The 211,560-nt window shown below is 40.8% G+C and overlaps 4 protein-coding genes across 7 annotated transcripts; 2 read left to right on the top strand and 2 right to left on the bottom strand.

The window, feature by feature from the left end:
* The first annotated feature begins 7,583 nt into the window (after positions 1-7,583).
* Positions 7,584-8,947, top strand: GPR6 (G protein-coupled receptor 6). The gene has a single exon (XM_058020833.1). The coding sequence runs from the start codon at positions 7,584-7,586 to the stop codon at positions 8,568-8,570; it is 987 nt and encodes a 328-aa protein (XP_057876816.1). The 3' UTR covers positions 8,571-8,947.
* Positions 8,948-32,563: 23,616 nt separating this feature from the next.
* Positions 32,564-119,701, bottom strand: WASF1 (WASP family member 1). Of its 4 annotated transcripts, none has more exons than XM_058020661.1 (9): positions 119,479-119,701; positions 60,980-61,140; positions 50,055-50,189; positions 40,783-40,936; positions 40,003-40,120; positions 39,030-39,202; positions 36,885-37,064; positions 34,957-35,594; positions 32,564-33,473 (listed from the first exon to the last, which is right to left on the bottom strand). In XM_058020661.1, the coding sequence occupies exons 2-9, from the start codon at positions 61,110-61,112 to the stop codon at positions 33,316-33,318; spliced, it is 1,689 nt and encodes a 562-aa protein (XP_057876644.1). In that variant the 5' UTR covers positions 61,113-61,140; positions 119,479-119,701; the 3' UTR covers positions 32,564-33,315. The 4 variants fall into 4 exon arrangements, with proteins under 4 accessions (XP_057876644.1, XP_057876642.1, XP_057876641.1 ...); XM_058020659.1 differs by having other exon boundaries at positions 119,496-119,582; XM_058020658.1 differs by having other exon boundaries at positions 119,475-119,563.
* Positions 119,702-120,449: 748 nt separating this feature from the next.
* CDC40 (cell division cycle 40) lies at positions 120,450-155,735 on the top strand. Its single transcript, XM_058021528.1, has 15 exons — positions 120,450-120,644; positions 128,756-128,842; positions 130,087-130,216; positions 139,069-139,152; positions 141,079-141,218; positions 141,826-141,922; positions 143,565-143,704; positions 144,236-144,310; positions 144,887-144,932; positions 146,273-146,374; positions 147,517-147,632; positions 147,716-147,849; positions 152,379-152,455; positions 153,863-154,007; positions 154,750-155,735. Exons 1-15 carry the CDS (start codon positions 120,450-120,452, stop codon positions 154,925-154,927), a joined length of 1,746 nt encoding a protein of 581 aa, XP_057877511.1. The 3' UTR covers positions 154,928-155,735.
* Positions 155,736-162,754: 7,019 nt separating this feature from the next.
* Positions 162,755-207,329, bottom strand: METTL24 (methyltransferase like 24). Its single transcript, XM_058020836.1, has 5 exons — positions 207,030-207,329; positions 187,165-187,263; positions 183,236-183,375; positions 177,958-178,186; positions 162,755-164,239 (listed from the first exon to the last, which is right to left on the bottom strand). Exons 1-5 carry the CDS (start codon positions 207,327-207,329, stop codon positions 163,925-163,927), a joined length of 1,083 nt encoding a protein of 360 aa, XP_057876819.1. The 3' UTR covers positions 162,755-163,924.
* Between the last annotated feature and the right edge of the window lie 4,231 nt (positions 207,330-211,560).

Here is a 211,560-nt window from a genome sequence, read left to right as displayed (position 1 = left end):
GCTCTTTCCCTCCCTACACAGAGCACATTGCTACCTTCAGCTCTTCAAAATCCCTTATTTCTTCATTAACCTCTAGGTAGGGACCCAACCCATAATTTTGAGTTTAAAGCTCTCCATATCCTAGAACTGTGTTTCAAACACATATTTCTACCTCATTTCTACCTTTTTGGAAATAACAGTGAAAAACCTGACATATTACAAGGTCCTTCTAGTGCTCATGTCAAGAAGCAGGCCCTTCTGCAGGGATTGCAGAGGTGAAACATGCATCCTTCTGCCTGGAAAACTACTCATTTGTGATCTACATCAGCATGATCACTTGTGTGGAAGACTCCAAAGCTATGGACATCACACCACTGGGTCCCTGCATTTGGTGCTGCCAAGCTGAGCATGGGTTCCCCTGTGGGATGAGGAGGAGGAGAGCAAGTTGGATATATTGCTTTGTCTGTGGATTTCTCCCAGCCTTTCCCAGCCTTGGGGGATGTAGTCATCCCTGCCCCTATGTTATGCCCTGTAAGCACCCTGCAATAATAATAACTTCAGCCTTGCCAGCTCTACCTTTGGTTTTACTATTGTAAAGCTGACATCACCAGGGGGGGAAAAAAACTAAAAAAAAAGTTTCCTGAGAATTTGTAATTCTCTGTTACTGACACAGCTAAATATTCATCAATTTGTTTCTTGCTGGCAGGCACCCAGGCTGTTGAGCAGTAACTGGCTTGTTTTAGACTTGCTTTAATTTGTTCTCCTAGAGGAAATGTCTTCTCTAAGGCTTGCCAAGCTGACAAGTAAAGAAATATGAAACTATATTTGTATCTGGAAGACTCATATAAAATATGTAAAGAACTAAACTTTAAAATAACAAGGGTTTACATATGTAGCTGCTATTGGTTTACACCTGAGTTATTAGTGTCTCTGGGTAATATTTAATTTGATCTATAATATATTTGGCTGGGATGCATGGATTTGTGCCTGTGATTTCAAATTCCCAGGCCAAGCACCACAGGACAGCATTCCCACTGGCAGGCAGGGACCTTGCTTTCTCCCCATACCATGCCCCACTGCTGAAGGTACAGCCTTCCTCTCTGAAGGAGAAAGCAACAGCTCTTTGCCCACTTTCCTGCCATTAACAGAAAAGATCCCACCTGTTCTACCATGTCTTTTTAGGATGCAATCTTCTCAGATGCCTGGAATTTCTTGCAACTTAGTGACTCAAGGCCACCCAGTGTTTCTTGGCTTCCACCTTGTAATCAGGGAAATTAGCTGAGCCCTAGAAGAAATTGCCTATGGAGATCATTGAAATTCTAAGGGCAATTTGAAGGGATTTTTTTTTTGAGGGCAAATTGGAAAACCAGCTACAGGGGATAGTTTGAGTACAGTTCATTTTGTACTGAGGCTGTGGGGAGATGTACCAGAGGAAGCACAGGAAAGAAAGCCTGACTACAGCCTCACAAGGTGAGTGAAGCTGGAGATTTGCTCCTGCCTCAAAACCAATGTTTCTGTATTACATGCAGTGGGTGCTTAATATGGTTGTTGGCACAAATTTTAGGTGGGGCATAATTCATTCCTGTGGGAGATGTGGGGCAGAGAATCAGACTTCCCCTATCATTTCCACAGGGACTTGTTCACTCATTATATGAGTATATAAGGGGCTGTGTCTGGGCAAATGCTTTCTCCTAGGTTTTATAAAAATGTCCTGCTTGGGTCTCTACAAACAAAGACACGAGCACCAATTTTTGGGAAAGCATTCTAGGGCAGATCCTTCTTGGGCAGAAGTACAGAAATGCTATCTCAGCCTGTCCCTCTGGTCAGACCCATGGCTGAGTTTATTCTATTCTCCACTTGGACCCTATTCTGAGCTCTGCCTGTCAACAGATCCTCAGCATTGCAACTCCCGGCTTAGAAATAGATTTTTCCCCCATTTTGAGGAGGCTTATACCTTACTATTGTTCCCCAAGCCCTTTATAGGAACTGGCCTGCAGAGCCACGTCTGTGCTGCAGGCAGGGAAATTACCCACGGGTGAGGATGGAGCTGTCTCCTTGCAGTTTCTAATAAAGCAATTTCAGAGGGGAAGATGGGCATAGAGCTTTTTCCACAATGAAATTTATTTTTAGCTGGCATTCTAACACCTGGAAGAATTGTTCTCAAATTCACTATTAACTTTAATGAAAAATATCTATCTACACCCTCCTGTGTAGCCACTGTTCATCAACTTATAGGATCGCATGGAACAACAGAAACCAGTGTTTTTAGTTATTTTAGCGAAATAAATTTGCAGTTTCTTTTCACAAAGCTGCAAAACAACATTTGTTAGTTGAACTCTGGACTCCCTCTTTTAGATGTGTAATTTTAAGGCCAGTTTGAAGCCTTTTAAAAACTTTGGCAAAAAGGTTTTGAAAAAGTTTAAAAGAAATAGAACAATAAAAGACCTTGTTCCATTGCACTTGATGACACATCTAGTGATGAATGACCTTTGTTGCTGCTGCTTTCTTTCCATCAACAGAACAAGCAGGGCAAGGAAGGAAAGGTTGCAAAATATGTGTATTTAGCTTCAGCTGACTCATCACTAATCTCTAGAAATAAATAGAGTGGACCAGAGGCTAACTTTTCCAATAAGGATAAGCAGTTAGCACACAAACCCACGTGCAGCTCTTTCCACATCCAAAGTTGCTGGCCTAAGTTCCTCCTTTGGAAGCTAAGCCAGCTCCTGTGGCTCAGCCTGGCTGGCTGCTGGCAGTGGGCTGATAGACGTGGAAATTGCTAAGCACGTGTTGATAGTTCTCACAGTATCTGTGCCCTTTCTAAATCACTATATGGAAGCTCAAGCTTTCAAAAAAGCTTCTTGATAAATAAACATCTCTGGGTGGTGAGCACTCAGAAAAGGCATCTCTGTCTGACTAAGCTTAAGAGGTCAAAGCTGCATCCAAAACTCATCCTGTCTGCAGTGGGGTGGGAGAAGGACGAGGAATCAAAGTCTGGAACCTTGCCACTGTCAGCCAAGGGCACAACCAGCAGCTGCTGAAACTGTGAGTGGGGCAGGGGCAGGGGAGGTTGGGTGGGAATTCTACCTCAAAGCCAAAATTTCAACCTAAGGTTCAGCCTGAATCCATTCCTGATGACTGGTATTTGTTGCATTTTTGAAAGCAGATTTTCACCTGCTTATGTGAAGTTTGACCCTGTACCTTCTGCTAGTGATTCAGAGACCCCAAAAGACACAGTATAATTTTCAAAAGCACCCATAAAATCCATTGGAGAAACACAACCTTTTTAATGTAAACCAGGATTTTCAACCCAAGTATGTGCTAGAAAAAATGTGATAGTTGTTTGCTTGCATTTAGGCAGACCCATGTAGCCTTTTCTGCAAGTGAAACAGATTTTACAGACATGCAGGCTCTTTTCTGGAATGTATCTTTATGAGGGGCACAGCAGACAAGCAGCTGGCAACTTTTCATAGAGGAGTGTGAGCACCATGAGTGCTCCATCAAGAAGAACAGGCAAGGTCCATGTGGGAGACACGATGTGGGGTGGAGAAATGGGACTGTGGAGGATGAGATTGAAATTCTAAACGGTGTTTGAACCCCTCTGAGCTTTATGCCACCAGTAGGTTTTGCAATGTGGCATGTTTGCAGGTGGACACCTGCTGAAATATGAAGGATCAAGCAGAGGGTATCATTAGTAAAAACCTAGAAATTGGTGTCACCAGGTGACTCAGTTCTCAGTGACTGAGTTCACCAAGTCAGGAAAATGATAAACATGAAGTGCCTAAATGGATTGCTAAGGGCTTAAAACATCTTTTCACACCAGCTGCATAGACATCTCTGAAATGCCAGTGCTGGTTAGCTCACCATCTGTGTTACCCCCCCCTCTCCCCCTCCTCCCGCCTTTATTTTAAGACTTCTTTATGTTTGCCAGAAGAAAAATGTCTCTTCAATATTTTCAGCGTGTTATTGGAAAGATAAATTTTGAAGAGAATTTTTTTGTTGGTTCCAACTCTTGCTATGTAAAGCACATTTAATAATACTTAACATTTACTCAGCCTACTTATTAATCATTAAAAATACCAGCTAGCAAAATAATCCATAGTTAACTGAAATTAAGTAATCACATATTAAAATTACACGACAATACTGCTCAGCTCTCAGAACAGATGGAGAATTCAAGCAAAGAGGTTTTAAAACATTTGTTTCAGCAACTTTTTTATTTTGTTGCTGCTTAATTTTCAGAAACTCACTAAGATAATTACCGAGCTATATCATACACAATGCTTAGATATGCACTGCTGGAACATAGCTTCTTATATTTATATTCTCCTGTGAGATCTGCGGATCCAGCCTCAGCTAGGAGGGCAAGATGAAAACATCTTGATGACAATGCAAAAGTCTGACCAGACTTATTTCTCTGCTGTCCTTATGGTGCTGTGGGAACTGTGGTGGCTTTTAGGCACCAGCTTTGTACCTACTCTTTGAATCCCCTTTTTTCCACACAACCAGTTAAAATTAAGAGCAATCCAGATGGCTCACCTTTTGTTGGAATGACTGATGCAAGAATCTCTACTAAGAAGATAAAAGGCCTTTAATGACAGCTATGGAAATACAAACTGCTCCCAAGGAGGTATAACCATTTTAATAAGTGTGGAATTGGTCCCTAACCCTGCCAATTGATACTTGGCAACGTGAGGGAGATGAGGAACATGCACAGCACTGCTCCCTCAGCTCTGTAAGAACCTGACGAGGACTGTAAGAGCATCCTTCTCTTGAAAGGGTAAAATTCCAGGGAAATGAGGGAGCTAAAGAGCTGAAAGAACTCAGAAAAAACCTGACACAAGGAGCAAAGACAAGCTGGACATGTGCATCTCCTGTTCAGCGACACACTATAGGGGTTGAGCAATTCTTTCTCGGAGTGAAATACATGACCACAGGCATGGGGTGTGAGACTATCCCGCTCTCAGGCTAAAAATTCTTCCTTCATCTCACTCTGAGATCCTAACACTCTCACAAGGTTCCACCACACATGAAATTACTTCTGCCTTGACACCATGGGCTCTTAATGTTTTCAGTTAAGGAAAACTGTTTAAAATCCATAATATATATAAAAAAATACACGGCCCTATGATATACATGCTATTGTAGCCAAGACCTGCCACATACTTTTTTCCCAGCCATAACAGGTTGGTGAAAGATGTGACAAACTGGTCCCAAACCAAGACTTTCCACACCACACCTCATTACTGAAAACTAGAAAAATTACATTTCTCTTTCTGCTATATAGACACCATAAAATAACTGTAGATTTTACAGCTTCATAGTGGACCCAGCTGGTTTGTGTTTGCAAACCTGACTTGCTAAGTTTGAATGGCAGCATTTTTAATCAATTTTGAAAGATGTTTGGAATAATTTATTCTGCCACAGTCATTTTAATTAATGTTGAAATTAACCACCTCTGTTTGAGAGGTAGACTGGAGGATTTCCTCTGGACAAATACAGAATTTTACTTTACCTCATATTTTACCTTGCCTTCTGTTGCCTTGTTCTGTAGCAGCTCTTTCCACACTGGGATTCTTGTGATTTCCGTATTAATCTTAATCCAAGTTTACATTGGCCATACCTGTTCTGCAGCTGGCAGAGGGTACAGGATAACTGCTGAGCTCTAAACTATAGCAGGGGTACTTGACCGAGTGTTTGAGTTGAGGAGACTTGCAAACCCTTCTTAACTCCACTTGTAACTGGTTTTACCGCAGTTACTAACACTGTTGTAATGCCTGGATGTGTAAGGGAAAACATAGAAAAAGATGGCAGGACACCCCACAGGGACCATGGAGACAAGTTGTAGTGAAGGCAATTGCTAAATAAAAGGAAAAATTTTTACAGCTGAGGGTGAAGCAGAGCCGCAGGTTGCCCAGAGAGGCTGTGCAGTCTTCTTCCTTGGGGATAATCAGACTTGGCTGAATGAGACCCTGAGGAAACACTTTGCACAGTTGATGCTGTCCCTGCTCTGAGCAGGTGGTGGGACGGGAGAGATGCCCCAGACCAGACCTCTGTCCACTGGTCCCTTCCAAATTAAGCTTTTCTGAGATCTGTGTTTCAGAATTCCTGGGGAGCAATGGCTTCAGTTGTTTACAGAGGTACAGAGTGTCCACAGCTTATTTTGATGATAGTGTTTAGCCTGCAGGAGGATATTGACAGGAGCGGATGTAATGAGTGCTGACACTAATTCTTTTTGAATGTGCCCACCTTTTACCGTGGCACAGCCTGCATGCTTCCTTTGTTTGGACTGTTCAAGACAGTAAACACATTTTCTTCTAATGTATTTTTCAAAATTGTGCCTAGATGGTTTACATGCTGTTCTCATAACTGAGAGGTTATTTTATTTCCACATTCTTTTGATTGTCAGTCACAGAACAAACTGTGTCCTAGACTGAGGTGGGGACACCTTTTGGCTTGTCCCCTAGGAAAGCTGTGCTGCTGCAGAGGGAAGCTGCCCACTGCCCACATTTGTTTGATACTGGTTTTGTCAGCAATGGGCACAAGAACGTTATCCTTTGACCACATCAATATGTATAAATATTTTAAAGGAAGGTGTCATGGGGTGGTGCAAGGCTCTTTTTGGTGGTGCCCAGTAGCAGGATGAGGAAGAACTTCTTTACATAGAGGGTGGCAGACCACTGAAACAGGCTGCCCGGGGAGGCTGTGGAGTCTCCCTCTCTGGAGACATTCAAAACACGTTTCTGTGGAACATGTGGACACGTTCCTGTGTCACGGGCTCTGTGCTGAGCCTGCCTTGGCAGGGGGGTTGCACCGCGTGTTCTCCAGAGATCCCTCCAGCCCTGGCGATTCTGTGATTCTGATTCATCTATTCATGCTTTAGAGAGGGAACGTGCTGGCTGCTGCTTGGTTGTGAGACACAAAGGGTGGGACAAGGAGAGAGCTGGTATCTGCTATGCCCGTGGGATTGAGTATTCTATGGTTTGACCTTATCATTTTGGGGATCTCAGAAAACGGCGCGGTTGCTTTCGGCGGCGAGCAGACTGTCAGCCCCAGAGCATGCACAATTCAGAGAGCGCAGCTGTGGAACGGGCTTTTCCCAGCTGTTTGGAGCGCTACTCGAGCACACTTCCATCCGCCGGAGCACGGAGCTCCCGCTGGGCTGAGCCCTCACAGCCAGCACTGCACGGACGGCACCCACCGCGGGGCAACCGGCTGCGGAGCGGGGGGAAGAGCAGCGGAGAACCGGCTCCGTGTGTGTGTCTGTGCGTGCGCCCACTTCTCCCTCCCGGTGCCCCCTGCCCCGGAGCCGGGCGGGCAGAGCGGGCCGGTGCTGCCTCCGCCGCCTGGGCAGCCCGGCCTCCCCGCCGCCCCCGGCCCGGGCTGCCCCCGCCGGGCCGGGCCCGCCCCTGACGTGAGCGCGGGGCGGGGCGCGGGGGCGGCCGGGCCGGCGGGAAACTTCTGCGCCTTCAGCACCACAGACAGGGCGGGCGCGGTGCCGCCGCCCGGCATGCGCGCCCCGCCGCCCCACAGCCACCCCTCCGCCGCCCCGGCTGCCCTCGCCGCACCGCCGCCGTCTCCGCACAGCCCCGGCCGCCCCGGCGGCCATGGAGACGGCGGCAGCCCTGAACGAGAGCGGAGCGGCGGCCCCGCGGCTGCCAGCCGGCGGCGGCAACTCCTCGCTGGAGCTCTCGTCGCGGCCCCCCGCGCCCGCCGCCCTCAACCCCTGGGATGTGATGCTCTGCGTGTCCGGCACCGCCATCGCCTGCGAGAACGCCCTGGTGGTTGCCATCATCTGCTACTCGCCCGCCCTGCGCACCCCCATGTTCGTGCTGGTGGGCAGCCTGGCCACGGCTGACCTGCTGGCCGGCCTCGGCCTCATCCTCAACTTCGTTTTCCAGTACGTGATTCCCTCGGAGACGGTCAGCCTGCTGACGGTCGGCTTCCTCGTCGCCTCCTTCGCCGCCTCCGTAAGTAGCTTGCTGGCCATCACGGTCGATCGCTACCTCTCCCTCTACAATGCCCTCACCTACTACTCGGAGAGGACGGTGCTCTGCATCCACACCATGCTGGCCGGTGCCTGGGGGGTCTCCCTCTGCCTGGGGCTGCTGCCCGTCCTGGGCTGGAACTGCCTCCACGACCGCACCTCCTGCAGCGTCGTCAGACCCTTGACCAAGAGTAACGTGACGCTGCTGTCTGCCTCTTTCTTTCTCATTTTCCTCATCATGCTCCATCTCTACATCGAGATCTGCAAGATCGTCTGCAGGCATGCCCACCAGATAGCTCTCCAGCAGCACTTTCTGACTGCCTCGCACTATGTCACCACCAAAAAAGGAGTCTCTACCCTGGCTATCATCCTTGGGACTTTCGGAGCCAGCTGGCTGCCTTTTGCCATCTACTGTGTGGTGGGGGATCCCGACTACCCCTCTGTGTACACGTACGCCACGCTCCTGCCTGCTACCTACAACTCCATGATCAACCCCATCATTTATGCCTACAGAAACCAGGAAATCCAGAGGTCCATGTGGGTGCTCTTCTGTGGTTGCTTTCAGGCTAAAGTGTCCTTTCGCTCCCGGTCCCCCAGCGATGTCTGAGTGACTTTTCTCTGTCAAGCTGCACCCAGTGACAATCTACCCAGTGAACTATTACAGTGCCTGTTCTAAACTTCAAACTACGTCGTGAAGTCGTTGGAAACATGCTTAAGTATTAGCACTTTATACATGTTTGTATCTCGGAGAGTGGTTCGGGGTATGGAGTTTTGGGTTCCCTGAAAAAAAAAAAAACCAACAATGTGGTTGTATATAGATTTGCACATCACATTTGTAAAGTGAAGACATTCCGGTACTGCTTGACTATAGCACCTTATTTCTAGCTGCTGACCTGCCAAAACAGTGTTGCCTTTGTGAAGGGCAGAGGGAAAGAAAGTTGTGTTCATGTCGTGTTTCTAAGTGTGTGTGCTGGGGGAGGGAAGGGGGTGGGGATGTATGTATGTGATGTGTGTGTCTATCTAGACTTTGCTGCACAACACTGATAAATTATAACATTTTGTATACAAATAAAAATATTTAAAATGTAATATAACCTGTGTGTTTAGATGCATTTAGAAAGAAGAGAGATGGCAAATTTGCCAGTTAAGCAAAGACCCTTTGTTTGCTTTTGAAGGCTCCCCATGTAATTCTGCCTAAAGAGATCATCATTCACTATGGAGATGAAATACTGGACCAAGAAAGGCACCTTCCTGCTTGTTTGTTTGTTCTCTTCTCTAGTCTGGCAAAGAGTAACAAAGAGCACAAACTCTTTTTTTTTTTCTTACAACGACCAAGGAAACAAATAGCCTAGTCAAATAGGCTTCTTGTTACAGTTATTCACCAGGTTCCCAGTAGCTTTAATTTTCAAGTTATAAATTAGCCCTTTACAATAATGACCCATTTAAAAATTATTAGACTGTGGGGAAGAGCATTTTTCTAAACTGGGCTCTTTTTTCCTATTTTAGTCTAATGCTAAAAGGGAAAAAAGGAAAAGGGAAAAAAAGGCACAATATTCTTTCTTAAAAGCCTGTAAAATGCCACAATATGTGGGCTTTCCTTATCATTTACAGTTCTGAGGGGAATCTGAATTGTTTCTCTGCCTCCTTGTTCTTGGACTGGATGCTGTAGAAAAATCATTTAAGTGCATCTTTGCTGTCTGCCTGTCTCAGAGCAGTGTACAGTCTTGTGACAATCCCATGGCTTAGTGGCCTCAGAGGTAAATGTTGTTCAGAGTTTGGAACACTCCTTCACTCAGGTTCAGATCCAGCAGTGACTGATTTATTCAGATCAACAGCACGTGCAGATTTCAGGAGCACTGTTGCTGTTCATTTACTTATAATTATGCTACACTTATATCTTGGTTATGTTATAGTTTGTCACTGTGTTTCTGTTTGTATTTAAGGGCTGAAACAGATTCCTTTTATATGTGTGGTACCATATATGAAGTTTGGACTAGTGCTTTTCCCAGTTTATGACTGGCAATGGATCAAACTTCTGCCTGCTGGAGCAGTTGGGTCTGCAAGGATCCAACAAGCCTCAGAGAGGCTGTGAATCAGTAATGCTGTATTATGTGCAAGTATTATGAAACCCAGCATCATTTCACTGATAACACAAAGATATTTCATTTAAAAGAAAAATTGGTATTCCAGGCTGCTGGTTCCGCTGTTTTTATCAATTCTAATAATCACAAATCTGACATTGTAATTGATGACTACCTTCAGGCATGCAGTTCTTCAGGGAACTGTTGCAGAGGTGTTACAAATATAATTAAAACTAGATTTTGTTATAGGTCAAAATACTGCTCAAATTAAGACTTCTCAAGTTGCTGGTAAAAAAGATGTTTTTATCCCTTTTTAAGGCCACATCACATATGCTATGTGTAAGGCAGCAAATAAAAGAGGCCTGTGGCTGGGTGGCACACAGAGTGCTCAAGCTCCTTTCCCCTTGCAAAGCCAGAGACCAAGCTGCTGGCTGGAGCATCCTCCCTGTGCTCTGACCTCACCCTGCCGAGACTCAGCCAAAGGTGCTGCAACACCCTCAACAGGAACTGCTGAGGGAAAAGACCAGTGAGTGTCTCAGACAGGTGAAATGCGGCAAAGCTTTCTGTTAAAACTAGAAATTGTGCCACCTACTACACTTTAGCCTCGTAAATCTTTGTCATTTCTGTGTTGACTGGAACAAAACCATGGGAGAGGGTTGCTGAGTGCAGATCCTCACACCCTGGCACTGACTCTGCACCCAGGTGTGAGATGTTGTGCAGGACCTGAGCAGGTTTCTGGGAGCCTTGTACAGGCTCTGAAACCAACATTGGCTCTAAAACCCCTAGGAAAAACTTCTTATCCTTACTTTTAGTCCTTAGAGGGGCAGAATCTGCCACAGGTCACCTCTAATGCAACCTCCCTCCTTTAAACCTGTCTGGCATGGGGGGATTTTCACCATGAATTCATTGCACAGTGACACTCTGTGTAAAAATTAGATAAAGAACTTAACTGAATAGAAGCCTACTTGAGTAATAAACCACTTAATCGAGGAGCGTAAACAACCTAGGTGAGTTACTCTTCAAATTTTTGTTCATGTTGCTTTAAATGAGACTTTGTTCCTTTTTTTTCTGTTATATGATCACATTTTCAGTTATCACTTTCCCCAATGATCCACTGTGTCTAAAAAATAAAGCTGAATCCCTCCTGTTAAAAATGTGACACTTTCTAAGTGTTTCCCCAAGCATTCTTCTCTTCCAGGTAGAAAGTTCAGATTACAGTGATCTTAGACATTCATTTCCTGAGACATTACAGATATTTTTTCTATGTCACATTCAGAAAGATATGCTGACTCATAATTTCTAGGAAAAACTAAGGTAAAAGAGGAGAGAGTATTTTGATACATTTTGGTTAGCCCTGACAGTGGAGTTGATATTAACCCACTTGCAGTAAAATACTTTAATTTTCCAAGTGAATCCACATATACAAGAACACCTGAGTGGAATAACATAAAGGAAGCTACCTAATCTCTTCTGTCCCCAAACAACATCCCATTTCAGATGATGGAGGAAGTCCAGGAGTTGTGTATAGCATGACACCTGTATTTCTCTTTCTGAGCTTTTTCTTGAAATAGCAGGCATTTATTTGAGAAAATGGTGTTACATTTGCAGTGTCTGGACCCACAAACTCCTCCTGTTATCAGATGCTGGCACTTTAACCTTGATAATGAAACTATTTGGGGAGATAGAAATTCCTGGAGCCCCATCTCCAGTCACTGGGTAGGCAGGCTTTGACTCCCCCATATTCCCAATGGAAGGCAGCCCAGGGGACAATCATGTGTCTGCTCAAGGAGGACTGTGTCTGATCTGCTATTTCCAAAAGTCCACGGGCAACTTTGCCTGCATAGAGACCAGGGCTGCAATGGCAATTGCAATTACTATTTCCTTGTCCCTGCAGGCCCATGGGCTCAAAGCTTTTTATGTTCTCATGTCAATGGTGCAGTCTACAAGGAGAGAAAACACACTGAGTGAAGTGCCAGCATGAGACCCAATGTTTGGTAGTGGTGCATTCTTTGTAATCTGTTCTAGAAATGGAAATGAGATTTCCTGCTTTACCACTCTTAAAAAAGCTTTGCCTTATTCTGATCTAGATACAATAATGACAGGCATGGTCTAAAGAGCTCCCAGCCTGTTCCCACTGAAACCAGTGATATTCTATTGCACTTCAGCCAAGATAATGTCAGTATCTCATTACAAAAAAGTTACCATTTTGAGACGGGCCTCAGCTCCAATCTTCATTAGAAACTAATGGTTCATTACCAACCTTGAAGATCATACTGGACTTGCAATGCCTTGCAAGACCAAATCCCAATTATTTGGCTTGCTTGAAGTGCCTCCCACTGTGATGAGCTCCCTTGCTTCAGCAGGAGCAATTACAGAATGAAGAGCACAGCTCTGGTGAGGAAGACCTGGTTGGGAGCCCGTAGGGGCTGAAAGCCCCACACACTGCTTGATTTTCTGTGGGGCTTCTGCCTAAATCCACAGTAAAACAGTGGAAAAGAGACTGACTCTGCAGGCTGCTTTGTATGAGTCACTGTACATTAAAAAGCCAGCTGGATTCAAAATCACAGGTCAAACAAACCCTCTTTATTTAGCTAAGCAAACAAAAGGACAAAACACTTTTGAACCTGAAAAGTGAGTCTGTGCATATTTTTATCAATGTAATGATCCACAGGTACTAAGTAACCCCGACGAAGCACTAGAACCTCTAATCTCCATTCTGCCTCTCTCCCTTTAAAAAGGATAATTTTCTATAATGAGGTAAAAATAATTTCTGATATTGCAGCTGCTCCTCAGCATTTCAGCTAGCTGTTGTAGCAGTCATTATTAAGAAGAATAAAGGACAAAGGGAAACAAACAAAAATGTTTTCTCCTTCTTACTGCTTTATGATGAGATGTGTGTTACTTGGAAGGAGTGACCAAGCAGGTGATATTCAGCTCTGCGTGGAGGATGAGCCCATCTGGATCTCACTCACCTTAATGCTTGCTGGGTTGGCTTGTTTGGGGGACAGTCTGTGTTGTGACAGTCTCCCCACACTCTCATCCTCCTCGAGCGAGCTCCTCCCTTGAAAGCTCACAGAAAGCAGCTCCCAGGCTGCTGCATTCTGCTCAGGAGTGCCTCACAAAAATCCCCTGGGTAGAAAACCACTATGCCTTTCCCTGCCCTCTTGATGCTTAAACTCTTTCTTCTGACTACAGAGAGCTCTCCCAGGGACAGCATTCCCCCAGTGGCAGCTCCATTTATTGAGGGCAGTAACTCCAGTGTCCTGGAAATAACCCAGCTGCTGCCGGGGCAGCTGGAGAGCGGCAGAAGCGCTGACTCAGTGCTGACAGTGGAGGTGGCAGCCGGTTCAGCGGAGGCAGGTCTGCTCCTGTCAGCTCTGTCTGCTGCAAAGAAAGGACAGGAGGCAGCCAGAGGTGAAACAATGGTCAGCTCTCTGCGAAGGCTCCACAGGTTGCAGCAAAGCCTCACAGTGAAGGGCAGATTCTCACTTTTTTTTTTTAAATGAGTTTACTTTGTTGGCATCACAATACAAGTGGTGGGAGAGAAAGAGCAAGAGAAAAGATGAATGTGCTTGTATCTGGTCAGGGAAAGTGTGCAGTGCTTCACTGTATGACTCATGGCATGGAGGCAGCTTCTCCAGCAGGTACCTTGGGTACATCGGCTGGCTGTGGTGTAACCTTCCAGCAATGAGGCCACACACAAGACAAAAGACCAAAAATATTTCTTTACTGCAGCATTGTTCAGATTATCCTCACTCCTAGACCTCTTGAACTGAAAAATGCAAATGCAGGCAGATCTCTTGAGCTGCCCAAGCTACCATTCAGACAGTGAAGGGAGAAACGTAGTCCAGATTCAACTTTTGTCCTGCTTTGAACACAAGTAGACTTCAAGCTGCAAAGCCAGACTTGGCAGTCACCTACAAGACAACACCTTTTCCATCTCCTGCTGCCCTCTGTGCCCCTGGCACAAGATGCTGAGGTAGAACATCTTTGCTCTGTCCCTTGCACCTTCCTCTGTGGCACAGGCTCTCTCTCCACCTGTGCAAGACTGGAGTTATATCCATACAATAGCACATTTTTAAGGATGTGTCAGCACTTTAAAGGGAGAGTAAGATGCTTAGGATAAGAATTAGGAAGAGGATTTAAGCACCCACACTCCTAAAGGTGGGCCTGTCAGCAATCTTGCTTGCTGAGTGGACACACAAATACCAAATCAAACAGCTGCTCTGTGCCTCTATCCTCTGTGCCCGTATAGCCAGGCAGCAGCACGTCCACAGAGCACTTTGCCAAGCAACACCAGCAGCCTGGAAGCTGCTTTTCCCCACTACACTTGGAGGGGATTGAGATGTCTGTACACCTGTGTTTTCCACCTGGCCTCATTTGCTGGGAAAGCACAGGAATACCACACAGGATAAGAATTTTCTGGGTTTTCTGGCTCTGCGCTGTCCAACATTTCCACACACTTAATTCACTCCAGCAGGGAAAGGGCTGAGCTGGGACACTGGCACAGGGGGTGTTTGTGTGCAATGGAGGTTGATCAGCACTGTTGGGAGCACTTGCTTCTCTAGCAGGGACAAACTGCATGCTATGCTTCATGGATGGGGTCAGGAGGAGGCAAATTGACTGAACTGGGGGAATATTTTAAAGTGTAGGTTCTTTTTTTTTTTTCATGCTACTCACTCTCTAGCTCCTGACTAGTTTAAAACAGTGTTGTTTTTCCAGAGATTTTCTCCAAGCAAGCTTCCTGCTGTGCAGTTGTTTCATTTTGTAGTTTAATTGAAAGACTGAGATTTTTCAGGAAAGAATTGGAAAAGAGTTTTGAAAATTGAGCTTGAACCTTCTGTCTTTTTTGAGATAAAGCATACTTTGTGTAGATCAGTGCTCATTTTATCACCACCAAGAATTTGGTATGCATAGTAATAATTATATTTAAAACTAAGGCAGAAGGAATGGTTCTGGGAATATTCCACAAGTGGTAGATTGTCTAAATAAAGACTTAGTTTCCTATGAAAGTAACTAGATCTATGACACTCCTTGAATGACTGAATTATTTTTTTTAATCAGCACCTTTGCATCACAGAGAGATAATGTGATTGTATACCTGCAGACAGATACCATTTGTCACTCCTACTTGTTCCTGCTTTTTATAGAAAGGAGCACGTCTATGTAATATTAAGATGCTGTCAAAAGAAATCTGGTCTGGTGGAAAATGAATGTGTAAGTTAATATGAGGATCATGCTACATTCCAATATCAGTCTGACTTTTGATACTGTGACCAGTTTTTGTTAGTAAGTAGGAAGCTGAGTTTTCCTCAAGAGTTTATCTGATTTTGCCAAGCAGAGGTGTATTTTGTTTTAAACTTCATTTTGTAGTCACAAATAAGGAAAATGGGAGGCAAATAAGGAAAATGGGAGACAAGTTAAGGCTTCCCTCTTTCTGCTCTTGCTGCTCTTCAAATGTCTCAAAGAAAATAATTAATTGTATTGAATTATGCTGCTGAAATAAATGCATCAGAAAACCTTTTGCAGGCAGAGTTTGGGTATGGAGTATGATCTGTGCAGCAAGCACAAACCCAAGACTTTGAGTGGCTCCCTTACTTGGGCATGGCTGAAGATGGACTCCTTCCTCCCAGGGATCTCAGCTGCTCCGTGGATGTCAAAGGCCATCACGTGGGAGACAGACATTAGCAGAGCAGCCCATTGTATGAGGCCTCACTTGTAACACTGGAACAGTGGGCTCTAACAGTAATTACATACTGCCCATTCATGAACAAGAACAGCTAATTGCATTATTTTTATTTTGAATGAAATTGGGAAGATTAGAGCACTTTGCTGTATTTGCTGTCACAGCGTTAGTTCCACATGAGATGTGCTTGAGGGAAATAAAGGCTCTGCAGAGTCCCCCAGCTCCCCCAGCCATGCTGAGGTGAATGCCTTGCAGCTATCTCATCTGCTGGAACCCACAGCTATGTTTGCAGCACACAGCTCTTGTTGTGTCAACCAGGCCACCTTCGTCTTTCGTAGGACATTTTTAGAATTTGGAAAAGGCTCTGTCTCTGCCTTCATTACCATTAAAACTGGGACATTTTGCCAAACAATAGTGTTCATAGTATTGGTCAGACCCATAAAAGCTTCCTAACAATAACAAACAGGACTTGAAGAAACTTCAGGAAGCCCAATGGCATGACAGGCCCTTCAGAATTATCCTGGCTGTGAAACAGCACATAGTGGTGAGGCAGGCTAAGCCTTCAGTGCTGAGAGCACTCCTCCCATGCCGCCATGCTTGCTCTGAAATGAGCACTTGTTACTTTATCTGAGCAGACAGAAACACTTTGGATGTGTCTGGTGCTTGACGTGGCCACGTCAGTCCAGCTTCTCTATAATGCAGGGAGCAGAACAGGTTTGCTGCCCAACCATTTGTCTGCCAAGCTACGTGGCTGTTCCCACCTCTCCAGGGATTCCCCAATGCCTCAGCCAGTGCTGAGCAGGGCACAAGCCCCCTGACACCCCCTTCCCATTTTATCCCTGCCACAAACCAAGGGGCTGGTAGCACTCAGTGCTGAGGGGGCTCCCAGGACAGTACCACAGGAGAGTGCAAGGTAGGAAGGCGTCTGGTATTGCTCTGTGTAGTCATGAGTGACAGCTGGACACCTGTGGAACCTGTGCTTTGTAATCTTCCTCTTCTGAAGGGCAGAAAATGATGGTATGGGAAGATGAGATAGCAGTGAAATTGCCTGAGAGCTACCAAAGAACATGGGAAAAGTATTTTTTCCGTCTGGAAAAAGGTATCTGCTTACAATGTGCAGATAGGATACATGCCTTCTCTTCCCATTTTGACATCATCCATATGCTTTTGTTATTCCCATTTATCTGTCTTCTTCCCCTGACACTCCCTTCACGTCCCTTTCTTTCCCAAAGGTGACCTTTCCCTCTCTCTTCCCTGAAGGCCCTGTGACAATGGTCATGTTTCCTGCTCTTGGCATAAGCTGCCTTTCCTCAAACACGTCTCCCCTTCCTTTTCTTTTCAGGTGGCATTGCTGCTGCTTCCCTCAGAGGGGTTTCACATGTGAGGGGCTAGGTAAATTTTAATTTTCTTTCTACAGGTCTCCTCCCTCAGAGGGGTCTGCTCCAAGGGGAGCAGTGTTGCTTCTGTGCCACTTTTGCTCTTGCTGCATCTGGGGAAATCATAAATAATAAAGATCTGTGGGCCTGTCTGGCAGAGAGGCAAGCAAAAACGACTGCAGCTGTCAGAGCTGCAACTCACTTGTCTCACAGTGCTCCTTAGAAACACCTGTAAGTGACTGGTGGAGTTTATTTCCTGCTTTTGAGGTGAAAAGGCACAACAGGAGTGATATTTTTCAGGAAGCCCTTACACTCCTAAGGGCCTCAGAGTGAGCACTGAAAGCTTAGCCTGCCTCACCACTATGTGCTGTTTTACAGCCAGGATAATTCTGAAGGACCTGTCATGCCATTGGGCTTCCTGAGCGATATCTTCAATTCCTGTCTTGGGGGTGCAATAGGCAGGGCAATGCCCTGTGGTTCATTTATCGTTGCCCCAGGGCAGGACCAGGACAGGTAAAAGTGGGTGTAGCAACGTAGTCCCACCAACAGAGCATAGCCCATATGAAGGCACACTCAGATTAGTCTAAAAACACCCCACAGCTGCTTTTACACATATCAGAGAGGTCAACCAGACCTTTTGATGGAGGTAAACACTCACCCTGCAGCAGGTGACCTCATCTGGGTGGTGGCTCCCATTTGATATGGACACACAAGCCTGGCTACACCTGAGAGCAGGAGCAGAGGGCAGAGATCAAAATAGGCAGGATGGGGAGGGCAATCCAGCTCAGGGGATATGCAGCTGCTAGCTCCAGCACAAGCCCCTCTGTGACTCCCTCAGGGAAGAGGGTGTCTTTTCTCTCCTAGCTGTGTACACAAACCCCAAGTCTGGGGCAAGTGATGGTGCTGGGCTGCTTGGAAACCTTCCTCCCCACTCTGCTTTGCTCCCTCTCAGAGAGGCTCCAGACATGGTCTGGAGTTAGCTGGCATTTTTAATCACAAACTGAGACTGAGAAATACACATTTATGTCCTTGAACATATTATCCACAGGCAATAAAAATATCTTTTAAACAACCTAAGGCAGCTTTTATATCATCTTGCCTTTCGCTCCATTCCCAAACGTCTTAATATGATGTTTATAACTTTGTCTGTCCTGGTATCACCTCTCTTTGCTACCACATAGAGGCTGTTCCTGCTTCTTGAGATGACTCTCAGGTGGCCTCCCTTTAAAATGTATAACCCTCTATAAATCCATGGCAGCAATTTCTCGGCTGCTGCAGCTCCTGGGGCCATCGACTGGCTGCGATGTGCTCGCTGTGCTGCGCTGAGCCAGGTCCATTCCCCCACTTCACCCCAGCCCAGGCGAGGGAAGAGCTATTGCTCTGCTGCTTTCCCATCGAGCTGTGCTTCCCAAGAGCTGCTGGCACACTCCATCCATCACAGAGCTGCTGTCTGTCTGCAAGCTCCTTTATGCTGTGACCCAACGGTGGAGGTTTCCAACTTTTGAAAATGTTTCTTTGTAGAGAGAGCAAAACTCTCTATGGTTTATCTTATTCTTTCTGGCTTTAATTGCTAAGGTCTTACTTTAAGCTGATAGAGGAATCTGCAGAGCCTGGAAGCCTTATTATTGCTCGTTTGTGCCTTGTTTGTGTTTATTTTTCTTTCTACAAATATGACAGCTGCTTTGTGAAAATATCTTTCACAGCTACAGTGAAGGAAGAAAGCCTGACACAACCCCCTCTTCTTCTGTCCAACCTCTCTAACGCAAGGGAGGAGACCTTCATTTGGGTGAAATTTCTGTGTAAAACCCCTTGGGAGGGGGGGAGCTCTAAAAGCACTCACTGGGGGAGTGCTGCCAGAGTGGGAGCTGTACTGACTCACAGGTGTCTGTCTCACCCAAAGTGTGATTCAATTTTCTCATTAATTACTTGGGTGATGGAGCAGGGACAATACTCACTCAGTGGGCAGCTGTCAGACACCAGGGAGGGGCTGCAGTTACCCCAAAGGATTGACTTGGTATTCAACATGATCTTATCAAGTCTGAAAGAGATTCTTGGCAAAAAAAAAAAAAAGACATTTCGTTAGAGGCAAGCACAGCAAGCCAGTGGGAAATCAGCTGTGGAAGTCCAGATGGGGAGTGACAGCTGTGTAGGAAAAACACAGAGGAGTATCGTGAACTGAGCTTGGTCAACAGCTTCTCCTCACCACTTGTGAGGGGTCAGGGGAACTCCTCCAGTGTGTGAAAGCTGCTGTAAAAAAGAGAAGAAATCTTGTACGTCTAAAATCCATGCTTTGTAGAACAATGAATGATGAGCTTAAATGACAACAAGGAAGAGTCAGGCTTGACACTGGAAAACTGCCAGAAACAAAGGAGCACTGGAACAATCTCTGTAGGGAGGTTATTCTTCATCACTGGAAATCTCCCAAAGCAAGTTGCAAAGATCCACCTGGAACAGCACAGAGAGAATGATCCTGTCTCCAGAGAGAGTGACAGGTTGAGTAAACTTGTGCAGTCTCTACCCGAACTACTCACGTTTGTTACAGCCACGTGTACTTCTTTAATTTTCAGTTTCAGTAGCAGTAGTCAGGTGCTAAAAATGTCACAGTCCTCTCCTCTCCTCTCCTCTCCTCTCCTCTCCTCTCCTCTCCTCTCCTCTCCTCTCCTCTCCTCTCCTCTCCTCTCCTCTCCTCTCCTCTCCTCTCCTCTCCTCTCCTCTCCTCTCCTCTCCTCTCCTCTCCTCTCCTCTCCTCTCCTCTCCTCTCCTCTCCTCTCCTCTCCTCTCCTCTCCTCTCCTCTCCTCCCTTCTCTTTTGTCCAGACTTTGTGATTACTTTCCAATTTACACAATGTCAAGACAGCAGAATGGAGCCCATATAAAGCACAATTTATTATAAATAAACATGGCAGGCTTTCCCCCCAAAATGTTTCCTGCACAGTGTCAGCATCTTATTAATCAAGCATTGAATTAAGCAACTCTGAGGTTGCCTGTGTATAAACACATCTTTTTACATCAGCTTTTCTTTTGTTGGACTTTTGTGCAAGCCCATTGCCAGGAGAGAGTGCTACAAATCATCCCTCACCACAGGAGGTGCTTTGGAACACTTCCTGTAATTACTGCTCCCAGCTGATTAAAGAGAAATGACTGGAGTCTGAGGACATCTGTACCTGCAGGTACCAGTCAGGGCATTCTGTTTCATTGAGATACCATGCAAAAATATTATGGAGTAAATCATCTTTCCACTTAGCTAAAACTGAGTTTGGAAACTGATGGCAAAAACAATAGCAGTCTAGGAAAAATGTCTCAGGTAAAATGTTTTCTATGGAAATGTTCTTTATTCCAGGCTACCTACAAACTATGTAAGGGAAGGGTTACTGAACTACTGCAAGCTCCTAATACCAGACTGCCAGACCCAGACCTGAGTCCTTCTCATTTTTGTGGTGTGAGGAACTGGGCACCAGGCAGAGTGCAAGGCCCACAGTAAGCAGGGTTTGGTGCTATCCAAAATATGAAAGGGTGGAATAAAATCTTCTTGGACCCTCATGTCTGCAGTATGTGCCCTGTTGCACTAAGGAGACTGCAAACTAAGTCATAAAAATGTGGGTAGACAAACGGGGCGAAATTCTAGTCCATGTGATTGGGACACAGACATTAATTATAATTAATGGTGTCTGTCAGAATTAGTGGTGTCTGACAGCAGAACTAAGGTAGGACTGCACGTGCATTTGTGCACAGGTCAGTGTCTGCAGCCTCAGAGGACAGACCTCATGGCTTTGGCAGAAAGGTCAGGATTGGAGAATTCTTAAGGGATCACCCAGGTTCTGTCCTGCTCAGGCTGCTCAGAGAACCTATGGAAAGTAGCAGAAAATAATGCCATCCCTCTGACAAACTCTGGCCAAGTTTTGCTGAGAAAGCTGGATAAAGCAAAGTGTCTTGAAAATCACTCCTCATAATTGCCAAACGACTCCACCACCTACTACAGCTGGTAAATAAAAGCAAATAAGGGAATCAATAAGTAATAATATAGCAAATAAGCTGACGAGTGGGAAGCTGTGTGTGCTCATATGGGACAGATGACATCAGACAAAATCAATAGCTGCCTTTGTCAAAGTTATAGGCTTGGTGGCAGCTGTGGATATTTATCCACATTACAGTAACTTTCTACAAAGAAGCAGGTACAAAATCTGGGGAAGTAATCTGTTCAGGCAATCATGCTGCCAAGTTTGAATTAGACAAACTTGGTTAGATTAAAAGAAAAACAAGACAAGAATTCAGTGTTTGGGCTCACTCACTCACTCAGGACAGAATAAGGATCAGAGGCCAGACATTGTCCAACATCCCTAAAGCTGTAAAGTGCACTGATCACCCTGTGCAAAACCCTACTCATTCACCACCCTAAGTAATGATTGCCTAAAGACCTACATATGGCTTTAAAAATCTGTGATACAGAGCACGTTCACTACCCATTGATCTTTCATTTTTGGCAGTGCACACCTGTAACACTCTGTCTCTATTCTCTCCACTGAGCACACCCAGGGTGCTGGTAACCACCTTCAAAATGGTCATAGCAAAACACATGGGAGACATGTGGGATCCACTGCCAAATAAAATGTTATCCTTCTTGATATCGTCTCAGAGCATTTGCTTTTGTGTGAACATCAGGTTAATGCAGACATTTAGCACAGCCATGTGACTGGAATAAGAGTTAATATCATATTACAATTGGCTCTTTGTGTCAATTTTGCCCTGAGGAGAAAGGGAGACATTACAGCATTTTTTTAATGTACTATTAAAAAATCTTCCTGATAGGAAGATATGTGACACAGCAATAGGTGCAGTTGTCAGCAGTAGGAAGACTCTAATCTGCAGATAACTAGCCAAAAGAAAACTAATAGTTTAGCTAACATCATTGGCATCATTTATTGCAGCCTGTAAAAGGAAAATCTGCTCTTGAACAAGCTGCCAATATCTCAGGCACTGATACCTCAATATCTGGGCACTAATAAAGGTGCAGCCCCAATGTTTGCACAAAAACCTTTGTGAGAAGGGGATCAGTCACTTAATTTAAAGTGACTCAGGGGCTGTTTGCCTTGCCAACCACGTTTATTTCTGAGCAGCCCAGCCCCTTGGCTGAAGCTGAGCTGCCTCATGCTGCAGCTCATCCCTGCTCCACTTGTCCAGGGTCACTGAAAGGAGCAGGACAGGCACAAACCACCCCACTTTATACAGATTCACTGATTTCTCTTAGTGAAATGCTTGTTCTGCTGGCTCCACACAGAGAAGCAACTCTGTGAGCCATTCTCCATGGACAAGCAGCTTTCCTCGGATGGAGGTCAGGACTTGTGCTGTGAACATGAGATATAGAGATTTTAGTATCATCCCTGCCTTCCTCTTCTTCTTCCCAGGTGTGGAAAGAGCCTTTCTGTGCAGGTTGCTCCCCCCCAGATCTGGGGGTGCATTGGGAGGGGATTGCTGCAGCCCAGGGATGCTCCTGCACTGGGCTGCCTGCTGTGAAGGAAGGTGGTACAGAACTTTCTGCAAACAAGGGGATATATGGTTGAACCAGCTGTGTCCCACTGGCAGAAATGACACACACACTTCCAAGTGTCTGCCTGGCTCTGAAGGACTGTATTCTTTTGGAAAACAAAACTCAAGGTTTATCCAAAGTCATCTGGGTGCTGTTTCTTTTTAAGAGAACTTTCCAACTCCCTTGGATCTGAATTGATCTGTGGTCTGCAGGAGCCCAAACATGGCACATAGAGAGTAAGGAGGTGCTTTGGTGTTCAGAAGCACTTTGTGCAGCTGATAGGACATGGGCTGGTTGATCAAATCACCCAGAGCAGCAATAGCTCTGCATCAGGGAGGAGCAGACAGGCATTGCTCCGGCATCGGCCTGCCTGCTCTAAAGGGAAAGGTTGCAAACATTTTGAAGAACCAGCCCAGATCCGTGTTTTACTGTTTTCCTGTGGTTTATGGCCTTCCCATTGCTTGAGGAGATGAGGGTTGTGGGGCTGTCACCCCTGCCTCCACCCTCTGGGAGGCACAGAGGGGTGGCTGTGGGTCTGGCTGAGGTGCTGAGCACAGAGTTGTGGCTGTGGGTCTGGCTGAGGTGCTGAGCACAGAGGGGTGGCTGTGGGTCTGGCTGAGGTGCTGAGCACAGAGGGGTGGCTGTGGGTCTGGCTGAGGTGCTGAGCACAGAGGGGTGGCTGTGGGTCTGGCTGAGGTGCTGAGCACAGAGGGGTGGCTGTGGGTCTGGCTGAGGTGCTGAGCACAGAGGGGTGGCTGTGGGTCTGGCTGAGGTGCTGAGCACAGAGGGGTGCCTGTGGGTCTGGCTGAGGTGCTGAGCCCAGTGCAGGTCCCTCCTCAGGGCAGGCTCCGTGGCCCTGGTGGTGCAGAGCTGCTCCCAGAGCAGCAGCAGTGCCATCCCTCCTCCCGAGGTGCCCAGAGGAGAAGGATTTCTCCATCACTCTGGGGGCTCTCACAGGGCTTCTGCAGGACTTTTCCCCAGTGAGCCCCAGTGATTTGGGGGACTCCCAAGGCAATCCCCATTCCCCTGAGCAGGTGGAGGCCCTGGTCATGCTTCCCATGGGTGACACGGGTGACCTGGGAGTGCTTCCCTCTGATGCCACCCTGTTCTTGCTAGGACTGGGGTGAGCAGCAGCCTGGACCCTGGGATGTTGCTCTGGGTGGTTTGCTGCCTTTTTGCTGCTTCTTTTAACTCCTTCCCTCTCTCACAATAAGGAAATAAAGAAGGAAGTTGGGGGGCAGGGGCAGGGGGCAGAAGGGAAGCAATAAGAGTGAAAAGAGGAGAGCTATAAAAGCGACTGTGGAAACCCAGGACACCAGGAATATTTCTCTGTCTGCTCTGGAGTGCCCTGACCCCCAGGGCAGCACTGACTTTGACCCTCATTCATGGAGAAAGTTGCCTGGACTTCAAGATAGACTAGAATCCACAAAAGTATGAAATAGATTATAGAAAGTAGTGTAGGAGTATCACTCAGTGAGAAATTTAGGTTTTGGGATTTTTAGTATGTTGTGGATGGAAGCAAGATGGAGGGCACAGGGGGTAGTCCTGGGTTTCTTCTTCATGCTTCTTCTTCCTTCCTCTTCATGGGTTTGGGTGGTATTTTGTAATTGGGCAGAAAAGTCCACATTGCAGGGTGTTTGGGATCAGTTATTGGGTAAAAAGGGGAAATAATCTAGGTGTCAGCTGTTAATTGGTTAGTTTAGTCTTTAAAGACCTTGTAACAAGCGATTGTTGGCCATTTTGTGCCTTCTAATGAAAAGCTGCTGGACTGTTTTATTGATGAGAAATAATAAACACCTGAGTCCAAACATGAATTACTGTCTCAAGTGCCTTCAATCCACACCCAGAAAAACCAACAACTGGGACCCCCACAAGCAACAAGTAGCAAATGGAAAGTACGGCATACTTGGACGATATGCCAAAAGGATTGAAAGGTGCTGATTTTCTCTCGAGCACACACCGTGGCTGGGCAAGGCGCTGCGGTGAAATGCTGCCACCTCCCGATGCGCATCCCCGCCGCCCGCTCCTCCCGGCGGGAACCCGGGGGATTTTTGGGTGCCGGCATCCAGGCTGTGCTCGGCACGGCCTGAAGGGGTTTGTGGGTTTGTGGTTAACCCCGGGGGCAGCCAGCTCGGTGATAAAGCAAAACCGCACACACACCGTCTCCGGGCACAAACAGCGCAAACCGAGACGTCGGCTGCATCCTAATTTGTGGTGGTTCATCAAATATTATCTGACCGTGGGTGTTAGTGAAACAGCAGAGGAAGAAGCGGCCTTTCCATAGCAAACGGCCAAAAGGAAAATATTTCACTTTAAATAGCATTTCTTTCATTATAATTACCATTTAATTATTATTCTTGCACTGAAATAGGATAAATGAGAGGGTGGTGATGAATGGCTCTTACTGGTCAGCATAAAGGGGCATGCATCTTTCTCCTAAAGACATATGACCTGCAAAGGGAGAACGGAAAGTTCAGCATTCCAAAGGGTGGCCATGCTGCACAGGCAGATCCAAGTCTGCTGGTGCATCCACCTGCCCAAAACACAGAGGCTGAAACACACCCGTGGATATTATGGCAGGAATGAGGACCACTTCTGAAGACACTGTCCCTTCAGTGGGGTTCTGCTTTGCAGAACACAGAGGGGCACAGAGTCAGGATGTTTCATCTGCTGGGGCATTGGGAACAGCCAAGGATGCACTTTTGCATTCAGAAAGGGAGTCTTTACTAGTGAGGGGGGTAATGTAGACTCAGGGACAATGGTAATGTGGATTTACGACAAAGGTTAAAAGGCTTTAAAGGCTTTAAAGTGAAGAGATTAGACTAGATATAAGGAAGAAATTCTCCAGTGTGAGGCTGGTGAGACACTGGAGCAGGTTGCCCAAAGGAGCTGTGGGTGCCCCATGCTTGGCCGTGCTCAAGGTCAGGTTGGATGGGACCTTGAGCAGTCTGGTCCAGTGGAGGGTGTCCCTGCCCATGCCAGAGGGATTGGATGATCTCTAAGGTTCCTTCCAATCCTGACCACTCCTGTTCTATTACTCCATGAAGGAAGAGTACTGCCCCATATTTGGGCTGGGGGAGTCGTCATGGCTGGTACTGATCAAGGGGACAGCATGCTTTTCTGGAGGCTCCCAAAGGGATGTTGGTGGTGCCAGCCCTTTATCCCAGAGCCTGGATTTGGCCCTGCACCGTGTCATGATGAAGGCAGAGCTCACAAGGGCTGGAAGTGCCATCCAGTCTTGATGGATTCAACAGCTGCTGTTCACCCCTGCTCCTCTGCACCGACACCCCCAGGGGTGCAGGCAGGCCTGCCTGACACAGAGCGCTGTCTTTTGGGCTGGCAGTTACAGTGCTTTCCCTTCTTCTCCCTTTCATCTGTTAAATAAAGTGCTGGCAGCTGCAAGAGCCCAGCTGGCACGTGTGCTGAAGCGGCTGCAGACAAATGCACCCAGGCACTGTGGAGCACCCAGCCGTGCTTCTGAGCCTGCTCTGACACAGGGGGATGTTTTCTGATGCAAACCCCAGCACCTGCATTTCACACGAGAGGGCATAGCTATGTATTTTAGGAATAAATGCAGTATGCAATCAGCATGCTGCCCTGGGCACAGTGGGAGTGAAGGAGCTTCCCAGGCAGGGAGGCAGCAGGAGCAGGGTCTTGCTCCCCATCTCCCCCTTGCAGAGAGAACACGGTCTGAAATTTTGCTCCAGCAATGCTAAGAATAATATATGAGATCAAAAGGCTAGTTTCATCCCTGAGGATTGCAAGTCTGCTGAAGGTTTGCAGTAGGAAGTAAGAGAAAAGCTGTTTTGGAAAAGCGGGAGTGTCTGAGAAGCAGTGGTGATGCTCTGCTCTATTTTTGGATGGCTTTCTGTCAAAAGCAGCAGTTTGCTAACCAGCTTCTGATGCCTTAAAGCATAGTGCTAGTTAAAACTGAAGGTTTGCAAGGGCCTGGTGGTTGCACTGAATTGGAAGAAACATTTTCAGGTGCATTGATCACAAATGAATTGATACATCCTCTTATCTCCCCCTGCTGAACAGGGGTGAAAGACAAAGGGCACAGAGCACCTCCAGCCCTGCTGTTGCCCCAGTGGAACCAGCCCTAAGCACAGGTTAGGCTGGCAATCTTGGGAATGTGAAATGGGTGCTGGAGAGCAGCACAGAAGTGGCTGCAGCCCAGGATGGATGCAAGCACAGCTCTCTGCTGGCTCCTTCCCACTGCTGTCCTGGTCTGTGCAGAGCTCTGCTTCCTTTCATGTAATCAACAAATTAGCTTCTGTAATTTGCCTTACAAACAAGACTCTCATATATACTCGCTGCCTTTTTTTTTTTTTTTTTTTAGAGGTTTAGCAAGCAAACAGTGGGAGACCAAAGAATTAAAGCCATAAAGTAATCTGCATATAATCAGTAATTACCATGAATCAAACCCTCCTTCAGTTCAGCTGGTTATTATTTCCCTGATAATGTAATTCCCTGCATTGACAAAACTAGGAAATACTCATTTTCACCAGAACAGCAAATAATTTCCTGCTGTGCCCATAATACTGCAGTTTAGAGACTACATAAATCCAGCTAATGAAATTTATGGAGAATATGAGGACTATTTAAACAGACTAAAAACCTGAAGAAGTAATTGCTCCCATGTGTGTTGGGAGGGGTGATGTTTTGCCAGCAGACGTCTGCTAAACATTTCTTACAGGTGTCACTGGCTGGCCAGCACTGGGAGCTGATGTGGCTGACAGAGGGTGCTCCAGCAGGAATTTGTGAAGTCTGAATGAGGGGTGATGGTCATGTGGGGCTGCAGCCATGGGAGCCCCTTCAACCTTGCCCTTGTGGGATCTTCTCAAGTCTTGTGACAGTGGCCACTGCTGGGGCAGAGCTTCAGCACACATCTTCCCAAAAATGCCTCCTGGTTTCAAGGGATGTGGAGTCAGCATTGTGGGGATAGGGCTGGCTGTACCCCCATTTGCAGGTTCTTCAGGAGAACCTCACATCCTGGGATTTGCAAGCTGCAGAGAAGTGTCAAGTCAGTGGAAATCTTCAAAATCCAAGGAGGCATCAAAGCCTGGCCTTAACATTTCTGGGATTTAGGGTGGTAACTTTTCCATGTGACCCTAGAGGTCTCCATCAGAGGGATCTACAGAGAGTTGGAGGAGCCATCTGGAAGCCCAGATAGATTTGGCTGCTCCCAGAGCTGGACTCTCTTTGCTGTGGGAACAGGGTTTGAGTTGCTCTTTCTACCTCTGATTCATCCAAAGAAAATCATTGGCACTGAAACGTCCCTGGCAGGTGCTGGGATGCCATCATGCAGGGAACAAAGTACACAGCAGCAAAGGAGTCCTCATGTTTTCTCCTAATTAACCACAGCTGGATTACTGCCAGGATCCCCACTGACCAGCAAAGGATGCTGGCTTCTGGGGAACACCTGTCCTGTCTAACTTCTTTGGGAGCACTGCTAACTTCTTTGAGCTTTTAAAACCCAGAAGATGCATCCTTATCTGGGCTGCAGTGAGGGACAGCCTCTTGCCCAGGCTGCTTGATGGTCTCCTCCATCCCTGTGTGGGGCTGTGTGTCCTGCTGGTGATGCTTACAAGCTGGTTTTGGCTTTGCCAAAATGCAACTGGGAAAAATCCAGCCTCCAGCATTTGCTTGGCATGAAGGGGAATTTCTAAACTACGCTAGCATGCCAAGACCCAGGCTGAGAGCTGCTTTCTCACAAGGTTAGAAGTCTCAGGCAGTTTCTGGAGTTATTTCTGGCTGATACTGAAGTGCAAGATCAAGCTGTGATAATATGACACTGAGCATGGATCTTGTTCCACAGGAAACACTGGGGTGGGTTGAGAAGGAGACCTGCTCTGAGATTTTAAAATTGTGGTGAAGGAAATGCCTTGCAGAGGAGTAGAAGTGGCTGAAACACAGTGGAAGATCTCATGAAAGGGAGGTATTTTTTCAGCTTTTCTTGGAATACTACTGTGGTGAAACTGTGAAAATGTCACAAGTTTTGCAATAAAGAACCCTGACATCGAAGGCATTAAAATGGGGGAGGTGGGAAATGAAAACGACCTGTCTGTAGGGGGCACTCAGCTGTCTTGTGTCTGAAAGGGAAGTTACTGAACCATCAGGTAAAGAAACGTACGGGGAATACTCAGCCCCATTTGGTACTTTTCAGTATTGATACTTATCAGTATTTTGGTGAGAGATGCTTGATGACTTCTCTGATCTGTACCCAGACACTTCCAGTTGTCAAAAGAAGGTAGCTGGAGCAATTGCTCAGAGCCTGCAAATACGGTAAAAATAAGAATTTAGACGAAATGGGATGGATGCAATTTTCTTTAGAGGCTGTTACTGATGCTGCTGTCAAGGGGTGCTGGCAGCTGAGGAGCATGAGCGATGAGTAATGTGGCAGAGCCCATTCTCCAGGCACGGGAATCAGCAGGGGGGAAAAGCCTCGCTCTGTACCCCAGTGCCCATTTCCTGAGGCTTGTCCGTGTGTCCTCTTCCAGCAGCAGCTGGGCTGGGGATGAGAATGCCCTGCCTGCTCCTGGGCAGTGCCTGGCGGTGCTGCCGGCCAAGCCCCGGCTCACGGGAGCTGCCCAAAAGCAATCCCCGAGCCGCCAGGAACCTGCCTTTGAAACACCCAAACCCGACCCAGCCCATTGGGGCTGGACGAGGGAGGGGAGAGCAGTCCCAGGCAGCTCAGAGGACAGATGGAGGGAACTCACCTCTACCGAGGGCTGGTGTGTGCTCAGGAAGCAGTTTGGGAATCAGGGAGGTCTCTCCCGCCTGCAGCCACAAAGGGCGTGTGAAAGGCTTCTGTGGGCAGACTCCCAGCCCCGAGAATCCTTGAAGTGTGAAAAGTGGCCAGGAGGGGAAAGGAGAGGGGACAATTGGCAGAGGTGACAAAAAGGGAGATCGCTGTTGCTGCTGCCCCTGGTCTCTGGTTGTGATTCCTCTCCTGGTGTTAAATGCCCGCATCTGCAGAAGAGGATCGGGGAAGAGTAAAACTCATTCTGGCCTGCAGCTGAGGAGACAAAGCGGACACTTGATGGAGCTCGAGTCGAATTTCTGTCAGATCTCGCTGGCGCAGCCCTGGGCAGCAGAGCCGGTGCCGAGGCTTTGCCTCCTTGTCTCCCCTTGGAACCGCCGCGGTTTGTGGCAGCGCCGGGATCGGGGCTCTGCTGCTGCCGTGACCCGCACTGCTGCGGCAATGCTGCTGCGAGCTGCTCCCGCCTGCTGAACAGGGCCTTCTGCACCATCCTGAACCCCTCTCGTGGCGATCCATGGGCTGGGGACACTGAGTATGGCAGAGTCTGTTTCCATCTGCATTCTCCAGGCAGACAAAGGCTCACAGCCCCAGGGAAATCCCGTGGGATGCACTTCAGGGGGGGCAGCTGCATCCAAGCCAGGATAGTTCCATCACCCTGATGAGTCTGTTGCAAAGCCTTGGGGACTGTGGGTACCTGTTGGCACACTTGGGTCCCAGACAGTCAATGGTGTGCCAGTGTCCACCTAAATCCTGAGGAGTGCACTCCCATGTAACATGCACAAAAGAATAATTTTATCGATTAAAGGCCTTTTAATGCCTCCTGATTTCAAAATCCCACATTACTGAGAGATAACATAATCCTTTAATAATATCTAGTAGTTAATGGTTACTGTTCATATCACACTGCTACAAAAAAAACTCCAAAATTATGTCTCTTTTTAATTTTTGCTTCTTCAGTCCTTGTTCTCTTCCATTTACTGATTTGTTTTTGGTTTGTCCATGATAGCTGCATTGTTACTATTTTATCTTTTGATAAAACCCCCGAGTGACCAATTCTGCACCTCCCTAGTCATCTGCCACCAAGCAGATTTTGTTTCTCCTATGCACTTTATATTGTTCTTCCCCCCTGCCCCCCATTCTCAGTAGGAGAGGTAAATAATTTTTAACTGTCCCAGATTACGGTTTGAGAAAAGGGTGAAGACAAAGGTTTCTCTTCACTTATATGGAACATTACTGACACATTATTTTTGCGTCAGACTTCAAGCCTTGGTTTTAACCAGCTGCAGCAAATGTACAGAGGTAAACAACAGACTCCGTAAACAGTTCAATACAGAAATCTTGATTTAATACCTTACAAGACAAAGCAATCAATAATCTATTACACATCTAATCACAGGCATGAAGAGCCCAGCAGCCCTCTGCACAGCATTCCACCAAACGAGAAAGGCGGCTGGAGACCACAGTAAGAGGGACACAAATCTCCGAGACTGCAAATGCACGGCTCGGGAGCTGATCTACAAACACAAATATTCAAATTCAACAATCACCTCTTGCTACTAGTGAATCATGCTATTGCTATCTGGAGACTAGTTGCTATGGCAGATAGCTGTAGCAGTGGCAGAAGGCCAAGAATCCTGCCTTTGAAATGTTAGCTGAATTTAACTCTTGACTTTTCACAGGCAAGGTTCATTACTTTGTGTGACTGTGTCATATTACATGAGTGCTTTATCTGCCCTGGGTACCAGCTTGGAAGGGATACTATTAATCAGCAGGACAGCAAAACAGTCAATAACAGCTATTTGTCAATAAGAATTTTTTTTTTTTAATACCTTCAAGTCTGCTATGTGATAGCTGCAGTTACAGTAAGGGTGTTTTTTTGCTTTAATTTCTTCCCTTTTTCTTCATTTTATGTAAGTTATATGCAGTTCACAGTTCCTGGACACACTCAGAGCACACCCACCAATGCAGGCATGATGGTGAGATGCTCTAATTCGAACAGTTAGAGCCTGGGTACAGAAATACTGCTGCTCCATTTAAGTGGCAATGTAGGCTGCTTTCTGTGATACCCACCAGAAAAATCAGTTTATAGAGAGTTGTGCAAGGAATGGGTATAAATATCAGTTGAAATGAAATTTTGTGAATGGCAGAACTAACTACACATGAAATTCAGGTTCTTTTCAGCTGCCTGGAGTGCAGATCTTGGTCCCTGGCTAAAGGGGAGCTGTGGTTGCATACAATGCACTTTGCTTTATGATCTCAAATCTTTACAGCTGCAACAATAGGATCCCACATTTAGCTTCTGGACAAGTTAGGTTTGGTGAGTTAGGATTACTGAGATCCAAGGAAACACCATCAAATATGCAGAAGTGGCTCTGACATCCTTTCTTTACCATTACAATGAGGGGTTAAGCAGGACACACACTTGGGAAATCAATGGAGACCAACAGAACAAACCAGATGGTGTTACTGTGAAAAAACTCAAGAGAGAGCAGGGCACACAAATCTGCAGCCATAGTTACAAAGATGCAGATTCACAAATTGTGACAATATTTTTTCTTCCACAAAACTAACCAAGGTGTTACTGCTGCAGCTGAAAGTCTTGAGTACAGCAGGCCACGTGCAAAATCCCACTGGAGGCTGAGATGGTGACAGAGAAGCTGGAACGGTTGCTGTACACTGCTCCTACCCCAGTGTATCCCTCGGGAGTTTTGCCCAATTCCAAGAGAAGGCTAACAAGCACGTGTCCCTGCAAGCTGGTTTGTAACACATAGAACATTTAATGTTCACCTTCAAGAAATCTCAATCTGACCTTCAAGACTTCTTATCCTCTATTACAGGATTCCATCTTCCAGGAACAAGATCACAGGATAAGAGAGCTCCTGCACCCTCTCACGCTGCCCTTCTCAACAGGCTTTTGACTATGTGCTCAGACTTGAAGGAGTTATTCCAGGGAAGAGAAACACAAAAGATGTGCAAAACATGCACTGCACTGCTAGACAGCACTTAAAAAATCATCTTTCATCAATCATGATTTTAACTGTTGCATCTCATCAAGATACACTGATGAGAAAATACTTTAACTTTGTACACCACAGATTAAATACCTGAAAACCAAGGATCTCTCAGGTACACCAGTGAAAAGCAGGCTTCATTGAAAGACCAACACCCAGGAACATTTAAAATGAACCATTTATTAAATCAAACTGTTATTTTAACAGTTACATAAGTTACACAGCATGTTTAAGTCAAAAGATTTCACAAGGAAAAAAAAACTTTAAACTTTTATTATGCAGGCAAAAATAGTACCACACAATATGTACCTGGGAGGGAAGAAGGGAAGGGGAATCTCTAAACATTCAAATAAGGCCATAATTATTTAAAAACAACAATAAAACAATAATAAACCCCCCCAAAGACCCATTTGCTTTTCAGTGTGTTCAGTGCTGCTAACTATATGTACTTTTAGTATACAGGTGTGATCGAGGCAGTGATATTTTGATAGCTAGGTTTAATGTTTTAAAACACTATCAGAAGTGGAATAAGGCTCATTAGTACATACAGCTGCCCTTGGAATGTCAATCTCAGTTGCCTTCATCAACTTAAAATTCACAAAGTGCACAGTTAAGATATGCCAAAAAATTGAAACTGCTACTCTACCAACAGCTGCCCATGCTTAATACTTAGTGGTCTATTGGAACAAAGTATGTTCTTTCAAAAGAGATGTGTAAGAAAAGCCACTGTAAAACATTTAGTTTTGAAGATGCACTAGGAGCTCTTTGTAAACTGAAAAGTAGAAAAACATGGATTAATTATGTTAAGAAAAGAATACAAAAAACACTAGAAATGACCATCAAACTTCCAAAGAACAAGCACCACAATGGACATTAGCATTCGATTTTGCAGTGTACAGCAATGTAATAATTTTACTCTAGCCAATCTACTTCATCAAATTCTGAATCATCTTCTGAATCACTGTACTCCACAGCGATGCGACGGGAGAGGATGGTGGCGACGTCGTTCTCAATGCGCTCGTGCTTCGCTTCTTGCTCCCGCTGCTCCTCCACTTTGCGGAGCTGAATGCCTGGGAACAGCAGAGCACAAACATGTCACCCTCCTCCTTCCCCACTGCACATGGATCTAGGTCATGATTCACAGAATGCTTTGCAATCGAAAATGAATACACAGGATGCTGTCCTGCTCAGGGTGAATTTTTTTTTGTCAAGCTTTTAAAGAGAAGAATGTCAGAATTGCAGTGGCAGACAAGATCTTGAGTCCGTCTACTACAATATCCTGGTTCTGATTTTCTACTAAAATACATTTTTAGTACCACTCTAAGTGATTTTGCTATTTGCATTTTTTAGACTCTCTATTCATAATTTTAATGAAAGTTTATAGCGATTTGTCCTGAAGACAGGACCTCTTGTAACTCTATTTTTTTTATCATGTAATGATTTGGTTTGGGATAAAGTATTACTTGGATATCAAAGCTGTGGTAACTCAAGCCTTTGTTTTTTGGGTATGACTCGGTCAAAAGTGTTCTCAGCAATCACCAAGATTATACCAGCAGGCTCTATTTTCTCATTTTGCTGACATTGTCTACATATTTTCATGTACCCCTGTTGTACTCAGCTGTTGTCAACATTTTTTTAGATTTCAATTCATGTTCAATTCATAGATGTTACCAATTCATGTGCATATAGGCATGCAAAAATATTTCAAATTAGTGCTATGGTCTATCTGCTGATATTACAGGACCATACAGATTCTGTGCTGTGCTACAGTGCAGGGGAAGAGAAGAAGAATGTAGCACTTGAAACGTTTGAGAGATCTTAACTACTGAAAGACACCGCACCATCAAACAGCAGCACACACCAATGTGTGTGTTCCGATGCCAGTGGGGATTTTCCTGGCCATGGGCACCATAAGCTGAAAGGTACAGCTGGCACACACAGCTCCTCATGAGATCATCAGGAAAACACTGTCCTGCAGCTCTGCCCTTCTCTTGCAGTCTGCCATGGGCACCTTGCAATGCAAAGGCTGCTCCACTACTGCACTGACATCAGTGTCCAGATCAGATACTTAACAGCTTGAGGTCTTCAGCAATGATTTCTGAATGTCACTTATATCTTGTAATACAGTGACAGATGATCAAAATTCCAATGCCAATTGATCAGTTTCGCTTTTATCTAACAGTCTGTGAAAACCAATGTTTTTGTCTTCTACACAATTTGTAGATGATCAGAAATAGTTACATTAGCAGGTAAACGGAAATGGAAAGATAATCTCCACAGATCATCTACAAACACATGTACTTTTTTCTGTAATCTAACTTCCACGGAGAACCAGGTTTGCCATCTAAACTAAACATCTGATAAGTGAAATTATGAATTGAAAAAAACCTGTCTACTTGGCAACGTATACACGTAGGGGATAGAAAACAGAAACGGACTTGAGATGCATTCCTGTAACTTCTTACACATGTGAAATATTCCATGTCTCAAAGGTCACGTGTATGTAGCAGGTTTCTGAGATGGTTCTGTTTGCTGTGTAATAGCCAATGTTACCTTTCCGTATTGCTTCCAGCAGAACGCTCCTAGCATCACTGATCACAGGCAGAGTTGAAGGATGGCGTTTGGGCTCAGGAGCAGGAATCACTTGGGATGGCGGAGATGGAGGCATTATGGGTGCATGAGGGCCAGGGACAATGGTTGTGGCAGGAGGGTGCAGGACAGGAGGAGGGTGAGAGAGGTTTGCAACTGTGACAGGGGAGGAGGGTCGGATGCCAGGAGGCGGCAGGGGAGGAGGTGGGGGTGGTGGAGGAAGTCCCTGAACTTCAGCTTGTGGAGGAACCGGGTGAACAGGCAGAGCTTCGCACACCTGGGCGGCTCTGGCGACAGGGGGAGAGGGCTGTGCTAGGGGAGGAGCCACTGGAGGCGGAGCTGGATGAAGAACTCCAGGAGCTATCTGGAGAGGAGCTGGCGGAGGCGGCACAGCTGGGGCCTGCAGAGCAGCTGTGGGAGGGGGTGGTGGCGGTGGGACTGGGGGTGGAGGGGTGGAAGTCATTGCAGCTCTTAAGGATGAAGTCGACAAGGCGGATGGGAGAGGTGGCGGTGGTGGAGGAGGAGGAGTGGGGCTCACAAACACCGGTGTTCTGCCTGTTGCTGGTGACTGAGGACGATTTTCTACCAAGCCAGGAGTAGAACTGCAACATCCAATAACAGAACAAAGATATGAGAACTAGAGAGTGGAAAAATAGTAATAGATTAACTTGTGCAACTTTAGAACATTGAAACCTGGGCATTAAAGAGCATTATGTACCATGATGATTTCAGGGTGTTTGTCCACACCTCATAAATAAGAATGTCTAATTTTCAGTATGGAGCTTGCAACGGGTTTCCAAAAGACCTCTGCTCAAATTCAGCTATTAATCAAATCTATGTTCTTATACAGTGCATCTTGCTCAAAGATTTCCTATACCTTTGATATAATTCTTCCCTGTTGTCCCTAAGTAAATCCAAATTATTTTTCTCAAGTCAGGGAACTAGCAGTTGATGAACTGTTTTGGTTCATAGAACTTTAAAACCGAAACAAACAATGCAAACAATGAGAACAAGTTAATTTGAAATATATATACTTAAGGTGTGATGAAAAAATGAATGAGACTAATATTAAAGGTCATCAATACTGCATACAGAGAGGTACAGTTATATGCTAGATACTCATTACAGGACAATAAATAGGTGAACTGAAGAAACAAGAGAGAACAGTAAATTTATTTTCCTGAAAGACCACTAGAGGATTTCTTTAAACTGTTGTGGTAAATTAATCTAAAGAGTTATGCATTTTTGTGTATCATCTCCTAAGCAGCGAATATCACCCATTTCAAGAGACTAACATCTTGCTGATGTAACAATCCCATCTGAATTAGCTATCCACTATTCTTAGTTGTATGTGCCTGACCACTTTTGGTATAAAAAAATAGGGGAGTGACAAAGAAATTTTCATCTCCAGAAAATATTCTATGTACGTATCCACTTCTGAAAAGGTACAAAGAAGTAGGGAAAAAAAAAGCACTTTGGGAGAGAGAAGCACTTACAATTTAGCAAATGCAATGAATACATAGTTTTGACAGCTGTCTTACTGTGATATATTCTTCCTTTCATGTAGGCTGAAACACATCCCAGTTGTACAAATTTCCAAAACTCCAAAGCTACATCCTGAAATGCCAACATATTTCACAGAAGCATTTTCCATATAGTTTTTGGTCTTGCCATTCAACTCAGAAGGCAACACGGTCGCAGTGCTGATGGCAAGCTGAGGCTTTTCTCCACCCTATGGGATTTAGGTGCCGGCTTCCCACCCAGCTCCCGGCGGCCCTGTTCCTGCGGGCACGCTGGGGTTCATGGGCAGCACAGCAATAATGCTGACAGCTATTGGCAGGGGGTGGATAAGCACAGCAGCCCCAGGAGAAGGGCACGTGGCCCCGTGGTACCTGACGCAGGGGGGCACGGGCTTGGCCTCGGCGGTGCCGTGCATGGGCGGCGGCGGCGGCGGCTCGTGGGGCCGCACCAGCACGCGCTCCTCGGCTCTGCTCAGCAGCTCCGACATCTGGCTGTAGGGCAGGGCAGAAAGGGAATACGACCCGTCAATGTGGTCCACGTAGGCCTGGGATCTGTAAGAAACAGGGAGAAATGATCCAATTCACCTTCAGTAGGAGGCAGTATTAGTGCCCTCAGCCGCTGTGCTACACTTCAGTCTGATTCTGAATGCAAGTGTCTTCTCTCCACTAGTGTTGGATATTATACAGTGTGGCTTTTCAATAATTCATCCCACTTTCCCTGTTATTACTTCTAGCAGCTCAAGGGTTTGATTTTGACAGGTATATCAGATAGTTTCTACACCATGTGTGTGACCTTAGTGTTTATTAGACACATTATTTTGAGTTAAATAAACACAGCAATACAATCAGAACTCCTCTTCTTTTACAACATTTATGAAACATCCATCGATGTTAAGAGTGGTAGAATTTACAACTGAATAATTTAGCTGAACTTCTGTCAGAGGATCTTTATTCCAATATATACAGAGAACTCGCTGCTTTAATAGACACAGGACTCAATCAATATCTACTGTTGAGTACTAGCACTAAATAAAGATGATTCAACTTGTTAATGGCAACTTTAGACACACGTCAAGGATCTGATCAGTTAGTAAATTTCAATTAACTATTCAATTACAGAATTTTATTTTAAAAAATTCTATTAAATTCAGAGCAAAAGTGTTTGTAGAACACTTTCCAACTAGTAGAGCAACACTCTACGTTTCCACATACTGCCACCACTGTAGTACCTAAGCCTATTAAGTTCTTCAGGGGTGAAAATCTTTCTCATTTATTTCAAAGTATGGTGCTGTTCTGTATCTGAACAACATGTTCTGCACATGCAGTGCTCCCAAGCACTTCAGCATTATTAATAATTGCATTACTAGTACTGAGATAATCAAGGTTTAGGCCAGGGTCCTGGATATAAAACAAGCATGTCTAAAGTGGAACCCAACATACAACATAACAAAAGGACAGCAGGAAAGCAGATGTTTCTGCCAATGACTTGACACAGCAGCTTACAGAGATTCTATAAAGCCATTCCTAGAAAAATGCTTATCACCATAACTTAACTTGTACCCCACTGAGTGAAACGCACTGAGAGCATTTTCCATTCTGAATTGAGCTAAGTTTTTTACAAGCAGGTTTTTCTACTTTTCAGGCAACAAACACTCTCTCCTAGAGTTGTCATAATTACTCACCATCACTACTGAGCTTGTTTGAAGGCCTTACAAAGCTAAACAAAATACTCTCTTATGGTGTGCTTTTGACCACAGAAAGATAGGGGGAAAAATTAACCAGTTTTGGGAGGACAATGAATACTTTTTAATTAAAAGAAACCCAACAAAACACCTGAAACCTCCAAACAAAAAAATTATCCCCAAACTGCCTAACATTACTTGTCAGCCCTCTTTGCTATTAGATGTTTCTTGGCTGGTAAAATGGTCTTGATTTTGCACCAAGACCAGAAGCATAAGCACAGCAGGTGTTTGCCATGTGAAATGCTACTTTTAGCCACCAGCAAATACACGCTGTGAAATGAGAATTCAACAGGTTGGATTTTGTAATAGGCTATAAGCAGAAATGTCAATCAAATCAGGGATTTGTTCAAGAGTAAAGGGAAGCTCAGCATTCTCATTTGAGTTCCAAGTGGACGTTTGTTCACATCACACACACGATATAGTCTTGGCAGTGTCTGCTTAAGAAAAATCAAGAGGCTGGAACAATGGGGATTTTGTGGGTCAGGACTGGAATGCAGTGACACACCTGGGACACTACACCTCCATCAAGCTACAGAGGACAGCACATCCTCAAGGATACAATGAGGATACATGGTACCCTTAAAAACAACAACATAGTAACTACTCCTTGATAGACACACTAAGAATTTCAAAACTGAGTTTTGATCAAGCTAAATCAGTGATTTCCAGTGCATTTCACGGGTAACAGTAGCATCTCGTCACTGACCGCTTCTCATGCATGTTCACTACACAGAATGAATACACTTCATAAAGGCTAGAAAAAACAAAAAGGAACCTTGATTCAAAATGTGAAGCTGGGCCATTAGCAACTTCAATGTGCTTATGTAAGAGGTTAGCATCATCTTCTGCCAGTTCTGGACCTTGGGCTAGCTTCTGCCACTCTCTCCGTCTGTCATGCGGTGCCCTGGGCACTTTCTCTGGTTCGTGAGGGCGATCTAGATTTTTCTGCTGTAGGAGAGTTGTGCAAACAAAACTGACAACTGAGACAGTGGTTTTTAATTACTTGCATATAAACATCAGCCACAAAATTATGAAAAACAATCTCATTTCCAATGCAAGAAAAATTTGCTTTCAGGCTAAACATAATATGTAGACCAGAAAGACTTGTAAGAGCCAGAAACATCAGACTAGTGGCTAACAACCTGAATAATATGGAGAAAAATACCTGTTTAAGTAGCTTTTCATTCTAAGTCTGAAATCAAATTATAAATCTGACACTCATATTTACTCTCTCTACTGCCTATGAAACATACAGAATAATGGTCAAATAAAAAAGTAGCATTACCATTTACAAAAGTGCTTGTTTAATTTTAAGAAAATATAAGCAATGTGTTTTATTCCTACTAATTTCTTTCTAGTTTAAACATATTTATTAGAATGTCATTCAAGCTTTTTCACCTGTAAGACTGTCAAAACTTTGTCTTACAAAACAAATGTTCAAGTGAAACTCTTTACTCCTGCTGATTCCTCCTTCTTTTCTGAGTTATTGCTAGAGTACTTACAAACTTTGGCAAAAGTTGGTTATGTTAAGACAGCGTGAAAGCTTTAGGTCCTTCTATAATATTTTACTACTGCTGCTATTATTATTATTATTTAATTGTTTAAGTTGGTGGAACTGAATGAATACAAGCAGCTTTAGCTGAATAGATGGCTCTGTCAAGTCTGCACTGTTATTAAAGTACCACATCTGCAAGCAAACCCGTTCTAGGAAAAAACAAAGAGAAGCCGTATAAAGTTAACATACGTACCTTCTGCTTCCTCTTTTCTTTTCTTTTGTCCTCTGTGTCCTGCAACATTTTTTCCTTCCACAGATCAAAGAAATATGAAGGATTGGTATAGAACTTCAAACCCTCTTTTCCATCATCCCTGAAACACAGTGACACAAATAGAGCATACTGTTTCTTTGACGAGACATGAATCCAAACATTAAGACAAAGCAAGGGCATATTAAGGAATATATAGTATCTCAGACCCTGAAATGTTTTACTGAGGAACACAAAAGAGGTGATCATTGACCTTCTGCACCAAACAAAAAACCCCAACAACAACAACAAAACAACAAAAAAACCTCACAAAAAAAAGTGTGTCTTAAATCAGAGAACTCCCACTCCAATAACTCAAATCTTGCTGTTAAAATATTGAGCAATTTTATGTGGCTGCTTATGTTCAGCTACTGATTCAAACTGAATCTCTGGGACAGCAAGCAATATTCATTTCCATTGAAGACCCTTCTTTCTACACACTTACCTGTTTAATTTCTTCACTTCACATGCAAGTACATTATATGGTTTAATAAATACAGAATTAAAAATGACTTTTTTCCTACCATGTTACACTGAGTTAACATTTGAGTAAAATGGAGTAAAGTTTCAATGCTTACAATGTCTTCTGCTGCTGTCATTCCTCCAGCAGCTTCACAGTTTTCTAGTCTTTAAATATTCAAGTGCTACTCCGTGTGAGCAAGGTGCCTGCTCTCTATTACATAAAATAAGCTAGGCATTGATTTGGACCAATTTTGTTTCACTAACCTGTAAGGGGTGAGAATGTTAAGCGGAGGAGGCTGCTCACAAATGTCATAAGTTTCTTGCAAAGGAATTGGCAGAGTTTTGCGGTCAAACAGCTGCTGGTCTTGAATCGTGGAGCTCCGGAAAGCTTTTCTCATGGTAATGTCCTGCAGTGACACTGAAAGGGGACATTGCCATTTAAAAAAATCCCACCAGATACATTTTGTTTGGATTAATCTGGAATTACCTGATGTTGGTTGAAATATAAAGCACTACTGCTTGCATCTTGGCCTTTTACAGCAAATACAGATTCATCTAGCACTATTGCCGTGGCAAGATATTGTCAGACTGTGTGACAAACATGGCTCTAATGTTCTAGCACATCATCCTCTATTTAGCTTCACAGGAAATTTTTCTCACCTAAACAGATATCAGAACTATGTCTCTCCTAAGTAGTTCAACGAATTGCATACTGCAGCTGTAAAATATCATTCAGTAGTTCAGAAGTACCTAGTAACATTTACCAACTCTATTTCACAATCCTTTTGCTATGAAAAACTGCTCTGTACCTTGAGGTATAGATTTTACCTTTATGGCATCAGCAAGCCAAACTTTGCATTCCTTGCATGTAGGCAGCAGTTCCACTGAGGGCCCACTGAGATGCCAAACCAGAAAATCACTTAAGCTTATGCTACTGAGATCAATGGGCTTTAATGGGAGGTAATTCTGTGTTGCAACACATGAAAATAGTCGAATGCTTTTTAATCTGTTTAATCAACATGAGCCTTCTCTGTATAATTCAGAGCCACCTTGACTTTTAAGCACAGTCGTTAGGAATAATCAATTACCTTTATGTAAGATCCACAGGAAAACAATACTACATGAACACAACACATTAAACAGGGATTTCAACTATTTTTATACACTCCTGGTAAAATCTACATATCTATCTTTCTTGATTTCAAAAGAGCCTTTTCTATTTCATTGAAATTTAGATAAAGATTAATGGAAAAGTGACCACAACTGATAAGCTTTGCACTTTTAATTCTGGAAACAGTATACCTATTTAGTCTCATATTTCTCTCCCTCCCTGCTCTTCAGTTACCACACCTGTGAAGTCCAGGTGTGCCTAAAAGCTACCCTTGCAACCAGCATGAGACTTCCATTAGATAAAGCAGCAGATCTTTTCATTAGCTTGGGCTCTTTTTTTAAAATCACAAACAATGATGAAAACAGTTTTCTGACATGGTAGTAAAAAGTACTTTCAGCACATACATTTTATCTATAAATAATTATGTTTATTTCATAGAAACAGGTTGGTAGTAATGCCCCTTTATGCAAGATGAGAGCACAACTCTACCCCTATCACTAGGGCCTTTGGCAGCAGTTTAAAGAAAACCTGTTTAAGCAGAAAACTGTTTCTTTCACTCAGGTTCCTGTAACACATACAAGTGTTCACATACACATGTACATACACCAAGCTGGATTTCTACTGTGTGATCACAAAGGGGCAGAAAGCAGGATTTTTTCCAGAAGGCTTGCAGTTCCTGGAATGTTCTGTCTTCTTACCCAAGCATATTGGCAACATCCTTTGTGAGACTAAAGATGGGATTTATTTGATTTTCAGCTTGGCTTTTGAAGTTTATTATGCTTGGCAAGGTTGTGTGTTCCTGGAGAAGTTTCCTCCTTTTTACCCTTAGGTTCTAATTCATCACAGTGTCTTTTATTCTTTTTAATAGCTTTAATTAGCTGCTCAGAAGCCTTTTTAAGTGTGTGAAAGAAGTATTATAAAGTCTGAATGTCAGCTAGAAGTCTCAATTTCTGTAGGTATTTCTGCAGTCATAACTAACCCTATATATTTTGTACCTGTCATGAAGTACAGGTTGTTATCAGCTGGCAAGAGTTCAGTTAGAATAACTGAGGTTTAAAAATTTAAGTCTAAAATTTAAGTCTTATATCATTTTATGCCTTTCCTTTGGGTTATTGGTTATACAAATAACACCAAATGTACTTGCTCAGAGTTGCTTGGCAATCCTGCAAGATTTCTAACTGTCATATATTGGAGACATTTCCAACAAAAGTAAAACTTAGTATACTTCTCTTTCAACGTGTGTACATTCTGAAGACAATTAACTTAATCAATTTATTCTAATAAATAAATATAGTACTTTGGTTTAATATTAAAATGCTCACAGAGTATGTGACACCATATTATTTACACTGTTCTACAAACTCCTTATTAGCATTCCATCTCTTCAATGAGCAAGCACAGACAATCTAAATCATAATTTCCCTTTTCTTGATTAAAACTCTACATTTTGTACACACATACAGGGTGATAACACACTAGAGGATAAGCAATCAATAAATCAATCCCCAACAATAACTATAATAATTTTCTCTTTAAACCTAAGATACACAGCAGAAGGCTTCATGGAAAAGCAGCATTTCCTATGCTGATGACCTGTCCCAGGCATTCCCTGAAAAGCACACCATTACTCCAACCAACAGAGCACACCAGGACAGCATTTCTCAGGAAAGGGAAGGAGGTGGCACGCAGCACAGGGAGAATCCTGACATGGATATAAGTTGCCTACCCAGAGGGATCAGGTAAATCCCGTGTCACACACCCAGCCTAATCCTGGGCTGTGCTTCCAAAGCCACTTGTTCAGCTTGCCAGCTGGCAGAGAGACAAGAGCCCTGTGTGCTTTGCAGCCTCAGCGGGGGGAGAGGTGAAAACCTGGCTGGTGGCATCCAGCTCTAGCTCAGTGACAAACGGGCACTGCAAGGGCACTGGGCAGGCAAAGTGCATGGATGAACTCAGGTGTGAGTAGGGATGAGCAGCTGAAGGAGGAGTTAGAAAAGCTGCAGGCATTTGACTTGATGATGGTAAATTTAGGCTTCTAGTTGCTTAACTCCTAACAAGCACCAGAACTTTTTGTACAGCCCAAAATCCTAAATTTGATACGGATGTATTTTTCTGAAAGTCCACCTACTACACCACTTGTGCTCACTGTAATTAACAGAAAGCAGGGTCTTAAATAATTTCCTTAAAAGTTGAGATAGTCACAATTTAATTTGAAGATTCATTCAATAATCTAAACAAATGCCTGTTTGTCTTTATTGTGTCTGTTGTTTGGATTGTATGAAAGACGTATTATATCAGCCAATTTAAGCCAATCAGCCCTCTGTGCACAACAATATTTTCCACATAAGCAAAAGCTGTCTGTCAGAAAGCTAAACTGTCAACCTTTTGTACATTTGGTTTTGAAAAAGAGATGCCAGTCCATTTTTAGTCATAATCATCAACACACTGTGGGGGGGAAGGGTATTTAAATTGTACTCTGATGAGATACAATAACTGTGTTTCTTTTGGGGTAAAGTAAAAATTAAATAAAAGCACATCTGTAATGTGCATACTAAATAATGTTTTATCTCTTGGCAAGCATCTCATTAAACTGCAATCTCCAATTTGTAGTAAAAGTCAGGTATAGAGCTCACCAGAGCACTGACAGAAAGCAGCTAACTTTAACTTTTCAAATACATTAAATACTACATTTTACTTCACCAGAAGAAAAAAAAAGTTACTAGATTTATTTTTATTATTTTACAATCATCAACTACACAATTTACAATTAGGTTCTAGGCCAAAAAAATACCATTCTCCTAAAGAGAGTAAATAAAGAAATCATATATTCCTCTTAAAAGCTTGTTCTCTTAATACTTTTTGCAGAATTTTATCCTGGCATCTTTCAAGACTGTAAACTCTTGAATATCACAGCTGTGACTCCCTGCAGAACTAAATGACTAGGATGAAATGAAATTTCATCCAAATCAAGGGACTCGGTTGCCCTATACAATTCCCTTTCTCTGTTCAAAAACTTACCCAGCAATTTGAAAAGTGCAAAGAGGAAAGAACAACACTCTCAAACAAATAACTTAGTTGTAAATTTCCCACTAAAGGTAATTAATTGGTAGGGAGTGGTGCTGCTGAAAATTCTCTTAAGGTAAAGATTTGTGTGATTCAGTTCCTAGAGACACTGCAATCTCAAAGTCTGATTTCTACATTATTTATTTTACACTTTTAATGATTATCCATTTAAACAATGACCAGAATGCAGACATCTTAGGTTTCTCTGCCATCAGAATACTCTGACTGTGGGTTTGATAGTTGCTAAAGAGAGAGATTATTTCTGTAGATCAGACATCACTCTTGGGCCTGTCACCTACCCAAGAAATAGAAATTTTCTGAAATACTGTTCTAAAAAATTCCAAAATAGCTCAAGAACTTTTTGGATGGAGAATGTATGTACCTTAACTACTACAGGTAAACAAAAAGAAGATGTAAATGTTAGATCAATCATTTTAGGAGGACTCAGAAGCTGCTTCAAATGCAGTATGTAGAACAAGTAAGCCCTATTAAGATGTGAAATACCTGTGGGCATCAAACACTGAATCTGCTGGTTAGTCTCAACAAAACCACCACATTGTTTAACAAATGGTATTTTGTCCACATCCCTCTTTTTATACACAAAACATGCACTATCATGGTCTTACCATGGAACCATTAAGCCTTGGACATGCTAATTTAAAACTGATTTACTTACTAAATAACCCTCAGATTTAATCAAGGGCCTAAGAAAATTGGAGAAAGAAGATGGAGAGCAGTTGAAGCTCAGCCCACCTGCTCAGAATCTTGAGAGGGAGACACAATCAAATCTAACCTTCTTTAAGTAGCAATGTGCAAGGAAAAGAGATCTGCTATATAATTTAACAATCTTTATCTGCCTTGGAGGGTAACATTTCTAATGAATGAATTGACAATAGTGTTACTCTCCACTTAATATAGTACATGTGGAGATCATGACCCAATTTTGATGTGCTCCCTGTTCTTAATTTTGATTAAATTCATACTCAGCAAAATCTTCTTCACAGGCTAAAGACAGTGAGCTGACCCTTAAACTGGGGTTTGCTACCCTTTCCTTCTAAGTCTCACAATGGGCTGAGTATCCAGACTTTAAAGCTGAGCAAGTCTCCCATTTCCAGAGTATACAGACCACAATTATCTGTCAAGGTTTTTTGGTTTCTCCCCACCAAATGCCACCTTTCTTTTCCCCCATAGCAAAACAACAAAACTGTTTCTGGACTTGGTCCAGCCAAACTTCTGAACTACTATTGTTTTAATGACAGGGCAATATTTATAGAATGTTTAGAAAAACAACTAACACTTGTATTCAAAGGCAGAAGCCTACTGAAACACAATTCACTTTCCTGAAATGTGCCAGGCTGCTCACCCACAGCACTTCTGCCATTAGGTTTATTTAAGTTGCTTGTCACAGTTGTAACAAATATGCTGTGGAAATCAAGAATTTGATACACTGCCTTTGAGATTAAAACCCTCTCTGGAGGTTTAAATAGAATTAGGCAGGTCACAATGAAAGAAGCACTAAATTAATACCAAAATAGTCTGATAAACTCTGAATTTATGAATTTTCCTTCTGCCCTGATATTATTTATTTCTGAGTGATACAAAACTATTTTCCAATATCTCATGAATGCATCAGAGCTGTACCATGTATCAGCATTTCAAAAAAGAACTACATAATTGTTAAAATTAATATTCTTTTCAAAACTGTCAGATTTCTACAACTATGCCATTTTTCACTTTTAGCAGTACCTCACACTTATAAGGCACAATTAAATTCATGAAAATTTGATCAATTAAGAGAAATATTATTTTACTGATGCATTTTGCATATATATGGACAGAGTTAGTAATGTTACCTATAAACTATATATTTACATTTACTATAAAGTAAATACTAAAATTAAAAATGCTTGCAAAGAAACTATACTCAGGATTTATTTTCTCACCTATGAGGACACCTTATATTGCAGGGCTAGTGAAGCTGTTGACCTTAGTTCAACTTTATAGCAAGAATGTGTTTTCTCAATCCTAAAAGGACCCCAAATATTAGTCTTGGATACATATGGGTTTGTTTCCCATACAATTGAAATAAAGTTGAGTTTACTGATGGAAAACAGAGGATTTCCTTTTGTCTGCATACAAGTTTGGTATCTTCTGAGGGTAAAACCCACATGTATATGAAAATAATAAAGTATTTTAAAAAATCTGTTAAAATATTAAATTAATAACATTGAGAAATCAAGAATTTGAAAACAGTGTAATAATTCAAAGCAAACCAAGTTGACAGCAACTCTTTTAAGACAGAAAAATTGGTCATGAGGAGTTAGACTCCTAAAGATACAATCTTAAATCTTAACCTTGGTTTTATTCTTTCACAGAGATGCTGTAGTAATTCAAAATAAGAAAACATACAGACTGTTCAAACGAATTCAGAGCTTTTTATCACTCTGATTCTACCAGAAACATCTTGCCAAGTATCTGCATCTCGTTTAGTGAATCTGACTTGGGCTGGTTTTGTTCATGCCACTTAGCTTTAAATGAATCTTAATTTCTTTCTCTTGTGTAATAGCATGGGCCCAAAGGAACCCATTAAATCTTCTATTACTGCCTCCTGGCAAAGAGCAGATGAGACTCATTTCACAAGTATATCCCATTTTACTCATGCTGTTAGCTAAGTAGAAGTACTGAAAGTTGCTTAATTCTTGCATAGTGAGTTAAAAAAGGTAAATTCAAATATTCTCCCCCTTCCCTCCCCTTCATGCATTAACATCCTTCAGCTATTCTAGTCCACACTAGGACTAAACCTAAACTATTTGTGATGGATTTCTAAAGTCAAGCCCAAAACAGTATACTGAAGGGAAAAAGTTTCCTGATCCCTAACTTTTGAGGAAATAGAATATCAAATGTCTCCTCATCTCCTTTGTCCTCATCTGGTGACTCATTCCAGGCAGACATTTGTGAATAAGGAGCATTGGGTACAGCTCAGGGACTGGATATTCTTAGGTTAATAAAAGCAGTAATTTAACAGCTCCTGACACTGAGGATTGCATGTGTCCCTCTGAAGTACAAGCAGTCACTGCCATTCTGTGGTGTGACACACAAATCCAGGGGATCAGGTTCAAATCACCCTGAGCCACACTGGACTTCACCGTGAGGAACTATTCCCTGCCCTGTTTCCTCGACTGCAGTCTGTACCTTTCTTTAGCTATACAGTGTAGCAAACACTACAGCATGCACAGTTCTGTGAAAATGTGTTGGTATGGTGCATTGGGGACTACACACTATTTAAAACTACTCCTAGCAATTCTCTAACATCAAATAGTTACGGATTTTTGGTCCGGAAACCTAGAGCCAAACTTGTAAAAGGCCTTTTACATAGCATAGTACAATTTTCTTGCTATGGTGTAATATCCCTGGATGCTTTAACTCAATGGCTTAATATGGTCTCTCCATTCCATGGAAATGCGAATGATTAACATATCAGATATGATATATCAACATACATCCCCCTCTGATTTGAACCAAAACTAGGCTGTCAAGAGTAAATGTGGAAATGCCATTAACACTCCAAAGTGTTACAGTCATTACAAGATTACAACTGCTGAAAATTTATTATCATATATGGAAAGGGTTTCTTACCATTATCCAATCATAGCAAAACTGCCCTGGTTTGGGCAGGAGGAGATTTCATTTTTTCCTAGTATCTGGTATAGTACTGTGTTCAGGATTTAGGATGAGAATAATGCTGATAACACACTGATGCTTTATCATTGCTGAGCAGTGGTCAAGGACTCTTCAGCTTCTAACTCCACCCTACCAGCCAGCAGGATGGGGGGCACAAGGAGCTGGGAAGAGACCCAGCCATGACAGCTAACCCAAACTGGCCAAAGAGACCTTCCATACCATATGGTGTCATGCTTAGCACATAAACCCAGGGGAAAAGGTGTTTGGGGGCTGGGCTGCTGCTCAGGAACTGGCTGGGCATCAGTCAGCAGGTGGTGAGCAATTGCATTGTGCATCACTTGTTCTGTATAATCTAATATTATTATTGATGTTTTCCCTTCCTTTTCTATCCTATTAAAATGTCATTATTTCAACCCACAAATTTTACATTTTTTTCCCGCGTGATTATCTCCCTCCTCCCACTGCGGAGCAGGGGTGAGCAAGTGGATGTGTGGTGTATAACTCCCTGCCAGGTTAAACCACAACAATTGGAAAAAGAGGTATACAAGAGTGATTTATGCTCAGTTATCAAGAGACTTGGAAAATCCCATTAATGTAAGAATTCCCCTAGGCAAGTCATGATTTTGTGGAAAATCTGCTACTAGCTGTGAGCAGCTGTCTTTCAAAACCTGTTCTAAAATTAATGTCACTCGAAATACAGAATCAAAAATTCCCCTTGCTTAATTTTGCTACTAGTGAAATTCTGACATCTATAACCAAAGACAACCTGAAGATCACACTTCTGGTTTGACACTTCAATTTTCTGTATACACAATTGTAATCACACAATCTAATAATACAAAATTATTATGTCTAGACATTGAGAAAAGAAACAGCTTTCTATAGTTTAAAATTGGATCCCACAAGCAATCTGAAGTTATATTTCATGATGGGGTGTTCCTCTTCTTTCTAGGTCTTAACCATATAGTTTAGAACATCCTAAATTTTTTGGGGGTTACAAGATTTTTCACAGTTGACCTGTGACCAACAGATATCAATGAAGGCAAAAAAGCTTCATGGCATTTATGCATTAGGTGGTCCAACAAACCCTAGGCATCCTTTAAAATTCGGTACAAATTCTATCTTACAGGCATGAGCTGATGACTTCTGAGAGTACTTGTTTTCTCAGTGCTAACCAATATTTATAATACTTAAAATTATTTAGGAAGAGTCCAAGAGGTTATGCAGCAGCAATAAATTAAGCTATAAAACTATAATATCATTCAGAAAGTAAGATGGTACAAGTAAAATGCCAAAACCCTACTTGGACAAATGTTCACATTCCATGAGAATTAATAGAAAGGTTTAAAAAAGTGTATAGACTTATCTCTAAGCATTCACATAATATTATACAATATTATTAATATTCTAAATATGAAATACTACTGAAGTGACAGATACTCCTGTAGCCATTTTTATGTAAATTCTTTAGTATCATTCAGTAACCATGAAAATGCTGAGCTCAGAAAGCTGCTCAAGGCTATAAAAAAAGCCTGTAGCAGAAATAGAACTGGACCTTTCTTATGATGCTTTGCTGTGTGTTCTTATAAATATGATTTAAACTATTAAACTGTTACTTCCATTTCACCTATCAGTGCTGTCTGAGTGACAAAATAAGAAACAATCCCTGCAGGAGGTAACTTACATTCCTCTTCCTTTGGATCGAGTTGGGTAACACTGACAGACAAGCGATCTACACGTTCCTGTAAGGAGTTGACTCTAAATGAGAAACTGTGTGCTTCATTGAAAAGTTCACCAAATATATCTTCAGCATATTTACCTGAAACATGGGAAAAAAAAATATTCAAGCATACCACAAGACAGGCAAATGATTTCCTACTGTTTAATTAAATAATTCTAAGATGCATGAGTATCACTGTAACAACCTGCACTTACTGAGCCCATTAAGAGTCCTTTAGAAAAACAAATAGAAGTTAAATACTTACTATGCAACATATTTATCAGAAATTAAATTATTTAATACATTACAGGATAGATATTCAGCTGCCATAAAATAATTTAACTATGCTGATATGCATGGAACTAGACTGCAGTTTCTTGGATATTTCTAAAAGGACAACTTCCAACATCTGAAGCTGCTTTTGTCTGAGTGATAACTAATCTTTGAATTTACTTCAACACTGTTCTCAAAATGAAGTACTGCTTCCACTCCTGCTGTACAGAGAACTTTACAAAAAAAGGAAGATCAGATATTCATATCTAGATAAATTAGAAGCAGCCTATTCAAAAATACACACTAAAATAATCCTACCTTGAAAAATCCAAATTCTAGTAACTGACCCATTTACACTGAAGTAAAAAAAACAAATCCCAAACAACCAAAAAAATCTCTTTTGCTCACGACAACAGACAACATATTTTTAAGAGCAGGAGATTCAAATATTGCCAGGAAAGGATCAGTAATTGGTTTCCCTGCTACAGAGTACTCCCCATACTGCTTCCAATGCTCTCAAGACTCCATTAGAGAAATCTGCCTATGTCACTGGAAAAACTCCACCAGACTACACGGCAGAATGTGTAGCCACACTTCTGAAATACAGTGGGATAGCTTTCAAAGCCTTCTATGATACTGCGCATATGTAATTCATGTACTGTTTGTGCACTTATGTTGGTTTTGGAAGTATAAATCTCACAAATTTCTAACTACCTGCTTTGCACTCAAGTTCTGACAGGTATAAAAGAAAAGGATAGCTGTGGAAATTCTGCCTTTGGTGAGCAATACATCGGAAAGTATACATAAAAACAAGGACATTTTTATATAAACACATAAAAAAATTAAATCCCTACAGGTCCTGTGGAAACTACTTAAAGATGCTATGCAGTAAGCACAAGGCCAGCACACACCATTTATTAACACTTAGGTAACAGCAATAGAAAACCAGCATGACTATACACAATGGAATATAAAAGATGATATCAGAAGAAATGTACAGAAGAAGAAAATAGAAGAGGAACAACTAGCAAACTAACAATAAATATTTCTTCAAAGACATGAGGAATAAGAAAGCCTGCCAGGGAGTCTGCAGAGCAGACTGGCAATGAAAATATGAAGGAATACAGAGAAGACAAGACCCCTGTGGACAAGCTAATTTAACACCTTCCACTGGTGTCCACCAAAGGGAACTGGGGAGACCCTGATGCAAGAGCTCATTGTGGGAAGCCAAAAGAAACTGAAGAGACTATATAAAAATTACAAAACTAAAAGACAGAAATGACCAGCAAGTATTAGGAACAATTGCACTTATACACATTGAAACACACAACAACAAGGTTCAAATTTTTTTCATGGAACATCTTGAGAGCTTGAGAGCTACAGACCCATAAGCCTGACATCCATACAAATTAGTATAGATCATAATGAAGAACTGAATTAGCAGACATTTGAATGACTCATGCCAGAAGAGGCAGCACAGCTTTTGTAAAGGGACATTCTGAATGGCTTAGAAGCACAGAGAGATCTACTGAGATTTCCAAGAGAGTTTAGAAAATCCCTAATCAAATGGTTTGGGGAAAACTTAACAGATGGGGCATACAAAAGATGTGGCACAGATAAATAATTCCTCAACAGGTAGAAAACAGGGCATAGGAGTAAATCACCAGTCTTCACAGTTGACAAAGGTGAGTTCTACTAAGCTTCTATGCTGGGATCCATGTTAATTAAGATATGTGTCAATTGCTTGAAAAAAACTGAGATCGAAGTTTCCAATCATAGAAAGTCATGGAAAAGAAACACACAGCATTAGGAAACAGACAAACCTCAGCTGGCTGGAGAGTCTTCCAGGCTGAAAAATGCTGGAAGCAGGGAGATTAGTAGGAATACCCTACATGCTGTCTTGCTCTCATTCTTGGAGCAGCTGCTAATAGCCACAGTGAGAAGCAGATCAAAGGCACTCCCCCTCTGAACCTTTGTCTCATAGCACAAGTCCACAGAAAAATATAGATGGAAAGTTATAAAAGTCTTCTCAGCTGGCAATTCACCTAATGTAAGACTTTCTAATATGTGTCTTGAAACTCTGAAAAATTTATGTTCTTTAACCTGTACCTGAAACAAGGGAAATTACTTAAAAATGTGATCCCGTAAGAACAACATTGTTGAAGTTTTAATACACAGATACGAAAAATTTAATGCATTTCAGGTAATATGTTCAGAAATATTAATTTTAATTAGATAACTCACATAACATTCAGAAACACACAGGCTAAAATTAAAATAAAATATAAAATTACATGTGTAGAATTGAAAATTAATTTAGAAGCTGGGCTTTAAAATCCAGTAACTTTCCTTTTATAGGTGTATTTTGAGGCTAAATTTTTATCTGTATCATTTCATCAGGCTTAAAATTAATCTACCTCATTAATGAGCTCCAACTACAAATAATCTCTCTTGGAAATCTTTTCATTACATTGCATACAGCCACAAACATACTGCAAGGAATAATTTGCCTATGCTTATGAACACTAATCCTCAAATGGGAAATACATTAAAAACAACCTGTCATGTTTGAAGTGGTGTGCCAACCATCATGTCTCCACCTACCTGTGTGTTGGTGGTCTCTTTATTTAGCCAGAGGTATATTTAACCAAATGCTTCCTCTAGCAAAGCAAAATGTTTGCTTTTTGTGAAATGTACAACTTGCATTCTAAAAAATATTATATGTGAATGTATAAATATGTACATAACACACATAACCCAGTATTTGTGCTGCCATCTCTGTGTATTCTATAGGAGTCTACCCTCAGTTTTGAATGGATCACAAAGGACACAATTACAGGTGATCCTACTGAACAAAGTGTCACAAATTCAAATAAGAAAGTGTGAGAAAAAAGCACTCTAGTAAACAAACCTGAACTCATTCCACATAATTTATAGGTAATATGTCAGAAGAGTAAGAATGCAAAATTAACTCCATTATACACAATGAATATTCCAAGGTATCATTAACACTTCAGAATATTTACAATATTATGGGCTTGCTTTACAATATTATGGGCTTGCTGAAAAACTCTGCTCTTGTGTTGTTTCACACAGCACAATAAAGAGAATTACAGTTCCCCATGACAATTATGATACTAATGCCTTAGGATCCAGCTCACAGTTGGATTCAAAATACCAGATCAGAAAGATCAGTGGTCTTGTTTGCCTACTAAATTAAATTACAATATACACTTATGCAATTAAATTAATTCAATGTCTGTGAAAAGCTTATTTTACTGTATTTGCAAAACCTGCTTGGCATTTGTTTTTATGAGCACTTAAATTTTTTTTAATAAGAGGATACATTATTATTCAGTTTTAATTAAGGAATTTATTATTCACCTTCTTATTCTTTTCATAACTTTTCCTCATGTATCTAAGGGCTCTGATCACAATTAAACCTTCACTAAGAAAGGGATACAGGAAAGCAGCTCTCTCTGGTATCAGTCAATATCTTTATATCTTTTTTTTTGTGACAGACAAATAAAATGTCTTGGAAACAATGTTCTGTTCTTCCTTCCCTCAATAACATGCATGTACTTTGATGGCTTTTTGAACAATTATTTTTCTGACTTTTAAAAAAGATCTATGAGCTGAAAACAGAACAGTAGCTAGTAGCTACTAATTGAAAATAGAGTAAAAATTATACTGCTTACTGCCTTCCTATTTTTTTTTAAATTAAAACCACCAAAACATGTATCACCCACTCAATTTCCATTCATTACCATGGCAATAAATGTACAATGGCATATAAAATGTCAAAAAATACTGATCAGTTTTACAGTGCTTTGCTTTCACCAAATGTTCCTTCTAATTTGGTTTATCTCCTAATTTCCCCACATAATTTCTTAAGCATTTGTCCAACCTCCCTGGCTTTTATCCACAAATGAGTAATTGCTGATTTTCCAACACACTAAAATGAAAACATACTAAGGTTAAAGAAATGGGGGTTTTTATCTTGTTCTAGGGGACTGGGTATGTATCAGATGAACTGAAGTCAACCACAATGTCCACATCAGGTTCTGGGCAGTATTTTAGTCTAATTAAATAAAGCTTGACAAATAAATGTCTTCAAGGACTTTATTATTGTGTTACTCAAATTCTTAGAACCACAACAAGGATCAGGACGTACACTAGCAGTCCTCTCAAAACTCCAGTCCTTAAACCCACCTGAACTCTGTCTGTATTCTCAATGCTGTACCTGTTGGCAAACCCCAAGGAAAGGCCATTTAAATTAATCATTTTGCAACACTAGATCAGTTACCAACAGATTTAGTTACAGGCTCTCAGACAATGAGCAGGACATGAGTCCTGAACCAGGACTTGTGGAAGAAGTCATTTCTTCACTATCCTTCAGCACTGTCAAAGAAAAAGAGCTCCAAACCCTTCAACTGCAGCCCAGCCTGAAGCAGCACCCTGCAGACCAGTTAGGTGCTGACAGCCTTTGTGAAACATGCTCTGAATTTGCACTGGATAAACACATTCACCACACACTGTGCTCAGTGCTATAAACCAGCATCATACTGGGAAATTCACGTGGATGACTGGCAAAACTCAGGCCAATGCAAGATGCAGCAAGCAGGACATTCAAAATAAGACAATTGTTCAATCTTCCCAGGAGCATTGATCTTAATTAACTTAGCCTTTAAGTGATCTGTCAGATTTTTGGAGCTCAGTGGTGTGTGAGTGTTTGCATATTTTAACATTTACAAACCTAAAATCTAACCCAACACAATTATCATTGAACTAAATTATAAGAATACATAATACATCAAATATGTGGTGACGTTATTAAGTACAAAGTATAACAGTTATGTCACTAAAATAATATTTGATATTAAAATAGTAAATTTATTGATATATTGAATTACACAACCCCAAAATAATATTCACTTAAAAATATAAGTTTGGCAATTGAAAAAAATGTATAAATTGGTAAAACATCTCAAAGAACAAGCTTAGAATTTAGTCTGTTATCCACCTATACACTACCATTCCTTGATTTCTATTATTTCATTCCTGTTCACACACTATACAATATTTTTGTCCACTATATTTTCTAAAAAATAAAGGTACAGAACAAGAGTAGCTGTAAAACCTGTCATGTCCTACTGCCCAATCCCATCCCAATATATTTATACTATGCAAAATTACATTATTCATGACTGAATAGTTTCTTTCTACACAATATAGTGTATTTATTAGAAAATATTCTGTCAGGATAATTAGTTACCACATAAGCCACTCACAATATATAACCAAGGTTCCTTTATATAGCAAAACAGGAAAGAAGTATAAGTCTATTAATACACTTTTCCTCCTTCATTATTTATCATTTAACATATCCATAGCCTGTTGATTCAGCTTCAGATCTTCACTACATAATTTAGTTTTTAGATAAAAACAAGATGTATCTGAGTTTGAAAGTCTGGGCTTATTTCTCATCAGTATCATTTCAGTCTCACAGCTAATGCACTAAATGCTTAGGAAATGCACTAACAGCTAGGAGACTGAACTTGGAGATAAGAACCTTGGCAGATCCATGGGAACATCGTTGCTTATGCTGAGCAAGCTCTGTAAAATGACACATTGAATACATGGCACTGATGCTAATTAGGAACTTTCACTGTGAACATGTGAGGGCAGTCCACAAGCATTACAGTAGGAGTATCAGAGTACTGAGGAGACAACTTGATTCCTTTAGCCAGGAAAATTGAACCAGATGTTTATCAGACAACCTGAGCAGGGCATCAAAAGTATCAAATAAACTTTGTTAAAGGCCTTATCCAGAGCAGGTCTGATGCTTCTGGTTGACATCCAAAAAGAAGTCAGCTTCCAAAAAATCTTCAGCCATGGAAGTCTGAGATACCATTTGTATCCACCCACTGAGGACATTATCAAGCAAACTAGCTGAGATTACCATTATATATTCAGAAATCTGTGAGACTGCTGAGAGCTGAACTTATGTGGAAAGTAGCAGTGCTAATGATCATTTCACAGGGAAGTCTTGCTCTTCCTTTCATTTCTAACACAACCTGAATTCACTGCTTTATGCAGGCAAGGAATTAATGACAGGTGGGGCTTCTTTCTGTTAACACACAGTTGCATTCAATGAAACTTTACTGACCCCTTGCTCATTCTCTCAATACCATTTGGGACAGGCACAAAACAGCATTGCCACTGCTGCAAAGACAACATCAAGAAATCAGAGGGAAGATTTTGAGAGGTTGGGGTTCTCTCAAGCTGAGTTTAGCTTTAAGTCCATCAGTTTCCTTATCCCCTTGTGCAAAAGAACACTTGTGTTCCCTGCCAATTGTAGTAATAATGAATAAAGAGGAGTGACTAATGAAGAAAATTCACAATTAATGTCTTCCTGAACACACTGAGAAGGAGGATGGGCAGGGCAAGATGCAATTTCTGAAATACTGACTGAAGCTCTAGCTGCAGATCTGCAGAGACTTCCTTCCAATCATGCAGCATGCAGGAACCTTTCCATGTGCTGAAGATGCTGTTCACACAGGGTGAAGAGAGAGCTGTAGCTGTTTGAGCTCAAGAGGCCTGGTTCTAAAAATTAATTGCAGCCCCAACACCTTGCAGCTAGGTCTTTCAGGAGAAATATTTCCCACTTACTGAATGGTAATGCCTGAAGTCATGACAAACTTCAGGTTTTCCCGAGCTGAAAAAGTGTTTCTCACAGTATAAGAGAAAAGTGTCTCTCACAAGATGAATGCTTTTGGGGAAGGCACGGTAAGCAAAAAAAAAAAAAAGAAAGAAAACTTAAGCATATCTGAGAAGAAAAAATAAGGGGGAGAAATTGTTTGCTCCAAAGTCAGACTTTCACTCCTGAAAACTAACAAATAAGGGGTAAGGAAAAGAAAGAATTAGACAAACATGGTAAAAATAGATATACTACACAGAAAAGACAGAGAGGGAAAAGGCTACAAAAGGTTCAATGTTAAGTGAAAATTGTTTTCGCTAACATATAAGGCACTGCAGCTTAGCAGAATTATGCAGCATTCTCTTTGGTTATGCAGAAGTAAATGAAAAAATGAGGAATGACATCTTGTTATGATTGAATAAAAGGCCTAGTCTGTATGCCTGCAATACCAATATTCATTAAAGGCACATATTCAAAAAGAGAAATGTTCTCCTCCCTAGATGGAGGTGTCAGAGACTGGGGCTGAGAACAAACCCCATCAGTTAGGTTTCTTATGTGGTACCGAGATTCTGTTTCCATGGAACAGCTGAATAAAAGGAAAAACAAGATTGGTCAATAGCTGTGAACAAAATGAGGAGGCTACATCCACACAAGAGAACTATTTATCTGCCTTCTAACAATGGCACAGCTGCACAATGCTATCAGTTGTGTTTCATGTACACAGGAATGTTATGCCCTGACATAGACCAACGTATAGAGAGTACTAAGGTCTGTGCAATATTGCTGCAAACATGAGGGAAGCACTTCCTCAAAGCAGATACTGTTAGAAAGAAAGAAATACAGGGAAGAATGGCTGGAAACTAAAACAGCTGTTGCCGTTGTCCGGAGAGTTTCTGTTCTGCCACAGTGCTAAGAAAAGCTGTCAGAAAACAGATCCTTTTATGAAGTAAGAGAAGACTGGGAATATGGGAGGAAAAATTACTTCCTGGCAATTTTGTATGTTGTATCATGACAGACTGACGTGTTTTCATGCTTCAGGGATAAAGGCAATGACTATCACTCAAAGCAGAAATAAATATTTTGTCCTTTGATCTCTACTTCTTTTAAAGGTCAAAAAATTTCTCAAACTAAACAATTAGAAGCAGCCCATCAAATAAGCAATGAAAGGTTTGATAATTTTCATGGAGACACATGGTAGTTATCACTGACATAGTGATGTAAAGCTCTTTAAATTTTAAATACTGAAATACAGGAAAACAGAATTCCTGTCATTTCATAGGTACTGTTTCTGCTTGTATATACTATTTAAATGTGGTATCCAAGATCACAGAAACACAATCCTGTTTAGGTTAAAAGACCTCCAAGTCATCTAGTCCAACACCCTGTGCAAAGCAGATCCAATTAGATCCAGCTGCTTGACTAATCCAGCTGAGCTGTTAGTATCTCCAAAAATGGAGACCCCATGACTTACATGACAAAACTCTATGCTAATTTTTTCTCAATAATGACTTTTGTTATTGTTTAGAGTACTGATGGCTCCAATTCCACGACAGCATTCTTTATATCATGTCAGAAGAGAAGTTAAGACTGCCTGGTCTTAAGAATCATAACCATAAGAAGACTGATCCTCTATTTGAGGGTAGATAAGTGAAAAATCTTAGAGGCAGAGATGACTGATTGTTAATCAGGTCAAAGACCATTCATTTAAATTTGCATAACTTTACCAGCAAAAGCAAAAGCAGCTTTAGTTTAAAGAAAACGAGAGCCTATCAGAGCTCTCAGTTTCCACCCTCAGAGTAAAGCTCATTTTGTCTACAACTTAAAGGCTGATTCTCAAATATACACATTATCCATGGAAAACAAAAAGGGAAGGACTGCAGAGAGCTGGTTGCCAGGGGACTGCTGCAAAACCATGCCTGCTGGCTGTGACTCACAGGCAAGTACTAAAATTTATCTGCATGTCAGCAGACCTTGCTGCTCACCCCTAACAGTGACACACCAAGTGAAGACTGGTTATTTGGGTTTAAGCATGAGACACAAAATTCCTATTCCAGAACTCCTGAATATTTTTGAATTTGTATTGCTCCTAGCATAAACAGGCAGAAAAGCTAAAAGAATTCTGGAACAAAATACTTTCACAAGTACCCAAACCTTTGAAACACGATCCCCATTTTTAAGGAATAGTCTTTAGCACTACTGAGAAGTAAGGACTAGTTTGCAAAACATGTTCTATTTTAATTGTAGGAAAAAAGTTTGGTTCTGTTTTTGTTGAAAACACAGAGTATCAGGTAAAAACTTGGTACAAACACATAGATGCATGTTTTAGGGAAGAACCACACTGCTTTTACAAAGAGGAATTATACATAGTTATGGTTACATTCCCTTGCAAGTGTTTCTCTGTGCTGTATGTTAGGCAAACCACGTAATAAATGTGCGAACATTCAACAGATATTTTTAATTTATTTTCTTCTTTCTTAATTGAGTTCTTTCTGTTGTAGTATTGCTTCATCCTGACCTCCTCACAAGCAGTAGCACATACAACATCAGACATAAGATCTGTATACCAAGAAAACATAGCAAAGGCAGCTGAATCTCAGTAGGTGAACCCTAGACTGTGATGCTGAGTTAAAAGTTACTGTTGGGTTTTTCGGGTCAAATAATACCTCCAAATGAAAATGCCAAATATATATTTGACATGCCACCTACAAAAGCAAATTCCCCAGATGAAGCTTATAATCAAGAATTTTTAAAATAGGCAAACTAAAATAAAATAATACAACATTAATAACAGTGACTTGGAAGGGGAGCCTAGTACATGAGCAGCTAGTTTGGGAAGGGTTTTTGGCAGAATGAAGCAAAACCACAGATGGTGATCATATACTGCATCCTGATATAATATGCTCTTGGTTCACTGAAAAGTATTTAAATAGTTTTTTCCTTTGTTTCTGTAGCTATAATAATCATGTTCATATTTATGTGTTGTAAGCATTCCTGTCTCAATTCCATAATTCAGTGTCCTCAGTTAAGTTTTCCATCTAATGGCACCCTAACAGCTTTGAAAGGCTGCCACAACAGACACTATACAGCATATCATCAGACCAATAATTAAACCAATCTAATCAACAAACTAGGCTACACCACCTGTGACTCTAAGAAAATGGTGGACCTAAAAGACTTTTCACATTGTAGATGTAAATACATGCACATTTAAATATTTAATGTGTTGGTAGTTTTAGTAACGTCCTAGCAGTTAAAAAGCACTTGCAGTATTGGAAATTCAAAATGCGATGGTGCTGGTTCATCTGACAACTTTTTAAGTTGCTGTAACTTAAAGAAGAAACAAGTCAGAGATCAGCCTTTACAGCAAAACTCCTTCAGAGTTTCACAGCCCGAGAAGTATTCATTCACTCCTCTCAAGTGCACCAAGGGTACAATTGTTGACAGAGGGAGAAGAAGGAAGAAAAATTGTTAACTATTTCAAATACCATATATTAATTACATGTCTGGGTATATTTCAAAAGGTAACTCCTCTTTTTTCCTGAAAGACCACAACATGACAAAGGGTTTAAGCGGAGAGAATTAAGCAACCAGTGATATATTTCTCATTAAGTCATATTCCCTACTCAAGAATTGCTCTAAGGTTAGCAATTACTGACTTCATTAATTAACAGCTATCTTTTCCTGTCACATTCCACTGGTAACAGAAATATATGAATGAAGTGTTTTAAGATGTGCTGCTAGAAAATGTCCTAGTTTTCCTTCACAGACATCCATGCTAGACACTACCCACAAAAGCACTACATTCCAGACCCAGTGACAACTTTCTACAGAGAAATTGAAAAGGTGTTCCTACTTCAAACACTGTGACTGCAAAATATATTAGTTCTAAATACAGCTATTAAGACAATATACTTACTTAGGCTACTCAGTTGTCTGATTATATTTGCCAAGGAAATATTGGTGACACATTCCAACTCATTCTTGATACCTCGGGGCAGAGCTGTGTGGCACAAGTGCCTGGGGTCTATGTTCCTTTTTACCAGCGGCATTCTGAAATGTATCAGAGGACCAGCAAACCTGTGAAGAAAACAGACACAGTATTGTTACAATTTTAATTGTAAATATTTTACATTCAGGTTATGTCTGAAGTTAAAATGACTAATCTTAACAGATAAAAATAGCTCCAATAGTACTGATAGAATTCCTTGCTCTGTGAATACTTAAATATTTTCTTCCTTTCCCAAAGAAAGATTATTTCATTCTCTCTAAATCTTTACCTGATTCAGAGTCGACTGAAGTGCCAAGTAATTTTTTACTGTTTCTGTTTTTACCTAACCCTCCCATCCACTAAAAAAGACAGGAAAAGATCGGCAATCCAAAACCATTAGAGAAAGATTGTGTTCTTGATGGACAACTTCCTTATTCAGTGCAAGCAAAGTTCAACAAAAAGTCCTTTTGTTATGAGGTCAAAGTCGAACTAGCCGTCGTCTATTATAGTTGAAAGGTAGGTATGATTCATTCATTGTGTCATGTTACCAGCAGGAGTCACCCTTCTAATCTGAACATCACTTCTACATCATACATAGTCAAGGTAGGGAAAGGGAAAATGTTGCCTTTCTCCCTACACTGCTACTGACAATTAATTCAGCTAACAATGCATCTTCCAAATATGAAAGTCTCCACAGTGAACTTGTAGCGCAATTCCCTCCAGGACTCAGAAATCCTACCCCTTCACAGTTTTCAAATTTAAATGGTAAATACATCAAGAGTCTTCACTAATTCTACAGACAGCATAAGAATTGTCTCAGGCTGTGAATCCCAGGCTAATAATTTTCTGCACCCATGACACTGCTTGGAAGGAGTTTCCCAGAGGGCAACTTACATCCCTCATCTTATTAGTGCTGCTTATTATAGTGTTTACTAACATGCTTCTTCACCAAAAGCTGATTCCCTAAAATTCTGTATTTTTCCATCATTTGTCATGTAACACTCTGACAAAACTCCCACTTGATATACAGAGAATGGATACACTTAGTGTTGGTGTAATTTATATTCTCCCCTCCCACTGCAGAAGAGATTACACTTTCTCCAGACCAAAGGAAAACAGGTCTTCCACAACACAACCCATATGCAGTCCTAGTCCCTCAACCACCCAGCCTGCCTGTTTCATCTGTCCTCTGCTAAGAAGTTTTACCCCAAAACGTTCTCAAGATGCAGCCAGGCTTTGTGTAGAGTCACAGAATGCACTTTCCCTACAGTATATATTTAGCCACTGTTATCCTTACTTGGTCAAAACTGAGAGGGTGTTTTTGCATAATAGGATAAGATAGAGGTGAAATTTTGCTGACCTAGAATGGCACAGTGAATTGGAAGATGCAAAGGTGACTGTAAAGGAGTACTTTCACCTCGCAGACTGCTTAGATTTCTCCTTGCCTGGTTTCCTGGGAGTATATTCTTTCACTGGAGCCAGGGCTCACTTCTGAGAGACCCAGGTGGGATCCTTAAAGTGCACCTGAGAAACACCTCTGTGTTTCCAGGATCCGATTGCATCTCATTCATTGCATTTTAACATCATGTCTACCACCCTTATTTTCTTGACAGAACAATCAAAATACTCTACACTTTTTATTGATTTTTATTTTCTAGACATATCCCAAATCTTTCTAGCCACCAAGTACCTAAGTCCTGAAAAGCCAGACTTTACACACCAACCAAATAAAATAAAAAGTGCAAATCTGAATGCAGTGTCAGAGAGAAGCAATGAAAAAGTGTTCATGAACGTTTAAGTACAGGTTCATTATCATGGTTCCCCAAGAGAAAATAAAGGAACTGTTCTGTCCCTGTCAAAGAAACACATCAAATGATACATGAGCAATGTTCTACAGAAGCAATTAAATATTAATTCCAAAGTTGAGCCCTTTCTTGATTACTGCTTTAATGACAGTGTTGCATAAATACCAAGTAGACAAGTCTTTTAAAGATGGTCCAAACAAGTATGTAAATAAATATTTTCACAGAAAAATTTCACACTTTCAACATTTTCTAATATCTGAATAATGCTGTTGTGGGTGTCCTATACAAACTCATAGTATAACAAAAAAAGGTAGCAGTAGGAGCAGTAAGTATGCTGAAAGGTGTCGTTTTCAAAGAGGAATAAATTTGGAAGGGAAACAAACAACAGAAGATATAACTGACACCTTCAAAAATATTCCTAATATTTGAAAACTATGCAAAGCCTAAAGAGAGGATATTTACCAGATTCCCACAGAAATAAAAGAAGGGAGGGAACAAAGGAAAATACCACTTAATTATGCTTAAAACAAAGGAAAAGGCATTTCACACAATGTTTAATAAATTCTGAAACTAATTGCCACAGGATGCTCTATACAACAAAAGTACCTGCTGGTAATTTGTCCACTACGGACCTCATATTCTTTGCAGTTTGTTGCAATTACTAGAAGGTCTTGATGGTTCCTTCCCAATTGCAACTAGTGATCCCAACACAGGGAGTAACGGGTGTGCAACAGCAAATGGAACTTTACTGTACTCACACAGTTTCTTCACTCCTATAAAAGATATTTTTCCTAAAGTAGTTCATAAAAAGAAAGCTGAAAAAACCTGAAAGCACTATGTTTATTATATAGCTTTAGAGCTGTGAAAGAGGAAAAAACAAAAAAGGCATTGTTACAATCTCTTATACGCTTTAGGCAAAATGCAAAAAAAAATGCACACTCTCCCCCCACCCCACTCCTCCCCCCCATCCCAAACCATGCATTACTCAAGTCACTGGGGCAGCAAAGGAAAAATTCATTCCTAGATCATGAAATCCTGTTACCATGTCACTCCCAAGTAAGCCCTGGAAAGCGCTGGTAACCCCAGCAGGCAGAAGAGAGAAGCAGCTTGTCAGTGCATAAGGAGATCCCTCGGCTGAGAGGTTACATGACACCTCCTCAGAGGTTCGCAGCTCTCCTGTCACAGCTCTCCCTCCCCTCAGCTCCGCTGCTTCCCGGCTCGGAACTCAGGAGGGCAAGGCAATCCTCAAACACGGCTACCTCCTCTCCCCTGCAATTCCATGCAAACCTTTGGAGGCAGCTCTTCTGGAGTGAAGTGGCACTAGTTTGCACTCAGTTAACTGGAAGTACTTTACTCCATAGCGATCTTAAAATGAAACTCCTCTTTACAAAGAGATGCCCATGTCTTTTGGAGAGCCACTATTGAAAACTCTTTTGCCCCACTTCCTATACATCCTTTGAAGCACTCTGAATCCACTTGAGAAGCCAGCTCTAATCTTCTTTGCAAAACCCTTTGCTACTTCACTTGCACAATGGCTGGCACAAACTCATCCCCCTCACATATGCTTCCAGTATGAGTATAGAATACAACTATAGTGTGTACATAACAGTTATGCCTAATGTTTTTGTTAAGCTACCATGCTTTCACATGTGACTTTTCAGGAATTAGGTAAAATGCTTGAGTTGCTTTTCAATTAATTCCTATTACTTAAAAAACTAGCAGAACAAGGGCACTATAGAGAGCTAATTAAAATGTTTTCAGAAGAATAGCCTTAATGAGATTTGATCACACTTCTTATCAAAAAAGCAAGTTGTTGAGTGTGTTGCAAGTCCTCTACAGCTATTAGGGGTCTTAAGGGGTGAGTGAGATTTCTGTGTCTCACAGTTCTCCAGCAGTGCTGGCAGCAGCTCAGAAACCTGCTCTCACAGGGTACCTGCTCTCACAGGGTACTGCCCCCCATGCCCCTGGCTCTGGGCAGGACAGTGTCCCTGGCTGTGGTGCTCAGAGAAGGCCCTGGGGAGCACTGGGGTGGGAAACAAGCTACCACTTTCCCTTCATCACCCTCCTGTAGGAATATTTCAGAATTGCAAGATGTGTGGAGAAATGTTACATGGTTTACTAGAAGCTTGTGAAAAATCTGAGATGTCAGTAGTCACAGTAACGATTCAAGTTTTCTAACGAGTACAGGGAGACAAGCAGGAATGAAAGCACAACAATAAGGTGGGGAAAATGAAATCTGCTCCACAGTTTAACTAAAAATTAAATTCCACTTCAGTTTCTTTTTCAGATGACTAATGAAATTTCATGATCACGTGGTTTTTATTAATGAAAATTTACTTCTGATTAGGCTACATTTCATCCTTACTAAAAATGTCATTATTTTCTTAGCATTAATGAAACATATTAATCTATTATTTTTTCTATAACATACTAATAATCCAGCACTGAATGCCTTTGCTTTGATGGAGTCAAATTTATTTCCAGTCATTTCTAGAGTATATCTTTAGACCTCAGTATTACTTGTAATTTTCCTTTAACAATATGAAACAGCAATGCCTTTCATATGCCCCATTTAATTGATCATGTTCCAGCTGCTGGCAGAACAGACCACAGTTTCAAATGCAACAATCAGTTTAACACTTCCTCCACCCACCCTAGGAAACACAAATAGAATATATAATAGTTTTTATATTTGCTTACATAATCATGTACTAACTGCATCTACACTATACACAAGCTAATAAAAAAAAAATGCACTGTGTTAACAAATCTGGTAAAATCAAAATTGCATAAGTTAAAAAAAACAAGCTCATTCTCCAGGCAAATTTTCTTTTAACTGTATTACAAGACATCATAAGTCATACCAGTTGCAGAAAATCCAAAGATGAAGTTCTTATAATGCACTCCTCTACTATGGAAGGCAAATGTGCAAAGAGTTTGTGTTCCTTGTTTTTCTGCAGCCCTCACTGCAAGATCAAGATCAGGTACAAGTTTAAGAAGAAGCAGACACCTACAGAGTGGTGTCCTTCAACAAAGTAGGCCACCACCACCTACTGCTGAGTCAACATAACGATTTTAAAACTCTAAAGGCAATTAACATCCCTTAAAGGATACATCTCAGATCTGACAAGATGACATCTTAAATTGGCAATTCAACAGAAATGTGTTAAAATTACAGTTTTGAAATCCTTTCTGTTTGTGAGCCATGTCGCAGAGTGGAAAACCTTCTCCTTGGAACATTTCCCTCAAATCTCAGTCTTCTGTAACTCACTTTCAAATTTTTTTTTAACTTCAACTAACTAGGAAAAGACTTTTTTGCAACTAAAAAAACATGTGAAAGCAAATAAACGTGGAATATATAACTGGAATGTGATGTTGACATCACTGCTCTTTAGGAACGAGCATAACAGGAATCATTGGCATCATAAGACCTCCTATACTAGACTGTGCATTCAAAAAAAGTTGTTACATGTTTATAGAATCATAGAATATCCTGAGCTGGAAGAAATCCATCACAATCATCAAGTCCAACTCCTGGCCCTGCACAGGACACTTCAAGAATCACACCATGTGCCTGAGAGTGTTGTCCAAACACTTACTGAAATCAGACAGGCTTGGTGCTGTGACCACTTCCCTGGGGAGCCTGTTCCTGTGCCCAACCATGCTCTGGGTGAAGAACCTTTTCCTGATATCCCATCTAAACCTCCCCTGTTTCATGCTGTTTCCTTGAGTCCTGTCTCTAGCCACAAGAGTTTGGTCAACCTAAGGAGCAATGCCTATAAAGGGCATAGAATGGAAGTTGATAATTTTTTTTCCATTAAGACACAGGGTCACCTCTAAAATATTTCATATTTCCTCTGTAGTCACAAATATGAAAAATACTGTTCCCCAACTAATAACAACAATCTCTCAAAACATTCTTTAAATATTTCTGTTGCTAAACTGATGGTAAGATTATCTGGGGAGAGATTAATATGTCAATGGGTCACAGAAGGCTCTAGCTCAATAACATTGTATAGGAAAGCATTTTATTATCACGACAGTAATTAAATTGCGAAAACCAGCCTACTTCACATAACTATTAAATATATTTTAAATTAATTTGCACTATTTATTCTCTATTTAATATTGACTGACTTCTGTATTGTATTAATTGTCTGGGGCAATTAGTATTTTCCTCCTATAGAACAAGCAGTAATCATATCAGCACATCTGTCACATCAGATAAGCAGAAAAGAGAGTACGGTCACAAACATGGGTAGGACTTGAGTTCTACTCAATCTCTAAGGCATAATTACAGTGTTAAGAAATTATTTTCCAGCAACTACCATCCAGCCAATTTTCTCTCAGATGTGTATCATAAGTCTCTCCCCTATGCCTGCACGCATACCTGCACACTCATCTTTAAAGCACACAAATCAATTTGGATTTGATCACAGACACAAACTACAGCCACATCTACTTCCTTGTCAAAATTTAAAAGTTTAATATGTATTGAGCAAAACAAATGAAAAAAAGGGCAATATTCTTTTACACTGGAAAAGCAAAAACTGTATTTTAAGCCCTATGTAGCTTGTGACTACCATGAATTAGTATTGTCAAAGTGAAGGCAGTTTTGGCAAGCTATGGGTGGAAAGAAATTGAGAGATTAATAATTTGTATGCTGACTTTTAGGAGCTTTATCTGTGATAAATTTGCTTTTCAAGAAAATCTTACATAGCCACTGTCACTGAGATGGCTCTGGTGATGGCAGTGTCAGCAGAGTTCTCAGTTTGGGCAGCGGAGCAAACTACAACTCCCCAGTAGCAATGCACCAAGTACAACCTCATTAACAGAAACAGCAGCAATATTTCAGAGGAGAAAGTTGATGTATTTGTTCATTATTACAGGGGCTGCCTCAAGTTTGAGAGGAAACACCAGCATATTTTCAGCAAGTGAAACTGCAATCTGGGTCAAGTCAATGAGCTCTGTGTAACAAAACACACCATCAGTCCAGGAGCAACCACTCCCCACCCTGTGAGTCCAGCCCTCAGGGCTTGCACACCATTTTCTATTCTGCTGGGGAAAATTATTTACCTTTCCACACTGGCTACAACCAGCTCTTTAACTTTGGGCTTTCGTCAGTGTCCCCACTCACTTGTCTGGAATTCCCCCCCACTGTGTTTTGTTCAGGCTGCCTCTGGCCCCTTTTGTCCCAGTGTGCAGGTGGTGGAGGCTGTCACCATCATTTATACATTCCTCTCCTCCCCTCCTCTCCTCTCTTCAAACCCTCCTGAAAAATTTCACTCTGATGACAAGTACAGAGCAAAAGCTTCAGGTATCCTAAAGACAAGGAGAGAATATTCAGGTCAATATTGGTTTCTTTTCCCCAATGCAGGTGCAAAACGCAATAGGGTGAAATAAACAGCGTGTGGATTTTGCAAATCTCATCCCTATCCTTAAGCAGCATTCCTATGAGTGAAATGGAATTCACAAACAATTCAGAGTGAACCAGCTTACTAATTGTGGCTTTTCAAGACAGGTCCTTTACAAGGGTAAACTCAGCTTGATTTCACATAACTGAAGTTTTTTCCTTTGTTTTCAACTATAATTTTCCAGAATATAAACAAGTACCTACTGATTTGTAAATTTATTAAGCATAAAATGTTACTTCCTTTATTTCCCACTACCTTCCCAATGGCTTCCATCTTACTATGGTGTCTTGTGAGTCATTCACACCAACTTTATCAAATCTACAGCAAAAGCAAAAAAAAAAAACAACAAATGCAGCCATCATTACTGCAGTTTTCTTGCCATCTCTGTTTACCTTAACAAAGAAGTTATTTAAATCAAAATGCTCTTGGAAAAATTAAAGAAAAAACATTAAAAACAAATCAGGTTCAACAGCACCTACTCTGAACAGCAGGACTGCTGGGGGCAATAAGGCACTAAGCCAGTTACACTTCTGGCTTACAGACAAAATTCAATGAACAAAGTTAGATGTGACACTGTTTAGCATGTCTACAGCAAGAAACATTTAGACTTACAAATTTCCTTCATATTAGGTATGTTAAGCAAAAACAGAAATAAGAAAATAATAATAAATTTTTTGTATAACAGCTTACTTCCAAAATACATATAACATATAAAATACAGAATACACAAAGGCTAAAATTTCTGGTGAAAAAAACGCTCCTAGGTCTATTAAAAATTAAAATACACCACTAAGGATTTCCAGATGTTAGATGTGAATTAATCAGTATTTAGGCTTAGTTTTCCTTATAATTCTACTTCTGAGTATCTTGAAACTAAAACTTTTGTTATCAGTATGACGACCCAATCTGTTAATGACCTATTATATTTTAAAGTTTCAAAACAGTAAATAGCCAGAAACTGGATAGAATAGAATTGCATTCTTCAAATCCAAACCCTAAAGGCACAAAATATTAATCACCAATTTCTTTCCTTCAAATCAATCTTGTGAATTGTTCACAGAAAAGATGAGAATCATTATACCCAAACCAGCAAAAATTGCAATGATAGCTTACCAAAAAAAAAAAAAAAAAAAAAAAAAATTTAATAGGTGTGTCCATACATTAATGGAAAAATATTTAAGTCATATGAAACCACATCTCACTTTATTGTTAAGATATTAATCAAGAAAAAATAGTGACGCCTTGCACTTGCATTTCTATTAAGATTTCTGAAGAAGTTAAATTAAAAAATAAAGAGCATAGGCACAATGTATTTGTATAACATACATGTACAGACACATATGGCTACCTCAAAATAGAAATACTTTAAATTGTTATATGTAAAATTAGAAAAAGAACTGCAAAATTTCTTATCAGCATAACTAAATATTATTCAGAATAGCCTGCACTCATTAATTTTCTCCTAGTGAGCTCCTGTCAGGTCATTTGATTAATAACAATTTTGGAAGTATCCCAGGTTCTAATTTAGGTACAGGCAAGAATGCTTAAATTAATTTTTGATTACAAGTTTTTCTCTTTTCCCCAAAGGCTAAAAATGTATTAATGCATAACACAGTATGGAACTTGAAATTGCTTTTTGAGACCCATGTTTTATCTGATGACATTTTTTCTCTCTGCATTAATCTAGTCTCCCTGTTAACAGTTTCTAGGTATAGTGTATAACACAAAAGCCCTATGATGGATTGCAACAAAAGATCTTTATTATAGTCTTGACAGAGACAGATAACTAATCCAGTGTTAATTTAAAATCAAAACCTTAGTACCAGAACCAAAGGTACCTTCTCTGTGGTTTAAGTATATCTTATCATAACATGCTACCTTTGAAAATTTTCTACAATTTCCCTTGAAAATAAACATTCCATACAAGAACAGTTACCTCTGTTACATAGTCCTCTGTCAATCCAGGATAAGACCTATTACAAGCACTCGTGAATTTTAAACAATCTCACAAAATCTACCGAATGCACACAAAAATCAATGCCAGTACACTTCTGTTGCACAGATACCACAGCCTGCTTTTGAATGGACAATATTTTGCGGCAGGCAGCAAACGATAAATATTTCAAGGACAGGTACCTGAACTGGCTGGCTGCGAAGCAAAGCAGCCTGGTGGCTACTGGGGGGATGAGGAGCTCCAGCCTGTGGCCGCGTTCCCCATGGGCACGGTCCGGACAGCGGCCGGAGCTCCTCGCCCGCAGGGAGCCCCAGGCTGGGGCTCTGCTGCCAACACCTCCCTCCCGCTGCCCCTTGCAAACAGGCTGCCTCTGGCACCCAGCATTAGAATTCAACACACAGTGCCCTGCCCTAACAACAGGGCTGGCCTTACAAAGGAAACACAGACACGCTCCCAAACTGCCCTTTTTCCCCAGACACAAGTGGAGAACCCCCCGAAGGCAAGTGATTAGGAAATAATTGTTCCTTTGGTACCAAGCTACCACGGGTAAATATTAAATTATCATGTGCCAAAAATGAAAGAAATGAGTTGCTGTGCATTGTGATGAACGGAAGGAAGGGGAATACAAGAGTCTGGGCGTTGTGTTGATATTACCGATGAATCTGAGAAAGAAATTACATATTAATCAAATAATAAATGATGTTGGGAATCTACAGTACTAATTAGACCAATGTACAGAGGGCTGTGACTAAGAAGCATCACACAACGAAGGAGCTACTTAGGCAGTTCCTGTATATTAATTCAGCAGTGATACACACTACATTAACTAGTACTCCCTTACTAAGCTAAGTTACAGATGTCAACAATGACTGCTGGCAGCTTTTCGTGCCTCAAAACATTATTAGAGATTCGAAGAAGTGACGTTAGCACTGCAAGAGCCACGAAGGAGTCATGTATTTAACAACGAAATCTTCCCTGCACTTTATGCTATGACACCAAGCGCCTAAATGCATTTTATGCTTAGATACCAAACCCACAAATGACAGATTATTTGGTTTGATTTTCTTTTTCACAATTTCAAAGAAAGAATTAAGATATATCAACTATCAAGTGGGATATAAAGATGTGTAATAATCATCTTATTACGACCAGCTGAGCTTCTTTGTAGATTAATTTCCCCCCCTTGTGAACAATGAAATTCCTGAGAAGAGGATTTGCTGCAAAAAATGTCAATGCAGAAAAACAACATTTTTCCCTGTCTACTGCCATTTATGAGCCTTGCTGCAGAAAAAAGGTATTAACATCTACAGAGAAATTCTTTGCTTTTGAACTGAAATGTCATTAAATATTTCACAGTCCAGAAACACTGATGATGATTTAATAATGATTTATATTGCTATAATATATAAAATATAAAAATAAATACTATTTTAATAATTATTTACACTGTGGCAGGCTAGAAACAGATCATTACATCATTCACCTGGTGTAACAACAACAGTGGTTACACCAGGTGAAGTGAGTTAAAGACTTGCTAAGTAAAGACAGGAGGACTCAAGTGTCATTTGGGACAATAATTTTTCCATTCAAATATCATCAGTTTAAATAGGGTATTTCCAGTAATTTCTTGGGTAACCTCTTACAACCAACTACATACCACATATACAAAAATGTGTCAATTCTCCCTCTTTCCTATGAGCTTTGTTTGCCTATACTTTCAAATTACATACATTAATTATTACTTTGCATTATTTGTGGCATTCAGGTATTTATAGATGCCACACACTTTCTGTGCTAGAAATTCTACTAAGTTATACATTTCTGTTCTTATTTAGCAGAAAAAATATCGAGGGGTCCAGATGAGGACCACAGAGATGGATCAGAGAGCTGGAGCACCTCTCCTATGGAGACAGGCTGAGAGTTGGGGTTGTTCACTCTGGAGACAGCTCCAGGAAATTCTACAACACCTTCCAGTGCCTAAAGGGGGCTGCAAGAGAGCTGGAGAAGGACTTGTTACAAGGGCACATGGTGATAAAAGAAGGGAGAATGGCTTTAAATGGAAAGAGTTAAATAGATATTTAATGTTTAGAATAGACATAGGAATTCTTCACTGTGAGGGTGGCGAGGTTGCCCAGAGAAGCTGTGGATGCTCTATCCCTGTAAGTGTTCAAGAGCAGGCTGGATGTGGCTCCAAGACACATGGCCTAGGTGTGGAATTAGGTTTTCTTTAGAGGTCCTCTCCAGTACAAATAATCTTATGTTCTGTGAATACTTTTAATTATGTCATCATTTGTTGCTATTGCCTACTCTAAATTTGCAACTGCATAAATTCAATCTTGCAAATTCTTTTTTTCCCCAGTTAAGTTTCTTGTTGAGATGTCCTTTGCAGGTTGAGGTCTGAGTTCCAGACACTCAAACTCCTGGTCCTTTAAGCAACTATTCTGGAATGAAATGAGATTCTTTACTGGATGACATTTAGAACTTGCAACAGGAAGTTTTTTTCTATTAGCCTGATTTATATGACTTCCACTGAATAAATAAATTTTTACGCAAAATCAAGGAAACTAGTCATGTGAATATTTATTAAGAAGAAATGTGAGCTATTTTCCCTTCTGTCATAACACTGATGAAATATTATATAAAAGAATCAGCATACATTCAGCAAATTTATGTAGCAAGTAGGGATTACATGCTTGAAGGTTTTTAAATGTGCTGTATTTTAATAAATTAATTTTAATTAACTATTCCATAGTTTCTGCAAGCCATTATTTAAACACCTTAAAATATCTCATAAGGAAAAACTCATTTTCCAGACAAAATTAGATTTCTTTGTAATTCTGTAAGCAACATTTTAAGTCCTCATATTTACATAAGTATTTTCCCCTAAGTTTAAATACTCAAGTTAATTATAGCCAGCATTTATTTTCACTGTCCATGCCTGAGTTTGAGTAGTATTCTTGCCATGAAATGAATAAATATTGGTGAGAAAACGAATTCTTTTGGTGACGATTAGAACTAATTAAAGATAGTCCTCTCAAGGCGTTTGTGTCATCGTTGATTGTGAGCTTTAACTAAAGCTGCTCCCATAATTGGGATATCTGTAGAATGCCTTCCCTCTCTGGTTTCCTCCAGCTATTTACATGTAAACTAACACTGTCACCTTTCCACTGCCTGTAACATTTGCAAAGACATACATTTTAACAATATGTACAGGAGCTCAACAACGTTTCAAATATCTGCTCCCTATGACATTCCTCTTAAATTTGACAGTCACTTAAAAATATTGAGATGAAATAGGAATCAGACAAACAATGACCACATTCACCTCCTTTTCTTGACTCCAGTTTGGAAACTTGATTCTTAAAATTTTTGAGTTGGTTTTGTACTATGGATCCAACAATCATTATTTAAAATACCAGCTGAAATAACTGAAGGCACAAACATGAAAGAAGGACATTTTGAAATTCATACATCCTTATAGTTTATGATTTGGGCTTGGAAATACAAAATCCATGTAAATGAAAACTCCAGTAGGCAAACTGGAGATGCCATCTCAGTTTCAAGCAGAGAGAAACTAGTCCCATATGGAAGCTTTTCAAGGGAACTTCACTGGGTCAGAAGATTGTGTTCAGTTGTGCATTCACCTTACATCAGAACTTCTTAATAGACAGACAGTAAAGGCCCACCTCCATGGCTTATGGCATCAGCAGGATTAAGTCACTATGAGCAAAGAACCTGCAGGTATATATTTATCAAGGAAAAGAAGGTGCTCTCAGTCTGCAGGGAAAACATCCTCAGGCCCATTACATGTGACAATCATAGCACCTTCTATCATAAGGGAAACACTGACTTAACACGGGTCTCTGCTGGCTCCTCCAAGGGAGTCAAGGGATCACATAGAGGAAAAGAAGGTTTATTCTTGACACAGTACAGCAAAAATATTAGCCATGAGGAAGGGCAGATCTAGTAAGGGAGTTAATAAAGTTGGCTCTTTCTCTCTTAACAAATATTTAGCAGAGAGTAGATAGTGAAAGAATAGGGATGTAGAAATGAGATTATCTTTAGCTGTCTCTACAGGGAGCTCTGAAAAGACAGCTTGCAATTGTTAGACTTTGAACTAGTACATATAATTATCAAGAAATAAAGATGCCTCAAAGGTAGATAATGTGAGAACTCAATAATTTCAGTAATTCCTTTTGCAATTAAGATATGCTAACTGTAGAAATTCAGAGAATTTAGGACACAGTATTAGACCAGAACTGTATAAAATGCTACTTATCAAATATTGGTGCTATCATCAAAATACTGGTTTCAAGCATAGGAAAAAATAGGAAATAGATGTGTCTGTGAAGACACCAACATAGTTGCTTCAGCTGCCTCTGAGGACAGCAGCTGGGAATCATCACAGCCAGCTCAATGCTGGAGTTTCCACAGAATGCCCAGGAATCACAAGTGCCTAAAAAGAGCCATCCATTTAATTCACTTTTTTCCTTTTTTTTTAACCAAGGACATACGGAACAAGCAGGAAATCAAAAAGGCCTCCATGGGCTCCAGGTTAACCCTGTCTACCCTCTTTGAAGCACAGGCACCAAAGGTAGGATGATTCTTGCTTCCTGAATTACAGCCTGATGTTTAAAGAACTCATTTAAGAAATGGAAAGACTGATTAAAGGATGAACACAAGATTAAGAGGAATGAATTCATGCCTCCCTTACTGCAGTAATCAAAAGCATTAAGCAACAGAACACTTTTGTGTGAAGACTCTTGAAACCAAGCAAGCAAACAAGAAAGTCAAATCTTATCGAGAAACCGAGAAATTAGCTGCAAGTAGAAGAACTTAGTTCCCAGACCTTAATCCCAGAAAAGAATTATGCACTTAAAACATACATATATATATATATATATATATATATATACACACATATATATATATACACACACACACATATATATATATATATAGAGAGAGAGAGAGAGAGAGAGAGAGGGTGTCATTATATATACAGTCATTAGATAAAACCAGTTTCAGAATTATTGAATATTAGACATGTGTCCTTATAGTTGAATGTCCTGGTCACTTGAAAGGTACTTTTCCATTTTTCCTCTATTATTTAGCTCTTTCTCCCGTAGAAAGGGGAAGACATAGGTTTAAATCACCTATCTTGAGTGCTGTACCCATATTTTTCAGTGCTCTAATATGGCATAACCAAACAAATGTTTTCAGTCAGAGACAGTAATGACCACTCTCAGATGAGATGAAATTGGTCACAGATCTAATCCCCAAGCCCATCTTTTCAAGCTTCTCCTGGGAATAGTAGAGAATTCAGGAGGCTACCCACATACCCAGACAAATTAAGCATCCCTAAGCATGTGTGGGTGATTTAAGTTAAATGTCTCAATTAGGCAGGGAGGAGCTTAATATATTTATAAACATAGCATTAAGCAGTCTTGGAAAATAAACATATTTTACTGCCTGTGATGTATATATTTTGGGTAGGATATATCATGCTTAAACCACAAACCTAATCCTATGTAATGCAAAAGACAATGCTATATAATCCTATTTATTAACTAAACTAATCAAGATCCACCTTAAATCTAGTTATAACCTTGACCCTAACATTAAATGAAGTACAATTCATTCCTTCGAAGACATGAGACAATATGCCAATCCCATTCTGGATTAATAATTAATATTAACTTTAAAAATTCTGTCTCTCAAACTGTACTTTTATACTTTATTATCCCTCCTGTTTTACATAACTAAAACATATTATAACTGAATTTAAATTAATTAAATCTAGGAAATAGTATGCCTCTCTGAGGGAAGACAAGTTGCGTAGTCAAGGAAGTTCAGAATACTTTGATTAACACGTGAACTTTGTTTCAAGTCAGGAGGTGTTCTTTGGATATTGATTCAGGTTATTTTATTAATTTACAGATGAGAAAACTGTCCAGGAGTCTGGAATTAGTACACTGAAACACCAGCCAGGAACCCACACAATTTGAAGACACCCCAGAAAATGAATGGATGTGGAATCTCACATGGGGTTCAGCATAAGGATGGGCTGTTATATGGCACAGAATACCTGAGTCACCTTGTGTGTGGGAAGAGGATGCTTGGAGGTGTCCAAAAGACATGTAAATGTGGCACTTGGGGAAATGGTTTAGTGATGCCCTTGGCAGTGTAAGGCTATTGACTGGACTCTATGATCTTAAAGGTATTTTGAATCAAAATGATTCTATGATTCATACAAAAATTCATGGAAATATTAATCCAACAAATTGAGACAGTCTTTTTTTAAGTAAAAAAAGCAAAATTAATTATAAAGATAATATTTCTGTGTAGTAAACTCCTGATTTCAATTATAGTAAAGAATATTTTCATACCACTAAAATTCTTAGCAACAAATTTGAAATAATAAAAAAAGGCAAAATTTCTATTTTTCCCAATAAATGTTATAAATAAAAATTCTAAATAAAATCGTTGCCTTACCCTATATAGCACAATGACAGATGCAATCAAATAATAACAGTCTGTTTGGTTACTCTTGCTTATTCTGCAAGATCTTCAATCAAAACCTTTATCAAAAGACAAGAAAAAAACAAGTAGGAAAGTAAAAAGATTGCTCAAAAAATATACTACCTTTAATTCAATCTGAAATAAATGAATGCTTTTGAATACAACAAGTAAAAGCTAAAGCAGCCACCAAATGCCATTTATATTACTTGCAGATCAGTGCTTCAAGAGACATGGCTATGCACTCAATAGAGTAGATAATGAGTTCCTACTAATAGTCTGGAGATGCTCTGCGTCAGTAAGCAGGAGAGAATATCACATCGGTGAGAAAACTGATGCTGGTGTTTATTCACTAAGAGAAGACAGCTTTACATTTATATATAGATGCAATGAAAGATCCCAAAGACAAGATTTAAAAAAGAAAACCTAACTTGGATTGGCATAACACAATTTCTGCACATTTCTGAAAAACCACAGCAAATTTATCAGTTTTTATAATCCCTAACCTCAGTTTTGTAGTCTTCCCAAGGAGCTAGATTCTCCTGTGGTGAAAAATACTACCAGAACTCCTTGCTGAACCCAGACTAAAAAGGCTAACAAAATTAGGAGCGTTGATAATTTATATTTAACTCACATGGCAACTCCTACATGCTGGGAGTTCTATAAGAACTCAGATGATTATTGCCATGTACACGTTTAGATGAACTAAGATTGATCTTGCATGGCAACTCCCACGTGCTTGAAGTTATTCTATGAGTGTTCAGATGATCATTCCAACGTACATGAGCCAGGGGGAGGGAGCAGCACAGTAATCTCAGTATTACAGCAACAAGAAAGGAGGTGTCAAAATTTGTATTTTGATCATACACTGAACCTACTTTCCTCTAAAGAACTAATCCGAAAGAAACTAACAAAAAAACCCCCCAAAACAACAAAAACAACAAAACAAACAAAAATAAAACAACCAAACAAAACCAAAAATAAAAAATAAAACAATTAACCAAATCAACCAAAAAACAATAGAAAGAAGACAACTCCTCTGTTTTACAATTTAAGCTACATCACAAGTCTAAAGCATCTTCTTCCAATACCCAGTTTATATCAAGTATCACCACAGGGATAATATTTGCTAATATAAGAGAAAAGGAAGAAAAAGTAACAAACTGTGACCTTGTCCAAGACTTTACACTTATAGCATTAAATTATCATTGTATAAATATTTGGACAACCTTGTCCTTAAATAAAAACTATTAAACTAATTATCCAGCTCTTGTAGTCATACAGTCATTCCTAATGAAGGCTGCAAGTTTACCTAGCCATAATTACTCCCCATTACTGATATCACTCAAAAATATTACTGCTTATTGAAGAAAGAGTAGCATCTTGTCACCTAATTAAACAAAATAACCAAATGATTATGCAACACTGAGCAAAACAGTTGAGGATGAGGAGATTCTTGCTCCTTATAGACCTAGTCTTAAGTAACAGTTAAACTGAAAAAAAAAAGCTTTAGGAACAGGTTTTTCTCATTACAAAGTAGATAATTTCACTGTGAAGGTGCTTTGCTGAGAAAGTTTCATTTAAATAGTTTTCAATCACCACTGTGTTTTTTTAGAAATTTCTAATTGTAATATCATTGAATGAGCAGAAAAAAAGTTTCCACACTTCTGAGAAGTCTGCATGCAACTTATATTTTTTTGTCTTCAAGGGGCCTCAGTTTCTTCACTGTTGCTGCCAACTGTCTTGAAGTTCACCTGGTTTTCTAAAAATAACTGCAGATGAGAACACCAATTCTAAAAACAATCTCCTTTCAGCTACTGATTGGAATCATTGAAACAGTACTGAACATGTGATGGTGGGCAGTCCTGGCCATCAGGCAACTACAAAGGCCACGAAGCCTGCTGAAGTGGCTCCACAGGCTGTTTGTCAGCATGAAAGCACTCTTACCCAGAGACTTCACCTTCACTTCAGGAAGCCCTAACATTCCCTCCAAGACAAAGTCACTCCACTCTGTACTTTTGTGCAAAAATCCCACAAGGATCTCTGCCAGGACTTCTCAAAGAAGAATTGCCTAGGGACAGCTGGCAGAATTTCTTGCTGGTTTGAGTCACTTTGGAGAGACCACAACTTGACAGATGAACTCTTTAATCAGCCATGTTCAACAGAGCACATTTTGAATCCCTGTTTGTTTGCTTTTCTAACATCTCCAGACTTTCTGAGGGGAAAAGAGGCAGCAGCAAAGGCAATTTCTGCTACTCCTCCCTTCAGCCTGCTACCCTGCACAGGTCACTCAACAACATCTCTCTCTGTGTTGAGCACATCCAGATGCTCAGCAGACTGAAGACTGCAAGAACCCACAATGAGCAAAGCATAAGTGCTCCTGTGAGAGCTTTAAAACACTCAAAGAACCACAGATCTGAGTAAAAGTGAGGGAAAGTTTCAGGTCATCTACAGTCCCTTCTTCTACTACAAGGGAGGATCAATTATGCTCAAGTTATTTCTGGCAAATGCTCAGTTAACCCATCCTTAGAAACATCCACAGGTGTCTTAAGAAGTCTGGCAAGCTTTCCCAAAGAAAGTTGTGGCAACATTTCACAAAAACTATTATTGCCACAAAAAAAAAAAAAAAAAAAAAAAAAAAAAAAAAAAAAAAGAAAAAAAAAAAGGGGAAAATACAGGAGAAAAGAAGAAAGAAGGAGGTGTGGTGGGGGGTGAGGGAGAGTTATCACAACAAAAATAGCTCATCTAGGGAAACAATCTAACCCCCAGAAAAATATGCCTTGGTTTTGTGCCTGACTCAAAGCTTCAATCACACAAGCTCTGGCAAATTTAGCTTCAGCTGTCAGTGGTGTCTGCTGATGATGTACTGAGCTGACAATAAATGTCTACTACCTGTGAGGCAAATTCAAATTGTTGCAAATGTTGTACAGACAGAAATTAAATTATTAACTGATAATGCTACTGGACTATTCACTTAAAATCTTCCTATTGAAAAGAGGAAATTAACATTATATTCAGTATTCAACAAGCATTAAATTATCATCTGTGGCTTGGTGCATACTATGTGTTAAAGAAAGCCTGATACTTCTTTTAGTATTAAAAGACATTCTTTAGAAATGCTATATAAATTAAGCATGAAGCTACTGCTTGCTCCTCTGTACTACAGATTTCCTTATTTGTTAATGGAACTATGTATAAAATAAGATAATTAGAAAGTGACAATACAAAACTATAAAGGAAAGGGAAGGACTTTATCATAGAGCTCTGAAGAGCTGGCGGAATTTCAAACAAAGAACTTAGTGGGTGGGGGAGGGAACACAGAGAGTACTTATGTTATTCTCATTATTTAAACTACAAGCTTCCTGGAGCTTGTTCACTGAAATGAGGATGGTTAATCTTAAGTATTCCATAAATTCCACAGATCAGCTGAAAAGTCTTCTGAGGCATGGATTAAAGAACTTTCACAAGGCATCCCTAGTTCATGCATGGGCTAACTGCTTCAAAATACCACGCTCTAAGTCTGTATAGGTAGAGCCACAATACAAATCCTTCTGGGATAACTCTGAAGTGTTCAAGGTGTTAAAATTGGATAAAATTAATCCCAAGAAGGCCAAATTATTTGAGCTTCTAGTAGAGCACACAGACCAAAGGGTAAAGAAGCAGTGTTGAAAATTGTGAAGGTTCTCTTTTTGTGCTTATTATTATTTTTACTGCAGTATCATGTTGAGATGCTATTTAGTGCTAGATGGGGAATTACACAACTCCTGCCCTGAAAATCTCATTTAGTTTTAGAGGTTAAATCTCAAATAACTGTGGAATCCTGACCTACTGGCACTGGACTCATTTAATACTGGATAATCAGAAGGAGGAAACATTTATTATGCATTTGGTTGGTTTTTGGTTTTTTTTCCTAATTAAGGTAAAATGCCATTTCCTTTTTTTGAACAAAAAAATTATTTTCCTGTTGTAATGACAGGGAATATATTTCAAACAAAAACGTTCTGTCAAGTATATTATTCTAATGTTACTATTCTGGCTGATCTGTTCAGCTATTTGTTCCATTTTACTATTCTGGGCTCTCAACAGAAGAGCTGGAAAAAGTACACATTTGCATATTTCTACATTACCAGTGTTTCTACATTAACAGCATGTACTATACAGCTCATACTTCCAGTGCATAGCATTGAATACATATACTTTTCTACTTCTCCTTGCCATTTTTTCTTTTCCTTCATTTTATATACAATTACATTTTAAAATGTGTTTTAAATGCTTAATTTTATCAAATTATTAATGCCTATGTTTCAATATTTATGGATGCATGAATAATTTAGAATACATTATTTATACTTTCAGCATTAGAACAGGAATTGAAAATTCAACGCACCATTTTACATCAATTTTTTGTCCTAAATAAAAACTTTAATATACCAGGCATATTGGAAACTTTGTGGAAAGAAGCCTGGGAACAAAAAATATACTAACATTGATAACGGAATTATGTGCTGGAGAGTTTGAAGTCAAATCTCAGTAACAAACTAGCATTTCAATGACTAGCAAACAAGCTGGATTGAAATAATAGACAGGCATAAAAGCTTTTGCTGCATATTGCTACCTGCCAACCATGATAGTGACACCAATTATAACAGATGCATCAGTTGCTAATAGACATCAGAGATGTAGCAACTGTAGAGCATTCAATTCCATTAAACAATTATGTAGATGGAAAAAAACCCAAAACAAATATGACATTTTTTAGGTGTTTCATATCAGAGGTTGTTTCATGGTTAGCACGACAAAACAAGCAATCGTTGGCCTGTGCCCTCACTAGTGCTGAATACAGGCAGACAAGCACTGCCCTGGTCCTGCTGGGCACACTATTTCTGATACAGGTCTGAGTGGTCATCTGGGCACAGCTGGCTCACGCTCAGCCCCTGCTGAGCAGCACCCCCAGGTCCTCTTCCACTGGGCAGCTTTCCAGCCACTCTGCCCCAGCCTGAAGTGCTGTGACCCAAGGAGTGAGCATATCACCTTGTGGAACCCTGCACAACTGGCCTCAGCCTCTACATCCTTCTACAGCCTTCCTGCCCTCCAGCAGATCAACACTCGTGCCCAAGTGGGTGTCATCTGCAAACTGACTTGAGAGAACCTTGTCCAGATCTTCAGAAAAGAACTTACACTCATGCACAAGAGTGATCCGGCTCATGCAGCCTACTCACCTTTTAAAAAAGGCTGTAAACAAAATTCCTCACTAAAGTTTTTTTAGCAAAGTAAACACTGAGACATGAAAGCAAAGTTTGGGGAAAAATAACTGATTAAAATAGAGGAATCAGAAGATCAGAGCTCAGACTCAGCTCTTGCAATGGAGGAAAGTCACTTGCACAGGGGGCTGCACTGGGAGCTGTCCTGTTTGACACATCCATAAGTAACATGGCAAGGAGAAAGGGGTGGCAGTTCTTCAGCAAGGTGAGAAAATCTACTGATGGTATGTACTACAAGTAGTAAAGAGGAGTGCCCTAAAGACCAGCAAAAACACTTATCAGTCTGAGGGACCAGGCAATAAAGAAGCTGGTGAAATTCAATTTAGATTAATGTAAAATGATACATGTATGGAAAACTAATCCTGGCTTCATATATAAAACAAGAAGCTCTGAGAAGTAACACTAGGGAGCAGAAGAGATAATTCCATGAAAGCATCAGTTTGGTGCTTGGCCATACTAAAAAAGCAAATTAGAAACTTCAAGAAGCATTATCCAAATTAGGGAATATTAAGAAAGAGTATCAAACAGAAAAAAATATTCTATATAATTCTATAAAATTACACTTGTTCCATACTTTACATATTGCATGAAGCTTCTACCTGCTCCTCTCAATACAGGGTGGAAAAGGTTCCAAGAGGGCAAGAAGGATCTATGGTATGAACTGCCTCCGTATCTGGAAAGCTCAAATGTATGGAATGCTTCTGTGAGCAAAAAAAAGTGAGTTACTACAACAGAGACCTCAAAAATCTTTAGTGCAAACACCTTACATAAAGATTAGGTATTCATGTTTTCTTCCAAAATAGCAAACAAATGGATAGCACAAAAAGGTAAGAGGAGCCAGGTTCAAAGCAAACATGGCTGGACTTCAAACAAGGAGCAGCAGCACCATGGACTTCGTGCAGGGGGCACTGAATGTGATTCACGTGACAAAGTCAAGGGAAGAACGGACAAGCACCTATGAGAGCTCATGGCAGGCTCCTAAACAGACTAATTCCCAATAGTTTAAAAAACCTTCAAGATGAAAATACTCAGAAGCTGAAAGAATTTCAGCAGGAATTATATGGGCTAATCCTATTCTTACCCTTCTCCAAGCATCTGCTGGTGGTCACTGTTGGAGTATGAATATTGAGCAAGAAAGATTGGTGCAGAATTCATTTTCTGGTTAGATATTTGGAGGCAATTTTCCTAACCAATTAACACAATCTAACTAATTTTCCTAACTAACACACAATCACATTACAAAGGCTGAAGTAAGGGAGTACAATCATAGCAAATAACTTTGCAGTAGTTTAAGTATTTAAAGATATGCACTCAGATTACATTCCACTGTCCTTGAAATCATGCTCAGGTGGAAGCTCCTTCTTTAAAAGTTCAAATCCTTCTTGCAACTTAGTGCTTGAACCTATGAAAGCTAGGTATGATTACTCCTACAGTAAATAGTTTATGTATAATCCTTTACTTGAACTAATCTTTTCTCTGAATTTTAGGTATTTTCCTGTGTTTCTCAGCCAGCAACATACAGCCAGACTTAGGCAAGAAAGTCGCATATGGCCCATCCTGTCATATGATTCGTATTTAACCAAGTCCCAGCTGGTATCTACTGCAGGGCAATAAACTCCAATGGAAAACTATTTCAGGACCACAGAACTCTGTATGGTTAAACACTTCTTCTAGTTTCCAACCTAAGCATATTCATGCCCATTCTTATCGATAGTTGTTCTTTTGCCAAAACCATCATTTAGCTTAAGTAACTCTTCTTCCTTCAATGTTTACTCTCTGATGTACTTAATATGGGGGGTGTGTCACAACTCCTTCAAACTTGTGTACATCAAATAAATCAAAATCCTACTCCTTAGCTGCATGCATTACATTCATATAATCAAAAATATATAATAATATATATAATGGTAATATATTATAATAAATAATAAGATACTATAAAATCTATTTTCTGAATACAAAATTTTACATTAAATAATTCCACTGTTTTGTAAAATGGCACTATTTTATTTCTAGCTATTTCAGAAATATTTTTTCTGATACAGACTAATAGCAAATTTTCCTTTACAGAATTCAGATTCTGTTTTGCTTGGCAATTATTGTCTAGGTCAGTCAGGGCTCCTCATGTTTTCTCATGCACTCTTCTATGGATAAAGATAAAAACGTTTCTTTTGACATTTGCACTTTCTATTACATGTCACCCTAATCAATTCCATCTTCAATCTTTCACCATTTAATGAGGTTTTCAATTTCTCATCTACAGGTGAGAACATCAACAGCTTCCTACTTTCTGTCTACTCATTAAGACTGGTATTTCCAAGAGATTTACAATAGGAGACAAGAAAATAATACAGAAAAACAGAGGCACAAATTTTAGCATTAGTATTGCTGGTGTCTGTTCAGGTAGATATTTGACAAGAAGTTACAAGAAGAGTTTTGATGGATAATAATGAAGTAATTTTGCAGATTAATGAATCATTAACAGCAATGTGAAAAGCAGCACAGTTCTGTATGACTGTGCATGCAAATTGCACTTGGAAAGTTTTCTTTACACACGCACTGCCCATCCTGTAATATACTGTGCACTGAAAACCTTTTAAAAAAGTTTTGCTCTTTCTTTGCTTGTGTTTCTTTTTCATTAAAAATACAATCATTAGGAATCAAAGATAGGGCTGCTTTCAGAATGTTTACATGAATTTTTAATATAACAGAGAAATGGAATATTTTATCCGCCAAGTACAGAACTATCAAAAATAACAAATGTGCCTTAAGTATCTCACTGAATTAACTGTGCCAGTTTTTAACTGCTCTTGTTAAAGTGTATCCAAGGGTCATATACAAAATAAAAAGCCCTGCAGTAAAGGACATAGCACAGGAAAATAGCTGACTGGTTCTAGAGATCAAACTCACAGGCTCCAGCAGATACCTGAATTGTTTAGATACTGTATGTACAGCTTTAGGTATAGAAAAACAGTATTCACAATACTCAGTATCCTGAGAAGAGGAAATATGTTCAACTAGAAAAAAGAAAAATGTGTTTCTGAAATTGCACCTCTTTTATCTTTTTAGATACCCAAGCTACACAAGAAGTAAGCACCTCAAATTATATTAAACATTCCGTTTTTTCAGGCACATTGCCTGTGTTCAGGCAATTGGATTAACTGATGCTATTGCCCATATCTCACAAAACATCTAAGCACTGATACACTATCAGGAAACAAAGATTCACTAATCAGAAACCCCCATCTACTCATGTCCATCCTTCCAGGAGATCCTCCTTTCCAGGAAATTGCCTTAAGCACCTGGATAAAAGCACTCTTCTGGTATTTGGCAAAGAAAAAAGAGCTGTGGTTTGGGCTTAACACCCTACTGTCTCCTTGCATCAGATGTGCTCACTTATTTCCTCCTGGTTTATATTCCTGGAAGAGTGAAGCAGCACAAATGTCCAGCCATGATTTCCAGACAGCCTTTGCTGGAACTTGGACACCTAAGAATAATCACGGCTCTATCTCCAGGCCTGGAACTGACACAGTTTTCAAAGATTATGGAAGTTTTTACTACAAATTTTTAGACACTAGTGGCAGCTAATTAGGTTTTTCAGATTTTTCAGTTGTTCAGATCACTCTCTTGACTTTGGAAATCTGACTGCCATGCAAAGTCAAAGCTGGGAAGGAATTTCTGAGTAGAGTAGCTATGGAGAATACATGCCTTCCCTATTCTTACTCTTACCCAGCTCCATAGACAGAGTATGAGAATTTTTTTCCTCCATTTTGGCTTGGCTCTGCACAGCTCTTAAGCAGCATTTCACACATCTGTTTTTCTGGAAATTTGCCCTTTGGTTCTGTTAATTTTATTAAGTTGGATATTTTGCATGTATTTTTCCTAACACTACTGATTTTTTCCCCCCTAACATTAATGTTACTCTACATTAACAACTGGAAAATTAATGCATTGTGTGGAAAGACATTTTCTAGTCCAGAAAACATGTCCAGTATGAAAAATAAATCTATCACCTCAAAAACTACCTGTTATTTGTTATGATAACTGATTTTATGTGTAATGCAGTGATGACAGGAAATGTCAATAATTTCTTTAGTACCATACTTTCTTAAATACTTTTTAACACATGATGAACATGAAGATTATTATATACTCATGCTCAATCAGTCTCTAAAATGTTGAAGTTCCATTTATTTTTAATACACTAACTCTAATCTCCCCTGCCCTAGTGGATTATCCCACAGCAAGGCATATCTCAACAAAATCGTATGCTTTCAAGACTTCTGACAATATCTGTGCTTACTTCCACCTCAAGTCAGGGTTATATGTATATTGTATGTAGAATTGTATATAAAGAGATTTCTACCACCTTTCTCCTCACAAAGAGAAACATATAGAGCTTGCTATCACAGGCAAAAGAAACTCTTCACCATAAATGAGGTTTTAAAGCCTATGAAAACAAAACAATTCAGGATAATAAAAGCTGTACTGTTACAACTGTGGGGCATTCTCCAATTCTACAACACAGAATACATATACTCACAGAAATGCAAGTATACACACACAGACACACACACACAAGAAAAAACAACTGCAAGACAGACTGCTTGTCACAACACAGGGATCTGCTTCTGAATTGAAGCCATTAATACACAAGATAGGTTTAAGAATCTTGTGGTCAGTTTTCTGCCACTCATGCTTTTCCTAGACTTCTAGGAAAAGCTCTAGATAAATTCTTTGTCTGTACTTGAATTATAAAAAAAACCAAACAAGACCACACACCCAAAACAAGCAATCCCAAACTATTTATTCACTTTGCTTTCTAAAGTTCAATTCTGTTAGTGTTTAAGTTTTTCTACAGGTGAGTGCCAACACACTTTGCTGGTAGGAAGTAAAAACAGCTTCAATCATTTACTTTTATCACTCCATCTATTAACACCAGTTCTCAGTGGTAGTACTAGATTTGAAACAAAAAAAAAACCAAAACAAACCAAGTGTAGATCAAGGCACGGAGAAAATATTTTTGATTTGGGACTTGTGCAGGCATACCCTGTCAGAATAAATCTGCCTTAATCCTCTTGCCTGAAAAAATCTAAAAGTTCTTTCCAAGCACTTTAAAAATGCAGTCTCTTTAATAACTTTAAACTGCATTAGCAGTGAAAGCAGCACTGTGCAATGAACATTTCAACCAATCTATCTTCAGTATTCTCTGTACATTTACAAGATTAATGAAAAAAGAATAGAAGTTTGCATCTGATAAGCTGTTTCTATAGATAAAGTTAACTTTTGTCAAGGAAGCTACTCCTCCCACAAACATGCTGGGACATTTCTGCAGAGAAACTTTCCAAATAATTCTGACAAAGAAACAGCAGCTGACTCTGTAGAGGAAAGACAATGGATATTATAAAGATGATCTCTCCTAGAAGCAAGATCCAAGGGACACATTTTGCCAAAGAACTTTGTTGTTCTTAAGGCCTAAACTTATTTTAAAGCTAGAGAAGCTGCATTTGGTCATGTATTTGAACAACTGAGAACACGGAATGATCTCACACCTAACTCAAGAAGTGTTGTCTTTATTACAATAAAATGTCTTCAATTAGAATAATTTATCTTTATTTGAGACAAGCTCAGAATTTTTATTCAAACCATTCCAACAATCCTGGGCAACATATGCATTCGGAAAGAATTTTGCAAAAATTCTGGACTCACTCATATACTTCTTACTATCAACTAATAATAGAATTATTATGGTATTATATACTATCAAGACCAGAATACATAGTGAGCTAGCAAAGATAATGATTTTTTCCAACAAACAATGTATCTCCTTTGATGTTTCATGGCACTCTTCAATCTGACTCCAGTGGAAGAAATACTTCCAAGAACAGGGACTCATTATTAAAGGTACATGTACCTTACAGTAGCTTCTTGAGTACAGTCCTTGAGTTGTACTTAACCCAACCCAGAGCTGAAGTTTTAGATTGTGGTTTCCACTGTCCACTTAACATATCAAAAAACCCCAACCAACACTACAACAAAACAGCTCAGAAAACCGTATCTTAAAATGTGGATTCTGAACACTGATACAGAAAGATCACCTACCTTAATCAGTTGACTATAGACAGATGCACCAATAGAAAAAGTTCACAATTATAAAAGGCCATTTCATCCGTTCCTTGGCTGATGTTACCAAGATAAAAAATGATTACAAGCCAAGTCTTAAGAACTGAGTTGCAGTTACATAACCCTAAAGGTAAATAAAGATAAGATTTTTTGAAGCAGAAAAACCCTAGCATTTTTAAGCCTTCCTGAAATGAACAGATTTTAGAAAAATAGTATTTTCTTTCCTTTTAAAGTAGTTCTCATCAATAGAAGGCAACAGCATCAGTCACACTCCACTTACTCTCTTCTGTTGCTGATACTTATGCTTGCCTAAAATTTTTGTAATACAGTAGTATTTACCAGCACAGCCTGAAGGGTAGGTCAAAGGACTGCTTTATAACCTAGGTGCCAATTCTGCTCAACAAAATTTTTAAAACAGGCACAGACACCAGAACTGTAGTCATAAATATCCACAGAATTCTTGGTGTGATTACTGTTATCATGCTAAGCAGCCAGAGGAAAAACAAGTAAAATAGTTACACTGAAAGCCAAGGAAATATACAAGGGTTTTGTTAAAGAAAAACAAAAGTTTCAAACGTCACAGCTAAGTTAGCAGATATAAACCAGCTTTTTAAATTGCTACTTTAAAGAAAAATCAGTTGAAATAGTAAGCTTGCCATAGAATATACTAGAATATAACCCACAAATAATGAGAGAGAAGGCTGTCTTTTTTGAAGTTATTATGTAATAATGCACTTACTCAATATTGCAATACAGTCCCTAAACTGGTTTAGATTGAGGTTATCAGTTCAATTCTATTAACATAATGTCATGATGAAAATCAGGAAAGAAAAATCTATAATGTACATATTTTTAAGACCCACTCTATGAAATAAGATACATTTACCATGTCACCCAAAAATATGAAATATTTTCATTACGGAGAATAAATGCTGAAGTTTGCTTTTGGCACCTTTATAGAAAATTAATTACTTTTCTTCCTGCTCTCCTTTTAGCAAAGGAGAGCTGAAAACTTCAGATAGCCAACACAGGTATTATTTAAATATAAAAAAAAATTATATTATGTGAGATCCCAAATATAATATGAAAATAAAATCTCATGCACTATTACAATGTCAGAAAATGAACCTCTCCATGAGAAATAAGAGCTCAGATTCCTCTCCTGTAAAAATCCCAATCCTAAAAAGTCATCTAAAAATGAATGGTTTTGGAGTTCTACTCTTATCAAAATAATTTGTAGTAATGGGACCAAAAGTCAAGTGGATGTAAACATATTAAAGACAGAAGAAATTTTTAAAAAGAATCAATCCTGTTATTAATAATCTATGTTTTGTACATACAAGACAATAATGACAATGCAATGGGGTTGTTTTGGTGTTAAAAAATGGGAGTGGGAAGATTGTACTCAGGGGTCCCAAGTTGCTAGGTAGTACTAGTCCTCACTCTAATTTTTACCCTCTGCCTGAAGGATGACTAGTCTGCAATTTTGCTGTATTTGATCACAATTATCCCCAACATCCATAGTTAGGCCCATTGGGGGTTGTTTTTGTTTTGTTTCACTTTTTGCAGGGGAGGGAGGGGAGTGGAGATTGTTTGGAGTTTCCGCTTAGTTGGTTATTTAGGGTTTTTTTCCCATTTAGTTTCATTAGTTTTCTGTTGTTTGGGGCTTTTTTCTCCTCCAAAAAGAGCTTTTAAACATCGCTATTTGTTGTGCAGAACCCTTCTTTCTGCTATTTTAAGGCTTTTTGCAGAAAAACAGTCACATGCTCTCAAAATATCCAGCTCAGGATCCATCCATACTGCATGGAGGACAGGAGGGTTGGTGGCTGGGAAGGAGCTGAAGGACCATCTGTACTTTATAACCTCAGTGAGTCTGTACATGTCAGTGCATAACACAGAACTTTAGTAAAGCCCTAGAAGCAAGATTAAACAAAACCATGCCATCATTTCCACCAGTGGTCCCAGCCACATTGTAGGTACTTATTACAGGCAACAATGCCATCTTCTTCCTACTATGCACAGTTCTCAGTTGCTCATCTCTTCTTCCAATCTTTGAGCACAGCAAATCGAAAAACAGAACTGAAAGAAAAGCCAAACCAACCTACAAATAAAATACCTCTGTAGAGAAAGGCAAAATCCATGTATTTCAAATCATTATGCTTCTCTAAGGAATTTCAGTCAACTAAAAATCCAGCCATTCACCTAGAATTAAGTAACTCATTCAGGCTGAACAGTATGAATTTTATATCTACTGCTCTGTGAATATAAAAATCAGAAACACAACTATTGCCTTTGGACTAGGCAGGAGTTCAGCTTTTTCACAGCAAATTACCTCTCCTTATAAATCTACAACGTTGTCAGTACAGGGGCACTATAAAAATTCTTAGTTTCTCTATTAGTGTCTATTTAGAAAAAAATTAGAAACCCTCTAGGACTGCAGGTAAATTGTAACTATTTGTATAACTATTCACATTTTGTGTGCTGAAGTATGTACATCCTACTCTTCCTCCGCCTTCCAATCCTACCATTGCATATAAATGCAACTGAAGTGCTTTGTGCAACACAAAACAATAATTTCCTTGTACATGTAATTTTGCCCACTTCAGGTCTTCTACTCATTTGCTGATATTCAAAAAAAGTCAAACAACACTGAGTTTTCTGATTCCTCCATTACAATATTTAATGAAGACTAAAGTGAAAACCACTTTTACTGGAACATAAACTATTCTTCCAAGCAGCTAGTAAGTTTAGCTTCCTTCATGGCCCCAGATGATGCCAAACCAGTATCTCAGTATTTCACTTAATATTATCAAAAGGGAGAGAATGTATTTACAATCCGTTTAAACAACAGTTTGGGATGATGGTTTTTAATTTTCCTTTTTATTTTTTAGTTATGTTACCCATTTTTAGAATGAGAAGTTTCAGAAACACCTTTGGTGGGGACAGAAAATGGAAGGGAAAAAATGGTATTATTTGTTATTGGTGTTTTTCGATGATTTGTTTTGGGGGGTCATTTCGTTTTTTATTATTCCAACAGCTTCTATCCATCTGTCTTGAGGATGATAAATGTGATAAAAGAAAATGTTATTTAATTTCCCTTTGTCCATATCCTGATAACCCATTGGTTTGGGTTTGTTAATAATAAATTCAATTAATATCTCTAACTCTAGCCTGTTTTGCCCATGATAATATTTGGTGAGTGATCTATTCCAGCTCTTAAGTAACGAATCCTTCATAATATTTTCTCTCCCCTGTCCAGCTGCAGAGGTGAGTGAGAGAGGCTTTGGTGGGTGTCTGGCATCCAGCCAGGGTCACGGCAGTACATCCATATTTCTCTCTTCATCTTATTTCTTCATGGGTTTTTTTTCTTCTTCTGCTTCTATTTTTTTTTCCTTTTTTTTTTTTTTTTTGTTTGTTTGGTTTTTTGTTTGTTTGTTTTTTGGGTTTTTTTGTTTTTGTTTTTTTTTTTGTTGAGTAACTTTCTTCTCTGCATTTCAATTATATTTTGGCAGTTTGGATCTGACTCTTCCTTCTTCCAGTCACCAAAAAGCTACCTATTGCTGGGTGAAGAGACTTCATTACTTCATTCAGAGTGCCAGAGGCACAGAAAAGAGGCTTAGGTCTGTGATCTGTCATAAGAGCTTCTGCAGTCAACATTAGAACTAAGACAAAAAAGTAAAGAGGAAAACGATATCATTCTTTTGAAGACACTTGTTGCTTTCCCATGGGCAATATTTTCTGTGTATATACATGAAGATCTCACCTTTCTAAACCAATCTGTTTCCTTCCATCTTCTCTATCTGTTTAAACTAGGCTCAAAGCCTTAAGGTAAACAAATATTTGGCACAATATAAATTGCCTGAAGTTGCATTTACCAAAGTTATTTAAATGAATGATTCTTTATGATCCCTCTTTTGTTTATTGAGATAAAAAGATGAGTAATTCCTAAATACTTTTAATTACTGGGATGGGGAGAATAAGTCTTGACTTTATATAACTTGACAGAATTCTACGTAATTTACGACATTTCAAATGTATTTTAGCAACTGTTACTGCTATTACATACCATACAGAAATCAGAATTCTATGCTATATATAGAGGAACACGTGCCAAGACATACAAACTGTGCTTTTCAAGATTTCAATCAAGCCACTGACTACTTGTCTGAAACTAAAGTAGGCATAAGTATAATTAGTTGTAAATGTGAAAACCATGTTTTCAGTCTTTCACTTCAAAATCATATGTACCAATAAGATACATTAATTGCAGTAAAAGAAGTAAATTTAGACCAATGTGCAAGTGTGTGCTACCTACACACTGGGTCACTCAGTGAAGTAGTTATCATTTCATTGGCTGCATGGTTTTATGTCAGCTTCCTAAAACACAGAATCCTAAAATGCACACAACCTGAACCACCCACCATTCCAAGAGATGATGGGCTGCAACTTCATTTTCAGCATTACCTCCTTCCTCCTGCCTTCCCCCACCTCCCGCCCATTTTCTCAGGGAAGAAAAGATACAGAACAGAGGAGTGAAGACAATCTTCCATGATAATCAGCATTAAAAACAAGCATAAGAAGCCCACATGCTATAACTTTTCAGAGATATGAAAAGCTATGAAAATGTATCATTATCTCATGATATATTCAATGTGACTCTAGCTACAGCAAAAACAAGTTAGCAGCTAACATGAAGGGATTTGATTACTCATTACAGTTCATTCACTGCAGAGAATCATGAAAATAGATCAGCACAGAGGTAAATGATCCTTACCCCAATGACAACTTCTCCATGTTACTGCTGAGGAACAGAGTGCAGTATAACTTAGGTACTTTTGTTGCATAAACTTCCACCTGTTCTATAAAAGGAAAAGAGTCACTAATCCAGACATTATTTTATATGTGCTGACCACAGACTCTCCATTGTTGGTCTGCAAGGACCCAGGTAAACTCAGGCTTCTTTTCAACCAGAATCTTCTTTTGCAGCACTGTCTCCACATTATGATACCTGCTGATACAACAAAGTTGCTCTTTGTCTAGTGGGAGGAATCCTCAGCTGCAGAAATTCCAAACACAGGGATAGGAGGTATGTCACCACATGCATTATGACAGCCCTTCAAAGTACTGCAGCTACAGGAGGTTGCTTGGGTCACTTCATCATTCTGATCCCATTCACAGCAATTAGCAAGAATCCTTACTCATTTTACGTCATGTTTGATGAACACAAGGATCTAAAATTCACAGGAAGGCAGAGAATCACAGAGACATTTCTTTGGATGGACCACTAGAGATCATCTAGGCCAAGCTCCCATTCCTGGAGATGGAGATTATTACCAGCATTAAGCAGGACAGCCTTGGTTTTGATTCATCATGGTCTAGAAACCTGAAAGCATGAAGATTACAATTTCTCTGAGCAAACTCCAGTGCTGCTCCATTCCTCCTAGAATGTTTCTAGAAGGTCTAAGAAAGACCACATGTTTGAAGGTTCGAAAGCTCACCTCCACAGAAAGCAAGTCAGAACAACTTTGGCCAATGAATTATAGAATCAATGCAGGTGAAAAAGACCTCTGAAAATTATCTAGACCAAGTCATGTTGCTCTAGGCCTTACCAGTCATGTTTTGAGTATCTCACAAATAGAAAGTCCACAATGTCCTGACAACCTTTTCCAGCTTTTAACTTGACCCACAAAGAGAAAGATTCTTCTTATGTTTAAATGGAACTTCCTGTGTTTCAATTTGTACCCATGCCCTTGTCATGTCACTGGGCACCACTGAGAAGAGCCTAGCTGCATCTTCTCTACAGTTTTCTGTCAGGCATTTATACACATTGATAAGGTTCCTTTGAGCCTTCTCTCCTCTAGGCTAAACCTCAGCTCCTCACAACAATCCCCATGTTACAGACACTCCAATCCCTTAAATCCTTTTGTGGCCTTTCACTCCAATACACTTCTGTCTCTTCCAAACACCTGCATGCGACTGTGATACTCTTTTCTGTATCCAAATGTTAAAATAAATAAAACCATTAAAAAAGGTATCTAGGCAATTAAAGAAGGAAAAAATTCACCAAAATTTGTCACCCTCACAGAGTCCAAATTTCCAGAAATTTTTATTGGTGTGAGAATTAAATTAACATCTTCATTTATTCAATATTCAGAGACTTTTAATGGCATGACAGTGCTCACCTAGTGCTCACTGCATAATGACATAATAGTGCAAGCACCAAGCAAGCTTAGTGCATGTTTATAATTCCACAGAAAGCCTTCAGTAATTTTTTACATTCATGAAAAGCAGTTGGAATTAATTTCCCTAGAGAAGCTAGGAAAGAAATCTACCTTTAGTAATTTCAAGTAAACTTCAGCTATGCATTAGGGGAAAAAACCCGGAGATCACAAAACATACAAAATGCATGCACTTTTCTACTCTGTAAGCACAACATCTCTCTGTACAAGCTAAACAATTTCACATATTTGCTACCATTACAGCTCTGTAGCTCTGAATAACATCAACCATTGTGCTATCTTCTGCTGGCTTAGAATTTATTATGCTAAGAATATAAATGCAAGCAGGCAGACAAATTCACTCTGCTTGAGGGATATAGATGCTATTCAAGCTCATAAATGAAGAAACGTAGCAATAAAGATTAATGATCCAATCCTGCAAGATTATGTAATCTTCAAATGCATTTCAATGCAAATCAAGATAAAACAATTCGTCACAAGTTTATTTTCTAAATATCATCCCATGCACACAAATCCCTCAAAAATCCTAACTCTCTGCCCTGCCTGCAAGATTTCAGGCTAGGAAACAAGATTCAACATTGTTCTTGCCAGTAATTTTCAATTCTACATAGTCTGTGGCTGGTTAGATCCAAACAGAGAGAAAAGCAGGATCACTAGAATGCTTTCAGCCTCACAGGAGCACCTCCATTTCCTTAACAAGATAATTCAAGATACACATGCAAACTGCTATCCCAATGTGCTTGACAGGTGGTCCACACTATTCAGGACTTTCAAACGTAGCAGGGGCAAAGGGGCTGCAGATAACCAAAGTGCTCTGCATGTGCAGTCTGCCCCTTACTGACACCTGTCTCTCCCTCCCTCCATGTAAGAGATGCACACCCAGTCCTGTAATGCCCCAGAAGATGGAACCAGATTGGCTGCCTAACATCAGCATAGTGCTGGTGGTTCTGAGCAATGATTACAACTGGGATCACACTACCATAAATTGCTTTGGGGCTATTTCTGGTTGCTGCCTTTCTGATAGACACGAGGAATCTCTGTTGGTGCTTTTGCTGTACCACACATGTACAATTAGCAACAGTTCTGCCAGAAATATACAGACCTCATGTTCTAAAAGTGAGCACATGACAAGAAGGGGCCTATGAGAAACATCCCCTATAGTTGAAGCTATATGGCTCCTATGGAAAACATGGAGAGAAGCCTGTCCATTATAAGTTTTGAGAAAAAGCGAGCTCGTGCACAGATAAAGGAATTGGTTTTCCAAATCAAACTAAAAGCTGTATCTTACAGAAAGAGATCACTTCTGATGATTTCATTTCTAATTTGTAGCCTACCTCCCTTAAGGCTTTTGTCAGTAAGCAAACTGTCCATTAGATGCCCACTGCTGACTGGTAACATCATCTTTGACTTTCATTACTGAAATACCAAAATAATGCCCCCTGCACGCTCTTTAGTCTCTCTTTCTCTTTTTTCCATTGAAACTGTAAACTATAATAACAGTATCTGTTTCTGTCAGGAAAAAAGAACCAACCAAACCACACCACAAACACAACACAGTAAGAGCCCCTTCCCTCAATTATAACTAAATTAACTTGTAAAATTTCAGGTTTAGTACCAAAGAATCTTTTGAGATATATGATGTTTATGTCAGCATTGTTCTGTAAACTACAATTTTACAACTGTCTAAAATTAAAATTTGAAATTAAATTCTGAATGCCAAAAAAGGAAAAATAAGACATTTGAGGTTAGGGCATAAGGAATCTGCAGACTTGGCTCTAACTCTAAGCTTCTCACATTGTGTTAACTTTAGGCAGTCCTCAAAGATTCTCCATTCCTTTAGCTTTAGCTTATGAAAGAAAACATATACTTCCAATGTTTCTCACATGTTTTACTAAATCAATAAACCTTGAAGTACATAAATACCTTTAAACAAAGGATGCTGCATAAACAGAATTCTTAGAAGACCAAACTGCAGTACAAACTGCAGAAAGATTTCACAGCAAAGTAAACATTCAGATTGTAGTGTGTTTGAGTTTTTCTTTATAAAATACTTGTGATATAAAAGTTGTTGACATTTTCTATATGTTATTTTTTAAAGTATACTCTTCTTTCTTTATGTTAGCATGAAAAATATTCTGCTCCCTTACATACACAAAAAAGCCCAAACCTTGGAACCCAACTTCCATAAATATCCAGTATCTCTCTGCAGCAGCTGCTTATATGCATCAAAAGCTACCCTCAAAATGATGCTGCCCACACATAAGGATTACTCACTTAAGCCACATAGAGGAACTTTAAAATAAGGGTAAGCATTATCTTTAAGCCAAAAGAAATTGAAAAAAAAACAAAAAACAAAAAACAAAAAAACAACCCAAAACCAAAGAGTTAAAGTTAAAAATCACACTTGTGGTCATAGCCAGGGAATTTCAGCTTCTATTTCCTAACTGACCATCAAAGAAAATGGACTGTGGCCTGGGTGCTTGTGTGCTGGGTACCAAAGATATTACTGTATATCACATTTCCCACCAAAAGGATTTTTCTGTTCAAAAGGTTTTGAGTTTCTCTGAAGAATAATTCATGACAGCAACAGATTCGCAATCACAAAACATTTGACTCAAAATTAGTCCATTTTCATGGTTTAAGCTTAAAAATTTCAATTCATACATGCATGCACATCTCTCATTACAGTGCCCAGCTGTCATGTACTGCAGCAGTTGTTTCCTTCATGCTCAAAAATTAAAAAAGTAAAATATTTCCCAATTTATACCTTTCTCCACTGCATGAGCTTTGGAAGGTTTTTTATAGAGCTATACCAGTCCCTCAGATGATCTTTCCTATGTACTTTCCTATGCTCCTATATACATACTACCCATTTATGAGCATCCCTATTTGCATATACCTTAATGTTTACCTATATTTTTTAAGTATCTACCTTTTTTCTTTTTGTATTTATATACATATCTTACCTTTTAATGTCTTTGAAAGTACTTTTATCTTTAAACAGATTTTATATTCCATACTTCCAACCCTCAAACATCAATTCATAGCAATTCCTTCTTGTGCAAAATATTGGAGACAGAAGAATATTGAAAGAATTGTATGTGCTCAAAGCTTGTGTTTGCTTTTGCTGTGGGAATTACTACATTTCATATCCAGTAATAGACAGCAAAACTAAATTAATACCAAAGAACTGAGATTTCACACATAACGCACCTTGCCCTATGCACAATGTGAAAGTGAATCACCTGTCCCTTCACAATAGCACTGACTAGTTAGTGCATTTTCCATGCACTGGAACATACATGGTGAAAAAACCTGTAAATTAACTCGGCATCCAGAGAATTCCCTCAACATCCAGATGAGGAATATATCATATTTTCTCATCTATGTATCTAACTGAAGCGCTCATCTGGTGACATATCAAAAGGCAGAATTGTTTTTCTTTTTGCCTGTACTCTTACCCTAACTCTGCTTTTTTTGTAGCAATCACTTTTGCTCTTCTGATGCCATTTCAGGTTTCATCAAAATTATTTTTGCTAAGGAGAACACTGGTAACTAGGAAAGGAGATCTCTCTCTCCCCAACTCTGAACTTTGGTGTAGCATTAAGTAAAAACAAAAAATGGGCAAGATGATCTGAAATCCCTATACTACAGCAATCTTTGATCTGCCTCAGAGATTTCCATAATTTGCTTTGGCTGCTAAGCAACAAATTAAATATGATTTGGTGTATTTAAATGCATTATTCCTCCTACTGCTCTGCTGACTGAAAAAAATACAGTTATAATAATGCTGTTGGCACAGAGCAATAGTCTTGAGCAAAGGTCCTGTATTTCAGCAGGTGCACTCGTTGTGAGCCAAAGAATATATATTTGTTTGCCCTGCAGTAAAAATGAAGAAATACAGGAAACATAATGTCCTACAATCTATTTCCAGAGTCACTATTGTTTGGATTGTCATCATACCTACAGGGATTACAAATTTGACTGAATTAGTCAGCTCATGGCAAAACAATAGGTAAGATAAACATAAGACAGGTAAGTAACTCCACCTGGGGGTCAGGTCTCTGTTTGAGATCAACTAGTTTATTGGGAATTCAGCACTCCACCTGAGATTTTACACATGTGGACACTACATCTCCAGCTGAGAAAGTCAACTGAACAAAACCAAGTTTAGTATCCATCAAAAATATCCCCTGCTCAGAAACCAGAAGCACAACACTAATCTTTTGATTCTAATATGCTACTACTATAACAAAGCATACAGAGGAAAAAAAAATAATATGGAGTTCCACTAAAAGTACAGTGAAATCACAACAAACCTTTGTTTCCAATCTACATGCACCATAAATTCATAGAATCACAGAATGGTTTGGGTTGGAAGAGATCTCTGAAGAGGTCTGCCTTTTTAGGGAAAGGGACACTTTCCACTAGACCAGGCTGCTCAAAGCCCCGTCCAACCTGGCTTTAAAAGCTCCCAAGGATGGCGCATACACACCTTACACCAGAAAACCTGTATCAGTGCCTCACCGCCTCCACAGTGAAGAATTTCTTCTTAATAACTGTGGGAATCCAGGACATCCCTCTGGCTGTCCTGAGCAGCCAAGACCCCTGCCAGGGGGCTCAGAGACCCTGGCACAGAGCCCAAAATGCCTGTGGTTTTGATTACGGCCCATGGAGCAAGTTACCAACCTTAGATGAAGATCAGCAAGCCACAACAGTTTAGGTAGAATAATACTGAAGTTATCATGGGGTGGAAAAGTAGATTTTGGGGTTTCAGGAGGCAAGATGGAGGTATCTGGGTGGGTCCAGCCTTTCTCCTTCTTCTTCTTCTTGGCCTCCGTCTTCTCTTGTGATGTTGGCACTTTTGGATTGGTTTAGAGTAGAAGCTCACTGTCTAACATAGGTGATAGGTATTGGAAAGTAATTGTAAACATTGTATACGTAGTTTTTAGTATAAAGACATAACAGCACCCCGGGGGCAGGCAGAGTGCCTGGACTGTCCTGCTGGACGGACCTCGGCAGGGCAGGAGAAAATATTTTATAGATAAGGAACAATAAACAACCATGAGACCGAGAACTGAAGAGCTCCGACTCATTCTTCAAGCGCCGGGCTGGGTAAAGAGATTTTTAACATCGCTCGGGGTCACAGCGACCTCCAAAAGATCCCGAGAAATAACCAATCTAAACCCACCCTGTTTCAGTTTGAAGCTATTCTCCCTTGTTCTCTCACCACATGCCCTTATAAAAGTCCCTCTCCAGCACTCTTGCAGCCCCCTTTAGACACTGAAAGGTGCTGTATGGTCTCTCTGACACCTTTTCTCTTCCAGATTGAACAACCCGAGATCTCTGAGCCTGTCTCCGTAGGAGAGGTGCTTCAGTCTCCTCTGATGCATGGCCTCCTCTGGACTTGCTCCAAGAGGTCCATGTCCTTCCTGTGTTCCTGCGTTAGGGCAAGTGCAGAGCTGGATGCAGTGCTCCACACAGGTCTCAGGAGAGCAGAGCAGAAGGGCAGAATCACCTCCCTTGACCTTATGGCCAGGCTGCTTTGGATGCAGCCCAAACAGAATTACTGTTCAGCCTCTATGGATTGGCATTGCCTCAACACAGGTGCAAGACCTTGCACTTGGCATTGCTGAACTTCATCAGGATCAGAAAGTTTCTCAGAAGGCAAGAGAAGAGACCAGTCATATCTATGCACCTTCCATTTAAAACACAAAATAAAGTACTGTTAAAGATGGAAAATAACCTTTGAGTTTAGAGAAGGAAAGGAACACCCAGCTTCCTTTCACATCCTTAAAGTGACTATGTTAAATGTGAATTGAAAGCAGGCAACAGCATTTGGTGCGTGGGCAGGAGGCTTGCTTTGCTACTACCACTGTTTGTCATACGTCTACCAAATATAAACACTTTTGGTCCTAATCTTGCAGTATTAGTTGGTAAAACAGTAACAAAACCACCAGAATCACAGGAAAGTTTTATTTGTAACATCTTAGTGTCTGTTTTTGAGACCAAAATGCTCCTGCATTCTTTATCTCAGTCACAGTAACTTTCTGTGCACACATTATTCAAATTATTTTTTATTATCTATGTCATTACTAGACGAACATTAGCCTGTAGTAAACCTTTGTGAGGAATATTTTCTTTATTTATCTACATCATTATGATGGATGACTTTAATTTCAGCTGCAATATTAAGGGAAAATAAACTACTAGATTAGGTTGTCAGAAAATGTCTTTTAAAATTTCCATGAACAAAAGATTAACAAAATTAATTTCTTCACACACAGATCTATCAGACCTCATTCCTCCACTCTCTGTTCAAATTGTATCTTCAAAAGAAATACTTAAGATGATAAGAGGTTTATCTCATAAGAGTTTGATCTCATTATTTATGTAAAATAATCCCAATTTTAACTATATTAATCAAAACAAATTATGATGACAAACATATTTGAAATACATGGGTATAAAGCAGGTTTTATTGCAAATATTCACAATGTGACTGTAATGTTGTTTTTGATACATCTGTTCATTTTTCCTCATCTGAAAGCTGCTGGTATTCACATCCCCAAAAAGGAAGTATTTATTTGTCAATAAAAAAGATTAAACACATAGTAAATGGATGGACAGTCTTTACTGGGATGACATCCTCAAAGGCCAACAGAGAATAACACTGAGTTGAAGTGATTGTATAACCACTGCTGGGACTACAACTAAGAAGTTCCAGAATTTTTGGGACTATACAATAGTTCAGCAGAAATAACTTCTAACTGCAAATATGAAAATTAAAAGAGACGTGTTCCTTTTCTTGGTAATTTACAAGTTTGGAAATTTAGCTTTCTTCTCTAGGACACAAATCTAAGGAAGCCCTTTGGGGACTTCGTCTTCAAGATGTTCAGGACCATTTTTCTTTCATGTTTCCAAGTCCTTGATTCCTGAATCATCTTTAAATTATCATAGATTGTAAGAAGTGGTGGACATATAGTTTTGATCCTGATTGGCATGGAAAAAAACCCCACAAAACCCTAAACAAACAAAACCCAAAATCTCCTACCCAAACTCACTGTATGATAGTGGAAGGAATTATATGAAGACACTTGAGGAATGAGTCAGCTGAAACAGTGTAAGTACAAGGAGATAGGGCTGACAGCTGGCAGGACAAGTGGCAGCAGCCCTGCTGAGAAGGACCTGAGGGCTGCAACAGACCCAGATCCTCAGCTGAAGACAAGCCAACAAAGCCTTTTCATCACAAATAAGGCAAATGGCACTCTGGGCTGTATTAGGAAGAAAAATAACAAGCCAGAAAAAATTAAAAACAAAAGAAAAGTTACCATTCTGCCTCTAACTCAGTACTGGTAGGGGAAACCTAGAATACTGGTTTTGGGGTTCCAGCTTCAAAAGGACTATTAGGAAATTGGACAGGGCCCTCCTGGATAGTAAAGGGCTGAGAACTGCTAAGGGATTAAAAGAATCAGGAAACACATATATGGAAACATTACCAAGATTTCCTAGTGTTATGGTGATTATCTTAGAATTGCAGGACTATCTCCCCTTACAGTTGTTTCAATACAAAATAAAACAGGAAGGAAGATTGGAATTACTACTAAAATAAAATGGGTCACATCAGCTGAGGCATATAACATATGACGAAATGGTCTCAATTAAATGAGTGCTGATGATGTACTAAAAGATTACATTCTGAGAAGAATGTAATGCAAAATAAACTCCTTGCCCTTCCTCCCCTCCCAGCACTACTTTAATGTTTTATTTTAAACTATGTATTTTTTTCTTCTGGAAAAATAAACAATTACAGATGTCTGTCTGACATGGCATCAGATTACTGATAACTAACTTATACATGCAAACTGCTTATTAGATTTCAGAATAATCTCTTTCTACCATCTTACAGAATTGACAGCATAAAATCTTATTTCATTTGAACTGTGACTGTTATTGCCTATTTTATTTCAAACTCCCTCATCCCCAAGTTCATTAATACTTTCCCCATCAATAATGCCACATTTACAATTAAGAAGTTAATTGAAAGTATTCACAGAATAGGGTGTCTCCAGTTTGAAATACCTTATTTACAAGAATTATCTTCCTCTGAAAAACAGTCCTAGTTTAAGAATAAGGACCAGTTACAGCTGAGATTTTAAAAAGAATGGTTTGTGTAGAACACTCATTGCCATTATTTCTCACAAAAGCCCAACTGTGAAGTCCAGTTCCAAATCTACACAGATGCCTTATTTTCTTACTTTGCTAGTTTAAAATTAAGCATACTGTGATGAGAATGAAAAAGACAGCTTCTGTCTTTAAAGAGAAACTTCAGGAATTCCCTGCAGCCACTCAGCTTTCCCTACTTCTTCTTATAAGGAGCCTGATTCTATTGAAATAAATTACAAAGCCTCCTTGATTTCACCAGTGCAGAAATAGATTTGACAAGAATTCTTCGAAAAGTTTTACACAAATCCGCAATGAATACTTTGGTAATAATTTAATAACCACTTTTTAAGCAATACAGATAGAAATCCTAAAGTTTCTACCCATTTCTACTTCAAGCATGCAGGTAAAATTTTCTGAAGAGAGTATTAATCCAAGCAAAATATAATCCAGAACAAAAAAAAAAACCTCTACAAAATCAAAGAGACCTTGGACGAGTACCCAATCCTGCTTACTCTAAGACCACACAACTGCAGGGTGCCTTGAATGCAAGAACAATCAGCAGGGACTGCTTAATGAAAGCAGTACCTCAAGAATTTCTTTACAATCTCCATCCTAACAAACACGTTTCTGAAAATCAATGAACCTTATAGATATTAAACAAAAATATTGTCTATATATATTACATACTGCAATTAAAATATATACACATAAAATCCATAATTTTTTCAAAATACAGACATAGGAGTGAAACAGAGACAGGTTTTCTGCCTCAAGTGTCCACAGTGCAAGCATTTTATACAACATATAAGCCTAAGTTAGTCATGAAGTTTCAGACTGCATAATGTTCTTAAAACCAGACACTGCTGAGGCTTTGTGTAGATTGTTAACATAAGGCACTGAAGCCTCAAACCCACACTTAAATAACTGGCTCTGCAAAACCTCGTGTTGCTATCTTTAAGGAAAAAAGCATCTGTCAGGAAGTAAGATGAAAACCTAACAGATATTCTAAGACTATAGGATGAATGACAATGGCTAACAAGATATTAGACTGACTGCCTAGAAGTTCTACAAATAAAACAAATATTGCTTATAAATAAGCTCTACTAATACCTACAGGCCTTTCAGTTCTGCATAGGGTTTCAAGCTCAAATTGCAGTTTAATCTAGTTTTGTATCCCATAACCCTCTTCCCTTACATTTTTGGAAGATTGTAAATTCAGGTGGTTTTATTTTCCTAAATAAGATCCTGATTTAGGAAGGATCTGCATTTTGATGCTCTGCATCCTTAGTATTCTTGTTACCTTTCTCTACTTGCTTTTGTCCTTCCACTTTGTTTTCAGTCATATTTTCCACTGATTATATTTAGTTGTATACAGGATTTTGTTTCTCATAAAGAAGGCTATTTTCCTTTCCCTAACTGCAATTCTCTATATCTTCTCAAATGTACATATCTGCATGCTTGAGCTCTCTTCCGAAACTCCTTCACCTCTCCTTTTTTCCTAAATTTTTTATCAACACATTTATCTTTCTTTCCCCCTTTTCCAGCTCCCAGATTCATTTCCTCCTTATAGCATATCTTCTATCCTTCAATCCCTCTCCACTCTTTCAACTTCCTTCACAGTACAAACAATCTATATATATATAAAGCTATCAACATTTAGCACATCATTAAAGAAACCTTGAGAATTTTACTACCAATTTCAAAAGGGTGGGGGCTTTAAATAATTTAAGAGAAAAATTGGCAGTTTTAAAACTTAATTTTCCTAGGGGAGAAATCACACAGAGGCCTCCATTGCCCTTCAAATTCAGTAGGCACTTGAAAAAATTCGCTAATGCTTGTTTTTTTCTATTTCATCTGACTCCTCCAAACAGTTTCTTGCTGCAGTGCTTCACCAATCTTAACTCGATGATTAAACTTCAGTGCCTTCACAGATAATGTCATATATTGATCCCACTCATCCATATGTCTTGCAGCTTCATCACACCAGGATGTGATCACAGACAGCTGTGGACATCATAATTCTCATTCTGAAGGGAACCGAAAAAATCTTTCTCTTTTTCACACACAGCAGACTGACCACAACAGGGGTTTGTTGCAGAACATTTGTCAGGTTTAGCTTTCATCCAAGGAGGGACAGAAATTAAGTAGATAGAACACACTCTCAAACAAAACAAAATGTGAAATGAGTGGATTCAAATTACGACTGACTAGTCTGTGGTCTTGTTTCAGCCTTGTAGGTGAAAGAGAGGGGGAATTTTTAGCCACAAGTTTTCACTCGCCTCTTACTTAGTGATTTGTTTTTTTCTTTATAGTACTCATCAGGTTTCTTGCCAAAGACTAGGTTTGGGAAAAAAAGTTTGAAATCTGCCTAACTCATCCCCACCCAAAGCCCATCTAAGCATTTGCATTAACACAGAGGCCCTTAAACCAAACTTTTTCTTCTTGTGACAAAACTTCTCTATCCATAGTCTGTAACTGAAAAGAAAGGGAATATGACATGGTTTAGATTCTGACTTTCCACTCTAACATTTTCTAGTAATTACCAGTGGGAAAAAAACAAATTCATTGAGGCAGACAAATATAAAGCTTCCTTTTTCAGGAAAATTATTTGTTCTATGTAAAAAGCAGAAGGTTATCAAAACCTTCACTTTCAGGATTTCACTTGAACATAGCAACTGACATAGAAGAACAAATGAAGAGGTTATTTTGCACACCATCTTAGCAGATTTAAAGTCTGTATTTTATTTTGCTAAATTTGGCTCATTATAAAAAGCTGTAATACTTTAAAAAATGGTTTCCTGAGATGTCCACACAAATTGTGTTATAATGGTGATTTAGTAATACCCAGAAATGAGACTATTATTGCAGACAACACTCGAGGCTTCCTTTAATTTGGTGGCAGAGGTTTTAAGACTCAGTTGGGAATCTGAGCAAATCTTTTCCAGAACATAACTGCCAACATGATCCTGAGGCTGCTCACTGTTCTTGTTAGTAATTTCCTATACTTTTCCAAATCCTATTTTTCACCTCTTAAACCTCATTTGTAGTTATTGGTTTCTTCCAGTCTTGAGACAATAATAAGATGAAACCAAACAGTCTTCTTCCTTAATAACACTTCTGACCAGACATTAAAGAGAGCAGAAAAGCTCTAAAAGTTCTGTTAGGCTTCCATTAAAAAAATTATAAATGCTACGAGATGTTACATGACATTTATATTTATTATAGTTGTGAATGGTCACAAAGTAATCCTTTAGGATTTCACACACAATTAATCTATCACTGAAGATGACTGGTCTGACCTTGTGCATCTTTATTTTAACAAAACTCTTCCAATTAAAAAGAAAAAATCACTCAGGATTATGGTTTTATTTTGTTCTCTCCAAATACAGTTCTGTCTACAATGAAAGCATAAACAAACCTTTTAAACAGTAACTGCAAAGCTTTGGTTAGAATTATATTCTTTCGTGCCCTAAGTATAAACAAATTAGTTGAGTTCGCTAAAAATTTCTTTGCTGAGCAAGCTTTACCCATCACGATATAATAACACTCCTCAAAAAATCCCCATACGTATCAGCATTGTTAATAACGAAAAAAAAAACAAAATCAAAAAACCGTATGACATAAGATTTAAAAATTCTGACAGCAAATTTTACCCTCTTCATATCCCTGAGTCATAGATAAGAGAATATTTTGAGTTGGAAGGGCAGCCCCAAGAATCACACCATGTGCCTTATCAGTAGTTTTTAAATTATACTAGTTACACTAGTTATTAGAAATAAACCAAAATGTTTGTAGTCTTTACATTCTAGAATTTATTGGTCACACATTATTCTTTTCCTAACTTCTTAATCTTGATACAAATTTCCAGCTTTCAGTTTAAAATGCTTCTATTAAACACAGTTTTTTGCTTAGATACATAATGATGGACTTATGAAAATAAGCACAGTATTTCATTTCATATCATTTTAGCAGTCCAACCTTTAAAATATTTGTAAGAGTGATAAGCCTCACAACTAGAACAATGGACAGAAATTCTTTATTACTATTCAGAGCAATTAGAAAAAGTTTCAAGCAGTAACTATAATTTACAATTCATTACTTAGGCTGTTAAAATGATTAAGCCTTCCACATCCAGTGAAGTGACCCACCAATTTAAGCAAGTATAGCTTGACACCAGCTGTAACAGTTTGTAATACATTTATTTGCCTAGCCTTGTGTATGATATCTACACATTAAAGCAAGTCCTGTGTGTCATCATTCTACTTTATCATGCAGGCAGCACTTACCTCTACCACAAAAAAAGAAGAAAGCATTTTATTTACTGCCTTGCTTAGCAAGGACCAAAAAGGTAAGAACTGTGAACGGTAACTTACTCCACAACTGAGGATCTTTTCTCTTGCTCAAACTAGAGCCTCAGCAAGCAGCACCATTTTGTAGAAAAAAACAAACAATATGGTGAGATGAGGAGGAAAAAAAAATCAGGAAACTAATGAAATGCTTCTTTTAGTGTTCACCTGACCAAAAAAACCCAGACAAGGACAATGGGAAGAGTTTAATTTTTTAATTAATTTTTCAATTATTTTTCAGTTATTTTTGCTTATATTTTTGAATCTAAAAGCTCAAAAATTAGAAGTCAACATTTTGTCAACGTCTGCTAAAACATGCTGTCAACTTACGTCAATTTTATTGTTTGGAGTACAGTTATTTTTAGAAGTATTATATTTAGGAGTGAGTTAAACTAGCCTGTTCACTTTGCACACTACTGCTTAATACTTCTGACAGTAGCTGTTGTCTTTCTTTTATGGCTAACTTAAAAAAGAACATTAAGAGAACTACACTCTTGAGATCAGAGTACAGCTCTAGAAGTTGTTTAATGGCTGAGTGAATGCAACTACTATTTCAAGCAGTAACGTGGATTGCAGAGGTCAGCAAGGGCTGAAGGGAAATGTTCACTTCAATTAGTTTCTAATACCTTAAGATCAAAATGTTCTGACAAAGAGCAACTTATGAATTCCATGAAATATCCATTATATACATGCCACAACAGACCATTAAAGTGACTCAAGGCTCTTCAGCTACTAAAAAGCAGCAGCCACACAGTATCTGCAGAGATCTCTTTCTCCATGACAGCAGCTGTCAATCTGAGGGGCTTTTAATGTTGCACTGAAACGTGTCCCCTTACAGATAAGGGGGCCATTTGAGGTAGATGTGACAGACCATGGATGACAAACACTGAGGTGAGAAGAAAGGCATTAGATGGCATTCTCTAAGGGAAGGTCATCACTGCCCTTTAGCAAAGCAGCAGTGTTGGGTACCTTCCTCTCTCCACTGAAACACAGTGAACCTATCGCCTCACGGAGGTACAACTGAGCAGGGATACTTAAACCAAGGTAGTGTTTCTCAAACTGCAGTAAACAATGCTCAGCAGCTCCAAGGAAAAAAGTTTGAAAACTACTTGTTTTAGAAAAAGTTCAATATATGCTCTTATTAGCTGCATCACAGCAGTGAAGGTTTGCAGCACACCACCAGATTCAGGAACAGATGCTTAAGCATATCTGGCACTGAAAATGGGGGAAAACATTGAGAGGTGCTGAATTTTTTTGCTCAACGTCTCTCTGCTGCCTGTAGGAATAAATCACCTTCATAAGTTCATGCTCCATTGCAATAAAGAAAGCTGATGGGAAATCAGCACTTATGTGTTGTATTTAGAAGAGTGAGAGGAAAATACTGTGACTTTAAACTTAATACATACAGGGAAGAACATGATCCTGCTGAGACCAGAATTTTGGTGAAGGAGAGAAATTTGTAATCACAATGAAACATGGTTCTACAGTCTGTCAATTCTCATTTCCCTACCAAGCCATGATATGATAGTTACTGGTCAGCTTAATTTTTGTCTGTTCCCAAACAGCATTCAAGATTACTAATATGTTATTAATAATTTAAATTACGCAAAGTGCACCTAACCACTTCACTCCATATTGAAATATCAGGAGGAGGAAAGGTATTAAAAATATTAAATCACCAGTAGTGTTTACTTTGAGGCATACTTAGTTTTTTCTAATAAAGACACTATAAGACACTGACTCCATTCCCACAGACCTAAGTGTATCAGCTTTCATGTAAAAGATACATTTTTTCACTCCTGCACAGACAACTTTATTTTTACAGAAAACCCCAACAACAAAAGCATCAAAACAAACAAAAAAACCCACCCCATCTTGCTTTTAATTACATGTTGTGTCAAGCAACTTTTCATTACATACAGTTCGGTCAAATCTGACTGAACTGTTAAAGCCCAGATCTAATACAACATTTACAGTACACCTACATGGGCAGCTGAAGACAGCTATCTGCTCATGTCTGGAAATGAGCCAGAACTGTCTCAGCCCCATCATATGGCCCATGACAGTATGGACTGTCAGACAAGAAACCTCTTTTCAGAGAAGAAACCTCTTTTAACCTCTTCCAGACTACCAACACATAGTACGACATGAAACTAAAATCTATGAATGACAGTACAGACAGGTAAACTTTAAATTCCATCCCTTCTCTAGTTTTCATCTGTCAGATTTAAATCTACAGGCAACCTTCTTCATCCACTGGAGATGAACTCAGCTGCTTACATTCTTTCCTTCAAAAAATGAAACAGCTGTCCTTATTTTTCTCTTACAAAATATGGCCAGGAGACAGGGTACCCATCTTTGATATTAGGTCTGTTCCCTACAAAGCAGAAGCATCTTCCTTGGTCTTCTGGGAGTTCAAAAACATACATCCTATCTCCTGTGGAGGACAACACATATATTAAAAATACGTTATAGACAAATACAACTTTGAATATTCACCTTACCTTTGCCATTGTGCTAGTAAGCACAAAACAATTCGAGATTCAAAAGAGCAGAAAAAGATCAAATATTTGTGTATGACTCAGCAGTTAGGACACACAATACATCCTCCAGATCTTACATTTTTAAAATAGATCTGCACGTCACTTATTAAATCTTATCTCCAAAGCTTGCATAATTCTAGCCAATATTCATACATGCACTGCAGTGGGACTACCATGTACCAGATATAAATTTTCATTAAGACAGTTCAGAAAAAAACTCCATGTCAATCTCAACAATATTATTATTATAATTAAAACCAAGTGTTTTATTGTGTGTTTTAAGCATTTGAAAATGTCTTCATTTTTTGAAAAGCTGTAACTCTGCGCCCTTAATAAATATTTTCCTTCTACAAGGCTCCAGATATTTCAACAGTCACACACAACATATATTTTTCTGAAGTGTTTATTTTGAATCAAAGTACTGTCCCCAAGTACAGGTGAATCAGACTTCTCTAGAATCCTCTCAACAACAGTGTCCAAATTGTTGCTCTTGTTTCAACATGAAATCACAACCATCTATCATTTTGTCTGCAACTCCAGCTAAGAGGTAGCTGAGCACTCTAAAAATAAAGCTAACAGATGTGTCTTGGGATCTAAATGGATGTAATATCTTGAAAAATAAGCTAAACTGCTAACTTGCAAAAATGGCATACATGCAAGCTGCAAGGAAAAAAAAAACACCAAACATTAAAAGCTTCATGTTGGAAGTCAGACTCCTGAGGAAGGTGGAAAATTAAAGAGTCTTATAGTGCATGTTTGAAAGTACTGCTACATGATCTCATCAATTCCTGGAAAAAGGAGATATAAAACAGGTAGAGAAGAATTTGTCCTTAAAAGTCCCTCAGCCTTCTAAAAAGTTACCATCAAGCTCTCTCATAAAACAAAAACTGACCAAAAAACAGAACAGTACCTCAACATCCAATATGCTTATGACTGCATTACATTGCTCTTAAAGCCTTTTTTCCCAACTGTCTCTATTTTAAAACCACACCTTTATCTCTTTGCTTAATAAAATTAATCCTTTTTTCTAAAAAGACTCTTTCTTGTAATGACACAGACAGTTTCAATTAAAAAAATTACTATTAGTGAAGAGGCTCATTATAATCAAGGATGGACTAGACTATCTATAATCAGCATATGTTTTAGGATTCCAAAAATCTGAAACACTTCTTACCACATTCATACCTCAAAAATCAGCCTTGGTAGCCAGTGCTCCATATAGAAGCACTGAGCTACTGGAAAGCACTTACATTTCTGAAAATGCTCAGACACAAAAGATGACCCATTTAGATTGTTTCTATATACAAATGCCTTTGCTTTTCAATGTATTCCCAGAAACAATGAAAGATAAAGTTAAGGGGCTGTTTTATGCAATAGGGCAAGAGATTGAAAATACTAAAAGATTTTTCTCTACCAGTAAGTTATTCTACATGAAACTTCTTACCAAGTATTACTTTAGGATAATACTGATCATTAAGCAGCTACTTCCTATGGAAACTCTTTAATATCTACACAGAGCACATGGTGTCAGAAGCTGATGGCAGTTCAGAATTAATAAAAAATTTAGGTCACAAATTTACATACATTTATTAAGATGTCCCATCATTGGGCAATCCACCATGAGAAGGCCATTCCAGTTATTACATGCTATGCTCTATTAACCAAATCACCAGACACTCAAAGGGATGGTCCACAGGTTTTGAACTTTTTGCAACACTGATCAGATTTCTAATAAACAAACAGATAGTAAACTTATGAGGAAACTATAGCTTACTAGAAGACAGCCTATAAATATGGTAGTGCTTTAAGAATCTATGAAATGTGATAGACCTTAAGGATCAATCCCATCTACCTCAATCGGTTTCTTTATCCCTTTCAATGTACTATCACTGCTATCAATTTTTTAATGAATACAGCCAGTACTTGAAAACATTTGAGCCATTAAGCACCACTCTGAACTTTCCTGCAGATGGAATAGATCACCATACAGGAGGAACACAAACCTGTCCAGAACTTAGACATGTACTTCACTTGTCACCCCAGAATAAAATAATGTCTTGAGTAGTGACAGGTATGGAAGAGAGGTCCAATTCTCCTCCCACAAGAACTGGACATCTTTTAGAGCAATAGTATAAACAAAAATCTTTCTCCTTGCTAATAAAATTTCTTCCATTTTCTGGACAAAGAAATAAAATTTTATAGTTAGAAGTAGAATGTACAAAAGTCTAGCTAAATCAGCTAGACACAGACAATTCCTAATATCTGACTGGAAACATCATAGCTGGCAGACAAGATAATCTTTTTGGACTGAATTGTACAGAATCCCTCCTGTAGCATGGAACTTGCTGAAGGCAGATTTGCTTGAAGTTCATTTCCGTGGGAAACAAAAACTGTTAACTTCTTTTTAACTCAGGGATATTTTTAATTTATTTTTTTAGTAGACTACTCATGCTAGGCAGAGCCACAGGATGCATCCCTTTGTCTTGCCTGGGTACACAGACAGCACTGCTTCCAGTGGGTGCCACACTGGAAGCTTCCCTGGCACAACAGTCTTGAATCTTGAGTTCACTCTGCCTGTGACTGATACCTGTATGCATCCTGCCATGTAATGCCATTCCTCAGCTACAGTGTAAGCCCAGCAACACCACATATGTGTTGTACAGGGTTGGATCTGTTTTTACAAGAGAAAATTCAGATCAAACTGCAATGCCAGGAACTTTCATTACCATCACTACAGCAGTCAAAGTCACCTATCACTCCTCCTGAATTAACTGTAAGATAATTTTTCCCTCTGCTGTGAAGATCATTTAATCATAGGACATTTGAGGCTGCCCAAAACCTGGATCAGGATCAGCCAGAGCAGTTTGCTCAGAGTATCAAGATGTAACAAATACCACTGTCCTGTATCACCATCAGAGACCAATATCTGCCATACTGGGTAGCTGGGTGGCATAGAACTCAAAGTTCCTTCCCCACAAATTAGACAATTTTTGTAAAGCCCTTGTTGCTGAAGAGAGGCTTCCAAATGAAGAGACCTATGACAAACTCAACCTGTATTTTCTCTTGTATTCTCAAGCTTGCTAAGTTTCACAACTGCATATGGAAACAGCTGAGGAAGTTTGTCAATCACAGCCTTCTCCTTTAACATCAACAAAAGGCTGTTGAGAGTTAAAAGACCTTTCTAAGCATTTCTGCACAGACATTCAGTGGCTAGTGGCTGAACAAGATTTAACAAGTTAAGCATTTCCTTTTTTTACTGAAAAGCTGACTCTGCATGCCACTTTTACAAGTGCTGGTTGAACTACTTAAGTTCCCACATATTATCAACTTATAAATGACTTGTGATTTTCCCAATTTTTTTTAATTACTTGAAGGCGTGGTGTGATTTTGTTTTATGATAATGAGATATTTTTGTAGAAAACCACTTATCTGGTACAGCTCATCTGTCAGACAATCTATGTGAACCTGAATATGGCTGGAAGGTAAAAGATTCTCAAACCATAAAGAGGGTCATGTTGGAGAAATATCCCTAACAACTCTAATTTTGGCCACCCTATAGACATCACATCAGAACTGGCAACTGGGAGCAGCTGGACAAGCCACTTCAATATAGTATTTAGCATAAATATGACCAGTAAAGTATCTCAGTGTCAATCACTCTTTCAGTTTTCCATAACCTATGCATCTGCTATGCAGTGCAGATACCAGACAAAAGAGCTACTCTGAAAGGAAGAAGACTCCACACCCAAAAAGGGCACTCATAAACTTGCTGGACTGGTCTAAGACAGCTTCACTTCATACATCAATTTTCATTCATGATTTTTCAAACTTCCCATCCCCATGCTACAAGCCATTTCTATATTCAAACTATTGATGAAGGAGTTTTACTTGTTACCTTTCTGGCTTGGACTGCTTCATTCTGTGTAAAATAGTTCAGTACATCAAACAGCCAGAAAATTACTCCAAAACCCAGGAATTACAACATTTATTTCAGCTATTGAAAACTGAGAATACCTCACTGGAATGAATATTAATTTATTTGAGTAGTCACCTCAGATGAGAAAGAACAAAGTTCAAATTACTGAAGCAAGTAAAGCAAGGAGTTTAAGCTGGTTCTGTGTGTTCAAGAGAAACAGTCTATCAGGGAAAGACAGGTATACAGATACATACATGTATCAAGAGAAATACAGGTACATTTAGCAGACACAGGGAAAAAGTCTCAATTCCCTCCGCCTTGCAAAAAACATATGGCTTCAATAAATTGCTTTTTACTGATTGAAGGGCTTTTTGCTTTTACATCTGCTATTGGAGAGCTTAAATTCACATGTATTTTATAGCCCACTCCTCACTTTCTTTCATTTCCTTGGGTAAATAATTCCAATCTTTTCATTCCCTTGACAAACACTGCCATATCCATCATATCAAACTCTTTGCAATAGTGTGATTTATCTCTTTTAAACTAATTGACAGTTAATAATGCACTTTGAATAGCAGATAAGAATTAATGAATTTGTATACAATGGCAATTCCTTCTCTGTTTTTTTGCCCACTTCTGATTACACCTATAATTTGAATAACAGTACCTTATCAAACCTTAAAATAATGCTCAAAAATTTTGTTACATTAATACAGTTAATTTAGAAACTCTTCAGACATATAAATGGAAACTTATTTTCTGCTTCCAAAACACACTGGTTTGCCTATACCAAGAGGCAGTTTTACCTGTCCATCCTGCTGTCCTTCCACAAAGCTTGCTTAGACTTCTCAGGTGACCTTTCCAATATTTGTGAATTTGATTAAATTGTTTTAAATCCTCAGTAAATAATTCTACTCTATGATTCAAATTCTACAGATGACTAATAAAATATATTGGACAGCTCCTGTTCAATATTTAAGAGAAAAAATTAAGTCTCCTATAAGTTAATATTTCTGTTAATTCCTCTCAGAGATTTTTGTGATCCATGAAAATATTTTACCTCTCATATCATGGCTTTTTCATTTAATAGCCTGGTGTGAGGAACCTTCAATTGCACCTTTTAAAAGTGTATGCAAAGTCAAAGTCGAACTTTATTCATATTTAATCCACTCTGCTACTATTGCAATAAAACCCCATGTAGATTAGTGAGGCACATTTATCATTGCAGAAGCAGTACCAATACTTGTGATTTCAGTTAGTACCACTGAGTCTACCATCAGTCTGCTGTCACCACATACTTCTATCTGCAGGCATTTGTGATTGTAAAGGATGAGAATTACATGTGTATATTTTTTCATTGAGAGCACCCAACGACTTTCAGTCCTGTTCTCTATGCAAACTTTGAGATCACTCGGAGAGTATTTGTTGGAAACTCTCCTTCAGTAACTTAAAGTCTACTGACCAATTTTCGACCAAATTTGTTTTTCAATGTGTGAAAACAAGAGGCAAATAGAGAACAGACACTCCATTAATACTTGCAGAAAATGAATACAGCTTACCACAGAGCAGAAAAAAAGGGAAAAGACAGTACAAATGCCTTAGCTATAAAAAAAACTCTTCAACAGAATATAATGTCTTTTATTATATGCCAAAAACCTACACCTGGCTTTAGAATAGATTCCTGTTTTCTAATAAGTTTTAAATGTCATATTGTTAGGGCATTTATAATATTTTATTCTGCATGGAATCAGCTGTCAGAAGACTAAATTCATGTTGCAACTATAGTATCTAATTGAAAAAGTCAGCCAACAAAAAGGTACAAGTTCATTGAAAATTATCCATTATTTCTGCTCTTTGTTAAGAGCTTTGCTAAAATGTAACTACATTTGTTTGTTATTCTGTAGTTCTTTGAAAGTATAAGGTAATTTCTTACACCAACAGACAAGCAAACTGTCAATCTAGCTTCCCCCAAAAACACAGCACATTTTCAGAAATGTATACACTTTTGATGACGTTTTCTGTCCTTTAACTGATTTGAAAAAACATTTTTCAGAGAATTAAGAAAACCAATATAAATTTATAATTATGCTAATTAAGTTTATATTCCCAGAAGTCTACAATTAGTTTTGCTGCCTCTCTGACACAGTACTCATTCAGCTTGTGCTGTAAGATGCAGTTCACAGTACTGCATATGCAGCTGAGTAGCTCGAAGAAGCTGCACAGCTTACATCCTCTAGGGAAGCGGTGGCTCTGCAACAAATATTATTTAGTTTGCAAAGTCATCTGAAACAAGTACAACAGTCTAAGTTGTTTCAGTCTTATCCCATATCATTCTTTCTTTGAAACCACACCTTGTAAACATGAAATATATAGCATGTAATCTGTGTCAGACAACCTCAAGATCCCTTCCAAAAAACTTAAAGAGACTGATTCACAGATGTACTGGAACAGAGAACTCTTTTTGCAATCTGGCGCCTTGGTATCTTTCAGAATCCGGGACCTAGTCCAAAATAACAAAAACTAGAAAAGAGGTATTATCACCCTTGCAGCAGTCAGAGGCTCCAAGGCAGCAGAAACAGCAGAGCGCGAGTTATAAAATGTGCTCCAGTCTCCAAGCAGCTACATTAGAGAACACTGAGATGCACCAGACACACAAGCAGGTGCTTAGAAAAGGGCCCAATCCAAACGCAGCAGGAGTAACCTGAGAAGGCTTACATCATTATACCTTTTCTCAGCAGCCAAAAGAATATGAACAGAGGCAAAAAACCCTCATTTTCTTTCAAATCTGTATTTCCCACAGACAACAGAACTTCATATTTTGGTTCAATTCTCTGTCCGATAAGTATCATGGTGGTTTTTTTTCCCCTCCCTTTCCTCCAAACTGCAGCCTTACAGATCTTGGTGGATGAGAAGTGAGAGTATATGCAAAGGGGCTGATAGCAATTTAGAAGAACTAAAAAATACACAGGAAAAAACTAGAATAAGCAGGATTATATGCATCATTTTCTGTGGGGAAGAAAAACCAGCTGAAAGCACAAGGGTGTGAGATAAAGCATGCCCATAATGGAAAGCAACAAAAAAGAACTATGAAAGAGCAAGCAAAGGAAAAAGAAAGTAGGATAGAATACATTAAAAGTAGAGGGAACAGATTTCGTGATCAACTATAGGGAAGAAAAAGACTGACGTGGAGGAAAATTTGTGAAATGTTAAAATTTAATGTATTGTACCTCAAATTGTGAAGCAAATCAGCCTCAAACAGGAAGTGTTTGGGGGGGGGGGGGGGGGTTGATGGGTGTTCCTCCACTTGGAAACTGGCTGGCTGAATCCAACCAAATTTGTCAGAGATGTACAATTCCCAAAGATACCTATAAAATGCTAAGTTCACGAAATCAAGATGCTGTAATTGTCCTGACCAAGGGAAAGGATTCAGAATGCATTAACACCTTGTCGGACATTAGACAATCTACAAAAGAATGAGACTGTACTAAAAAAAAATTCCATTATAGCTTACAACCACTCTCAGGATTAAAAAAAACCCTGAAAAAACCCACACACACACAAAAAAAAAAAAAAAAAAAAAAAAAAAAGAAATAAAAGAAAAAAAAGGAAAAAAAATAAAAGAAAAAGAAAAGGTAAAAACCTGGCTTCTACTGCTCAAGGAACCACTCTCCTAAAATACTTCTTCCTCTTTCCTTTCACCAGGGGAAAAGACATGGTAATACTTGGAATAGTATTTGCCACTATATGAGGAGTAACAAACAAGTGTTAAAAGGCCCTCTTGATATATGAGTGCTGTACAAAGGGAGACAGTATTATCTTCCTTTGGAAAATTAAAGCAAGAGAAGCAAAGTGAATGCAAGGCAAAGCAGCAGTGAAAAAGCTGGATGGAAAGCAAAGCCAAGCAACCCGAACCACCTTCCACCCACTGCCTCAGTCTGCCTCGGAACCAGCAGCAACCAACGCACAACAGAACACATTTTGTGGAACTCAGTTAAATGGGAACATGCAGCACACAGTAATCAATGAGCAGAGCTTTTCAGAAAAACTGTTATCATCCTTTCAGTTTGTTTTATACTGATCAACCCCTTCTTGAAATTACAAATATGCAGCTGATAGTCAAGATACACCAGTATATTAGCTCAACACAAATGACCAGCAGCAACTCCTCAGCTTTTTTGACAAAACCAGATTTTAGATCATGGTGTACATTAGCCATCTACACTTTCAAAGCATAGTCAAGTCAGTTTTTTATACCCAGAAGTGACATTGGCTCACTTGCTGAAAATTAATCTTTGCTACTATATAAGCAATGAGAAACTTCAGACAGTATTGCCCTGAATGCCTTCTCACGTATTTGTTTATCTACTACAGCTGGTACCAGGAAGGCAGCTATTTTAAACCAGTAAATGATTTTTGTAGGTTCTGCAACAAAAGCGTCTAGAATCCCAGATGATTGCATTTCACTGGCAAGCAAACTTGGATGCTTGGACACAACACAGTTGAACATACTTATGTCAGCTACCGAAGCTTTGTAAATCAAACACTTAAAATTCAAGGTTAACAAGGCAGAACTACTTTAATGATTTTCAATACAGTTCTCCAGACAAAACATCACAAACTGGTTGCACAAACAGACCTTGAATTTTTCACTTTTCAGGAAGCACACCTTTTAACTTCAGACAATACCTACGATCTGCATGCCAAGAGAAAAAGGAATGCAGTCATATGGAATCAGTTAACAATTGCTGCCAATAAACCAATTGACTGCAGTGGAAGAACCCCTTTTGATATTAATAAGCAGTGATTCATGTGAAGTGTCATATAGTTTTCCTTACTTATGGATTCATCATCCTTAGATTTAAGATGAAAAAGTCAGCTCATTACCATATGAAATGTTGGTTCAATGCAGCATATTTCAGCTGTTGGAGATGCATACAAAAGGTCTTAGCGGTGAAATATGTAGGACTTTTACCTAAAATCCTGTTCTAGCACACAAAGACATAGCATACCTGTGTCTAACAGAACAAATCTAAATGCAGCACCTTGCTCCACTCCACACTACCAACACTTTCTATATGCCATCTACGTTTATTCTAGCCTTTTAAAAAAAACCAAATAAAACGAAGTGATACCTTCTCAAGCTAAGAAAACAAATGTTTAACAAATGTTTTAAACCGTGACTGCTGAAAAGGGTGGAAAATTCAAAGTAGAGCATTTAATCGGATTAAATGCCACTGTGTCACAATTAGATGTCACTGTGTGCTCACTTTAATTCCGAAAGCACATGCGGCTCGAAGGGAAGTCATGGCACTGTGCGGCTCCAGGTGCGAGCGGGAGCACTGCACACACCTGGCGGCACCGCCAGCGCTTCCTCGGCCGCCGCTCCGTCCTTCCCATCGCTCCCGTCCGCGGGCGCGCAGGAAGGCGATCGGGAGCGGGCTGGGAGAAGTTGGAACCTACGCGCTTCTCCTCGCTCCCGGCCATCCCCCGCGATCTCCGAGCCCTCCTAACAATGGTAGCAGTGTTCCGGCGGGCAGCTCTGCCCGGGAACCGGACCGAATCCCCCGGCGGTCCCGCCGCCCGTCCGCACCTCTGCCCGGGCCAGCGCCGGTGCCGGCGGCGGGAGGGGACGGACGGACGGACGGGGATGGGAGGGGGCGCCGCTCCCCGCACCTGGCGGCGGTGACGTCACCCGCCGCCCCCCGCCCGCCCGCCCGCGCGCTGACCCCGGCCCCGCTCCCCGCACCTTCCCCGCCGGCCGATCCCGCCGCGGGCACACGGGGCGGCCGGGAGCGGGAGGAGGAGAGCCAAGCGCCGCGCTCCGGCACAAGTGCGGCCCCCTCCCCTCCGCCGCCTCGCAACACGCCCCCCTCATGCCCCTGCCCGCGGGGGCGGCGGGGACACGGAGGAAAGCGGCTCCGCGGCGGGCTTCCACCTTCCCTCCATCACAGCCTCCCGCCGCCGCCCCACGCGCGGGCGCGGACAAAGGGGAGGGGACCAACACCTGGCGAGCGCCGGTCCCTTTGTGGGGTAGGCGCGTCCCGCAGCCCCGCCGGCGATGGGGAGCGGGGGCCGGTCCCTCCCGCCAGTCCCAGAGACCGCGGGGGAAGCAAGGCAGGGGGGCGGGGGGCACTTACTCGCCTGCCCTCGCTGCGCACCTTCACGCCGCTCAGCCTCAGCCCCTCCCTCCGCGGCCGCCGGGGCGCTGGAAGTTCAGGCGGCGCCGGCCATTCGCAGCCGGCGGCTCCGTGTTTCGGGGGGCGGCGGCGGGCGCGGAGCGTCCCCGGCGGCTTCACAATAGACACCGGGCAGCGCGCGCGTGTCTCTGTGTGTGTGCGCGTGTGTGCGCGCGCGGGGGGCGGGGCCTCTCCCGGCGCGCCGAGCCGGGCGGGAGGGAGCGGGGGGGGAAGCGCTGTTTACCCGGCGGCCGAACCCGGCCGCCCCCCCCCACCGCCCGATGCTCGGGCTGGTCCATGCGCCACCGCCCCCCACCCCGCGGGCGGGCAGGTGGTACAGTCCGGCCCGCCGGGCTCCCTCTCCCCGGCGCGGGCGGGGCGGGGTCCCGCCGCTGTGACGTGCCGAAGCCGGGTGTGCCGACGGCCAATCAGCGCGCGGGGGCGGAGCTCCCCGGGGCACGGCACGGGGCCGGAGCGGTGGGAGCCCGGGGGTGATAAGCAGGGGTCCTGTGGGGCCGGGCTCCCCGATCCGTTGTCCTCTGTCGAAAAGACGGCGAAGACGCTTTGTGTGGGGGAAGAAGTGGGCGGCTGGAGTTCTCCCCGGGCTCTTGAATATTTATTTTCCCCTGCCGCCAGGCAAAGTGGAGGCGAGAGCCGGAGGGAAACTTCCGAGCGCGGCGCCGCGTTGCATGCTGGAGCTTGTAGTCCTGCTGTAGAGTCCTGAAAGGTTAAGCACCGTCAACACCCAAATGGGATCTTCTCCCATCAAGCGCCTGTATATCCTGTAACAAAATTTATCCTTTAGAGTGTGTTTTCTGTTTTAACGAGCCACAATTTTAAGACGCAGTTTCACCCCGCTCGTTCTGCAGGGGAAGGGACGCATCGAGCCTTGCGGAGCTGCCAGGACCTGCCCGTCCCGTCATCCACCGCGCCAAGATGTCGGCGGCTATAGCCGCGCTCGCCTCCTACGGCGGCTCCGACTCGGAGCCCGACTCGGAGCCCGAGACCGAGGGCGGCTCCCAGCGCTCCGCCGCCGTGCTCGCCAGCCGCGATGCCGTGCTGCACCTTCGGGCGCCGCCCGCCGCGCCCCCGGCCCTGCCCGTCGACGCGGCCCCGGAAGTAGCCGTGAAGGTAGGCAGCCCTCCGGGGCCCGGGCCGCCCGCCTGCCCCGCCGTGTGTCCGCCCGCCGGCCCCGGGACAGCGCTGGGGGCGGCCCTGGAGCAGCCCCGGGCTGGGGAAGCGGGGCGGAACGGGCGCGGTGCCGGCAGGGGTGCGGTGCCGCCGCCTGGCCCTGCCCTGCCTGGAGCTGTGGGGGTCGGAGGTGTGGAGGGAAGGGCGTGTGTCGGGGAGCGCCCGTGGATTCCTGCCGCAGGCGTCGAGTCTGTTAAAGCGCGTTAGCTCCATCTCAGAGCTCATCTCATCTCATTGATTCCAGTTCTTTAGATACTGCTTGCTGTTCCCCGTGTAAGGTGTTTTCCTGTGTGGTTTTCCCGGGTTGTGGGGTGAAGTCGATACTTGATAGGGTGGCTGCAACTGAATCCTCTTCTAAAGGACAACCTGCAAGCTGGTGGTGTTCCTATACCATTATTGCTGGGGAACCCTTTCTTTTTCAAGTTCAGTATCACATTGGCTCACTTTTGTGTCACCAGAAAGGGAGGGGGGAGAGTGCTGATTTAGCTTTGGGATTTTTTGTACAGGCAACAAATTTCTAATCAAAAGCAGAAATCTTGCTGTGATAACTGTCATTGTTACTGTCCTGCTGCCACATGCTCGGAAAAGTTTCTTGCCTAGTGACCAAGAGATGGATGGGCTCTTTCACTTCGTTGTCATTAGTTAATTCACGTCACAATTTATTATATTTTTGTGTAGAAGTTGTGTTGTGTATAGTGACTACATTTGTTTATCTCTTAGGGGCTTGGAAACCTGGCTTCTCAAGTTGCAGCATCTAGCAGGCTGTCTTGTGCACATTTGAGAGCAAATACTAATTAACACCTATGATGTTTCCTGAGTGTTAGTGTAAGTGGCAAGTAAGACTGGATGTGCTTTCTACCATCCTTAAGCCTGTAGCAACAGGTTTTCCCTTTGCTTCACCAGCACAAAGGTTTATGTGGTTGCTCAGGGACTGGCAGCTACAGGGACTGGCAACCACAGCTTGCATTTTTGGCAGTTGAGAGTGTGAACCTGAAATGGTTGGTGTTCTGTGTTCTAACTGTTTCAGCTGTTTCTGGTTCAGAATTTTGGCCTCTTAACTGGCCAAAGGCTTATGTATGCTTTAAACAGGAGCAGGTCCTCACTCTCTTTAAAAGCAGGTGTCATTGTTAGCACATTGAGCTGACAGCATTTGGACTACTGAAGTGTGCATATCAAATAAAGCCCTAAGATGTTACTCCTACATGGATTTAATTTGTCGGTTGAAATCTGCTGAGTCCTTGTTTCAAAGTACATCATAGTTACATAAAGTCACATTTCTATGAAAAAAATTATTCTGTGATTGAAAGCTGTGCTAATGCTTGGTAACTGTGTTTTAAAAGTGTGAGGGGCTGGCTTTTGTTACACCCTCTTCTGACAGTCTGCTCCTAGGAATAGGCCTATTGCTGATCCTGATGTTAAATTGCTCGTAATAGATAACAGCTGTAATTATTGGTGACTCCAGTCCAGTAACACTTCTATTCTCATTCTAAACAGGAAAGCCCACTGGATGAAAGTTGCATGTTTCTATTACTGTTTTTAGCACCACTAAAATCACTTGAAGAAAGACAACAAAGGATGGAAGTTTGTGTTTCTGGTCCCTTCATGCAGAAGAAGATAGGTAGTAACTATTCAGAGAAGGATAGCTGGGCTGAGGAAGGGTTCTGCTCCTGTATGAGGTGGTAGTGAGAAGGCCAGAACAGACAGCTGAGGTGTAAAATATGACAGACACCTACAAAATCATTAAATGGCACAGAGAGGGGGTTAAACATTCCCTGTCTCTTCCATTACAGCAGCCATAAGCTGTCTAGTAGGAGTTAGCTTGAAAGCAAATAAAAGGATGCGCCTCTTCATGCCATGTGCAGTAGGGCTTATTCTCATGCCAAAAAGTACGGTGTGTTGAAGAATTTTGTTGCAAGGAGAGTCTGGACAAGTACTTGGAGGAGATCCATTGAAGGATGAGGTGACAATAAATACAGATTTCCTCAAGACTCACCAAGACCTGGAAATATTTGGCTGTTGGGAGAGTGCAGAAGTATCATTGCTCTGCTCTTACTCTCCCCTAGATGCCAAGTTTCCATAAGGCAGATGTTTTCTTTTGTGGGAACAGTAGACAGGTTAATCAAGATATTTTCTTTCTCCAAATACACCATCAAGCAGTAGGTAAGCATGACAGTGTTGTAAATAGAGGCTGTTCAAGAAGGGGAAAGAGCCCAGTTGCCAACAGCCAGGCAGTTGTCAAACCTAATTATAATTAGTGTTCCTACAGTTTCTATTCCTATGAAAAAATCACCCTAACACTACTGACAGTTCTGTCTTCACTTTTGGATTATAAATGGAGAAGGAAATTCAGGAAATTGTACTTTCTGTGAAGAAATCACTTTGCAGGAACCATTGTGTCTATAAGCTTTGCTTTTGAGAGAACAATTATTGTTTGATCTCTGTCCAGGGTAAGGCTCAGATTGGAGCAGATTTTATGATACTTCTCTACAGCATTCCCTTCAGTAGTCTTGAGGAGAGGACACTTAACTGGGTTAAAATAACAAGGCTGGCCCAGCCCAGTGCAGGAGCTGGAGATTTGTGTTGCCTTCAATGTGAGAAGGGATTGGAAATGTCAGTTCCCTTTCAATCTAGTTCACCTTTGGCACTGTGCAGGTTTCCAGAAGAGTTTTACATAAGGGGAGGAAGTAGACTTCAGTCACTCTCCTTAATGTTTTTTAAAACCTAATCCTGCCAGCAATGGGGAGAAGAAAGATACAAAGTGGTGTGTGACAATTTTGTAGCAGTGATTGAACCTTAGTGGACTTGGGAAGTGTTATGGTTAGGAACGTTTGTCTTCTTTGACATGGTGGGTTTTCCAGTTTTCTTGGACACAAAATACCTTGTAGAGAATAGGTGTTTAGAGCTTGTCATCCTGCAAGATCCTGGGAATCTAACCTAGTTCAACAAAACTATTTAGCATATGCTTTTCTTGCTGGTTTATTTTTATTCTGTTGAAGTTAGTGAGGCAGTCATTTACTATTAGGAATGCATGAATGGGTAGAAAGAATAAAAGCTGATAACAGCCATGTGTTAATGTTGGAGCTTCACTGCAAATGCTATTTATCTCTTGGTAATAAATTTGTAAATCTTAAGAATGAGATAGTGTGCATTTGACAGCCCAAGTGGTTTAGGCAAGAATTGATAAGTGACAAACTGCTTAAGTCTCAGTGGCTCATGGGATGTGGGCTTAATTTGCCACATTTTAATGCGATCGATAATTAAAACTAATTAAATGTTATGCAAAGCAGCCTGCCCTTTTTAGCTATTTGACTAACTAGTAATGACTATACCTGGGGAAATGGAATGCTGTGAGTTTATTATCTGAAATGTCCAGAAAAAAAAAAAAGAAAATCCCCCAACATATAGACATCAAAACTCTCTGCTTGCATGAGATGAAGCTGGAAAATATAAGCCACATTAGATTATTACTAAGGAACAGAGTTATCATCCATGGTGCACCTTGGTCTTTTTATTAAGGTTTTGGTTTGTTGCCTGTTACAGGGATTTTGCTGCTGTTTAATTTAAGAAATATTTTTGTTCTGTGTGCACATAAAGAAACTTCCAGCAAGCTCTTTTAACATAATTTTTTATTAGTGTACTATTTTTTGTTCTATAAATTAAGCGATTTTCATAGAAAGTAGCACTATTGTTTTATGGCATTTGGGTAGGAGGTTTTTTTTGTCAATAAAAAGAGGATTGTGGCATGTTTAAGGAACCTGTTAAGGAGGAAAGTTAATCTGATCTACTGTACTTGTAGTCTAAAATCCCTTCTATTTCTTGTCCTCTTTCTTATGCTTTAAAGTGGCCAAGCTTTATGGTAGGACTGAAGGAGCATGCCTTGAAAGGAACCAGACATTACAACTGGGGAGTTGTAATGAAGCACCCCCTTGTCTACACTTAGCATCAAAAGTTTCTTCCTGTCTCAAGATAGATTCCTGAGGCAATGCTAATACTAAAGAGTAGAGCCCTGTGTGCCATTCTCCCATAACAGTGTGATTGTGTTTTGTTAAGCAGAAGGTGCAAAAGGACAGCATTTAACTATCAAAACAATTTTTTTACCTCATCACATCATCTCCGAATTGTAAAGCAACCTGATATTGCAAGTTAGTAGACATCACATCTATTAAAAAAAAACCCAAAACAACATACCAACACAGTAAGTAGTTTGGTGAAATGATGTCATCTGCTTCTTTTTGCCTTGTACCAGCAGTAATTCTTGCATCTCTTGGGCAGACATTCATTCAATCTGTGTGCCAAACTCCAGTGGATCTATGGAGTGAACATTCTCAGTTTTTGATTGTCCTTATTTCTGCAAATTTGTATAATCTGCTGCATTAGGTTTCTCACTTTTTCTATTGAGATCTTATTTTCTTAGCCCTTCAGTCATGGGGTTTTTTTCTTACCTGACATGTGGTGCCCAATGTAGCCACTGTATTTCGGTTTGGTGCTTGTTACAAGTGCTGAGAAAAGCAGAGAGGTGACACATAGAGCTATGTTTTTCCACATAGCCAGTAAAATGTAACTTCCTAAAACCTTAATTCTTTGGTTCCAGGTTATGTGGGGTGTACAGCTGTAACCACATGATATTACAGCATGCCATAAAGCTCATAGTAATAAAATTTCTGAGTTGGCAGCAAACACCAGCTGCTTTTCTGCAGTCCTACAGCTGAACTTTTCACTTTCTCCAAAGGAACACTGTATCTGTTTGAGAGCTTTTTGACCCTTTTTTTAATGGTTCCTGTGCCTTTGAGAGTGGAAGTGATCTGGAGTTATACTTAGCCCTTCACTGAATTCACAGATGCCCTCATCTTTCAGCTTAACTATCTCCCATCCCATAGAGCCACTTGTGTCACACTTGGCACATAAGCTACATGATGGATTGCTCACCTTAGGCTTTTAGATAAATACTTCCTGTGACCAAAGGAAAAGCTACAGCACAGCAGAGAGGTGATCTCTTAGATTACCTTATCTCAGTCACAGCTCTGCCAGACTGCTGCTCCTGTGATCCCTTCCCTGTCAGCTGCAGCTGTGGCAAATGCATCTGGAATGCATGTAGTTAAGGCTGTTGCCAGCATAAAGGGACAGTGTTGTGAGACCTGTATTACCTTTTCTTGCTTTCTGGTTCTTAGAAAGATGAGTTCTGCTGAAATGGTCTTCTGGCAATGCATGCAGTTGTACTCAGAGATCTTCATGTGCGGAGGTTGCCAATGAGTTCTTTCCCCTCATCTGGAAAAATAAAAATAAAGCCACAACCAAAATACACCAGTGCAGATAGCTTGGCAATTGATGAAATGAATGATGGGCTAGTTAATATTTTTCATGTTTCTGCTACCTACTAGAGTCTCATAATGCTGTACAAAATGGCACTTACCAGATGTTGACCAAAGCATAATTTGTCTGTTGCAATTTGAACTCTTGCCATGGACAAACACTTGGCATCATGTTGTGTTAATACTTTATATTCCTATCAAGATTTCATTTTTTAAAAATACTGAGAAAATAGAGTGGGTAGTTGGACCACATTCAAATTTTTGCACAGTTGAAAGCCAAAGAGGAGATAACCATTATGTGCTTCAGCAGCATGTTATGGGATTGTCATTTGCTGCCCTAACACATGAAAACGTGAATAAGACTGGAGGTCTTGAGGAGCGTAGCTCTTATAAATATAACATGTGCTTCAATTTCAAGGCTCGGTGGTTTTCACACAGAAAGAATGTGCCTGTGGTGGTCTAGGAGTGAACATATTGTGTGGCTTTCAAGTGACTCAGCACTGTTCCACCAGCAGCAGAGTAGAACCAGAATTGCTGTAATACTCCAGCAGAGGATCAGCTTTTATGGCACAATCTGTTTCTTTTCTCAATTACCAAGCAGCATATAATAGAACTTCACAGGAAGAAAAGAGGAGGAAAAATAGCAGAAATGAAAAATTCTTGGCATTTTTGCAAATCTGGAATTTTTTTTTTTTTTGCTTTTTCAGATTAAAGAGCAGGAGAAAAACCTGTCCTAATTTCAAGTAAGCTTATCACTGTTTAAATGTCACTAACTACTGATCAGATAAACTTTGCCTTACTATCAATCATATTAATTTTTATTTTCTCAAATGTTGGGTTTTGTGGACAAGATGTGAGGTGTAGCTGGAAGAGTAAGCTGTATGATGTGACTTGAAAAAGCTGTCTGTGAAAATGTCCTCATGATATGGAGCAGTGAAAGGAAGTGTAATTTTTTATGTAACACAGGTTAGGAAGTGGTTTTGGTGTGCTCATGTTCTAACTGGGGACGTGTGAGTGACAGGATTAGGCCTGCTGTGCTGTTTGCAGGCGAGTTCATGCTGTATGAAATTGGGGCTGTGAATGTACCAGTAGTTGTTGACATCCAAGCCCAGTGAATTGGAAGGGTGGTGTGATGAGAAAAATGAGGTCAGGCCGAGAACTGGTAGTGCTGAGGGTTCAGACAAGATCATTGCAATGGCTGGGCCTGCCTGTTAAAATAATTGACTACGTGGTGAGAGTAAAGCTTTATGGTTGGACTTAACAATTCTACTAAGACAGTGGCCTTAGTAGAAAAACAATTAGTGGGATTGCTGATGTAATGTTTTTGTTTTGTTTTGAGTTTTTTTGGACATTCTTTTATTTTCCTTTGCTGAGCAGTTTTAATCAAATATAATCAGGTAACAAGCCAAAGATCTTTAGGTACTGTTTTTCTTTTCTGTGTTCTAGAAAACCAGATTTTAAAAATCTTTAAATCTTGTATGCATGAGCAAATTTGTAATTGACCTGCTGTTGAACTGGGGAGAGAAAAAGCTTCTTTTGGTTTTGCTAGCTATTCTCTTATGTCAGAGAATAGCTAACAATATTTAACAAGTTAAGGATGTGCCATTTAGTTCTTTTGAGATACTATAATATAAAGCAAGTTTTTGAGTTTATTTGAGATAATTTTCTGTTAATGAAGTAACCACTAAAATCTGGTTCTCTGTTGTGCCACTTTCTTTTGTAAGTCACAAAAGCTTTGGGATCCTGTTGTAGGTAAGCACTGACCAAGCAGTGATGCGAGGATACCTTTTTCAGTATGGCTACTAGGGATTTTGTCAGTATATTAGCACATTCTGGGTCCTTTTCAATTGCTACTTGTCTAGAATAAAGATACAGGAAGCAATGGCAGTAATAATTCTGCAAAATATTCTTCATTAACTGAGGTTTTGATGAGGGAAGGAGTTCTGATGATGTGAAAGGGCCTTCGTAAAGCTCTGAAACCAGATCTGTTTGGGCACTGCTGCCTTGTCAGCCATTTTCTTTCTTCTCTGTCTTCTATTTCAGCTGCACGTGCCCTTCTGAATTTTTCCCTGTGAGTTGCTTAAAATTATTCTTTTGGTTAATCCTTCTTTCTTGTCTCTTCATCTAGCAAGTCAAGTTTTTGTCACAACGGACTTGCAAATGTGTTTAAGTACTAAAGCTGAATTACATTTACACCATTCAGTATAAAAATGTACCTTTTGGAAATAAGGAATTATTGGATTCTGTGAAAGTCATTGTTATAATTCATGTTTGTATGTAATGTTGAAATGTAATTTTTTTCTTTGCAACTTTCAGAATAGTTACTTGTGATTTCTGCCTTCTACCTTTTGTAGAGTTCTACCTTCATACCTTTATATTAAATTTGTGACCATTTTAATTGGTTCTTCTTTACAAGTCTGGTTTTCAAACATACTAAAAAAGGCTTTTCTTCAATCTTGCTGCTGTTTTTAAAACGTGTACATGAAGTCCTTAAATAAAAAGAAATAATTTCTCACATGCAAAAATCTTCAAGTGTTTTAGACAAGTTTCTCGGTGACCACCTGACATTGGTTTTGCAGTCAATATTTTTGTAAAATAGAAACTTTGGTCAAGGTACTCTTTCATAATGCTGGAAGTGTCAACTTGTACTACAGCCCTAATTTGGACTGAAAGAAGGTAATGTCATATATTTAAATGTCTCTGTGTGAAAAGTGGGTTATTAATATGCCTGTTTTATTTCAGGAAGATGTGGAAACAGGAGTCCACCTTGATCCTGCTATCAAGGAAGTTCAATACAATCCCACTTATGAAACCATGTTTGCACCTGAGGTAAGAAACAATGTTGGTTTTCAGAGCAGAAGTGTCTTTGGCTTAAAGGAAAGAGGTTGTATAAATTTTTTGTGACTTTCCTGTAAGACAGCTTCCTTGGATGCCTGCTGCATTTTGGAGTATAGTTTGGGCAAACTAAAAAATAGATTCTACAGAAGTGTCTTGGTATTTTTAGTGCTTGAATTTTAATATTCTGCATAAAGCTCTTCTAAGAAGAGTCTTAACATGTTTATCAGAATTATGGCTATGAAAATTAAAAATTAAGCTGGGAAAATAGCATTATAAAGATGTTGAGTTAAACATGAACTGCATTGAAGTGGTCCTTTACTCTTTTCACATTTTTGCTATTTATTCATTGTGCTCATTAGGGCGAAATTAACGTTTGTAAGACTTGCAGATATAAGACTTTCAAGAGGAGGATTTAACATTAAAATCGAAGTACTTTCAGTTTAATTATTCACATCAATATTAAGAATTTTAGTAACTTGAGCTATGCTAAATTTATATGGTGAAAAACCATTTAAGACTGAATTTAGACTGCCTGGTGCCATGTGAACCACTTTCCATTTTGTTATAACTGACAGGCTATCTGAAAGATAAAAATAGCTGTTCAGGCATTTAACTTTTTTCCATATTTAACTTCTTTGTACAGTTTTTCTTCTCTTCAACCAAGGGTTAGCCTTCTAGGTAGACAAATACTGCATCAGTCTCAAATTTCTACATTAGTTATGCTTTATGTTTAGAAAACCTTTTGAGAAACCACATAAATTGGTCTTTTCATAAGCGAGTTTGCAACATATCAAAGCCATGGGTGTGTGTGAACAAAAGTACTGTTTTTAACTTGCTTCAGTGCTGCTGTGTGTAAATGTTTTAGTTAGGGAGACCTGCTGTGGGACAGCCTTGGGTTTTGTCTTCTGAATTCTTGTACTGGTCCCATAGTGAGTCTGTGTTGGTTCTGCCAAGTATCAACTAGTCAAGTAGCTCATATCACCCTGAGCTCTGTGCTAGAAAGTTCAATCCTGAAATCAACTGTTCACAACAGCTGTGTGATTACTGTGTGAAATAGCAGATGAAGAAGCTTATTCAGTAAGAAATTTAAAGTTGAAGTGATTTTGCATTACCATTTTTGAAAGACGGGTCTCTTTTCTTCTGTGTTTTTTTTTTTTTTTTTCTGAAAAAATAAACACACAAAAATAAAAAAATTACTAATTCTGCTCCACCTTGTTTTATCATTTTTGATGAAGTTTGGACCAGAAAATCCATTTAGGACTCAGCAAATGGCTGCACCTAGAAACATGCTTTCTGGATATGCAGAACCAGCTCACATCAATGATTTCATGTTTGAACAACAAAGAAGAACATTTGCAACCTATGGTAAGTCCTTAACAGTGGAATTCACCTCCATCTTTATCATACCCAGGTTGGAAAAATCATGATGGTCTTGATAGAACAATTAATAGGACTGTAACTTCTGTCAACTGCTTTTTATCAGAATTTATAAAATGGGAAAAGGCTTTTGAATGAGAATCCCTATGAATAGAGATCATAGTATTTATTTGGGAAAATTCATTTTGTAATTCTATTTTGGACTGTAGTCCAGTGTATGATTTCCTAGCAAGCTTCTCTTAATTAATCCTTCCATTAGTTGCACCAAGTGTATAAAACACAAATCAAAATTTCACACTTCTCATATGACTAACTGTAGATCTGTTATGCAAATAGATTCCTTCATTTCATGTGATTCTGACTCCCTCTAAACCATAAGGAAGCCTTACTGAGTTGTCAGCTTCTTCAGTGGTTGCCCCTTGATCCAAACTGAAAGAACCAGGTTTGCAGAGGATGGGAATGCATTACTAAAACAGACCCAAAGAACTGTCTTGGTAGTCAGTGTAGTAGTTGCTTTCTTATCTTGGATAACATTTTCCCTTGTAAATAGTGGCACTTGAAAAATAAAACATTTCAGTCTTGGGGAAGCTTGAGATTCAAACAGGCTTTTTATGAATTGCTAGAAATTTATTTTTTTTTTAGATGGGAAAAATAGGGATAGACTATGGATTCTAAACACTCTTTCACACACATTTGAAAGAACAAAGCTGCCATATGTTTACATATAACAGTGGTTACTTTTTTTCCTGTGTTTCATTGTAAGCTTTCATTTCTGTTTTAAGTTTGATTGCAAGTGCTTGTTCAGATGAAGTATCCTTTATATACTTGAAATTCAGTTTATTAGACAAGACCTGATACTTCCTGTGTTAACTTAAAATGTCAAAACACTCAAATTTTTGCACAACAGATTTGCGTCTTTCTTTATTCACATTTTCATTCAAAATACTACTTCTTGCAAACTGTTTTGCCTCAAAAATCACCTTCCTCAACAAGTATCCTTAATTTCATTAGGGCTTTATGCATGCCTGAATTCACTTACTGCATTCTGTGATGCATGAGATTGGGACTTTGTTGCTAACATCTGTGGTAACTACCTATTACAGTGGAAGAAAATGCCTCACATGAGAGCCTATCCCACACTCAATTTTTCTTTGTACTTGAGTTTTATTAGAAGCTTTCTTGTAAATGTTGAAAATTGAAATATATTACTGACAGAGTTTTTCTCTTACATAGTTTTAGCTAATCAGTACTTTTCACTGAGTTGTTAGGATGTGGACTATAACCAAACTGACAATATTAAGAAATGGATATCTAGTTTCATAGCATAATTTTAACTTAGTTGACTGTAATTTTGATATTAGATCTTGACAGACAATACAAGTAGGAGCCTCTATTCAAGATCTGAATAGACAGATTAGATTTTTTTTTCTATGAAATTAAATGTAACATTTTGTGGGTTGAAATTAAATGTAATATTTTTGTGTGTGTAAAATAGATACTGGGAAAAAGTGCCTGTAGGCATGTAGTGTTTCATTTGGGGTTTTTTACTTGAAAAGTTTCATTTGGAGAAAGATAAAGCTAGCAAGTCTACTCCAAAACTACTTCTATTGGTTATGTCATCACTGTATAGCAACTGTCTTGAAAGCTGCATTAAAAGTGAATATAAAAATGTATTTTTAAACCTTGTAACACTGGCAACTGTGCACCTATCATTCAGCTTTCTAGAAATGTTCAACAGATAATTATCTGGATATAGTGACAATGGAACTAGGAATAGGCTGAGATACAGGCAATTTAAACAGCAAAAGCCAGCACTGAGAACCTGAAGTTCAAGCTAGGAGATGCAGGAAGTGAGCATGATATTCTGGCTCAGTAGAAGATCTGTTAAAAACAGCACTCCTTTAAGCTGTCAGAATGTTATCTATTAACACTTTCAATACCCTGTTTTTCCATTTGGAAGGATGCAATAAATATCTTCTCAGAAAATAGGAAGTATAGAAATGCAAATAAAATTGATAGGCATAACCCCAAGCCATAAATCTTTTTAAGACTGATTCATAACCTATTAGAGGAGCAGGAGTAAACCTCTCTTTTAAAAGCTGCAGATCTTGAGACTTCTGGTCTCTATTACTCTGTTTAGCACCATTGCACTAAGGCAGGAGGTCTCAAACAAATCTGCAAAGGCTGGGAAATAGAGAAGCAGTGACTGTAAATGAGGGACAAGGGTAGTAAATGAGATCATGTGTCCAAAACAGCTCAACTGTCTCAGTGTCTTCCACCAAAAAAAGCCAGCTTTATAATACATAATCCTGAAAGTTTATACGTATTCATTGAGAAAACTGTATATTAATCACAAACAAAACCCAAGTATTTTTTGGCAACTAGTCTTTCTTACCTGCTTCTTGTGCAGTTAATATTTACTCTTAAAAGTACATTTTTCTTGTGTTGCTTGGATAGCATCATTGAGAACATTCATGCTGTCATTGATTGAGGATCCTTCCAGCCTTTTATTCCATTGGACAAGTGGCCAGCAATGGGTATCTAGTGAGGAGCAGAAGAAGGAAGCAAGAAAATAGTGATACACCTGAATACTTTTCAATACACAGTCTGTCAGCCAAGGGCAATGGTTGTATATTTATTAATTTTCAGACAACTTGTTGGGGGTTTTCTGTTTTTTCTTTTTGACAAACGTTTCCAGCTGCTTCTTGAACCCATATAATTTTTCTTTGTTCAGTAACCTGTTTCAGGCAGCTCTGCAACTTAGCAGCTCCTTATGTGAGGAAGTATCTCTGTTCTGAACTTGTGGAACCTAACAGCTTTCTAGTTTGACTTCATATTCCCATGTTTCTTATGCTGGAAAATTAAATGAGCAATCATTTCTTATTCACCACTTCTGTGTGATTTCTTATTTTATAGATCTTGGCCATAGCTTCTTCTCAGTCTCCTTTTTTTTTCCCACCTGGATAGATCTGATGAATCTTCTTGTTCCTCAGTGGCAGCCTTTTCATGCCTATGGCTGTCCTTGTCTCTCTTCTCTGTCTCTTCTAGTTCCACTGTATAGCTCCTAAGATGGAAAGCAAAGCTGTGCACAGCGGTTATGTGTTATTCTCACTGTGAATTTGTTCTGTGAGTAACTTGCTCTAAGCTACTTGCTCCATTTTTCCACATCATTTATCAATATGTTGGATGTCATGGGCCTGAGCATGAATCCACCAGCAACTTTCCTGTGCAAGCCAACCATTTATTTGTGACAGTGTTTTAATAACTTTTCATCAATTGACCACGTAAAGACCTGTGGGTTTTTAAAATATCATTGAGGCATCCTGTAATCAGTCTAACTTGGTTTTGTAAAGGTATCCAAGATCAACTAAGCTTGGCTCATTCACAGGATTGTCACCTCAGAAATATTGTGGAGATTTTCTCATTGTGATGTACCTGTAGAGAAAACGGTGGTGTCTGTTCTCCTGCAATATATAATGCTCATCCAAGTGCATACTCAGTTTCTTTATTGTAGTTTCTACTCCTTGAATCTTCTAACAGTACAAATGTCTGGCAGGTTGATCTGTAGTTCTCCATATCTCCTCTGAAATGTCCTTTGAAAGTCAGCATTGTATTTGATACATTCCTTTTCTGCCATATTGAGGTGATATTAGGTGAGAGTACCTGCACTGTGATTTGACTTTAGATCTCTTGGGTGACTGTCTCTGATCCTGGTGTTTTGTTACCACTTATTTGACTCTCTAGTTTCCTGGCATTTCATGTGGAGGTAGATTCAGCATCATGTTGCCCATAAAGCAAGATTCTGGCCCAGGAGTCCACTGTTATCAACATGTGTTTAATGCGACCCTCACAGATGCTCTTCTCAGTCCGTGAGCATCAGTTGGCCTATATATTGTTGGGTGCACTTTCTGTGCCTGCCAGTTTTGATGAAGGACAAGTGTTAGTTTTTATATCCTATAAGATTTCCCTCACTTTTGGAGGCAGGCTGCCTTAGTGTGGTGTTTACTTTGTCTGCTGGAGTTTGATCTTTGTATTTTCCACATCTGGATGCAACTTCAACTCTTTGAAGAATAGTTTCTTATTTCTAATATTTTCTCTTAACATGTTATTCGGCAGTGCTCACTTCCTCTGGTTGCTTTAAAGTTGTGTTTTATTAGCTAGCAGGCATGAGGAGTTTTTTTTTCCTACATGGTGTCTTTGAAGTGCCCCTGCATTTGAAAAAGGCTTTACCCTTTGGTGCTTACTTTCTGTTCCTTTTAGAAATCTTTTCTTAATATACCCTCCTATTTTGAGATTAAAATTATTTTCATAGATGTTTTTCAATCTTCCTTTGCTTTGCCAACAATGTTCATTTTATACCCCATTATGGTCATTGTTAAAATGTGTGTCCTTAGAAAGAATATCTTACAATCAAGTTTCCTGTACTGCTAAACTGGCTTTTTTTCATGTGAATCTCTGGCATGACTGCTTCATGGTACAAGTACATTGTGTAAAAATTATCACATCTTGGTGTGAGATTTGTGCAGTCTGCAAGGAGATGACTAAAATGTCATTATTACTGTGCTTCTTTCCCTGGCACCTGTTGTTTAATCTCTCATGGTTACTGCATTTTCTCTCTTAATGGTCACTCTGGGACTTCTGGCAACTCTACTCACCACTGCTTAGACCTGAAGTTTCAGTCCACAGGATCATTTAATGCTCATTAACACTATTAGCTTGTTAATCTGATTTGTCTTTAAGCTTTCTATGGCATAGAGCATGTTTTTCCCCACTGGCATGACCATCTTATTTCTGTATTCTTTCTGCCTGGTAAAGCATATATTCCATGTCCAATTATGTCAGTACTGTCCTACCAATTATGTTAGTTTATTATTTTAAAACAATATGTTCCAATGTATTACTTTTAGCCTTTGTTTTGCACGTGTGCTTGGGTTTTCCATTTCCCTGCCTTCAGTTGGAATAGGCTTCTGTGATTATTAGTGTCCCCATTACCTGAGATTTCAGATTTCTGTGCTGCCTTTTCCTTGGGTTTCTGAAGATTGTGTGTCATTGCAAATTGTTTACTTTTCTTTAAGTATTTTTAAAGTATTATATTTCTTTAGGTGTTCTTTAAGTACCCCAGATATTTTATCAGAAAGTACTCTCTCATCCTTCTCAGGCCATTTGCTTTTTAATTTAAATGAGACCTACCCATCTCAGTAAGGTTCCCTTTATTCCAGGAGTTAGGGAAACTGAAGTTGTCTCAGGCACTGGAGATGTTTTCCACATTAGGGTTAAAATCTGCAGTGACTGAGAGAGCTGGGACTGTTCAGCTTGGGAAAAAAGGAATCCTGAGGGGGACACCTTATTGCCCTTTACAGTTACCTGAAAGGTGTATACTGATGGCATAATCCATAATAAACATTGAATAAAATAGTCCAAGTAGGCATTTTATGATCTTGTGAAAGGTCCTCTCCTAGTTTAATGGCAAACCATTAATAATTGCTCTGTGGGAGTCTGACTTTTTTAGTTGGTAACCAGTTCTGCATCTGCAGTCCTGGGTGATATACCCTAGTTTGATTCCATTGATGTAAGGCAGTCTTCTTATTTTAATTTCAACTATCAAGAAAATAAAATTCCCCTTCACAAGACATTATGATTTAAAATGCTTAACTAACATTATTTTTTCAATGTTGTATTCCTTGGAGCATGTCAAAAAAGACTAGGAAATCCTAACAACACATGTTTATTCTTCTGTATCTGCGCTCTCAGCTGAAGGAGTCTCTTTTCTTGAATATTCCCTTTTGAGTACTGATAAAAAGTCAATATATGAGCACATATACATTTTCAGAAGAAGAATTACAGATTATTTTTTACATGCTGCACATAAATTGTTCATGAATATTTTAGCCATTTCATAGCTATTTGAGCATCAGTATCAGTGCTCATCCTAACAGTGGACTACTTCACTCATGCAACATTTGGTATTTTTAAATCTCTTCTTCACAAGATAATGTCCTTTTTAATAAGAAATAGTCCTCTATTGAAGTCTAATGAATCTCAAAGCTCTTTCTGAGTATTCAGTAACTTGGTTATAGCAGGATTATGTCATCACTAACACTGATATTTTAAGAGCTTAAAATAACTGCCTTGGAAATAACACTTGTGATTTTTTTTTTAATCTACTCATGTTACATGCAGCACCTACAGTCACTTATTACCTGTTAACAATTGTAGGCACTTTATTATCTGATTACTTTGATTCTGTAGAAATGCCAGTGCAGTGTGGGTTAGTCCAGCAGTATTTTTCCTCATACCTGAGCTACTTTGGGTCTCTGTGTGCTGCATTGCACAGTGAGGTGTAAACAGGCTTTAATGAGCTGTCTTTCTGGAATGCACATCAAAGTCTAATTATTTAACCAACCATTTTCAGGTGCACTAAAATTATGGATGTAGGTGGAATTGTATCTTTCGTTGCTAAAATGTTGTGGGAAATATCTGCCTCCTAACAAAAACTGAAGGAGCCACAGAAGTCAGGGCACACTATGTGGGATACCAGCTGAGTAGGATAAAAGCAAGCTGTCTTTTGCAGCTGCGTTTAGGAGTCCCAGCCAGAAGGAAAATATTCCCTTTCACATATCCACTAGAAAGTAGAAATTGTTCAGAGCTTTTCTATGAGAATGATGCTGGACCAAATTCAACCCAACTGTAAGTCTCCACTTCCACGGGAAGCTGTGCTTGGCCCAGGGGCCCTATTCATGGGAATACTGTCCCTCTTTTACAAGTACCAAGCAAATAGAGTCCCAGAGATGGTGTCAATACAGTTGGAGGACAAGTAAAGCACTGTATTGATTTTGACAGCAATCCAAAGTAATATCTCTCTACTGTTAGCAGAAACCTTATAGCTTGGAAGGGAACTCATTGAAATAGTGGCTTAGGAAAAGCAGGCAGCTAAATTAGGGGAAGTCTGATTGCAGTGTTGGCTCAGTTTGGTTATCCATAGAAGTAAATCCTACTAAAAGTCTAGAATAAATTATTTTACTTCTTAACAGAGGAATAGTGGGAATGTATATTTGGTAAGAAGACATTGGCATATATTTCTCTTCCTATATTGTATTCATGGATCATCTGGACATATGTTGTTCCACAGCTGGGTTTTACCAGGTTTGAAACTATAGGGCTGGTTGGCAGGTGGAGTGCTGTGTTTGGATTGGGAATACCTGGTGTGTTCTTGGAATGACACTTCCACTAATTTCAATAGTACTTTTTTTTTCCCAGTATCCAAAAGGAAATTTAACTGGACCATGTTCTAGGAGAGTAGTCTTTCTGAAAAGTGTTTGGGGAGACAATCTCCTTTGGCTGTTGGAATGGTGTTGATAGGTTCTCAGCTTGTATGTGTTTGTATGTGCATTTATGAGCCATTGGTCTCCAGAGTAAACTAGATAATCTCTCTCTGCTCGTGATTGCCTCTGTGAATCAACAAAAATACAGGAATTAGATGCTGTAGAATTTAACTCATTACATGTGTTTTACTGGTGATTTAATATCTTTCTTTATCTTTTTTTCCCATCCTTGACAGAGAGGAATTCTCATTGACTCCTCAAGAGACATTTTGTCACTTTAATATTTAATAAAAATTGTGATTATGTCCACCAGGGTGCAGCCTTTCCCAAAAAAATAAATAAACCATGGTGGTCAGTAAGTGTTCAGTGCACCACCTGTTTCTTGGAAACCAAATGAATTTATTTGTCTATCTTATAAGATCATGTTATCCACTTCAGGAGAAATGGAGAAAAAAAGTTGGCTATATGTATAAAAATTGTAAATATCCTGAATAGCTATGAAATGATTGTCCATTTTATAAATTATTTATAAGACTAAATGCAGCTGATTTTGTTGTGGTTGGAGTTGTTTGGATCTGTTTTGTTTTTATTGAGGCTCAACAGCTGTCATCAGGAAATGAAGATGTGACTATTTAATTCTTTTAAAAATTAAAGTCCATGACTGCTGCTTCTGGTACCATCCACATTAGTTAAAACAACTCCTTTCAAGTTGAAGCTTTCCCAGTTGTGGAGGAGGAGGATTAAGTAACTTTTGCTCTGGGAGACAGAATACACACAAATCCCTAGAAAACTTCAATTATTTTTTCCTCCATCTCTATCCTCTGCCTCCCAGCTGCTGCCACCCCAGGGCTGCCAGAGATGACAGTCTCTGACCAGCAGAAGTAGTGGGCAGAGCAGAAGGCTGCTCCTGAAGCCAGAGGGCTCTGTGTATGCAGCAGCACTGGCTGCTTCCCACGTGACTCACTGGCTTTGCAAACCAAGGAGCAGTGCCCTGCACTAAAGCAGCATCCATTTAACATTGAGTGCACTGACATAAGATTTTGAGCTAGTCTTTTCCTTATGCTATGTTACTACAAGAATAGGTTGCCATGGCACTTCAAAATCTCTTTGCATTGCAGCACACTGGCCTGAATTCAGCGTGGACCTCACTCGGAGCAGGGGCGTCCTGGGGTCCTTGCCCACCAGATTCTGTTACTTGGCTTCTTGTGATTACCCACCCTTTGTATCTTGTGTATCTTATGTTGTTAACTGTTGCCTGTTACATTTCTTTATTTCTCTGTGCTGTGCAAATGTAAGAATTCTGATAGCAGTATGTACTCGAGGGCCTCATGGTACTATCTCATAGTCATCTTTATACTCAGGCCAACTGAAAAGTTAATGGGATTTCAAAGTTTCAATCTTTCATCATCCCCAGCTTGTTCAGAGTAAACAGGAAAGAATTTGCAGAGGGACAGAGTAGTAAAAGTTGTACAAAACTGAAAAGCTTGAAATAACAGTATTTTTTTCCTCTTGTTCCAGGTTATGCATTAGATCCCTCTGTAGATAACCCTGAAGCTGCTACCAAATATATTGGTTCTGTAGAAGAAGCTGAAAAAAATCAAGGTAGTTAATTCAGAATCTTGTATAAATTACTTGCATTTTTAAATTGTTTTCATTGCTTCTTTACTAATGGGTATTAGCAAAGGAAAGTATTATGTGAGACTTACCCATGTCCAAGAACACAATAAAGAAGAAATGTTTTGCAATTTTGATGCAGAGGGGAAAGAGAGATATTGGAGTGTTTTGTTTTCTTGAAGTAGCAAATGATTCAGGTTGTCATGACAAATTTCAGAATAGGATTTGTAATGTGCCGTTGCATGAATACAATTTATCAGTACTATTTGAAACAGCTTTTTTATTCTCTTAAATTCTGTGTAAGCTAACATTGTCATGTGTCTGCATTAGGATAGCTGTCTGTTGAGCTAATCACCAAAGCTGCTCCTCAGGAGCAAACTGATCACTCTGTGTGCAACCTCTGGCACTCCTGTTGGGGGCTGCATGTTATCTCTGCTTAGCAAAGTTAAGCTCTTTGGGTTATTTGGAAAAGAAAAACCACTGGAAGGTTGCCAAATGGTAACAGCACGGCATGCCACTGGGGGGATTGATACCAGAGGCATGGGCTTTGTAATTAATACTTTGATACAAGATATTTAACACTCAAAGGGACTCGTTTGCATTGGAAAACTGTACCTGTGTAAATGTCATGGTTATGCTTTCCCTTGCATGTCTTTTTCAAATATCCTATTCACAAGGGTATACAAAGGATCTTTATTTCTGTGTCCTTTTCCTCAGAATATATCCAAGCTTATTTCAGTCTTTCCTTCCAAAGAAGGAAATAACTAAGATTAAACCATTTTAAAAAACCCTTTTCATAATGGAATTTCATACTTCATTTTAAGAAAACCCTTGATTAATGTGATTCCTTCTGATCACCACTTAACTTTTTACATTGCCTATTTTCCCCTTGTTTGTGTAAAGCTTCTTTTGTCTCTTTTGTACTAGATGAATATTACTGCTGCTGCAGAAAAACATTTTTTGGAAACTGAACATAATTGTATATACAAGCTTGGAAAACTTAAAATATGTTAAAATAATTACCTACAGGGTTTTTCCCCTCCCATATCCATATTGTATAGTGGTTTTGACACATTAAATTCTGTGCAATATTTGTGAAAAGCTAGTATTTCTATGAAAGAAGATGATAGTGTTTGGAGGGAGATGACTGTCAATAGTGACAGACTTTTTAAGAGGGCCTGTAACAATAGGACAAGGGTAATGATTTTAAGCTAAAAGAGGACAGATTCAGACTAAGTCATAAGGAAGAAATTTTTTACAATGTGGTTGGTGAAACACTAGAACAAGTTGCCCAGACAGGTAGTGGATGCCTCATCCCTCGAAACATTCAAGTTCAGGTTGGACAGGGCTCTGAGCAACCTGATCTTGTTGAAGATGTTGCTGCTTATTGCGACGTGGTTGGAGTAGGTGACCATTAAAGGTCACTTTCAACCCAAACCATTCTATAATTCTGTTATTTTTTTCTAAATTAAAATACACAGTTGGGGTTGGGGTTTTGGGGCACTTGTCTTATTTTCATTTTGGGGCTGTTTTTTTTCAAACTGAGAGGGTTCAGAGGAATCAGAAGCCAGGAAGACTTTACTTTCAAAGACTACACTATTTAAATCATGAAAATTGATGTATTCATGCAGTCTGCAGACTTACTGTTAAAAATTTATGGTACATGCCTGGTTAAATATTCTAACTAGCAAGGATACACAGTTAAAGTGTTACTCTGTTACTGCACATAGTTAGCGGTGTTCATAGCTGGAGAAGTGAGCAATGCTTTGGCCAATTTTGATCAAATACTTTTTCCATGTTGTCCTTTATATTGAAAGGAGCAGTGGTGGTGGCTTTTTCTTCTAAACTGACTATGGTGTAACCTCTGATGTATGCTGTGTTAGCAGTTAGTCAGTGTGTTGTTTCCTTCTTCAGGTTTAACAGTGTTTGAAACAGGACAGAGGAAAATTGAAAAGAGGAAGAAATTCAAGGAGAATGATGCATCTAATATTGATGGGTTTCTGGGACCATGGGCGAAGTATGTTGATGAAAAAGAAGTAGCCAAACCATCAGAAGTAAGTCCTGCTTTAACAAAATGGATACAAATTGTCAGTACATGGCAGTGGTTTCAACAGAGATCCAGTTGCACTAGTGCTTGTCCAAGCAGATCCATGCTATGCTTTGGGGTAATTAGAAACATTTTGGGTGACATATCCAAATAAAATGTTCCAGATATTCTGCCTTCAATTATTTGGAACACTTTTTGCAAATAAAATTAATTCAATCTGTGTGTAGAGTCTGATTAAAAGAAACAGCTTCGGGGGAAAAAAAAGTTAAAATAAAACTTTTTTTGAAAGCAAATGGCAAATTAAAACCCCCAATATCACACACACAAATGCACACACCCTGAACCGTCCAGCCAACAGATATCCTTCTTGTCCAGTCAATGCTTAGTTTTAGTCTGTGACTAAAAATATATTTGTTCTTTTCAGTGTACATAGTCTTCCAGGCCTTTATGGTTTTGATAGGGGTATTCTCTTTATTGATGCTTAGAAATATTTCTAATCTTGTTTAGCAAATAAATATCTTCTTAATAGTGAGTAAACAATAGTGCAGTTCTGGATTTTGTGATGTGGTTCTGAATGCTGACTTTTTAAGAGATCATGTTTTATTTTTTTCCAGGAAGAGCAGAAGGAGTTGGATGAAATAACAGCTAAGAGGCAGAAGAGAGGAAAACTAGAAGATGATAAACCTGGAGAGGAGAAGACTATATTACATGGTAATGGCATCTTCCTGGCTGTTCTCATTTTCTAGCTCACTGTGTTTTCTTGCCTGCTGTGTTAATTAGTGAGGATGGCAGCCAGCCTCAGCACGTTGATGTTTCTGTATTGGAGATAACAGCACTCACAGGCAAAAGCATAAAGGACAGGGAAAGATATAAACTTGGACTAATTCCACTTCGTACTGTGAAGAGCAGTGTGGAAATATAATTTTTCAGGGTATTGGTTTTATTTATTTATTTTCAGTGTTACTAGATGCACGTATCTTTTTTCTGTTTCACAGAGCAAACATTTTGAAGTTATGGGTTTGGCTTAGTTCCAGCTTCAGAATTATTGTAGTTTTATGTGTCAGTATTTTCATCAGCAGGTAGTGCTCTGAGTTATGGTTTATGAACAATTTAGAAAATCACTTGGACTTTACACTTCCTCAATTTTTAATGTAAATGTTCTTGCTGTCATATTATGAATAATTGTGTATCAATTAATTACCCTAGAGAAGCCTGTAGTATGGGTTACCTTCAAAGAAAATGGTTTGGTAATTAAGTAGAACTCAGTAATTTTTTGAAGCTCTTACTTCAACTGTGTGCATACAAAACAGCCCTTGGTGTGGCTAGTTTGGTAGACAGGGTCTCCCTTTGTGTGCCAGTTTCTACAGCCAGGCTCACACACAGGAGCTGTGAGCATCCTTTCTAATGTGCATTGAGGAAGAAGTGACTGTGAGAAAAGCATTGCTGGCATTAGAACATTGTTCTGTTTATGTGTAGTAGATCATGATGGTATTTATAGCAGTGAACATAACAAACATGAAATTTTAGCCATTGAGCCTCCTATGGGCTAATTATTTTGTATCCAAGTTTGCATGCTCTCTACCTGAAATTTCACAGTGAAAGACCTTGCCTATAAACTGTGATCTCACATGCAAACATTCCAGAAATACTCCATTTTGAAGATGTGTGTATGCATAGATACTGTGCAAGAGTACAACCAAAACTCCATAACATTCCAGTAACTGAGAAATGAATTTAATCAGTGCGCAGTTTATTGTCATGACTACCCAACATACGTCTACTCTGAAATAATCCATTTCCTGCACAATGCATCCCTGTGTTTCTGACTGTCCAATCACTTCTTAATTCTAGCTAAAGAGCAGTTGTTGGCTGCTGCTGACCAATATTGGTTCATGCTGGCCAAATGAATCTTTTTTTCCTTTTTTTGTAATTCTGTTGACATGACTGACCCAGCACAGAGTTGGCCAGAATGTGAGTTGCAAGCAAATGTCAGGGTTAGAGTTGCACGGTTTAATCTATGGAGCGTTAGTGTAAGCGAAGTCTTTTTGGTCAGGGGAACTCTCTTGCTGTTTGATGATGAGTAAAATAGGTAAGAGAAAGATTTTCTTCATGTTTGGATTGTAAGGTTCCAAGCAGACTTTGCTGAATTGACATAATTTGAGTATAACTGATGTCAAATAAGATTCTCCATCTGTATGAGGAAGCTGGTTTTTCTTATACCCCCTCTCTCACCTCTTGCTCTATAGCAGAGCAGCTATGTTGAGAAAACTCTAATTGTGTGAGTTATTAAGCCTTTCAAAGATTATAACCTCTTAAAATATGGATTCTCAGAATTCTCTGTTTACCTTTTCAGTTAAAGAAATGTATGACTATCAGGGGAGATCTTATCTTCATGTCCCTCAAGATGTTGGGGTTAATCTCCGTTCTACAGTACCACCTGAGAAGTGCTATCTTCCAAAGAAACAAATCCATGTGTGGTCTGGGCATACAAAGGTAGGAATCTTTGTGAGCATAGAGCATACCAACCCATTTAATTTGTGGTCTGCAGCTAGTAATTTCTATAAAACTGAAAAGTCAGTAGAAGGAAAGAGTATTTTCCTCTTTGCCATACTCTGCATGTAATTAGTTGAGTTACATGCTCAAGGTGTTTGCCTGTTCCACTGCAGTTGTCTAGCTGCATATACTTTTTGACTTCCTACCTTAAAGGGTAAAGTATTATTCAGTGACTTTGGGAGGATTTGAAGTTATTTCTGAAACTACAATGTGAATGACAATAAAGCTGATTCTAGAGATTCCTAAGAATGTTTGGGGTTTGAGGGGTTTTTGTAGCAAAAGTACTTAAGGGCTATTTCGTATCAAACTTGGGTGAAGTTACATAGGTTTGGTGATTACAGGTTTCCCAAATATAGCTAATATCTTTGAGAGGTGTGTCTTGGTAAGGGTTTTCTTTGATGCTGCTTAAAATCCACAGTGAAGAAACTCCTAGATTATCCACTTACTATTAACTTATGTTCTTATTTACAGGGTGTCAGTGCAGTCAGATTGTTTCCTCTGTCTGGGCATATAATGTTGTCTTGCTCTATGGACTGCAAAATTAAGGTGAGTTATTTTTCTGTTTTCATGAACACATTTTATATCATCCTGGAATACAGACTGTGCATTTTAGGATACATAAACATACTTCTACCAAATACCTTTCGTCTGTGTTAGAATAATGTTAGTTATTTTTAATAGCATTTAGAAGGTCACAAGTTTCTCACATTATTGCCTTTGTTGTTGTATTAATTTATTTTCTGTGAAGCCTAGTTTTACAACTAACAATAGGTCTCTGCTGAAATCTTTTACTGAAACATTTGTGGTGTGAACTAATCTCACTTCAGTCCAACATATATCAACAGAAAGCTGATGTTTTGGGGCTTTTGGGTTTTTTTTAGTAGCAAAACTTTAAGTCATTAGTTGGAATATAGTATGGGAGTTTTAGTTATTCTAAGGGAATTTTGCTGACAGGAAGATGACAGCATTCTAGTGAATTTCTGGATAGATTGTGATTAATCAGTACATGGTATATGTTTGTAATTAATTTCTTAAAAGATGTTTGACATATGTTGGCACTTAATTTCAGCATCATTATTGTTTAACAATTGACATATTTCCCCCCCATCCTTTTTTTCCTAGCTATGGGAAGTATATGGTGATCGAAGATGTCTACGAACATTTATTGGTAATTGATTTTTTTAAACTCATTTATGTCTGAAACAACTTCCTGGAAGAATGTGGTTTAGGTTAGCTTATTAATTTGTCAGAGAGAACTTGTGTGCATCCAAGCCCATGGCTGTTTGGAATGATCTTGGCAGTAAGGACTGAAAAACATGCATGTTTTGTTAAGAACTTTGTCATTATTCCAAGCAATTTAATGTTGATGTGTAACACCTTACAACTCTTAAAACAAGACATTAGTGTCCTACAGTCATGAATACTTTATGCAAGACTTCTTTTCTAAGGCAAAATTTTGACATGAAGTTGCCCCATCTTCATGTTGAAAACAGCAACCCTCTGTATTTGACTGGTGAGGGTGTCTCATGTCTGATCCCTCCTTAAATAGGTCATTCCATCTGTGCTGAGTTTTTAGTGCAAAAGCATGGGAAATCTTTTTTAGGTTCAGGTGCAGTCTTTGTTCATGTAACAGGTGCTTTTTAAAGCAGATATCTGAGAGAGAGAGAGAAATACAAACTTCTTAGCAACCTTGAATGCAGAACAAAAGTAGCTGATTCTCCTATTGAAATAGGAACATTTCTAGAACACTGAGTGAATATATGTTGAGTAACAAGAAAGAAGTCTTTTTTCACCTATTATTTCTGATGACAGCGGTGTGGCAAAGATGATGGCTCAAAAAAGGTTCTCTCTCAATAGACTGCTCTTTTTGAATAGTGTGACTGTTTTTCTCAAAAGATTCTTATTATCAACCAGATTTGCCTACCATTTTGCTATATTTCAATTACTGTGTCAATATTTAAACTAAAAAAAACTGCAAGTCTGATGTGGTGGTCACATAAAAGTATTGAGGCTGAGGGGTATCAGATGAAAGCATTCCTAATTTTCTGATCTAATATTTCCCATATTTTGTGCCTGCTTTCTAATTTTAAATGTTTCTCCATAAGATTAGCCTCACGTAGTGTTTGTCTCTCCTCTTTTTCAATAGATGTTGCCATTTATTAGAGTAGTTTAAATTTCTTCTGAAGTTCTTCTTGTGTATCAATTTATACAAATTTATACTTGTTTATCAAGTTGTTTCTGTGAGGTGCTTTTGTTTCTCTCTCCAGTATTTTAGAGGTGTGAGGGTGTTATGATGTTTTATTCTCACTATTCTTTAGGAGTTACTTTTTCTTTCTCACTTGAATTATTCTTTACTACTTCTCATTAAGAACTTCAATAAGTGATTTAAGTGATTTTCTTCATCTCTTTGCATTGTTAGAGCCTTTGAGTAATATGAATTTGTTTTTTTTAATTAATTCTAAGTATGAATGGATGGAAGTCTACCACTGCATTTTTTCTCTTTTGTAGGACACAGTAAAGCTGTCCGAGACATCTGTTTTAACAATGCAGGCACTCAGTTCCTTAGTGCTGCATATGACCGCTATCTAAAACTCTGGGACACTGAAACAGGTAGGCTTCTGTTTGTAGGTGCTGCTGTTTGGCACTGGTTTCAATTAATAGTGACTGCAAAGATATCTCAGCATTCAGGTTTTTTCCAGTTGTCCTTCATATTGTCTTGTAGTTCACTGTTTAGGCTTTCATTGCAGGATAATTTATCTTTTTTCACATGTTTTGTTGTTATCTGCAATGGTGCAGCTGACACTACCTGTATTTCATATAGCTTTGAATTTGAGAAGTTTGATAGTTGCTTGTAATGCTTGAACAATTTTTAGCAAAAAGACATCTTGTCAAATTGCATGTTTACATTTACAGGCATGAAATTACTCTTTACACCTAAATATGCTTAATTTAGAAAAATTATTTCACTTGGTCTTTTGCTTAACCTTAAGAGCACTCCAAATAAGAACGGGTGGTGACCTGCTGGTATAGAGAGTTGAAGGGTAGGTCTGAGGCTCTCATGCCTGGGAGATGCTCTGTAACATTCTGCCACAAATAGTTTGTTAAAAAAAATACAGGATAGATTTTGTCAGTATTCTTTTAAACCTGGGTCTCTTCAGGCAGAAAGGTGTAAGTCTAATTCTCCAGCGTTGAGTCTGAGCTCAGTTCTTTAGACAAAGCTTTTGGATTAACACGTCTCCTGTAAGTTACAGATGAGGAGTTATGAGGGTATTTGTGGCTGAAGCTAAGAGGGGAGGTCAGGGCTTTATTTTGCAATTGGATTACTGTTAACCTTTTCTGAGATTAGTCTTGAATTCTTGCCCACATTTGTATCTCTTGTTGAGAAGTCCTCTGATCCTAAGGAGATATGTTTTGCAAAAACAGTGGTCAGCTTGTGATATCCTTGTGAAGCTGTCCTTATGCTCTGTTATGTCCTGGTGGCATACAGGGTACCAAGCAGTTGTGTTGTTTGGGAAGCTGTAACAAACTTACAGAGCAGTTTGTGTGTGTGCATGTTTATGCAGGTGCATGCATACAAATGTGAAAGATGGTCTAATCAAAGAGCAGGGCAAATTCTGCCCTTTAATTCTCTCAAGGACATTAAAAGAAGTGTTGTCTGCTCTTAGTAAAGTGTTTTTTTCAGTATCTGCAAACAACCAATCAGCCCACAGCACTTCCAACCTGATACACTATAAATGGGTTTTCTGTTGCAGGGCAATGTATTTCAAGATTCACCAACAGGAAGGTTCCTTATTGTGTCAAGTTCAATCCTGATGAAGATAAACAAAATCTCTTTGTTGCAGGGATGTCAGATAAGAAAATTGTACAGGTATGTCTATTCAATATTTAATTCTCTAAGAGTACTGGTATTTAGTAAAAACCAAGTTCTTATTCTGACTTTTTAAATTGTAGTGGGATATTCGAAGTGGTGAGATTGTGCAGGAATACGATAGGCATTTGGGAGCTGTCAACACCATTGTGTTTGTGGATGAAAATAGAAGGTTTGTGAGTACATCTGATGACAAGAGTTTAAGAGTCTGGGAATGGTAAGTCTAAAATTTTGAATTTTACCTTAAAGTATATTGTGAGCAAACTGAGAAGAGAGTTAATTTTTAGAAGTACACATAGCACGTAGGCCACTGGAGTGTACTGAGTTCTAGCTAGCTCAGGAAAAGCTTCAAAAGACTGTTCTGACTTAATGCTTGAGACACTTCATTGATTTCCTCTTCCCCAAAGAAAACATAAGACAACCCTATCAGTCTGAAGCACACTGCTCTCTGTTAGTGGTCTCTGCTCTCTCCCCTTTCCCCAAGGGTGTATTAGTCTTTAAATTAACTCTTAAAGCAATGTCTGCTCTATTACAATTAGTGTGTGTTGGTTTTGAATGCTTTGAACTTGGATGTCCATAGTATTATATGATACTTGGCCCATGTTTGAAGTAACTAGTTTAGTGTAGCTTTATTCTGGTTTTCTGTTAGTTTTCTGTTAGGCTTTTTGGTAATAATTGGTACACACAGTAAGAGTACAATAGATGACAGAAAAGGGAGAGTCTGTCCAAGAAAAAATAATACAAAATATTTGAAATGGCTTCCAGTTTTTAACATTTAACCTGCAGAGAAAACAGATCACTCCTATCTGAAATGTTTTTCACAAAGTTCTAGATACTAAGATCTTGAACTTAGAACTTCTAAGATTTCTTTAGGATTTGAGAATTTATTTTTGAAATAATCAGTCCCATATCTTGAGGTATTCATTTCCTTTTGCTGTTCACACATGCAAAACTGTTGCATAATGCAGAATCTAGTTCGACAGTTCTGTGACTAATCAGTTTCTTCCTAGCTGCTTGCTTTTTTTTTTCCTGTAGCTTAGACAAGAGACTCCAGTCTGTGGTATTGGAATGTTCCCCAGTCAGGCAGCTAAATCCTCAGCTTGTCTGTGATCGTCTGCAATCATTGCCAGTAGCAGTAGGAATGACCAAAGTCTGGGAACCCAGGCTGAGGCTAGACATAAAATGCTGTCACCATATGCTGCTCCAAGAAAGCCTCTGTTCAGTACTTCATAAGCAGACCCGTTGATTTACTGAGCTCCTTAAGGAAAAATCTTTACAATACCATGTCTGCTAAGGAATGTCTCCTCTTTGTTGAGTGGGAGGATGATCTTGCTTGCACAAATCTGTTATTTCCTTGAGATTGGATTGCCCTTGTTTTATGAGCTTTGTGTAATGGCTCAAATAAATAGTGAAGTGGGTGGATTTAGTCAGTCTGTGGAGAAAAGCAGGAAAGGCAAAAAGGTTCTGGTATGGGAACATCGCAACCTGATTGTTCCAGTAGCAGTTTTTTTCTTCTGAGGAAAAAAAACATGTAATAGTGTTTTGTACACTGAAGAAAAGGCTCCCTTGTTGAAATGATAGGAAACTCGACTCTATGCAATATTCTGTAATGCAGTTGTTGGTAAATTCTTTGGTTTTATAAAGAGCAAGTGTAAGGCCATCTTCCTGGGCATGACTTGAAAACCTTTCCCCACAACCTACCATGATATATGCTAATTGGTCTGTAAGCATGTTTCTGTAATTTCAAGACTCAGATCTTTAAAATGCCTTACAACTAAGTTAACACATTTGTTATGAATGATTTTGGAGTTCAGAAATGACCTTGGCAAATTATTTCTCAAATCCTTTTCCTAAGTTAGTAAGAAAAATTATTTGCTACTTAGCAGTGATTTGGTTGCTGCACCTTTTGGCACTTTTCTTCAGTATGTTCTTCAGCACAATGTTTCTTCAGTATCCTACAGAAAAAAAGTGGACGTAACTATGACCTGAGTATGGCCTTAAAAGCTAGTAATTAGAAGTTAGTCTAATTGCTTCATTTCAATTGTCTAGAGGAATTCTGTAGTGTTTTGTAAACACTTTGACTTGGCCAGAGATGAGTAATGGGATGGCATGTCTGACTTTAGAGTGAGGAACTCCTGAGAACTTAAATCTCCTTTCCCAAGAATCCATCCTGTGCAAAGATTTCATGGAGCTGTACGTAGAATTGCAGTTGGTTAGTTGCTGAAAGTTCAGACTTCAATTATAGTACACACTCTTGTAGATTACATAGTTTATTTAGGAATATTAATGGAAGTACTTTAAAATTTGCCTGCCTTTGCATTTCATGTGATTGAGATGTTAAAATTGGTATGGGTATCGTATACTGTGTTCTCTCTTCTAGAAATGCAAAATATTATTTTATCTGTGCTTTGTATGCATCTGATCCTGCTTGGGTAAGCACTGAAATGATGTGAGCATTTAACTTTGGAGGCTGTTAGTTCTTTTTACCTCTGAGTCAGCCAGCAAAGCAAGAACTGTGCAGTGGCAATGAAGTTTTTATGCTGACAGGTTTTGGAGGCTTGTCATCTCTGTAAGTCTGTGCCCCTCAGTGGGTCTTTTCACCATGACTCCTGGTAGAGATAATGCAGTCTCCTGAGGGACATCTTCACTATGTGTAGGTCCCAATACTGGATTGGATTGTAGTGAGGGTTTGGGTTGGCTTGCTTCTTTTCCTTCTTTTGTTAAAAAGATTTTTCTGTCTCTTGCCTGGGGAAGAAGTTGTATCAAAACCCCAGAGTAAAACACTTCTAAATCTTGGCTAGCAGATAGAATTTCTGATATTTAAAACTTGTCGGCCTTTGAAATGCTATGAAGCGGGGAAAGGACTTTAAAATATTTAAATTTTAAATATTTGTCACAAAAAACAAACATGTCACCTGAGTTTTGAGGTTGGACAACCATGATAGCATCTGTGTTGGTAATTTTTTTAAGGGAGCAAGCTGACATTACTTATTTATTCCAGTTTCACTGGAAACAAATGTGAAACACAAATGCATCTCTTTATTCTGCCTAATAATTTAATGCAGCATATCCTGCTGCTGTCCTAAGTGTGCCTGGTAGGTATCAACATAAAGCAGAGCTGTTGTGAATAAATTCTAGCAGGTGAGCCTGCCTTCATTTGTAAAAGGAGAAGCAAAACAACCAATGCTGCATTTAAATTTCTGACTGCAGAGCAATTCAGTATTGGAGATGCATCTTCTGTGATGAGACTTTAGCGGGGCTTCCAGTGGGATTGGCTTTACCAGAAGGTTGTTGGTCTGCAGGAGTGCTGGGTGGTGGGAGTGGATCAGGGCCTGGCCTTGCTGCAGCAATAACCTGATGTCCTGTTGCAAGTGGAGTTGGAAATGGTTTGGGGAGGGTGTGGCACAGGGGCTGCACTTCCTGTGCTGTTGTGTGGATCAGCCTCAGAGATGATGTGGAATCTTCGCAGATTTGCTGCCCAGTGGCCATCTTAGGTCTGTCTGTTTGCAAGCTGGTTATCCCTGGCCTAAAGTGCATGCTTTTATCCGTGGAGTGTACTAAGTGGGTTGCCTGTCTTATTCTGAGGAGTAAATGATTTTAACTCGCAGGAGCATTTGTGTCCCTTCCTGACCACAGAGCAGCTTCTCATCCTGCTGCCCCTGTGTGTTGCTTAACTGGAGATGAGAGAAATAACTTCCTGCACAATAAAGCAGGATGCTAATTACCTTGCTAATGCCAGCTGTATTGCCATCCAGCAAGGCTGGGGCAGCTGGGACAGGCAGCCACCCACGCTCTCTGCTCCCCGAGTGTCCCAGCAGCCCTTCTGCTCTGTCAGTTACACAATGGAGTCATAAACATCCCCTTTGTATTAATTCATGTTGCTACAGAACATTTTGCATGTGCTTTCTGCAGAATACATTAATCAAATCTATTTTCTGCTGGAGGTTTCTTTTGCTTAATGAGAATGCCATGTACATGCCTTCCCTTTTTTCCAGTCTTCCAGTGCAGGGTAGGAGGAATACTGTGAATATGCACAAGCCGTTAGTAATTCAATTTATATAGTCAAAACCAAAGGGCAGTTCTGTGGAGTAAGGCTTAGACTGTCCTTGTTTTTACCCTAGGCCTTTGTACAGAACAGTGTATGTTAAGAACATCACTGGCACAGTCTTTATGCATTTGAGCTGGGAGTTCAGTGTTCATTTCAGCTGTGAATATTTGGAATTTGGTTGGCATCCTATTTGGGGAGGTCAGGAGGAAAAGGGCATGTCAAAGAGATGAGAGTCCTTTTTTCTGTTCCTTTAAAAAAAATGTTTAAAAAGAGGAATTTAAAAGAGACAGAAGTATTGATTTAAAACAAAACTCAAGTCAGTAAGATGTTCCAGTAAGATCCATGTCAGTATGTTCTTGCTATCTAAATAGGAACTTTGTAAGAGCTGCAGTTATACTGGAGGCAATAAAGGAACTTGTGCAATAATTTTGCTCTTAACAATTAGAATTATTACTCTAATTTAGACTCTGGCTCGTTTTACTGGAGTAAATTCACACTCTGAGATTATGCTTTAGATGGCTCTGCATCTGGAGCTCTTGGGTGAACATTCATAATATTTTTGAGTTTTTTGCATATTCTTCCTTTGGATGCCACCATACATTCTCCATGGTTCAGTTGCCACATAAATCAGCTGACTTGAAGCAGCTCTTTGGAACATCTCCATGTCTTCATAAAGCACATACTTCTTCCTTTTGCAGGGACATTCCTGTAGACTTCAAGTACATAGCTGAGCCAAGTATGCATTCCATGCCAGCCGTGACTTTGTCTCCAAATGGTAGGTTAACACTTTACTGCCTTCTTAGACCTTATTTACATAGGCACCCCTTACTGATTATTATCTCTGTGATGTTGCTGTGTTGCATCCTCCTTTCACCTCAGACTAACCCTTCCCCAGTCACTCTGTGCACTTAATCCAAGATTGGATTGAATCATGTTTTGATTTAAAATTCTAAAGAACAAGTATGTCAAAATGAGGGTTTATATCAGGGTAACTGTGTCAGTTTAAAATCAGGCCTTCATCCAGATGAGGCAAAAGCTACCATGTGCTCTTTGCTGTATTTAAAATATGAAAAGCAGGAATGGAGGGAACTGACAGTGGTGGCAGAGTGTTAAGCAAGTTCAGCAGTCCTTGTGGTGCCACAGTTAAAGTAGAAACTCATGTTGTACATGATCTTGTTCCCTTCTGTTATGAATGTAGTCCAAATAATTCTTGCATAAGAGAAATCCCAAATTATCTCAGTGTTTCTGTATGTTAATGTTTCACTGGTGTTTATGTTCTTCAATTAGAATCATCCTGAAGAAGGATAGTTGTTTAGTGCCTCCAGTAATCAGTGAAAATCCTTCTAACAAGGCAAAATTCCTGTTATCTGTTTTGGCCAAATTTAAATAGCTTTAGTGTCACCATTATTACAGTGTTGCCAGAATTGCTGTTAACAATCCCATTAGGCTGAGTAGAGGCTGATCAACTTGTTGCACAGCCAATGTTATGTTGTCACTGCATAAAACACTTTAAAGGCAGTGCCAATATGCAGAGTTTGGGACAGAAGTTTCTGTTCTGGCTGTTCTGTAGCATGTCATCATCACTGGATTCTCAGGCAGGAGCTAATGCACTGCCAAGATGCAAAATGAGATGAGGTTATGATTAGAAAAGCCTCAATTTTTCTGTCACAAAATATCTTTATTAATTGCATTCCATTAAGGCAGAGAATACTACATAGTTGCAAACTCCTCAGTCTACCTTAGACTTATTTTCCCATTAAGAAAAGAGGGGATGACTTTCTTAGAGTACCCACAAAACAGGTGATCAGGAAGAGTGCAGCTAGATGGATTTGGTTCCCCTCATTGAGTTATGTGATTGTGCCACCAGCAAGATGACACAGTATCTTTAAAACTTGACAGGAAGCCAGTGGGGTTGATGCAGCACATAGCTGGAGCAGTCAGAGCTTTAGTAGAGCCCTGAGTGCATTTTGTAGGCAGAGGCATCCCAAAGCCTGTCAAACATAAGGTTCCAACTCTTGGCAGGCAGAAACAATATCAGCTGTTCCCTAAACACCTGCTACATAATGAAAATCTGGATTCAGATAGTGCAAGAAAAAATGTCAAAATCTCTAAAAACATCCCACTTAGGTCTGTTTCTTCAGATGCAGCATCCTGACACCACCTTTGTTTATTGCATTTACAGGGAAGTGGTTGGCTTGCCAGTCAATGGATAACCAAATCTTGATTTTTGGAGCTCAGAACAGATTCAGATTAAACAAAAAGAAAATTTTCAAAGGTCACATGGTAGCTGGCTACGCTTGTCAAGTGGATTTTTCACCTGATATGAGGTAAGTTTTTGTGGGAATGAACTTCATCTTATAACTTGCAAGTATGGACTCTAAATTTTCTTTTGAATCCCCTGCAACATTCATGAATGCACAGTCCTGTTAGCTCAGCATTGGGCAGAGCTCCCTCGCCAAGCAGCAGAACAGAAAGTTCACTCTTAGCATCTGATAGGACTGAGAGAGGCTTCCACATCTGACTCCCATCTTTTTGCACGTGGTGTGCAGGATCTGTTCCCACAATGTGCACTCATCTAGAGTATCTGGGATTTGAACTCACCCAGTTTGCCCAGTTCCTAGGTCTGGTGTGGATATCCTCATTTACTGTTCAGAGAACCATCTCTTTCTTCCTGTTTGCTTAGTAATATGCCCATACATTATACTATATGTACATAAGATACAAGTTACTATAAAAACTGGGGAATAATCTCAGCAAACCTGGAGGAAAAAGTGTCTATAACTTTAGAGAAACTTGTGGCACTTTCTCTTGGGTTCCAGCCACACCATGCAGGGTATAATCACACTGCTTAGCACGTTTACCTCACAGTTGATGGATCACCTTCTGCAGGACTTGTGTGCTCTTAGAGCACAGCCTGAAAGCTAATTCCCTGGTAGGAATGTTCGCAGGCTGTGTCAGATGGGAAGCTCCCTGGAGGAAGCTCTTTACTGTTGCTCAGTTGCTGCTTGTAATAGCATGCAATGTCGTGCACACATGATACAAACTTTCATTTTATTCCTGTTAATACAGCTATGTGATATCTGGAGATGCAGATGGGAAACTGAACATCTGGGACTGGAAGACAACAAAACTCTACAGCAGGTTAAAAGCTCATGACAAAGTCTGTATTGGTGCAGTGTGGCATCCACACGAAACATCCAAAGTCATCACGTGTGGCTGGGATGGTCTCATTAAACTGTGGGACTAGAGGGGGTGCTGCAGAGACCAAGAGATGCAAGCCCTGCATACATCTGAGATTAGAGTGCATTCTGCTGTGAGGAGGGGTAGAAATTGTAATACTGCAGTTCTCAGCTCTCTGTATATATCCACTAAACACCAGGAAATTCAGAAGACTGAAGTGAGGATATAATTCTAAATATGGCATCTGGGAATGAGAAGCTAAGCTGAGGTCATCTGAAGCATGCAGAATCATGTGCCAGTTTGTCTCACCTCTGCTTGTGCAAAACACTCTTGTAAAATAATATAATTCTAAGAAAAACTATTTTTGTGGTTCTGGCTGTCAGGGAGTTTAAAGAGAAAACCAGCAATTGTCTAACTTTCTTCCTAAGAAGAAATCTTTGGTACCTACTGCAATAGAGCTGGAAAAGATAAGCACAAATCCACTTGCTGAGATTTGCTAATTCACACTAGAAATGAAGAATTAATTGGAAGCTAGCAGTTGTCAGATGAACTCTATCAACTGAAGATGCCATTCATAGTCTTAGTTTCTGTCTGTAGAATCATGAGGCTACTCACTTTCACTTTTGCAAGTAGTCTTCATTTTCAGGGTTTTCCTTGTAATGGTTGTGTGCTGTGTTGTTTTTTTGTCTTCCCATATGCTATTCTGTTCCAATAAGCATGACATATTAAAAAAAAAGTGAATGTCTCTTTTTCTGTTTGGAATAGTTTGTATTATAAGCCCCATGAAGGTTTTGACAATTTAATGTATATACATGTGACACCTTTTCTCTTTAAAGAACTTATTTTTAATAAATCTTTTTATAAAAACTGCTTATCTTTATTCAATTTTTCTGTCTTGCAGTATCCATATAAAATATTTCCTACCATTTGGTGTTTTAATGTGCAGTTGTATCGGTGTTCAGATAAACTCATTCTCTTGCAGTGTTCATCTGCATGTCCTGTGGACTGAAGCTCTGTTGGGGAGGCTGTTCCTGCTCCTCTGCTCTTCAGCATGTGGGTGGGAAAGGGCTGCTGCTGTCCTTTAGAGGATGAATTTCTGATGTGCTTTTCAGAGGGAGGGTTTGATTCCTGAGCTGGGAGTTGAGCTCTGGTGTGTGCCAGGTGCTGCTTCAAGAGAAAGCGGGCTGGAGAAATTTGGAACTGATTTTCTCCTTCAAATCCATTTCCCAAATGAATATGTGGCAGTGTGCCCTGACTGTTAACAGTTTATATGTGCAGAGAAATAAGGAGGAGAAGAGGAATAGAGCTGATAGAAAATCTTCCCACAGGAACACATACTGGCTTTCACATCAGAAACACCTTTCCCAAATGCTTAAAAACGTTTAAATCATAATACACAAAATGCTTGGCTGTGTTTTTGGTACTGTGTTTTTCCATGTGTCACCTACCATGCTGAATTTTAGATATATACTTGTAAAATAGTACATGCAAAATATGAAAATAAGTGTATAAGCTCTTGTAGTCATATACTGGCTGTTGTCTTTGGAGGAAAAAAAATAAGAAATGTTTCAATCAATTCTGCTGGAGTTGATAAATTGGTTTTAAACATTTGCAGCAAGCCCAGAATCAAAATTTCCCCAGAAACTTTCAGATAAAATCCATTCTCCCTCACAGTTGGTCACTGCATTAATCTTTTGTGGAATTTCTCACATCTGCATTGATGCCTGCAGGGGGAATTTTCATGAGGATAATTCCCTCTTGTTGCAAACTGCAAAGCTCTGGTTATCAGCTAGTTTGCTGTGCACAAGGATAGATGTGTATGTGAGTGATGTGTGAGTCCAGACTTGCTTTTCCAGCAGCCACCTGGGAGGAGATTTCTTTCTGAGCTAATCAAATCAAATCATTGATCTTGTCAAAATTTCATGTTTGACCAGAAATTGGTCTGTTACAGGGGTTGGTCAGAGCAAGTCTAGGCTGAGACTCTTTGCTGGGCTTTGCCTGTGAGCAGACAGATCCAGGGGGAAGTCAGCATTGGGAGAAAAGTGAAGAGTGCATGTTGACATCCCTGGTTCATTTTCCTCGAACATTGGTGGAGAGTGCAGCTCAGTGGTTCAAGCTGAATAGACATCCCAGGAGGGCTGGAAGTGGGTGTGTGGCACTGCCAGGAAGGGACACAGCAAAGCTGGACTGCAGGGCTGCCATCACAGCATTGGGTTTTTATTCCCCTTGATCATGCACCTGCAGATTTCAGAAATGACATGCCAATATGTTGCTGCTTTCGTTAAAACAGATTGCTTTTATAGCAGAAGTTTTGCAGGTCAGTCAACTATCTCCATCGTTCTTCTGTCTGGGAAAATTGATTGTTCCTCTGACCTTTTGCCAGCTTTTTCTTGGACTTTTTTTCCTATGCAAGAGGGGGAAATAGCCCACATATCCTCGTGCATCTTGCTGGTAAGGAGGCTGGCTGTCTTGAAGCAGATGGTCTTGGCATCTGTCTTGCTCAGAGTTTATAATTGTCCCCAGTAAGATGGGGCTGCTCAGTCTTTGCCCTCATTACAAAGAACAAACATTGAAATTACTGTGCATCCAGAAAAGTCCAAGATTCTCTTGGAAAAATCCAATTTTTAGTAGCAGGCAGATGTTCGGTACACTGTTTAACACTGTGGTCCTTAACAGCTGATTTAAACAGGGAGCCTTGCAGCTCGGGCAGCCTAGTAACATGATGTACTCTCCTTCTTTCTGCCAGCTGGTTATTACAAAATCCTGCTCCCATTTGCTAGGAAGACTCCATATGACAGGCAGCCTGCACGGGGGGATCACGCGGAGAACGGAGGAGGGAGGGGAGTTTTGCTTGGAACACTTTATAAACAGCATAACCTATACTCCAGAAAAAACCAGTTGCCAGGAAGGTTGTTCCTCTGGAGACTACTTAAGGGACTTGTTACTGTAGATTGACTTAACTAGCATACACTCAAAATTTTAAGCCTCATATTTTGCAGGAAAACATGGCTTTGCTGTTAGGCTTGCTGATAAGCAAAACAGACACCACGGCTGTCTTGCAGCACTCAGAGAAAACTACTTGTGGCAGGGTTATGTTTACAGAAGCTGCTTGCAGAATTTAAAGCTTTCAGAAACAAGCTGCACTAACTTTCAGCGAGCCATGGACCTGTTAATTCACCAGGCACACTGGAAGTTTGTCCTCAGACCTGTTTGTTATCTTCCATGACAGAATATTTAAAATGTGTTAAATGCACTGAGCCTTTCTGAGCCTCCTTTTGCCCTGCTGTGCTTCATGCCTCTGGGGGACTGCTCAAATGAAACATTGCTGCATTGGTCAAGAGAGTAAGAGGTTCTCATTAGGCCTTGGCATTTTTTGGGGTAATCTGGAAGATGTCAGGGCTAACTGAGCCTGCTTCTCTGGTTTGGGAAAGGAAGACAGCAACACAAATCCTCTGGGGAGTCATTTCAGTAATAGGAACTTTGTGGAGCTTCAAGACCACTGACAGTTACCCAGACATAGTTCTGGGAGCTGCAAGTCTTTCCCACTCTCCCAGCATAATTGCCCCACAGTTGGTGTCTTGCTCCTATTCCCCAGCTAAACTCTTTAATTGTGTAATAAGTCTTTCTTTTTTTGGCAGACTTTAAACTCTTGTAAAATGATATTAAGAGGGGGGAACAAAAGAAAAATGCCCTGTCCTAGAAGAGTTGTAACAATTTCACCTCCCACCTCAGCTTGCTCCAGGCTGATTTCCCCAAGCACCCCCAAGCCTTTCCTCAGGGCCATTCATATTTTGCTTTGGCATCCCCACACAGTCTTGCTCTTTCAGCTTTTCTTCATGTTCTCTCTCAAACAATAATCCCCTCCAATATTCCTTGGAGATAAAAAGGGAACTCAGACTCTCAAATCATTTGTCAGGCCAGACATCTACAGGAAAAAGAAGGAAGGCCCATTCCCTGGAGTTTCCAAAACCTTGTTGAGTTTTATCAGAAGAGCTTCCCTGCTGCAAACTCCTTTCTCTGCACTGATGCTGATGCTTTGGGAGTACCTTGGGGCAGCAGGACAAGTGGGTTTTGTTTGCTTTTAGTCTTTACTCCTCCAATATTAAACAAATTGAATAACATTATGGAATATTTCTTCAGATTCTGGATTCTCACATTTCTTGGAGCAATTTTTCTTTCATGAAGAAGAAGTTGGAAGTCATTTCAGGGCCTCTCCTTGCCTGGCAAGTCAGTCAGAGAGGTCAGTATGGGGTTGTCTGGTGAAGTCCTAGTCCCTTTGTCTTGGCTGCTCCTGGCTGATATTGGTGGAGAGACACCAGTGGAGAGACACAGGTTCTTCCCTTAGGGCACAGCTGCTGCTGATGCCTCAAGAGCTCTGACACCAGTCAGGCACCTGTCCCCTCCTCCCTGCAAGGGCAGTGGCACCCTCAGTGGTGGCTCCACTCTAGATATCTGCAGGTGGATGCAAGGATGGGTTTCACATTGTTTGTGATTGATCCAGAAATGGAATTTCAAATATAGAATGGGAGGAATACCAGCTAAGACACTGAAGCATTTTCATTACTTGCAGTTTTGTACTGTGTACACCACTACACTTCCCTTCAGAAAACTGCTTAAACTCGAAGATGTATGTTGGTAATCCACCAAAAAGAGCAGGGATGTGGCACTGGTGCTCACATTTGAGTCATCCCTTGCAGGCAGTGCACAGCAGGCTCCCGCTCTCCCTGTGCAAGGTACTGCCTACTGGGATAAGGGATGTAACATGGACTGTCTGCAAAAGTCCCCTTCTGAAGCAGGTAAAACTCATTCCATGAGGTCAAACTGCACCATGAACAGGGACTTCTCTTTAAGAGCAGAGATCCTTTCATTACTGCAGGTGGTTCCCTTCAAGGGCCAAGCTTGCTCTGCAGATGCTGCTCCTGTAATCCAGTGGAGGGGGGCAGGTATAAATATGTCTCTGAATGTAGGTCAGCTCTGAACTTCCACTGCCGCTAAATCAGGTCTCTACTGACTGCAATTAAATGTCACATTGTGTTAACAAGCAGGAAAAAATCAAGAGTGATTTCCTACTGAATAACCCTGAGTATCCTGTCAAGGACAAGGGAGCAGCTAATGAAGCTCATGAAATCAAAGTTTTGTAATGAACCAGATGGTCTCAGCTGTTGAATTATTCACCAGAGAGAATGAGTGCCATTTCTTCAGGTGTGCTACTGGGTGATATGTCTTCTTGGCATCTGCCAAGAAAGGCCAGACATATGTTCCCTTTACGCTTTCTTTGTTCTTTCACAGTTGAGAGGCGCTTGAAGAACAACTTTTCACAGGTCACAATGGGATCAAAGCCTGAGGCCAGAAGTGCATGCAATAAATGACAGGCTTCGGAGTGCAGCAGGAGGTCAGACCTTTGTTTAGGCAAATTTTGGAACCTCCAAGGAAGCTAGTGTGACATCCAGAAAGGGCCCAGTTTTCCTGGAGGAGTGTGTAAATGTTCTAACAAATTCCTCTCTGTGCTGCCATGGGCTCGCCATGGAAAGTTCATGTTGCAGTATCAGCTGGGATAGTTTGAGGGGCACCTGTTCTCTTCATTTTCACCTGCTTATGGACAGCATCTGTAAGTTCTGATTCACAAATGTGGTTTATAAATCACTATGAGCCTGTCTGAAAGAGAAATGCCCTCACCCCCACAAAAGGATTTGTGCAAGTAGAATTGCCCCTACCCCTGGGTCATCTCTGTGAGGATCCACTTTACACCAACCTGAAACATCTCCTGGTGGAGTTGTCCTGCTGATGCAATTATGGCTCCACATCAGGAACAAGACCTGTCATCATGTCTTTGTTAGCTGGGGTTGGCACTGGCTGTGGCCACCATGAGTGGCCTGAGGAGGCTCCTGGGCTGGAAGCAGGGGACTGGCTGTTCTGGAGAGCTGATGCACGTGCCTGCAGGGAGGGTGGGGGGATGTCCAGTGCACCTGGGGACAGCAGAGCTGGGCAATGCCTGTAATGGTGATGCTGAGCAGATCTGGGGCTGAGTCTGACTTCCTTCATGGCCATGCAGTTCCCAGTCTCCAGGCTGTGGCTACAAGGGCAGAATGCCCTGTCCACACTGCTTTTAATGGTGTACTCTGTACCTAGCCCTTGAGGAAAGGGGAAGATGTGGTGATTTCTGTGCAGGTGTGATCTGGGAAGAGTTGTGGAGGGCAACATTGGCCTGTGGTTACTGCGTGGAGATGATCTCTGAGCAGGTCAGGGGCAGTTGTGCCTGGGTATGGCAGTGGGTAGACGCAGACCCCACGCAACATCCCTCAGCAGCAGCCTGGCCACTGCAGCAGTCAGCCAGCCCTGCCCTGTGTCCCTGGGCACACACCCAGCGGCTCAGTCATCAGGAGACAGGAACTGAATTCATTTAGAGGTCTCTCCTATAGGTAAAAGAGATCAATAAAAGAGAAGGGGTAAGGGCATAAAGCAAGACCTCAGAAAGGAAGGCTGTAACTCTGCTCTAAGAGATGTGAAGTAGAAAAGCACAGAGTGCATTAAATAAGCACTGTTCATTTTCTCCTATAATATCACATAACTACCTCCAGAATGATAAATGGCTTTTATCTACCCTGTATTAGAGATAAGGTTTTCTTTAAAATTACCATAGTTATTGGATTTTTTTTGCCAAACATGTATTTGCTGTAGCCTGAAGTGTTTCTGATACTACCTGGCAATCCCAAGCAAGAGATTACCTGAGGGTTTATTAAACTCCCTCACTAACCAAAGAACCAGGATGGACCTCTACTCCACTTCTGTAATTTGCATATCACCATACTACCTCAGGGAAATAAATGATGGAGGACGTGCTTCTGTTTTGAATTTTAACATCTGAGAGAGGTCATGTAATTTATTTTTTAGCCTCTTTCTATTGGTTTCTTAAACAAATGATAATAAGCTACTAGGCTACTTACTCTAATACTAGTTAGGAAGAAAAACCTGCACAGTGCAGGAACCCATATTTTTATACTTCATTAACAAATCAGGACTTGCAGCTGGACTTTTGCCACCCCATTATTTGAAAAATGGGAGTTGAGCCATTCTGCGGTCCAGCGAGCGTGGCCATTCCAACACACCAGATATTAGTTTAGGATACCCTGGCAGCCTCCTGCATTTTGATGAATCTCCTCATGGCTCTGCATCGTTAAACAACTTCAGTACTTAGTGTACAAGGCTTGTAGCAAGGCTGGCTCTCACAAAGAAGGCATTTCTTACTCATTTTCCAGAGGCTGTGGATCTCTTGGATTGTGCATTGCCTGGTTCAGGGATGGCAATAGGTAGCTCAGCCCTGAGGAGAGTGCTGTGCCCAACATCTTGGACATGGAGAATTGTACACATCTGCACAGGTTTTGATGCAGAGCTGAGGACATGGTGCGCACCCACACTGCCCTGCCCTGGGTGTCTGCAAAGCCCTGGCCCAGGTGGGATGTGCAGGAGCAGAAACAGGAGCTTTACAGTTTTATAGAATCATAGAATATCTCAAGTTGGAAGGGATCAAATGAAGATCATCAAGACCAACTCGTTGCTCCTCACAGGACCTAAAACTAAACCAGTTTAGTAAGAGAGTCATGCAGAGATTGCCTGAACTCTGACAGGCGTGGTGCCATGACCGCTTTCCTGGGAAGCCTGTTCCAGTGACTGGCCACCTTCTGGGGTAAAGAACCTTTTCCTCATAACCCATCTGAACTTCCACTAAAACAGTTTCATTCCATTTTTTCATGTCCTGACACTGGTCACTGGAGAGAGGAGATCAGCACCTCCCCCTCCACCACTTCCCTTGAGGAAGCTGTAGACTTGGAGAAGTTGGAAACCAAAGGCAGTTAAAAAGCCCACATACAAAAGACATGAAAGTGGTGACATCTTGTATTTTAATGAAAAGTTTAATATCAAAATTCATCTAAAGATAAGAAAAAAATCCAACCTGCTATATATTTTTATCTCTCCCCCTTCCTTAGCTCTTTGGAGAATGTCAAAGGCTCCCAGGGGCACTGCAGACAATTCCAGCCTGCAGAACCCCAGCACTGCTGCAGTCCAGGGCACCACCTCTGCCAGCATCAGTGCAGATCCAGGGTCTGGCCTCCTTATGCCAGCAGAGCAAGGTGGTGAGGCACAGCACTGGAAAAGGCACCAGGAAATGTTCAACTAAACCCCAAACCAAAAAAGACCAGGTTGCACTTTTGTCTCTTACATATATCTCACTGATCAAAAACCACTTGCTGCAGCCCTTGCAGGAGTAAGTTCAATCAAGCTGTTCTTTGAGCAGATGAACTAGGGAAGCCCTGTCTTCTGTGGCTGAAGGCTCTTGAGGATGAGGAAGGGGAGCTCTGGCAGCAGCTTATCCAGCAGCTGAGTGTCTCTGTCCCATTGTCTCCCATGTCAGAAACATTGAAGTCACTTTCTGCAGCCAGACTGTCTTACAAAACCTAAGTCAGGGCATTCAGAAGTTGCCCAAAGAAATAGGTAGGAACTTAGTTTGGTGGGGGTTTCTGTCTCTGCCAAATTCAGCTGATATTTGCCAGTGGGTTCAAGAACATTCTGTTCTTGCCTAAAGTTTGTTCCATAGGAAACAAGGCCACAGTAAAAAAGGTGCAAATCAAAGATGATCACTTTACAGAGAAGTAACACTTGACACTTTCTTAAAAAGACACCTCATCACAAGCACTCTCCTGCCCAAGGGCTGGTCCAGCTCAGTCAGCAGAGCTTCCCAGGGCAGCCCCAGAGGGATGCTCTCCTTGCTGGCATGTTCAGGCATGGGGCAGCCTGGAAAAGCCATGCTCTAATGCTCCCCCAGACAAACCTCAACAGAAACCTCTGTCCTCAATGGGACAATGTACCTACTGGCAAATAAATTGCTATACAATGTAACTTCTCCTATTGCCAGTTCTTTTGACAACTTATAAATATAAAAGCCAGTTCATTTTGTTAGCAGTCACAGAGTGCATATTGAGCAACTTTAGCCAGTGACACCAAAATCCTCTTCAATAACGCTACGGGGCCAGATGGTTTGCAATCACACATCATAAATTCCTTTCTGCTATTTCCATCTTGTATTTACCCAGCTCAGTGTGTAACAGCTACTGGCGTTGAAGGCTTCCTTTTTCAGAAACATCTGTGGTTTTGATAAGTCTTTGTAGGTATGGAAAAGCCTGAAGTCCTTGAGCTCCAGCTCTCGGAGCAGGCTGTACCAGTACCGCACCACGGTGCTGTCATTGCCACTGACCTCAAACCCAGGCCAGTGCATGTGCACCTCAAAGACCAGCTGTCCTATCTGCTCAACAACATCTTCCAGGATCAGGTTTTCCAAAATTTTCCACTCGGCGCTCTCCACATCTGCCTTGAGGACATCGATCTGCAACAAAAGCACCATTACTATGTGAAAACGAGAAACTTTGCAGTTATATAACATCTGAGGCCAGGGTTGGCTGTGTGTATTTTTCAATACACATAGATTTTCATTTTGTATTAAAAAAATAAATCAAAAAGTCTCAGAGGACTAACACAGCAGTACACAGAGTTTCATGCTTGACTGTTCACAGCCCTTTCCCTCCTGCCTCCAGCTCAGGGTCAAAAAGCTGTGTATTCCAAAATCCTCCTATAACCAAAGCATGTAACTGGTTCCTTCACAATTCTTGGGTGGCATCACAGCTATGAAAAAAAGAAACAGAACCAAATGACAGACCCAAACCCACTAACAGGGATTTCCTGCACCATAGAGTAGGGTGCTCATGAGCCATATGCTACATGCATCATACAAGTGCAAGAGAAGAGCAAAGAAAAAATGAATGCTGTGAGCAGCTCAGGTGATCAGCTGCCCTTGGCCAAGCTGCTGGCTGCAGCTTTTGCAGGCATCACTACAGATGCTGAGAGAGGAGGACCAAAACAAAGGATAACTATGCAAAGAGTCTTCAGGATTTTAAGGGCAGCTCCTCCAAAGGAAAAGGCACAGCAGAAAACAAGACATGAAGGTGTTTGAAAGGAATAACAGATCCAACAGATAAGTACCATGTTCTAGTTTTGGACCATTATTTAATTTTGTAGTGAGATATTCAGCAATCCAGCTTCTCACAGCTGTGTGTTGACTTTGTTTGGAGATTAGCTGGGGGAGGCAAGCTGATTTTTTAACATAAAAAGAGCATTTCATCACCATTTCACACCTGGTAGAAAACAACGACCACAGCGCAGCAGTGGTCACAAGCTGCAGAGCTCAGCTTGTTTTCCAGAGCCCAGCAGGGGAAAGTCCTGCACCATGAGAACAGGGTTTGCCTGTGCCAGTTCCACCTGAGCTGATGCTTCTGCCCATCTGCTCACACTCAAGATGGGTTTGAAGTGAAAAACTAAAGACTTTATTTAGTCAAGAATTCCAATAAAAAAAAAGGTGGGGGAAATTAAAAAAGAAAAATCCCCAAAAATCAAACCAAGAAAAAAAAAAAAACAAAATGAAACCAACAAAACCCCCAGATTCTCTCTGGCAGTCTACCTTAACCACTTGTGGCAATATCAAAAAAGGCACCTGTGTAGGTATAGGAGAGAAATTTGGGCAGGTAATTTAAAAGCACTTCCAAGGCAGCTGTTCTCCTGAGCTGCCCATGCCAGGGCAGCTGCTGGTGCCGTGCATGCCATGTCCCACCTGTGGGGTTCTGCCCTGGGCACAGGGCAGGGCTTGTGCTGTGAGCACCTCTCCAGCCCAACCAGAGCTGCGCTTTGCATGGGCCATGGCCAAGAAACCACAGGGCCATGGCAAGGGGTGGCCACATCCTCCTTCCCTTGTTCCCTGGATGGCCGACTGGAGGTGCCAGGGGCTGAGGTGCTGGGGTGCAGGGCTCACAGCCACGTCAGCCCTCCTCAGGGGCCGTGCCCCAGCACTGTGGATGGGCATGGCATGGCATGGCAGGAATCTGTAGGTGCTGGACACTTGCCCATTCTGGTCTCCGTCTGTAAAACAAGGGTGGCAATCACTGAACAGGGGCTGAGCGCATGAAGGGCTGTGGGACTTGCACGGAACAAGCTGCAAAACAGCTGGAAACAAAACACCACATTTTCAGAGCAGGACTTGAATGAGCTCCATGGTCACAGAGTGAATCCTAACAAGCCAAGCCACCGCTTGTGTGCTCATTAAGAAGGCATTGTGCCTCCTTCACTCTGTAGGAGGCAGGGGGCCAGTGGAAAATGACCGAGGGACTGTGGAATTAAAGCCCATATTGTGGTATGTGCCCATGGGGAGCAGAAAGGAAGGTTGCACAGACAACCTTAGCTCTGGTATTTCCTAACTTGCCCCCCTAACAAAGAGCCTGTCAGTCTGTCTGTCCGCGGGTCAGTGAAACAGTTGAACGCAGCGCTCCTTTGGGTTCAAGGGGAGGCTGAATTTAAATGATGCAGCTCATGACATTTCAGCTGGTGGGTGAGCCCACTTGTTCTCCTTCATACATTTAAATTGGTTATTTATTTTGCAAATACCAACTCACATCTCTACCTGCAGTGCAGTTTCACAGGCAGCTGGTTCCACACGGGTGGAACCACCACAGGACCACACTGCCACACTTAACAAACCACAGATTTTTATCTCTGGGAGACTTATGTAACTTTGAAAGCAGACAAATTATTCAAAGCCTTTTTTTTGGGGGGGGGGGAGGGGGTGGATGGATAGGGGAAAAATTGTTTCTAGGCATTTGGTTTTGTTTTCCCATGATCTTACTTTATGGCATCAGTAGGACATCTTTTCCCATGGTAATGTTTCCAGTCCTTCAGGTTTGTTTGTTTTTCTCTCGTGACACTAACTGCTGCTCAGGCTGCTCAGCAAGCACTCTGCATGCTCTGTGCTGTATTTGCAAAACTGATCTGAAAAGTGGCTGGTAACCAGAGTTTCAGTAGGAGAAAATGAGTTACCACAATAACAGCTTGAACACAAAATGAAATGACCAGGAAAGAAACATGAGCTAGTGAAGATGTGTTGCATACACAAACCAGAGGGTCTTTGTTGCTCTTTGTGCCCTGCACTGCACAGAAACCTGGAGGGAGGAAGGTACCTGTCTCAACCCATCAAATTTCATGACTGCCTTCCAGGCAAGGTGTCTGCCTAGAGTCTCCAGTGCATGCCATGGATAGTGCAAAATGAATGGCAGAACAGCTCTGTTTAGGCATATCTGAGCAAATTACCAGCATCCTGCTAACACCAAATGCAAGTTTTGTGATGATTAGACAGCTCAGGAGATATTTACCATTGGTGATAAGCAGCACACTACCAATAAGAAATGCACTACCACCTTCCAGTTGCCTTGATCCAAAGAGCCAGTGAAAGGATTAGTGGGCAAATCTATAAATTCAGAGCTCTAATTCACCCGGGAGCACAGCTGGAGTCTGCTGCTGTGAATAAATCCTGGAAGGCAAAGATCTACAGTGCCTGAAGGTAAAGTGTGGCAGTGAGTTTCAAACACTCACAAAGGCTGGTTCCTCTTATCTTCCACAAATCCTCTTATCCTCCATGAACTAACTAGGTTATCACAGAAAAGTTAAAAATGTGGATTTTAGAATGTTTTCTCAGTTTAGCTCCCTTGAAAAAGCACTGCAGCATTGCACCACTTACACTTGGAGGAAAAAGCAAAAAAAGGGGGCCATGCTCATGCACAACCAAGCATATAAAACAGCTGAAAAATTGTGTTTTACTTAGTGAAGGTCAACGTACACTGTATGAAGGCCCATTTCTTCTTTTTAGGGTAATGACTTGTTACAAGTGTGCATCATTTCCTAAAGCAGAGATCTGAGCTCTGTTCACCTTGGCCGCTTTTGAAACACCAGGGTTAACGGGGATTTCAGGCTGTGCTGCCCCATGGGCATCATTTAAAGCTCCCCGTGGAGAAGAGTCAATTGAGAGTGAGTAGCTGGAGGAAGTAATTTAGCTGTATTACTTCCAGCATGAGCTCAGCATGTGGAAGTGGAAGCCAGGAAAGGCAAAACCAGCAAATGCAGGTCAGGTACAGAGGCTCCCTCCAGTTCTGTGGGAGCAGGTCTGCAGTGTAAGCTTGGGAGGAGGGAGAGGAGAGCTGGCTACAGCTTTCAGGCACGGGGACAGAGCTCAGAACCACCTCAGCCTCCTGAACTGCAGGGCTGCTTCCACAGTGCAAGAGAAAAATATTCCTCTGCTCCCTGTGATACCTGGTTACAATTCTGACATCAGCTGAACAGCAAGAAAAAGTCTGCTGGGTTGTGCATCAGTTTTCCCCCTCTTTCCCTAAATACAATTCTCTGTTCTCAGAAAACAAAATTCCAGAGAAAGTTGTTTAATTTACATTTTGATAGCATGTCTTTGCAGGTAACAGCAGGTGCTTGGGTGTGTTTTGTTTAACTGTAACTTCCCTCTTATCCTTTTCCCACATACAGATTTTCAGCATGATACTTCCCTCATTTTCTTTCCTCTCAAAATACATCCACAGCCTGTCCTCACCAGCAGGAGATGGCTTGGATGTAAAGTCCCTTTCATTCCCTTTTATTCTTAGTGAAGGCTGTAATTGATGGCAGCCAGGATGCCACAGAGCCTAATAGCAAATTATGCTCCCAGCAGCTTGTGACTGTCTCTTCCCATGCTCCCTGAGAGCAGTGGGAAGGGGAAACATCCTGATTCTCTCTGAGCCATCTGCTGGGAACACCAGGGCTGCTGGGGGCCTGGCCAGAGCAGCACGGGTGCTGAAACTGGGAGGAAAGTCAATCACTGCTGAGCAGTGATGTACAGCTCCAACCAGCAGCACTTCTCTCTCAAATGACTGCCCTTCCTTCCTGCTCACATTTACACCTCTCTTGGTGGTCTGTACAGCCAGTTTCAAATTGGCTCTGGAACAAATGTGTCATTTGAGATTATCCACTCCCAGTGTGACAGAACGGGCACATCTTCAAGAATCTGCTTAAGGCATCAAAGTCACAAAGCTGATTTGTGCAGTTGGGTGCTTACAGGGTCTTTGGTCTTTTTTTACAGTAAAGGGCAACTGTCCAGTCGTAGTTACTCATACAATATCCACATCACTGAAACAGAAAGCCTGCAGTGAGTGCAAGCAAGCTTCATACCTCTGCTCTCACCCTGATTCTCCCCAGCCTCACAAGTGACAGTCTGTTCTCCCAGTTCTGGTGATATACTTCCATGAACCCATTACACAGCAGGAGCAGGATATTAAGTAATACTATGTTTACCACTTAAATCAGAGAAAATGTTTCAAAATAATTTTTTAAAAACTTATTTAACTTTCTCACAGCCAGCTATCAGCACAGCAACAGCTTGCCAGATGCAGTAATGGCCCCAGACAAATTCACCCATCCAGGAAGCCCACCCAGCACAGGCAGGAGGCACCAATCTCAGCTGCGTGCTCAGGAGCACTACAAGCACTCCCCTGGGGGACTGTTCCTAGCAGAGATCCATGCTGGCAGCCCAAGTGTTTCCTTCACGCAGCCTCAGAGCCCCGGTCTGGGGGTAACCTGGCACTTCAACTCCCCAGCTCTTCCCTTGGTCTCTGCTGCCAAGACATTCCCCATATACTCTCTCCATCTGGAAGGAATTTCTCTCTGAGGACCCATTCCAGAACAAAAGATACATAGACCCCATCCAGCCCAGTTAACTGGACCAGTGAAGCAAAGACTCTTACTCCAGTGGACAGGCAGAGAAGAGACCTTTCAGCTGGCAGAAAGCTCCTTTTAATGCCACTTTACCAATGGACAACATAATCCTTGGACAAACAACCCCCAGATGATTCACAAGATCAGCATGGCCTGAAATCCTTTCTCCCTGGCTGCAATTGGTCAGGTAGTCACAGGTTTTCACCTGTAGCCTTCTGTCACCACATACATCATTCTTTTCATGGGACCAGTTCTTGGCATCTTTCCTCTTTTGTGCTGGACACTGGACTAGTCAGAGACAGCAGGTCACTTGTTAATCATCTTCTGGTCATACAAAAATATAGGTCCCAGGCTAAATTGATTTTCAGACAGGTTTGTTGGGTTTAGCTAGCTCTACACTATAATGATCTTAAAGCCAGACATCTTGTCTAGCTTGCTACCCAGCAAGACCGAGGTTCCTGTACAGTGACCCAGAGAACAGGTTCTACAAACCCTGCATGGAGTAGGCACACACTGCACGTGGACATGGCTGAGGGAGAAGCCCTTCCCTCACAAGAAAAACTGAGCATCAAAGATCTTTGTTCCCCATTTCTTTAAACTGAGACCAGTCTCCAGAGCAGGCAACAAGGAACATCACCACTCACTAGCTGAAGACTCAAAGAGATGCTTCCTCAGAGGAAATGGTGAAAAGTCACTGTGAGGACATAAGCCTTCAAACAGTGACCTCCTCATCTGCTCTGAGTGGCAGCAGCTCACAAGTGTGCACCTCTGCTCAGAAACACTGTGCTCCAGCTCCCATTTGCATCCTGTTGCCTTTTCCAGTTCACATGGCTGTCCTGCTGTACACTAAAAGATGAAAACAACCCAGACCCCTCACCCAGTCCTTCAATCCAATGTCTAGATTGCCCAAGTAGGAAAAATCCCACAAGAGGTCTGCAGAAATCCTGACTTTAAATAAATTCACAGCCTGATCAGCTGCAAAAGCTCTGCTTGCCAATGGCCATGCTGCAAACAGACATTTTAAGCACTGCATGCACTCCTCCAGCAGCTGCTCTGTGTGCAGCCCCGGCTGGGCACAGGAGTTGCTTTGCAGAATGTGCATTCAGCCATCCAATCCTGCAGGAGATGTCCTGCTGCCCTCTCCCCCCACAGAGAGGGGGAAACCCTTTCCTTTCTGCTCTTTTGGTCTTCTCTGCCAGACCCTGCTGGATGCCTGTGGGAACGGATATTTACTCAAAAGAATAAACAGTGTATGCTGGACCCTCCAGCCTCTTCATTAGAGAGGAACAAGCATTTGCAGTCTGTTTGTGCTGCACCAAGCACGGATGGTGGGACACAGCTCCGTGCTAGTATAAAGCCACATTATCCTGGTCTTGCTGAAAGAGAAAACCAGCAGCAGCAGGTCAGGCACACTGCAGCAGGATAAGGGAGCTGTCAGTGCAGGAGGTTTGCAATAGAAGGCAAATAGTAAAGTGACACTTGATTCCAAAGCCCTGAGGGGCAAGATTTGCAAGTGAGTGCATGCAGTGCATGGGACAGAGGGCTTAGCCTACCATAAAATAGTTGCACAGAGTAAATAGCATTTTGGCCTTCTATGGTTTATTAACACAGTGCCCATGGGGGCCTTCAAAATGTAGGTAATTGAAGAAAGGAATCAGAGTCCCATCTTCAAAAAATGTCCACCACACCTTAAAGGACACCTCTTGCAGGATGAGAATCAGCAGCCCTGGTATATCCAAGTAGCTCCACTTAAATCTGGTGGAGGATTTGGTTCCCATCTGCACTTGGCAGAGCGACAAAGTCCTTTGAGACTGCACCCAACCATGGGGATCTATTTGTGTCATTCCATTCCTTGGAGGAAGGTGCCAACCTGCCTCCCTTCTATTTGCTTGCAACCACGACAGGAAGAAAGCTGCATGTACATTCCTGAAAACATGAATAAAAACCATCACAAAATGCTCACACAACTCAGATTTCATCTGGGACAGGCATTCAGGAGGGGCAGGAAGAACTGCTAAGCCATTGACCTCTGGATTTCAAATTTTTGAGAACAGAACCTTAAACTGCTGTCAGATGAAAAGAGAGACCAGAAAGGATCCAGACACTAAGGTGAAAGTATTGAAACAAGATATGGCCAATTCCAATGACAAGAACTTGTAAACTATGACTGGAGGAAGGACGAATGTGGGGAGAAGAAAAGGTACATTTTTAAAGAAAGCTCCTAGAGGCTCTGAGTAGGGCATTTGTCTGAAGTGCTTGTCAATGTCAACACCACTGGGAAATTGTGAGAAAGATAGGCAGCGGAGGAAAACCAGGATGCTTATAGAAAGGGGTTGCTCCCGGTGCTCATTAAACCCATGCCAAACCATGGACCACCACCCTGATCAGATATCCAGTACTTCACCAAAATAAAACCATAAAATTCACATTACAGTGTGTAAGCCAGGATTAGTGGCTTGAGGAGGAGCTGGGGAGTGTGCACACAGGTCTGAGCTCAGCAGGTACCTGCACCTGGTACCACCTTGTGAAGCAGGAAAGGCTGCCCAGGCTCCTGCTGAGCTCCAGGTTTGACAGGAGGAGGGGACTGCCTGGTTTCCTGCAGCAGCAGCACAGCTCCGTGCACTGCCCCACAATTCCTGCAGCCAGTGCCATGCTCCTCTGAATGCAACTCTTAGACACTGCAATAGTCAAATAGCAAGGTGGAATTGAGCACAGCTTGCACAGCCCTCATGCAAAGCTGGGGGAAAGCAGATTTTTACTACCCGATTTTTTTCTGAAGGGTCTTAGCAACCATAACAAAGGTAGCAAAAAAAAAAAAAAAAAAAAACAAAAAAGGAAAATAAAACCCTAAAAAAATTGTCCTTCCCTTCTCATTTTTAGCAGATGATAATATCCTTTGTAAGTGCCTTTATTTCTTATTTTGAAAGATGACCTGAATAAGTTCTGCTTCAACACTTTCATTACAATTCAGGTGTTGCACTAGGCCTTTTCCTAGGGGAAGAAAAGGCTATGGATTGCACCATATTCAGCCAAGGGTATCATTAAAAAGATCTTTCCTCCATGCCTGACAATTGCATACTGAACAGCACCTTCAGGTCGCTGTCTAGAAATACCAATATTCTTAACAATGTCTTGGGAAGAGCCCCTGGTGGAGAGAATTTAAATGAGGCAAAAGGAGATATAAGAGACCAAGAGAAAACCCGTAAAGGAAAGTGCATGAGGCACTTTGTGCACACGACACCAAAAGCAAGAGGTGGTGAGCAGTAAATCACTATCCAAAGATCTTTGCTTCCAGAAACATGAGGTTGTCAAGCCCATTTTTAGTTGCAGTCAAACTCTTCAACCTACCTACAATTAAAATACTTCAGGCAGCAGCAGTCCCGGCTGATTAAGCAAATACAGACCTATCACCACCTTGATTTCATTATCCCTGAAATGAAAAAAGACATACATGCAGGAAAGAAACACTGTGTGCCATGAGCTTGTGGATTACTCAGGGGCAACTATTACAAGGCTACAGAAGGCAGCATTTCCAACTGCAGGTAGAAACATCTGCACCAGCTTGACTGCCTCTTTTCAGCAAGGGGAGCAAGGTTTGCCAATTCTCTGAGAGACCCCCAAACAAAGGGTTCCCAAGCAGCACCAGTTCCTGCTTAAGCTGCAGCAATGTCTGCCCTTGAATGAGACAAACTGCACCATAACAGCTTAGCTTGAGTCTATAAGGACCTCAACAACTATCTCAAATATAGAAATTTAAGTTAATGGAGGTGAGGTTTGTGCTCCTCCATCCTGTGGCAGGTCATTTATTTAGACTATAAGCTCTAAGTGCTATGGTATTGCATCTGCCTGGTGCAAAAGGGTGCAGTGCTAAAATGGGACTTCACTGAGCAGAGTTACTCCTTCTGCAAATAGGTCACGACCAGCCATTTACACTATGAAACTATTCGGTGTTCTAGGACAAAACTCTTTTTACTGTGCCCTTCAGAAACTGATATAACAAGGAGACAGTCTGATGAGTCACAAAAAAGCAAACAAGATGATAAGCAGTAACTGCAGACATTTCCAGGGAAGGACAGTCAGGACATTTCCAGGAAGAAGGCATTCACAGCCTGAACCTTAGCAAAGACACCATTGGGACTTCTGAATAGTACTGATTGCTGATGCTCCAGCTGCAAGAGGGGCAGCTCAACACAAATAAGATGTTAAAGGAAATAGAGGATCTCTCATGTTGGAGAAATCTTAGAAAGGCCAGAATGATAACCCTGCAAAAGCAAAGGCTCTTCTTCACTGCTATATATAGATGGTAAATAGCAGCTGCAGAAAAAGGGCCACTTAAGCTTAGAGACCATTGATTGCACAAGAAAAATTGGATGCAAGAATAATGAGGCCAAAATTCAGATGAAGTGTGGGTTTTATCCTTCTAGAATTGAGATTCTGGAAAAGCCCCAGATAAGCATAAAAAGCAAAGAAAAAATTAAAACCCTTTCATGAATTCAGAATTCCAAACACTTACTTTAGGATTTCTGATGCAACGAGTCGAAAGACCTGGTCTCATTTGTTATGATGCTAAGCCACACATAGCCAACCTGTAGCAGATCTACAGATCTAGAGCAGATCTGTACATCTAAGCTGTTACAAATTTTCTCTGGACTTTTATATCTATTTGTGTACTACCAACAGAGCTGATTTTAAGCAAAAATGGTTAATCCTTTCTTTAATACTTGTCCTTTCACATCAGCCTTCACAAAGCTGAAAGCAGCACAAAATAAATTCTATAGTATCTACTTGAGGAGAAGAGCAAGTGGTAAATTACTTGCCTAGGAGGAGATGATGTTATTAATCAAAATGACTTCAGGGTATAGTGTTTTGAAGTTGTGTTGAGTATTAAATAACAGGTGAAGAGTTTTTTCCTTTTGAAATCCTAAATTGAAGCCTATTCAATGAAATGAAGCAAGATTATCCAAGTTGTTACAGAAAAAAATCTTCATGAAGAGAGAGTGTAAATTAAAACCTTCACATCAAAATCAGGATGTAAAGATTGATTTACATTTCTATTCATAACAAACAACGACATAGTGTGGTCTCTTACAAAATTTGTCTGAGATAACTTGAATGTCAGGAGTTGAACACAGCTCTGCTGTCCCCTCAAAGTTACAGCTACGAGCATTTCCTGATTAAATTAGGGTTTTACCCAGCATTCTCAGATCCTCCTTTGCAGATGAATTTGTTTTACAAGAAATAATTTCATCCACTGGTAAGTCATACTGCCAAGGAATATAAACTCATGGCACTTACTGAGGGCATGACAAGAGACTTATCCTGCAGAGCTCCAGAGGGAGGAAAACTTCTACTGAAATAAACATTTGCGTGTATGACCACTGCCCATTTTCTGCTCCTCAGGGCCTTTCTGCAGAAGGTTTTTAATTGTGCTTCACAGCACAATCTTTGGAATACAGAATACACTTAATATCTTGGTTTGAATTTCTTGTTAAGAGTTAGCAGTGCATAGAAGCAGGACAAGAGTCAACAGACATGAAAGGAAATCAGGGATGTTCAGACTGGATATGAAGAGAAACATTTTCATGAAGAGAACAGTCCAGCAGGACAACAACTGACCCAGAGAAGCTGGAAAGTCTCTGCTCTGGAGAAAACTCAGTGTTTTTCAAGACCAGAGTGGATAAAGCCTTGAACAACCTGGTCTGACTTCACAGCTGGCCTTGCTTTGAGCAGAGGACTGAACCACAAGCCATTCAAGAGCCCTTCTCACTTGAATTCTCCAACAACTCTCTAGAAAGGAAACTCTCCATGCATCTATCACTAATCCATGGGAAACACCAGCATTGCAGCATCCTCACCCCTGTAGGTAGTTAGAGAAAGTGAATGCTTTCATAAAGTAGAACTCCACTGCCATAAGAATCACGGGCCCTCAGTGGCTTTCTCCTTTTTCACTGTTCATCAAGAGTGCACTACAGAGTGTGCATGTTCAGCAAAAAGCTTGAGGGCAGGGAGGATGGGAAGGGAGGATGAGCAAGATCAATTTTTACATCTTTATGCTTTCCTGTGGCTGATAAAATATTGCTCTTCTCAGAAGATACACCAGTAAATTTTCAGTTTAGATCTGTATATCAGGAAATAAGGCTCCTATGACATCCTTTGGATATTATTCCAGGGCTTAAGAGATTTCACACTCTAATAGTTCCCAAAAATACTCTGACTACATGTTCCCTTTATCAGCCACATCCTAATATATTACTAGATAAGTCCTCTGCCTCCAGGCTATTTACAATCCTCAGAGAACTGAGGAGTTTTGCCACATAGCCAGTTAGAAAGATCAAGTTCTTCTAATCTTTTCTCACATCCACTCTGACTCCAAAAAGTGTTTGTATTTCTTGCTAAAATATCAGGATGGGTTTCCCTGGTGGTGGATGAGGTCCCAGTATTGCCTGCAGAATAGCAGGTGTGCTCTCATCTGAGTCAGGATGCAAATGTGCCCATCCAAGTTCTTTGATTGTCTTGCACACAAAACCCCCAAAATGCCAGTTTTCTTTTCAAGACTACAACAGGAAGAACTTCAGGAGATCTTGTCTGTGCAGTCTTCATCAGCCTGATTTTCTAACATCAGTGGAAGTAGTTTCAGTCACTTGCAGGGTCTTGGATCAAGTCCCAAATCTCAAAGAATAAAGCATGGATAAAATGAGGCATTAACTTCAAATGCAGCTGCCTGGAATTCCTGCCTTGAAGTGGGAATGGAACAATGTTGAGGGTAGGCAGAAGGGTTTTTTAAATTAAAAATAGGATGAAGCACATGTTTGAATTTTCTAATTGAAAAACAGCGCTTTGGAAAATATTCTGTGAAACTGTTTTCAATTAACTTATTTATGCAGTCAAGGGAACATTCCACTCACATTCACCAGAAGAATGGTGTCTCTACACGATATACAACTTCTCAGGCTGCCCTCCTTCTAAGTTAAAGAAAACCTAAACAGAAAGTGGACAGTCAGCCCACTCAGGTATTTCACAAGTATAAAGCACCAGAAAGTCTCAGAGTGTGTAACACCTTTATCCCCACTGGGACAAAATCAGCTCCTAACTTCACTAAGCCATAGCTTTGCACACGGGAGCTCCTCAAATGCTACCAGAGCAAGAGGCTTTATACACTCTTCATAATGCACCTAAACACTTAACCAAAGCCCACGTTAAAGTGCACAGCTAGAGGAAAGCCTGGTTGCATGTGTTATGTGTGCATTATGTTCCTTGGCTGCCATCCAGCCCACAGTTTTCAGAAAGTTACACACTCAGAATTCACCCCTACATCCTTCTCCTTCACAGAAGGTGTTACAAGCACTCTATTCTATCATGATAATCTGACACTGGCCTCAGCAGGTCTGGTATGTCACTTGTACACTTTTTCTGGATCAGGCCATTAGTTTTTTGCTGTGTGACTAATTCTTCTAAAATCAAAACAATGCAAGGCACTCATCAAAGAAAAGCCATCTCTGCCTCCCCAGATGTTTCACTCATGCACAGCCCAGCACAGTTACAGTATGACTAGGAAGAAGAAGAAAAAGGCTCCTTTTCTCTGCTCTTATCTTCAAAATGTTCCAATCAGTAGAGCTGAACCAAAAGAAAACATTTCAAAAAGGTAAAAAGTGAACCGAAAAAGACATCTTGCATTTTTAAATAACAAGCCAAACAAACGTTGCCCTGCTTGCTTTGTAAGTCTTACAGAAGAGCACCTCCTTAGCCCAGGCTGCCTATTTCTTGAAAAACAATGACAAGCAGAACTAGCTGCAGGCAATGAACTATATTAGCATTCGAATTCATGTTTGTATTTCCTCTGACGGAAAAACTCTCTTAAAAGCAACCTAAGAACTTCCTGAGATGTATTATGGCAACATTTATTTGAGATTTGAAGATTCTTGATTCTTTATAGTTCCTTAAAAACAAACGGGGAAATGTTAAAAAAACACACCACCGATTGCTGCCAATTTCAAAACAGGATGTTTTTGTTTTTGAGGACTGTAATTAGGAACAGTGACCTTGAAAATGTCAACAAACCATCCATTACCTCTTCTCTTTTAATTACTGTTGCAAATATTGTATTCCCTTTATAAACTTGTCTTTGTGAGTAGTTTTACTCAGGCAAAGACCAGAACTTCCATAGGATGAAATGTGCTAGCATCCAATGTCACCAGATACTTCAAGGGAAAAAGAAGTGAGAAGGAGAAAGAAAGTGTTTGCTACACAGCTAGGGATTTAAAATCATTGTGGCTGTTATCAGCACACAGAGAAAGCAAGAGAGAAAAGGCACCCCTAAAAGAAATGTGTTACAAGTACTGCTGAAGAAAGATCCACTATCAGGAGAAGAGCTTGGAAAGTGCTTGGTCTCCTCAGGCAGCAAGAAGGGAGATCTGGAGCCTTCCCAACACCTAACCCTGCAGTCAGAAACCTGACAGACAGGCCCTTCCTTACCTTCTGATGTCCAAATTCATTCAGCACGGTGCCCAGCTTCTTAGTGTTGCTGTGCAGTTTGTGAGCTGCGATGGCTGGGTTGGGATCCCTCCAGTCGATGGAGAGCCGATGGTGCCAGAGGTGCCGGCCCTGCTGGATGTGAGCGGACTTGATGCTGGGGTCAAAGCGATGCACCTCACACCCACTGTTGGCCATGCTCAGCTCAAACTGGTTGTCATCGTTGCCTAAACTATGTTAAAAAAAAAATATTAAAAAAAAGTGACTATTAATGCAGCCAAAAGAACTATTAGTGAGTAGGATGTTCTGAGGATGAATTAACTTGAAGAAAATTCATGCTCAATGCAATATTAGAACTTTCTAGGCAAGAACTAAACCACTTTTAGCCAGGCTGATAACTTTCCCAAAGAGCTTTTCCTTAATTCAGAAGTTGGAAAAATTTGCACAGAAGTAAATTAAACATTGGAATCTTTGTGCTGTCATTATTCATATTAATATTTTATGCTTATATATATTTCTCTATTTTCAATTTGCTTTTTTCTTGAAAAGTTTACAATACTTTCCTTAGTCTCTGCTGTACAAACTTCCAATAACCAAGCCATAAGCAGAAGAGAAAATACATTTACTTTGTAAAAATCTGGCATATTTCACACCACATCTGTCACCTGTTACAAATGTGACCCACAGTGACCACCAGTACGGACAAGACACAAGAATCAAATGCCTCTCTTTCTCTGTGGACAGGAAGACACCGATTTAAAATTGCATATTTAAAAATAAGCACTTTACAACAGTAGCAGAGTTGTGACATAAACCTGAGAGAAAGATTGCTGCTAATTTGGTGAAGACCCCAAAGAAGAAGAAAAATTAATAGCCCCCTTGAACAGCAGTATTGTCTCAGTCCCTGCCTCTCTGAGAAGACGTGTTTTAAAAGGCTGTGCCATATTCCCACCTCCTACAGCCCAGTGGCTCACACAGGGTGCACTAAAATGAAAAAAATCTGGTATTTACCATTGCTGTCACACATCTGAACCACAGGCCTTTCCTACTCTGTAAAACAGGATGTTCTCTTCATTCCTACTCCCCCAAGCTTATTCCAAATGTGATTCAAATCATGCACTAAACATTGAACTTAAATAAAATTAAGCTGTTTCATATACACACGTGTAGCACTGAGAAGAGAATTAGGATTTTTTCAAATCAGTTGTACTGCAAATTGTACAACTGAGATCATTCACTCTGTACTAACAGCAGAGCATTTATCTGTTGTGCACAGACCGTGACAGGGCAGCACTCTTAGATGCACTAGCAGAGCACCTGCTACACTACACCACAGTTATCCTAAGCAAAGATGTGGGCCTGAAATAATTTTGGCTATTTGCATCAATATGTGAAACGTGGCACATTCCAAATCACGCAACACACTATGGTACAACATTAGTCCAGCGCTAAATGATCTACACAGATGACATACAGGTAAGATAAAATGAATTCAACTCATGAAACAATGTGTGAAAGAGCATTTGCTTTGGACAGCATGACACTTGCTGTAACACTGGCCAAGCACACTTTAACAATACCCTAGGACTCTGTCTTCTCAACCACCTTCCCTTTGGGAAAACAGGAAGAGACAGGGTGTGCAAAAATAGCCCAGCATGCTTTTAAGAACAACCCTAATTCACAGGATTCCAACCCATACAGCTGTGTGGGAGGAAAAGAGAGGAGTTTTCTTTTAATACATTCAACACGCATTAGGAAAAAAGTTCAGAAGTTAACCAAGTGAATCGACATGTTTGTTTGCATGTGGCTTTCTACAGAAGGGACAGCGAGGGACAACGAGCAGTGTAATCCCTCAGGAATGAGGCACTGGCTAAAAATGGACAGCATGGGAATTGTTGGGGACAGTCACAGCACTAGTGATGAGCCCACCAGCGACTGATGGCCACGTGTGTCCGTGACACACTTCCAGCCGTACCAGCTGGCACAAGCCAGAGGGCCAGATGCTTTTGGTGCAGACAAACCTCAGGCTGCCTCCCAACAGATTGCTGCTGATGTGGACTGCAAAGGGAGCTTCACTGTGGTGGAAAAAACAGGGGAAAAAAAAATACAGATGAGGTAAAGACGGGCATGATGTGTCTTCTGACACTCCAGTTAACAGCTCAAATTTATGCCTGAAGAGAGATCCAGCCAGCAACAAATATATAGGAGAGAAAATCAGGTCTTCTCCAAAGGAACTGGTTCAGACAGGATCACGCAAAGAGATAAGGCAGCTTGAGAAAGACAAAAAAAAAGCAGCAGCAGCCCCGGGGCCGGCTGTCCGGGCTGCGCAGGGAAAGCTCCGCTCCCCGCCGGCAGGGCGGCCGCGCTCACCCGGACACAGCGGGCAGCGCTGTCCCTTGGCTGCTCCCGGGGCTCGCACAGGGCACGGGCACAGAGCCTTGCACTCACAATGGGCACCGGGCTGCAGAAGCATCGCACCCGCCCCTGCATCACCCGGGGCACAGCGAGCGCCCAGAGGCACAAAAGCTGCTTTGTCCGCTCTGCACTACACCTGTAGCTGATCCAGCCTGAAAACTGCAGGTACTCCAGCTCCCACAGCGACCGCAGGACACAGCTGTAAACACATGCAAGTTAAGGTCCAGCTCTCCCTTTCTCTGCTCCCCCTCCTCCCCTCCTCTTTCAAAGGAAGATAACCGAGCTCAGCAGCTCAAGAAAAAGCGATGGACCCCCTGCCTGAATCCTAAAGCTCCTACATACACTTTAGGATGCACCTGAAAGGGCATTTATGCCGTATTACAGGAAGACTCTTTAAACCTCTGCTGGTAAGTTTCTGAAATCCCATTCATTTATGTTATCCCAGCTTGAGTGCCTGCCTGTGGTGTTTGTAACTGATTTAGTTTAATCTAAGCAGATTTAGCACTAATAACTAGAGCTCACTAATGCATATTGCAATTATGTATCACACTGGGAAATCCTGTCCCCCAAGCAAAAACATTGCTACCTCCCAGTAGTGGAAGCAACTAATACTAATCTAAAAAGATCCCCAGATGTTCCAGACACTGCTCGCTCCCATTCACAAGGAACCTCTTCTATGGCATTCAAGGAGGCAAAGCTTAACCAGCATGTTTTATTCCAATTTTAATGATATATGGATTTAATTCAGGATTCCTGGTAACACTCCCACTGAACTTTCACATTTGCCCCCCATCCATTTTCTCCGCAGTGAATGCTCTTCATTAGAAGCAGCTGCTCCCCATTTGCTCCTTATGAAACATAAGAGATAACAAAAATGTTTAAAGTGGATTTTTGCCTTAGAACAAAATTACTTTTCTGTCTGTCATAAACTAAAGGAAGTGAGTCTGAGGGGAAAAATTATGTAGTAACAAGCTCCAAAGTTTGCAGAAGTAAACTGATGGATTTTTGACTGCTTCTCCATAACCTCAAGTATTTCTCTGTAATTTTTCAGGTGTTTCATGTGATGCCTCCTGGCTGGTTACTTACTGCATGTGTGTATCTGATGATTTATGGGAGAGCCAACATCAGTTTTGATCTTTGCTAAACCCTACACTTCCTAGCACAGATTAAATCAACTCTGCATTGTACCTACAGGACAATTTAACAAAAATACCATTCTCAGTACACATTTGATCTTTAACAACAAGGAAAACTGACATCAACACAGGAGCTCAGATCTAATATTAATGATCATGCAGCTTGAAGGGCAAGATCTAGGTTAATTCCACTGAACTTTGAGTACTTTGCCAAGATACCTAAAACCAGCAGCCACCTTACCCCAGACTTCCACTATAACCAAAAGAAAGCTGTACCTATTGGAATATGAATCCCACAACACACTGCAACATGTACCTACCTCCAGAACGCTATTTAGCTTTGCGGATTTTCCACCTGAATGTGCTTGCCTCTCCCTACTGACTGCTAGAAGGGCCCTGAGGCAATAACTCAGTACTACAGTCAGAAAGTGAAGTCTGGAACTGAGCATGCACAGCATCTCCCCTAAGTTTCATAGGAACATGAAAAGCTGAGAAGGAAAAAATCATGTAAACTTCTATCTTGCATTAATGCCAGGTAAGTATAATTTGAAATATATTGCAAAGAACACTCAGAAAATAAGAAGCAACAGTAGTCAAGAGAAATCTTCTCTCTGTATACGTGATTTGTCTCTAAGGGGCATGTTCTTATTCTGCCACAGAGCAGTGCTGCTGAACAAAACCTGAGAGCACCTCCCTCTCAGAGGATCTGGGTCTTTATAGCTCAAATAAACTCAATCAAAGTATGAACCCACCCAAACTAACCAAAACCACTCCCTTTGACTAGAGGGCACCCTGCCTCTCCTCCATGCTCACTGCAGGTGTTACCTGCCATGAGAAATGCCACCCCAGCACGGTTCCTTGCTATCCACCCTTTGCAAATCCACAGCAGCAAAATCACAGGAATGAACTCCACTGGTTCAAGGGAGATGAAGCCTTTCAATACACCTCTAACCTAAAGCAGCCTCTCAGGACAGCAAGGACAGTTTTATCAGGCTGCTCTACATGGTGATCTATGTGAAATGAGCCCCAGATCCCAGTGACTGTTCTCCTAATGCATCTGAGTGCTGATGGCCTGATGCACTCTGAGGACTGACCTCCCTCATCCTCTGGGACAACAGAATGTTTTACTAGCAGGGAAACAGGCATGTGTGGATTTGCTACCTGTAAAAGCAGTTCTCCTGAGAAGAGTGAAAACTTCACTCTCAAGTGCTGTAAATATCATAAACACTGCAAACATTTCAAAGTAAAGCCACAGCTGTCTTTGTCACTATCACTTTGGCAGGTGTCATCCCTGAGGTGTTGAGCAAACACTCTCTCACATGGAAACATACTGATTTGTCCCAGAGCTGGTTAATGAAGTTTTGCAAGCAATGCTGTTGAAATCCCTGGCAGTTTTGCAAGTCACCTCTGCTCAAGGCAGATGCTGTAGGCTTCTCAGCTTACCTCTTTGATTTCCATCTTCCTCTACATGAGCTACCACTCACAACTCACCAGCAAGCAATTTGTTTTCATACCAATATTAGAAAGGCAAAGGAAAATGAAGACCCACATGGAGAAAGGATTTTTCCCTTAAAATGAAGTTTACAGAAGCACATCAACACATGATAAACACACCTGAACAAAGTTTGTATTTTAGAAGACAACCTTGCTGCAGCCTGTGTTGTATTTATAGGGCTTTTTGAAGCTACTTGCCATGAAACAATTTCCTTTCTTTTAAAGAGAGCACTTACCCAAGTGAATAGAGACGGCATTTCTTGCTTCTGATTCGATGGATGAGGCTAAACCTCTCATCAAGACAGACTGACCAGGGCTTTTTTGTGGTTTCAGAGTATCCTTTCAAGCTGCTCAGGTTCATGTGCTCACACGAAATCTGTTGAAATCAAAGGATATTTCTTTTTAAGACAAGACTTTTAACTTGTTTTTAATTTGCCTTCTGGGGGAGTAGTGGAAAGAAGAAAAATGTTCATTGGTTTAATTTAAGTCTTATTGTCAATCTGATACACCGCTACAAAGATTTGATTATTTTTTTCCTTGTTTGTCTGTTCCACTTGGTGAAATTTAAGGCTTACATAATTCCCCAGAGAGCAATGCTGTTTGAAAAGCAAATAATTAAGCATTAGTACTATACCCAAATTAATTTTTTTCCATGAGGAAAAGATGTATCAGCATTCAAATGTTTAATTTTTTTTCTTTTCAAACCTTGGAGTGGATTCTGCATCCTGAATAATGTTAAAATCAAGACTGTAATTACAAAGTTGCAGCATCTCTGCAATGAGTACCTTACCCAGAGTGTCCTGGATCTCAGCTCCAGAAGGGATTTAATCTTTACCCCAACACATGCCCTCTCCAACAACAAAGGGATTTAAGCAAGTGCATAACTAAACAGAGGAATCATAGCATGTGTGTCCATGCTGAGCTGGCTTGGACATCTGGAGTCCAAAGCCAGGATAAAAGCCCTGCTAAAGAAGAGATAGAGACCCTGCAGGGAGGGACACCATAAGTCAAAGCCCTTGTACAGACCGAGAAAGCAAAGACTGAAAATGCACTGGTTCATCAGAGTGTCAAAAATCACTGAGGGGTGAAGTCAGCTTTGCCAGCAGCTGAGCAGCAGCCTGGAACAGCCAAACCCACGGTGACTGAGCCAGCAAAGCCATGGCCCTGTGAGCGACACCCCACAGAGGAGCCCCTGCCTGCAGCACCAGCTCTGCACATCCATCCAGAATTTCAGAATTTCCAGAATTTCACCCCCAGGCCACCACTTGCACTCCAGCCTCTTCCTCCAAACCCACTCTGGAAGAGGCAGGCACAGAGCTGGGGAGTGCTGCACCCTTTGCAGAGCCAGAGCACAGCAGGGGATGGAGAACTGGTACAATTCGTACGGCTCTCACTGTAGCACAGGCAAGGAGGCAAGGGGAAGCAGAAGGAAGCACCAAAGCTGTGGCTAATTCTGCCCAAAGCTGTGGCTAATTCTGCCCAGGAAAGGCTGCACTGCTCTGCACCAGCATCAGCATGCACAGCTTGTTCTTGAAGGGCTTCTCAACCCAGCCATCAGTCAGGGGTTGCAGGGCACAGGTTGCTACCATGCAGAGAAGAAAGCAAAGATGAGAAGAGCTGCAGGAACTCAGCTGGGCCCTCGTGATGAAAAGTTGTTCTTTGGGCCCAGTACCAGCCCTGGCTGCAGGAATGGGAGCTGGCACTGTTAAAAAGGCAGCAACTGAAATGGTGGAAAGGACAAAACCAGGTTAAATATCAGTCCTAAACAGAGTGTTCTCATCTTGCTCCTTTCCTTCTTCTACAGCAGACGGCAGAGGTTCAGTTCTCATTCCTAGCCAAACTAAAAAGCACTGCTCTGCTCCCACCTGGAACCACAGAAATGAAACAATTTTACACAGAGGTGAGAGCAAAATCTGGAACCCAGTCTTTAATGTGGCACTCTTCACCACATACTTTATAATAAGTAAATAAAATTCTCATTCTTTAAGAAGTGTATGCTCTGAAAGATCATTACCTGGAGCTTTACATTCTAAGAGCTGCACACTGCATCATCACCTCCCTGCTCCTCCTTGGCTCATAATTCCCATGGAAAATTCACAAAAGCAAATACAGCATCTCTTCATGCTGTTCCCAGGATTCACAAAATTTTAAGCAATGATTTGCTCTGCACCCCACTACCCATTTCCCTTCAGTCACATAACAATCAAGGAATAAATGGCACTGCAATAATAAGCACTAATTTAAGACACAGAAGAATAATGTACTCTCTGCAGAAAACTAAGATTCTGCAACGCTGCCACTTAATTGACTCATGGCATTATGAGCAATTACAACAGTTAGAGTTTGAGGCAATTTTAACAGCTCTTGCTACTGAATACCTCTTGCTATTAAAAATAAAAAAAACAAAACCAAACAAAAACAACACCAGCAAAATTTTTTTTTAAAAACCAAACAGAAATCAAACCCTGAACCTGCCTTTAGCACCATCATCAGTCTGTGGCATGATTTATTGATGCACTAAGCTCGCATCCTCTTCTGGGCTTCTGCTCACTGCTATTGTACAAATAACAGCACAAGTAAAAGGCTTCTCCTGATCATAAAATACCAGCACTGAAAATGCTTTTTCTGGCCACACCTTGACCCCGCTGACATGGCACCTTCCTGCTCTGGCAGTTTGAGCCATTCTACACTAATGGCACGGGGCTGAACTTTGGCACAGTAATTAGTAGACACTTGCTCAGCAAACAAGGAAAGAGACATCCCATGCCTATCTACATAAGCACAATGCCATTTTCAGAAGTGCTCATACCAGTCATGGTGTTATCCCATCAGTTACTCATCTTGTAACATCTGCCAGGTCAGGAACAGGGATTCCTCCCATTTTTTGTTTTCACTTATGCTTATTCCCCCAACCAGTGTCAGTTACTCTGGGAATGAAGCTTCTCGCTGAGTGTGTCAAAAGCAATAAATCCTCTGTTAATTGATGTCCTTTTAGGCTTTGACCCAACTAGCAGAGTTTAGCAGCATCTGCCACTGTTTATTAAGTTGCTGAGATGAAGGATGTTTTCAAACTTAATATGTCTACCACAGTGTAAACTTCTGAACAACAAAACAAGCAGTTCTACACACATCTCTTGCTGTCCCACATGCATGATCTTACCTTGCGCCCTCTCAGTGCTGGCATGAGTGGCAACAGAGATGTCATTTTATTGACAATTTAGCCAACTCTCCACAAGCTGGAGGATGCATGAACACCCTGCTATCTTCTTTTTTAGAGGTTTTTCAAATTATCTCAGCCTCAAAAGCACTGCATTAGCAAAGAATTTCATACGTGAATGACATTTCAGTGATGTTGGCACCTGGGGCTTTTTGCTGTTCTTCAGAGTAAGTAATGATGCTGTCAGCTCTCTATTCAAGGGTCAATTGCTGATAGACTGGGTACCAAGAGCATCTGCCCTGTTGGAATTGTGAGCATCTAGCACCTTTTCCATTTTTTTCTTACAGGAAATTCACACGCAGATGCTGTTGTGCATAAGTGATGGCTCTGTTAAAACATGATGGCCCATGAATTTCCATGTATGCTGAAGGCTTGAAGTATCCATCAGCACAATCTAGATTTGGAAATGCCATATTTTAAAAAGCACATACACCCACCAATTTCCATGGCTGTTGTTTTTGTCTTGAAAATATCAATATTCTATTGGCATCATTGAAACAACTGGTCCAACTTAGGGTCTGATGCCTTGTTCTCATTTTACTCAGGAGGGAACCTCAAGTGCCTCCTTTTGGAGTAAAATGAGCCTGCTTATCATACTGTTATTGAGAGGTGGAGAGGTTGAATATACTCCCTTGATACAGAGTGCTCTGTATTTTTCCATCTGAGAGGGAGAGAGGGAGAGAGAAACACCACATCTAGAATTTCAGTCATACCATACTCCTGTCAGGGCACAAACCCAGTTGGAAATAAATAACATGGAAATAATGCATTCTTTCAAACCTGTGTTTTGACCTTTATATTCATGTTGACCATCAGTGCTAAGTTAAGCAACTTTAGAAATAAATCAGTTTCAGAAAGGTTTGCTGTGAGGTGAATTCCTTAGATAGGAGGGGAAAATCTGCACCAGGCAAAGTGTTTTCTAAATGGAGACTGAAACAAAAAACCTACCTGAGAAGTGCTAATGTACTTTAGGAACCTTGAGGCCTCATAGTTGAGGGAAGGGGTTGGACTTGCCCATGGTTGTAGTTCAATGTGCCACCTTACAGTCTGTAAAACAAAGCAAAACAAAAAACACCTTAAAGGCAATGCAAGCATAAATTACATGGGTTAATAAGCTAAGGAGATTTAATTTCAAACTAAAATCGCTTCCTACGGGCTTGTCTACACATGAAAAACATTTCAGAACAAAGCAGGGTTTCAACTACATTGAAAAAGCATCTAACCATGATTCAAAATTATCAGCTTTGAAAGCGGATGCAGGTAACTCAGAAAGTGCTCCTCATCCAGGATACATGTATTAACCCAATTATTCTAGGACACCCACGTAAGCTGGGAGAAATGCATGAAGAAAACCAAGATCTAAATAACCAAATCCGACATCAAAACATCTCAAAATAGTGATATTATTTTAATTTCATATCTATCAGGTATGAATGTCAACCAAAAGAAGAACTTGGATTGCAAACACTAATCACCAAAGGAAACCCCTGCAAGCAACCTGTTTTCTTTTTTAAGATCTAGATTTTATTGAGAAAACAAGCTCCTTGAGGACTTTGAGAAAAGCCCTCTTCCTCTCCCACGCTTGCCTGACAGATATGCCAGAATTCTTTGTTCCCCTGGAAAAATGAAAGTGTGGCAGCCTGTGGCCCTACCACTCCACATTTACACAGCCCCAAGGAAGTAGCTTTGGTGGGTGCTTTCTGCACTCCCTCAGCTCTGAACCTTGGGGATCCTGCCAGCTTTTCCAGTAACACTTCCCACGTAGAGTGGGACAGAGAAGGCCTTTCAGACACGTGCTTGCAGAGCAACAGGGCTCTGTGCTCCCATCTGCACCCCCTTCTCCAAATTCTGCCCACTGCCATGCTGGGAAGTTTAGACTTGTCATCTCTTGCCCTCAAGTAGATAAAAATACAAGCACGGTGTTAAGTTGTACTAAATCAAGATTGATTCCTCATGGCCTTTCATCTCCAGGCACCATAACTCACTTCTACGCTCGGGCAGGTACTATCAAGCTTCCCTTTAATCATCCTCAATTAACTGAGCTTCCATAATGGACAGGATGGGGTTTCTCCCTCCAAGGCTCATGCTGGCATTCAATAAAATACAATCAGAAGCCCCTCTCGGGATTCCCACAGGACTGTATTTCAGATGGAGCCCTGGAAAAAGGGGCAGGAGAGAGCAATTAGCCAGGGAGGATGGAGGCAGACAGGTGAGCTCCCAGACAGGACTGGTCTGTGGCATCAGGACAAGAGCCAGCACAGTGACAGCAGGGATCCTCTGATGCCAGAGAGGAATGCAGGAAAGAGAAGGTATAATTAGAAAAGATTATTAAAGAGGACCACCAGACCAGATGGCGTTTGCCTTGAGCTGGTATCATGAATTGATATTTTTGCAGCCTAAGTAAACATAGTCTACAGTGAGTGTGAGCCAAGGGGTCCGCATGAGGTTTGTTATTCCTTTAGGGGTTATTTTTCAGATTTGTTATGGATTTTGGGTTGTTTGGAGGGGTTTGGTTTTTGCTTTTTTTTTACTTTAAAGAGATGCTGAAAAGGATATGGAGATTTTTTTTTTCTACTCCAAAAGCAGACAAAAGTAGCATTTCTCACCCTGAAACTTCCTGCCTGCAGCAAACTTGGACTCCTATACTCTGCACAGCATGAGCCTGGAAGCAAGCTAGCAAGCCAGCTCTGCAGCTGCATGTCCCCCTGACCTCTGCTTGCAGCAGGCAGCCTGCAAACAGCCAACAGCAGGAGGATAGGTGCACACCAGGGAGGGAAATTCGTGTAATCTTTCAGAATGAGTCACAGTTCACACGGCTGAATAACGTTTGCAATGACAGGAATGCTGCTGTTTCAACAGGCTTGAAAGCTGAAATGAAAATGAAGACTGACAACCATTTTCAGAGGGAAAAAAAAAAAAAAGAAAAAAATCAACCAACTAAACAAAAAAACAACCAAAAAAAAAAAAAAAACCAAAAAAAACCAACCCAAACCAAATGAAACCACCCAGATACCTACATATCTATGCCCAGTTATTCTGAAATCTATTTGTGTGAGAAGTAGCTGAAGTAGCTCATTAAGGACAGGAATTGCAGGGTGACCATTGTGGACTATTCAGCAAGAATTCCTTCTGCAGAGAGTTGACAGGGAAGAAAAAAAATATCTCTATAATGAACCACATGAATGAGATTCTTTTTCAGCAGAGTGCAATGTCCAAGGGCCACTGCAGCTTACACTCGGGTTCTTAAAATCTTCAAGATGATAAACTGCCTTCCCACTGACTGCAAACTATTGATAAACACATGGAAATGAAATAAAAACCCCAGTGACTTACTAATGCAGTTTTACTAAAAAATAGTGTTGAGGGGAAGGGGGAAAGGAAAAAGAACAGAAAGACTTGAAGCTTTTGTATAGTTCTTTAAATTTCAGAGCAGTACATAAATGCTACTTTTGTGACAGGGATCAGACCCGAGGCTCCTGTCTGACAGCAATGCTTTTGAATGCTTTTCTCAAACTTCACACTTGGTGCCTGGCTCCTTGGGAAGCAGCAGCCTATTTCCATTCACTAACGAACACACAGGAGAGTCCTGCTCCCAACACCTCCTGACACCCCCACAGGGTGCCTCCAGAGCTGCCTCACAATAAGATTCACAGACAATGGATGGGGGTGAAAATCAAACACATCTCTGGGGCTGGGTGCACCCCCGCCCCGAGGGTAACTCACAAATGCCAGTGATGCATTTTGGGCATGCTCAGGAATACAAAATATCCTCCTGAAGGAGCTGTTCCATAGGTACATTCATAGCCTTTGTTTATAGCTTTCCAGGTAATTTTCAGCCTGGTTCATAGTGTTTCCACATAAGCCTCCTCAAATAAACTCTACAGATGCTTTGTGAAAATCAGGTATATCCCTGATAAAAAATGATCCTTATTTGAGGAGTTTTCCCCTCTCTTGACTGTGCAATTTTGTTTACTCAGAGCGAACCAGACTAGGGCATCATGATTTGGGTTTTCCCACCCATAGCATGGAAATCTCTAGAATGACTGAGGACAGGTCCCTGTGGCTGCTGAACAAACAGGCTGAGATGCAGCTCCTTTCACAGAGGGCTTTACAGCAAGAGGAGCAGAGGAACTATTACAGCCCAGATTGTACAGCTCTGGATATGAAATTCAGTCAGGCTACCCAGGAGGAGCCAGAAAATGGGTGCAGACAATCTGCATTTTTGCCCATCACCATGGCTGTGTTCTCTTCCTAGGATAAGGATTCATCCAACCAGACACCATGACTGTGTTTCCCAAACATCAACACACCCATATTCCACAACATAAAGACAAGACAGTAAAGACATGACAGTAAGCTTTCCTGTACCTAGAAACTTACAATGGCCCTTAAAAAACTATCATACTGAGTATCTCTCTGTACATAGCTTCACTTATGGACACATCAATTGAAATTAGCACTGTAAGAAAAATCAAGCTTCAGCAAGACTTTATCACAAGCACTGGTCAGACACTGACTTCAGCTACCCCTGAGGGTAATGGATATCCAGAAACTGTTATTCAGAACAGTTTCTACATTTTCACCACGTGAGACAACCAAAGAGAAAAGAAAATCTAAAAGCAATGTCACAGCTTTGTTAGGAAAACTAGGATGCATTTGAAGGTCTGATTTTTCTTCCAGGTACTTCACACTTAATGACAAGGGCTGATGTTTCCTTCAGACCAATCTCACAATAATCTGCAGAGACTTCCCTCTGGAGACCACTTTTCCCCTATTTTTTTTCCCCTTGTAGCCATCTGTTATAGTAATTTGATAATCCCTTAATAACCTGTAGTATATATGTGATATACTTTTAAACTGTCATTTAAATCTCTGCTAAAAATCTGAACTCATAATATAAAATTTAAGTCAAAATGTGCAAAGGGCTCACAAACCAGCAGGTCTAAGATTGTAGGTCTGCCAAATGTTTGGCTTTTACAGCCTAAATTTATGCACAAATAATTAAATTCTTTCCAGACCAATCCTAGTTTTAGTGCGCTAATTCAAAAAGCCCAACCCCTTCCTTCCCTTCTGCTTACATTTGAAAGGGAATTAGTAAGTTTCTCATATTTCCATATTTTTTAACTCAGCTGCTGTTTCTCCCCCTTTTTAATCTCCTTCCTTTTCAGCAGCCAATTAAAATACAGAAACATATTAGCCATTTTTGTAAACAAAAATTCGGGTATCCCATTGCCCTGCCAGGCAATCTGTTGCTTACAAAGAAGAAACAAAAGACTTGTCAATATATACACAGATGCCTTAAGTAAATCCTCCAATTAAATCATGCAACAATTTAATTTTTTACATCTGAGGCAGGACCAAATGTGAGTGGAAATAATTTGTGGCAATAAATTCCATCAAGAACTGTAAATATTTGCCAGCCATAGAAACAAATGACATGCACATCTTCATCTCCAATTACTCTGCCTGTGTACTTCAGCAGAACAGAACCTGCTCATGGGTGAAATCTTGCAGGGATTTTATCAGTTTGAAAGGCAAAGCATGGGATTCAGATTCAGGCTGAAAAACTTCAGACATCTACATGGCAAATTTATTAGACTGCTTCCTTGAAGGCTGTTGTCCTCTTATGGTAAATCTTCCATACCTTCTGGGTGATTTCTCACGGGAAGATCCTCACAGCACTGACTCCTTATCAACATAGCCAACAAACTCCATCTTGCTTCACAGCACAGGCAACAAACTCCAAGTCTCTTCTCTGCCAGCTGACCCACTCTTTTGTAGCACTCTTCTTCTTACTGGACACAGCTGTGGCCCATTTAGGGCAGGCCTGTTCCTAATCTTTGGTGATTAGTACAGCTGCAACTCCTCAGGTGTGAGACTATATTTCTGCACTATATTTTCTTATCTTCTATCCCTCCACAGAAGGCTTGGCCTTGTGAGAACAGATTGCCCCCAGATACAATTTACAGAGCTCGGACATAATTTTATTTGTGGTCCCTCTCAAGCACCTGTGGCCTTTAGCTTATTAGTTTATTGTGGTGATAGTGTTTGAGATTTTTCCCTCAGTTCCAAAGTACCCTGAATAGTGAAAGCTGTGTGCTGCAGCCCACATGAGCCCTGGCTTTGCAGGACACGCCAGCGCCCCACGAGGGACACGCGATCAGCACAAAGCCTGCTAAGGGCAGTGGGTGGGCTCTGAGGGTGGAGGCAGCCAAACCTGGCCCACTGCTCCTCTTGCTGATAGCACAGAGCAGCTCCAGCAGCAGAGAATCCCTTGTGAGCACCCACGTTTAGTTTCAGAGGCAATTAGCTGGGTGACTCCCAGGGAGGCCCAGGGGGATAGAAACACTTGTGCATGCAGACAGCCATCAGCTCAGCTCCCACAGTGGGCTGGGGAGTCAAGTTATTTGACAGGATAGATGAGGCAGACAGGATCTTAAAGGAATGATTCATCTCACTAGAGAATAGACATATAAAATATGTAAGTTGAGTCAAGCCCTGGAAAAGTCCATGTCTCTCCATGACCTGCAAAGGAAGCCTGAAGGATGTGCTCAGGAACACTTAGACCTCAGACCCTCAACAACACAGAAGAGAAACCCCAGACCAGACATTCACACAGCCCATGCTGCAGAAAAATGTGCATTTTAGAGGGCTGAGGCTGTTCTTTAGCTATGAGCCTAAAGCAACATTTAGCTACACTTTATTCTTCAGCAAGGCTGAGTAATTCCTGTTTTATGTTTGGAGCAGCAGTATGTGGCACAAGTAAAACAAACTCCACCTGAAAGCGGAGGTATCAGTAGGAAAGAACAAGTATGCCTTCAGCCTTGGCACAGACCTCCTTGAGAAGGTCAATTCATACAGTCCCCTTTAGCTAAATGGAACCAGCACCACCAGGGCTCAAAGGCACACACTCGTAAAAACCGGCTCCTCACATGGTTACTGTGGAGCAGCAGGGACACACACAGGCTCAGCCAGCTGTAATTTAAAACACAGGCTTGCAAAGTGACTGACTCATATTTAAAGCTCTGAGTGAATTAATTTCCAACACAACTGGCTTTATAGATATTCCATCCTTACATGTCTGAACTGTTTCTTTCCTTTCTTTTCTCTTTCATATTACTATTATTTTCTTTTTTTCTTTGCAGTTTGTCTTTCTTAAACATATGAGGTTTTCTCTTAAGAACCCATAGTGCAAAACTTGCTAATACACACCTCCTCTGCATGTGTGTGCCTGCACTGAGAGAAGAACAGTGGGTTCCCTCTGAGGCATCAGGCATTGAGGGAATCACAGGGAAAAGCAGCTGACACCTAGTCCTGCAGCCACCCAAACTGAGAGTTTTCCCTCCAACAGTAACACTTCCACACATTGCACAAAGTCCATGATGAAATGAAGGAAAAAAAATTAATGCAAGAAATATTTCTATTTCTCCATGTTTCTACTTTTCTAGTTTATCTAAGGCAGAGACATCTCTGACACCACTGCACACATGCACACAGCCTTCTCCATACCCAGTCACCTCTGGATTGCTCTGTCCTCTGCAAGCACCACATTGCAGCAGTGCAACGAGCAGGCCACCAAGGGAGCCCCTGACACAGGCAAACTCCTGAGCTAAAAAATCTGCAGTGTGTTACAGAACCACAGAATAGTCTGGGTTGGAAAGGGCCTTTAAATATCCCCCAGTACAACCCATTTCCATGGGGCACACACTCCACTAGGTCAGGTTGCCCAAAATAAACAGCACTGCCCCCAGTACAGACCCTTGATGGGAACCACTCATTACTGGTTTGTCATTTAGACATTGAGCCACTGACTACAACCAAATCCTTATCCATCTACCAGTCCATCCATCAAATCAATATCTTTCCATTTTGGCTGTGCCTAAACAAGTCCCCATCCTCAGCATGTTTTAACGTGTCTTCCAGGAGGACCCACGCCATGATCTTATCCAAAGATCTGATGTTGGAACAATAAATAGGCTGAGGAACAATAGCTTTGTGCCAAGATAATCCAGCAATGTGTCACACATGCAGTCCAGCTTTCCCATGCAGGAAGGCTGCTCAGGAAGTAAATCCTGCCTATGGAAAGCAGTCCTGTGATAAGAGTGCTTTTTGCATTAATGAGTGTCTGTCTTAAATTCAGATGGATTTCCAACACGATCTGTATGTGGAGAATTCTATGTCTGGACATGTGTGTTTAATTTTGTGGAAAAGGGAATGTCTAGGATGCACTTAAGTCTCCCCTAGGTCCTCACTTTCTGTGCATCATCTTTTCCAAGCCTCTGCAGTGCAGCACACATTTGTCTGCCTGGAAGCAGGATGTGAGTGCTGCAAGAGTCAATTTAGGAAGCTCCAAACATCACCCAGAGGGCTCCACTTAAAAGTAGTTTATCAGCACTGGCTTCGTAAGGCTCCAGTTTGCACCAGTAAGTAAAACTCTTAGACTTAGCAGGCAAAAGGAAAAAAAGGCAAAGTTTTACATTGAAATGAAGAAAACTATTTTCTACTTCAATTCTCATTAGAAAAGCTTTGTGTCGCTGCGTGGTAATTGAAACCAAGTCTTCACTCTAGTAGAGCAAGTCAGTCTGAACATGAATGCATAAGAATCCCTGAAAAGACAGCAATCACTAAGCATTTCACCTCTGCTTTCCTTTTGTTAATATTGATGCTTATTTTCTGCTCCTTTTGCTTCTCATTTCCCATCTGAAGGTGTGAAAAGGAGCCACATCCATACAAATTACTGCTCTGGGGGCAGCTGCTGCCCTTACCTGCAGGCAAGCTGCACTAGTGACCTCCATGTAAAACACCAACAACTTCAATGCCTTGGGAGATTCTGTGTTTCACACACAAAGCCCACACTCAAGCTCTCTCCAACTCTATTTTCAGGTTTGTCTTTTCCCCTAAACAATGATCTCAAAAGAAAATCATGCACAGAAAAAAAAAGGCAGGCATTGATTTGAAGTGACAGAATTTACATCACTTTAAGAATCAAGAAATGGATTTGGTGAAAAAAAGAGCAGCTTCCAAAATTAACAGGAGGAAGCCAGATCTGTAGAGGAATTTAGGTGACTAATGCTCCAGTGAATTCAAATAGTAACCCTGAATTCCCCAGGAAAGATATTGGGATATTGGGGTATTGGGAGCTTACTTGCCAGGTTTACTTTAGCCACTGTGGACACCCCTGTAAATTCACCATCACCTTGAGTGCAGGTTTGGGACTTACAGGAAGCAGAGATTCAGATGACTTGCCAAAATATTAATTTGCAAGTACTTATGAATTCAGAAGGCATTGCATCTAATTCATAATTTACACAGCATAACTACCACTCCTCACTACCTCTGAGAAATAAATCCCTGCAGCCAAATGATCTGGGAGCTGCAGGGGTAGGAAAGGGCAATGCTGCACTGGGGAACCTCTCCTCAGGCATTCAAAGGTCACCAGAGACTAACAGCTCTGCCACTGGAAATCCCAGCAACATATGGGAGAAATGCACATTTATTAAAAGAGAGATTGATTTTACTCTAAGAGACATACAGCTTTGAAAATAGCCAAGCGAGATTGCTTTGCTACAGTTCTAAAATAAAATAAATAAACTGGGCAGCAGCATTCCTGCGCTATCCAGAGGCTGACAGCATGATAGTATATCTAATGGAGATAAAACCAGGAGCCGAAACAGATTCAAATTTATGGAAGTAAATTCTCAAAACTGCTTAAGCAGCTCAATCAGCTGAACTCCTTCCAGTGCCCGAATGCCTTTGCCAACACTTAAGGGTAACAGCAAGAAACAGATACAGCAACCACCGGTCACTGCTTGTCAAATTCAGTTTCTTCTAAGCAGAGGCAAGACCGTGGTTTCAGCCTGTATTCATTACTGCTTTAGCTGAAGTGCACTGGCTGAGAAATATGGAGATGTCATAATCCATTCAATAAAGGAAAAAAGCTATTTTCCTCTAGGTTGACTTCACTGCAAAATTTAAACCATAGAATACAAAAAAAGGAATTCATTAGTAAATACTGTGCTAGCCAGATAAGCTGAGTTTATTTTGTGCAAGTTCCAGCACTCTAACTATGATTTACATAGAGGGATGCCTCTGGCAGCCTATCCTCTGACTTCAGAGCCTCTGCCTGAGGCTAAGAACTGGGGGAAAAGAAGGTGCTTTTGAGTAAAACCAATGCTTTCACACAAATAAGAGCATTTCACACTTGTGCAGCCTTCTCTCCCATCCAAGTGGAATGCAAATATCTAAACAGAAATGGTCCACCACTCCTTCTAGACTAAAGGGAGATATGCAGTTTTAGAAAACTCCTTCCTCTTCACCTTCCTCTCCTGGGTAAGGACCAGGACAACCCTCTGTGCCCAGGGAGCAGGAGAGGGCACCATTTGTCACTATATGTCTATAATCTCATAAAAGAAGTAAATATCAACTCTTATCCATGGGTAAACCAAAAGGCTGAGTAACTTCTAGAGGTATTTGGATTTCAGAGCGTAAAACCCTAAGGCAAGATAGATAGTATTTACAGTATTTACCCTAAGGCAAGATAGACAGTATTTACAACAGGTGCTGAGGGTACTGTTCCTTCAACCCACCATCAGTTCACTTGGTTGAACTGGGTTTTACTGGATAGCCAGGGAAGATTCAAAAAGCCAAACTCCACTTTTTTCTTCTTTAACTCCTTATTTCATAAAAGCATTAGGTAATGGAGTTCCACAGAATGAAATGTATTCTAGCTTTAAACATAGTCCCTTTCTTTTTAAAATATAATTATAGATTAGTGCCCTTGGTCTAGAGCTATGTAAAAGTCTTCCAAATAAAATAAAACTGTGTTGGGCAAGTAGTTCCCTCTGTCTAGAAAGGAAACAACAGCTGGCTTACAAGTTGTTAGGATTTTAAGTACAAAATGATACATTTATTTTCCAGTCTATAGAGAAGAAAATCAAGCTCATTTCAAAGCACACAAATTCATCACAATCCCATGGAGGATGGGCTTGGGCAAATATGTACCATCCTCTTTAATCAAGGATATTTTCCAATGTTTTATCACTAATTCTGAGCATTACACAGATGAAGTACTGAAAAACTACATGGTTTGACCCTGAACTCATGATGCACCACAATTCCCATGGATTTCATAATGAATAATAATTGCAAGATCAAACCATTAATCAAGATGTCTAATGAAGAAAAACCGCATCAGCTCAGCAGCAACCAATTGACACATAATTGCTTCTTGTTTAATTTTCTCAAAAGAGGGAGGGAAAAGGAACACAATGTTGCTGCTTTGCCCTATTCAAGATGAAACAAAGTTCATTTCTTTTAAAGTTTCGGTACTGCAGAACAACCATAAGGAACGCCCAAAGAGACAGGGCACCAGTATTAAAAATTTTGGGGTTTTTCAGACAGCTTACCCTGCGGTATTTACCTATTGGATAAATCTCACTCCTCCACTACTGCTGTCCACCCTGCAGGGAGCAGGAAAGATTTGAAATGGACCCCTATCATTTTGAGGCTTCTAAGTGGCAGATATCTTCTAACATTGCATGCCATATCAATAGACATTACCATCTGGTCCCCCTAACATTTCAAACAGTGTCTCTTTGTAAAATATGAAAGAGGATACTAAAAAAGGGCACTGACTTTGAAGCTCCCAGTTGATTATTTGACTTAGCTAGCTGCTAGGAGAGGAATGAGGGAGAGGGCTGGGGATGGATGAGGCCAAGAGGGGGAGGCCAAAACAGCAACAGCAACTCTGGGTTGTTAATGTCTGCTGGTTCTAACATACTTTTCAAATGGACACCTTTCCCAATCAGGTCCAGCCCCTGGCACATCACTGATATTTGCTTCTCTGCAGTAATTTTGGCCAGCAGAACAAGGTGCCACAGACACACACAGACTCAAAAAAGTGACCCTACCTCCTCAAAACTAATAGCAAGAATGGATTTTTAGCAATATCCCTAAGACAAACAAATTGCCTATCAGGGTCTTGTACGTGTTTCCTTGTTAAACTCTCAAGGCCATAGATTTGTCTTCCACGGGCCAAGAAGGGCAGAGGTTTCAATTCCTTCAGTTTGCAGAAACCACGAGGTCAGTCCTGGAAAGAACCCAGAATCCTGTCTCTTCCAGAAGAGCTCACAGCTCTGCACCTGGAGCTGCATGTGAAACCTATCAGAAAATGGAACCCAAAGTAAACTTCAGTGGGTCACTTGCTAAACGAGCTGTGGGTCAGCTCTTTCTTCCACAAGCACGTAAACCCAGAGGTTCTCTATACAAAATCTGAAGCAGCTGGCTTGACCTGACTGTCCCAAGAGACTCCAAAAGCCAATGGCCCACTGCATAGTCCTCCTGGTCCTACACTGCCAGAGACAAGAGAAACCCCCATCGCACGATGAGGAGAGGGGCAGCAGGAATGATGTTTCTCACAAGTACCCCAGATTTGGGATTTACAAAATCACAACAATTCTTTTCTGACTCTTGAAGAACTCTGTAAAGCCATTTTCTGCAAACATAATGGAGAAGACTTTGGTGAGAAGCAAGATTTCTATCTTCTAACAGCTGCTGGAGCTACTGCATTTGTCATTACACAAAGACACAAGGAAAGGATTTTTTATTTTATTTATACATGTGTCAGGATGGACATAAATTACAACACTAGCTTTTAAAAGCTGCAAAAAATCAATAAGAGAGCAAAATAATCACCAAGGTGTTCCCCCAGAACCACACTCAGAACTTGTGCTTTTCAGGGGGTCAGCAAGGACCCCATCCACCCATTCTCAGACAGTGCAGTTCATTTGCAGCCAGAGCCTTTCCTGGGGGCACCTGAGCTTGATGGCACATTCCAAAGAAACACCACTGAAGATGGAAGAGAAGGTCAGATGGGGAAACAACATGTCATTGAAAATCCAAGCCCTTTCACTTAGCATAAACATCTGGGAACATTTCCGCCATCTCCTGCTGAAATTGACCCAGTTGTTGCCACGAGAGCAAGTTCAAAATCATGGCTTTCATCTGTTACCCTAGGCATCAGTCCATTGGTGCATGTGGTTTCTATTACCCTGAGGGACTGGCTAACTCAAAATAGGGCAGCACATCACCCTGTCATTTTTGTAGGCAAAAAAACTAAACAAAAACAGCATTAGTGTGAATGTATGCATACAGATTGCATGATACATATGCTATTTACCACAACTGAAAGAAAAATTGAATCACACTTATTTTCCCCCTTTTAATTGTTCCACTGAACTGCAGGTCATTTGATCTCAGACTCACAAATATGGAATGGCTCTGGACAACACTTCATCATGCACAAAAGTATCTTGGTGCATATCTTCTAGCTACAAAAACACTCCAGTTGATTAAATGACTCACATCCACTGCACACAGCTCTGGAGCACTGAGCAGCCATCCAAGACAAACTCAGCTCTAAGTTAATATTAGAACAAGAGATAAGAGTGGGCTGTGCTGTGGATGCCATCAAAGATTAGTGGTGGTTCGCACAAACTCTCTCACTCACATGTCAAATCTTTTATCTAATCTGTGCCACGAGTGGCAGCCACCACTTGCAGGCTGCAGGACAGCCTGAGCTACCACAACCAAACCAGACTGCTTGAGCAAAGGCTGGAGGTCCCTCCCTAATGCTACCTAAATCTCCAAATTCTACATCTGTTTTGTAGGAAGCGATTATGAACTCATCACGCTGTCTGCACGAGTCTGCAAGGCAGCTGGGAGAGGTTTTGTTCTTCACCACAGGACTTCAGTGCTGCACCCCTTGTCAGGCGCTGCTGGAGTTTTGCTCACACCAAAGATCCCCCAGCTGCACCTTGGTCTGAACTGTGGCCACAGCTCAGTGCAAGTGGCATGAGAGAGAAATCTGGCATGCTGGCACCTTCCCTGCAGCCCTGAGCAGACACATCTCTGTTACCAGCCTGGCTGGCTGAGTAAACGCTGATGTGAACTGACTGAATGAACTGGCATGAAAACCTTACTAGCAATGAACTTAAACACTTGTCTCATAAGAAGGCAGATAAAGGTTGGAGATGTAAAGTAAAATCCCTAGGGCTATCCAGCAGAATTTTTACCTGTCCAAATCTCTCTTTCTGGACTCTTCTCTCTCCACAGAAGGAAATTTTAGAAAAGAATGTAGGAAGATTGGCCATCTTGAGAGCAGGGAAAGCTGTGTGTCCTCAAAACTGTCCTCACTTCTTATTTCAAAACATGAAATGTGACAAAAGATCATTTTTGTACTAACCATGCCACTGCTGCTGGGCAGTTCAGGTCACTTGGCCCTCAGAGCAGTCCCATGGAACAGTTTGAGATGAACACAGCAAACAGGAACAGTTTTTTTTCTGATCTGCTGCAGCAGTTACAAAGGATTCACATTTTGTACAATGTGAACTATGTCTCTGGGTTCAAGGAAATGATGGCACAACTGTAATAGCCCCACAGAGCAAGGCATCTGCAGAATAAGTTACCACCTCCATCCTTGGGCCCCTTAGAATAGAAGGCTTAAACGTGTAGATTTATTTTCTTCTGTGCCACAGCAACCTAGAAAAACTTCTCTTGTCTTTATATGCCAAAAGAAAACCTTAAACTGGCATTTGAAAGATTTTGAAAGAAATCTATGCTATTGGATATAAAGCCTCATAACACTGTAATGACTTTCTAAAGAATAATATTTCCCATCAGCTTCTCAAAAATTCATGAAGAAAGAACTATTTCAGGCAATAAAAAGTGTGTAAGAATCAAGGTTATTCTTAGTAATCATTTACCTCACAATATTTCAAGTGACATCATTGTCAGAAAAAACCATATAATTACCATTTCCTCTTTATGGTATACTATAAACACATTTCATCTGCAGTTAAAATACAATAAAAGCCCAGTATTGCCATTGCTTGACTACTTGGAGAAGGATTCCTGTGTTTGGGTACTTTCTGGTACCTCAGCTGCCCTTGTTTACGGGCAGAGCTGGCTGATGTTCCCCAGATTTGGTTATCAGCTGATGAAAACTGCTTTCAATATAAGTTTATTCTTTTCTTCCAAAGACAATAACCTCACTCAGTCTGTGCTATTAGCCTGAATATTTGAGCAAAAACAGACAAAGGCTGTTCCCCAGGTACTAACAGATGCCACAAGCTCCTATCTTGTACTTATCTTACCAGATAAGTAACTTTGGGTTGGTTTATATTTGCTAAGAGACCTCCAAGTGCTGGAGGGAAAAAAGTTGTCAACTAGTGTCCCTTCCTCTGGGGTCCACTAAATCATCACACAGAAAATTATGGTGGGGTCTGGTCTCTCCAGTGAGGTATTAAGCCAGGGCAAAGATTGCTTATTATAGTCTTAAAAGATCCCATTACCTCTTTTTATTCCACTGATGTTAGATCATTGTTCAGGCTAAATTCCAGTTTGGTTAATCACATTGTATCTGCCAGATTGCTTCTCTAATTGCAGAGCAGGTAAATGTAGCCAGAGGGACGTCAGGACGTTGCCCTGAAGCACAAAGGAAAACATTCCCAGACCTTCCCTGTGTGGATACCCACAGTTCATGTTTTTCTAAGGAGCCTTTCCATTCCTTACCAGCTGCACAGTTAAAAGATTTTCCTAATATCTTGCCTGAAAATTAAGCCAGTTACTTCTTGTCCTACTTCCAGTGGACCTAAGGAACAATCGGTCATTATGTCCTTCAAAAAAAGTATTTCTTTTAGTTTGAAGAGTCTTGGCACATTCCCTCAAAACCTACTTTTCCCTATTCAAAACAAGTACCAGTACTTCAGGCTTTCCCTGCAGGCTTGCCTTCCTGCACCTCTTAACACCTTTTTCCTCTGAATGAAGCCCTGTTATTAAAGAAGGTGCCCAGAAGTAGCACACTCCAAGGAATAACCAATATCCAGCTCTTCAGCTCTGCACTCCTCTGCAGCAGCATCCCAAGTGCCATCCCATCCATCAAAGGCAGCATGTTATTCACTCCTCAGCACAGCACTTAGGGAACAGCACTGCACTGTGAAGCTCATCACTCTTGGACACAGGTGGAGAGGCTGGAATAATCTTTGGAGTTGCAAGAGGGCACTTTAACCCCTGTGGCTCCTCTGGTTTGGCTCAGCCAGGGCAAATCCAGTCCTGCAGATGCAGCCTGGTGGGACTCCATGCACAGCTCCCAAAGCCCTGCCCTGTCAAACTCTGCTGTAATGTTAAATTGTTGCTCCAGGCACACAGAATTAATACACTTATAAGTTAAATCCCAATCCAAAACAGACAAGCTATTACACCATGAGATGTGGAAAGACAGATGGATAATTTTAACTTCAGAAAGACAGATGGAACAATTTAACTTCAGAATAACCAAGTTTTCTCCAAGAATTTTGGCTCTTCCTCATGAGGAGTCAGAGTAACTTCCTATAAAAGCAGTACCCAAAACTTACTGTACTTTTAAAGATGTGAAGCCAGCTTGAAAACACTACGCATGCAATTAGGTAATGAAAACATCCACTACATTTTTTAAACCAAATTTCTAGAAGAACTAAACAGGACTCTTGGCATAAGCCCTACACATCACTGACACCAATGTAGATGGCATTGTCATTCTAAAGTTAAACCCCAAATTTAAGTAAATTTAAGTAAAATCTTAGCAATAGTGTACCACTAAATCAAATGAGGTTTTATGAGCCTGCTGTATTACTAAGTGCCAAACATGTGTTATTCCACATAATTTCAAAGATATCGCTCCAAAATAATTTGCAGACAATTAAAGATGAGACTGTTATCAGTCATCACTGCAGAGGAGCAGTAACCTCTTAGAAATAGTTCCTATTTAAAGAAAACCACAACCTTCAATCCAACAAGAAACAGCAAAAGATAATTAGTCTGCATTTATAATGAACCAAAAGACAAATGTATACACGTGAAAGGAACACCTAAAAAAATATAATCTCAAAAGAGTTTTTGGTTTTAGGCAATAATACATCATGTTTCAAATTACATTATAATCCCAGGCAAAGTATACATGTGCCCAGCAGCAAAATCTTACTCTTTGCTTTTAATCACTGAAGGTAAATACTTTTATATTCCTAGATATGACATGAAAGAGCATCCAAAATTACATCAGGTTAAGCTTGGCAGCATACCACGCTCCTCACCTCCATGGAAATAAATCTGCCCAGAAGGCAAGGAATTCCAGCTTTTCTCAACCAGACTCTTGAAGAGGGCTCCTCCCAAATTCAGTGCACAAGAGCCAACGTAATCTTGTTATTGCAATTATTGTGACAGGCATTTGCTGTTACTTCAAATTCCAAATGCAATATTTTTTTTTCTTTTGCCATGGCACCCTGGAATAACCTTTTAAAACACACCTCACATGTCCTCCACAGCGCTCTGTGGGTGCACACCCTGCTAGTAACTATTCCAGAAGCAGTTACACCTGGCAGAATCTGTGTGTTTCCAGGTAGCTGGAATTTCTACCTGCTGCATATGTTACCAGCTCAGTGCTTAACACAACCAGATCTTAGAATCTCAGTTTAAAAACATAATTTTATTAGCAACAAGGCAGTTTTAAGTGGGATTGTGAACTTACACCAAATACAAGTGGGACTGTGAACTTCCATTTCCTTTACTCTTGCAGCACAACAAAACTTGCGATTCTTCAGATGACCATCATATGCTGTCAATGCCAAATCTTGCTTGTTATTTGTCAGCAAGAGCAGCATCATCTGCTCTTTGGTAGGCTCAACTGGGAGCAGAACAGCTGGGAGCAGCACAACTCCCCTAAGCACCACAACAGGCAGCTCCAGCAGCTCCCAGAGATGTCACATGGCTAAATTACTTTATTCCCTGCCCCTTTCAGTTAACATTTTTATGTATGCATCTTGAGGCACAAACAGAGCTTGGAACCTTGGTGGTCAAACCCTCCCACTACTGCACAGCCATGGTCTCCACTGACAGAGCCTCACCAGCGGTCAGGAAAAGCACAGGCAGTTTCCTGCAGACTTAGGGACCATTTATGGACAAGAGTCCATCTTTCCCATCCTCTGTCTTTTTTTTTTCCTCTTTTGGTGGTGTTGGTGTTGGTGGATGACTGCAGTTGTGCTTGGGAAATAAATAACACAGCCCTGCTCAGGAAACTTTAAAGTGATTCAAAGCAGGCACCAAATAATTTCCTTGTGTGCTTTTGCAATTTATTTTTTTTTATACAGCCACAAAGTAGGATATTCAGCTTCATCTATGGAAACACTCTGTTCATCAGTCTTCTGCATTAATTCAGTGATGTAAGTGTGAGCAGAGCTATAACCTAGAGGCACTAGGAAAACAGAGCAAAGTCTGGCCTCACTGACTTTTCCTTGCTGCCATCCTGCTGGCTCACACGTCCCAGTATAGTCCAACACCATCCCCATAAACAGCAGGAGAGAAAAAACTCCTGTACCTGAAAGCCTCTGCAGGCTTTAAGAATGGACTGATAATAATTTATGGACAGACAGAAGACGCTGAAAACACATAAAAGCCACAGCAAAAAGCAATGCCAACCCGATGTAGCACAGATCTGTGCAAGGAGCCTGTCCCTCCCCTCCAGGCAGCATTTACAGCATGCTGGCAGCCGTGGCACCCTGAGGCCTTTCTCCAGAGCTGCTAGTAGAAACTATGGACCATCAATTTAAGCAGCCTTTTTCGGTAAATGCCCCCATTTTGTCATAAAATAGTCTGATGTGAAATACCATGTTCCCTGATTAAAAAAAAAATTACAAATCACCCATTAAATTTTTTAGCTATTGTGATTCTTCTAATGAAAAAATTTCAGAGAACAGACCACTTCTACTTTATTTTACCATTGCTTTTTCCCCTATATTTTTATTTAACAATTCTATTCCAAAGTACAGTTCTGCTCTCCCCAAACCCTATCTTTAAGTAGATTTTTCTTAGCCTGAAGCAACATGTTCAAGTCAAATAGCTGAACACAGAAGACACTTGATGGTGTCAAACCTAACCTGGCAACAACTCCACCCTCTATTATATATACTAATATTTTTCCTTTGACTTAACTAGAGGGATTCAAATGAGACCTCAGCAGCAACATGCCCAACACCACAAACCACAGCAGTGATGTTTCTTTCACACACTTCACCTGGAGGTGCACCAAAACACACTTGGGCTTTCCAGAGCCTTGAGCTCTCCAACACTGCAAGGTCCTGCCAGTTCTCAGGTAAAATGAGCAGCCTCTCCTCTACTTCCCCACTAGGATTTTCTCAAAAGTCATTAACTAAATTAGGATGTGTTTTAATTTTACCCCTTGTTTTTTGATGCCATTTTTAGGATATTTTCAAGAAACTCTCTGAATCCACAGGATTACAGGCTTTTTCCTCCATTAATGCTGAAATTTTTCCACGATTAGAATCACTAAAAAGCTGTGCTTTAGGATAATGTCAAGTAACAGAGCATCAACAACAAAAGTCACAAAAACTGACACTGCAAGACCTAGGTACCTCAAAGTGGTATCAATGCCACAGCACAAAAGAACACCACATAGTTATTATTCTGAACAAATATGTGGCAATGTTGTCCTCATCACAGACAGTGGTTAAGGAAGCATGGTGAAGGATTATCTAATTTCTTCTAAACCTTTCAGAAAACCAGAGGCAGAAAGTAGCAGTTTATTTTTTACATCACATTTTCCCACAGAAGATGAGCCAAACCTAGAAGTCCATCTATATATGAGATCACTGTCCATCTCCTCATGAAATAAAAGAATAATTACTGGGGTGGAACAGGCAAAGAAAAGAAAGCAGATTTGCAGTTGACACCACATGCAGGACCTGTGAGAGATCAATAGTCAGGTAGTGGTTTGAATGTTAGCAGGCAGTCTTTTCATCAAGGCAGTAAGGACAGGCTTTAGCTATTCCACAGAAAACTGGTTTATTCTTGTTGGGGCAAAGATCAGAAATTGTTTTTTTTTTATTTTGACCACAAAAGTGGTCTCATCTCTAGCAAAATCCCATGTGCTCCTCCTCAATATCATTCCAGCTTCTTTAAGAACCTGCACATCTCTGCATGGACCAGAACTACTGCACCCTGACAGGAGGACCCCAAAGTACATAACAAACTACTCCTTCACCGCCCTCAAATCTGGCTCTTCTCCCCCTGAAACTCCACAAAATCATTGTCTGTATCTCTAAGCAGTTCCTGAGAGCGGGGAATCTGCCAAAACCAAGGACGACACGGAGATCATGGAAGAAGGCAACATCCCTCTACTGGCCACACGCGCAGCCGAATGGGGTGGAGGTAGCACAGGCACTCCTCACTCTTGCAGATCTCCAGATCCTAGTGACGGTCCCCACTCCCCCAAAAGGCTTTACACTCATTGCAGGGTAGGAACCTTGTCACAGGTTCGTTTACCAGCTCACCAATTCTCACGCAGACCAGGTCCTAGAACCATTTCTTGATGCCTTTCTGCCAACGCAATGGCACTCGGATGCCAAGAACGCCAAGGGCCGTGGTCTTTGCCCAAGTTTGATCCTGCTGGGGATGCGTCAGCCTGCCAGCCCACCCGGACTCGGGGTCACTGTCACCTTCTCAGACCGAGCTCTCTCCTTGTCCGGTCCGCCTCCAGGACACTCGCCTTTCCCTGCAGCTGAGCAGCGCTGCTCAAAAAGACGCTTGCCCACTTCCCAAGAAGTCGACATCCCACCACACCGTCTCGCTTCACCACCGCCCTCCCGGCCGCCTTTTCTCAGGTACCAGCCCCATCTCCGCCCCGGGTGCCCGCTCGCCCTCGTTCCCTCGCAGGGAGCCGGGGTCTCCTGTCGCGACCCGGCGGCCGCTCCCCGAGCCCGCCCTACCTTCCTGCGGCGGCTGCCCGGGGGCTGCGGGGCGCAGCAGGCGGGCTCGGCGCCGCCCCGCCGGCCGCTCCGCACGTAGGTGACCCTCCGACGGCCACCGCCCGCCGCCGCCGCCACCGCGCCCGGCCGCTGCTCCGCGCCGCGGGACGGGGCGGGCGCCCGCGCCGCCGCCGGCTGCCGGGGCTTCTCCTCCGGACACCAGGATCGCCTCATGCCCAGCTGCAGGCAGAGGAAGAGCGCGGCGGAGAGCAGGCAGAGGCGGAAAGCGGCGCCCCGCCAGAGTGGCCGCTCCTTGGGCATGGCGTCGGGGGCTGCCCTGCCCGGCGCTGCCGCCCCCCCGCCCCGCCGCAGGGCTCATGCCGCCGGCGGGCCGGGCCCCGCGGCCCCCGCCGCCGAAAGCCGGGAGTCCCCGCCCCGAGCGGGGCCGGCCGGGGAGGGGCCGGGATGCCCCTGTCCCGGGCCGGCGGGGGCTGCGGGACGCAGCGGTGCTCGCCCGCCGGCCGGCGGCCCGAGGGATGCTCCGCGCCTCGGCCGGGACCGTGCCCGCCGCCAACGTGGGGCCGCGCCGCTGTGTAGCCACAGGTGCGCGTCAGCCGGCCTGAGAGAGGACTCAGCTCTCTGCCCTAACTATTGTATCAGCTCGTCTCTATAGAATGGAAGTGTGCTGACTTGTTAAGGTACCTATTAGTTCAGATTTAGTTTAGTTTAATTTAGTTTAGATTAGTTCAGGCAAGTTTGAAAATAACAACTGTGATGTCACGAGGTAGTGAAATTTTACTGGAGTCTTAAGGACTGTTTATGTTTAAGTCAAACAAAAGGACAACCCGGACCTGGAAATAAATACTTTCCTTCTTGTAAGGTTTGAGCTGCCTGTGAAGGATAAAGGATTTTGGACAACCAAGTAACACCAAAATCCTAACTCCTCTGACATGTCTGTGAAACCCCCCGCTTCTCCCCCCAGTATCTCTGTCAGTACAGATAACTAACTCTAGTGAGTTTGACTCCAGGGACATCTGGATCAATAGACAAGCAGCAAGAATGCTGCAAAAATAGACGTGCTTTGGAAAGTTTTACTATGATTAGCATCCAGTGGTGTGGCTGCTAGTGACCTGAGATTCTGTGACCTGTTAAATCATGGTGGTCCTGAACTTTTGAAGGGTGTGAGAAGCCTGCGTGAAACATCAGTTGTGGTGCCCTAATTTGGTTTCAACACCTCATGCTTATGAGTAACTCTTTTAAGTTCATACTTTGCCTCCTAGCCTCTCTCCTGGCTAGTCACACCATCCTGATGAGTTTCATGACACATCCTTGGTTTCAGGAGTGAAGGAATGGATCTGCATGAGCTGGGAGGCAGTGCTGGGGACAGGTCTGCTCATCTCAGTAGGTGCACAGGAGGCCCTGCATTCGTTGTGCAATGGGGACACGCTATGAAGGACTGTGAAGTGCTCAGGAGGGCTTTGATCCTAAGACACAACACTAATCCATGGCTAAGGAATGAGCAGGGAGGGGTGGCTGGTGGGATTTTCTGAAGCAGGAGCACAGGTGAGGAGCAGGGTCAATGACAGGAGGCAAACTCTGCGGGAACAGAGACCGGGCAATGGCAACCAAATTGCAGCTCAGTGAGTAATAAATATATTTCCAGATGGGATATGCAGGACTTGGATACATGACTGCTCCCCATTTCTTGACAGGAGGGAAGAGAGGCTGTGACTCTTGTCTCCTGTGGGCAGTTCTGTGCTTCCAGTGCCCCTGCCTTGTCTGCTGGCAAGGGAGAGGCTTGTTGCCCCAAGCTCCTTCTGGTGTCCTCTCTTGAGCAGCAGGCTGCACTGCTCCTCTGTGACCTCTCCTGTCTCCTCACAGCCTGGAACAGAGCCAGAGCTGGCTGCTGCTGGGAGAGCAGGTCAGAGAGGAGCACTGGCAGAAGTGGAGCGTGCCAGCAGCCAAGCAACCTGACCTGCTGGCAGCAGGATGGAGGAGCTGCACCTAGGAAGATAAGGGAGGGAGCAATGATCTGTCTGGAGAAGTGGGATTTCAGTGCAGCTCCAAGCACAGTTGCACTGGCAGGTGAGGTGTGTGATTCCTGCCATTTAAACATTCCTGTTCCCTATTTTTTAGGCAAATTGTCCTTCTGAATTAGGTTAAAACAATTCCATGGTTGTTTTAAAACACCATAAATGTAGGCTCCTCTTGGAAATGTGTGTCAGTCCTACCTGCCTTTCCTATAGCAGGAGGGTGGCTCCTTTGTCATCAACTAAGTCAAAACAAGGCCTGGCACAGATGAAAACTAACTCAAAAAAATTCCTATCTGGAGCAGTTTCCTAATAGACCTGGATACATTTGTTGATATAATCCTATCTTTTGATCAGCTTTGAGCCAACATTGGACAGCCTCAGATGTTTGCCACAGGGAAGCCAGTTGACTCTGGAAGTGGATCTTCTGACAACCACACACTTTTCCTATTTCCACTTCCCTTAGGTGGCTCACAAATGGAACAGGCAAGTCCTGGTGCTTGTCTGAGGAAGAAACACATTCATGAGGGCAAAGGGAGAGTGCAACTGCACCATCATGACTGACATCAACTTAAGAGACATGTACCTGGCTCCATTTGTGAGCATCACCTGGAGTTCATCAGCAGAAGGTCACTTGGGCTGTTACAGGGGTGCCTGTGCATCACTTTGCTCCTCTGTGGAATGGCAGCATTCACATGGAGGACAAAAGTAATGTTCAGGGAAGAGAGATTTTAGACCTACCTCAGGAACATTAAATGCAGGGGTATTATTACACAAAATTCTTAGCACAAATGTTATTTTAAGCTATCAGCACCTAGTCAATAAATGAGGGTATGTGAAGGTCCTATTAAAATATAAGTTTGTGTGTGGAGGAAGACTTAAAGGCAGGTTGACTCCAGAAGTATAAAATGCAGAAATATATTTTAAAACTCTCTCTTGAAGTTTAATCCTTGAGAAATCAAAGCTTTCTTAAAAGCTTTAACAATGCACACTCAGATAAAAGAGATCTACCTGAGCAGAATAGAAACTGCAAGGTCTTTCTTAGTTTTAGCATCAGAGTTTCATTTGTTGTTCTTCTCTTTGTGTAATTTCAGCAAAAAGCTCAAATACTTGAATCCAGCCACTCTTCCTGTCATCACTGAGCTGTAACTGTAAGGGCTAACCTTGTACAAAATATTCCCTTCCTTAGAAAGCTGATAAGCCCCAGTTTGTGGGTATGCTAGGAGGGGTCCTATGAAGAATAGTTCACTAATTTAACTCAGTGTTTTCATTTTCCTTTTGTGTTTTAACAAGCAGTTTTATTTCTCATGCTTCCTCCCCACTCCCCTGCCCTGCAACTGCTTATGAATGTGAGTCTGCCTGTTAAAAACACAACAGAGGGTTTCTAAAGATAGAGAACAAAAGAACAATGGTAGGGAATGATCTCAGGAAATATCAGGGACAATGAGAAATCTTATCAGGGTTAGCATGAGAATCAGTGAGAATTAAGAAAGTCCCTTAAACAGTCTCACTTCTTCATTTAACAAGTGTATTATAAGTCAATTCCTCCCCCAGGAATTGGCTGCAAAGATATGTGTGTGAGCAAAGCCTGTTGAGAAATAGAGCAAATTAGAATTTTAGCATAATGCATGAAACTCCAGTCCAGCTGGAGGATGGGCCTTTCTGAGGTGATTGCTGGGAAATACAGCGTCTGCAAAGTTTCATATCTTTTGCAAAACATGCTCTCTCACTGAGTCAGGCAGCAAATAACCTCCCCTGCTTGCTCTCCTAAAGCAAGATGGATGGTGTTAGAGGGACATTCATCAAGCTGGATCCAGCTGAGCACAAACTGCTGCCATGAAACGCAAGGAGTAACTGGAACAGTGACTCTGAGTGTGAGCGTGCAATTTCTGCTGAGAACAGGGAGCTTCGTGCCCTGATAACCAAAATCAGACATTGGTCTTGCAGTATCTACTTTTTATGTAGGTACCACAGAGCTACAGCTCCCTCAGTTTCTCCTGGCAAAGTCTTTAAACTGTTAAAACTTCTCTCTCATTTACAAATTTCTCTGTAGTAAGAGCCTGGTGCTAAACCTCTATAAAGAAAAAGTTTAACACAAATGAAATTTCATTGCTTCAGCGCTATCTTTGCTGCTTACAAATTACCTCTTGCCTGGGATATTGTTGGTAGTGAAATCTCTCCTTTGCAGCAGTTATTTAATGTTTCTCTCTCTTATGGCCATTTTCAGTTCAAACACCTTGCCTACACCATTAATCTTCTACCTCCATCCACTGTCAGGGCTTTTGTTTATCTTCTGGTTAGTTAAAATGTCTGCCCAAATCCCTGTGCAAAATTAAACCCCAGGCAGGAAAAATGCCACTAGGAGCCCCTAGGATTCTCCAAGGGCTGTTAATACAAGTCAAACCTTCCTCCTATAAAATGAGTAAATGAATAAAAACACTCTTTTTGACTCTGGGCTCTGGACTTGATATGAGCCACTTGCCAAAATCTACAGAACAGAGCAAAGGAAGGGTTTTTCCCTC

This window comes from Melospiza georgiana, chromosome 3 (assembly GCF_028018845.1).
Source record: "Melospiza georgiana isolate bMelGeo1 chromosome 3, bMelGeo1.pri, whole genome shotgun sequence".
Taxonomy (NCBI): Eukaryota; Metazoa; Chordata; class Aves; order Passeriformes; family Passerellidae; genus Melospiza; species Melospiza georgiana.
The sequence above is the reverse complement of the archived record's forward strand: the minus strand, read 5'-3'. Positions and strand labels throughout refer to the sequence as shown.

Excerpts from the sequence above, each read along its gene's own strand:
- GPR6 (XM_058020833.1), top strand. The coding sequence starts at position 7,584 with ATGGAGACGGCGGCAGCCCTGAACGAGAGCGGAGCGGCGGCCCCGCGG.
- WASF1 (XM_058020661.1), bottom strand. The coding sequence starts at position 61,112 with ATGCCGCTGGTAAAAAGGAACATAGACCCCAGGCACTTGTGCCACACA. Across the intron at positions 40,121-40,782 it reads AACATTCTCACCCCTTACAG|GGATGATGGAAAAGAGGGTT; the intron begins GTTAGTGAAACA and ends ACTGTGTTTCAG. Across the intron at positions 33,474-34,956 it reads GCTGGAAGCAATACGGAAAG|GCATTCAGCTCCGCAAAGTG; the intron begins GTAACATTGGCT and ends TGCTGTTCCCAG.
- CDC40 (XM_058021528.1), top strand. The coding sequence starts at position 120,450 with ATGTCGGCGGCTATAGCCGCGCTCGCCTCCTACGGCGGCTCCGACTCG. Across the intron at positions 144,311-144,886 it reads CTATGGACTGCAAAATTAAG|CTATGGGAAGTATATGGTGA; the intron begins GTGAGTTATTTT and ends TTTTTTTCCTAG. Across the intron at positions 147,633-147,715 it reads CAGATAAGAAAATTGTACAG|TGGGATATTCGAAGTGGTGA; the intron begins GTATGTCTATTC and ends TTTAAATTGTAG.
- METTL24 (XM_058020836.1), bottom strand. The coding sequence starts at position 207,329 with ATGCCCAAGGAGCGGCCACTCTGGCGGGGCGCCGCTTTCCGCCTCTGC. Across the intron at positions 183,376-187,164 it reads AGTACATTAGCACTTCTCAG|ATTTCGTGTGAGCACATGAA; the intron begins GTAGGTTTTTTG and ends TGATTTCAACAG. Across the intron at positions 164,240-177,957 it reads ATGAATTTGGACATCAGAAG|ATCGATGTCCTCAAGGCAGA; the intron begins GTAAGGAAGGGC and ends CTTTTGTTGCAG.